A 231024-nucleotide genomic window follows, 5' to 3' on the forward strand; every position below is an offset into this window, starting at 1 on the left:
GGGGGGGGGGAGGGAGCAGAATCAGGAGCCCCCAAAGGCATGTGCTTGGACTCACCTTCTGTCCACACACATCTGCACACCCTCCTGTGGCCCAGGATGCCAAGGGTACCCACCTCTGCCCAGCCCTGGGCCCTTTCCTTTCACAGAACCAGTGTGGGTCGCTACTCAGGGGTGTGACTGACCTCATAAGCTCCTGTGTGCGATCAGGCTATTATCAACTTCTCTGGACCTCAGTAAAATGGCATTTAGGACAGAGCCTACCTCACAGGGCTGTTGTGAGGATTCAATGAGCTAACATTTGCAGAGGATTGGGGCACAGTAAGTGCTCTGTACCTGTTGTGGTAGTTGTTAGTATTACTATTATTCGAAGGCACCTGCAGCCCAGGTTGCTTTCCTGGAACATCTGCTTCCCATGCCCCTCTCTCTGGTGCCCCTCCCCCTAACTCTCTAGAGGACCCTGCACCCAATACCAGAGCCCAGCGGAGCAGAGGGGGATGCCCTCTGGTAGACTCTCTCTCTCTCTCCTGAACTGTGTCCTCCACATACCACTTCTCCCCAGAGATCTTCACTGGCCTCCTTGCCTCCAGGTCCTTCTCCATTCTGCAGCTGAGGGAGCTTGGAAAGCTCCTACCAGACCTAACTTCCCAGGTTCACACTCAAGGCCCTGCAGCATCTGAGCCTTGCTTACCTCTAAGGCCACATCTCTCACTCCCACACCCTCTCTTCTGGACACTCAACTTTTCTGTTACTTCAATTGCCTTGGCCTTTGCTCAAGCCATTTCCCTTCTTACGCAATAGGTCTCACCTCTGCCCCACCCCTAGACTGGGTTAGACGCTCCCTCTCCTGTGATGACCTTCGCGGGACAGGATGCGACGCCAGGTAGGGGCTGAAACAAGGTAGCCACGGCTTAGGGACACGCCTTCTTGTTCTGGAAAGGCCTCTGCCCTCCCACCCCGGCTCCGCCCCTCGCCTGCAGCCAGAAGCCAGCAAGTGGATAGATCCTCCTCCCCATCTAGGGCTCCGCCCCTCCGGCTCCTGCGGGGCCTGGTGTTGGAGGGGAGGGAGTGGGGCGGGGCAGGGACTCTCGACCCCGTCCAGGCCCCGCCCCCCACGGCAGGACCCGGCCAGGCTCAGCTGACGCGGCACTTCACGTGACGCTGGACCCCGGTGAACATGGCGGCGTCCACCGGGTGAGTGCTACTCCAGTCCCTGGCCCTTGTTTGGCGGCGCGGTGAGGGAGCCTGGGCCTCCCGGCTGGACAGTGGCTGACAACCCCCGCCAGGAGCGCTGGGTGGCCGCGGGCAGCGTGCTTCTTCGCTCGGGCGGCCACCTGCGCACCCCGAATCGAGGTCCGCGCTGTACCCGCAGCTCACCTCCCCGCTGCTTATTGCTTCTCGGGGTCCGCTTGGAGCGGCGTCCCTGCCGTGTGGCCGAGGCGGCGGCTCAGGTCCACACGTGTGTTCACCGCTACGACCCTCAGGTGGGAAGGCGGCGTCGCCAGCGCCCCGGGCGCTTCAGGGAGGAGGCAGTGTTTGGGATGGGCTTGGTATCCCCTTCCCAGCAGGGCACTTCTCCACTTCCTTCAGGTTCCAAATGTCACCTCTTCAGAGAAACCTTCCTTAAGCACCTATTCTACTTTTGTAGCCCTTCTCACCACCTGATAAACTATACAGTACATTCATTTTTACTTGTTTCAGAGTGTTCTGGGGACAAGGGAGAGGGATGTACTGGAGGGCATAGTGCTCCAGATGGCTTCTTCACATTTTGTCCTGAGGGGCTGGAACCCTCCCAGGGTTTTAATCTGCTCCGATATGCCTTTTAGCTGATTGCGCCCTTGGTCTGTGTGAGTTCAAGGGGAGGTCCAGTTCTGGAAACAGCATGTGGGCCTGGTGGTGCTGGGGCTAGGCAGGGTAGTGGTAGGGAGCACTGCCCCAGATGCAAGACTGGGAACTGAGGTCAGAATGGGGGACCTGGTGGACCGAATGCATTTTTCTTTGGGGGAGGTAAGGAAAATGGCAACAGAAAGTGGCCTCCTCCATTCGCCCCCAAGGTTGGAAGAGTTTAGAACATGCAAGTCAAACATTTAGTGGGTACCTGCCACATTCCAAGAACAGTACTGTGCCTGCCCTTACATGTTTATAGGACACCAGGGCAGATGGACACATGGGACTCTGTCATCCATCTGCCTGCCTCTGGTCTTGGTGTGTGCCATGGAGGAGCATGGGTTCTGAGTTCAGGGGAGAGTGTGGATAGGCTTCACTCTCTGGATGACTTTGGTACTGGTCCTTGAGCATCCCTCAGGAAGAGAATTGTGCATACCAAAGTCCCAGATGAATGTCAAGAAACCCAGGTTCAGAACCCTGAACCCAGCCTGTGTCCCTGTCTTAAAGAGCAGAGTGAGCAGTAGAGGTGGGACAGTGCATGGATGTGGGTCTATTACTCCTATATCTGGGCTGGCCAACTGGTCACAAGGAGTCCCAGAGGCTACATTTGGGTTCAGGGGTCCATGCTGGTCTGAGGCTTGCTGTTCTCCTGAAGATACAGAGGAGCCAGGCTGGTGACTGGTTGGGGATGAGCCTGGAACTGGCTGCATCCTGGAAGGAGGGCTCTTACAGAAAAGCCAATTCTCGAGGCCGTGCGTTAGTGTGGGAGATCTTTGAGAGAGGTGTTTCTGGAAGGGAGACCTGATGGGTGCAGGGAGTTTCCAAAGCTTGATGGCCTTCTTGGTAAGAGCCATCTCAGGCTGATATTAGGCTGCCCTGCTGGACACTTTGAACCTGAGGTTGAGCCTCAGCATCTTCCTTAAGGGGAGGAAGTTTTGAGTGCGTTTATTGCAAAGCTTGGTGCTCAGCTGCACACACAAATCAGAGCGTCGGGCATAATGGGGCACTGTGCTATAGTCATGGCCGTGGGTTGGATTTGGTTGCCTCTAGAGTCCTACCAGAGCTTGGGTCAGGGGAGGCTGTGAGAGTCCCCGGTGACAGGGTTGTGCCCCATGTGATTTGGGGAGCAGTACATAAGCCCTAAGCTAGCATTTCACATTCAACTAGAAGCTCAAAATGTGTCAGTGTTGATCCTGCTCTGTCCTGCTCCTTGCATTCTTGGAGCCCAGGGACCAGTTTAATTTGTATTTCTAGGGCCATGTGGCCACCTTGTGATTTGGTACTGGGTGACATGATGCCAAATGAAGAAAAAGAGGATTTACTTTAAATTATACCTTCCCGCTTTCCAGGAGGCTCTCAGTGATTGAGGAAAGGAGTTGTGGGTGAGAGGGGGACAGAATTCTGAGTAGAATGAACAACTATCTTTTATTCATTAACCAAACAGCTCCCAGGGAGCTGTGATCCAGAGAGCCTTTGCCCAGCGAGAAGCAGCAGGTGAGCTGCCCTGGGTGTGTAACTGTTGGGTCATAGGTCACTCTGCAGTCAGCATTCTTCTGGAGAAAAAAACATCTGGAGGAATCATATTTTGGATCAAAGCCCGTCCCCATGCTGATATGAACTTCATTCTCCTAGAGAGGAGGCATCAGGCTGACCCTGGGGGCTGGGGTAGGGTTTGCTCTGCGAGGGAGGCTGGCCACTGAGCGCCCCCTTTGCTCTCCCTGGCCCTTCTCAGGCCTGTTCCTGACTCCACACAGCCCTCTCTTGGTCCCTGTGTGCTTAGACCTACCTGACCCTCTGGAGAGAGCAAGGCAGGGTGCGACATGTTGACCCACTGCCAAGAGTCCTCTCTAGCCAGGGTGAAGGGACTTGCCTCATGGACAGCCATCCAGTGAGTTTGGTGCCAGACTTGAACTGGAGGCTGAGGGTGAGGAACCAGGCTGGTCCTTGGCAGCAGGGACCTCTATCCAGAAGTGGTATCACGTTCTAATGCAGGAATCTTGACCTCGTCTGTGCCATGGACTGCAATGGCGTCACTGAGACCTTTGCACCCTTCTCACATGATATGTTTAAATGCATAAAATAAAATACAGAGGATTACAAGGAAAACCAATTATATTGAAATACAGTTATCAAAATGTTGAAAAATAAATTCATGGCATAGTTATGCTTCTTTATTAACACATTAAGTAATAAAAGCAGCAGATCTAATCTTAATTTTGAGGTAGTGAGAGCAAAAGTAATATTTTGAAATACTGAGACATCAGTACTGTGATGTAAAAATACCTGCGATTTCTGTTGGTGACAGATTCTCTTGAGATTAGTTGTTTACATTAATAATTGAAGAAAATAGAAATTTGAATGAGAGGTTAGAGAAGATAAAGAAATAATTTTTACCCATCCAAGTAGATGGAGTCCCTAAAGTCTATGTGTGAATCCCCAGGGGTTCATGGGCCTTAGGTGAGACCCCCCACAGGTAACCACTGAGGGCAAAGGAGGGGGTGACTCAGTACTGATTTGGGGGAATGAGAACAATTTGGGGGGAGGAGGATGGGTTGCAGGGGCAGCAGGATCACACCTTTCGTGGGGGCCGTCCCCCTCCTGGTCACTGGCTGCTTCCTGGGCCCTGGTAGTCGGCAGGGAGTGGGCTGGCCTGCGGGGGCTGGAGCCTATTCTGTGGGGCTCTCTGATGCCCTGTGGCTGTTGTCTGACAGCCTCTGCTGTCTTCCCCAGGCATTGCCTGTGCCCTCGGCTCCCTGTAGGAAAACAGGCCTTATTTATGCTGGGACTTGGCAGATGACCTCGCTTTTGCCATTTAAACTCCTGCTGCCAGTTAACAAAGAGCCAGCAGAAGGCAACTGGAGATGTTTTGTTAGTGCTGCTTGTGCCGAACTTGCAGGGAGAAGTCACCTGCGTTGGCTCTGGGCCCAACATTCTCTCTGGGGATGAATTCACTAGAAATCAAAGGGCATGTCTTTATAAGCCTTGATTCTGTGGGTGCCCTGCAGTAGCGAATGACCGCAGCACAGCAGCCTGCCCGGTGGCTCCGGTTGGGCTGCCCTTTTCTGTTTTGGCTGAGCCCCGCTGAGGATTAGGCAGAATTGTAGCTCTTGCTCTCAGTAGCAGCAGACACTCAGAGAGTGAGCTTTATTATTTCTGGTCTTAACCTGGGCTGCTTGGCCCTTGGGCCTGAAGGCCCCAGTCTGAGTGCCCTGAGCGATTTAAGCCTCTCAGAAGGTTCTAGACGAGAGGAAGCCCACCTCTTCTGAGAACCTTCCAGGTAGGGGCACGGTGGTGGGCCTGGTGGCAGGCTCAGTGGAGCTGGCACCTAGTATGTTCAAGGAGAGAGGCGAGGACAGAGGGGCCAGGAGTAGGGGCTGAGGTGGGCAGGCTGGGCTCTGCAGGCTGGAGTTGGGCGTTTTCAGCCCGTTTTGCTGTGGAGGCCTCGCAGATCTGGGCACCTTTGGCCAGGGGCATCTGCAGCATTGCCTTGGCGTTGGTTTCTCTGTGCTGTTGGGGAGTCTGTAGAGACAAGGTTCTTCCCTGTGCCCACCCCACTCCATGCGCTCTGCTGAGTGGAAGAAGAGAATGTGAGGGGCTGTGGGGCACACTGTGCAGGGGTGCTGACGGCAGCACTTTCGGTTCCTGACAGTGTGGCCAGCTGAGATGCAGGCATGTGTATGAGCTGTCACCTCTGCCCGTTCATCTTTGTGGCTGAGCTTGGCAGGAAAGTGGCCTGACTTAGAGGAAGCCCTGGCCTTTTGTGCCCACCTCCTGGGAGCATGAGTGAGGCCCCATGCTGGGGAGCAGGCGGGGGTTGGGGGGAGGAGGGGAGGGCAGCTCTAGTCCTGTCAGCATGTATAGGCTGTGCGTGACCCCTCCACCCTTCCTGGCCAGTGGGGGCCTGAGGTTTCTGCTTCCTGCCCCACCAGGGCTGTTATTAGCAGCTGTGTGTGTGGTCCTACGTCGTGACAGTTGCTCACTCAGTGAATAGTTATTGAGCGCTTGCTGTGTGCCCAAGCAGAGTGCCAGGCGTTGGGCACAGCAGTGAGCAGAGCAGACCCAGGCCTCTGTCTTCACAGGGTTTACACTCTAGTGGGCAGAGGTGGACCTCACCATGAGCCCCAGTAAACACAGGCTGCTCTTGTGTTAGCAGGAATGTGTCCTTGCAGCCAGGGACCTGGCTGAACCTCACTTAGAGGGGTGACAGAAAGATGTCCTTCCCACCTCCTCCAGTCTACCCCCTCCTATCCCCTGTGGTGCCTCCCCCTGGCTAAACCCACCAGGATGCCAGAGGCAGGGAGCATGCTGATGAAGTCCGCAGGCTGGCTCTGGGCACGGAGCAGGGGAGAGTAGAGGAAACTTAGCCCAGTGCTAAGTGGCAGGAAGGGCAGGGGAGAGAGCCACAAGTTTAAAGAGGAAGGCCTGGGAAAACCATCCTGAGAAGGTAGTATTGGAGTCAGGATATGCAGGAGTATCCCTGCCTCTGAGGATCCCATGGCCAGGTCAGTGCAGGACGTGCCCTAGGCCTCTTTGAGGCCACAGTGCTGTGAGGGAAGGTTCCATCTGCCTGGCTTGGCTCTCACCGCAGCCCCAGGAAGAGCCCTCTCTCTCACATCAGCTCTGGGCTGCCCCTGTCTTCCTTAACCTCTATGCCCACCCTCCTCCTGCCTAACTCCACTCCCCTTCCACCCCCTGGCCCGCGCCACCTGCTGGAGCTGCCCTTCCTTCCTACACTTCGTCATTCAACACTCAGGTGCTGGAAGGAGGCAACGTCCCTGCCCGCCTGGAGCTTACATTTTACCTGGGGGGACAGTGATCGAGTAAACACGTAATGTTAGGCAGCAATGTGAGTTCTAGAGAGGAATGAGGAGAAGAGGGTTTGGATGCGCCATTGGAAAGGCTTCTGGGAAGAGGGGCATCTCTGCAGAGGCTTGGGGAAACCCAGACCGTGAGCACTGGGAGAAGAGCATTCCTCACGGGGAACAGTGAGGGCCCTGCGGGGGAGAGGTGTTTAGGGAAGAATGAGATGCCTGTGGGTGTGGGGAATGAGATGGCACGGTCCGGGTGGGGGTGGGTGTCTCCCAGCTCCCCATAGCTGGGGAGAAAGCCTGCACTGTGATCTGGGTGCACTAGGAGCCCTCCCTCCTCAGCTCGCCCTCCATGCCGGAGTCCTCCGGCTGTGGCTCATCCTGTCTCCCACCTAGACAACTGCAGGGAACTCTCATCGCTCTCTCAGTCCCAGCTTCCCCCACAGCCTGGTCTGCACCCACTAGAGGGGCCCTTCAAAAATGGGTGGGCGCAGACCAGGCTGTGGGGGAAGCTGGAGACTGAGGAGGGAGGGAGCCCGGAGGGCAGGTGCTGGGCAGGCTTTCAGCGGAGACCCACCTGCTCTCCCAGACCTGGCTCCGTCCAGCCTCCCGTGAGGTCTCAGCAGCTCATCCCCTGCTGGCTGCTCTCCTCAAGGGCTGCCAGTCCCAGGCTCCATCTCGTCATGGTTCCCCTTGGTCACCCAGCATATACTCACAGGGCTGGGCGTGTGGGTGCGTGTGTTAGGGACAGATGGGTGTCCCACCCAGGGGAGAAACAGCCAGGCCTGGCTGCTGGGTCTGTGACTTGCAGAGGAGACGGCAGCATGCAGGCATCTGGGCAGACACCCAGGCCGTGTGTTTCTCACATGGCTGGTAAGCTCCTTGAGGGCAGGAATCGAGTGGGTACGTCTCTAGACCGTCACAGGCTTTCCTTGCATGGGCCTCAACTGCCCACTGGCGAAACAGACCCAAACTGTTCCTTGTCCCCGCTTGTGGTCCTGTGCTCAGGGACAGTTGGGCAGGCTGTGACTGACAAGCCCCTGTGGTCCTTGGCGGCCTGCTGAGGGGCTGTTTCTGGGTCACAAGCAGGTCAAGCTTGGACCAGTTTACCACATGCTAATGGGGTTCCCACGACAGGCTCAGCCCTTTGGTCATCTCAGGCCATGGGTGGCAGATGTACTTGGCAGTGCTAACAGAGGCCCGTGTGGTGGTGTGTGTTCGTGTCTTTGCAGACCTTCGTTCTGGCTGGGGAACAAAACCCTGAAGGTGCCGCTGGCGCTCTTTGTCCTGAACAGGCAGCGCCTGTGTGAGCGTCTGCGAAGGAACCAGGCCGTGCAGGCGGGCTCTCTTGTGCTGCTGCAGGGCGGGGAGGACATACAGCGCTACTGCACTGACACAGAGGTCGTCTTCCGCCAGGTGAGCCCACCCCAGCAGCTTCCCACACCTCCAAGCGTGCACTGGGCCTCCTGCGGGCTGTCTGCCCTCCTCCAGCATCTGGCCTGGTGGGCCTTGGGCAGCTTTGCTCTCTGGGGGACACTAAAGAGGCTCTCTGAAGGCAGGTTGCACCTGGTGTCCATGGAGCCCACACTCACTAGGGGCAGAGCTGTCACCAGCCAGTCTCAGCTCTCTTGGGTCAGAGTATAGAAGGATGATATTCCCAGGGGAGCAAGCAGCAAAGCTTCACGGAGGAGGCAGTATTTGGTGTGGTTTCTGAAGGCCTTAGTGGATTCTGACCAGGGGAGCTGGGGGTGGGTGTTCCGGGTGGGAGGGTGGTATCCACAGGAGTGGGTGGTAGAGGTGGGCTGGGCAGCCTCCCATGGCCAGAGAGAGGTGCAGATGGGAGGGCTCAGTTCTTTCTGCCTGAGGGACTGTGGGGTTCTAGAAGGAGGCATGTGAGCTGGGTGCTGAGCAGAAGTCAGAGGCCCGGACATTTGTCCTGGCTTGGCCAGTGCTGACCCTGTAAGCATCACTGGGTTTCGATTTCCTCACCTGGGAAGTGGTCCAGCGGCTCCTTGAGGTTCTGAAATCCTGTGGGGCAGCAAGTGGCCCAGCTGTGGGAAACTAGCCTGGATATGGTGGCCTAGGTTGTGAATCACTGGCATCACTCAGTTCCCAGGAATAGGAACAAGGATACTCAACAGAGAGGCTCACTGAGAAAACCAGGGAGGCCCTGAGCCAGCCCCACTCTCGTTGATCCTTTGCACCCACTTTACAGATGAGGAAACCAAGGCTCTCAGGCCGGAGCTCAGATTAATTTGAACCCTGTCTCCATGTCTAGTACTCTTTTCTCCTCCCTGCCATCCCCAGAGCCGGGGCCTGACACATGGGCCAGAACCTTCCTGGGGGCAGGCAGAGCCTAGGGGCCATGGCCATCCAGCATCCAGATCAGGGAGGAGGCAGGAACATGAATGGGAGCTGAGTGTGGAGAGGAAGTGGCAAGGCATGGCCTGCCCACTGGACTGTCCACCCACAGGGCACAGACTGGCTGAGATCTTCTGCCAAGAGTGATTGCACAGTGTTTTTTACCAAAAATACCTCCTGCTGGAAATACCCTCTGCCTCACTGCTCCTGCAGCCTCAGTCCTGCAGTCCTCTGGTTGCTAGAGACATGGAGGTCTAAATAAGTTTTTTCTGACGAATCTTGATGCTTCTTGAGGTTTACATGTTCTGTGGTTTAAAAACTGATCTCCTAAATTCAACTGTTGGCTCCCATACTGCTGTTCTGCAAGGTTAATTTTAGAAGGGATCCTCCTCCACTTGATACCTTTATAACAGCAGTATTTTAGCTCAGTGTTTATTGCTAAACACGGAAGTCATCAGCTGCCCTGGGGGTGGGAGGAGGAAGTAAGAAGTCTCAAATGGAGGAATCCATTTCCATGCAGATGGCCGGCTTGGGCGACTAAGTCAAGGTGGCGTCCTGCCTGCCCGCAGATAGTGGGGCTGCAGAGAGATGCAGGTGGCAGAGAGGCATGGATGGGGCTGAGGCGGACCTGTGGTGCTGGTGGACACCCATGTCCTATCAAGGGCCTAAGGGGTGTGGTTGGTGAGGTGGGGGTGCAGATGTGGCTGGGACACGTGCATGAAACCCACATCATCAGAGAAGTTCTCAAAGTGGCGTCAGCGGAGCCAGCCAGGCTGCCCACTTCCAAAACCTGGGAGGAGGAGATAGGCAGCATGCAGCTGGAATGGGGCGGGGGGCTTGTAGGGGAGCAGAGTGCTGGGATAGAGGGCCGTGTGAGGCTGGGGGTCAGTCTCCAAGGACAGTGGGCCTGCGTTGACTCTGGAGTGCAGGAAGGCAGGTGTTCCGTTGACTGTCCTCCCTCCTTGTGCTTTATATTTCTGTCCTGCTGACTAGGTAACCATGGTCCTTGTTCTCACCATAGGAGTCCTTCTTTCACTGGGCATTCGGTGTCACCGAGCCAGGCTGCTACGGCGTGATTGACATCGCCACCAGGAAGTCGACCCTGTTTGTGCCCAGGCTTCCTGCCAGCTATGCCACCTGGATGGGAAAGTAAGGAGCAGTCCCAGTAATGTGACTTTGCATCTTGACCACTGGCTGGCCAGCGGTGGGGTAGGGTGGGGGTGAGGGTGGGGATGCTGGGCTTAGCCTTTGGGTGGCAAGGAGGGAAAGAGTAGCAAGGGGGAGGGTTAGCTTAGTGGTCAGGCGCATTGATGGCCCTCCCTGGGCCAGAGCCCCTTGCCCTTGGTCAGGAAGGGGAGTCAGAGCTGGATCCACACACTGTGGTCATGGTTGTTTGGAGGTACTATATTAATATTGAAATTCTGGATTCTCAGCTTTGTTAAAATGTCCGAGGCTTTGGCCTCAGGGGACCATTCCGCATGGCATCCATGGGAGGTGGCCTCACCTTGGGAGTGGTGGGTGTTGACTTAGGTCAGGGAGGGCAACCTGAGGCCCTTCTCCGAATCCCATCACTAACAGCAGGGCATTACTGGATGTCTGCTGTGTTCCTGCCTCTCGGCTAACTAAGCTCCACAGGGCCACAGATGTATGCCCTGACACAGCTGGCCCACCTGGGAGATGGGGTAGTTCCGTGAGAAGTGTGGGACCAGAGGCCTGGGCCTTGCTGAGACAGCCCTCCTTCATTTTCCAAGGCACCTGTGAGCTTCAGGGCCCTTGGCCTTGTCCACTTGTCCCAATAGCTGTTCCTGCCTGCTCAGAAGCACCGAGGCAAAAACTGTGCTTAACTGGGGCCACATGAGGTGATCAGAGGATCCTGCTAAAGGCTTATCATCTTCCAGCATGTCATTTCTGCCTGGAGAGTGATTATTCTGGGCTAATGTATAAATTACAGCCTTCATTGTCCAGTGTCCCCAACCGTTCATTCCCAGGTGGGCTGGCAGGTCTGTGGGGGACTTGCTCTGTGCAGAGGGCCAGGGCAGGCCCCTTGCACTTCCTCTGCTTCATATGCTGCCCTCCGCATCAGCCCTTCAGTGCCAATCCCATAACCTCCTTTGTTGGCCTGGCATGTACCTCTTCTGTGTCTTGGGGTGAGGGGTTTGACCTTACAAGTGGTGACAGCTGTGCTCTGAGCCGGCTTGGTAGGATCCCTGGACCTGGGCCTCTGGCTTTGCTGTGAAGACTCAGCTCTAAACAGAATTGGCGGCACAAGAGAAGCAGGCGGGCTTTCCTTGGCATGATGTTTACTGGGCTTGGCCCTGGGGAGGGAGGGTGGGGATGGACATGCACAATCCAGCTGGCCTTTGCGGTGGATAGCTGGGCGGCCACTTAGGTTTTGGCCTCTCAGAGGCCCCTGGGGCAGATGGCATAAGTGCTTCCCTGCTGTGTAATGAGCACATTCCCCCTGGCTTGCATGCAGTGTTAGAGTGGGTATTGGAAGGCCTGCTGCCTTCTTCCTAGAGGGAGGGGCGAAGCATGAGGCGTGGCTGAGTGGGGGGGAGGGAGAGCGGGGGAGGCAGTGAGGCCCCCTTAGAAGCTCCACAGTACCCCGATGCCTGGGTGGGATGTGGAGCAGGGCTTGGAGGAGGCCTCCGTGGTAGACTGCCCACTTTGCCAGAGTGCCGCTTGTGCCTGCAGAGAAATCGCCTCGGGTTTGGCCTGGGGCAGGCCCTCCTCCGTCCATTCATCGGGGGCCCATCCTTCTGCTAAATCAGCAGATCCAGACCAGGGTGCTCCTGGGAAGGTGGTTCCTGCCTCACCCAGCTCTTGCCTCCCCATCTTGTTGTGACTGTTACCATCAACCTTTATCTTGTTCCTGGTTGAATCCTTACTACTGCCCTGTTTTAAAGAGGAAGCAGGTTCAGCCTGGTGGCATGGCATGTGTAGGTCCCATGGCCTGGTCTCGCTGGAAGCTCGCCTGACAGCTCAGTGTGGTCTCTCCACAGAGTGGGTCCGGCTGCTGTTGGGGCCTCCAATTCCATATCTGTGGAACAGCGACAGTGCCACTTCTGAGGCACTGCCAGGGCTGTAGTCACGGTGATGGTCACTGTGGGGACAGTTACATTTGTGACGCTGAAATGAGGTGGTGAGGATGCTAGGGACAGGTAGCTTGTAATGTCCAGAAATGGTCACAACAGTATTTATGGCCATTCTCTATGGCGAGGTAGAATCTTTTCCCTGATGACTGCCTTGATGTGTGAACGTGGCACAGTCACTGTGTTTCTTTTGAAGCTGGACTGTAAAGTGTACTGTGGCCTCCACCTGGTTCTTGCTTGTGGGACACTTGCCCTCAAACCCAGCTGCCATGATGAGACGAAGCCCAAACTTGCCCATGTGCAGAGCCCACGTGGAAGGGAGCGGAGGCCCAGCTGACAGCCAGCACCACCCCCCGGAACGGTGACTCCAGGCCCCAGCCCTTGAGTCTTCCTGCTGAGGTCCCAGAACTTGTAGAGCAGAGATAAGCCTTTGGTCTCTCTGGGCTCTGTCCGAAGCCCTGACCTTCAGAGTCTGTGAACATGATAAATGTTTTTTTACTCCCATGTCTTGGGGTGGTTTGTGATAAAGTCTTCGTAACTGGGACTTCGTAAGCCGTGTAAGGGATTTCCTGGTGAGAGCTTAGGTCTGGTCTTGGTAAAAGGATTCTCCCAGAAACCTTCCTGCACCCTTAGGTGATCACAGAGCTGTAGCCACAGCCCCTCTTGCCAGTGGCATGTCTGGGGATAGCCAGGGCCGCTGTGCCGTGGTAGTACCTGCATTTTTGACCTGGCTGTCCTCTCAGCCTCTCTGTGGCCCTGCCATCTGTCTCCAGGTGTACTGAGATGTCCAGTGTGAGATGCAGGCGAGGATGGTGGTGGAGGGAGGGCCTGCGCAGGCTCTTGTCCCGGGGATTTGGAGATGTGAAGGGGCCCTGAGGGCATGTCCTCGCCTCCCTATGTCTGTCTGCCTACTTCTTTGTGCAGAGCCCACTCTTATGAGAAATTGGGGAGTGCCTGTCCTGGAGTATGGGCATCCTCCAGGGCTGGGAGGGGAAACCTGGACCCTGCCTCAGGGACTTCATGATCCAATGGGAAACCTGAACAAATCTCACCACAGTCACCATCTGGGGAGTGAAATGGCACTTGACTTGAGGGTTTAAAACCCAGGACCTGATTGGTTAGGGAGCAGCTGTTAGCAGTTGACTCATCCGGAGGGTAATCTTCAGTAATATAGGAATAATGTTCTGTGGCCACGGCTTGGTTTCAGAGCCACTGTTAAAAGTTCTCCTTTAGTCTGTCCCTGCTTTGCCAAGCCAGCCGATTGTCTAGTGCGGACATATAGGCTTGGCTGACCTTTGAGGGTACAAATGGGTCTGCAGGGTGGGTCTCCTTTGTCAGAAAGCCTCCATGTGCGTGCCAGGCAGGCCAGAGCCAGCACGGCGGTCCCAAGGGCTTTCGGGCTCCACAGCAGAAGGCTCGACCATTGTCTCTTGCAAGCCTGTGTCTTTTCCCTTCCTTGGCTCTGGTGTGACCGTCTCCCAGTCCTCATGTCCTGAGCCTTGGGGACAGAGGGAATGCCTATAGGCAGTGGCTGAGGACTTGGTTGTTTGAGGCTGGAGCTGGGGAGCGCCTGACCTGCTTGTGTGGCTGTTTCTGGATGCTCTCATAATCAGTAGCGCTTGGGAGGAGGGAGGCCGATGGGATTACCTGGCCTTTGCAATCAAAACCCACCAGACGGAACATTTGACCTTCGGTTCCTCAGCTTCCTTTTGAGTCTATCTGATGGCTTTTGAAAATCCATCTGGCAGATAAAGTCGCCCAGGGAAACAATACCCACATCTGCAGTTCTGCCACTTCCTGCATAAATGGCTTATCCTGTTGTCAGGGTCACAGACGCCAAAGGGCCTGTGGGTAGCCTGGTGTCCGGCCTGTTCCTCACCCCAGGCCTTTTTTGGGACTGAAGTGTAGTGGCTTCAAATTTGTTTTTATCTGGAGTCTTTGCTTACAAAAGTCTGGTGCCTTTCTGATGTGAGAGTGTTCCCCATCATTTTTTTCAGAATCAGGCCTAGGTGATGGCAGCTTTGACTGCTGGGATGGCAGGAAAAACACCTTCTGCAGCTTCAGTGCCCATAGAGGGTGAGCGACTTTGGGCCAAATTGCAAAGACCCTCCTAGAGCCTTTGCAGCTTGGCTGTGTTCTGCTCCTGCTTCTGGCTGAGAACTTGAGACAGAGCCTGGCCCCGGGTTTGTAAGGAGTAGGTGGCTGCCCCTCTAGGGCACTGCCTGGGAGTGCCGTGAGTGATTTTCTCCAGGCCTGAGGCCTTGAGCACTTTTCTTTTGGATGTGGGAATTGATGTGTGCACACGCGCGCGTGTGTGTGTAGTGTATGTGCACAGGGGTGGTGTGCGTGGTTTTTCACAGCCACTCTCCCCCCATTGCATGCACACACTTGGGTCACTAGAACCAAGGCTGCCCCAGCCCTGTCTGGTGGCCTCTTCCTGGCTCCGTCTGTCTTCAGGGAGGGTGTGTGGGGCACCAATGGGGGCACAGGTCATCCTGAGGAAGGCTATGGGCATTCCTTTGGCTCCCAGGTGGTTTGGCAGGACCCTGGTCCCAGGCAGCCCAAAACTTGGATAGGCGTTTGCCAGGATCCTCAGCCGGGAGCCTCTTGGGGCGCTGCTGAGCATGGACGGCCTCCTTTTGATCAGCTCCTCTTCCGGAGCCACAGGCTCTCCCACTGCCAGGCCTCTCTGACAACCGCTGCTGCGCCATCTGCTCACGGGAGCTGTCCCCAGGAGCAGGTGCCGGCGTGGCTTTGGAGAGGTCTGCATTGCTTTTCTCTGACAAACTAATAGAATCTTGAAGTGGTTGCTGACTGCCGTTCCGGAGCCAGTGCTGGGCGTTGTGTGGTGTGTTGTGCAGTGAACAGAATGAAAGGCAGCAGCATCATTTGTAGCTAAAGGCAGGCTCTGGCTGCTGGAAATTGATGGTGACTGCTGTAATTTAGCTGTTACTTATTCATTAACTGCATGCAGGTGGTCAGCTTAGCTTGGAAATTTCATTTTTCTAGAGGGTTCTCCTTCGCGTCTGCATCATGGGCATTCATGTAATGTCTTCTTCCCACGGAGGCCTTGCACAGGTGTTGGCACCTGATGCATCAGTCCTGACCCTGAATTCCCAGAAGGGCCTCCTCTAACTCATCCCTGGCCCGGCTGCTGGTGAAGAAGGCGTGCATGGGCCAGGTCCCTGGACGCTGGCTCCATCTGGGTGACGTGAACCCCTTTGGTGGGGCACTCCCTCCTCTCTCCTGCCAACACTGTCCCTTCCATTTGAAGGAAGAGTTTCCGGGGTGAGGGGCTGGCTTTCCTGCTGAGCTACCGTCTCCTGGTCCAGTTGCTTCTGTTTGGATCTTCCATGTGACAGGATCTGGCAAGAGCTGCCCTGCTGGACCTTCAACTCCAGGTGGGGCAGGGCATGGCCACCTCCAGCCTGACCCTCAGCAGGTGTATAGCTGCCCAATGCCCTCTGCAGCCAGCTCTGTGGGGCTCACATGGATGTGCCACTTCTGCTCCCGTCAGCCCTCCCAAAGTCATGGCTGCTGAGCCTCTGGTAGCTGGCATGACATACTTATCCCTTAGGGTGACGTTAACATGGTTTTTACTATAATTACCTCTAAAACGTAAAAAATAAGTAGTATTCAAACTTAATTGTCTCTGCTTTTTAGAAAAGAATGACATGGAAAGTTCCAGAAAAGATGCTCACAGCTTTTTAGATTATATTTGTCAAGTGGGTTTTCCTGCTGAGAACCAGGCCTGTAGCTAGTTAGGCAGTTTTGGCCCTTGAGGCCCAGTGTATGCTCTGGACTGTGCCATCCGAGTGCGTTCAGGAAGGCAAAGGACATTTAGTGGGGGTGGCACCTACACTCACTTCCTCCTGGACATCAGGGTGGCTGGCTGGCCCTTGGCACTCGTTAGCTCCTGTGGCAAGTGAAATGGCTTGTGGCTGGCAGGTAAAGGGTGGACAGTTGAAAACATGCTCTGGGGCCACCTACAGATCACAGCTGCCTTGTGCTCACCTTCCCTTTACCCCCTCCTCCTCCCACCTCCTCTGGTTCCACAATGTTATGACTTTGACCTCAGGCTGAGCACACAGAGGCATTCTCAGGTCTCAAGTCTCCTAGGTCTCTGCTGAGGTCTGACCACCAGGACTCCCAGAGGGGTGGGCAGGAACACATTTCTTGGCAGTGGGACTTGGGTGAGTTGGGAGGGTTAGGATCCCCATTGAGATTGGAGGTGAAAAGATCAGTGCCTAAGTTAATGGCCAAGGTGCTTGACTGTAGGGAGCATCGAGGCTGGCCTTGAAAGCAGGTCCTTGGCACTTCCCAAATCTTTTCAGAGTTTGTTTTTGATGCCTGTCACAGCTGGAGGTGATTAAGCGACTGGGAACCGGAGGTGATTAAGTGACTGGGAACCAGAGGTGGGTTGGGGACTTGCTGAGGACGCAGGGCATTTGTCCTAGAGCTGGGACTGGAGCCGGGGCAGTCAGAGTGAATGTGGTGATGATGCCTCTTGCCCTTCTGGCATGTGCTTTTGTGAATACCTACAGGGTCAACTCAGTGCTGAGAGTGTCACTGCTTAGTAGCAAAGGGTCAGTAAGCTCCCGGTGGTAAGCCTTGGAGCTGGGGCCTTCTGTGTCCAGGCGAGGTACTTGTCATCAGTTCTTGTCTGAGCTGCTTCACGCAGTGCTGATGGAGGCACCAGGTTTTGGCCATTTAATTTTTGAGTCCTGTCTCAACCGTGGAAGCTAATGTGACTGGATTGTACAAATTTAATGAACAGCAGGAGCTTGACACCCATTCCCCACATCAGAAAAGCCAAAAGAGAGATAAAGCAGAGCGTTCGGGGTCCCTGAACAGCCCATTGCAGCAAGACCATCAACTCCTCGGCCTGGCTTGCTGTGTGTGGGGGCGAGCTCCCAGCTGCTGGTCCCCGAGGCCCACCTGTCTATCCTGGGTCTGTGCTCTATGCTTCCTGGACACAGTCCAGTCTGGGACGCTTGTTTGGGTGGAGAGGGAAGTAATGCAGGGCTCGGAGAGGGGAGGGGCATTCTGCTTCCTGGGCACTGATGTCTGAATGTGTCTCAAAGACATTGGTGTCTCAAAAACACATGGGGCTCCCTCTTGGAGGTGGTCATCTTCGAGTTCGGAAGTGTTCTCCTTCCCTTGTCCCCTCTGAGCCTCCCCGGCACTTTGTCTTTGGCACCCCCAACCCCTGTCATCCGCTCACCCTTGAGAACTCAGGAAGCACAATCTGAAAACCATCTGCTCTTTTCCCCCGAGGCCCCTTTTGGCTCTAACACTAGGTGACTAGAATACCATGCGATCATAGGATGGGGGTGAATGCCCCCGTGCTGACATGGTGCCCAAGTGTGGGCTTGACTGTTTCCCATCACAGAGAGTAATCCTGATATTGACTTCTTTCAAGTGCTACATTCTTAACTTTCCTTTAAGGCCTGGGAGGCAGCATATTTCATGCCCCAAAGGGTGAGGTGTGCTGGCTGGCTGCCTGGTGGGCTCTTGCTGGCGGTGGAGGGAGGAGGTTTGTCTGCAGCTGCTTGTCCCCGGTGACCAGGGGTCATGGACTCAAAGGAGGGCTGGAGGACAGCTTGGGGAGGTCGTGGGGGCAGATGTGGTTCAGTGGTCACTCTGCAGCCCAGTGCGCTTCCCCTGAATCTATGTTGGGTGGACCTGTGTAGTGCCAGGTGTCAGCGGGGCAGAGCTGGGCCAGGGGCCGCATGGCCTGGGCCTGGGGGCGGGAAGGCAGCCAAACCCTGACCCTGGCATTCCTGTGCTTCCCTTTGAGGATCCATTCCAAGGAGCACTTCAAGGAGAAGTATGCTGTGGATGACGTCCAGTACACAGACGAGGTCAGTGCCGTCTGCCTCTTCCTCTCCGCGCAGCTCAGGGCTTCCAGTCCCCGTCTGCTCTGGATCCCCTCTCCTCCCACAGCCACAGCCTGGACATCACAAGACGCCACCACCCGACCGCCAGCGCCTCAGCAGCGCCCTCATTAGAAGAGAGCTGCTTGAAACGCACCTCAGGTCTCCCCGAGGAGGCCCCTTTTCTGCGAGGGCAGTGCCCCTGATGCAGTGGCCAGAAGTGTCCGGTGTCTGGGAGGTGGCCACTGTGCACCGGGGGAGGACGTCTCTGGGAAGGTCTGCTCTAAGTGCCCCCCAGGCTTGGCTGGGGCCTTCATGCATCAGGAGGCCCTCCCTGCAGGCCCCCTCCAGCTGCACAAGCTGCTATCAGAAAAGCCCCAGACTACAAGAGGCCCGTTGGGTGGGGTGGAGTCGGAGGTCCCCTGGCCTTAGTCCACTTCCCAGTGTGGTTGTCTGCAGTGTCATGTGGCCTAGGTAGGTGCGTGACTGTCATCCTGGGGCTTTGAATCTCTTCCAAATCCGGGCAATCAAAAGGGGCTGTCCCTGACTTTCACTGCTGATAGGGCAGGGCTGTGCCAGAGGTAAGAGCACGACTATGCTCCTTCATTGTCTCTTTGGGAGACCAAGGCGTCCTGACACTGCAGCCACTGCTAGGCACACATGAGACCTCTGTGTTCCATCTCTGGGTGCTGTTGCAACCCCCAGGCTCCATGCAGGTCAGTGTTGGGTAGGACATAAACACTGAGAGGTCAGTGCCTAGTGCTCGAGGTCTAGCCCCGGGCTGGCAGGATCACCTGGAAGGGCCCTCCATGCCACATTTCCTCAGACAGAGGTCACATGTGGACATATACTAAGAGCTGGGGGCACGATGTGGAAGTGGCCAGAGAAGCCAGCCGACTGAAGGCCAAGCAGCTCTCCCCTCCCCCTGGGCGGGACTCAGACCGTGGCAGGGGATGACGGTGCTGGGTGAGAGGAAGGTTCCCAGGGAACAGACCCACAGCGCCGTGAGGAACCAGTACGTCTCAGCCTGGTGTCAGGGGCTTGGCCCAGCCTGCTTGGGGGCAGACAGCTCACCTTGATGAATATGTCCCCAAGAAGACCCAAATCAGTACTATCCTGTCCCCAGGCACAGTCCGGCTCTAGTTCTGTTGTCTTGCAATGCCAGGCCCATTTCTCTGACTTCATATCCTACCCATCCTCTAAGGCCTTGTGCCAGCCCACTGCATGCCCTGTTGACCCCAGACCATACTGGTGCCCCTCCCCTGGCTATTGGGACCAGTCTTGGACATGGTGGCTGTGTTCTGTTCGGTACCCAGCCCTTTATTGTCTTGTAAGGCCCAGTTCTTCTTCCTTCAGACATTACTCTCACATTCCTTACCCACCAAGGACATGTGGGCATCAGAGCTGGTTGAGACATGGGGCTGAACTCAGCAGTCAGGGACAGGGTCTGGTGCAGAAGATGACCACAGTGCGGCAGCGCCCGTTCAGGAGGGCCTCGGTGAAGGAGAGCAGCGTGAATCCACAGGGTTGTGGGGGCCTGTTCCTGCAGCACCCTCTGCGTGGTTGGATTGTGGAGAGGAGGGGGGGCTTTTGATGGATCTTTATTTTCTATCGTGATTTTAGGGCCAAGTTATCGGGGGTGACTCCTAGCATCTAAATAGTCTGTTAATGCACCCACGACCTATTATTATTGAGTTCTTTGGGTATTGGATCTCAAATAGTCTGAACATTTATTTGCATGTCCCCACTGAGGTCATTTGCCACTTACCTTGTATTTCTAAGTACTCGAGAGCAAGGGATCTGCTTATCTTTAGGTCTGATTTTGTTCCTGACCCTTTTCTTTGCCATAAACTCCATCTTAACAGTACTGCCCCTTGGGACCTTGACTTTCCAGGTCTTCTCAGTTTGAAACCTGGTAGGGTCATAGGACTCCGCCCACTGAGTCAGAGCGACTCTAAGCGGAGGCCTTCCCAGCTGCAGTCTGACATTTTTGCTTTAATGACTGTGGGAAACTCAACACCATTTATACTGTGATTTCTGGGGAGAAGAAGAACTGGCCTCCAAATGCAGTGAAACGGAGGCGGTCTTGAATGTCAGAACAGGAAAGCCCGTGATGATAGTGTCGAATTACAGCGCCACAGCCCAGCTCATCCTGAGCCTGTTTGTGAAGCAGAATCTTATGAGAAGGCTTCAGTTGAGTTCAGAGGACGGACTCTGTTTCAGGGTCAGGAGCTCTCCGCACCACCCCATCATCATCGTCATTGTTTATCATTTTTGTCGTGACTCTTAACTGCTGTGGTTCCTCCTGGAAACAAGTGCTCAGGTTGACTGACAGGTGCTTCACTCTGAGGTGGCACCTGAAAGTTCCAGTAGTGTCACCAGCTCCCAGGATCCCTTCGTCCCTCCCGCTCTGTCTCAGGGTGAGCCATAGCTTTCACCCCATTACAGAGGAGGAGGCCAAAGCTCAAAGATGTGAAGGGCCTCATTCACGGCCCAGATGCAACCCCGGACCCCGGACCTTTTGCCCCCAGGGCCCAGCCTCCACCTCTGCAGCCCTGAGGGGGTGCTGCAGAACAGGTCTGCGGGGGTGACGCCAGCTCTCAAGTGCCTTTGATTCTCTGTGGCTCGAAACAGAGCCTGACAAAAATGCAGACTACTGGACTGAGATACCTGGCTGGAGGAACTAGAGGTCCAGGGCCTCCTCATCATGGAAAGTAACAGAAAGCCCCTTATGTCAGGGAGGGGCCAGTTCTGCGGCGCTCAGTCTAACTTTGGACAGCCTGGGTCATCAGTGACAAATCACAGACGGGAAGCAGCTGACACTCGTCTCCTCTAAAAGAAGACAGGAAGCCCCCCACTCAGGCCGTGGCAGGTCACTTGATATCACATATAAAATGCAGCGTCTGTTGTAGCAAACTTGGTATCTAGTTCCCTTCCTCCCGGTAGATGATCCTGAGTTTATCAAGGTGGTAAAGTGAGTGGTGGTTCCCTTGAGAAGGGTGCACTCAGGAGAACTCAGGAGAGGTGCTTCGAGGCATTGCTGTTAAGACGCAGGGCAAAGGCTGGTGTTCATAATGCGATGGGAGCTGGCGAGGTGGAGGGCACATGGTGTGCCCTCTCTCTCTCCTCTTAGTGGCGCCGGGCAGATGTTGGGAGACACGAGGGTCACTGGCTCTGATGCAGGTGGGATGCATGTAAGAGAAACCATTATGGTAGCACAGTGATGGGTGCTGCCTGCCTCTCAGCCTCAGGGTAGAGAGGCATCAGGGAGATGTGGGGTGTGTAGTGGGACCTCGAAGGGGCAGCTGCTCCATGGGGCCGCTGGCCCAGGGTTGCTAGATACTCCAGTCGTTCAAGAGTAGCAGCAGATCCATATTGTGTGTGTTCTCTCCTGATGTTTAAATTTTAGAAACATTCAGATTTTTAAATGCATTGCTGGCCACCAGTGTTTACCTCTGCTTCAGACCGCCATGAAAATCGGTTCATTATTAAAAGCATAGGTTCTTGTGTGGTGAAGCCCAAATCCCTGGACCAGTGCAGGCCTTCTTGACAGCACTGGTCAAGGACTGTCCGGCCCCTTTTTCTGGGTCACCACTGTGAAGAGTGGCCTGTATGAGGCTCTAGGTATGAGGGCATGTGAGGTATTTGTGGGAAGCCTCTGATTGTCACCAGGGTAGGCTCCTTGTCCTTGGGGCTCTGATGAGATCTGCCTGTGCTGTGCCTTGACCTGCTGGAGAGGCCAGGCTGCCCGGGAAATCGATGCAGCACTGGTCTGTCTGTGAGAGCTGATGGGTCCCTAGTGACCACCGCTCCGTGGAAACGAGGCCCAGTGCTGACAGAGCCATGCCGTCCTGTGTGCCAGAGCTGCACTTCAAGCTGGTGACACATAGCCTTGTCATGTCCCCTTAACTTTTGAGGCATGGAATCAGGCCGTGTTGATGAGAGTGTGGCACTAATGGGTCTCCATGGGGACGGGGAAAGGCAGATGGAGCTCCAGGCTGGGGGAGGTTTGGCAGCCGCAGAGGTAACCAAGACCTATTCAAGCAGTTGTGATCCATAAGAGATGTGGCCCGGGACCAGCAGGCAGACACCTAGCCTGCTCTCTGTCGGGCATCAGTCCCTCTGTGCATCAGGCGGCACCAGGAGGCTGCTTTCTCCTCTGTTATTCCCAGGCATCCTGAGTCGTTGCCGAGAGGGAAACATCAGCTCGCACATTTGTCATCCCACTCCTCTCTCCCAAGGACAGTAGCACATACGTTCCCCAAGTGCCCGTTCGTTCTTGGGCTTTGCTGCCATAATTGACGGAATGTTCTGTGCTAGTGAATGGAGACCCTTCACCAATGTAACAGCACACCCAGGGCCCAACACGTGGCTGTCTTTCTTTTTAATGAGCACCCCCCCCACACACACACACACCCAGAAAGGCCTGGGGAGTGGCAGGGACTCAGCCAAGCCAATTGTTTGTGCAATAGAGGCCAAGGGATTCAGTGGTTGTCGGAGCAGTTACTGAATCAGCGAACGGGGGTCCAGGGAGATGGAGCCTCAGGCACCACTGGTACGAGGGTGGTTGGTTCACATCTGGCAGTGCATCTGGCCTTGAGCATCAGAAACCTTGTCAAAGTATATGGCTTTTCACCTAGCCATTTTCCTGGGTTAGATTTGGGTGATTATTTATTTATTTATTTATTTTTTAAGGAAATTTTTTAAAGGACTTAACAAAGATGTTCATCAGAGCATTACTTACAATAGTTAATCCTTAGAAATAATTTAAGTGTCCAATAGAGGATTGAATAAATTATGCTACATCTGTTAAGAGACTATGACACAGCCATAGGTTCAACTCTAGGCTTTATGATCTAACTTAAATAAGCATTTCTCATTTGTGAAGTCTGGACATTTGCAGCACCAGCTTCATGGGTGGTTAAATGACATGGTGTCTGAAGTGCCTGGCAGGCCATTGTCAAGGGCTCCCTGGCCGTTCACCATCCCCGGCAGTAGTGACTGGTAAAAATCAGGGATTTGAAGACTATTTAATGACAGGGAATAAGTGAAGCATGTAACTTTGTGTGATCCAAATGTCATTACAGATCTCTGTTTTTATGTGCAGAGATAAAAGGTCTCTGGGGATGAGATTGTAGGTATATTTTATCTTTTTATAGTTTTCAGTATCTTCCAAGTTTTCTCTGGGAGCCTCTTAGTATTAAAAAGCATGTATATATACGTACGTCAAAACTATCAAAACATGCACTGTAGAGTATGCCGATGACAGCTCAATAAAGCTTAAAAACAGCAAATAACAGATCGTCCTCACTCTCACCGTGTCAGTGTTAAAGTACTTAGATGGGGGTGTGGGGAGGGGCGAGGCCCACAGAGGGGAGACTGTTCTCTGAGCTGGGGGGCTCAAATACAATAGGGGCTGTAGTAGCCAAGATGCAGAACAGATGGGGGTGGGAACCAGGAGAGGAAGAAGGTCCTCCCCCTAGGGTTGTTGGCACCCAAGTGTGCAGACATCATGGCTAATACAGTGTGATGGGCACTTGGCCAAGGGAATGATGACGGTCAGTGGGGCAGTGGAGGAAGGAGTGAATGAACCTGCCTGGGTGGCTACGGACCTCAATCCCGAGTACGAATTGACGAAGCAGCTAAGATAGGGAGAAGGCACTGTAGGTAGAGGGGAGAGCCTGGGCGAAGGCATGAGAGATGAGCTTGCATGGTGTACTCATTCAGGGGTTTGGGGCAGGAAGCAAGCAGCAGAGGGATGTGAGGCCTGAGTGGGCCATGGTGGAAGGATGGGGCTGTGGGGATGTGGGCTGGGGCTTGGGGCAGATGTTGGGGACAGCTAACTTCCCATGGTCTAAAAGATTAATGGGTGGGGGGGAGCATGGAGGAAGGTGTCTGCTCTGGGGAGGGGAGTCTGGTGGGGCCAGTGCCTAAGAGGTTGCCAGTTGTCTTTCGGGAGGGACTTGGCAGATGAACAGAAGGGCTGGTCTTAGAGGGTGGGCAGGTCTGGCTGTTGGGAGCCCGGGATTCCTGTGTGGAGGTAGGGCAGCATGTGGGGAAGTGTGCCAGACTTATGTTTGAATCCCTCTCTGCCACTTGATAGCTGTGTGGCTTTCAGAAGTCCTTAATTTTCTGTAAGCCTCAGTTTCCTCATCGGCAGGATGGGACAACAACAGCACTTCCTCGTTTAAGGATCTGCTCTGTAAGTGTGAGCCATCATTAAGTGATGGTCGTATAGCATCTCCATCCGACTTCCTGTGGTTGCTCTAAAGTGGATTTTTCTTTCTCACCTCTCAGATTGCCAGTGTCCTGACGTCACTGAGCCCCTCTGTCCTCCTCACTTTGGTAAGTGGCAGGTATCCAGGGGCCAGGCTGTGTTTGCGCATGGGGAGGGGTTTTAGGGAGCTGCCTGCCCCTGCAGAGGTTGGGGCTATAGGGGAGGACTGAGAAACTGAGAGGAATGGTCATCGGTGATTAGTAGTGTCACCTTGGTCTGAACGGCTGGATTCTCCGGTCTCTTTGTCCCCAATTCTCTGGTCTCCTTTGGATGTGCTGTGTCCTGTCATGAGGCCACTGTGGATGAGACACCATACCCACTCCAAGGGTTAATACCTGGCTAGAGGATGTATTTGTATCACGCTGAACTCAGAGGATTTGCGGATGTAGAATATTAATTTGCTTCCACCCCGTGTCTCCTCCATTGTTAATAGAATTTGAAAAACACACCCTTGGTGTCCGGGCGGGGCAGGGCTGCGTAGCCTGTCGGGGCTCTCGGGCTGTGAAGGGGCTCAGAGGAGAAGCCTGCTTTCTTGTACTTCTTTAACCTTGGGAGCTTCAGACATGAAGAGTGTACAACTCTTCTTCCCTCCCAAAGTGACCCTTCTCTCCTTTGTTAATCGATTTTTACAGAAATAGTTTTTCTTGGTTATTTTTGTTAGCATGTCACGTGGTCTGTTTTTCCTGTTGTGCTGTTGTGACGGCTGAGAAGGAAGGTTGTGTTAGGGGCTTGTGGTCACATACAGTCCAGTGTGTTTTATTGGGGGAATTCCATTAGCCATCCTCCTGCAGCTTCTGAGGAAGAAGTGGCGGTTTAAAATGACTTACCTCTCCTGGGATGGCACATTTTTCTCTGAATTTTTTGTTTTGTCTTCGCTCCTGTCTGAGCTCCACTTAGAGTCTCCTTACAGTTGGGAAAAGGAGAGAAATGTGACACAGCATCTTTGGAAGGGCTAGATTTGACAGGGCTCTCTAGAACAGTCAGTGGGGAGCATGTGCATGAGATGGGGCTGGCCTGGGACAGCAGGTTGGTAGTAGGGGGTGGTCTCGGGCCAAGCTCTTCTCATCCAGCCCCTGCCTGTACCTGAGCAGCCTGCTGGTGTCTGCAGAGTGCTCTGACAGCGGAGATCGTGTGTTCTCTGCTTTTCAAAATGCAGCAGAAAAAGGAGGTCTTGCCCTTGGGCTGGGGCCCGGCTCAGAGTTACGTAAAAGGCAGGGAGAGATGGCTTCGCCCGGCTGGGCTGGGGCTCCCGGTTCTTCCCCGGTCCTGAGTCTGGACGGAGGAGGCAGGCTCTGCAGTGCAGGCTGTGGAGAGATGCTACTCTGATGTCTCTGTGCCCTCACACTCCCTCTCTTCCTCCAGCGTGGAGTCAACACCGACAGCGGCAGTGTCTGCAAGGAGGCCTCCTTCGAGGGCATCAGCAAGTGAGTCCTGGGGGCCTGGGAACTGCCTTTCTCCATTCTCACAGCTCCCATCTTTGCCAGCAGGCCCTTGTCAGTCTGCGGACTGGACACAAAATACGCAAACTGGAGAATGCTAAAAGAGAGACTGCGCATTTTGAGGAAATGTTTAGAAAAATAATTTGCCTAAATTCACTTTGACTTTTACTCTAAGGAACAGATGCCACTTCTCTTGAGTTGAATAATGAAAGTGCAGGCCCGCTGAGTGCTCAGGCAGCCCGACCGCTGTGCACGCACAGGCAGGCCCCCACCATGCCACGCTTTCCCCTCCAGAGCCCTGCTCCCAGCTCCTCCGTCTTTGTTCTTAGCAGCCCCTCCTCTTACTCCTAGCCCCGAACCTCTCCCAGCCCTGCTCATAACTCCCCGTGTCCGTGCTGCCTCCGCCCCAGATAGTGACCCCCTTCCCTGCCCTCTCTCAGCTGAACACCAAGCCGAGCCCCAAACCCTGTTCCCCCTTCTAGACCTTTCCAGGCAGGAGGACAGATGTTGTGCACAGGGAGTGCAGCACCTTGCTGTCCTTGCCGCCCTCACGCTGTGGTTCCTGGAGGGTGCTCTGTCTCTCTGGGCTGGGCTGGCTGGCCCTGTGGGGGTCTGTGGAGTCTGCATTGCTGGCCCGAGGCTATAGTGGACAAGCCCTTGTGTATGTGTGTGTGTGTGGCAGGGGCGGGGGGTGGCGGGGAGGCAGTACCCGCTCCTCCAGGCTGCTGGGCTGGACAGCTCCCAGCCACTTCCTGTACCTCAGTCACAGCCCCTCCCCCACCACACTTACTCTGCGCCACCGTGTCCTCTGTCGTCCTTTGGTGGACTGAGGCAGTGACAGAGGAAGTGCCTTATAATTATGTATGAGCCTGAGCCACGGGAATTTGTGTGTATGTGAGATGTAGGGGTGATTAGGAGGATTCGGAGCTCATAAATATGTATCACTTCCCCCAGTGATAAGAGTGATAGGGCAGGGGGATCCGGTATCAGGTTCGCTTCTTCTCATGGCTCAAATCTCTGCATCCTCTTGGGAGTTTCCCCAGCATGGCCATGCCTCCCACACTGGCAGTGGTTAGCCGGGCTCCTCAAAATGTTGGCCATAGAGCCACCGTCTTTCCCTAGGCCCTAGTGGGGGTGCATAATCCGCTGCTGCCTGTCTTGGGCTGAGCCTCCCTGGGCCCCCCAGCGCTGCCAGATGCTGGTGTTCCGGCACCCTGCTCACCTGTCTCCACTGTCACCATGGAACAGCTCAGTGGTCCCCAACACCATGGTGCTGGTGGAGGAAGGAGCCTTGGTGGCTGCCTCACTGACTGGTTCTGTGATCTTAGGAGAACTTGCCCTCTGAACCTCGGTTCCCCCATGTGTAGCATGCTTGGGCTTATGGAGACGAAATATCGCACTCACCTGGAGCCTGGTGTGGAGCTGGTGCTCACAGGCAGCCCCCACTGAGTCCTGTTGCCCCTGAGCTTCAATCTCCCTGTCTGTGCAGTGGGCCAGGTAGACTCGAGGATCGCTGATTACAAGACTCCTGGTGTCAGGGAGCTGTGGGGCTTCCTGGCTGTGGGCCTCGGCTTGCCCACTCCAGAGGTCTCTGCTTCAGAGAATGTCTGCTCAGCACCCTGGGAACAGGTCTGGTGGGTGGTATGGCAGGCATGGTTCTTGGGAGAGAGCTCAAGATATAGCCCTTGAGAGCAGAGCACTGCTGGCTGCTCTCTAAGTTTTCCCAGGGGAGATGGGGGGCTCAGGGACATCATCACTGTCATCCCCACCCGCCCTGGGAGCAGTGACGATGTGAACCCGATCTCTCCCTTCATAAACAGACCCCAGCTTCTGTCCCCTGTTGCTCCCTGAGTCTCTGCAATCCCTGCCAGGAGCCCAGAAGATGGTGTGCTCCGCCAGACTCACGCCCACCGGGTCAGCATTTGGGAGCATTTTAAAATTTCATTCATTCATTCATTCATTCATTCATTGTTTTGGGAGGCTTTTTACAGAACCAAGAATTGCCCTAACTTTGCATACTTTCTCTAGGTGCTGGGCTGGTCCTTCTCTAACTCATGGTCCAGTCCAGATGGGGGCCTACCACAAGGTGCTACCCTAGACCCCTCACTGCTGCCCTGGGGGATCCCTTCCCAAACTCTTATGTGGGGCTGAGTTTTCTGACTTGGCTGACACACTGCATGTGAAAGCCCTCTCGTGTATCTCTCTGCTTTGGGGTCCCCTGGCCTGCTTGTGGTATTCCCTCCCTCTTGTCCCTGGAGGTTTGTCCCCCATGCCTCCCTCTGGGCCTCCCCTCCCACTGTGGCACCCTTTGTGTAGCTCCATGCCATGGGCACTGATCTTGACAGTGGCTTCTGTCTCCAGCTGCCTGCCAGTGCCTTTCTCTTGTAGAGAGTCATGTCCACTTTCCTGGGGTGTAGGTGCAGCCCAGCCCCCTGCCTCCCACCCACCCCTGCTGCTAGCACCTTGACTCTGCCACCTCCTGACCTCTATGCCAAGCTAGAGAGGCCCTTGTCCTTGAGGGCCAGTGTGGCTCATGGACCGAGTTCACCTGCCTGCTATGAGCGGCTCCAGCTGTTTGCTGGAGATAATAAAAGCCTGTTTCCTAAGCAAAACGAATCTTGCTGTCGTCCTGCTTTCTAGTACTCAACTGCTTCTATCACCGGTCAGTTCTCACAGCCCTAATGATGTGCCTTATTCTTGAAATTTTAGGGTTTGACCCTTTTGAACTTCTCTGCAACACCTCCCATCTTAGGTCCTTGATTGACCTGTTTTAGCAGAAGTTCAGGTTTGGCCTCTCGTTTTGTGCACATGGGCTATATCCCAGGCTGCCTTTACCCCTTGGCCTGGGGAGAGGAGGGAGCTTTTGGTAGAACGGTGGCCTCACCTGTCTACACATGCCAGAGTCTCTGGGTCCTGGTTTAGCTGAGTGAGCAGCCTGTGACCTCTCCAAATGTGGTTTCTGGGGGTTGGCTGCCTTGGGTCTGTCACCCTTGGTCCTGGGAGACCTCGGACACCCCTCCACCTTCCCAGATCAGGGCTGGGTCGCCTGCTCCCTACAACAGGGAGTGTGCAAGGTCTCGCAGTGTTGGGGTCGTGGAGGACCCAAAGCAGAGAGAACAGGGAGCCAGAGGTGGGGTGGGGGTGGTAGATATGCGCTGGCATCTCTCAATGGCCTGAGACCCCTGGGCTCAAGGGGTGTGGTTTTCTCCTCTGTGGGGAACCAGGGGTATGATTGTGGTGGGATGAAGGGAGCAGGTGGGGACAGTCTGCCAGGCCTCAGGCTGAGTTTGGCCTCTGGCCCAGGCCACAGTTCTCATGTATGGCTGCAGGTGTGGAAGGAAGGAGCAGGGCCCTCTGTGGGCTCTGGCTGGAGGATGGGGTCAGGCGCTCATTGCCAGGTCTTGGTGGTGGCATGGCCAGGCTGGTCTGGGGCTGGAGCTAGGTGAAGCTGAGGCGGAGAGGGTCGCTCTGCAGTCAGGAGGACATGAGGCTTCTTCTTAGGGGCTATGGCCACTGTGACTGCCTGGAGCGGTTGGCTCGCGCAGCCTAGGAGCAAAGTCAGACGTAATAGATGTCGGTTAGCATCTAAGCAGGTGGGCTGTAGAGCAGATTTTCCTGAGAGAGATGCTGACTATGGAGGGAAAGGGGTAGTCGTGGGGGCCCAGGTGGCCTGAGTCGAGGGTCACTCATCTATCAAGTTTGCATAGCTTAATAGGGTGCCTTTTTGGCAGGAGAGTTACCCCCAAAGCAGGCAGACTGTGCGCCCAGGAGCCTGGGGGAGGGGGCAGTGAGTTACAGAGGGCTCTGTTTCACACTGTTGTCTGACAGAGAAATAGGGTCGATATTTAACATCAACTGGTTATTCAGGATAAGTGTATTTCTTATCTTTTGGCATTACTTAAATTGCCTTGCATATTTGAAGAGATTTGGTTATGAATTAATTCCATTTAAATAAGCAGTTAAATATGAAATTGCTGAATTTGGGGATCATTAATGCAGGAATATTAATAATATTCTAAGAAGTGAATTTTAAAATCCAGGTAGCAGAGGGACATTATTAAAACTTGACAATTACAGCAAAATGCCAATATATGGTGTGAGGACGTTGGCTTTCTGGTTGCTGTTAACTTGTGTATCAAGTTAGTATTTGAGACTGAGCTTCTGATTATGGCCCATGGAATGTCCACAAGGGGATGAATCCTAAAAGGACAAGAACCCACCTCAGCCCCTAGGAGGGGTCCAGGGTGGGGTCCCTCGCAGGGCCTGCTCTCCAGGGTTGGAAACTGCAGGGAGGAGGTAGGGGTGGTTGGGCCCCTACCTCACCCTCATCACCCAGCCCACAGGTGCAGCCCGCCAGGGAGGTACCGTCTGCTTCCGGAACACCCCCTGCCCTCACAGGCACTGGTGGGTTTGTCTTTCCACAGTGATCACATGCTCATCACAGAGAGTGCTAACTAGTTCAGTGGCTAAAGCAAAGAACATCCAAATCTTATTGCCCCAAGTCAAACGCTGTCCACACTGGGGAGTGTCTTTGGACTCTTCTGTGTGTATCCAGGTGTGTTTGGATGTTTTTGTGTCTGAGTGTGCCTTTGTGTGAGTTTATGTGTTTCCATATGTGTATATATTTGGGTGTGTCTCTGAGTGTGTGCCTGTTGTATACACATCTGTGTGTGTCTGTGTGTGTCTGCGTGTGCCTCTTTTTTAAGTATGCTACCTGTGTGTTCATCTTGTCTGTTGTGTTTATGTTCCTGTTATCTGTGTGTTTGTGTCTGTGTGCTGGGTCACTTTGCTGCTCGTGGGTGCGTGGGCGCGTGTGTGTATACGCACGTACATTTTGTGAAGTGAAATTTTACTGGTGTGTTTGGCTGTTGAGGAGATAGGCCGTTGCTTTTCCTAATGTCAAAGTGACATTTGGCAAAATAGGAGGCAGAGAAGTGTTGTCTTGATTTATGGCATCTGCTGCTCTGTTCTTCACACTGAACCATGTTGGCTGCCTGGTTTTCTCTGATATTTCACAAGTAGGGCTTTGATTCTACAACATTTTGGTTGACTTTGAATTAAGTAGTCTTATTTGTGTCGTTAGAAATCTGGACACTTTGGCGATCTGGGTTCCTGTCAGCCTGCCCATACCCCGTTCCCTCTTCTCTCCTCGGCCCGCAACCATCCTCATAGGGCTCAGCCGGGAGTGGGGGTGCCAGCCTCACAATCACGGCAGCAGATAGTTGTTTTCAAACACCAATAATCAGGCGACAGAGCATCCCTGGGTGTCACAGGGCTGCATGCCCTGTGTGATACCCTGGCTTGAGACGGAGCAGGGCTCAGAATGCAGAGGGGTGAAGGCTTGCCAGGGCTTGTCTGCTGAGGACGCTTTTGTGCTCGGCCACATCACACTTACCTAGATGTCTTACTGATAGCTTGAGCTGCGGGTCACACATGACACAGTGTATCAAAGATGTGTCCTCGATCTGATCCTTTTGTCTCCAGGGGTCCCCTTTTCAATTATGTTTATCTTATCAAAGAACAACTTTTGGCTTTGTAGATTTTTCTTTATTATATATTTGTTTTTTATTTCATTGATTTCTGCTCTTTTTAATATCCTTCTAATTTCTTTAGGTTTATTTGTTCTTTAGCTTCTTGGGAAAGAAGAAAGGGACCTTCTTGTGATGGGAGCTATAAAATCTTAGATCATTGCTTTCAATGTTCTTTTCCACTGAATGCATTTAGAGCTATAAATTTTCCTCTGAGCACTGTTTTAGCTGCATTTTAGGGTTTATGATATTTCATGTTTCTATTTTCTAATTCCATTATTTCTTTGAACAGAGTCTGTTTAGAAGTCTATTAATTTCTAAACAATTTGGGATTTTATAATTTTATTTCTGTTACTGATTTCTAGTTTAACATTACTGTAATCAATGAACATTTTTTGTATTTCAACACTTTGAAATTTGTTAAAACTTCCAGCTTATCATTAAGATAAATGTTTCTTGTGTACTTGCAGAGCATGTATTCTGCAGTTGTTGGCTATAGTGCTCTGTGTGTCAATTAAGTCAGGTTGGTTAATTTTATTATTCAAATTTTCTACATCTTTTCTGATTCTCTGCTTGTTCTTTCACCACAAGAGGTATGAGAAAATCTCACACTCTGCTTTGTGAATTTATTTCTTGTTTTCATTCTGTCAATTTTTAGAAGTTGATTTTATGAAATAAAATTTACATACAGTAAGATTCATGATGTGTCTAATTAAGCTTTAAAAAACAGCTTTATTAGGATATAATTTACATACCTTATAAAAGGTATGTTGACCCATTAAAATACACAATTAACTGGCTTCTCTATGTTTACGGATTTGTACACTCATCATCATAATCAATTTCAGAGTATTTTCATCATCCCAAAAGAAACCTTGTACCCGTTAGGAGTCATTCCCCATCACCTGACCCTTGGCGGCAACTAAATCTACTTTCTGTCTCCACGGATTTGTCTATTTTAGTATTTGATATAAATGGAATCATACAATATGTAGCCTTTTGTATTTGGCTTCTTTTATTTAGCATGTCTTCAAAGTTCATCCACGTTGAAGCATGAATCAGTACTTTGCTCATTTTTATGGCTGAAAAACATTCCAGTCTATGTTTATTTACCACATATGCTTGTACATTCATCAGTCGGTGGACAGTTGGTCACTTCTACCTTTAGCTTTAGTTAATAATGATGCTGTTACAGACATTGATGTAAACGTTTTTATGTGAACCTATACTTCATTCCCCTTGGGTAGATACATAAGAATGGAGTTTTGGGGTCACATGGTAACTCCGTGTTTAACTTTTTGAGGAACTGTCAAACTATTTTCCAAAGTGACCCTACCAGCTTATATTTCCTCCAGTAATGTATGAAGGTTCCAGTTTCTCCACATCCTCACCAGCACTTATTATTATCTGTCTTTTTTGTTATAGCCATGTAATTGGCTGTGAAGTAGTGTCTCATTATGGTTTTTATTTATATTTTCCTGTTAGCTAATGATGGGCATCTTTTCTTGTCTTTATTTGCCATTTGTATATCTCCTTTGGAGAAATGTCTATTCAGATACTTCACCTATTTTTAAATTGGGTTGTATTTTTAAGGTTGTATTTTAAGAATTCTTTACGTATTCTAGATACTAGATTTGTATAATTAGTGAAAATTCCATTCTTTATATTGTCTTTTCACTTTCTCGATGTGTCCTAGGACACATGAGGGTTTTTAATTTTGATGAAGTCCAGTTTATCTATTTTTCTTCAGTTGCTTGTGCTTTAGGTGTTATTATCTAAGAATCTTTCGCTTAACCCAAGGCCATAAAGATTTATACCTATGTTTTCTTCTAAGAGTTTTGTAGTTTTAGCTCTTACATTCGAGTCTTTGATCTAGTTGGAGTTAATTTTTGTATATGGCATTAGGCAGTGATCTAACCTCATTCTTTTCCATGTAGATATCCAGTTGTTTTCTCATCATTTCTTGAAAGACGATCTTTTCTCCTATTGCATTTTCTTGTCACTCCTGTGAAAAATCAATTGACTAAAGATAAATATTATATAATTCCACTTATATGAGGTACCTGAAATAGTCAAGTTCATGGAGACATAAAAGAGAACAGTAGTTCTAGGGAGAATGAGGAATGGGGAATTAGTGTTTAATGGGGACAGAGTTTCAATATGGGATGTTGAAGAGGTTCTGGAGAGGGATAATGGTGATGGTTGCAAAACAATGTAAATATACTTATTGCTATTGGACTATACACTTAAAAAAATGGTGCATTTTATGTTATGTGTGTTTACCACAATAAAAAAGTCGATTGACCATAAATATATGGGTTTATTTTTGAATTCTCAATTTTATTCCATTTATCTGTCTTTCCTCATGCCAGTACCACACTATCTTTATTACTCAGCTTTACAGTAAGTATTTAAATTGGAAAATGTCAGTATTTAAATTGGAAAATGTCTTCCAACTTTGCTTCTCTTTTTCAAGATTGTTTAGGCTGTTCTGGCTCCCTTAAATTTCCATACAAATTTTAGGATCAGCTTTTCTTTCTGTAAAGAAGCCAGATGAGGTTTTGGTGGGAATTGCATTAATCTGTAGCTCAATTTGGGGAGTATTGTCATCTTAACAAAATTAATCTCTCAAATTCATACACATGGGGTATTTTCCCATTTATTTAGATCTTCTTTAATTTTTAAGTGATGTTTTGTAATTTTCAGTATGAGTCTTGAACTTAATTTATTCTTAAATATTTTATTCTTTTTGATGCTATTGTAAATGGAATTGTTTTCTTAATTTTATTTCCAGATTGTTTATTGCCAACATATAGAAATGTATCTGATTTTCGTATGTCGATCACATATCTTGTAAACTTGCTTAACTTGTTTACTAGCTCTAATAGGTGTTGTGTGTGTGTGTTGCTTAGATTTTCTGTCTACAAGATCATGTCATCGATAAACTCATTAGATAGTTTAACTTCTTCTTTTCCAATCTCAATGCCTTTTATTTCTTTTTCTTGACTGATTTCCCTGGCTAGAACCCCCAGTGTTGAATAGAAGTGAAGAGAGACGACATCCTTGCCTTGTTACTCATCTTAGGGAAAAGCTTTTAGTCTTTGACCATTAAATATAATGTTAACTGTGGGTTTTTTGTAGATACCTTTTATCAGGTTGAGGAAGTTCCCTTCTCTTCTCAATTTGTTGAGTGTTTTTGTCATGAAAAGATGTGGAAAATTGTGAGATTTTTTTGCTACATTTATGTGATTTTGTCCCCTATTCTATTAATATGGTACAGTAGCTTGATTATTTTTGTATGTCGAAGTAACCTTATATTCCTGGGATAAGTCCCACTCGTTCATGGTATATAGCCTTTTTATATGTTGATGAATAGATACTATTTGCTAGTATTTTGTTGAAGAGTGAGTGAGTGAGTGAGTGAGTGTGTGTGTGTGTATGTGTGTGTGTGTGTGTGTTTGTGTTTATAAGGGATTTTTATCTATAGTTTTCTTGTGATGTCCTTGTCTGATTTTGGTATTAGGGTAATACTGACCTCATAAAATGCGTTGAAAATATTTTTTCCTCTTCTAGTTTTTGTAAGAGTTTATGAAGGATTGGTATTAATTCTTTTTTAAACATTTGGTAGCATTTATTAGTGAAGGCATTTGATCCTGGGCTTTTCTTTGTGACAAGTTTTTGATTACTAAGTCAATATCTTTACTTGTTATAGGTCTACTTAGATTTTTTTTTTCTTGTGTCAGTCTTGGTAGTTTGTGTCTTTAGGAATTCTTTCTTTTCGTCTTGTTTATCCAATTTATTACCATATGGTTGTTCATCACATTTCCTTATAATCCTTTTGGTTTCTGTTTAGTCAGTGGTAATGTCCCCTCTTTTATTCCTGATTTCAGTAACATGAGCCTTCTCCTTGTTTCTTGGTCAGTCTGGCTAAGACTTTGCCAGTTTTGTTGATCTCTTCAAAGAGCCAACTTTTGATTTTATTGATTTTCTGTATTATTTTTCTATTCTCTGTTTCACTTACTTTAGCTCTAATTTTTATTATTTTGTTCTTTCTGCTTTGGGTTTAATTTGCTTTTCTTTTTCTATTTTCTTAAGGTGGAAGGCTAAGTCATTGATTTAAGATAACTTTCTTCCTTTTTGATATAGGCATTTTCATCTATAAATTTCCCTTACAGAACTGCTTTAGCTGAATCTTGTACATTTTGATATGTTGTGTTTTTGTTTCCGTTTGTCAGTATTTTTAGTTTCCCTTGTGATTACTGACCCATTGGTTGTGTAGGAGTGTGTATTTAATTTCCATATATTCATGAATTTTTCTTCTGTTATCGGTTTCTAATTTTATTCCAGTGTGATGGGAGGACATACTTAATATGATTTCAGTTCTTTTAAATTTATTGGGAGTTAATTTATGGCCTAATATATGGTCTTTTCTAGAAAATATCCCACGTGCAGTTGAGAAAATGGGTATTCTGCTGTTGGGTGAAGTCTATTAGGTCTAGTTGGTTTGTAGTGTTGTTCAGGTTTTCTCTTTCTTTGCTGATCTTCTAATTGTTCTGTCCATTACTTCAAGTTTCCACTTGTTGTTGTTGAATTGTTTTTTTTCCGCTTCAGTTCTGTCAGTTTCTGACTGATATATCTTGACGCTGTATTGTTATGTACATATATGTTTATAATAATTACATCTACTTCATGAATTGATCTTTTTAAAATACTTTTTATATTTTATAAAATGTCCTTTTTTGTCTTTAGTAAAACTTTTTGTCTTAAGACTTATTTTGTCTGATGTCAGTATTGCCATTCCATCTCCCTTTTGGTCTTTGTTTGCATGATACAGATATAGCTCGACTTGCAGTGGGGTTATATCTCAGCAAACTCCCTGTAAGTTGAAAAAACTTTAAGTCAAAAGTTAGATAGGAGAAGAAAAAAGTTACACATTTTGTGCTTCTCGACATAGATTTACAATTATTGCTTTATGTAGTTGTCATTTAAGTTAGGAGAAAAAAAAGGAGTTATAACAAAAAATACACTTGCACTGTCTTTATGCTTGCTCATATAATTACCTTTACTAGAGAGTGATGATACTTTTAATACATTTAACTTACTGAACATCATAGCTTAGCCTACTCTATCTTAAATGTGCTCAGAACACTTACATTAGCTTACAGTTGGGCAACTATCTTGACTTTCACCTCAAGAGTAATTGCTGCCACCTTCTGCTCCTCACAAGAAGCAGAAGACACAGATGGGTGTTTTATAGACATGATGGGATGCAAAACCACAAAAACAACAATGTACAACAAACACACAGTGTACAGCGAACTCTGGCAACACAGTACACTGGAGGGTATGGGTTGTTTATCCCCGTGATTGTGTGACTGACTGGGAGCTGCAACTCACCGCCACTGCCTAACATCACGAGAGAGTATTGTACCCCAGAGAGAGTATTGTACCGTGTTTCGATGGCTTGAGGAACGATCAAAATTTGAAGTATGGTTTCTACTGAATGCATATTGCTTTCACAGCATCGTAAAGTCGAAAAATCTTAAGTTGAACCATCAAGTTGGGGACCATCTGTATATTTTTTTCCCATCCTTTCACTTTCAGTCTATTTATGTCTTTGAATCTAAAGTATGTCTCTTCAGAGCATATATTTGGATCATTTTTTTTATACATTCTGCCAATCGTTGCCTTTTAATTGGAGAATCCATTTACATCTAAAGTAATTACTGATAAAGAAGGACTTCCTCCTGCCATTTTGTTATTAGTTTCTATATGTCATATGTCGTTTTTGCTCCTCAGCTTCTTCATTGCTACCTTCTTTTGTATTTCATTGATTTTTTATAGTATATGGTTCTGATTCCTTTCTCATCTCCTTTTCTGTATGTTTTAGTTATTTTCTTAGTTGTTACCTAGGGGATTACAAATGACCTCTTAGACTTATAAATAACAACCTAGTTTGCATTAATAGTAACTTATTTCCAATAGTATACAAAAATTTTGCCCCTATATAGTTCCATTTTTCCCCTCCGTGGTGTTCTTATTGCATACAGATCGTATCTTTACACATTTTGTGCTTCTCAACACAAATTACAATTATTGCTTTGTGTAGTTGTCTTTTAAGTTAGATAGCAGAAAAAAAAAGGAGTTATAAACAAAAAATACATTTACATTGCCTTTATACTTGCTCATATAATTACCCTTACTAGTGCCTTTATTCTTCCTGCTGATTCAAATTACTCTCTAGTGCCCTTTCATTATAGTTTGAGGGGTTCCCTTTACTATTTCCTGTAGGATAGGTCTTCTAGCAATTAATTCTCTTGGTTTTTGTTTATCTGAGACTGGTTTAATTTCTGCTTTATTTTTGAAACATAGCTTTGCTGGATCTACACTCTTGGTTTGCGAAACTTTTTTTTTTTTAGCACTTTGAGTGTGTTATCCTACTGCCTTTTGGCCTCTGATGAGAAATCAACCATCAGTCCCATATGTGATGAATTGCTTTTTTCTCTCTCTACTTTCAAGATTCTCTCCTTGTCTTTTGAAAGTTTGATTATGACGTGTCTAGGTGTGGATCTCTTTGAATTTATCCTGTTTGGAATTAATTTAGCTTTATGGATGTGTAGATTAATGTTTTTCATTAAATTGGCAAAATTTTGGTCATTATTTTTTCCAATATTCTCCTTTCTCTCTCTCTCTTCTGGGATTCCTATTATGCGTATGTTGGTAGACTTGGTGGAAAAAGCTATGCTGTCTGCCTAGAGAGGGTACAAGATGGCATTTCGCAGCCAAGCAGCTTATTCCCCAACTGACTGCACTAAGAGGGCATGGCCTGGGCTGCCACGTTTGCAGTGAGCAGCAGGCCTTTTGTAGGCCAGGCAGTCATGAAATTAAAGTTAAGGGCCCCCTCTTGATCATGGTATGTATGTCTTGAACGAGGTAGTTTTTGCTGGGAGATGATGGACCATTGAACTAACGGGCTTGCTTTGTTTTCCCTCTATAGGTTCAATGTCAACAACACCATTCTTCATCCAGAGATAGTGGAATGGTAAGTATGGCCTGTGGCTGTGATGCTGTTCATTGTGCTCAGCTCAGGAAGGTGAGAGATCCTGCCATTCCTGCCTGCTCCATCTCACAGAGCCCACCAGACAAGCCCGGCCCTAGAACCTCTTCTCTCAGGCTCTTCTCTTTTCTGTTTTGTTTTGTTTTTCAGTTGGTTTGTTTTTTTGAAAGGGCATGAGTCACTTGAATGTCAATTAAATTTCTTTTATCTTGTCCTTTATTTTCGGTCTTTTAAAGCTCCTACTATAAATTAGCTAACCTTATGTAGCTCAGTTAAAGTAGATAGTGAAAAGAGTAAAACTAAATATCATACGTAATCCTGTTACCAGAAAGGTAAACATGTTTTCCTCAAGTCATGCATCTGTCTTAGGTAGTTGGTATCCTCTTATATATGTTCTCATGTTGCCTGCTTGCTTTCCTTGGTAATGCCGGCAGCCCCTACATGCAGCATAGCTGATTTCTGGTTGGTCGCAGCAGGACACACTTTCTCAGGGGAGAATCACTTCTTTGGACCCTGGAAGTGGCCCTCCAACTCTGATGTGTCACTGGTTTTCTTCTTAAGCCATCAAGTTGCTCTTCGATAGCACCAAAATGTTATCCGTTACATGGCTGCACTTATTCTGAATGCAGGAGAGATGAGGCAAGGCCTTTACCACATAATCATGTAACTGGGAGGTGTGCGGTCTCCTCACGTCTGCTCCTAAAGCCCCATCTAGTTGGGAGAGCTCACTCACCTAGTCTTAAGCTTGGGAACACTAACCTGAAGGATGAGTAGGGGTCGGGTGGTGAGGTTGGGCGGAGTGTAGAGTTGGGGAGAGGGAGAGAATGATCCAGTCTGAGGGAGCACTTGTTCAAAGGCTGGAGACAAGAGAAAGGGTAATGGCCTTGTGTGGCCGGCATAGTGCACACACTGCAGAAGTGGCTCCTGAAGGCGGTTGAAAGGTTGGGCAGGCATCAGCCACGCTGTCAGCTTAGACTTCGTCTTGAGAGACATGGAAACCAAGGGAAATCTTTGAAAGATTTAAGCAAAGAATGGTAGGGTCAGGCTTGCATTCTAAAAAATCATTTGGCCTCAGCCTGGAGACTCGACTGTAGGGCGAGAGTGGGAACAGGTTGGCAGTGAGGAGGCTGTTGCAGGGTCTAGGTGGCGGTGGAGGGGTGATGTGAGAGTTGAGAGGTAAAGCGTCAGTCAAGGGAATGCTCCTGAGAGGAACCTACTGTGAAAGCTGAGTGAAGGGTGGAGTTGGAGGTGACTCTAGGTTTTCGTCCTGAAGAGCTGGGTGGTGTGTCATGGAGATGGGGATGGCCAGTGCTGTGTGGGATCAGGAGCTTGTTTGGGCTGTGCTGGGTTTGAGGCAGGAGCCAGTGGGAGACAGCCTGGGCCAGAGGTGAATATCTGAGGGCTGTCAATAGGCATTGGTACTGACTCTTGGGGCAGCTGGAGAGCAGGCCAGCCAGCCTGCCTCTGTGCCCGTCATGGCCACACACAGTGAGGGTAGGACCTATGTACTCCAAGTTCATGGCCGTCACTTGGCAGAAGAATAAATCCTGAATACTCAAGGATAGACCCATGTTCACTTACGCCCCACGTGCAGTGTTTCCTCCTGGCCGCTTACAGTTAGGTGCTTTGCAGGGGATGGCGAAGTGGTGCGCTTCAGCATCTCCTAAAGGATAAGCCATTAGCTCGTCACTTTGGAACAAGTACGCTTTAATTCTGGTGACATTTCCAAGGCTCTGAAATGGATTCCGCATTCATAATAATACTTCCCAACTTTATTAAAGCCAGCAGCAGAAAGGAGTTATTTGGCATTTGATGGCAGTAGGACTATTTTAGAAATGTCACGTTGTCCTTACTGCCTCAGGGGTGTATTTTAATAGTGTGTGTACCAGCATCTGTAGTGACTGAAGTCATTCTCGGTGAGAGCCATGGTAGTCGTGGTCATTGCCCTCCTTCAGTCACTGAAGGAAGGATTCTGGGGGGAATGAAAGGCAGATCCCTGATTTATAGGAGAGGGGGGTCTTTCCATGACCTTAAATTATGACTCATTGATGCATCTTTGGGCTTCTGTGTCCTGAGTGCTTTTGCTACCATCTGTCTCTAGTCCCCATGGAGAAAAGCTGCCTGGAGTAATGGAAAAATTATCTACTCAGGCAAATCCAAATTCTAACCCCAACCCGCCCCCTCAGGAAGTCAAGGACAGGCCCACGTTCACTTAGCTTTTCTGAGCTCAGGTTCTTCTTCTATAAAATGGAGGTGTACTAATACGTAACTCACAGTGTGGACCTGAAGATTCACCAAGTGTCTTAGACCATTCAGGCTGCCCTTACAATTTACCGCTGACTAGGCGGCTTATAAACAACAGAAATTTATTTCCCACAGTTCCGGAAGCTGAGAAGTCCAAGATCAAGGCTGGCGTCTGATGAGGAACCACTTCCTGGTTCATAGATGGCCATCGTCTTGCTGTGTCCTCACATGGCAGAAGGGGCAAGGAGCTCTCTGGGGTCTCTTTTATAAGGGCACTAATCTCATCCATGAGTGCTCTGCCCTCATGATGACCTGATCACCTCCCAGAGACCCCACCTCCAAATACCAACACATCAGAGATGAGATTTCAACATCTGAATTTTGGAAGAAGACAAGTACTCAGTCTATAGCACTTAGTCTCAGTGTCCGCTCCTGCAGAGTAGAAGTGGTCTCCCTTGATGGATGCCTGAAAAATTGAGTGAGAGCATAAGTGCTAACGCATCTGCATAATGGCTCTCACTTTTTGAGACTTCCCATATGCAAGGTATTGTGCTAAGTACTTGACACATGTCACCTTATTCAGAAGAGGTATTTTATTTGTTATAAGATAGGTGCTCCGATTATTCCCATGCTACAGATGAGGAAAGTGAGGCACAGGGAGGTGATTTGCCCAAGAAAAAGGGAGGAATTGTGTCCAGGCTGATGGTTCCAGGATCTCTGTACCTCCCCTTGCAACTCCAAGGAACACCCTGGCGGGCGAGGCAGCCTACCTGAGTGTGAGCCTTCCTTCCAGTTCACTTTGGGCCACTGGACTTGCAGGGTCGCTCAGACCCTGCAGAATGGGTCTGGTATGAGGCCAGGGTGTGGTAGGGGCTGGGGGCCAGGAGCCGTGTAGCTAAGCTCCACCAGCGCCACGCCTCCTGTCACCTGCCACCCACATGCCACCCAGCTCCTGATCAGTAACTGGGCTGGGGATTTGGGCTGCCTCAGGGAGCGCGTCTGGTGGGGGGCAGTGAGCAGCCTCGCCCAGCACTCTCCTGGCTTCCTTTCTCATTTTTGTTTAGGCATCATTCATTTCCATCCAGTGACTGTTTTATTGTTTTCCATTCTCTCAAGCAGTGCCTTTTTGATTTCCTGTAAATTCCTCTATGATCATACTCTTCCCCACAAACATGAGATCATAACTGATAATTTCTCTTCTTGTGCTGGGTATTGCAGTTTGAATGTGGAGGTCAAAAGTTGAAACTTAATAAGAGGGGGCGCCTCACTTCCATAATTTAGGTTGTGGTTCTACTTTCCTGTTCTGCAGATGATTAAATTGATCTGAAGGTAGGGTAGGAAATAAAAGGAGATGCTTTTGTACTCTTTAATAGCTCGGTGCTTTAGATTTCAGTTAAGTACCTCTGGAAGCATCAGAGGAGAGCAAGCATGTCAGCAATTGCTGTGCGCCTTCTTGGGTTTTAAGTGAGACTGTGTGAAATTGAGTCATGCGCCAGTTTTAGAACTGTTAATTACACGGAGGGAAGGTGTCCTGCATGTATTAATCAGGCAGTGGGGTAACATTTCTATTTCGGCTCCCCTGCCTTTCTGTGCTCGGAGGTGCCGAGGTATGGATGGTTCAGGGGCAGGAGCGCACTGATTTCCTACGTCTTTGCAATGTCCCAAATTAGAAAAGGTACGTAGGTGATGACCTGGATTCTTGGTGTGTTTGTGAAAAATATTCCAGGAGGGTTGCCGTCTTTGTCTCCCAACAAATAGATAGGCATTTAACTCTGAGTTAATGAGAAAGCCGAGTGGAAAGTGGGATCCTCAGCAGAGTGAGCGCTTGACTTACAGTGTGCCAGGAGGCAGGAGGTGGGATGTGGGAGCATTGGCAGATCCTGGGCACCGAGTTGAAATTCCCGTACCTCCCCCACATGTGGCCCATGTCTGCCTGGCCCCGGTCAGGTCTCAAGCACAGTTGGCTCACAGCCATCATTTCTTTATGTCTGTGGTCTCTCTGAGAAGACTTATTGATTGAGCCTTCTAAGGATACGTAATTCTAAGCAGCTCTCTGCTGCTGTTCTGGGATTTTACCCTTTGCATCATGGGTGGAAGGAAGGGTCATGGGGGCCCTGTGGTATTGCATTCCTACCCAGCTCTCCCACAGAACCATCCCCCATACATTCATCTCTAGGAGAGATGGAATTCCTGTCCCTTCAAATGGGTTTTGTTCAACACTATGGCACTTTGATGCTTAGAGACTGATTTTAGAAATACTGCATCCTTTCCTGCTACTGTTTTCAGCAGTAGAACATTCAGATCTCAGTTAATTGATGTCTTCATCCTGTGTTTAATGTCCACAGGCAGTTTCGTGACCTGCGAATATTTAAGGGGAAAAAAATTGCACAAGTGAATCTTAGCCTCGTCCAGTTTTTGTCATTTTAGGCCTCCGACAGGGACTCTGAGCCTTTGTCCCTCCACCCCCACCCCCCTGCCTGGGGTGCTGCCTTTCTGCTTGAGCGGCCCCCTTGGTGCGGTGATGCTCACAGCATGGCCAGCAGCCAGGGACTCTATGGGAGTGCTCATGCCTCTCTCGCGCACATCAGGCACCTCCCCTTGCTGGGGGGAGGGCCTGAACCACCTTCTGTCCAGAGTCCTTAAGTGACATCAGTGTTGTCCTTTCCTGACCCTTGGTCCTCTAATGCTTCATGGAGGAAGTGGCCTTTGTCCTCTCCTGGAGCTAGACCCTCACAGATCACGTTTCTAACCACCACCCCACACATCCTTGGGCCAGGTAAGGCTGAGCTGAGTGTGACACGAAGCATCCCTCACTCCAGAGGCGGTCGGACCTGCAGAGGCAGGACCAGCTCGGAATCCTCTTCCCTTGCCTTTTCTTGCTCAGGGGTAATGGAAATGGCCTCGTCGGATTCAGGGCAGTGAATTCTTCCTGAAAATGGGGACAAACTGTACAGAGTGCTGAGAAGTCTTATTATTTGCTGCAGTAATCTTAAAAGTTTCTGGTGCTCGTGCCATGGCGATGAGTGGGCCAGGCTAGCATGCCTCGTGCCTGGGTGAGACTTCAGGCCCAGAGTACCCAATGGATATTTGAGTAAGCCGGCACAGGTAAGCTGGCACTCAACAAACATCTGTTTTCAGGGCCTGTAAAGCTGGGGTTAAATTGGGCCAGTCCAGTGCTCGGTGAGGCTGCTTTCTCCGGAGAACTGCTTTTATGGGATAATTTGCCCTTGTTCAATTTGATTTATTTTTAATATGACTAAAAAATAAATCCTGAGTAAATCAGCTAGAGGCCTAGTTTGTCATCTTCCCAAAAGTAAAATTGGAAAAGAAAGCAGCATCCTGGTCCTTGACCACTGAAAATTCCGCTCGTCTCTAAAGGGAAAGGAGTATGGTTGGGCTCCAGGCCTCTTTCTCCTCGGGCAGATTGTGCGCTTTTCCCGGGTCATCTCCTGATCGAGGGCGCTCATGCTGCAGGGAGGAGGCCGAGTGGAGAGCCTGTGTGGTGGGCTCCTGGGGGGTCAGATCCCGGGACCACCTCTTCCCACCTCTGTGGCTGGGGCAATGCAGTGGTGGTGGAGTTTGAACTGCTGAGGCCTGTGGAGGCTGCGCCCCTGTCCTGCCCAGGGCGTGGCAGGCTGAGCGGCCTCCCGCAGTCCTGGTGAACTCCCCCAGGGCGGGTGGAGGACACCTCCTTTTCTTTTTGAAATGAGACCATTATCTCTCCTTGTTGGAAGCAGGATGTTTCCAGCTTTGGTGTGGTGCCCAAATATTGCTTCTATCCCAGTTACTGTGTGTCCGCTTCGGGCCAGGTGCTGTTCTGGCCCTGAGACCCTGCCCTCCCGGGCTATGTATGACCTGGGAGGAGACTTAAGTGAAAAAGAGATTACAAATGTAATAGCTCAATGAGGATTCCTTTAGACTGCCCAGGGAACACAGAGAGGGGACTTAGCCAGGTGGCGGGGATGGTGGGAGCAAGTGCCAGGCAGAGGAGTCTCCACTGGGAGAGAGTGGGGTGGGCCCAGGGAGCGTTGGGAGCCACCTTAAAGATTTGACTTCATCCCGAGGACATCAAGAGGCCACTCACTGAAGGTTCTGAGCAAGGAAAAGCAAGGTCAGATTTGCACTTCCTCAAGATCCCCTGCACTGTTAGGTAGCAGATAGACCTGGAGGCTCGGAAGCCACAAGAAGCAGGAGAGGTTGACCAGGCTGGAAGGACCGGGGTCTGGACGGAGAGAAGCAGGGTCTGAGAGAGGTTGTGGAGGTGGATTCATAGTCCTTGGTCATCAGTCGGATGTAGGGGCAGTGGAAGGGCCAGAGGGAGGTGTCTGGGATGATGCCCCGTTTGTTTTAAGGGTGATGGCAGAGCTGTGGTTTGGGAGGGGGGCATGCGGATAGGCGGGAGTTTCTGTCACGCTGAGCTGGAGGTGCCTGGGGGACCTGCAGGTGGAAGTGCAACTGAGAGGCCTGTGCCAGGGCCGGGGTTTGGGAGTGGAGGCCAAGGTGAGGCGGAGGGGCAGAGGTGGAGGGAACTGTCAGGGAGGCAGAGGGGAAGCAGCAGGCAGTACCAGAGGAGGCGGGGCTCCCCGTGCCTCGTCCTCAGCAGGTCACCTGATGCCTCTGCATCTGGCAGCTGGGGTCATCACCTCATGTTGGTGAGAGGGCAGGTGGCAGAGCGGTGGGGGCTGAAGGGAGAAGAAGAGAGGGGATGGGGGGAGAAGATGGGGAAGATGCTCTCCCTCCTCTCCCAAGGCAAGGACTGTCTTGGTTTCCTCTTCAGAAATGGGGCTGGGTAGTGGAGGATAAAGCTTGGCTAGAGGAGGAGGAGGAGGTGAGTGAGTGGTCATGGAGCTTCCGTTAATAGGGGCCAGATGGATGGAGGAGGTTGGGGCTGGGATCTGAACTCAGGTATATGTGTGTGTTGGTAGGACTGAACCTCATCCGGAAGAGGGCACCCCTCCCCTTGTAGGGGGAGAGAGAGGAGAGCATGAGGGGGAGGACAAGGCTTTAGAGTTTGGAGAAGAGGTGAGAGTGCTCTCACCTGGCTTCTGTTCTCTGAGTGGATGAGTTCATTCATCTGCTGAGAAGAGGCGGGCACCAAAGTGGGGAAGGGAGCGATCTTAGGAAGGTGGAGAAAGTTGGGGATAGGCCTCCTGCATGCCTGCCTGCAACTCATGGCAGAATTGGGGCTGCTGACTCGGAGCTGTGTGCCATCACACAACTGCAGGATTTCTCCACAGCCCCACGGCCCACATACAGGCATGGGCTCTGGTTTGACCCTTGTGGGGGTCTAAAATATTGGCAAGAGTGGTGGCAGGAAGGACGGACCAGAGAGCTAAGCTGAACAGACAGGCAGAGGGCAGAGGCAAACAGCCTGGGCCTGTTCCCACCTGTGTTGTCACTCTGGTCTTCACTGCATTCGAGAAGAGATGCCAGTGCACACTTGCCAGTTCCTCGGGCTGGTGCCAAGCAAGACTGCAGTGGGGAGCGAAGCATCAGGGCCTGCTAGATCATCCTGCGAGTGGTTTTGGACCTCAGGAGCCTTGATCTGCTTATCTGTGTCCTGCCCGTGGCTCTGGACTCTCACTCTGAAGACAGAGCACAGGAATAAGCTTTCTGTTCCCCAGGTGGGGCTGCTCTCAGCACCTGATGCAGAATCTGAGGCACCTTTAGGATGATAAAGAGCAAACTGTTAGGCTTTGGGGTCTGCCCCTCTGGAGAGAAAACATGTTCATTTGAGAAAAGTCTCCGTGGGATTAGGGGTTTGCTTTTTCCACATTCCCCAGAAGATTTTACAGTCTTAAGAAGGCATCACTGTGCTGCAAGGTGCCTTCCTCACTTCCTGGTAACATGGCTGGCTGTCCCAGCTGGATGGCACCATGGAGACGGTGTGAGTCAGTGGCTCAGGCTGCTTCCGTGAAGTCCCGAGGGTTTGCTGCCTCTGATGGAGGTGGGAGCGCCCTTCCTGACAGCAGCCTGCCCCCGCTGGGGCCGGCTCAGGGCGATCAGGCTTCAGGGTGGACAGTGAGTGGCCAGATGAGAGGCGCTCTGGGCAGAGGGGCAGGTGCTGCTCTGCCATCAGACACCCTGGCTCTGCTGATCTGGAGTGTGCTTAAGTGTGTTCCCTTTGAGAGAGGGAGAGGTGACCATGCGGGAGCTTTGGCGAAGATGGGTCACCTTTTATAAGGGTACAGAGCTGGCCATGAAGGTTGGCTGAGGACTCTGTGCTCTTAATGACTGGGCATGGCTGTGACCCGGAGTTGCTTATTTGAAATGGTGTAGGTAGAAGATGAATATTTATTTAGCCTCTCTATGTGAGTCTTAACTTGGGGATGAGATTGATTGCAAGGACTAGAAGCCCCACCAAATTTGGGCACGAGTTTATTGTGAGGACCCCAGGAGCCCAGTCGCAGGAAGTGCAGTGGATCGCCGAAGGGCAGCAGGGCCTCCTGGTCGCACCTCTTAAACCCCTCTCTTCCCGCTGTTTCTCTCTTGTCTGCTCCTTGTCTCCTGCTTCTCTCTGCAGACCGGCTATTTCCACATTTATTCCTGCACTCAGGCTGGAACTGGCTACACCACGTAGCACCCTGTTCCCACCCCCACCCCTGTCTCAGGCAGGGGTTTGAGTGACATGGTATTCCTGGGCTGCCTGGTGGGCAGGTGGGTGAGGGTGGAGAGGAAATGGGAGACCTCTTCAGCTAACTGGACAGAGCCCTGGGAGGCAGCATACTTAAGATTCAGGTCCAACGGCCTCATCGGGTAGATTTTATCCCCATTTTACAGGTGAGGAAACCGAGTCTCAGTGAGGCAAGGCGTATCTAGCTGCAGAACCTGGGCTTCTTCCACCACCCACAGTGGCTTCCAGACCTTGTAACTGGAGCTAGCCTGCATGCCTGAGGTCAGGGCGGGCAGTGCTTAGTGCAGCTTTCATTCCTGGGGGCTTCGTAGCCCACTCTACCACCGCTCCCAGGTAGCCCATCAGCAGCCTGGCTGGGCATGACCTGGCCCTGTGCTCCTTCTTAAGCTATGCAGGTGTGGCAGCCTCGGGGTCTCCTTAGAGGGGTCCAGCTGGCTCCTGCTAGAAGTCACTGACTTGCCGCTTTATTTTTCTACTCCCTGAAGCCGGGTCTTTAAGACGGACATGGAGCTGGAAGTTTTGCGCTACACCAATAAGATCTCCAGTGAGGCCCATCGGGAGGTAAGCAGGGCCCCGGCTGGTTCTGGCTGGGTTGGTCGAGCAGTGTTGCTCTGTGTGGGGCAACAGGGCAGCATCGAGACTGACGCGCTCAGGGCACCTCCAGGCTCCAGCGCCGTTCCAGCAAGCAGCAAGTGTCGCGTCAGTCAGGCCAGACATGCGGTAATGGCTCTTTTCTGTTCTCCTGTGGGGACAGGGCAAGGACACAGAGGTTCTTAAGGCACCCACCCTTTGGGGAGTTTCCTAGCCAGAAGTCCCCACTTCCAGGAAGGTGGGGCTTTCCTTCCTGGCATTCTGGCAGTCTGAGCTCCTTTTAAAGAATCTTTTGTTCTTACCCATGATTCAAGCACATTTATTACTCCTTTTTTCTGAAAATTTATTCACACAGTTATTTCTCAGACTCCCCGCTTCATCTGAGGAGCGAGAGCATCTAAGGAAGTGTGTTTCTTGAAAGACCGTCAAGGTGACTGGGATAGCCCAGTGCCCGCCTGGTGACAGTAACAGCTTTGTGTCAGGAGACAGACAACGGTCCCTTGTGGGCAACAGAATCTCTTGTATGAGTTCATTTTCTCTGTTTTATGGACGTTAAACAAAGGAAACCTTTTAGGATAGTCACCATAGCTGCCGAGCACTAAGCATTCATGGACACTTTGGCTAAATCTTAACTGCCCTCAGCCCGCAGCCGCCCGAGCCGCAGCTCTGTGCGGGCGTTTATCGGCTTCTGAGTGGAGGTGCTCCAGCATGGTTTAAATAAACTCTATGGCTTTTGGCACTTTGAAAAAGTTCTAATTTGTCACATTTCTGTGCCACTGTGTGCACATTTCATTTTTTTTTGAGAGAGAGAGATTCTTTTGAAAAAGTGCTATACGTTATTTATCAGGCCATGCTACTTATCTCCTTAATACAAATATCTTAATATCCATCCTCCAGGTAATGAAGGCTGTAAAAGTGGGAATGAAAGAATATGAGATGGAAAGGTAAGCTTCTGTGTTTCTCTGGGTAAAGGCTAAAACGTAAAAGCAATAATTTATGTTCCCCGAGCTAGTAGCAGATGGGGCACCTCAGTGATGTGCACAGATTGAGTGGGGGTTATGAGCAGGGCTTCGGCACCGTGGGCAAAGAGGATTTTTCCTGCGACTCTGTCCACCTCGCTGGCTCTTGGCAGAGTGTTTGATGGTAATGGTCTTTGATTACTTTTCAGGCTGGTTTAGTGCCCCATTATTCCCCTCTTTGGACTTTGTGCAATTTGCAGGAAACTTTAGGGAAGAGCTGCTATTGTGACTCTGAAAGGCGCTAGTAAAACAGCTTGCCATTTTTATGTGTAAACACTGCCCTTATGTCTGCTGTGCTTGGACAATTGGGTCTTGGGATGGTTAAGCGGCTCATGGAGTGTTCTGGAGAGCTCCATTGGCCTTGGGCTCCAGTTAGCCCTGCAGTGAGCCAGGGCTACCGGGTGCTTCCTGGGGCTACCCAGCTGTGACGTGTGTGCCCCGGCCAGCCCCTCATCCCTACTCCGGGACCTGGGGGTCAGCATGCTGCTGCCCATGGTGTGAGGAAGCCCCAGTGGTTCCTCTCTCACCCATGTCCTGGGTCACTGCCGCTGACCACACCACCTAGAGGCCCCCCTGGGAGAGGACACAGAATAGGCTGCCGTCTTTCCCCAGTGACACAAAAAGAAATCCACATTTAGTCTCTGCCCCCAAGTTCCTGACACAGAGCTTCTAAAACCCTCAGAATTTCCCAAGTGACAGAAGTGAGAGTCTGTTGTTATTCACAGTAAGCCCCTTTCAGCCACACCTGAGTTTATGCTAATGCAGTGCCTCCTGGGGAAGGGAGAGGGGCAGATGGGGCTGGTTGCCTGGAGGGTTGTAAGTTTCAGCCCCACCCCCAGCCCCCAGGGAGAGGGGATGGGCTGTGCTCTGACTCATGATTCAGTCAATTGTGCCTAGAAATGGAACCTCTCTAAAAACCTTACACTGCATGGTTTGGAGGGCTTCGGGTTGGTGAGCACGTCGAAGTGCTGGCGGGGGGGTGGGGTTAGGGGGGCACGCCTGGAGAGGGCGTCCAAGCTCTGTGCCCTTCCCGCATACCTTGTCCTGTGCATCTTTTCCATCTGGCTCATCCCGAGTTGTTATCTTGTATAATAAAATGGTTATAGTAAACGCTTCCCTGAGTTCTGCGAGCCATCCTAACAAATTATCAAACCCAAAGAGGGGTCATGGGCACCCCCAGTTTATAGCCAATTAGTCAGAAAGGAGGCCCGGACTTGTGATTGGTGTCTGAAGTGAGGACAGTCTTGTGAGATTGAGCCCTTAACCTATGGGGTCTGTGGTAACTACAGCAATTAGTGCTAGAATTAAATTGTAGGACACCCAGTTGTTCCACGGAGAATCAGACTTGGTGGTCTAGAAAACCCACCACGTGTCAGAAGTGTGAGTACAGAAAAAAGAGTTTTTACCTTTTACTTTCACCTACCCCTCCCCCGCCCCGCCCCCATCCTGGGCCGTCCTTTCCTACCAGGCCTGAAGAGCTTTGTGTTGCCTCCTCTTGCCCACCTTGTAGGGCCCAAGTCTCCCTGGGGCACCCCTAGGACCTGCTCTGCTTCCACATCCCCCTCCCAGCCCTTCTGGCCTGTCCACTGTCAGTGTGGGCCGAGTGTGAGGAGCAGATGGAGTCAGCATGGGCATTTACGTTCACCATCACGTGGCTTGGAGATAGATGTGTTTTCAAAGTCTAACCCTGAAAGGGGCCTGAACTGGGAGCCTCTGTATTTCTCTCCTGTCACCCTGGGTGGTAAGAGGTTAACACGGCATTGCCTGGTGTTCCAAGAGGGACAGATGCTTCATACAAGGAACCAAGAGGATGGTGAAGGGCATGTGGAGTCGGCTCAGCCTTTGCCTCCATGCAGTCTCTGATGTAGCGGTATTAAGGATTCCCAGAGCCCCTGCCCCATCAAGGATCTGGGACAGGACGAGTTCTGTGGGGCTACCAGGGATGTGGGCGAGGCAGTGGCCCCTGAGAGCGACACTGCCCCAGAAATCTGTTCTCACCTGAACTGGCCCATAGTGACCCACAGCTGATGCCTCAAGTAAAAATAACCCAGAAATTGGAGCAGGACTAGCTTGCCCCAGCGTGGAACCCTGCCGTCCACTGCGTCCTGGCAGCCTTGTGCCCTATGCTGCGGGGAGCCCAGCTCTGAAGGTGTCTCCTAAGAGACGCCTGAGCTGTCCCCCCAGCCGTGTCCCAGAGCCTGACCGTGTTACAGTTGGACAGGCCTGTGTGCGAGCTCTGGGTCAGGGGCCAGGACCCTCAGAACACTTCCCCCAGCTCCTTACCCCTCACCCACCCAAGGTAATGGCAGTCTTTTTTTTTTTTTCTTTCTTTTAATGGGAAATTTCAAATACTCCCTCCCCCGCAAAATAGCGTAATGAACCTCAAAGACCCGATCAAGGTTTCTGTTTAGTTTTGTATCATTGTAGTATTTAAGACCAAATACTATCGCAGCCATTGTGTCATCTCACCTGTAAGTACATCAGTAGGTGTCTCAGTTGATGAGGATATTTTTTTCCTTTATGTGACCACCATGTCATTATCACATCTAACCAAATTAGTAGTAATTCTTTCATTAATATTATCAACATCTAGTCCATATTTGTTTATAACTATCTTTTTAGAGTTGGTCTGTTCAAGTTGGGATCCAAAGTCTACGTGTTGCATTTGGCTGTTGTTTAGGAGGGTCTCTCATTGAGCTGAGTTCTGAGGAGATCTTAGTTTTGTCTTCGGACCCATCAGCCTCCTCCCCTCCCCCATCCTTGGGTTCTCTGCAGTGCTGCCGCCCCTATGGGTCTGGGGAGGCTCTCAGAGAAATAAGCATGAAGGTCATGGCCAGGAGCAGCTGCCCTGAGGGTGCTGAGCAGTATTAATTCAGCTCTACGTGCCAGGTGTGTGCACTGATGCACACCTATTGTGCGCTGTGCCCAGCCTGTGGCTGGTCATAGGAGATACAGAGGGGGAGCAGTGTCTGCCCTTGGAGCTGTCTAATCTCTGGGTCCCTGAGAGCTGAGGGCAGGGGGTTCCTGGGGTAGAGGGTGGGGACTGCTCTGGGGTAAAGCTGAAGCAGAGACAATGAGAATGAGTCAGACTTTTTCTGAAGGACAGGGTGGTAGGGTGACCTTTGGGGGTAGAGGGTGTCACCGCCTGAAGACGGTGGGAAATGGTTGTCCTAGGACATTGTCACATCTTGGGGCGTCCCTGGACATATTTGAAGAGGGCACTCTCAATTGCCAGTGCCAGCCAAAGCCCCTGGGGGCATCTGCAGTCGTGAGTTGGGGCAGCTTCGCTCTGCCTCGCGCTCCTTCCCCACAGACATGATTCTCTACCACTGCTGGGTGGCTCAGGGACACAGTTTCATGGTCTGTGTCCTTGGGAGCCTGGATGCTTCTTCTTGGAAGCCCCACCTTGTCTCGTTTATCTGCAGTGTCTGCTCCATAGCTGATGTCAAGAAATACAGCGTGGTGGGTTGGATGGATGGATGGATGGATGGATGGATGGATGGATGGATGGATGGATGGATGGATGATGGATAGATGGGAGAGAGAAGAAAATGTCCTGAGCTATTTTTCTGCTCTCATCTTTGCCCCTGTGAGCCTTAGCCTTCTTTTCTTAACCAGTGGGGAATATAAAACCTCCACGTAAGCAAGTGTCCGTTTAGTGCAGGCTGGGCCGTCCCCAGGAAGGTCCAGGACAGCCAGATTCCCAGACGGGCCACTGACCCCCTGGGTTAGAAGGGCATGCCTAGAACATGCCGTGGCCAGCCCTGGCCCCCCAGAGGGACACAGGACAAGAAGGGTAGGGGCTCCTGCGCATCGGGACTAGGGGGAGGGCAGGTGTGGGAAGGGGCAGGAGATGAGGCTGATTTTCTAGAAGGAGGACACGCCATCACCGAGATGGGGGTGCTCAGACTCAGACTCAAGAGATACTGCCCAGGAGACCCAGTTCTAAGTCGTATGCTTTTTTTTTATTGTTGTTTTATTATCAAAGGTTTGTTATAAAATGTCGAAGGTATGTTTCAAAAAAAAAGTGAGCTGATGACATTTACTAAGATACCTCCTCCTTTGTGCCGTGTCTATGAGTGGGGTTTCAGAGGAAATGAAAATCACTTTCTGCAATTGAGGTGTAGTAAATTGTGTTAAACCAATAAGACATTAATGTTTGGGTAAATCGGGCACTAACAGCATCTGACTGCAGGCCCAATCAGGCGGGCCATTTTACTGCCTCATATTATTTAATGTTAGTGGTGTAACCAGCTTGTAGCCGGCTGGCATGGGGCTGGCAGCTGAATCAATTACCTGCAAACACTAATTTAGAGCATGCTCAATTGGCTGTGTAAGCAGGTCCCGGTTCACATTTGCCACAAAGAGATTAATAACTTGATGTTTTTGACAGCCCGGGACCTTAATTGAAATTACACTCTCTTTTTCTCCAAGCTGTGAATGGGACATTTTGGACCCTTCCATGACAGCTTCTGTGGGGATTGTGCGAGTCATTTGAAAGGCAGAGGGACTGCGAGGTGTGCTAGGGGACACGTTGCGTTGTCTTCCTCCCCGGGCTGGGATCCTTCTTGGCAAACACGCCGACCCCATCTGGAGACCTTTGACAACGCCTGGGTTTTTCGTTGCTCTTCTGCCACAGGCAACAGCCCGCAATAACAGCCACCTGCTTTCTTTTCGTCTTTTGTTAATGAAGAACATGCCCAGCTGTGCTTCTCTGGGCTGAAAGTCTCCTTGCTTTTTCCTGCCCCTCAGCCAGATGGAGCAAGTCACAATTCCGTGTTCATTGTGCCCCTGGGTCCAGATTGGGAGTGGGGGACGGGGACCTAACTGAGGGGTTTCTTCCCCCTACCTGTGCACGGGTTAGAGACTGGCCACACACCATACGCCACCCACATATACCACACTGAGCATACACACAAAACACACAACGCACCTGCCACACGCAACACCAGACATACAGACACGCACCACACATATGTAAATGTCCCCCACACAGGTACATGCACACCCCACACATACCACACCACTCACATGCCACACGCACCTCACACACACACACTTCACACAGATCACTTATACACTACACACAGGCACTCACATACGCGCGCGCATGTGCGCGCACTCCACCCAAGCCATGGGGTGCTGAGGCAAGTGGTTGTCTTTCAGTTTACCCACCCCAGGGAGCAGGTTGCAGAACCCGTTGCTGTGTTCCTATTAAACAAAGCCAGATTTTTTTTTTTTTTTTCATTTTGGAGGATTAGATAATTTAACTCCAGTGAGGATAACTGTAAGGTGGGAGAGTTATGGGAAACCCCACAACCCCACCACCCCGTGGTGATTATGGCTGCAGAAAGCACAGGCAGTTGAGGCAGACAAGCTGCTTTTTTCCTGGCCCCCCAAGCCTGGCCCTGCACAGTCGCCTGCTGAGCTTATGTGTCATTCCACGCACCCTGCAGCAGACCCGGGACTGGCTGCACATCCAGCTCTCCAGAGGCCACTGCGCCTCTCAGATCAATTGCCTCCTCTTTCATCTGTGGGTCCCTCCTGCTGCACTGTAACCACTGAAGGACCCTCTGTCAGATGCCTGGGCCCTTCCCTCGCTCTGGGTCTTGCTTTGGCTCAGCATGTTGGGCGTGGTGGACGTGGTAGTCAGACATGTCTTTGGCCACACCCTTCGTGGGTCATGCAGAGGATCCAGGTTTCATTGGTGATGGACGTCACCAAGAGGCCCTTATTTCCCTCCTTCCTGGAGGTTTGGGGGATGTGCAGCTACCTTCCACTCACCTGGGAGTTTTCTGACCTAATCTGGTCTCAGCCTGGGCATTAATGAGACTTCCCTCAGTTTACCCAGCCCCACGAAAGTGCTAGAGTTTTGCTTGGAGCCTTTGGAGCAGGTCTGGGTCCAGGCAGCCTCTGAGACCCCCACCCCTGGGTAAGAACAGATGTGACGGTCCCTTCTCTGTGGCCCTGGTCACTGTGGGCAGTGCCCCATGCCCTCTGCAGCGGACACAGCCTCTCTCTGTTGGCTACTTTGAGGGACAAGATGGTGGCATGGCTTGTTCAAAAAGGGCCCCCCGAGACCCCAGGTCTGAGTGTGGCGAAACCCACTCTTTGCCTCGTGTCGTGAGGCCGATGCAGGTTTCCTGCCAGCACTTCCTCGACTGTTGGAGACTGGCCACACACAGCCTACCACAGAGGGCTCAGGAAACCCCCATCAGTTCGATGCACCCTCAGGAAGGCAGCCTGGAGAGCTGCGCCCAGCTGGCCGCACCTCAGTGAGCCAAGCTCTTTCTGAGAGCCAGGGCCGTCTCCAGCAGACAGTTCTTGGAGTTCAGAGGAGGCTTTACCTTATCCTGGGCAGCCCCGTCCTGAGGAGGGCGGTTTCCTCTCACGTGTCCATCCAGCCTGCTCTGTCCACACCACCCGACATGAGGGCGGGGAGCTCTCTCCCTGAGGTTCAGCAGAGCCCGGTGTCTGAGAGTGTAGCTGGGGTCTTGGTGGTGGAGAGGCTGTGGGACTCTGGCTGAAAGCAAGGATAGCTCGTTTTGCCTCTAAGAGTAACTGAGAAATGGACGCATTCCGGAGAAAGTCTTCCTGTAAACATGCAGCCCTAACTAGAGCTTTTGGGGACTTAGTCAACAGAAATAGGCATTTTCTTTTCAAATGCCAGGGGAATTGACCTCGGAGAATCCCTGTTAAGTAACAGTGGTGCCAGCAGGCATCTTTATGGATTTGCCTTTAGTGTTTCACCTTAGAACCTGATTCTGACTATATTGATTTCCAATAAATATTCATCACCAGTTTAAGGAAGTAGTGTTTTCTTCCTGGCTTGCTAGGAGATTTTATCAGGAAAAGATATTGAATTTTATCAGCTGCCTTTTTGGCATCTCCCTTGCCCGTGTGTGCGCACGCATGTGCGTGTGTATATGTGTGCAGGTTACGCATTTAATAAGCTTTGTATTTTAGAATAGTTCTAGATCACAGAAAGGTTACGGGAGTTCGAGACAGTTTCCGCTTACCCTGCACCCATATTCTCCTGTCGTTAACATGATCATGGGACATTGCCACAATTCATCAACAGTATTGATTCATTATTATCTAAAGTCCTCCCTTCATTCCAGTTTCCTTAGCTTTTACCTAATATCCTTTTTCCGTTCCAGGATCCCACCCAGGATACCAGGTACCACAGTTAGTTGTCCTGTCTCGTTAGGCTCCTCCTGGCTGTGGCAGTTGCTCGCGTTTCTTGGTTTTGAGGAGGACTGGTCGTGTGTTTTGTAGAATGTCCTTCGGTTTCGGTTTTTCCGATGCCTTTCTCATGCTTGGCCTGGGATCCTGGGTTATTGGGAGGAAGACCACTGTCAGGGGTACAGCCTGACTTATCACTGACGTTGATCTTGACCACCTGATGCTGGTCAGCTTTCTCCGTGTGAAGTTACCATTTCTCCGTCCCTTTGCATGCTGCAGTCTTTGGAAGGACGTGACTGCACAGCCCACACTTAAGGAACAGGGAGTTATATTCTGTCTGTCTGAGGGAGGAATATGTACAGGAGACTTGTCTTTTCTTCCCCATTTATTAATTTATTCAGCCATTTATTTACTTATATCAGTATGGACTCATGGATCTATATTTTATACTTTGGATTATAATCCAGTGTTATGCTATTTATTTGGTTGCTCAGATCATCCCAGCTTTGGCCACTGGGGGCTCTTTCATTTGACCCCTGTGTCCCTCTGACATCCCCACTCCCATTATTTTGCCTTCAGAGCACTTTCTTACTTTCTGCCACTGTACGATGCTCCAGGCTAATCTTGCACATAACTCGCTCCAGCCGTAGAATCAGCCATTTCTCCAAGGAGCCCCGGTTCCTTTCATTGGAAAATGGTGTTAGATACCAGTCCTTAGGTGAATTTAATGACCAGACCTCCCTGGCACACACACTGGTCTGTAGCCAGCGTGACCTCCCTGGCACACACACTGCTTTGTCCTGGTGGATTTACTGTTTTAATAAGCTGCGGGACTGACCGGGAGACGCAGTATGCCCTAGTGGTGAGAGCATGGTCTCTAGGTACCAGTGTCCCGCATTCGAGTCCCAGTTCTGCCACTTACTGTGCCTCAGTTTCCTCATCTGGAAAGAGGATAATAATAATAACTCTTCAGAGAAAGGAGGATTTGGAGAATTAGTATATGGACGCTATAGAGAACAGGCCTGATATCCGGTAAGCGTTATAGCGATTGCTTTGTTGTTATTCTTTACTAGCATTTGCAGTAAACTCAAAATAGGAGATGGAGCTATACATTTTTAAAAAAAACTCTCAGTCGTATTTTGAGATCAGGATTTTTGAGATCACGATGGAAAGCTCTCCACATTTCTCTGTTTTCTAGAACAATTTAGAAAGCATAGGAGCTATCTGTTCCTTGACGTTCTAAAGAGAACTTATTGTTTCTTTGGGGAGAATTTCTTTGATCACGTACCAGGTTTTCCTAAGGGATCGTTTTTTTCCGACTCTCTCTCTCTCTTAAGTCCATACAGTACATTTTCCTGGAAAGTTTTTGTTTTTGCCAAGAATTTAAAGCTTATTTGAACTGAGTTGTTTTTTTTTTTAAGTTTGAAAAGTATCTCTTCTATCTGTAGTTGTATTTCATTTGTCATTCCTAAGATTATATATTTGTGTTCTTTCTGTATAGATTAGCATTGCCAAAATTGTATCAGTTTTATTGGTCTTTTCATAAAATCAGCTTTTAACTGTATTTGTGAGCTCTACTGCTTGTCTTTATTATTAATTCCTTTTTCCTCCCTCCGTGGCCTTGTTTTTAACATCCATCTTTTACTCGTTTAGTTGAATCCTCACTTATTTTCATTCTTTCTTTAGTAAGAGATGAATTTTGTCTAAGAGATTTTTTCATGCTGCCTTGACCATATCCTAAGAAGTTTTGATTGATTTGATTTTTGATCTTCATGAACTAAGAGTATTTCTTCTAACTTCCAGAGAGATGTGACTGGTTAACTTTCTTGGTTAACTTTTTGTTATTAGTTTCTGGTTTTGTCACCGTTGTAGTTAGAGAATGTAATCTATGTAAATTTTATTTTTCTTAATTTTGAGATTTTTCTTTGCAGCCCATTTAGAAATGTTTTTGTTAGTATTTTATAAAATCAAATTAAACATTTATTGGAAAGTGCTTTTTATTTTTAGAGTACATACTTTGGTGTACTTTAAACAAGGTTTCTTATCTTTTTCCAGCCATCTGCCTCCTCTCTTTTTGTGTATTTACTCTGGGATTAAGAGAGGTAGTTTTATGAATTCCTCTTTGAGATTCTTAATAGAGTTTTCTTTTATTCATTTTCATAGCAAATTGTTTGAAGCATACAGGCTGATGGTTGTCACAACTTTATTATGTATTTTACCTTTCTTAGCTTCCAAGAACCCCTTTTAATTAATCCTTTGTGTCTTGAATCTGACTCTGTCTGAAATGGGTATTGCTATTAAATGTTTTCTTTTTGTCACATTTTCCTGGTATGTCCTTGCTTACTTCTTTATTTTTAACTTTATTTTCGCCAGCGGCAGTTTATTTGTTCCAAACGGAGTGCTGCCCAGTGTTGAAAGAGCCATTGGCATTTACTATGGTGACCAGTGTGTTTGGTCTCTCACCCAGAGTCCCATCTGGTGCTTTCTGGTTTCTCGTCTGCCTTTTTCGGTTTTTAAAAATATTTCTGTTGTTAGAAAGATGGTGAACTTTCCTTTATGCTTTATTACATGCATTCTACTTTTGTTGTAGGATTACTTTTAACTTAAGAAAAAAAAAAATGACCTGTAATTCTCTGTCTCTCCCTCTGTTGAAAAAAAGTTAAACAGTATCGATTCCTCACTGAAAACTGAGAAATTTATCATGGTTTTGCTCTTTATCTTCTTTTTCCCCATCTTCCAATTTTTTATTATGTAACTTCTGTTTCCATTAGTTAGTTTCAACGTTTGCGTTGTTTTATAATCATTTTAATAAGTTATTTAGACGTAGCCTGTCTTGCTGAATCCAGTGCAGACCCCTGTTTTGTACGATGCTTTCCCTTTCCTCTGATGCTTTCCTTTGACCTTGTGTATTGAGAGTCCTTTTATTGCCTCCCACGTGAAGGATGGCTTCACTGGGTATTGAGTCTTTGTTCCGTGAAACCATTGTTGCCGGAGATCTTAGGCAAATTCTCTTCTTTCTTTTTTCTAGGGGACTTTTTATTTTCTTGCCTTGATGTTAAAAGGATTCTTTCTTTATTCTCAAGAGTAACAATATTTCCTGAGGATCTGTCTCAGTGTTGTTTTGGGCTTCCGCTGTACTTTGGGCATCAAAATCCCACCAGCCTCAAAGCTGGGTTGGAGGCCCCGGTGAAGCCAGCCCCCTGAGAAAAGGTGTGAGCTGGATTGTGTTGGCTCACAGGTCTTATGCCAGTAGGAGTGTGGGTGGCTGTGGAGAGCCATACAGTTCAAATGGCAAAACTCAGATCAGATGTTTCTGACTTAGGTCATTGGAGGGTGAAACAAAGAAGCAGTCACACCTAACAGAGATCAGACGAGGTGGAGGACGACACCGCCTATTGGCTGTGATCCAGGCGGCAGGTCACGTGATGTCAGCAAGTGCTGCGAGGAGTCAGGAACAGTTTGGCCACCACCGAGGCTGGTCTGCCCGCAGGAGGACAGACCAGTGACAGTGGCCTCTTGCAGACCCAAGTTGGGAGTGTCACTCATTGTGTGTTTCCTGTCAACCATAGTTACTCCCTGGGGGCAAACACGACCCTCGGGTCATGTTATCTGAGACCTGTGATGTAATGATTTATCATGTCATCCTGACAGATTTCACTCCTCAGTCTCCTTGTGGCTTTCTCTCAGTTATAGGAGCTAATGTGGTAACTCATTGGGGGACAGAGCTGTGCAGACAGGCTTGAGGTTGTCCCCACAAGCTCCCACGATGGTCTAGGAACCGGCTCTTCAGTCCAAACAAGAAAACTTTTCTTCGTCTCAGGGCTTCTTCTGAATTCCTATTCCATATGTACTGGGTTTGCTGGGCACCTTTTCCAGGCTCTTTTCTCTTCTCTCATAATTCCTCCTCCTGCGTCAGTAGAAACTTCTCTAGCGTGTCTTCCTGTTCCCCCCTTCCACTGACTGTGCTGCTCACTAATGACACCCATCGTTAACCTGGCCACCACACCGTCCGTCTTAGAGAGCCCCTTCCCATTTCGGCCTGTTCTCCATCCATTACTGTCTGCTCTTGCTTCTCAGATGTGCTGTCCTCACGGTCCCATAAAAACTCAGGCGGAAGACGCTCCTTCAGTCTCCTCCCCTTTCCCGCAGGGAGACTTGCTCTGGCTCCTGCATGGCAGACCCAGAGCTGTCTGATCAACCCCGAGACGCGGGGTGCTGTCGAAATTGCTCAGGCCCAGAAGAAAGGGGGAGGACGGTTTGGGTTGCCTGTGGGCTCACTGTACAAGGTGAGCCACCCAGAAGGCTGAGGAGGTCGGGGGTGGAGAGTGAACCACACCTGGGGAACCAGCCCCCTCTTTGTGGCAGCAGAAGGCAGCTTCCCTGCAGTGGGCCAGTGGCCCAGAGTTGGCTTCGGCCACAGCTTATTAGGTGGCCTTTCCTTCCACTGGGGCCCCTGCGGGCCTTTAGAAGTTTCTGTCAAGGTAGGGTCTTGGTGTGTATGGGGAGACCCCTGGGGTCCCCACTTCTCACTTTCCAAGAGGAATTTTCTAGCAAAGCAAAGGCCAGAGGTTGTAAACTTGTAGCCTCTGGTCTGGACCCAGCACTGAGGCAGCTTCAGTTTGGCCTGTGCAAGGGGATTTTTGTTTTTGTTTATTTTGTTTGGTTTGTTTTGAGTCAATGATTAAAAATCGAGAGACGTTTTTGGCTTTTCCTGGAAATTAAAATAGCTGGTAACCTTGGGCTGGAATTCCCGCAGAGCAGCGACCTGCGGGGAGCCCAGTAGCCTTTGGGGCGCACGGCACAGCCCCCGCCCTTGCCTCCCCGGTGCCGGGCAAGACACTTTCATCGCCTTTTTCATCCCTCTCACGCCATCGGTCCTTTCAGAGTTGAGAAGGATTTCTCATGCCAGTGTCTTTATCAAAAGAGAAAAATAAAAGATGGTCTGAGGGTAGTGTTGTTCAAGAAAAATGGGAGAGCTATGGAAAAAAAAAGAGACTGCTTCTCATGTTTCGTGTGTAAATATCGAGTCAGCCTCCCTCCTTTACAAGTTCCCCGCCTGCGAGCTGGTTCGGCCCCCACTCCCACCCTGCAATAGCCTTTCCGTTTTCTGTACACCCGAAGGAGCACCATGGCCGATGGGCAGGGCGGGGGGCGAGGGTGTGACCAGGTGCCCACCTCCAAGGGGAGTGTGTCCAGCTTGGCGCTGGCAGAGAGCATCGCTCCATCTCGGCAGCGTCTAGTGAGGAATTTTCCTGTAGGAGCCGTTATTTCGGTTTGGCTCCCAGAGCAGGCAGACAGTTGTGATTATGCTGTGAGGTTTGGTGCTGCTGTTTAGAAAATTCTCAACCAGACCTATTACATTCTAGTGCGGAAGGATGTTCCCTGTGGGAGCAATTATTCTGGGCTGGGAGTTTTTCCCGCCTAATGCTGAATTCTGTAGGTGTCATGAGGGTTTAATCCAGGAACTCTGAAAGCCTGTTTCCATATCTGCCAACAGGCACGTCTGCTCTTCAAACCTGGAGGTAATTTATGATGAAACCAAGGAGAGGAGTTTCCCGCTTGGAGGCCCTGACACAGGGTCTGCCAGGGCTGCTGTGAAGCCAGGCGAGAGCCCCACACAAGCCTCTTGACCAGGCCTGCCTTGCCCTGCGTGTGGCTCCCCTCCGCCTGGGCGTGGAGGGCTGTCGGTGTGGGCCTTTGAGCTTCCCCCAGCAGTTGTCAGTGGGCATGCCGCGGTCCCAGCTACGGCCTCCTCCTTTCTGCAGCCTCCCTGGAGCAGGGCGAGGACGGGTGCAGGGCTGGGTGCTGTTTCAGGAGATGGGCTCCGGCAGCTGTGCCCACTTAGCTGCCCTTCTCCTGCAGCTCTCACGTGGACGTGGGGCTTGAGGTTTGGAAGAGGCAAGGACATCCAGGGCTGCTGATGGCTACGGGCATGTCCGGTGTTGGTTACAGGCCTCAGGGATTCGAGCAAGCACGTCGTCACTGTGAACAGTCCTGGGTTCTCTCTGGGCCACTGGCACTGCTGTGCCCCAAGTTCTCCTCCTATCTCCTGCTTCTCCGAGCAGAATGAGATGACAGCTTCTGCCCTTGTGTGAGGTCCTGGCTACGAGGCTGGCCTCTCAGCTCCACACCTGCCGGAGCCTGGCAGGGGGCACTGCAGGACATGGGTCTGGAGTCATGGTTACTGCTGCTCCAGACCCACTGTGTTCATGTTGATTCTGTTTAGTTAGAAAAGCCAGTTCTGTGGCTGCAACCGACCCCTCCGCTCCTGCGTCACGCAGTTGTGCCTTCCCCTGGAGCTGTCCTCTGTGAGTGTGCCATTCACATGTACCAGCCGAATGGACTCTACTTATGACAGAACTTTGGTGCCCTTCGTTTATGAGTGGCAGTGGCTGACTTTCTCTCTGTGTCCGGGCCTGGGATGGGTCTGTTCCACTTTACAACCTTCAGGAGCAGCACTGTGGCCAGCTCAGGTGGCACTCCTGGGCACCCTGGCAAGGGCCAGGTGCACGATAGCCATCCCTCCAGCCTGGGGTACCCAGGACTTGTTGGTGGGCCCTGCCCATCCATCCCCCTGCCATAGCGGATGCTCGGTGGCCATTAGGGTCAGGCCTGGTGAGCATTGTATTTGCTGTTTTACTTTGTCCTGCTGTTCATCCCAGCAGAAGTGAGGTTCGACTGCTCCTCCTGGAGCCGGACTTGTGGCTGTGGAGATGGGCCCCGGGCGGGTCAGGGGCTGATGTCTGCTGAGCTCTACCCCCTTGGTGGTGAGTAGCCCTTTTGTGGGCAGGAGATCTTTGAGAAAGTGGTACGAGCTGCAGGACTAGGGAAAGGAGATCCCCCTGGATGCACAGTTTATAAATGGGGCACCGCCTTGCTCCCACTAGCCACAGCCAGCCGGCGTGTGTCCCTGGGGCCCTTGGCAACATTCTGCTGAGAGGTGGGGCTTGACCTTGGCATGGGCAGCTGGTGATGGCTGAAGCTGGACAAGTGTCACTGTCTCACAGGTGAAAAGACACAGGAAAGAGCGCCCAAGTAACCGAGTGAGTCTGGGGCCCCAGCTGCCAGCATGACCCATCCAAGGAGAATACACTTTTCTCCCCAACTTGGGATTATTCAGAGGAGGCCCTAAGCAGTCTCTGTATTTTCAGCGTGAGCTGGAGTCTTTGAATCATTTATCTTGGCAGTTCTTCTTGAAACTGGAGAAAGGTGGAAATTCATCTAGGTGCTGAGAAAGGAGCCCAGAAGAAAAAAGTGTCTGGTGGCTGCTGTGATGGGCGGCATGCCTGGAGATAGTGCTGGTGGCTCAGGGATCAAACAGCTGAGAAATGGTTCCCTAGGAAGGACTCGGAGAATTCTAAGTAGGTAATGAGTAGTGACTTTCTTTTGATTTACGGCAAGACGTGGCACTCAATTTATAATGCTTTGAAGGGGACAGAAATGAATCTCCAAGAGGCTGCAGTCTGGATGCCTCGGACTGGCAGTCCTTCCCTGGTGAGGTGGAGAGGGGTAAGGACCCCAGCCAGAGGCAGGCTGGGTTGGGGGTGTGCCTCTCTTTTCTGCCAAGAGGACCCAGGCCCCTCCTGGCATGTGACAGGGTAGGACCCGGTGGGTCAGGGAGGAATGGACGGCAGGATCAGGTGCCCCTCAGAGGTTTCTGTGAGCTAGGGAGTCGCTTGACCAACTGAAGCTGTCACTTTGGGTGGCGAGTGGATGGAGGTGGCAGCAGAACGGAAGTTAGGCTGTTGTGGGGCCAGGCCAGGAGCGGAGAGGGCCAGTTGGAGGATGAGTTTGGAGCTGGACCTGAGGTCTTGCTGATGGACAGGGCAGAGAGGGAACAAGCCCAGGGTGGCCTGGTGTCCAAGAGGCACTCAGCAAATGTTCCCGAGGAAGAGAAGAGACAGGGGAAGGAGGATTCGGCAGGCTTCTCACTTAGTACTTGGAGGACTCAGGGTCCAAGGACTGTCCAGCCTGGCTGGGGCCAGTCATATGCATCTGAGCAAGGTCATGTGCCACCCCACCCCCACTCTAGGGCTGTGCAGTCTTCCAGGCAGCCTTGCTTCCTGTGGATGTGGTCACCGGCCCTGGTGAACCCGATGGGCCAGTGGTTATCGGGGAATCAGGTTTGTACCCCTGGGCTGGCAGATAAGGGGCGTGTGTTGGTGTCGCAATGAGGTGCATGTGGCAATCATTCACAGGTGGTCCTAGGACCAGACAAAGGCAGGCCTCACCGGAAGGATGTTAAATGTCAGGGCGTTTCTGAAGGCAGGCTTATAATGCCATCTGAGGAGGTCTGGGAGAGCCAAGGCTGACCTCTCTGGGTTGGATGTAACCTTCAGAACCCAGAACAGAGAAACCTGTCTGAAGTTCTGGAGAGGAGATGAACAAGGTTAAGTAGTAAAATGGACAGTGTATTCGATGGTGACAAATACTACAGAAAAAAGTAAAACTGGGAGAGATAATAGAGTGAGTCCTGGGAGTGATTTGCAGTTTCAAAGAGGGTGGCTTCGAAGGCCTCGCGTAAGAGGAGTTGAGTACGTTTGGGAGGAGTCGGGATCAGGCCTTGGGGTGTCAGACAAGAGGAACAGCCAAGAGGCAAAGAGGACAGAAACAGGGATGGGGTGAGGTCTGGGAGGCGAGGGGCGGGTCCCTCGTGGCCCAGCGTGGGCTGAGCCGAGGACAGCCGCAGTCTGGTCGTGGTGGAGAGCAGCCTTTGGTGCTGTGCTGGGGGGAGACTGCAGCGGGGGAGGCAGCAGCGAGGATGGAGCCCAGTGAGGACGCCCCTGCAGCGTGAGAGGTGACAGGGCCCGGCCAAGCTCAGTGTTCCACGTGAGACGTAGGCATGTTCTGGCCACATTCCATGCTGGCCCTGGTGAACCCGATGGCCCCATGGTTATCAAGGATTCTGGTCTGCACCTGATTCTGAAGGTAGAGCCCTCAGGATTCGCAGTCAGATCCAGGGTGACTCCAGGGTCTTCGACTTGAGCTATTGGAAGGATGGAGTTGCTGTTAAATGAGCTCGAGAAGACGGGATCGCCAATGCCTGAGGAGATGGAGGCAGCAGAGGCGAGCCTGTGGGGAGAGGTTCATTTCCAGCCAGGGTCACTTCCAAGTTGTTTTCAGCCTTTCTGTGATGGGTCCCACTGGATGTCATTTAGAATTTTTATAGATGGACTGTCGCCTTGTTGAGGAAAAACCAGCATAAAATCATGAAGAACATTTCTTAGAACCATGTCTTAAAGAGTTTGGCATTTACTCCAGGGAGTTTATGAAAGGCATTAATCAAAGTTCAAGAGCGGCAGCCCCTGTGAGGCTGTACTCTGACTTAATCATGGGGTGGACTGATAGTCAGGGTCACCAATGCCCTTCATGAGGGTGGTGCTGGGCTGCATGACCCGCACATACCTGAGAAGCCAGCTGTGGTGGTCATCTCATGGTCAGATCCACCTCACCTGGGGAGTTGTTTTTGCTGAGAACCTCCAAGAAGCGAAAAGCTAACGGCATGGGCTCCCGGGGCATTGCCGAGCAGCCCTCGTAGACCCAGCTGCTGGGGGTGGCTCACTGGGCATCCAGACAGAGTGCCCTGTGCCAGGCAGATTTCCCACACCCAGCGCTGCATTCCCACAGTCCCATGTGGGCAGAGGAAGAAAGCCGATCCACCTATGCCTGAGGTTCAGCCCTCCAGGAGAGGATTTGGAGGGTCTGGTGATACAAGGGCTCATTGGCTGAGCTGCCCAGCCCAAGAGAGGCCAGGGCCAGGAGGTGCTGGATCCCGGTGCTACCGGTGCATTCGGAGGGCCTTGGGTGCTTGTGAGAGATGCCAGGTTATGGGAGCCCCAGCTACGTCACACTTTTCTCTCCTCAAGCCATGACGGGTCTGGAGCAGCCCCTCAGACCTCCACTCCACTTCTGCACTGCAGGGAGGAGAACGGTGCCAGCAGCCTGGACGAGAGCTCAGGTCCCTCTTTGCTGTAAAGCACCCACTTGTTTCCTCTGCTCCTGTGAAAGAGTAGGGGGCGGGGGGGGCAGCTACCGCCTAGTCCCGGAGCTGCCAGAGGCTGAGGCTTCACCACTCTGCTCCAGGAGAGCACCAGTGCTGGGAGAACATTTTCCTCTGGGACAGAGGAAAACGGGCTGTTGGCTGCAGGCAGGACACTGTGTCCTCCATTCACCGAGGGGGGTCACTCCAGTCATGGCATGGCTGGCCGGACAGTGAGAGAACTCGCCATCAGGCAAGGCTGGGGGCACAGCGGGCCCCCCGTCGGTCTTGGCCTTGCATGTAACAGGGCTAATGGGCCAGTGGAACCCTCACCCTGACTCTTCCCTTGATGCCCCGCAGCCTCTGTCTTCTGGCAACCACAGAGTCGGGCCAGTCTGGCCCGAGAGGCAGCACCAGCGTGCTGTTAGCTGGGGCGAAATTTTAAGGTGGACGTTGTTTCTCCTGCTGAATGGGCACGTTGTTTCTCCTGCTGAATGGGCACCCTGGGCGAACTGGGTGTGGTGCCCTGCCTCTTGGCCAAGGAGCAGACGGATCTGTTCACTTTGTGCCCAGCTGAGTGTCTGTTCCAGAAACTTAGTGCCCCAAGGGCTGCCCTCTGAGTTCCCGGATGCTCCCCAGAGTCTTTTTGGGACCATCCTTGGGTCTTGCATTTGGGCAGTGGGCCGGCAGGTGGACTTGGAGCATTATTCCCAGCTGTCCAGGATTACCCGTTGCTATAATGCACTTCTCCTATTTCACAGTTAGACATTTCACTACATTGTTCTTTTCTGCCCCTTTCATTGGTTCTGCTGTGACTTGGTTTTTGTTGGGGAGAGCCTGGTGTTATTGAGCGTTTGGAACCCCAGCTCTTTCGACAATGAGATTCCATGACGGGAAGTGGCAAGAATCCGCTAGAAAATAGGCCCATCGCTGCGCAGCCCACACACCTCTGGAAATCACTGTCCGGATCACTTCTGATAGCACCACCCCCTCAGGTTCTCCCCTGACGGTGCCGCCTGCTTACCTGTAGCGGGCATTTTGGTTGGATTTATTCTGATGGGCTCTGTGCACTTAGCAGTTGAGAAAGATATTTGTCATTTTGCTATACAACATCAAATACACTGTGACCTAAACAATTGTGACAACAGAGAGTTCAAGCACAGTCTAAAATTTCAGGATTATTTATGATGTTTAGAGGTCCAGTGCCTACAGTATCTCCTTAATCCAGTCTAATTCTGGAGCCCTGACTCCCAGGCCTGCCTGTTTGTCTCTAATGGCTGTTAATAACAGCTCCTCCAGGCTCCCTGTTTGCCGATGGAAAATCCATCTGAAGCTTTTGCATCTCATGTGGCTGTTAAAAATTGATGTTCCTTTATTGATGTAACTGGTTCCTGCCAACTACTTGGGGACAAATAAAAGTGGCTGAACTCAGAGACAAGTAGAGAAGCATTTGTTCATGGAATTGCTGGCCAATTGATGTTGGTAGTTAAACAAGCTATCAGTTAAAAGCATTTTGAAAGAAAAAAAGTCGACTGTTCTGAGAAGTTAATGTTCACAGTGTCTGTGCCAGGAGCGCGCGGCACAGCTGTTCTGAGGGTCGGAGGCAGGAGGGGTGTCCCTGCTCCAGCCTCGGGGCCTGCTCATCCCATTTCCCTGCTGCTCCCCAAGTTGCGAGTTCCGGCCGCCGCCTCGCCTTGTCGCTGCTCTTCTCATGCCCCGTTTCTCTGCCTCTGGGTTCCCCACGTGCTCTGCCTTGTGCAGCAGACCCCCTCCTCTAGAACGGCTTCTCACGGCTCCTTTCCCCGTCGCTGTGCTCTCCCAGCATGTGGCTTCTGCTTCGTCCAGCTTTCTACTGTCACAGTTAATCAGGGGACGTTTTTTTCTCTGCGGACTCGAGGACCGGGGTCTGCCTGGCACATCCTGCCTTGCTCATCACAGCACTTCCCAGCCGGCACATGCTAGGTGTGCAGTAGTGTTGCCGACAGACCCAGGGGCCTCCTGAGTAGGGGGAGCAGGGTGTAACAGATCTCTCACCGGCTTCCCTTCCCAGGCCCCCCGGGGCGCAGGGCTGGGGTGGGCAGGCACTCCTGGGAATACTGGCGTAATTTTAACCTGTCGCCCTGTGGAGGAATTAATTACTTTAGACCAGCAACAAGTGTGAAAGATTGAGGAGGCAATATCATTGATTTTCCCATAAAGGTGCAATTTGTAGTAAGTGAGAGAACCTTCTTGACAATACCTCACCCATCTTCACTGAGAAGCCCTTGTACCTCCTACGGGAGAGCGAGAAGAGAGTCTCTGGGTGACTTCATCTGTGGCAGCCACTGAGGCCTCCTTGGTTCCAATAAACTTGTGGCGCGTGGCGGGGGCAGGTGTCTCCTCAGCCTTGGGAGGACTGGTGCCCTCCACTCTGCCTGTCTTGGTCAGGCAGGAGCACCTTGTCCTGGGCCAGCAGGAGATGCTCAAGAAGACTCACGCCTCCCTCCCGCTGAGGGCTGGGGGCCTGCTGGGAGAGGCTGTCACCGAGCCCCTCCCCTCTCCCCCCACCTCCTCTCATTCTCCTCCACGCCGCCGCCTCTTCCTCTGCGTCCGCTCCCAGCTCCTCTAGGCCAGAGGCAGCACCCCGAAACCAAGCTGGAAGCCTAGGGGTCAGAGGGAGCTCTGGGCTCGTTTAACCTCAGCTCCCTCAGCTCAAATGCCTTTTCCCTCCTTACTGCTTCCTGGAAGCCAGCCCTCTTTCTCCATACCTGCGACACCCTTCTCTGACGTTTGTTGAGTGAATATTCAGTGCTAGGCACCAGGCAGGCAGAATACTGGCTGAGAGCCTGGAAGGGACACTGAGCTGCAAACCGACCTCAGACTAGCGTGAGCACCTCACTAGGACTGGTGTCAGAGACCAAGAAGGGACGCTGGCGTGAGGGGCCCAGAGCAGGTCTCTGCCTGCGGCCCTTGGAGATTCTGACCCCCAAGATGCTGCTGTGAGAGCAGAGGGTCGTTGGAACAGCACTTACGTAACAACATCCAGTCAAAGTATGATCGTCATTCCCATTTCACAGATGAGGGCAGAGAGGCCAGAAAGGCATGCTCGGCCTGGGAACCCTGCCACCAGGGTGAGCCCTGCCCCGGACTGAACGGCGGGGTGGGTTCGGGATGGGGGTGCATTATCTCCCAGCTGGACCCAGGCCCCGATTGCTCTTTTTTTCCTCTCAGGAATTTATTATTTATTTATTTACATATTATGACGACATCGGTTAATGAAATCTGATAAGTTTCAGGTGTACATTTTTAACAGTAAGACATACCGATTGCTTTGTCTGGGGCTGTGGCCAGGTGAGGGCTTGTCCATTCTGAGGGGATTCAGCCACCAGAAGTGACTAAGGAGGTGACCTGGTGAGTCACCCACCCTGGGATCTCTGCTTGGCTTCCAGATTCTGTTTTCCATCACATTAATTGCATTTATTATTCATAAACTTCTAAAACTGGCTTCTGGGCCTCAATTTTCTAAGCCCCCTGGGCTGTCACAGCTGAGGCTCCTCTGTGTCGGGGCTGCCAGGAGTTCCCTTGTGGCTTTGAATCGGGATCAGATGCTCAGCCTGGGGCCCTTTGAGTTTGGAAATGAAAACAAAGGATTCCTGGCTTGATGGCTTTCTGGCAGCCCTGGGAGGCTGAGCCTTTTTCCTCCTCTGTGCTGGATAGATGAAGGAATTGTCACCTCAATGGCCAGGCACTTGGCTACTTTTGTCCCACCCCTACCCTCAGCTTCCTGTTCTGGCCCACGCTCTCATCTTCCCCTGGTGCTTCAGGCGCCTGCACCCTGGGGCTCCTTCCCTAGAAGGCAGGTCTTTCTCACTCCTTGCCTGCAGGCCGTCCTCACGTACTTCTTATGGTTAGTTTGTGCCGCCTGAGTGCTGCCTACGTCTCTCAGCCCTTCAGTCGGTGGGGAGGGCAGGCCTGAGGAGGGCTAGCCCCGTGTGTGCTTGCTGGGCTTCCACTGCTCCACCTGGCACCTTCTTGACCCTGAGGCACAGCAACCACTCAGAGGCCGTGACCTTTCCCAGCCACTTCTGGGTGCCCCCAGCTGGCAGCTCTCTCCCCCGGTTGAAGGGGCTTTTTTTTTTCCACTGTCCTTCTACACCCATCTTGCCCCTGGTAAAGTTCCCATTTCCATGGAAGTCTCTGTTGTACAGAGAGTTACCTGTGAGGGGGCATCAGCATCCATCTGTGGCTCTCCGGAAATGTCTTCTGGGGCCTACGGAAGCCAGATGTGCTAATGTCCCAGGGGATAGGGCTGCCATTAGAAGATGTCATTTCTGCCTGCTTTGCCCAAAATGACCCAGGGAGGTTCATGCCTAGGAGGCTACAGGCCAGCGGGAGGGCCCAGGCAGCTACAGGCCTGGTGAGTCATTCACTCTGAGGCCTTGCATTTGGGTTCAAATCTGTGGTTCATAGAGTGATGGGCTCTAAAGTTTTTTCCCTGCCAGGAGTAAAAAAAGGCAAACAAACAAAAACAGAGATGCTGGAACAACTACTAGAAGACAACTGGCAGCATCCGCCAAAGCTGAGCAGTCCATACCTGGCAACCAGCGACTCCACTTGGCACACAGCAGACACATCAGAAGGCACGTGCCAGGATGTTCTGTACGTGGGCTGGGAGTAGTCTAAAACAGGGGGACCCAGATCCCCACTATGGAGGTGGATAAACCGTAGCGGTTCATACAAGTGGGAACAGTGGGAACAAACAGTACCACTGCACACGGGAGCACGGACGACGGCTCTCATGAGGGCAGCGGGTTGCACAAGAAGCCAGACAAGGGCAAGGGCTGTGTCATTCCATTTATACAAAGTCCCCAGTAGGCAATGATGATGGAGGAGCGGAGAGCGGGGTAGAGTGGCGATGGCACCCACCAGGGGCCTGGAAATACTTCGAATCTTGATCCAGGGGGTATGTTTGTGAAATTTCATCAGTCTGGATACCTAATATGTGTGCACTTTATGTATATTGCAATAAACAGGCTTAGCAAACAAACCCAAAACACCACAAAGCAGCGCTGCCGCAGCGACAATCTGGGCAGAAAGGCTGCCGCGTGTTTCTTGTCCTGAGTAGTCCTCGTACCTTCCAAATTTATAGGCACCTCAGGAGCTACAGGCTGACATAGTAAAATGACCATTTGTGTGCTTTCAGAATTATTCTATGGGCCGGTGACAGAAAGAAAATGAAAAGTTAAATGCAATTTAGGGAAGGACTGCCTGGCCTGTCTGTTAAGGCCAGGACCTGAATATTGAGTCTATTAGAAGCAATTATAAAAGGGACAGCATTTCTTAATGTTTCTCATTTGACAGGAAGGTTTTTGAATATAGGTCATTAGTTAATAAAAAGTCTCTGAAGCTTATTGTAATATATCACCTAATTCCTAACAGTTCCTAGCCACTGAAATAGGTAAAAGGGGAATGTAAAATTAATATATAGTTATTATTGGAATTGCCTTATAAATTAGTTAAGTCCCCTGGAGGTACAAAGTGGGCATCATTATTCTACGATAGTCTCAAGGGCGTCAGCATGCCCTGTGTGTTTGTGGAGTAGGAATGCCCCCTTGGCAGGAAAGGGAGAGCTCCAGCTCTGTGGTTTAAGGATAAAATACTTGCTCACGCTGCAAGAGGCAAGAACTAGCAACCAGAAATATCATAAGGAAACCTCCTCCCTAGTTATTGAAGTTCTGGGGAGGGTGGCATCCACGGCTTGTTCTGTGCCCAAGATGAGGAAGGCCAGGAGAGAGAGTTGGATTCACAAGGCTTGGAATTGGGTGGGGGCCACATGCAAGTATTTGTGTAGCTTCTGAGGACCTGGACCACCGGTTATCCCAGAACTGGGAGGGTAGAAGCAGTTCCCTTAAGGTAGCAGTCCCCTTTTTGACACCAGAGAGTGGTGCTCCTATGAGAATCTAATGCCTGATGATCTGAGATGGAGCTGAAGCGGTGATGCTAGCACTGGGGAGCGGCTGCAAATACAGATGAAGCTTTGCTTGCTCACCTGCCGCTCACCTCCTGCTGTGTGGCCCGGTTCCTAACAGGCCACGGACTAGTACTGGTCCACGGCCCAGTACTGGTCCACGGCCCAGGGGTTGGGGACCCCTGTTCTAGAAGACACACGTGTGAGACTTGGGTGATATCAAGGTCACTATTTCCAATCCACATGTGCAGGGAGCCCCGACTTCCCCCCTTTGCTGTACAGAAGTATATTTCATCTAGGGATTCAGAAGCTGTGAATAGAAATCCATTCATAGCCAAGCTCTTTGCTGAACCTGAGTTTTCTGTCCAGGGACATTTGGTAAATGTTATATTTTATACATTCTAGGTGATCTGCCCTGTACCCGTCAAATCCATTCTCTGTGGCAGGCTCACTTCCCGGAACAGCATAGTACCCGCTGCCGGCAGAGAAGCTTCCTTTTGCTCCCAGGGGAGATAGATAGCAGGGTTTTCCCTGAGACAGACCAGAGGCAAGTTTGCCTTTCATTTCGGCTCCTCAGAGCTGCACATGTGGCCCCATCCTATCTCCGGCTCCCTCCACTATAAATAGGAGTCCAAGCCAGTCATGTTTGCCTGGGGGCTGGGTGGCCCACGGAGGGCAGGAGGGCAGCATCGTGCTGTGGGCAGCCAGAGGAAGAAGGCGAGGCTGTTCTGCATTCCGTCTCTGACATCCGCACTCACACGGCAGGAGGGGTACTTCCTTGTGCCCACGGAGGTTTTGCCACGGAATCCGACGCCAGAGAAGAAAGATATATGGGCTTTTAAAATAGCTGGGCTGAGCCGACGTCCTTGTGGCCTGGAGGCTCCACACCCCATACGAAGGAGGCTTTACCTACAATTTGTTCCTGAATTGTGGCCCCTCAAGCCAGGCTGAAAGTTTGTCAGGATGCGCTGTGGAGTGGCAGGCAGTGTGCACTTGCGACCCCTTGTGGCAGCTTCAACGATCGCGGCTGTGTTGGGGCCAGTGGGACAAGGCTCAGTCCAGGGTAGCCGGTTTTTAACAGGTAGCTTTCATTTCTTCCAAAAAAAAAAAAATATTTTCAACATGAAAACAGCTTTTTGCCAATGAAAAGGTATTGCATATACCAGTAGGAAATTCAGTCAGTATGGAGCCTTATGAACAAGATATGAAAAAGATCCCGTGATGCAGAGTCAGTCACCCCTGTTTCTTCAGCAAACAAGCTTTCTGGCTCTCTCCAGGGGCACAGATACACTTTGATCTGCTGGGATCACATGAGGTGGAGTCTGTTCCTCTTACTGTGTGAAGTGGAAGTCTCTTGCATTACCCTACCTCTGTGGGGCTCCACCGTAATCCGTAATCCGCTTAACCAGTCCTCCACTGGAGCAGCCAGGTGCTTTCCAACTTCCCACCGTGACAATCAACCTTATCTATCCGCCTTTTGGGTGTTTAACTGATACTCTCCCTGAGGTAAACTCCTACATGTGCAATGAACAAAACCAAAGCACTCTCTAGGAGTCGTTTGCTCACACAGCTGTGGGTGGTGGTACTGTCTGCTGAGCGTGTACTACATGCTTCCTGAGGATTTTCCTCCCTTCGTTTCAGAAGGTGGGGGGTGGCATCCTTGCCACCGTAGAGGACATAGGAGGGCTTTAAGGAGCTGGCCCAACATCCCACAGTGGACAGATGGGTTTGGAGGAGCCAGGTGGCCTCTCTCCAGAAGCCGTGCTCTCAGCCACTGAGCTGGACACACACGCGCGCGCGCGCGCACACACACACACACACACACACACACACGCCTGTGTGCCCCTTTGGGCCTCAAAAGTTATTGTATTGCTTTCGTTACTCATCTTTGCCAATCTGATAAAGGAAGAGTGGTACCCCACCTTTATTTGCACTTCTTTGATTACTGCTGAGGTTAAACTTCTCTTACAGGTATTTCCCGGGCGTTTGTCTTTGTGGCTTGTCTGTCCTTGGCACCATCTGCTTGACTTACTGATCTTACTGAGCACTTTATAGTAGGGTTCTTCATGTTATTGTTCTTGTCAAAATATTTTTCCCAATTTGATATATAGAAATTGTAAGTATAGATAGTTAAATTGTTCCTTTCCCATGTGGTGTGTTTTTTGCATAATTACATAGACCTTTTCTAATGCTATCTCAATACAGTTCAGCTGTTTGCATGTTAAAATTTTATGAAAAATTTAAGTATTTTCTCTATAATTATGAAATATTTCAAACACTGAGTAGGCAAGGATTCAGGATTTTTTGCTCCCTCAAGATGACTAGTTGACCCAGTCTTCGTAATAATATCTTTGTCCCACTGACTTAAAATTCCACCTTCACTGTATTGTAAATTCCTCTGTGCGTTAATCAACATAGGATAGCCTTTGCTGCAGTAACAACAAAAACCTGAGTCTCAGTGGCTCATGTTGTAATCTGAGTACAGTGAAAGTTTATTTCTTGCTCATGTAGTAGTGGAGGCAACCCCATGGCTTTCCTCCAACAGTGTTGGGGCTACGTCCATTGCCTGACTGTCCCTTTTGAGAGGAGAAAGAGAAAGCACGGAGAACTTACATCCACTCTTAAAGCCTTGCCTGGAAGTGGCACGTATCATTTCCACTCATATTCCCGTTGGCCAGAGTCAGTCACGTGGTCCCAGCTACCTGCAGAGAGGCTGAGAAATGTGCCCAGAGAGAGGAAATAGAGTGGTGAGTGTACAGCCAGAGCTTCTCTTGGATAGATGGGATTTAGGCCGTGTACATGTGTGTGCGCATGCATGTCCACATGTGCGTGCATATTCCGTTTTGATCATGAGGCATATTCAGGCCAGCCATCTCTGCCATCTCTTACCCATTCCTTGATGTTCACTGAGGACCTAGTGTGTGCTCATCGCTGTACCTAGCTGGGTGCAGGGTGGGCCTGCCTCTAGGAATTCCCTTTGAGACCAGTAGAGGAAGGCTCAGGTGCTGTGGCACAGCTGCACGCAACCCTAAAAGCCATGAGGACTGTGGGGCTTGGGGGAAGCCTCACCTGCGAAGGGCTTTTGGTGACAAGAGGAGAGAGAGGCTGCTGAGAGCCCTGTCCAACCACCATCTCCTAGGTAGGCGAGTGGGCCACGTGGGAACCTGGTTAAAGGCTGTCAGGGCAGCCATGTGGACTGGGGGGAGCAGTGAGGAGGGGCTGCAGTAATCCTGGACCTGACTCGGTGCTGCTGGCAGTGTGGGCTTGGGATGGTGTTGGGGTAGAGCCTGGAAGGGAACACTCAGGCATGCTGGGTGTTATGTGGATGCCCAGGGGCCCGACAATGGCCCAGCTGGGCATATGGGAAAGCACACCTTCCTTGTGCGGCCCCTCTTTCTCATCCTCCAAGCTCTCATCATGTTTTGTGAGCTTTCTGAATTTTGGTGGATAGTCTGGTTGCTTATGTGGGTCGCCCCAGTGAGATGCTTCAGAGTATGTGCAGGGAGAGCAGTGGAGAAGTTAAGGGACTTTTCTGCCTCCTGGCTGAACAGGAGAAGGAGAAACCGGACCCTCATCACACAGCCGGTGCTGGCACCTTGGAGCATGACTCCTACAGGCCAGGAGCCAGGAGCCAGGAGCATGCCTCTGACCGGGCGAGGCACCGTTACTAGATCTGTCTGCCAGGAGGAGGGCAGAGCTCCTCCAAGAATCTTTGTTGCCGTACGGCTCTCTGAGATGGAGTTTCACTCGCAGAAGAATTCTGCTAGTCCTGTGCTGGCTTCGGTTAGCAGTATTAGTGCCGTAAAGAAAGAATATTAACTTTGCATCAATAGGCAAAGAGTAATTAAAATATAATTAAAAGCATGAATTCTTCTAATTATTGGCTTTATATAATGTGTATTTAAAAATAAGACATCTGTTAAGACTCTCTTTTGAAGCTATCCAGAAACCTAGAGAGGATAGCATTTTAATTAAAAATGGATTATTTCAAAACAGTTTAATCACTCTGTCATTGTAGGACTTAGACCTTGTTAATTAGCTATTGATAAATAGGTTTAAGTTACCAAAAATTTAAATTCATGGGGATCGGAGAATATATTTTTGGAACCTGTCCTGCATCTCTGGGATGTCGACTGGAGAAATGTTCAGAGCACGTGAGTAAGTTCTTAAATCGCTTCTCCCATCCTCTGTGCACCCAGTGTGGACTTCCCACAGCAGACGGGGGCCACCTTTGGCTCTCCCAGCTCCCCGTCTTCTACCTCTGTGGTAAGAGAGGCTGTGAGGTCCTGGAAAGTGGCATCACTCTCTGAGTGTGTCCTCGCTGTACTGAACCATGACTGAGACCCGCTGAGTTCCTGGGAGAACATAGATTCAGCCCCCAGTGCCCTGGAGGTACCACTGGCCAGGCCCCGTTGCTCCCCCCACCCCCGCCCCGAGCTCCAGAGCATCCCCACAGCAGCACCTCCTCTCTCCTGCTGACGTTTCTATAGGGGCAGCATGAGTATAACCCCCATTCGCCATAAGTGAGTAAAGACTTTCAAAGAGATAAACAGCATTCCTGTTGTTCTTTCAGTGAAATGGGACTAAAATAACATTTGAAGTCATGAGTGGGGATGGGAAGGCTCATTAGAAGAGAGGCCTTTGGCAGCTCGTGCTAAATGGCCAATGTGCTGCCATGAAGCCCAGCCACCTGCAGGTGGAAAGGGCGTGGCCCTGCCACTGGTGTCTGCGCCTCCTTCCTTTGCTGCTTTGGCTTCGACCTGGGCCTGGTGGTGCCTGGGCACTTGGGAAAATCTTCTCAAAGGAGAGACGTTGTGTCGTAGGTACCTGGGATAGCGCTCACCTGGTAAGGCATCCATGGTTCTTGTTTCCTGCAGGTGGCCAGGAATCCTGGGCCCCTCCAGCCAAGCAATGGCCCTGGCCTCACTCATGTCGCACACTGATCCCCACCCCTACCCCCACCCCGACCAGTTCCCCGTATTCAGCGTCCTGTGCTTAAAATACATAGAACGATTTGTGTGTACATCTGGGCCTGGCTGGTACAGAACCTGCTGTTTGTCCTTCTCTCGCCGTCAGAACCTTGAGCAGAGGGCAGTTGGGAGGGAGTATGTGGATACAAGACCCAGAAAATGAATCAGAGTAAGCTGGGGCCCAGGGGAGGCCCACTGATTCAGAAGAGGGGGGCCACAGAGGACTATGCAGAGCTGGAGCGGCTGGGGAGGGCAAGCCAGCGCTTCCGACTTTTGAGAGGCATTGCTATAAAATGGTGCTTTCCAGAGAAAGTTCTATCTGAAAACGACACATTTGTGAAATATTTTAAGACTGTAAACGGAGAGAAAGGAATTTGATGTTAGGAAACACAGTAGTACTAGACGGAAGAAATAAAAAAGAACGCCTTAGAGGGACTCAAAAAGCAAAGCCTTCTCTAGAAGACATCACTAGGTGCTCCTGTCCCAACTTCGCTCAGTGGAATCGGGGCCTTCTCTCCTGCAGGACTGATATTTAAGAAACACCTGTTCGGTGAAAGAATCCAGGTTTTGTTTCTTCCACTGGATGAGGGTGGAGTTCGTGGCAGGTGGTACCTCCGAGGACACCCCGGGCGGGGCGGGGGCCAGCGGGCACCCAGGGTGCTGTACAACTGTGGTCTCACGCGGGCATCCCAGAGACAGTCGTCACCCTGACCAGGCTCTGTCTGATGACCTGACCTTTTGATGAGCTATTACATAAAGGCAGAAGCGTTGCCGGGCGGGGCTCCCACAAGGGTTCTGGGCCTGGGGGCGCTCTTACTGCATCCTGTACCAAGAGCAGTGGTGCAGACTGCCATGGTGAGAGCTTGGCACCTACATGTCCAAGGCCCTCGGCAGCCAGGTTTGTTAGAGGTGGCTTTGTTCCCTGAGGGTCCCATTTGGCCTTTTGTCCTTGAGTTTCTCACCAGCCAGGGACAGAAACAGCTTGGGGTGCAGGAAAGAACACGGGTCCTGTTGGAGCTCACCCCACCAGCTGTTTTCCGAAGACTGAGCATGCCATCTGGAAACTGGGGAGCTTCTGGACCAAAGTGTTCCCACGCAGATGTAGAAACAGGCTTTTCCTCAAAGAGGCCTCAGCAGAATCTCCCAGCATCCTTCATTCATGCGACACCCTCACAATTTCTGCCAAATTCCTTGTCCCACCTATAGTATTTAATTGGCTTGATAGTTTCTTTACTTTATAAAAATACATGTATTTTAAAAGAAAGCTTTATATCCCTGTCATGAGTGAAACCCAGTGTGATTTGCCATAAATGAAAAGTAATACTTTAAATATCTAATGTATAAAATACATTTATTGGTTTACCCATCTCATGGACTCTTACCATACTAGCTCAAAGAAAGTCCCGTCCTGTTTAGCGGTTTCCCACACCCCCACCTCCAGAAGGCTTTCCTCCCCTGTGCCTTCCTGGGGAGGGGAGAGAGAGGAGGGGCGTGCTGGAGGGATGGTGCTTCGAGGGAATGTGGCCTCTGGATCCTGTTAAACAAGGATTATCCCCCTCCACCCCTCCCGGGTCATGTGATCTGAATGATTCCTAGGGCCTGGTGCATTTTTAAGTGGGGAGTGCGTTTTCAGTTCGGGCCAAGAAAGGTATTATTGCTGACGTCAGCAAAGCCTGGTGAGAATTGGTCAGATGTGAACCAGCGTTGATCCCAGAGTAAGGCAGAGAACAGTGGGCAAATTGTGCCGTGTTTACACAGCTCTTCCAGGGCCTCCCTAAGTTGGGCCCTCTCACTTGCTCATCAGGGGTGTCAGTTGCAAAGGGGTCTGGATTCACACATGTAGAATTTCCTGCTTGAGCCATGTGCCATGGGCTTCAGGGTTTGTCCTCCTCATGTTGTTACTGTCCTGGGCCCTGCTCGTGTCTGTAGCTCCTTCCTCAGGTGTTCTGTCCTCCTCCTGAGGAATCAGCAAAGAAGGTGCAAGAGAGGATCAGAACGAGGACGACTGCTCGGTGCGCAGACGATGTGAGAGCCACTAGTATCCTTCGTGTACAAATCCCTCAAGGATCAATGAGAAAAAGATGGACATTTAGTGTTCTAAGAAAGAAACAGGCCCTTCAGAACGGAATAAATATGAGGAAGTAAACATAAAGCATGTTCGGACTTGCCATTTAATCCATGAAACAAGGAAACACTGTTTTGTTTTGCCTACCAGATTTGCAGTTCTGTGGGCAAACAGGCCCCGTGGTGCACTGCTCAAGACCCTGAAAATCCTTATGGGCTTTCTCGGGTTTATTTGACAGAACATGCCTTGAGACTCAAAGATGTCCATGTGCTCGGTAATTCTGCTTCTAGCATTTTAGCCCAAAGACAGTGAGAAGGCATGTGGCCATGGGTGTCCATCATAACATGGAGGTGGAAGCGCCTAGATATCTAATGGCATGAGATTGGTTAAGTAAATTACAGGCCGTGGTATCCCCCCACGCAACCATCCACTTACTCAGTCACTCAACAGAAATGTACTGAAAAGCTCCCATGCACCAGGCACTGTACCAGGCTCTGGGGCTCCTAAAGTGAACAAAATAGATACAAGCCCAGCCTAATAGGAGGTAAGAGGATGGATAGGGATAGGTGGATGGGTGGATGGATGATACGTTGGACAGTGGTGAGCGCATACTCTTTATCCAGAGGCTCAGGGCAGGCATCCGTGAGGAGACAATGGAGGAGAGACCCTGAGGAGGAGAGAGCAAGCTGTGAACCTCTAGGACAGACACTCCAGAGAGAAAGAACAGGGCTCGTCCAATGGCCCTGAGGCGGGAGGGAGCTTGTCTGGTGCTCCCGGGAATAGCAAGGAGACAGACTGAGAAGACGAGAGGAGATGGGAAGTGAGGAGGAGGCAGGCTGCTCACAGAATGCCAGGGTCGGGTCCCTTAATTGTGAGAGGACCCCTGTAGGGGACAAGACCCGAAGCAAGGGGACCAGCTACATCACCGTCACCATGGACCAGGCAAAAGAAGGTGGTGGCTTATACCAAGAATGAGCAATGCCAGTGGGAAGAAGTCGTCTGATTCTGGACGTAGTGACAATGTTAAAAAAGAAAAGCAGTATAGACTTATGTGGCTCGTTTTCAGGAATTTAAGCAAGGACCTTCCCTGGGACTTCTCCGCCCTTGGCCAGAACTAGGTGGGGCCTTTCGTCTCTGCAGATTCTTTTCGGCTTAGTCGGGCCCCATGTGTAGCTAAGAAGTAGAAGTTATAAGCCAGTGAATAAATTGATACAGCTACCACAAAGACTGTGTGGCTTTATCTGCTAAGCTGAACCCACACAATATCCCAGGACACGGCATCTCCTGGCTACATGCTCGATGGAGACACATGCACACGCGCCTCAGAGGACCGTCGGGGACACCCACGACGGCGCTCTTCGTGATAGCTACATTCCGGAAACAACCAGCACGTCCTCCAGCAGGACATGGAAGAATGGAGAAACGCTCCGGGGTACACTCCCCCCGTGGCACGCTGTGAGCCTGAGAAGATGGCCGTCACCCACCACCCGACGGGCCCTGCCACCGCATTGTGGAGCAGCAGCGAAGCCAGGCACAGAGGTCGCGTCTGATCCTATTTCTGTAAAGTTCAAAATTAGGCAAAACTCACCCGTGGCGAGAAGTCAGGCTGCCTGTCCGTGGGAGGGAGGCTGCCTGGGAGGGGATTCCGGGGGACCGGTTTGTGACAGGTCATTGTGCTGGGTCCTTAGGATTTCAGTCCCTTTCTGTGCGTAGGTCAGACTTCAGTCAGAGGGTGACTTTTTAAAAACTACAGTTTATAAATCTGTGCTTATGTGTAAAAATTGCTTGGAAGGATGGTCAGCAAAATATTTGATAGCGGTTATCTCTGGGGGATAAGTTTATGGACGATTTTTATTTTATTTTTATTTTATTTTCTTTGTGTAGAAAATTTCTAAGATCTCTTCCATTCATGTGTACGTGTGAGTGTGTGTGCACATACATATTATTTGAGCTTATTAGCAGTCTGATGCAGCCAAGACTTTGACGGCTAAGGAGATGTGTTTTATGCAGTAACTGATACCAAGGAACTCAGAAACTACACCTAATCAAGCATGTCGAGAATAAAGGGGAATATTTGTTAATTGAATGTCATGTTATGTCCTCAGTTATGCTTAATACAAGATAGGCAATTTAGAATTCCCAATTATCCAATTAAAATGCTAATTATCTAGTACCTTGATAAGCCGCTCCTGGGGACAGAGTGAGTGGCTTCTCTGGTGCTTCACATCTTCCTGCCGTGACCACTGCCATCTTTCCGCTATCCTTGCCTCTGGTTGGTGGATTTCCCCTCTCTGGGGCCAGTGCATCCCCAGGGCCTGTCCCGGAGCACCAGCTCCCGCTTTCCACCAGTCCTCCCAGGGCAGCGTCCTGGGCCTTGTCAAGGCCTTTCGTTCTCACAGACTCACTTTTGGTTCATTTTGGGCCTCTTGCACAGATGTGAGGCCAGGGCTCTAGAAAGCGTGGCAGAGTATTAGCCACCCCCAGCAGGTACGAAGCGTGACCTTGTCCTACCGGCAGGTGCTGCTCCAGTCCCCCCGTCCCCCACCACTGCAGACCCGAGGCCTTGGCAGCATAGGGTCAGAAACCCTGTGTGGACTCCATGCTCCCACATGGACTCAGTGGAGTCCCCAACCACAGCTCCTCACCACTCTGAGCCAAAGTTTCCTCATCTGTGAAATAGGACGATCACTCTCCTCCAGAAGGATTATTGTAAATGCTGCATGCTGCAGGTGGCTGTGGATTTTCTTATTGGAGGGTCTGTGTTACCTGCCCCAAGTCTCGGACCGAGTAGGCGCAAGACCTGGGTTGGCTCAGGTCTGCATGAGCCCTAAGTCCTACTCACCTTTCTCCTCCAGCGCTGCCCCTTAGATTGAAGGTGTTGGTAGAGGGCCCCCCGGCAGTAGCTGAGGAGTTGGGAGAGTGACCTGGGCAGGGAGTGGGGCTCACGAAGTCTGTTTTCATCCAGTTGGCCGTGTGAAAGTGGTCCATACAGGCCCAGAATGCTCAGGGCATGTACCCGCCAAACTTCCTGCAGAAGGTCCCAGGTAGCAAGGCGATGTTGGCCTCGGTCTAGGACTGGGCTGGGGACAGCAGGAAGGGGCGTGAGGAGACTCAGGGAACATCAGGCAGGAAGAAAGCTACGAATGGTGGAGACGGCCACTGCAGCCATTGCAGGTGGTCTGTGTCCCCGGCGGTGCCGTGTCGGTGCAGGCTGTGCTGTGAGTGCTAGTTTATTACTAAACATTTCTGGGCTTAGTCCAAGGCTTTAAATCAGTCCCTCCCTGGAGACAGACCATGTAATGGCTACTTGCTCATTTAAAACATGCCCAGAGTCTTACTGGTGGCTCCCTAGCTTCCTCTGTGTCTTTACTCACCCAGGGGCCTGGGGAAGCAGGGACACAGGGCAGCCTTCCCCACCCCACCCCACCCCACCCCCCTGCCTGTTGACCACTCCTCAGAAGGCCCACGGAGAACCCTATTAAAGGAGCGGGGATTCTCCGGGAATTTGAGCAGAACCCTCAGCATGTGAGCGGGGCAGGGGCAGCTGGCAAGGGACCATGGGCTGAGACGCCCTGTGTAAAGGGAAGACCCACGCGTGTGTGTGCACTTGGGCACGTACGTGCGTTTATCCTGGGGCTGCTGTGCACGCGTCGGCCTGCACGGGGCTGGAGGGCGCCCACGGGGAACCTGGCTGTGCTGGAATGTGCGGATGTGGTGTCCAGGCCATGGGTCTGCATGTTCATAGTGCCTGTGGGAGGCACTGTTCTCCCACTTTACAGGTGAGGGAACTGAGGCACGGACAGGCCATACAGCTGGTAGGTATGTGGCAGAGGGGGGTTTGATTTGGGCATCAGTGTTGAGCCGTATCCAGGAGGCTGGGCAGGGGCAGGGACGGCAGGACAGGGACAGTGGGGAACCCAGAGGCCTGAGCAAGTGGAGCACAGTCATGAGGACCCTGCCCCTACCAGGAGAGCACGGGAGACACCTGCCCAAAATCACAGTGACAGTAGGGGTGGGCCGCCACCTGGGCCCAAGAAGGCCCTGCATTTGACTTGGAATGCCCGGTCCCCACACCCTGTTCCCTACCCACCTCCCTCCCCCATGTCCTAATCGCCCACTCTTAGATGCTCTGCTCACCACTTTGCCCATCTCCCGTCTTCCCTTCCATGCTCCTCTTTCTGGCTCGGCCTCCAGGGAACCAGAAGTACATTGAGGCCCAGGCTGGGAGGGGGTGATATGGCTGATGCTGCCCACAGCCCCTGCTGACCTCCCTCGCAGGCCCTGTCCAGCATTGCTCACGCTTGCACCAATAGCTTGGTGACACTTGCTAGGGCTGTGCTGATAGCTTGGTGACACTTGCTGCTAGGGCAGCCCTTCCACCGTTATCTTGGGCAGCTAATGAGTTTTTATAGGGCTGTGTTTGTCTCCGCATCAGATGATAAACCTCAGAGGCCAGAAGCTGGGCCGTGTGCCCAGGAAGGCTCCATGAGCTGGATTTGCAGGCCCCGGGAGTCACCCAGCGGTGCTGTCCCTGGAGACATCATTCCTGCTGATCTGGTCCTCGGAATCTGTCCCTGCCCCGTTCGTCATCTCCAGGCTCTGACAAATGGGCCTGCCTCTCTGTCGCACCTCGTGTTCACGTACATGACTCTCCCAGGTTACTTAAAGGTTCTCATTTATGCCTGCATGCAAAGCATTTCCTACCCGTCTTGCTTGCGAGAAATTTATAGGCAAGGATGTTAGAGGAACAGCCGTGTGGAAGAAAGCTTCAGGGACCACAAAGCAGCAGGGTGTCTGTGAGGCTGGTGGCAGCATTATGGGCAGACCCTTAACCTTCCCTTCTGCTGCCAGGGAAGGGAGTGAGGGCCATTCCCTCGTCGGGGTGCTCTCCACCCCATCCTTTGTCCAGGTGAGCAGGAGGGAGCAGGGGCAGTCAGGCCCAGCATGACATTTGTGCTGCACATGACAGATTGACAAAGAGCAAGCAGAGGGGGCTGCTGGGGTCACCAGCGCTGCGGCCTCTGATGGATAGATTGATTGTTTCTGGAAGTTTTGTTTTGGTTCTCCATAAAATCTGTCTGTTCTGTTTTCATGCTGTACTTTTAGGCGTTATTTTCCACGTGTGCGTGGTCGCTAGCTGAGGATTCTGTTATTTGAAGTTCTTGAGGGTCTCAGCCTGCTGCTTGCGGTGTCTGACAACTCTTGTGAGTTCATCTTCAGTGTGTGTGGGTATGTATACGTGTGTACACACATGTGCGTACATGCGTATGTGTATTGTGTACATATATGCATGAGTGTGTGCATGTGTATATGTCCATTGTGTGCACATGTGTACGTATATGTGTGCACACATGCAGATTCTGGCTCACCTGGGTTGAGGGTACAGCTGCCCAGTTTGGCTTTGTGTCTGCTCTTGCTATTTGCTCCAGGTGTCACCAGTCAGGAACCAAGTTTGAACCTGAACCCCTTGGAGGGCAGACCGTGCTGTGAAATCTAAGGGAATGTTTTTATTTTTTCCTAGGGCCCAGGCAAGCTTCTCGATTGCCTCCTTTGATGCTCTTGAATTTTCTCCAAAATCTGCCCTTTGCTGAGGGTGCATCGCTGCCCAGGCCCCAGATTGATGTGGCAATGGGGTCTCAGTTCTAGTCTCCGACATCTCGTGTGCCCGAGGCCTTGTCACTGTCCTCACGTGGCAGTGAAAGCCGAGGCCTTCGGGGTCCCAAGCGTGCCAGGTCCCTCTTCCTTTCAGGCCTCGCTTTCCTCCTGTTCTATGAACTCGACTTAGTGCGCAGCACCTCAGTGTCGGAGGTGGGAGGGCTTTCGGCTGCGTGCTCTACCATTGTGTCATTGTGGCCAAATTTGGCCATTGACTTGTATCAGTCAGTTAGGCCCATCTGGTGGACCCTCACCTGGCTCAGTTTGTCATATTTTCTGTAAAGGTCTAGAGGCGTCTTTATTAAGTGTTCTTCTGTTGTTGCCGGGGTCTGCGAGTTGTCTGGTGGGAACCAGGTAGCTCTGCTACTGCGGTCTGTCCTTGGGACCTGTGCTGGCCGAGCTCAGACCGAGCTGTCCAGGAGCCTCATGACAGGCATGTGACTCCAGTCTGGATCATCCACTCCTCACCCCCTGCCCTTTGAAAATCACAAATCTGTCAGACCCGTGTCTCTCCACTGGACCCCCGAGCCTCTGCACTTCCCCAGAACTGTGTGTGTCCACAGCCAGCCCGGGGCCCCAGAGGGAGAGTCCTCAGAGGAACGTGAGCAGGCGACGTGGGCCCGTTGCGTCCTCCTATTATTGCCACCAGAGCACCAGTTTGTCCTCATGTCATGTCAGAAAACTTAATTTGAAAACAAAATTAGGTGCTGAAGTGATGAAGGCTGTAGAAACTGAGCAGAAAAACGCCTGCTGCCGAGACTGGCTGCGGGAGGGAGCCGACCCCACCCTGTTTCTTCCGGCTACTGGAGGATGCGCTTGTCTGTTCATCTTCAAGTACAGACAACCCCTGCCCCACCAGGGGCCCACCGCCCCCATCACCTTGAGAATGGCCGTGCGGGCCTCTGAGGCCTGCTTCTGTCTGTCTCAAAGCTAAGGGGACACCACAGCTCCACAGTGTGCATGGCGTCTTCCACCCAACGTGGGCTCGCCATGTGGAGCCAGTCAAGCCAGACGACCTCACAGGCTCGTCATCGGAAGGCTTCTCAGTGGAGGAACGTGCTGGGCTGTGGTCTCGCCGTCCCCATGGCCTCTGGGACCGAGGCGGAAGTAGATGGCAGCCGCCTGAGTGCTCCCGCTGTGATGGGAACATGTGGCTCTCCTCTCTTCCCCTCCCTGGCAGTTTCTGAAATCCTTCTGTTGAGGAAATGTTTCACTCACAGATACCCAATTAGCCTGTGAGGTTTGTAAGGCAAGTCCGAAAGCCAAGTGAGCACAGCAGAACCCCTCCTGCATAACAGCTACTTCATACCCACCGTAACGATCATACATAATTTGTGTTTACAATGCCTGGAAGACTAGACTTCTCTGTACAGACGTTCTCTAAAACAGGCCTAAAATGTGAAGCACAGAATCACCACTTAATATGCTCAGGGATGGCCTTGCTGTTCTGAAGATGGGGTCAGTGGCACAGCTCTGTGATTGGTCCCCCTACCCTCGTAATGGAAGCAGGGGCAGGGTCACCTGGATCTGCTTCTCAGCCAGGGCCACCTGGAAGGCTGGGCCTGAGCTACTGTCCAGGCCTCAAGAGCGGTTGAGGGCAGCCCCCCGTCCCCAGCTGGGTTCTGCAGAGGCTGGGCCCTTGGAGCTCAGAGTCCTACACAAAAAGAGACAAGCCCCAGCCCCTGTCCTGGGGCATCTGGTGGCGTAGGGGTGGGCTCCTAGCCTCTCCAGAGTTCTTGGCATCGTGGCCTCCCGAGGGTTTGGAACAGCTGATGTAGCATAGGTGTGGCTGGCAGGGGCGTGTCCAGGGGTGGGGGCAACCATTTTGCTGCTTGTCTCAAGTAGAGAGAAGCAGGGCCTACCTCCCAGACTCTGCCTCTGTCCACCTCCCTGGTTGGGGTATGACCACTGGACATGGGAGTCACAGTGGTCATACCACTTACAGCCCTGCAGAAACTGTGGCCCTACAGTAGTCCGATGGGCCGGGGAGGCTGGGCAGTGCCACGGTGTTGCAGGGGACACCCTCCTCTGGCCTTGCTTCCTCCGCACTGACAGTTCTGTGCTTCTGTGGCCTGTGGCTGACCCTGGGCTCCGGCTACAAGCCTCATAGACCCGTGCTCAGGACTTGTGGGGGGCGGGGAGCTTGTAGGCTCCAGTGACTCGGTCACCCTGACACATCTCTCTTTCTCTGCAGCCTCTTTGAGCACTACTGCTACTCCCAGGGCGGCATGCGCCACAGCTCCTACACCTGCATCTGCAGCAGGTGAGTGGGCCTCCTGGACCGTGAGAGTGACGATGACTGCAGGGGGGGTTGGGGGGAAGGCGAGGGAGCCCCACCACTCCCCAGCTAGATGCACTTGCTTGCTCGCATGCCCACACCCGTGCCCACCAAGGCCCTGCGAGCTGAGATCGCCTCTGCCTGGTCCGGCCAGTGCTGTGTGAAGGCGGGAGCCCGGCCGCCCCCTGCCATGACCTCCTTTCCCGTCTCCAGGGGCTGCTCCTCCACCGGGGCCACTGGCTTTCCTCACTCCTTCCGCTCAGGCACACACTGAGCTTGTGGGGACTGGGCTGTGACAGCTTCTGTGTACAGCGGGGATGGAAGGAGCTGTGGTCGTGTGTCTGTGTGTGTGTCTGTGTGTGTAGCAGTCCATGTGGCTTTCCAGGGAACATCAAAGTTGTGGATGGGCCTGGGGCTCCATGGTGGGAGGTGTCACTACGGGCATGCCTGCATGTGGCACGTTGTGGCTAGGGGCAGGGCGGGTCTGTGTGCGTGTCACCTGATTGTGGCAGGGTGTACTTGGGGGCACAGAGTAGAAATGACCATGGTTGTGAGAATATATTTCCGTGGTCTTTAGGGGTGTGCACAGCTATGTGGGTGTCTGTGTGGCTGTGTGTTGTTATAGGTTGTTACAGGTATGTCTTTGAGGGGCACATCCTGGCCATGGGTGGTCCCCTCGTCCCCTGGGCTCACCCATCTCGTCTCCCCACGCTGGGTCCCTCGGGGCAGACGGTCTGGCCGCAGCTCAGCCAGGACAGAGCCGGCAGCTCTGCGGATGTGCACGTCCTCAGCACATGAATAATACATGTGAACATCTCAGTCCTTGGAAATGTTCTTCTCTGGTGGATAGAGAGAAAAATCATTATTTCTACTTTTATGATTCCTGAGACTCCCGAACGGGGCCATAAATATTACACCCAGGCGGATTTTTTTTTTCCTTTAGACAGACTTAAAAGTCTTTTTTTTCTTAAAGGCATCGCTCATCAGGGAAGCTCTATAGAGCAGGGGAGCGAGGAGCCGCTGGTGCCCCTGTCTGTGGCCCAGGACTCCTGGCAGCCCCTGGCCTAGCCCAGCCCTTCCCCATGGGCCTCCTCTCTCCCTTCAGCCACCAGGAAAGGAGGTCTCCCCAGACTCCCTTCCCCAGGCCTCAGACCCTTGCTCCCCACTCTGCTCTTCGCACGTGCTGCCCACATCAGGCTCACAACCCCAGCCCTGAGGGCACCTGCCTGAGTAGCATCAGCCAGGGAAGCCCTATAGGCAGGGCCCCCTTGCTCCGAGAGGCTGCTCGCCAGTGTGCGACTGGGGTTGCCAAGGCCACCAGGACCCCTGCCCCACCTCAGGCTGTGGGCCTGGTCTGGCCACTCCTGGGCCTCTGCTGCAAAGAGGACAGTACTGCCCACGGGGCGGGGATGGGGCACCAGCCCCTGGGGCCTGTGGGTGAGGATGAGCTGTTGACTGCCCCTTGCGCTCGGCAGCGGTGAGAACGCGGCTGTGCTGCACTACGGACACGCCGGGGCCCCCAACGACCGGACCATCCAGGACGGAGACATGTGGTGAGTGAGGCCAGCCCCGAGCTGCCCCTGCCCCGGCTCTGCATGCGAACCGTGGGGCCGTGGTGGGACTCGGCGGCCTTCAGGGTGACTAAGCGGGGTCCTTTGGCCCCACCCTGAGAAGGCTGACCACAGCGAGGCCCCCGCTCCTGCCCTGGGCCCGACTCGTCTGCCACAGGCGCTGGCCTGCGTGTGCCTCGTCTCCTGGGGCAGGGACGCACTGATGAGAGGGGGCGGGGGCCTACAGAACTGTGGGACAGTGGGCTCTCTCAAAAGGGCCTGAACTATACCCCAACTCCTGCCCTCTGTCCTCTGCATTTAGCACCCACTACACTCACACTTCTGTCCCGGGGCCGGGAGGGTGGGCACCTCAGTCTAGTGCAGAGAAGACCCGTAGGGAGCCTTTCCCCTTCTGAAACCTGCCCGCCTCGGCCACAGGACCCCTTGGTGTAAGAGGCCATTAGTTGGGGAGGTCAGAGGTGGTGCTTCACCCCAGGCTGTTTGCAGGGCTTTTCTGAGCACAGTTTCATGTGCTCACAGCTCCTCACAACTGAGCAGATGTGGGCAGGACCCACTGCTCTCACCCTCCGATGGCCTCTCCGTTGATGGCATCTCGGGATCCTGCTCGCGGACCCCTAGTGTGTAGGGCTTGTGCTAGGCACAGGCCCCACCTCACTGGGCCTTGGGAGGGGTCTGTGGGTGCCTCACTGATGCAGACCAGACAGTACCCCCTGTCCTCCCCATCACCCAGACGTCAGGCAGGGCTGGTCCTGGCTGCTAAGAGCTATGCAGGGGCCACAAGCCCCACAGGGCTGCCCTGTCTCGGCCTTCTTGCTGTGGTCATCAGCCTGTAGGGGAGGGATGGGGAGGGCGTGCTCACTCTCCCACCTGGTTCTTCGGTGCCTCTACCTCCTACTGCTGAGGCACCTGCGCACGGCTCCCCAGGCATCTTCTAGGCAGTGTCATGCTTCCTCTCAGGTCTCTCGTATGCCCTGCTAGGCTCGGTCCCTGAACTGGAGTCCCGTGATGCCTGCACCTGGGGTTCCCTGGCCCATGTTCACTGGGGGAATGTGAGCTGAGGGATGTGCTCTGAGTTGTCACTGCCAAGTGTTTGCAGGAACCCACCCAGTCCCAAAGTCCCCCTACCACAGAGTGTGCCAGGTACCGTGACTGGCCACCGTCTCTCCACTCACCCAGAGTCAGCAGCTAGACATGGTTCTGGATCAGGCCACGTTGGTAGGAACCCAGCTCAGCCCTCTGAGAAGAAACAAAGCCATTTAGTTCCCTCTCTGAGCCTTAGTTTACTCATCTGCAAATGGAGGTAGCACGCGCCTCTCAGGACTGCATGGGGTGCCGAAGGGACATGTCACGGACACAAGTGCTGAGCTGATGTACCTTCTCCCCGGGGGCCTGGGCTGGGAGCACACAGAGCGGGAAGCCCAGAGTGTCCTAGAGGCAGCCAGGAGCGCTACTGCTCCCTGAGACCCTCTCAAAGTATCTTAACAGCCTTCCTGGCTTCAGGGCCAAGGGCGTGCAGCAACCTCGACAAAGCTCTCCCCTGGGCCTGGCATCAGGGACATATGTTCATGTAGATTTTCTCACGCTGCTCCCATGAAGTGGGCTGAGCACTAGTGGCCCCAAGGAGAGACTGCCTGGCCTCTTCAGGGACTCTCAGCTCCTGTAATCTTTGCTAACGCTCCTTGACTCTGTGGCCTGTTCTGGCTGGGAGAACAGAATGTGGGAACCCAGTGCCCAGGCTGAGGCAGGGTCCCAGCCACACCTGTGGTCCCAGCTGTCTGGGGGCAGCTCTGAAGAGCTGGAAGGCCCTGCACCGGGGCCATGTGGCCACTAGTGTTTCTGCGCTGTGAGCTTGGCACACTCCAGAGGACGCAACTGCTACTCCACTTTCCTCCTTATCTGCCCTAAAGAGTGTTGTCATCCCGTGAAAGGCCAGTGCCAGCTCTGTTCCCAGAGTAGCCCCTGACAAGGTGGGCCTGGCTGACCAGGGCACAGCAGACTTCAGGCCTGCATTTGGCCCAGGTGCTGTGTCTTCAGCCTTCCTGGGCAGCACATGGCACCTGTGTCTCCCAGTCATAGCTTTAGTGACGGAAGAGAGCCAAGGAATTCCATGGATGTTAATGCCAAGCCCAAATTTTATTTTTCTAGTGCCAACTTTGAAATGTAGCCAGTAGAATAATTATGAGTTTATTATAGTCAATTTATTATGCAGCATTTAGAACAACATGTTTTGTTGATTACTGCTACTGCCAGATTGCTGGCGGCATTTATAAGCCATTGTTTTATTGAAATTGATCTTTGAGCACCCAGTGCGTTCGGTAAATAATAAATCACTCTGTTATCCCAACATAAAAGCCACAACACTTCATCATAAGGTATGAAACCAAAATATGAGCATAATGCAAAATGATTCCTGAAGCTGAGTCTCCCAGAGCGCTGACAGTAATCCAGGCCCCTGTCGGGGTGGCACACTCTGTGTCTCAGTCCCTTGATGTCCAGTGAAAATGCCCCACGGATATTTTAACATTAGTCATGGGACTATTTGGGGACCGGAGCTGGTTCCCAGGAGTCAGACTCTACTGGAGAAGGTGGGGAGTAGATGCTGAGCGCAGCCGGCCCTTTCTTTCCCTCTCCCTACAGTCCTGATGCTCTGCTAATACACACACACAATGCACAGGGATCCTAAGAGAGGTGGGGCTGTGTGATGATGAGCACAGAGGGTCCCCAGTTCAAGTTCCTGTCCACCCCAGCTGAGTGGCCATCCCTCTGGGCCTCAGTTTCTCCATCAGTCATTGGGGTAATATAACACCTGGCTCTGGGAGGATTCATTGATAAGTGCAAAGTGCTGAGCATGGAGCCTGGCACAGCCTGACCCTCAGCAGGTGAGAGCTGCATGCAGTGGCCACCCGCCAGAGCCAGGCGGGGGCTTCTGCCTGTGTTCCAGGCCCCTGAAGCCTACCTTCCAGCAGCTAGTTCCAAGATAGGCTGGAGGTGAGAGCCACCAGGCCTACTATTTTCACTAGATGTGCCCCAGGTGGAGTATGAGGCCGGCCAGGCCCACCCCCCATGCCTCTGTCCTTCCAATACCAGGAGCTTTCCCGGAGCTGGGCCATGGTCCCTGTTACAGTCATGGTCCTGTAAATTGGGGCCTGTAAGTTCTTATTCCATGCCAGACTTGTCACCCAGGAGCTGAGAGGAGCATTTCAAGGACCGCTCCTCACACCACGCCATCTTCTTATCACCTCCTGCACTTGCCCAGTCCCCCCAGAACCAGCCCGGGCTTCAGAAATAAGACCCCGCGGTGGGTAGAGGTGCCCAGGACTAGCGTGCTGCCCATGAGCCATCAGGGGGCGCCCTTGTCCATTTTAAATCCACCGAAAAACAGCGCATTCAGAGTTAGGCCCACTCTTGTGCTGGACTCCCAGGTCTGAGGCCGGCCTTAGCACCCCCTACCTGTCCTGGGCTCGTCAGCAGGCTCACCGCATGGGGAAGAGATGGGAAGGAGTCCAAGGTGTGCTTCCAGTAGGCTCCGATTTGGGAAGCAGCTGGGAATCCCCCCTCTCCCTTCCTCCCTTTCCCACCATCTGATCATGTGGCAGAGAGAGTGGCTCCTGGGAAAGGATGTCCTGTGGCCCTTCTCAGAACCTTAGAGCACCAGTCTAAGGATGCCCAGGCCTTGGTTAACCAGCCACAGGTGGGATGTGGGTGGCGAGCCAGACCTCCCAGCACTGGCCAGGAGAGGGCAGCATTGTCTCAGGACACAGGGGCCAGGCCTGCTCCCTGCCGGCTGTGGTCTTCTGTGTCCTGGGGCATGGAGGGGCACGGCTCTCCTAGTTAGGGGCAGAGACCTGTCTCAGCCCTATGCTCAGCAGCCAGCTAGTTATCATCTTCCCCTCTCCATCCCTGTCATGGGACTAGCACCCCGTCTGTCTCCTCGCCCTGGTAATCATCAGCCTGAAGCCCCAGCTCCCGTATGCCTTGTCTGGCTGACCAGTGAAGGTGGGGACACAGCTCCTATTCACCAAAGCCCCAGACAGATACAGGCTAGCAGTTTCCTCCCTGGGAAGCCCTTGAAGACACCTGAACTGCTGTTGGCGTGTAAGTGGTGTGTGCTGCTGCTCCCGCTGCCCATGCCACATCCTCTAGCTGAAGTGGCCTCGGAGACTCTACACAGCTGCCCCTGAGGTGCCCGTCCTTCCCTCCTGTAGATGAGGAGACAGCCCCAAGAGGGGTCATGGCCAAGGCCAGCTCTTTCCCCACCTGGCCACTCGTTTCCTGCCCACAGGAGCATTGCCAGCTGGCTCCTTCCTACCCCTTCTCCCGTCAGTTTCCTGTTAATTCTGCAGGTTCTATGTGGACGAGACATTCGTTCAGACTGCTTAGGAAGGTCCCCCCAGCCACCGCTTTCACCCCATTATGGGAAGCAGCCTGTATCTCAGTCACAGATATACTACCCTCTGTGGGCTGCGGCGTGCTCACTCTTCACCCAGGGCATCTCTTGGGTACCACAGGCTATGATGAGACAATTCCGCTCGCTCCTGGTGGCTGCTTGGTCGGTCTGATGTCTTTCTGGCGTCTGCACATTGCAGCCCTCAAGTCTGGCTGGGGGCTCCTCCCCAGCTGGCACGGGGCCGGGGTCGGGGAGCCTCCAAGTCCCACTTTTCCTGGTGCCAGGTGCCTCAGTGGGCTTTAGAGTACAAGTATTATCCACAGGGCCTACGCCCTGACGCCAGGCAAGCCTAGCCCAGGCCCTTCCACCTGCTGCTACCGCAGAATACCTGATTGTCACCAGCCAGCCCCATCCTGAGGATTTCATGGTCTTAAGGACATGCCCAGTCCTCAGAACAAGAAGAACATTCTCAAGAGGGCACAGGCCCTGGTCAGCCATCTGTCCAGCCCAGTGGTGGTGGCTTTCAAAGTTCTGTCCAGCGAGAAGCACCATTTACGTTCGTGCATGCACATGTACCTACATTTAACCAGACACCCTGACCATGTGTTTTCTATCCACCCGTTTGTTTATGTGTCTTACCCACACCCCGCTCAGTTACTTTACAACCCACAGTTTGAAAAGCACCGACCCAGACAGGCTGGGTGCTCGCAGACATCACGGGACACTGCTTACCAAGAAAAGTGAAATGCAGCGTGTGCTGCGCGCGTGACACCGACTCACTCCTTCCCCTGCAGAGGCTGCTGCCCTGCTAGCCGGCCCTCAGCCCCCTGAATCGTGGTGGCAGCAAGCCCTTGGGGTGGGCGGCTGCTGGGTCCCACCCACACACCAAGCCACGTGCTGCGTAGTGTCCTTCCTGGGGACCTGGCCCCACACTGGTGCCGTTTCTCCCCATATCACTTGTACGACAGTAACAGTAGTTCTTTCCAGACACACAAAAGGCCCCCAGCACGTGCCTGCTCTTGTCACTGTGTGTGCTGGGGATTTCTGGCTATGGGGACTGGTGCTTGAGTGACTTTGCTGTCTGTCCGGCCCCACGGAGGCAGCTGTCCTGTGGCTAGGTTGGGGACCAGGGATGCCCAGAAGGCACTGAGAAGAGGTCCACTTGGTGGGTCAGCCCGGGGCACTGAGGGAGCCTCCAGGATTCCCAGTGATGGCGTTTGCCCCGCTGGTCACACCTGCGCCTTGACACTCCATGGAGGGTCTGGCTAGGCATGAGTTCATGGGCCTCATCTGCAGGGCTGCCCACGGCAGCACGTGAACGAGAAGTGACCGGTACACTTTCCTTTTTGTGTCACGCTAGGGTCTGAAGGGAAGCAAGAGTTTCCTGCTGCTCAGAAATCCCCTGGCTGGGCACGCAGACTGGGCAGCTGCACGCTGGGGTCTGAGATGCTGCTGTCTTGAATAGGTCTGTGTGCACGCACGCACGTGTGCATCAAACGTCAGTCCTGGGTACAAGGCGGCTGAGTGTTCTGCCATAGCTCGAGGGGTTAAAACGAAGCTTCAGATCAAGTGCAGAGTGGCCCTCGTGTTAGCACCGCAGCATTTCCCCCAAACTGTTCCCGAGCCACATCACTGACCACACCATCTTGTAGGCCTTTTTCCTGTGGGCTGGCTGGTCCCTGCAGTGGGGCTGAGGGAGCTGTGGGGCCCCGGGAGGGTCTGGGTGAGCCAATGGTGGCAGGTAGCCCGGGCATGAAGCTGCCCGGGAGGAGCCAATGGAAGACAGAACCTCTCATCCCAGCCAGAAATAGAAGCAGATGAACACATGCGAGGAACGAGAGGCCAGCATATTGCTCGGAGATGTGTAATATCTCCCCAGATGTCTTAGATTATCACACATATTCACGCGGCCAAAGATGGTAGGGTTCCTGGTGAAGTCCCCAGGCAGCCAGAGAGGAGGGATCCTGCGTTCTCGGTTGAGCCAAAGTGTGACTGAATTCTCCATTGTCAGTTTGCATTCAGAGGACGGATGAAGTGGACACAGAGGAGTTGGAGGGAGGTGATTTATAAAAGAGATGGCTTTCATCCCTGGATACCAGAATGGCTTGAATCTGAATTACTTATGTGTGTAGGAACTCTGAGGGGGACTTTTTTTAAAAAAGAAAAAAAAGAAAGATAGGGAACTGAGAGCACGAAAATAGCCCGGAGCCCCGTGCCTGCGCGTCGCTGGCGGGGTGTACACTTCCTTCTCCAGAAAGCGGAGGATTTTAGAACAAAAAACACAGCTGAAGCCTTCTAGAATCTGAACGATAAAGCCAGACTGGCCGAGGAACTCCAGGCTCCCACCATCCCACATACTTTGGGTTTTTTGAGGCAAGTTTGGAGAACTTGGTCCAGAGTCTTGTCTGCCTGGGGAAGAGTCTCGTTTTCACTGCTTTAGATGCCTCCGGCGTTTGGTATGCTCTTGTGGGGCTTCCTGGTTTTTTAAATAATGCAATTTCTGTTTTTCTCTGAGATTAACACAGTCCAATAGATTTTTCTGTCTGGGACGACTGCTGCAGGTCGCTCTGTGACGCGGTGGCTCCCTGGGATCTGTGTCCCCTACACTCCTGGCTCTGTCCTGTCTGCTCAGGCCATTCCTCTATGTTCTGAATCAACAAACCACAAACCATTTTCCTCTGTTGCCTCTGAGGAGCCCAAATGAAAATGCTTCCCGGGTGAAACTGGCTAGTGGCCCTGCGTGGCTCCACCCCCCACGCCTGCCCGCACCGGCCCTGAGAGGACACAGGCCTGCGGCACTGGTGCTGTCCCCATTTTAAAGGTGGAAAAACAGGTCCCAGAGGCCAAGTGCCAGAGCCAGAACAGGAGAGCCCGTTTCTCTCTGGCCCCCGAGCTGCTGACTCCCTGACTCAAGGCTTTGCTGGACCAGTGTTGGGAGCCTCGGTTTCCCTGCAGTTCAGGGCTGAGGTGTGGCCGCCCTCCCAGCCAGCTCCGGGGGAGAGTGCCTGGGGCAGGGGTAAGCCTGCAGGCAGCTGCTGGCTCAAACAGCCTGTTAAATCTGCAGCCTTCTGGGGAACAGATGCCTGGGTGTGTCTGTTTGGGGCCTCTCTCTGGTCGGTCCCAGCTGCCACACCGGGCTTGGGTGGGTCACCTCAAGTGAGGCCCAAATCCTCCCGTCGGCCTACCCCAGGCAGGATCCCCCCAAGTTTGTGACTTTGACCCAACTCAAAGTTCCCCTGCCATGCTGCTGGGGGCTCTTCCCCCACCCCCTGAGAATCACCTGAGGTCTTATCTGGTGCTTTTTGCACTGTTTACACTGCTTATGGTGTTTTGCAATCGAGAAAAGGCAGGAGATTAAAAAGTGCCTGGCTGGGGACTTTGGATTCCATCAAAGCGTCCGAGGATCCTGAGCATTCAAGTTTTTCCTTTAAAAATCTTTCTGTAGAATAGCTGGCGCTGCTTGTCAGGCTACTCCCAGCTCCTCTCGCGGGGCAGGAGTCCCCTGCTCTGTCGTGTGGCATAGCGGGCCCCAGAGGCACAGGCAGCTTCTAGAATGTTTGTCGAGTGGCTGTGTATTCCATCAGAATTTGGGTTTGGGTGAGAGGCCTTTGTAGTGGAAGGCAAGGCCCTGCCCTTGGCTTCAGTTTTGCTGGGATGCGTGTGGCTTCAGACGGACCCCATGGGAAGCTGGGAGCCAAGCACCGAGCGGAGCTCGGGTCCAGCCAGGCATAGAGGGCAAAGAGGGCAGCCCCGGCCGCCTCAGCTCCACTGGGCTCTGTGGTCCCTTGGCCCTGAAGACACAGTAGGATCCCAGGCCTGGGGCTAGACCAACGTCCCTCAGCTCGTGAAGGAGCTGAAGGGACTGGTGGGTCCCCACTCAGTGCCTGCTGAGGTGCTCAGGTGGGACAGGATGGGGAGGGGTGCCCAGCCTGTGCACCCTCACTCTTCTCACTGGAGCCCCTGGCAGCCTGGGGACCCATTGGGAGCCAGGCCTGGACCCAGCTGCCCTTCGTGTATCCTCTCCCATCTTACTATGGAGGGTGTGCGGGCCAGGATTCCTACCTGCCTTGACCAGCGAGGGCCCTGGGGCCCAGAGGTCCTGTGGGAGCAGGACTGGGCCCACCCTCGGCTTTGCTGCACCAGAGCCCTATCACGGGATGTCCAGGGTGCAGGCTCAGCCGGGCTCGTCCTCCTGACTCAGCAGGCCTGCCCATGTGTCCCAGCGCAGGCCTGCCCTGCTGGCTCACGGCTCCCAGCTCCAGGTCTCGTGTGTCCTCCCACTCTCCACTCCCTCCACGTGGGCCTGCTGGTCCCCACTCTGCCACCTGGGGCGCTGGGGCCCTGGGCAGCCCCCAGGGACAGGGCGTGTAGCTGGCCAGACCCCTGAAAGCCCCGCTGGACGGGAGGACTGCCCTCTGCAGTGTCCTCCCTGCGCCTCCCTCAGGCCCTGCAGAACATGTCTGTCCCGTCCCGCCAGGGAGAGGGGTGCCTTCCTTTGGCCAAGGGGACCCCCGAGCTGGAGCTGAGCCATCGGCTGGGTTTTCATTCAGACACCGGGGCCTGTGCGAGGCAGGTGATGCAGCTCAGCCCACGTTCTGTCAGGCAGTGTGTCCGTTCCAGGGTCCCTGTCCAGCTCCCGTGTACATTGCCCCGTGGCCGTAGCCATGCCCCGTGCTGGGTGCGGGGCAGCTCTGGGAAGATCTCTTGGAATGCTCACATGGAGGCCAGGTGGTGGATGGGGGCTTGGGGACATCTCTGCCCCTCCTTCATTCTCCAAGTGAGTCCCCAAAGCTGGCCTGGCCAGTGGAGGCTGTGGGGGGTGGGGGCGTGTGTGCAGGGTCAGCCCTACTCCCCCCAGCCTCCATTGCTCTAGGGTCAGAGGTCTCCCAGGATGGCACAGGGTTCCTTTCCTGCTCATGGACCATGAGAAGACACCAAGGCAGGAGGCCCCAAACTGCTGCCTGAACTGGTCACGTGGCAAGATGGCTCAGGCTCAGCACCATGACATGTCCAGAGCTCAGCTCTTGAGCACTGGGAGGGACAAAAGCGTTGGAGCAGGAGTGTCCCCAAGCATCCTGCCAGCCTCATGCCCTCCTCTCCCCACAGCCTGTTCGACATGGGTGGTGAGTATTACTGCTACTCTTCAGACATCACGTGCTCCTATCCTGCCAATGGCAAGTTCACCGAAAACCAAAAGGCCATCTACGAGGCGGTGCTGCGGAGTTGTCGTGCTGTCATGAGCACCATGAAGCCAGGTGAGGGCATGCGAGGTGGCCGTATGTCTAGCTCCATCCTCTGAGGTGGCAGGGTGCCTCAGAGAAGCAGGTCCTACACTCTGACCTGAATCCATCTCTGCCTCATGTGCTAGGCCAGTAAGACTCTGGTTGGTGTCATGTCCCCAGGGTCACTCCTAGGAAAGACCTGGGAATCAGGGAGCTCAGCCCAAGGTAACCCCATGTCCCGTCCTACACATCCCCTGCCTGCACTGGCTGCTGGGATGTAAGCATGTCCCCCACCCTGTCCTGAAGCAGAGTCCGCAACAGGGAGGGTTTGGCCAGCTCTGGACACCAGCATCTGGTTGGACTTGGGGTGCCCTCTTATTCTGGGCCAGCAGCTGCAGCTGTGTTAGGGGTGGGGACTAGTGTCTCTCCAGTATTCAGGGAATGGTGAGCGGAGGCTTCAGGGCCATCTGGGGACCTGGCTGTGATAGGCCTTGAAGGCTGGACTCTTGAGTTCACACTAAATTCAGAGGGACTAAGGCAGTCAGATTTCATCTCTCTGAGGAGACTTTATTTTAGAGAAGAAAAGATTCTGAGCTTTAAAAGTATAAAATCCCAAGGACGGAGCATCTCGCAGGCCCAGAACCTGGGGGCCAGTTGTTGGGGTGAGTTACAGCCAAGTGCTGCTTTTGGGGGTCCTCAGCAACTGCCGTTTTCAGAGAAGGCACACCGTGAGCAGGCCTTTGCAGACGGTTCCCCGTCCAGCCAGAGGCTGGGGAGCCAGGAGGGGATGCCAGGAGAATGCCAGGCCCCACCCCCACCCTCTCATCCAGCGGGAACAGAGCTCAGTGATCAGATGAGCCTCAGGACAGGGAGCTCAGAATATGCCCCCAAAAGGAAGACAAGGAAGGAAAACCTCAAAGTCAGCTCCTGTGGGGGACAACGTTGATGGGACTGGCCTGGTTTATCAGTTGCGCAAGCAAACAGCACGTTGTGCTAATTGTCTGTTTAAAAAGCAGCAGCCTCCTCTAAGTAATAACATGTACTAATTACACGTACTAATGTGGGAATGACTCTAGGACGAATTGTCGCGTGAGGACAAAAGTGCGAGATGGGGTAGCCAGTGGCCCCCTTATAGAAGGAGATAGTGAGAACATAGATTCTCGTGTGCTTGTAAGTCCACAGAGGAGGTGCAGGACAGATGGACAGACGGACGAGAAGGGAGAGTGCTCACTGCGACCTTTTCACACTCTGTGACCTTTAGAACACAGCATGCGTCACCCATTACCTGTAAAATCCAGCCTGCCGTGAGAAGCAGTCACCCCAAGGGTGTGTCTTCTCCACTCTTTGCACCCTTTGCGTACACCTGGGATGGGAAGGTTTTGTTCGGTTTTGAATAACATCTGTCACTTAAAGAAGTGTTTTAGATGCGGTGAAAGAGCCCAGGGAACGTGCTGATCGGCCCCCAGGAGGGCCCTGTGCGGGCCACAGCCCTGAGGGGGCCATGGTCTCTTTTCCTCGCTCCCACACTGTGCCTCTGCAGCTGCACCAGGGCAGGCTGTGGCCAGGTGGGTTGATCAAACCACATCATTTTTCCCTAAGGAGACTCTTTACCCTTGCACAGGCAGTCGTGAATTTAAATGTTCCAGAGGCCCAGGCCCCAGGCTGGAAGAAGCCAAGCTCTGCTGCCTGTGAAGGCTGGAAGGGGGCTGGAGGCCACCCCGGGACCTCTATGCATCCACCCCCTATCACAGTTCCCTCAACGTGCATGGGGGTGGGTCCGCTTGGACCTGCTCCTGCCGCTGACCACAGTACAGAAGTACGAGGGCTGGCAGCCACCCTCCACACGAGATGGTGGGACCCACGGCGTGGGGCTGGGGCATGGTGGCTGTTGGGGAGGGCAGTTGGCAGGCTGCTGGGCAGGCAGGGCCTTGGAAAGACAGTGTCTCCCTGGGGTTCTTTGCTCACCTAGAGCTCTAGGCTTCAAGCCCCTGGTACTGCTTAGCCCCCACCTGGTGCTGAGACAAGGGCGATAACCAAGGCCTGGCCTACCCTACCTGCCCCCTGACCAACCCCCTATAGGAAAGCCTGATGGGGCCTGGGCAGGGCCTGGGCAGGACCTGGGTGGGCCCTCCCCAGCTGATGTCCTGGCCATGTTTGGCCAACAAAGCAATCCCAGTTCTCCCAGGCTCACAGGTAAGTCCCCAGAGTCCTGCATTGCACTGAGAAAGGCCTGCTGTTCTGTCCCAGGACTCACCTGGTCACCCCAGTCCTGTGGGGCTGCCTGGCCATGCCAGTCTTGGGGCAGTCCTCACCCAGCATACTGTGGGGCATAGAGTAGGCTTTCGCCGGGCCCTCAGGGTTCCCCACAATATCCCCCACCTTTACCACAGGTACTGTGAGATGGTGACATGCTGACAGTTCCGAGGGCTAAGCCTGACTCCGTTGAGGTCACCGGCAGTACAGACCCAGCAAAGCAGGGGTGCTGTGACCACAGAGCTGCTCTCAGATGGGGGCAGTTCGCCGCCCCATAGTGAGGAGGCCGTGGCCAGGTCAGCTCCATGCCCTGTCCTAGCGGAAATGCCCCTGGTTTGTGGGTTCAGGTCTTGGGCCAAGACAAACACCCACTGAGACTGCACAATTGCGTCCTGCAACCAGCAAGATGCCCAGGGGAGAGGCAGACATGAGTGCCTAGAGCACACGCGGATCCTAGGGTACGGCCCCAGGGACCGAGTAAGGCAGGCCTTGGCGCCCATTCCTGGGGTTAGAGGGGAAGCGTCCCTCACTGTCACTCAGCCAGGGAAGGAAAGCGGAGCTCACTCAGAGGGGCCCCACGAGGGTGGGCAGGGGCAGGCCAGGCAGCCGAGGCACCTGGGAGAATGCCACCCATGTCAGCCTCACAGGAGGGGGCCTGGACGCTGAAGCCATATGCTGGTTTCTGGCTGGGCGGAATCGAAGCTCTTCATGGCTTCTGTGTCAGGGCAGGCATCCCACCCTGTGCAGACCACCTTGTCTTAGGCACCCAAGTGTGCCAATGGGCCCATGGCCCTCCTGAGGGGCAGAGGTACAACGGGAGGGCTGGGGTGAGCCCAGCGGAGGTGGTGCCTGAGCTGCTGCAGCCTACCGCAGGGCTGTTCTGCAGACCCGGTGCCTCTAGGCACCATGGACGCTGAGGTCCCCCATAAGTACACAAAGCCTCTTGTAGCCTCACCTCCCACTTCCCAGCATCCACTGTGTTTCTCTTTCTCTCCTTACTCACCACCCACTCTGGCCACCCTGGCCTTGGGCTACAAGACTCCACCCCCTGAACCCCGGGTCCTCTAGGCCCCTACAAAGGTGGTGCAGACTGCAAGTCGGGCTCTGAGGCCCCCCTCCGCATGGTCCGTAGAAGTGGTTGTGTCTCGGTCTGCGTGAACAACCCCTCTGTCATTCCGTGCACAGCCTGTGCAGTTGTGTGCGGCTGCCCTTCCCCTCACCCACTCTGACTCCCGACCCCTGCTCCTGGCTCTGCCCCTGGCGTCAGGGTTCCCTCCACTTGGTGAAGGGCTGCCATGGTGGAGTTGGGGCTCTCAGTGTAGAAAGTGCTCCTTTCCCCAGAGTGGGCCAGACAACGGGAGAGGATGCTGTTAGAGCCTCGGGTGACCAGCTGGGAGAAGGGCACCGGGAGCTGTGCTGGCCCACATGGCTCACCACGTGTCGCCTGTGGTTGGGGTGCCTTTGCCAGCTCTGCTTCCCTCCCTGGGGCAGGGGCAGGGCAGGGTCTTGACTCCCCTTGGCCTCTCCTTAGAGATGGCATGGAATGAAGGGAGTCTTGCAGACAGAGGTGCCGGGACAGTGCACCACCCAGACCACAGGTGCCCTTTGTGGCAAGAACCAGGGCGAGGTCTGTCTTTGGGCCCCGTGTCGCCCCTCTGGCCCAAGAAGCCCCCTGCTGGCTGTAGGACGGTGGGTGAGTTCCCGCCCTCCCTGGCCTCAGTTCCTGCCCAGAGGCGCTCTGCCAGAGTGTGTGTGGCGGGGGGTGGGGGGACCATGTGGAGACTGAGCAAGGCAGCCACACTCAGCTCAGCATCTAGGCGCCTGTAGCCCAGGCACATGCTGCCCTGCCTTTGTGCAGGGCGAGTGGGTCCCCAGAGGTCCTGGCAGCAGACAGAGGTCCAAGGTGGGAAGGGCTGGAGGCCTTCAGCCTTGTGCCAGCTAAGCCTGCCAGGCAGCTCCCTGTAGCCCACAAGGCCTGCCCCGGGACCCCTGCCCTGAGCTTCCCCTCCTGCACCCCCAGGGCCTGGCACACACATCATCCCTCGAGGGCCATTATTTTAGGATGAAGTGAACTCTCTGTCTGGAAGTGACTGTGAGGATGCAGCTCAGGGGCCCTCTGCTGCCTTCCCAGCTTGGCTCAGGGCCTCCGAGCCCCTAGGCTGTCACACTTTGGGCAGGAGGCCCCAAGGCTGTGATGGATGCTGCTAAGGCTCTGAGGAACTGGCCCAGGCAGAAGGCCCAGTGGGCTCCCAGCCCATCAGGGGAAGATGTGGCCTGAGGGGGACCAAGTGGGCACAGAAGGCCAGCTGGTGACCCTGGGCTGCTCTGGACACATCCTGGAGCCCAGACACCAGAACTCCGATCCCTCAGACAGATGGCGCACAGACCCAGAGGCTGCCCTGCCACCCTGGGGTCCGGGTGCACAGAAGAGTGGAGTGGGAGGCACACCCGAATCCTGGGCCCATGAGGTCACAGCACAGGCTACAAGAGAACCATGAGGGAAGATGCGGTTCCTGCTCAGGTCACACGTGTGCCAGGTATGGCACAGGGCACTGCCGTGCCAGTGTGCTGTGCTGTAGCAGCACAGGAAGGGGCAGTCAGGGAGGGCTTTCTGGAGGAAGCCTCAGTATTCCCACATGGCCCACGGGAATAAATCTGGGAAGGTAGGGGCCGTGGAGGAGTGGTCCCAGCTGAGGGAACGGCAGGTAGAAGGCACAGGGGAGCACCAGCACGCAGCGCTGTTGACCCAGGAGTGGGTGAGGGCTGAGGCTGGAGACGGAAGCCAGGCCGAGGAACTCGGGGCTCTGTCCTCAGGGCAGGGACTGGCCTGGTCTTTCCTTTGTTCTAAAGAGGTGGCCCTAGTGTCCAGGCCTTAGGCAAGGTGAAGTGGGAGATGAGGCATCAGAAAGGATGGACAGCGGGGACTAGGCAAGGGTCCAGGAGAGGGGGGGGCCCAGGAAGTCTCCAGGTTCAGGTGTTTGGGGAAGACAGGGTAAGATCTGGTATGTGCTGGAGGTGGGAGGGAGGGCAGGGCATATAGTACCCAGTCTCTGCAGTGTGATCCCCAGTGTGGTGTCCTCAGTATGAGCAGGCCTGGGGGACCCCTGATGTCTTCTTACTGGGCTAAAAGGGGGCTCCGGGGGGGCCTGAGGGCTGCTGAGGCAAGGGGAACCCGAGAGTCGGGGTGCGGGCCTTGGGGAAGCCCACACTACAGCCTCGCCCAAGGACAGCAACCTCCACACACTTCAGGGACCCTTTCCCTGGCTGTGGGTGTCGTAACCACCATCCGGGCCAGATACTGGGCCAAGTTGCTAGAGGTTTAGTCACTGTCACAACTCTAACCACACACAGGCAGAAAACTCTCACTCCCAGCCAAGAGTGCTGTGTGCAAGGCCTGCCCCAGGGGTCTGCAGGCGAGGAAGACCAGAGGCGCCGTGGGGACCGCCCAGGCCCGCACGTCCGGCCACATGAGGGGCCACGAGGATAGGAGGGGAGCCGAGCTGCCAGCGCAGAGCATGATTTATACCTGATCCTTGCTTCTGCCGAGGCTGGGCCGAGACCGCAGCCCACTGTGGAAGCTGGCCGTGTTTGAAGGCAGGCTGCTTCTGGGGGCTTCCTTTGGAGACCCGAAAAGGCCCCACTGAAGAGAAATGGAGTCTCGATAGGGTTGGGGCATCAGCTACCACGTAGGACGCCCTGCCTCAGCCCACGGCTGGGCTGCCCGAGTCTGCAGGGCTGCTTAGGAGCTCTTTCAGGCCCAGAGCTGCTGGCGGGAACAGAACTCAGAAAAGAGCACACTGCACATTCGCCCCTGAACCGCACGCTCTGCCAGGCCCTGGGATGCTGGAGGAGGCAACTGCTCTCGTGGAGGAGACGTGAGAAGCAAGGAAGCAGACCTGTCTGGGGGACAAGGTGCAAGGAGAGGAATAACCAGGACTGTGGAGAGAGAGTGACCAGGGAAGGTCTCCAGGGAGGGGCTGACTTTTATGCTGAGATCTGAGGAGGAGAAATCGCGGGCCAAAGGGTCCGAGGCAGAAAGACCTCAGTATGCTTCTGGAACAGACGTGACCTGGCCTGGGGAGGGTGAGGTGGGTTGGTTGATCTTAGAGAAAAGCAGTGGCCCGAGGCTGAGGCAGGCTCCGCTTGTGCCCCAGGAATGCAGTGAACACAGAGTAGACCCAGGGTCTGGCAGGCCACAAGTGATGGGTGGATAGTGGCTAACAGCAGTTTGGGAGGGTCGGGGGATACGGACCTAGGCCTCCGCTAGGTGCCAGAGGCTTTGCAGCCAGCTCATTGTGACCCTGTTTGACATAGGAAGCCTCCGAGGCTTACAGAGGTGAAGGCTTGTCTGGGTCACACAGCAGGGAGCAGCCGAGCTGAGAGCTATTTCTGCAATCTCTGTTTCAGGATGCAAAGCCCCCCATCCTGGCTCCACTCTCGGGGATGCAGACTGGGCTCTCCCTCCAGGTCTCTGTGGTCATAGGCAGACTCCAGACCCCTACCTCAGTGCCTCATGGGCTGAGACGGGTACAATGGAGCTGGACTCCAAGGAGGTTTTCTGTCTCTAGGGACAGGCCTGGGCACCCTCCACTCTGGATTTCCCTATGCGTTGAGCCGTGGGCTGACCACTGCCCTGTGAACTAGCCAGGGTGCAGCCCCACCCATGTGTTCAGAGCCTGAATCCTGGGCAACCAAGAGAATGGGTCAGCCCTGTGCATCCAGCTCACCTCGAGACCCCAACTGTGGGGCCTCTATTTCTGGCAGGAAAGCGGCCCCCACTTTGAGGACTGTCTGAGAGGTGGTGGCCTGTATCCCAGGGCGGCCTTTCCTCTCTCTTCCTCAAGCCCATCGTCTGCCTTCTGCCAGCCACAGAGGTTCAGAGCCCTGAGCCCAGACCCTGGTGGCCTGGCCATGGGCAGCGCAGGGCCCAGCGAATCCCAGTGCTCTCCTCTCGTGGCCACAGTCATCAGTGATAGAGCACTGGACAGCAGGGTGTGGCAGGCCCCGTGGGAGCGAGGTTGCTGCCCACGTGGAGGGGATGCAGGGGCTGGTGCTGACTACCCTCTCTGGCCAGAGCACAGTATAGGAGTGCAGGCCCCCACCCTGTCCACCTGCCCTGTGGTTCCTGGGGCCAGTGGCCTTGACAGGTACTGCCCCAAACTCAGCCCTCATGGGATGGGGAAGGGAGCTTCACTGGCCTAGGTCTCTATTTGGTACTTAGGCTGAGCGTCCGGTGCCCTTGAGCGAGGCTGAAGGTGAGATTCCACGGAGCCCATGGACAAGGCCACTGCGCCTTGGGGATGGCTGATGTGTCCCACGGGAAGCTCTCCAGGGGCCATGGGCTGCAGCCTGTAAGGGCTGCCCAGGGAGCCACAGAGCCCTGCAGAGCCTGCTTGCCCCAAAACTCCTGCCTGGGAATGCTCTCCACAGTGACCTTTGCCCCAGAAACATGGGGCAAAGATGAATTTGATTAGCAGCCTGTGGCTCGAATGACTGTACTTCCACAGAAATGGTCACCCAGAGCTTGTAGCAGGTGGGGCCACAGACCCCTGCCAGCCAGCGCATGAGGCTGTGCCAGCTGTACCTTTACCCCAGAAACCTTTGCCCCCTACAGTGGCTCCCAGAGTGATTGCCAGCCCTATTCCGGGGTGTCCCCCACCCCTAGCCACTGGCTTCCCCCTGGCCCCACAGCCTGAGGCTCTTAGGCAGTGTTTGGGCCTGAACCTTGTCTGGGGCTCTCTGAGGTCACCCCACATCCACTGTTGGGGACTTTCACCTCTCTCCTCCTGATGCCCAGGCAGGTATCTGGGCTGGGCTCCCATGGCCCCAAAAGCACACACAGGCCGGAGATAGACAGAGCACGGGCCGGGGCCGGGGCCCTGGCCATGGGCGACAAGAGCCTACCCCCGAGGATGTAGCGGACAGAAGGGTCTCGAGTTCCAGAGCTATGGTTGGGACAGCCTTACGTGGAGGGCCGTCCCCAGCCACATCACCCTTGACCCTCACCCCAGGCCCTCCTACCTCAGCTCACTGCAGCCTCCTTTTGAGCCGCAGGCGTTTGGTGGCCTGACATGCACCGTCTGGCAGACCGCATCCACCTGGAGGAGCTGGCCCGTATTGGCATCCTGAACGGCAGCATCGACGCCATGGTCCAGGCCCACCTGGGAGCTGTGTTCATGCCTCACGGGCTGGGCCACTTCCTGGGCATTGATGTGCATGACGTGGGAGGCTACCCTGAGGTCAGTGTGGACAACCCAAGTGGCTGGCCTGCGAGCTGTCACTGAGCCTGGCCCTCCCAGGGTGGGGTGGGGCTCTGGGAGATGGCTAGGGTGTAGTGGGACAGGCAGGATGAGGAAGAATGGGGTCCTGGCAAGGCCCACTGCCCCTCCTCCCTTTTCACCCATTGGTTGGTCCTGTCCCAGACCACTGTCACAATGCCCTGCACCCCCAAGGGCCCTGGTCGAGGCAGAGGTGTTTCTGTGAGCAGGCCGCCTCCAGTGGCTACTTCACAGGACCTGGTGCAAGATGGGTGTGCACTCCGCAGTGAGCCCTGGGGCCGTGCGCTGGGTGTGGCACCTTTCCTCAAGGCTGGCAGGCGGTCAGCGTGCAGTGCACGGGGTCCCCCGCAGGGCAGTGAGCACCGTGAAGCTGGGTCTGTGTGATGGGGCTGGCACTGTACTCGTCATGCCCTTCTGCCTCTGGCTCCACCAGCTGGTGGCTGGCCCTGGTCCTTCCTGGAACTAGCTGAGCCCAGTGCCCTCACAAGCCCAGCAGCAGACCCCCTGCCCCGCTCACCCAGGCCAGCATACCCCCGGGGCCTCCCTCGTCTTCTTGGCAGAGGAGGGAGGCTCATGTGGGCACCACTAGACTAGGCCTTCCCCTCCACCTCCTACCGACCGATCCTTGAAAGGACCACCCACAGGGCCTTCGGGAGGCCCTGCCCGGCAGGTGGCTGCAGCCTCTCCGGGCGCCAGTGGGTGGGGGCGAAGCCGGCCCTGCCGCCTGGCCCGGTGCCCACGGTGCAGGGGGTGATTGTGCAATTGCTGCACACCCTGGGGCCCAGCAGCCAGTTGGCCAAGACTAGGCTCGGCCTGTTGGCTGCAGGGTATTTTGAAAGCACTAAGAACGATTGGGGTGGGGGGGATTGCTCAAGAGAAGCATTATTATTCAATTATTTTTTTCCTCAAGTGTAAACAGTTAAATTTGGAGAAACAAAATCAGTTTTAATTTCCTAATTTCTATCCATCACATTGTGTGCAGGGAGCCAAGAGCAGGGCCTTCCAGACATTGTTAACTGAGGTTCGTTATTCATTAGTCGCCAGAGCACTTTTTTTCCACCAGAGAAAATTGGCAGCAAACTGTTTTCATCTTTTCCAGTAAGCAGCCCTTTGTGCTCATAGCCTATTCTTCTGACAGATAAACATTGTGGAAAAAAATATGGCTTTTCCTATAAAAGTCATTTGTTTTATTTCAGGCCTACAGACACATCTGGGTCTCCTCTGCTCAGAGCCCAGTTAAAGTTGAGGCTCTCTTGAGCCCTCTGCCCAGCGGAGGCCGGCATGGACCTGGCATAGGCCCAGCACCCCCTGCTCCCGATAAGGCAGGAGTCCCTGAACCAGAGGCGCTGTGGGCATGGCCTTCGTGGGATCTGCTCTCAGCCCAGGCCCCATCCTTCTCCCCGTCCTGCTCTGGCCATTCTGGGTGGGCCCCCCCACAGGGCCGACGCCTGAGAGCTAATTCTCTGAAGGGGTGCTGGGGCGGGCATATCCTCCTGTGGCTCTGGGGACCCCTACCATTCTCCCCTCTCCTCACCTGGAACTTTCTGGAGGGAAGCCTGTCTCCGTGCAAGCCTGAGCAAACTGCCCCCTCCCTTACGCACACCCATGGAGTAGCTTGACATGGACCCATAGCAACAGAGGGAGAATGGGGGACGTGACTGTCAGGTCTTTCCCTCTGCGAGGCCCCTGGCTTTGACAGCTTTGGAGTGAGAGAAGGGGACAGGCACTTAGGGCTTAGCATGGAATAGCATGGACGTAAGAGACAGGAGGGGGTGGCAGGGAAGGCATGGACTTCAGATGGCAGGCGCAGGAAAGCCTGGAGCAGAGACCCTGGACTTCCAGCTCTGACGAGCCACTTCTGGGAAAGAGATGGGCCCCTCCCCTGCCTCACATGCACCTGGCGCCTGAGCACAGGGCCTGCCATTCCAGACTGGGCCCTTCCTCATCCCCTGCTCTCCTGCCTTACCCCTCCAGGCAAGAAGTGTTGTGGGGCCAGGTACCACACCAGACCACATCTGTATCCAGAGCATGACCCACAGAGGTCACAGTGCCTTGGTGTCCCCTCAACACCTCCATCCCAGCCTGGCTCACGCCAGGTCAGAGTGGCTGTGTACATCAGGATCTGTGTGCGCCCTGCTGCCTCCACCCTCGTAGAATCACGGTCACAGCCTTCCCTGTGGTGCCCAGTGGTGGAGGCTGAGCCAGCCTGTTTCTGGTTACCTTACATGAACCACTAATTGAAGTCTGATGTTCTTGGCCCCCAAACAGTCAGAAATGACAGCTCCGTTTCCAGCAGCTGGGCTTTCAGAGGACTGCTGCAAGCGGGGCAGGGCAAGTTCAGAGCCTGACCAGAATGCTTGCTTGCTGCCCACTCGCTCCCAGGCCTTGGCTGAGGGCTGGATGGATGCCTCAGGGACCTGGGGAAGGCAGGGAAGTTTCCGCAAGTGTCCTAGGCACCACCTGCCCTCACAGCCCAGGCAGCCCTGTCAGCTATGCCCATATGAGTGGACAGGTCTAGGCTCGGTGTGCACTTGGAGGGAGGGGGTGCCTCTGTGGGGAGCAGTTGCCACTGCCGCTCACTCCTCAAGGGCTGGGAGCCATTGCCCGGGGCTCAGCTGTGCCCAGAGCTGGGCAGGGGCCGTGCACATGGGGCGTGTGTGCATTTGTGCATAATCACACCAGAGCTGGTGCTGGCAGGCCCCTCCTGATGACAGCACCTGTCCCTCCTCCTGGAAGGCCACATGGAAAACCTGGCCTGAGAGAGCCAGGCCCAGCACTTCTGGAGCTGGTTTCCACTTGAGCTGCTGGGAGGAGATGCAGCACAGGCAGCCTCGCAGCCTCCTAAAGAGCTTTTTTGGCTTCACAGCTTTGGCTTCTGCTCCCCTGGTGGGGAGAGGGCCCAGGTGAGGGCTGCCTGACATGCCGCCCATCCCGTGGCAGCTTGCCCTGTGTGTGAGCACGTGGTGTCCATAGGGCTCCTGCAGGCAGTTCTGAGGGTAACGAGGGGCAAGGACACTAAAATCAGGGAGTGTGCAGAGAGTAGAGGGTCTTCTCTGGAGTGCCCGTGGCACAGCACAGCAGGGGTGAGTCTGAGCTGGAGACCCCCAGCTCACAAAGCCTCCCCTGCAGCTGCAGTGAGACCCCATGTGGCTGGAGGTAGCCCTCACATATCGACGCTTTGCTTGGGTGTCGCTTTGTGCCCATCTGTCTCCTGCTGAGGCAGGGGCCCTGGGCTGGAGCTAACGCCCTCCTCGATCCCCCTCCCGCCTGGGAACCATCAGTTGGGTGCTCACCCTTCCTTTCCCCACAGGGCGTAGAGCGCATTGATGAGCCTGGCCTGCGGAGCCTGCGCACTGCACGGCACCTGGAGCCAGGCATGGTGCTCACTGTGGAGCCAGGCATTTACTTCATCGACCACCTCCTGGACGAGGCCCTGGCTGACCCGGCACGCGCCTGCTTCTTTAACCGCGAGGTCCTGCAGCGCTTTCGTGGATTTGGTGGGGTGAGTTCCGATGGGCCCCATGACCTTGCTCCTAGATTGCCCCATTCCCCACTGCTGCATGTCACCTCTTTGTCCCAGGACAGGAACCGTAAGGTGAGGAGGGACGATCTTGACTTCCTCACTTGAGAAGGACCTATCCTGCCCTTTCTCATGGTCTGTCACCAGACAGGTGCCTTACCCCTCAACAGAAGAGACATAGATTCCACAAAACCCTGCCCACTCCAGAGGCTCTCATCCACCTGGCAAGGTGCAATGGGCCAGGACAGGGAGAGCAGGTGGCATGAGCAGGTAGCCCCATGGGACGAGCATTCCTCTCAGCAGTCGCCCAGAGGCCTTGAGGCCAGCCAGCTCCTTCCATCAGGACAGGACTGACCACTCCTCAGAAAGGGCCCCTCCCACTCAGCGGGGTTCCGCCAGGAGGTGTGGGGTCTGGCCCTCTAATCACAGGCATGAGGGCAGCTCAGAAGTACTGACTTGTCTGTTGGTCTGACCCAGGTCCGTATTGAGGAGGACGTCGTGGTGACTAACAGTGGCATGGAGCTGCTGACCTGTGTGCCCCGCACAGTGGAGGAAATCGAATCATGCATGGCAGGCTGTGACAAGGCTTTCACTCCCTTCTCTAGCCCAAAATAGAGCCAGCCAGGAGTGCCCAGTGGGACTGGGGATCCGGCCTTGCAACCTGTGTTCGCCACAGGCAGCTTGCTGCTTGGCCACCCAGCGGCGAGATGGTGCTCAGAAATCACATGCCAGCCTCGACGCCTGATCGCACCAAACAGCGCTGTGACCTAGGAGGGGAAGCTTTTTTATTAACATTCTGCAAGATCATACCCTAATCTGTTATTACTTTACTTAAATGACAGTGGCTTTTAAAATACTAATATGAAACACGCTGTTCTTTAGTAGCCACTAAAATGTATCTTGCTGTCATTTGTATTTTTCTGCTCAGGAAAGAAAAATCTCCAGTGTTCTCTCTCAAAAATCGATACACAAATAGAATTTGCAATAAAAGCTTTTTTTAAATTGTCCTTTATGCATGGCTCCCTTTCTGTCCTTCATCCCTTGACACACTTAGACCTAGTCACTGACCCTGCAGAGATCCCGGGGCTCAGTCAGGCACACAGGGAGCTGTCCCACACCGTGGCTTTGCACATGCTGAAAGGTGAACCAGGAGAATGAGGAGCCTTTTTGATACAGTTACCGCCTCAAAGCTAGATTTCTGAAAGGGGCAGAATTATGTAGCCCTTCAGGCACTGTTATTTGAGATGTGACACAGAGACTCCTTGTCCTTTATTTCCTTTTCATGTGGGACATGCTAGCAAAGCCAGCATCCGAGAGATGGCAGCATCCGAGAGATGGCAAAGGTGAGCTTTTTTCTTCCTTCCATGTTTGCCGAGACCATCTGTCTTCCGAGTGTAAGCCCGCCGACGAAATTCCACTCTGAGGCCGTGAGCCATCGAGGGCCAGCTGGGTCTGATCCCTGCCAGTGGCAGACTACCTGTCCTTACTTCTGCTCGCCCAGTTCTCCCAGGATCCCACAGAACTGCCCCACCCCCTGCAGCCAGCTTCTAGGCTTCTGTGCACCATTCCAGGTTTGTCTCTTCACAGAGCTCTCGTCCAAGAGTTTCCGAGCCGAAGTGAAGGGCCAGTGAGAAAAGAAATCAGAGATGAACCTTTGGTGTGGTGGAAAAACTCTGTAGCCCAAGCTAGAGACATTCTGAGAAGTCACGAAGAATTTAGTACAAATGGATTTCTTCCTATGGCAATTATAAAAAAGTGCTTGTGATGTGGCCACATTAAAACAATCTCAGTTCCAAGTCACCATTTATCTTATTTCTTAGATTTATAACATCCAATTTTTAAGGTTTTCTGCTAGTGCCGATATATTGCTTAAGTCATATGTGGCATTGAGCAGTGTAAGTAGTGATTGCCTTCCTGAGCGTCAGGAGTTTGAATTCACCCGACATCTCTCTGCCTGAGCTGTGCCTGTAAGACAAGTTCTGGTGTCCAGGGTTTCAATTTTCCCCACCCCCCAAGATAAAGCCAGTTAAAGTTAGGTTGGAAATCTAAATGAACCAGTTAATTTAAAAACATAGCTGAGTGTATCATACATCTTTCTCCTTCAGACATTTCATGCCAAAACTGCCCACTTCACATAAATGTTTTCTCTGATTATCAAGCGAGTAGACAAAGAAGAAGGAGAAATCTCAGTAACTAAATGCTTTGTCCAGAAGGGACCCTGGGAACATGGATGTGACTCTGGTTTAGCCCAGACTGGTAAGTCAAGGGGCATTCCTTGAAGGTACAGGTCTCAGGTGGCCAGTTGTAGCCACCTGCTCTACACCACGTTCCAGAGGAGGTAGCCAACTTCTACATCTCCTCCAACCACTAAAGAAATTTGCATTAACTTCAGAAAATATTAGAGACCCTTCCGGAAAGCTTGATAGTGCTAAAAGCCTTTCCACGTGCCAGTATATGATGAAAACATGCTCCCTGCTCTCAGAGCCTGCAGTCTCCTCAAGAGGCTTCACCTTAAACAAACATGCACAAATATTTTGTCAGAAACACTGCAAAGTGCCATGAAAGAATGTAACAATTTACTTTGTCTAGACAGCTACGGGGATAACAGGAAGCGTTTTAAGTGAAATGCAGGAGAGGCGTTCCAGGCGTAAGGAGCTATCCTAAGGTGGCCCTGAAGTAAAAACAGCTTGGGAAAGCCCCGCCAAAGCAAAGTTACTTAGATGAGAGTGGAAGGAAATTAAGTGGGCAAGATCAAGTGGAGGCACACCACCAGGAGGCGGGGTCTTGCCCTGTGTGCATTGGGGACTGGCTAAAGCTTCCGGAGAGCCTGCAATGGTCCAAGAAGACCAAGTCCAGGGAGAGAGGACGATGGCCCTGCAGGTGGAGTGGGAGAGAGGAAGCTGACAGCTGCAAGAGAGACATTTAGGAGGCAGAGCTGAAAGGTGGTGATGAGGAAAGGCATCTGGCTCTAACAGCTGCTTCTAAGGCATTGGCAAGACTCAGGTGTTCGGGCTGCAAAAAAACTGTTTAACATGTGACTGCCTAATAACCCCATTCTCAAACCCAGTTCTACAGCCCCAAATTCCCGAGCAGCAGTCCCCAACATTTTTGGCACCAGGGACCAGTGCTCCTATGAGAATCCAATGCCTGATGATCTGATATGGAGCTGAGGAGGTGATACTGGCACTGGGGAATGGCTGCAAATGCAGATGAAGTTTCGCTCACTCACCTGCTGCTCACCTCCTGCTGTGTGTGGCCTGGTTCCTAACAGGCCACGGACTGGTACCCTGGTACCGGTCAGCGGCCCAAGGGTTGGGGACCCCTGCTCTAAACAGCTCTGCATGACTTTCAGGCCTAAAGCTCTGCAAGAGGACATGTTGCAGCAAACGAATATTCAGGGTTAGTGTTCTCCTTTGAGTTTACATGAAATGCATGTGAACTCTTTAGATACTGAGGCAGTAAAAGAGGTCTAAAAGTACTTTTATTTAAAAAGAGCTGGCACCTTCACAAATCGTGTCTATAAAATTCCCCAAGGCAAGTTACTAGATTCTCAATTACAACTAATTCATAAAAATGAAATGGGACATACCACCCATAGAAATAATTACTGTACTACAATTTTTATTAAGATGCAATAAGTAGACATTTCCCAAAACATGAAAATAAACTGAAGGATCATAGGAAAAAAGTATCTAAATGGCATCTTCCCTCGAAACAAATCAGCTTTTTGGACTCGATATTTATGAATTCATTTCTATAGACACTCTATGGCATCATGTAAATGAAGACTATATACATGCCACAAATTTTAAGGGAAACACCTTATTTGACATTCCTGTCTTAACTAATTTCCTACCTCTGTAAATGCAACCCACACAATGAGGCATTAGGTATGTGAGTGGGAACTGTCAGTTAGTGCTTCCTCTATTCTAATTTACATTTTTAAATTAGACCAGGTGACAAAGAATATAACTAAAGAGGTACTCCATATTCAGAGAAAACTACATTCCTATCCATTAAGGGAAATCTAGACTTGGACAAAAGCACCCCTGCTTGTCCCCCACCCCCACTTCACCCCTTTCCTGGGCTGAGGAGGAGACAGCAAGGTGTCTGCCTGCTCTGCAAAGCTGTTTAACATGTGGACTATCATTGTATCTAACATCATGATATTTAACATAAACCTATATAAAGAAACCCACAATGAAATAGTCATTATTCCAAAGTTTTTTTATTTCAAATTCATTGAAAGAAATAAAATTATATTAAAAAAATAGAGTAATCTCACAAACTGAGGAAAGCCAGGGACAAAAAGAACAAGTTAAGTATTTTTTCCTGAGAGGCCGGTCTAACAGCTGTAGAATGGACTTTCTCCTTCCTAGCTTTTATCAAACGAAAATTTTTTTCTTATTTCTAAGGCATCAAAAAGCACTCTGAGTGCTAAGTCGATTGTTCAGGTACGAAGTTTCAAGCCCTCTATTGGGGATTAAGAAACATCAAAGCTACGACGATTTCCTTTATTATCAAATATTAAATTGTACATACCACTTTTGTGTAAATTTGAGAATTTCACACTCGTGACTGATCATGTGACCATGTTCTGGTCATGTTTTATTAAAATCTTACTACTTCTTAGTAAGAATGTCCAAAATATCTGAGCGCGCATCCCAATAACTGAAAGGGGCCAGACACCAGGAAGAGCTGCTCTGGATCTCACTACCTGAAGCCATGACCAGTCAGAAAGCACCCATCCCGGGAGACTCATATCCAACTAGAAATTTATATACTAAAGCCTAATTCCTAAACCACTGGACCTGCCTGCAAAGGCAGATCAAATCCTAATGGTTCATACGTAACCTACAAAACAGAAGTTACAAAAGTCATTGAATACTTCCCAAAGCTCTAAACTTACCTATTCCCCATACTTGATTTCTGTTTTATACTAATATTTATTTATCAAACTAAAAACTTCATTTCCACTTTAGTAAGATAGTCAAGATGATGGTTAACATTTTTATTCTATGCATAAAGGGCTGCTCACGCTAAAGTTTTGATTTGCATAGGTAACAAGAAAACTTGAATGCATTTTTCCAAAAGTTCCAATTTTATGTACTGGTTTGAAATATTGAGTACACGATCCTGATGATTTCCCTAAAGTTTCTTTTCTAAGATTGGTCAATTCATATAACTGGTACCTATAAACTCCATGGAGACATCAATTTCTGAAAGATTTTTCAGTAAAAAAGATTTAAATGTCTAACACCTGATATAATAAAGATTCAAGTGATCCAATTAATTATATAACATCAATCAGCTATTAAAGATTCAGTAGGATCTGCGGGTATCTTCTAGTTATTCAAAACATCTATTACTAGTAGATCGATACTCCAGTTGAAGTAAACTGGTGTTGGACCCTAACAGAAACCTCTAGCCTGTCTCCTGGCTCTATAGGGACTTAACCCTTCTGGGACAGTGGCTCTCATGGAACATTGGGCTCCTGTTACTGGCAGAAGGGGCTCATGGCAGACTCATAGCCTAAAAATAATGGCTTTGCTGAGTTTCAGGGCACTGAGATGTCTTCTGCCCGGGAGAACACAAGACAGCACTGTTCACCAACCCAAGGGTGCAACTTGAGTTATATGTTGGTTACACTGTCCCAGGTCCTCATATGAAACAGCAATGTAGCCAAAAATGAACACGAACTTGTTAAACACAAACTTTTTAATCAGATGTGACTCAGTCTCTAGTCACCAACCCAGGCAACAAAAAAACCAAAAACAAAAAAACAAACCAAAAAAAAAAAAAAAAAAACTTCACAAAGCCAACAACTTTGAGCTACAAATGTGCTACAAGGACAATCGTAACTACGAACATTGATACAAACCAGACTAGAGATTCCCAACTTTAGTGACTGCCATTTCTTAGTCTCAACAAAACATGTCAATATCCTGAGTTCTAGCAGTATTTTTTTTCTAAAATAATTTATGAGACGTTAAAGCAAACAAATAACTAAATAGAAGCAGTGGACAAAAAGTCTGGGAGAACAGTCCACTAACTAGAAAAAGAAATGTCACAAAAATATAAAAAGATGTATTTAAGTGAAATAAATTAAAGGTTAAACCTTACACTTTCAAGTTTTCTTAAGATTATTATTTTGAGAGATGGCATGGGGTTGATGATGCATTGTTCTAATAGTTCAGATCAAACACCAAATGATCCTTCACAAGAAAGTTTCCCTTTAAAAATCATGGCCCCATTGAAGATATTTGAACAAAGGAGAAACTACCTGCTGAATTAATATTCCAAAATCTAATCAGTAGCTTATGTGATCAAACTGTTAAGATATTTTGTTTACTAACTTGGCTGTCAAAATGGTATTTTTAAAAAAATACTAGCATCTGCAGAAACTAAAATTGGTACACAGTTTCTCTAAACTATTGAGTTGGGGTTTTTTTAAGGATACAAAAAAATGCCAATCTAACAATACAAAGAAAGGTATCCAGCACTATTCTAATATGCTTTACTTTTATTTTTTAAAAAACCTATTTGCTTCCTAAATGTTAATTATATTTTTAAACCAATTGGCTGCACACTATCTTTAAAATGCAATGGGGTTTCTTTACTTAACTTGACATCACTATTCAAAAACCTCCACTTGCTGGAGAAAACAGTACTAATTATGTTAAACCAAGGTTTATGTTATACATGAAATCACTCCAAATTACAAAGTGATTATTTTCTATATCCCTAAGGATTTTTAATACATAATTTAGAATAAAATTACAGATTAACACAGATAGCATTCAACTTTTCTTAATCCAATGAACCATATTATTAAAACCAAGAACCTCCTACAGGACCTACCAGTTCCCCATTCCTTTTGTCAACCTAAAAAAGCAGCATTTCTTAGGAAGTCAGGATTTAAGAACATCAAGATCCAGGGCTTCTCCCTTTTTTTTTCCATATACCTTAAAAATTTGTTTAGCCCCACAAAAATCCACATCATTTAAAACCAGATATTCAAATTACATGGCTACCCCACAAAAATCCATATCATTTAAAACCAGATATTCAAATTACATGGCTAACATTTTTAGCTAATCAACTCTTCAGTGCTGATCCTAGAAAACAACCTTCAATGGATCTGTGAATAATGGAACAAGACAATGTTAAGCCACTGACTGATATAAAGGGTGTAAGAAGTCACACCTTTAGCCTTCAAGCCACACGCTGTGAAGTCTGGAAAGGGTGAGGTCTACTGTCCTGCACTATCAGAATTTGTCGTCTTTTCAGTGCTGCTGGGTTGCACGTTGTCTGCAAGGTTGTGCGCATGCTCAAGAAACAAATCTTTCAGTACGCTTAATTCCTTAGTCAGCAATTTAATTTTTGCTTCCAATCGTTCATTCTCTTCTTTGAGCTGATTCACTCTCTGCAGAGTATCCTGTGCTTTCTGCTTGCTTTTCAACCGGCTCTTTTTCACAGCCATGTTGTTCCTCTCTCTGCGTTGACGATACTCATCACTGTTTCGATCCATGGGTGAACTCTTTTTGCTTTGCTTGCTTGGAGGCACAGCCTTGCCTCCTCCCCCAGGGCCAGCGGGCACCAGCTGAGGAACCTGCTGTAAGCCGCTGGCATGAGCCGGAGTATGAATAACACTTATTCCGTTCACTCCTGGAGTACTACTGTTCTGCTGCGATATCTTGCTCATTTGGGCACTCTCCCTTGCCAACACAGAACGGGCAGAAATGAGGGCAAGGTGATCAATGGTTTCCACTCCACACTGCCAAGAAATCTTCACATGTACCTAGTTAAAGAATAAATTGCATTAAAATATTTAAAATGACAAGATCAAATGAGATTAAATTGCATGTAGTAACAGCAGGCCAACATTAATTGATTATGCTGAGAAGTCTACAGCAACTGCCAATCATTCCAGTGTTTCAGAAGTCTAAATCATTTCATTGAGAAAGGTAAATTAGTACAGAAGCACCATAAGGCCAAATTCAGCCCACCTGAATCCCTGAGGGCACTGCCCATCTGTGACTGTTTTCAAAAATGGAACCAAAAACAAAAGAATACCACTAATTAGGCAGCACATATGAACAGCAGCACTTGGCAATCTGCCGGAGAGAAATTTGAGATGTCTAGGTTAAACACGGAAAAGCTGAGTTCATTATGATTGAAGAGACACCTGCAATGACAAGGGGGAAAAGTTTCAATTGTTGGTTCAAGTCAAAGTAGAACGCTGCAGCAGAGTGCCCAGTTTCCAATATTCATCAGGAATACTGCACTATGATCGCAACACGTTCCTCTCCAAAATGCAGAATGAGTCACTGAAGACTTGACTTTCCTCCCGGAGCATATGGGATGTTTTGAAGAGGTGTTTTCACTTTTTATTTTTTTAATGACCACAAATGATAGTTTACAAAGATGTCCTACGTTAGTTTCTTGGATAATAAATTTAGAAGCACTGAGATAACCCAATCTGCTTTCCCATCCCACCATTCTAATACTGTTTTTTTCCTTTCTGACATAATTAAAAAACACATCTAATCAGTCAACCTAAAACCACAAGGAAAGAAACAAAAGCCCTAATGACGCATCCAAGGAAGTGCAAGTACTGGGGCTCGGGCCAGACAGAGACCCTGCGGCTGCGGTGCCTGCACCCACTTCACAGCTGCCGAAGGAGCTGAGGACATGCCAGTTCTGGAGAATAACCGTAGTGCTGCCTGTATACACGAAGCCAGTTTCAGAAACTAGTCATACTTGGATTACTATAAATTCAACTAGGTTGCTACAACTGCCTCAAGCTGTGTCAAAAGCATACCTATCGTATCATAAGGCCACTTCTAGACAAACTAAGTTCAGTGAAACATGTCCACCATGAAGTCATAGCACTCTTAAAAATTTAGAAAGCAATGTTATGAACCATGAAACCATTCTGTTCTCTTTTCACAAAACTGCTAAAACTACATCATGGAAAGAACCCGGAGCCACAATTATGAAATGCCTCAAATGAGTACATGTCACAGTTCTTAAGAAAGGCTGTTAGTAAACACCAGTAGCTTCACCCAAACCTTTAGCCAGGCATTTCTGTATAAACACTATTTGTCTGGTTTTTTTTTTTTTAATCTTTGCTTTTAAAAAGTCCATAACATTACTTTCCACTGTTTTTAAAGCCACACAGACAGCCCTAAGTTATTGGGTCATCTGTTCTCACTCCAGCATTAAGGCAAGACTGAAAGCTTCCTTCCAAGCCATGATGGATATCTACTCCAAGTCTAGCTTTGGTAATGGACACTTCACAATTTCCCTTGATAATTTATTATGTCGCCTATTTTTCCTTCCAGTTAAAAAGTGGCAGTTCAGTATTAATTTGAGCCGCCTTTAACACTAATGGTGTTAGTGGTCATCTATTTGTTGTGAAGTACACTTAAGTGTTTTACTCAATTTTTAAGAACTTGTTTAATACCTGTTCTGGGATCATCTCAACAATCATAATTGTGTTTATCTTGTTTATCTTCTTTCTTATTTTCCATATCAATTTTATTTTTAGTCTTTAAAGCTAATGTCTACAGTCAACTCAGCAATAACAATAATCCAAAGAAGTACAGACCAGGAACCAGGTCAATCCCTCTCTTGGCTCTGGCTCCCCCCATTTCACTTTGGACATATCCCTTTCTTTCTGTGGGCCCTGATTCCCATCTCTGCAAACGGGGGATGGAGAATGGTAAAATGCCTTCCCACTCTGACAATATACCCAGTATATATACTTCAGTCACTTAAAACTCTTATTAAAGGCTCCAAATTCAGTGATGTTCATGCTTGTTTTTGTACCCAAAGATAAGGACGCTTTTGCCTCAGTCTGACTCATCTTGCCAAGCAAGGTACTAGGCTGAACATAGTAGGTGAAGTTTTGAAAATGAAACTTTTGGCTTGAAAAACAGAGTAACCATCAAATTGGTAACACCGCACAAAAGGGAAACTAGGAGATAATAAAAAGAACTCCAAAAAAAAATTTTTTTTAATTCTTCAACCAAAGACAAGCCAAGAAAGTAGCTCTTAAAATGAAAAGATACCATTAAGGAAAATGAACCAAGTAAAAGGAGTCAAAGAGCTAAGTGGTCCGTAAGACTTAATCCCACTTTTCCTCTCTGGCTGTTTGAGTGTCGGCAGCCATCATCAACCATACAGTAACTATCCAGTCAGGAAGTTCATTACCAACAGACTACTTCAATGGAAACAAATGGTCTTCAACATCCTAAGGCAACAATACCTAAGACAGAAGTTCAGAAAAAATTAGCCAAAATGTACAAGACTACACCAGATGTCATCTTTGTCTTTGGTGGCAAGGCAATTGGCTTTGGCATGATTTATGATTCCTTGGATTATGCAAAGAAAAATGAACCCAAACATAGCCTTGCAAGACATGACCTGTATGAGAAGAAAAAGACATCAAGAAAACAGTGAAAGGAATGCCAAGAGCAGAATGAAGAAAGTTAGGGGGGCTGCAAAGACCAATGTTAGTGCTAACAAAAAGAAGGCACTTACACTGTTATGTGTGCTTTCTCTCTTCTACAAACATTTGAGCATCTACAACTGGCAAAAAAAAAAAAAAAAAAAAAAAAGTTTACTTCAAATCTGGATATTCAACTCTAAATGAAAGTCTGGCTCCTATATGGACAAATATCATTCCAAAGTTCAGTCTACAGGAAGCAGGGTGGCGCCTTGTTTCCTTATGTGTGAATCATTGAAGCAGGAAGCAGTAGAAAAACTGAAAGGCAATAGTATTCAAAGTGTGCTCCCTGGACCAGCGACACCATCCTTTGGGAACCTGTTTGAAGTGCAAATTCTCAGGCTGCCCCAGATCTAGAAATCAAGAGCTCTAGGAATAGGTCTGAGCAATCTTGTTTTAACAGGACCTCCAAGTGATTCTGATGACAGTGAAGTTTGAGGACCACTGCTGCTTGGGAACAGATCTTATGAAAATTAGACTAACATTTTTTAAAATTCAGATTTCTTAATTCAAGTAATACACATTCAAATCAGTAACACACTGAAAACTCAAGAGTGTTAAAATGAGTAAAACAAGATCAAATTTTTCTCAAGTTCCATTTGGGAAGATAAAGCTTTCAAGAATTTTTCTAACTTTGTCATTTTTTTTTCTTTTTCACATAAGTACAATCAGATATTCCTCCCTGGTCCCCTCAAAACAAATTTTTCACTCGAATTTCCTCAGTGAAGGTCTATACTCCAAAATGTTCATAAATGTTTCTCCCTTGCTCCAAATCTGTTCAATCACTGACTGGTATATGACAATTCTACCCACCTACCCACCCACCCCACCTACCCCCCAAATAAACCTCACATCCACCATCCCTCTCCATCCCCATGCCACAAAATTACCTCGGCTGACATCATCTCTCAGGGGTACTAGTCTTCTCTGGTTTAGCAGTGTTCCCTCCAACCACTGTCTCCAGAGCAATCTAACACTCAAACCTGGGTGTCACATCCTCTTGCTGAAAATTCTTCTGCGGCTCCCACGTACAGGATCAAATACGAGCCCCTGTTCCCTTACTCTGCACATCTCAACAATACTGAGCCGCTATCAGTCCCCTAAATAGTCGACGCTTTCTCTTTTCTTTGTGCTTCTGTCCAATTTGTTCCCCCAGTTTGTCAAAGCCAGCTCCACAGTATGTCTCCCTATAGACTAAACTAGAGGCAGGATTCTGTCCTCATCTTCCCATTCCCAGCATCTAGTGCAAAGCTGAGCATACAGTGGTGGTGCTCAAGAAATATTTGTTGAATACGGGCTCAAGAGGCTAACAGAAAACATGTATTTTTATAAATGTCACGTAAAAATGAGACTCTCTAGCATTATAACTCTTAAAACAACCACGATTAAGTCAAAAGTGTTACTAAGATATCAGGGTCCTACTACCTAAAGTTCTTGGTCTTCCTCAAAAGCGTATAGGGAAAATAAAAATACAGTTCCATTTGCAACTCTAAGTCCCCAGTCTAGACAGTGAACATCTTTCTTTTCTGGTCTTTGCTTCATTTGAGAACTTTCATTTTCTACTTAGTCCAGTTGTTTTCCAATTAATAACCTCAAGTTCTTAGGCATGTGTTGCCAGGATCTGACAACTCTGTACTACAAGTCAAATAAAGCCAGATGAGTAGTATTTCTATTTAGTTGCCACTGCTTGCTTCATGACGCAAAACAGGGGTCCATGAAGAAGGGTACACACATTCAGGGAATATGTAAGTATGAAAAGGAAATGATTTTTCATTTGTCTTTTTGTAATGTTATTTTTTACATTTGCTTTTGGTTTGATTTACAACATACAAAAAATACTATACACACATCATTTATAAATATACATTAGAAGGTCATGCTTAATTTTTTTGTTGTTTTTTTTTTTTACTGAAAGGGCTGGAAAGCCACAAAGGTAGGAGACCAATGTACCTACCAAAATAAGAATCCATGGAAAGATCCTCTCCCAAGAATGAATATGCAATAAACCTGGAATTATGGCTACCTGCATTTACTGTTACTGTGATCAGGTGAAGTTCAGCCCCAAGAGGTCCTACCTGTCTTTACCAAGAACTCACCATGTGCTGTTTAAATCCCTAGGGATGAATCTGAATCAATCTCTATCAATATCTCTCTTTCTCTCTCCATGATCACAGACAACCTTGCTCTGGAGAATTTGAAGGGTATTCTGAAAAAATGAAGTTCTGTTTCCGCCTATGTTTTTTAAGGCAGGTATTAAAAATGACCAAATCAGACAAATGTGCCCATGAGAAGCAGGAATTCACAAATTGAAAAATTCCTCAGCTCACTAGCATCCTGTAATTATTTAACCTTGTTTACAGTAAGTTCTTCTAGAAACGAAGAATCAACTTTAGGAATAGCTTACCCCAAACACTACTCAAGTGGTAATAGCTGACCAGATTTTAACTTTTAAATATCAACAATTTTTCGATGCAGAATTTCTTAATAAAGCATGCCCTTATAATTTTTTACTTTAAAAATTTCTTTGGGAGTCACATATCCTACCTAAATTAAAGGATAATCTCTTCAAATTGGGAGTGTCGGCTCGGAGACAAAACTACCAAATTTTGTGCAACCCACCAATGTTAAAACCTTTCTGAAACTGACACATTTTAAGATGCCAGATTAAGCATAAAACTCAGACAAGAGGAAAACCAACACTTAAACCTTCTGAAGAACAAAAACATACAAGCTTACTTGGGAAAACAGATTACTCTTCCCCTCAAACCTGTATTTCCATCCTCTCCATCTTAATAAGGCATCTCTTTCTAGCTTTTTTCCTTACTGTGTTCCGCCCACCAAGCTAACAAGCTCATTGCTTGCCATTCTCTTTTCTGTTCAATTCGTGGTTTCTGCACATTCACTTCGCCTATGTTCAACAGTAAATTGTAGGGTATTTCAACTATAGCTCCGTAAGTGAGCATAACAGTGTTTCTGTATCGTCGCGTATGTAAAAATTGACTGCTTTTCCTACTTTTTCACTATTCTGAACAGAATTCTCGACAACCTCACATTGAGCAGTTTTGGTGCGGCAGGAAATATCCTACATCGCACTAAAATAAGATACGGCCCACCTCCTGCTATTCTGGGAACACCCTTTATCCCCAAGGGCCAATACGAGCCTGGCTTGTCACCACTGCACATTTCACAAACAGAGGGCCGGGTTCTGGAGGGGGCGCACCTCGTCTTCCATCCCATCCCAGGAAGACGGCGAGGGGCGCCCGGGAGAGCGCGGTGGTCGGCGGGTGGCGCCGCGGGGCTGGGCGGCGGCCAGGAATGAGCTCAGACGCCCCGCCGGGTGTTGCCGGCAGGTTGCATCAGACGCCGCGCGGGGCCGCCGCCCGCGCCGCGGGCCGCGCGGGTCCTTCCAGGCCAGCCGGCCGCCTCGGGCGGGCCGGGTCTCCTCCGGCCGGGCCCGCACCCATGCGAGCAGCCGGCTACGCCGCGGCCTCCTCCTTCTCCCTCAGCTCGCCCGCGGCCTCCTTACCTGCGCCTCCAGCCCGCCCGCCCCCAGGCGGCCTCCACTCCGAGCGGCCCCGCACACGCGGCCCGACCCGACCCAGGCCTCGCAGCCTGCGAGTCAGCGAGGAGGAGCGACGGTTACGAAACCGGTAACCTCCGCCCGTGCCGCCGCCGCCGTCGCCGCCACCACCGGCTTCCCCTCCTCGCCGGGGCCGCGCGCGCTACCGCCGCTGCCACGACCAATGGGAGCGCCGGCCTGCGGGTGACGCGCCCGCCCCTCGCGACTGGCAGAGCCGCCAGCCAATCGCGGGTGTCTGGCTGCGGGAGGCGGGCACGTGGCGAAGGCGGTGGCTACGGCGCGGCGGGGCTGGCGGGCGGGGCTGGCGGGCGGGGCTGGCGGGCGGGGCGGCGGGCGGGGCTGGAGCAGACTGTATCTCGCGGCGCCGCCCGCGCAGAGCGGCGGCGGCGAGCGGCGGGCCCCCTTCCGTGAGAAAGTTTCTGTGGAAGTTGGAGAAGCGTAACTTTGTGAAGGCAACATCTGTCTTTGGAAAGCAGAATGTCCTGAGGTGATTCTTTGAATCACTGAGTTCTTTTTGGGTTTCACCACGTCGTCGGGGAGCCCCTTTGGTGTCCCTCACAGGGACGGTTTCCCGGCACGGCCCACCAGAGTCGCTTCCCGGGACGTGGGGCGCCCGGCTGACGCCAGACTGCCTACGGTCCTGCACCCCTCCACTGGAGCCTGGGCCTCACGACAGCGAAGACAACTGTAGACTTGTTGAAAAACAAATGAAGCAAAACTGTCCCAACTGTAGGATTACAGTTGATGTCACTTTGGTGAACACTGTAAGACTATAGTTCGTTGTTGGGGAAAACGAATTACCACAACTGATTACCGTGTGGTGCTTTCCAGGTGAACAAATTGGGAGATGTGATCTCAAAAAATGAATGGCAATCCAGTTTTGTTTATGTAAGTCAGGTCACATGAGAATCTGAAAGCGTCTTAAAACCAGGAAGCTGTGCACTGGCTGGAGGACAGAGCTGGGCGATAGGTTTGATTGCTTCCTCTGTAGCAATTCCTATTGTCCAACAAATATAGTCTTTGAAAGAGGAAACATGTCATGGCCCAGGCCGTGGTACCAGCTCTGCGCCTAAAACTGTTTCGAGGAATCAGAAAAGAGGTGATAAAATATTTGCAAAAAATAAAGATAAAAAATAAAAATAAACGAGCCGAAACTAAACGTAAACAATAACCGTAGAAGCACATTTGGTAGAATGACACATCATCAAAAGCAGTATGCTTCTTTCACTATGGCCCGTAGTGTTCTGAGTTGAAATTTCTGTAACCAAGATTTTAGCACTAGTAAAACAATTATATTTTGTTACAGAATCATAATATTACCCTTTTTTCTAATCAGGGTATAGGTACATTTATTAATCCTCTGATTTGCTAACCATTCTGCCAAGCTGGCCCAGAATTCTCTGTGTCTGTCAAGGCACATTCAGCAGGTCTAGTCAATACCAAGAAAACTACAGCATTTATTTCTTCTCCAGCTGAGAATTCTGCTCAGTTTACTTTTTAAATTATTTTTTTATTTTTTTATTTTTATTTATTTTTTTTTTTTTTGTGCCAACTATATGGTAAAGTGTGAGGATTTAGCAACGAACAAGACAAACACAGCCCCTGCCCACATGGGAAGTTACACTTAGAGCCAGAGACACGGACATTCAGTAATTACACAAGTTTTCTGTTACCATGCTGCAAGAAAGAAGTACAAGATGCTGTTAGAAATTATAAGAAGGGAATCAATCTGATCTGTGGGTCAGGGAAGGCCTGAAAGATGAATGGGATTTGGCTAGGTGATGCAAATGAAGTGGATGTACCATCAGAGGGAATGTCTTATCTAAAGGTCTTTCTGACAGGAGAAATTTAAGGCCAGCGTGGCTGAAGCTCAGTGTTCCAGTGCAGAATGGTGAGAAACCAGTGGCCCAAAGAAGTTTTCTAATTTTGTCCTGAGAGATGGGAAGCCTCTGAAAGACTTGCTTTTACAATAAGGAAATGAGGAAAGCCCCGTGGAGGCTCCGTCTCTGGGTTGAGGAAATACACCATTGCTTTCTTGCAAGTCACAGGGCCCCAAGCCATCATACTAAAAGAAAAACTTTCTGCATAGATCTCTGCCTTACTGATACCTAGAATACTGGGTTAAGTGCCAGTACTTGAAATGATCAAATGGCCAGAAGCAGGTCACAATGCACTAATATGGCAGGTATAGAGAAAATGGCAGAGGCACTCCTCAGAAGAAAAGAGTGTTGAGCAAACAAATCCATCAATATCCATTTCAAATATCAGATCACACTATAGTCATTCTGAGAGAGCCTTAGTCACTCTAGCTGACTGATTTGTCCTTTCCCATATGATGTAACTCCCATTCTTGAGGGAAAAATTTAAACCTCAAATTTTACTTTTGGAAGTACTGTTAAAATCATAATAGCTAAGATGCTAAGTGGTTGTATTAGGACATATCCAAATTTCATAAGTGGTTCTATGCATGAAAGAGAAAAAACGATACTGTGAATGTCAACTATAACGCACTTTTCCATGTGTCTGATTTTGTTATCCTGTGAGTTAAGCTAGACTGTCTGTGCTCTTACGAATAGTTCGTGTCTTCTGTGCACACAAGAACAGGTATATGCTGTGTGAGTACATGAAGACAGGTACAGATCATCTATGCTCATGAGACATATGCATCTATGTGCAAGGGGCTAGGTACCTATAGTCTGTGCATATAAGGATAGGTACTTGTCATCTGTGCATATAAGAGAGGGGCGTGACATCTGTGCACATCAGGAGAGGTAATCTGTATCTTCTGTGGGCCTGAGAGGGTCTTATTATATCTTCACTTCACTGAATAAACACTATTACATAATTAATGTAATGCAAATTATTCCAGTGCCTATGAAGCACAAAAGTGAAGGTAAATGAAAATATGTTGGGGTTTTTTTTTGGTTTGTTTATTTGTAATATATATGACACCAGTCTCCATCATGGCAGCTTGAAGGCCTTTGGAGACAGGACAGGGTGATGTTGGCTAGCATTTAACCTAGTTAAACCTCTGTTCCTCATCTGCAGAGAGGGTTGACCTCACAGAGTTGTTATGAAGATTAAGTAAACTGACATGAAAAAAAGCTAGCAGAGTGGCTGGCACATAGCAGGCACAAAATAATTAGTCTGTACAAAAAGAATTTACTACCTAGGACCCAGTTCTTGGGTGTAATACTGTTCTCCAATAAAATAACTGGGCGCCTTGGTGAAATGGCTGATTCTAGGACTGAGGCAGGAAATACTCAAGAAGATCCTGGAGCATCTTACAGTGCCAGAAAGTAAGGAAGTACTCAAAAAGCGAAACAGAGGTATGTGTCTTAGCTCAGGCTGCCACAACAAAATATCATAGGCTGATGGCTTAAGCAACAGAAATTTCTTATAGTTCTGGAGGCTGGCAAGTCCAAGGTCAAGTGCCAGCAAGGTAGATTTTATTCTGAGACCTCTCTTCTTGGTTTGTAGTCAGTCACCACCTCACTGTGTGCTCACATAACCTCTTCTTTGTGTGTATGCCAGGAGAGAGAGCGAGCAAGCTCTCTGGTAGCTCTTCTTATAAAGGCAGTAATCCCATCATAGGAGGGCCCTCATGCATTCATCTAAGCCTAATTACCTTCCAAAGGCCCCATTTCTAAATTCCATCCTATTTGGGATTAAGACTTCAATATATGAATAGGGAGAACACATTCAGTCCATAACAGTATACCAAAGGGTCACAGGAGCAAAATGAGCCCCCAGTGCCCAAAGAGTCCCAATGCCAATTTGAGCAGCAAAATAATGTAATATTAGATAATAACCCAAACTGTAAAATAAATATCCATGAGTCCATGCTGATACAAGGAAACGATTGAGGAGCTAAATGTCAGAAGACAGACAAATTTCCCATGCAAAAGAATTCCAAATAATTTACAAAGGTACTCCACACTCAGATGGGGAAGCATAGCTCCCCACTCTTTAAGTGTTGGCTGCATGTAGTGACTTCTTTCTGCAGAGTAGAGCATGAAAAAGAAAAATAAAGAGAAGTTTTACAGTGGAGAAATCTGACAAATACTAATACAGCCAGGTGATCAAGGTCAACATGAATAGTCATAAACCATGATTATACAAAGAGATAAAAATGATATTTGACCTCTTTGATCTTCTTCTCATGAACTCATAACCCCAGTCTAATTATGAGAAAAATACCAGACAAATTCTAAGAGAGGGGCATTCTACAAAATACCTGACCAGTAGTCCTCAAAACTGTCAATGTCATCAAAACCAAGGAAAGTCAGAGGAAGTATCACAGTCTGCAGAAGCCAAAGGAGACATGAAAACTAAATGTAATTGGTATCCTGGATGGGGTCCTGGAGCAGAAAAAGGACATTAGGTAAAAACTAAGGAAATAAAAATAAAGTATTTTGACAATGTGTCAATATTGGTTCATTAATTTTAACAAAGATAAAATACTGATGTAAGATGTTAATAATAGGGACACTGGGTGCAGGGGAAATGGGAATTCTCAATATTATTTTTTCAATATTTTACAAATCTACAATTGTTCTAAAAATTAAAATCTATTTTTTTTTTAAAAAAAAGCATTTGAGGTACATTACAGCGTTAACATTAACTTAAAACAGAACACTCTGAAACATTAACAAACCAGAGTAAACCCAGACTTCAGCCAAATTGGTAAAGAAGCTGAGCTCAGCAGAGGAGCCCTGAGCCCCAAGTTCAACCTTGACCACTAGTGGTAACTGTGACTCTGCCAGGTGAACCAATGACATGCAGAGAAATGGAGCCAGAGATCGGGGAAAGGGGGCAGGGGGCGGGCAGGACTACAGAAGCTCCTCCAGGAGGGGAAGAGAGTGGCAAAGAGGAAAGTAGAAGTGGAGGGGGCCGCGAGATAATGTGGAAGCCCAGAGAGTCATCACTGGGCTATTGAGGAAGCCCCATCCTCACGTGAAGGCCCGTACGGCAGGTCCAGGAGCCAGGTCAATCACTGGGAGCGGCAAGGCTGAGAGGAGAAGGGAATGAGAAGCTGCCCAGACAGAGGAATGTGGTTGTCCCGTTGACTCATTCCCACATTCTTTTTCATCTTTCTCAATCATTAGGTGTTTATTGAGTCCCCACTCTGTGCCAGGCACTGTGCCAAGTGCTGGCAGTCCTACGGAGCAAGACACTGGGGTTGAAGAAGTGAAGGGCTGGTGCCCATCAGATGAGGAGGAGGCCAAGGAAGTATCACCACCAGGCTGGGTGGGCTTGGGGGCCAGGATTCTTTGGCTTAGAGTCAAGAATCTTCTAGACCTTTGTCATCATTTCTCCCCTTAATGTTTTTTTCAGGTTCCTATAGTAACAATCAGGTTATGTGTGCATTTAAACTAGGATTCAGATTTGCTTGAGCTTCATGGGTGTAGCCACCAGCATCCATTCACATAAATGCTGGGGTTTGGGCTGGAAGAGGAAGGTGGGGTTTGTTTTCTTTTTCTTTGCAAAGGTTTCTGAGGGAGAAGCTGTGATTTAGAGGACATGTGCGCTTTTGTAGTCCTTACCAAAAAAAAAAAAAAAAGGGACATTTCTCCCACCTCTGTGAACAACCCATTGCTTCAGCCTGGTGGGAACTGGAGTAAATGCAGAGCGGCTTTAATGTCTCCAGGATTTGTGTTTTTGTAAACATCAGGAATTGGCCCCTTGGCAAATGGGCAGCAACTTTAAAAAGAAACAATTGAAGCAAAGGCTGTGCTAAGGGGCCTGTCCTCAAGAGACTTTGATGGTAGGAAATATTAATGGTGCAGCACATTACGGTGGGGGCTTAGGAGCTGGCTAAGAAATACTTGGTGATGGAGACTGGAGATTTGTTCTGTTACTGTTAAAGAGACCCACTGCAGCCACAGGTGGGAAGACTGCAGAGCCAAAATAGTCGATTTCCTTTCAAAAACTTCTAGCCTTATCTTGGCTAAACTATGAGTGAAGCCAAAGGTATAGCATCCAAAACAGCTTGTGAGATCAGAGTATGTCTAGGGCAGAGAGAAATGGGGGAAAGAAGTGGAGAATGATCAGGAAAGCTACAAATACCCACTAATTCTGGTATGCCGTCTGGCGGACCATTCCTTCTCAGTTCCACAGATCCAGTTCTTCCCTATTCTTTAAACCATAAATGTAACATTAAGATATATATCGTCAGGCTTTTTGCTATTGATTTGTCTCTTATACTCTATTCTCATCTCATAGAAAGGTAAGGCTCTGTCTTACACACATACTGCTGTGTCGTGTACTTATTGAGGCTTTAGAAAAAATAGCTGAGGGAATGGGAGTCTCCATCTGAATGGGGGATCTGGGGGTACACGGGGACATCCACTACAGTTTGCACTGCTCGAATCCACTTATCACTTATGATAAGTTAATCGATCTGTGAATAGCTTCTTCAGGATTTAAATGGTCTCCTTTCCTAGAGAAATATGCCAGAAAATAGCTAGTGGATGAACTAAGTTCCCATTGCTGCAGCTGACTTCACGGCCACTCTGATATTTACCACCTGCTTCCCTTACTATGCCTTCTAGATTCCCCTCACCATTGGCTAACGCCTCTCTTGGTCTAAATAGCTTACCTATTATGGTGACCCATACCTTCATCCTTGAGAAATCTATACCCTTTGTTACCATGTCCTTTTAAGGCCTTAGCCACTGCATTTGTCCATTTGCCATCAAGATTGGACATGAGATACTTCATGCAAAAGAAATACAGAAAAATAAACCAGAAACTCATGAGATTGGTTACTTACAAGGGATGGATGAAAATTGAATAAAAAGAATGGGAATGGGAATAATGTAGAAGGGGTAAGGGGGAGAGTGATACCTGTGAGTATACCTTTTTGTGTAGCTCTGACTCTGAGAACCACGCTAAGGTTTCACACACCCAAGAAATAAATAGTTAACACCAACTAGGATGTGGAAGAAACCCAACGCGAAATGCAAACAGTAAGCAATGAATGTAACCACTACAAAAGAACAATGTAACCACACTGTGGCAAAGAGAGAAACTAACCTGAGTAACTTTAGAAAATAGTATTTTGATTGGATAAGGCTAAATAGGAAAAGAACTGTATGCAAATAATATGCACTAATTGCTAAATTTTTCAAAGGGGCATGACAGCAATTCTGAAACTATTTTATTTATATGCTAAGACTGAGCAAATAAGTAAATACATTTGGATAATAAGAGCAAGTTCCTCACTGTTGAAGATAGGACTTACAAATAAGGAAAGAGGAAGACTAGAATGGATCCTGTGTGTTGGATTGGAATCAGAGGTTATCAGAATGAACTCATGAATTGTAGTATATACGCAGAATGGCATAGAAATAAATATGGATGTGTTTGTAAGTGTATGTGAGAACATATATGTAGCTTTGTACATTGAGAGGACCTAGAAACAACAACACCCCAGGAACAATGATCCCACCTGGAGACCAAATCCTGGTTTCTAAATATCTTTCTTCAATGAGAAGAACTAGGGCTTATTGGAGAACTGGTTGATTCCAGAGTTCGGCAGGGAAAAGACAAGAAGAATCTGGCATGCTTATGGTGTCAGAAGTAAAGAAATGCTCAAAAAATTATGAGAGCATATCAAAAGAACATAGCAGTTAATTTTTAAAAGTTCCCAATGGTTAGATCTGAGACAATTTGAGTAAAAAATAGTAGTAATGAATGATAACATGTAGAAAAAAATAAATATTTATGAGTTCATACTGACATAAATAAATAATTAAATAAACAAATAAATGGCAGAAAAGAAACAGCTCTTCCTTACAGCAAATTCCAATTAAGAAATGTAGAAAGAATAATTGAAATAGCAAATCACCATGAGAAAAACACTGCAGTAATAATTGTTGCAGGCATAACTTTCAATGAATGTTAAAATCAATGGGTGAGAGTATAATGAGAAACAAGATATTTACATATTTTCAAAGTATCTCCTCACAAAATGCTTATAAATTACAATAGGAAAAATAATAACTTTGATACAGTGGAAAAACCTGGAAGATACCACTTTGACCAAGTGATCAAAGTTAACAGCAAGAATAAGACACACCATGGCCCCCTGTTATAATGCGCTGAGGCACATGACTCCTGTGGCATTCTTGCCAAGTGCATAACCTCAACCTAATCATGAGAAAACATCATGAAATAACTGGCCAGTATTCTTCAAAAATATTAAGGTCATGAAAGACACAGAAACCCTAAGAAACTTTCCAGATTAGAGGAACTAAGGAGATATGATAAGTAAAGGCAACACAGGATGTCAGATTGCATTCTGGACCAGAAAAAGGACATTAATAAGATAACTGGAGAAAATTGGGTCTTTAGATTTGTTAATAGTGTCGTGTCAATGTTAATTTCCTAATTTTGATCGTTGCTCCATAGTCAGATTAGCTTTTGCTGGGGGATTGGGAGTAGAAGCAGCCATTGTGCCCCTCCCCCGCCCCCCTGTACCACTCATTGTGTTACTAGGCAGATACTACCGGTTATCATAGCCAGAAGGAGGTAAGATTCTCCATGCACACAGACAGTAAGAAAAATTTCTCTGCTTAGCACCCTACCTCTTTCTCAAGGCTCTCAAAGAGGCAGGCAAGTGACTCTCTTACGGGATAAGAATGTGCCACACAGAAGTTACTTAAGCTTAACTTTCAAATTAAAAAAAGACAAAGGAAACAATTGTTAGAGTTGATCACATAAACATTTTTAAATTTTGGACATAAAAATACACTATAAATAGAATTAGTAACAAATGAGAAATTGGAGAAATGGTTGCAACTATATAACAAAGTACGAATATCCTTATCATACAAGAAACTCTTAAAATCAGTAATCAAAAGATGAACGATACAATATTAAACAAGTATTTCACAAAGAAATACTAATGGCCTGAAACAGGAAAAAAAAATGATCTTATTATTAAACAAGTACAATTAAATCAAAAAAATGAGATAAACTATATTTTGCCTATGATTATAAATCATCGAAAAGAATGTTAATAAATGGTGTTAGGGAGAAGGTAAAGAAATTGGCACTCCATATATGGTCAGTGGGAGAATAGCTTGGTAAAATCTTTCTGGAAGGCCACTTGGTAATTTGCAATAAAAGCCCTAGAAGTGTGCATGCTCTTTGAGGTAGCTGTTCCATTTCAGTCATTAATTTTAAGATCATCATACATTCATGCAAAGATACAAGGAAGTACATTATATCATTGTTTGCAATAGCAGAGAAAGAGAGAGAATTCATCAAATGTTTATTTGAGTGAGCCTCGACCAGTGGTGATCAAATTCTCAAAAAGGAATGAAGGCAATGCTAGGAAGAAAAGATATACCTAGCACAGGTAATTGTCTTTAAGTAACAGGATTATGACTGGGACTATTATTGGGGGGTTTTTTTGTTTTTTTGTTTTTGTCATCTCTTTTTCTTTTGTCTTCTTATCCCTTGAAGAACTGAATGCCTAGTTGTATGAATTGAACTACAATTTGATCATTAACTCGCAGAATTCTATCCACCCCACCTGATCTCAGGTGTTGATTTAAAATGTTCTCCTCTTGGCTATCTGTTTAACTATGAACAAAGAAGGCGGGGGGGGGGGTGTTCTATATTAAATCAGTGACTGAAAGTAACCTCACAGGATGATCTGATCATAAATTCCTAACTGGGCAGGTCGTGGTAGGCAGTGACGCCCCAGGCCTATAACTTCTTTAGTAAGAAGTTTATCTTTGCCTTAAGCAAGTTCTGTCCATTGTTCCTGTGCATCTAGTTTAACGCACCTTTGAAATGCCAGAGTAATTCTCTTTTCCAGGCCCCTCAGAGAGGGCAACCACACTCAAGGGAGCACATGATCTTGTTAATGATCCTTGCAATGTACCTTGCTTTTGCCTACTCTCATTTAATCTTCCTTATGTTGCCTTCTTAATTCCAAATGTATAAAAATAACTGCAAAACTGTCATTCTCCAGAACATTTGAGATCCTGCTTCCTGGCAGGTCATCAGTTTGGCTCAAATAAACTCATAAAAATTCCCTACAGGTTCAGACATTCTTACATCAACAGATTATATATTATGTATAATATTATACTTCTAAGTTTAAAAACTGACCTTATAGAGGTCAGTGTTATTAGATTCATTCTTCTGTAGAAACTGGTACTAAATATTACATAAGTGACTCTGTTTTTAATGAGGATTTATACAGTGAAACATATATCAAAGTACATTTTAACAATGAATTTTTATTTTAAAAAGTGTGAATAACTTTAGAATAGTAACAAAAGCTTATGTTTAATAAAGCCTCTCATATTTCTAGAAAGCATATATTTTCATATATCATCTAGAATACTGTAATTGAATGTTGTAGGATCAGAAGCTTGTGAAAAACCAGAATTATAAATACTATAGAAAATCATAAGAAGTCACCAGTGGATAGAAGCAAACCAAATGTCCATCAGTGGATAAATGGATAAACAAAATGTAGTCTATACTACAACGGAATACTATTCAGCCTTCAAAAAGAAGGAAATTCTGTAACATGCTACATGTATGAACCTTGAAGAGATTGTGTTAAGTCAAATAAGCCTGTCAAAAGGACAAATACTGTATAATTCCATTATATGAGGTATCTAAAGTAGTCAAATTCATAGATATAGGAAATAGAATGGGGGTTACCAAGGACTGGGGGAATGGGGCAAAGAAGAATTGTTAGTTAATGAGTGTAGAGTTCTAGTTTTGCAAGAGAAAAAGTTCCAGAGATCTGTTTCACAACAACGTAAATATACTTAAGACTACTGAACTGTGCACTTAAAAACTGTTAAGATGGTACATTTTTTTATTTGTACCATAAACCAAACAAACATACATTCCTCTTTAGTTAAAAAAAAAAGTCACAGATGGTGCTGAGCTCTCACCCTAATAAAGGAGCTATTTATTCATTCATTTCAATATCTATAGTCCATCTGCTGTGCGCTTGGCACTTTGCTTAATATTAGATGATAGCTAAGAAATGATCCCTGCTCTCAAGAGTTTTCAGTCTAGTTAGAAACAGAGAGAAATAAACAGTGTGTTATGGGCTGCTCATAAAATAAATAAGTACCAGGTACCAGGGCAACACAAAGTAGAGATGCTTCACCTGGTCTCAGGGTGGCGATCAGGAAAGTCTTCCCACCTTCTTGCTGGAGTACTGAAGGTAAGTATGAGTTAGCCAGGCAAAGGTGCAGAATAAAGACCCAGTGAAGGCACAGTGAGTAGTAGCATGGTGTGACCAGAGTTTAGGGTGGGAGAGCGCTGAAGAGCTTGAGGAGACTGAAGATGGAGGCCTCGTCAAAGAGTTTGAATCTTATCTTGAGATCAATAAAAAGTCATGGAAGCTTTTTAAGGACGGGAATAATATAACCAAATTTGCATCTTAAAAGGATTATTCTGGCTGCTACAGAGAGACACAGATTAGAGAACAAGACCAGAGGCAGGAATATTAGTAAAGATTTAACAATAAGGAAGTGATAGATGACCTTTGCAGTAGACTGAGAAATAAGTAGGAGAAGAAGAAATGATGAGCTTAGACAGTTTTTTCCTAGAAGTGGCTTTGAACGAGAGGAGATAGCAAAATAGCTTCAGGGAAATCTAAAGAGAAAGGATGTGTGTGTGTGTGTGTGTGTGTGTGTGTGTGTGTGTGTGTGTGTGTGTATTGTGTGTGTGTTAAGGTGAGAGTGACAGGCATGTTCAAACACAGACAAGACAGAAAGGAGCTATTCCCTAAGGGGATGGGATGGGATGAGACCAGATCCCACTTAATAGAACTTGGGAGGGAGTGGGTGGGACTTCCCTTCCATTTTAACAGGATGGAAAGAGGAAAGGATAGATGTAGGTTTGCCCCTAGAAACTTGAAAGGTTCCCTTTTCATAGTCTGTTTTTATCCTGTAAAATAGAAGGGAAGTTCATCCTGGAGGAGTAAATGGAGAGGTGGTGGTTTACAGAGATGTTTAAGTGTGAAATTGGAGCTAAGAAGATTAGAAAAGAGAAGTGACTCTGGAAAAGTGAGGCATGGGGTAGCATGAGGCCCAATAGAAGCCGGAGAATATAATTCTGTCCACTGTGTTTTTTGTGGTTGTTCCTATGGAGCCTAGCACAAAAGACATGTCTTTGGAATCTGATTGGTGCTCTACCAGGCCTCAGTCTGTGTATCCCTAGACCACTACATCTAGACTGAGGAGACCTTAAAGATTATCTTCTCAATTCTCTACAGGCTTGGTAAACAATAAGGAAGAGACATCTGTCCTTCCGGAAGTAAAAATACAATATTAAGTTATAGCTATTAAAACAGTGTAATATTGGTCCGAGATTAGACAAACCAGTGGAACAGAATAGAAAGCCCCAAAGCAGAGACCATTATGTGTGGGAATTTAGAATACAAAAAAAAAAAAGAAAAAAAGTGACTCTTTAAATTGCATGGGGAATAAAAGAATCAGTTAATAAATGTGACAATTGCTATTTGTTAGATACCTACCACACGCTATTCATGAAAATAAATTCTGGATAAATGATGGATCTAAGCATAAAAAAATTTTTTTAAATAATTAGAGGACATATTTTTTACAAATTTGGATTGAGGAAGTTTTTCCTACATAATTCATGAGACCTAGAACTCCAAAAAGAAAATATCAACAGACTTGGCCACATACAAATTAAAAACAAAACAAAACAAGAAAACTCTGTATAAAAAAAAAAAAAGGTTTAAAAGGATTAAAAGATAAGCTACAAATTGAGAGAAAATATTTATAACATATGCAATACATACAGGTTTACTATTAATATATGAGCTTCTACAAATCAAATCTACTGCTATGTTTGTCACTTTTACCATAAATTGTTTACATATGTGTAGATTTATTTCTAGACTCTTTGTTCTGTTCCATTTGTCTGTTTGTCTACCCTTGTGCTAATACCGCTTGACATTTTATGGTAACGTAATAATAAGTTTTTATATCTGGTAGTGTAAATCCTCCAAATTCATTTTTCAAAATATAAAGTGAAAAATTAGTGATAATGTTTTTTTAATTCGATAGGTACATACTCTGATACATGTTGTATCATTACTTATAACTAATATTTTATAAATATTAACTTATAACTACTCAATATGTAATAACACCATAGTGAAAAAAAACTTTTATGTGTCTAATAACAGCATCAAATTTTATAAAGCTAAAATTAAGAAATATAAGGGAAAAATGTACAAAACCACATTTTTAATTGGATACTTTAATATAACTACTATTTTATAAAAGGTCAAGGGGATAAATATTTTAAAAGACATGAATTAGAAGGGGTTCATATGGTGAAATAGCAGACAAAACTTCAAAACAGCTATTATAGATATGCTAAAAGAACAAAAGGAAACCATGCTTAAAGAATTAAATAAAAGTATGATAACAATGTCACATCAAAAAGAGAATATCAACAAAAAGATAAAATCACTTAAACAGCAACACATAGAAATTCTGGAGTTGAAAAGTACAATAATCAAAATGAAAACTTCACTAGAAGGCTCAACAGAAGATTCAGGTTGGCAGTGAAATTGAAGATATAGATATATCAATACAGATTCGCCAATCAGAAGTACAGAGCAAAAAAAAAAAAAGAAAGAAAAGTGAACGGAGCCTCAGAAAAATGTGAGACATCATTAAATGCACCAAAATACACACAAAGGAATTAGAAGAAAAGGAAGAGAGAAAGAAACATTAAAAAGTATTTGAAGAAACAATGGCTGAAATTTTCCAAATTTAATGAAAAAAACATTACATAACCAAGAAGCTCAATGAACTCCACGTGTGACAAATAGATCCATACCCAGACACATCATAGTAAAAATATTGCAAGTCAAAGACAAAGATAAAATCATAAAAGCATAAAAAAAAAGAAAAACCTCATCATATACAAGGAATTCTCAATAAGATTAACAGCGGACTTTTCATCAGAAACAACGGAGGCCAGAATCCACTAGGATGGTGTATTCAAAGTGCTGAAAGTAAAATATTGTCAAATAAGAATCTTATATCCAGAAAAATTGCCTTTTAACAAAAAAGGCAAAATAAAAGCTTTCTATGATTAACAAAACCTGAGGGAATTTGTTGATCGTGCAACTACCTGACAAGAAATATTCAGGCAGAAAGTAAGTGACTCCAGATAATAATTTGAATACACACACACACACACACACACACACACACACTCAATATTGCTAATGATAATTATGTAGTAATTGCAAAAGATAATACATAATTTCATATTTCTTCTGTATTCCCTAAATTGATTTTTAAACAATGTGTATATAATTGCATTGTTGGGTCTATAATACATAGAAATACAATGTATTTGACAATAACGTTATGTAGAAGGAAGTTTGGAGCAAAGCTAAATGGGGTAAGGAAAGGATACAAGATGATAACCCAAGTTTACAGTACACATATACAATGGAATACTACTCAAACATTAAAAAAAGATGAAATATTGCCATTTGCAACAATATTAATGGATGGATCGTGCAGATATTATGCTAAGTAAAATAAGTCAGATGGTAAACGACAAAAACCATATGATTTCATTCATATAGGGAATATAAAACAAAAAAGAAACAAACAAATGAAAGAAAACAAAAACAAACCCATAGATACAGATAGCAGATTGGTGGTTACCAGAGAGGAAACGAGGTAGGGGAAGGGTAAAATGGGTAAAGGGGGATCGAATAGATGGTGATGGATGGAAACTAGATTTTTGGTAGTAAGCACACTATAGTATATACAGATATCAAATTATATTGTTGTAAACCTGAAACTTATATAATATTATTAACCAATGTTACCATAGTAAAAAAAATATTTTGAGTATAATAAATTTTAGATATAATGAAAATGGCAATTTCAGTTATATTTTGAGAATAACTATGAGAACAGTATATATTAAATTTTGAGGCTATAGTCAAAGCTTTAATTATTCAAGAAAAGTCATAGTTTTAACAGATTGTCTTATTGGAAAAGAATAAATAGGCAATTGTTTCATTCTGAGAAGTAAAAGAAAATTTCTTTATCCGAAGCCTGATGTTTAGGAAGTTGCTCAGGTAGCCATACAGGTAGTCATAACAGGAAAACATGAATGACCATGGTTAATGAATCGGCCATGGTTTAAATTAACCCTCACTTACACATCTCTCAATAAGGGATCCCTTATGCCTTTCGAATGACCATTCTGAGGGGTCAGTCTTTTCTTGGCAATGGAATAGGATACACAAACAATAAATCTACTCTAAAGTGAAATTGCAAAAAAAAAAAAATCCAGAATTCACACTCTCTGGAAGTCGTATTGATTGCTTGTATCACAAGCAAAGACTTTGACAGAGGTGGATAGGGCAAGATTCGGACAGGTTAATAACTGAGGCAGGGAAATCAATGGATAAGAGATACTGATATGAAAGACAATGAGTTAAATAGCTAAGGGAGTTTCTTGGAAAATAAATAAAGTGACCCTCTTTTTTTTCAGCTTTATTGAAATATAATAGACAATTAGATGCTCGTATTTATATTGTACAATTCAATGAGTTTTTTTCAATTATAGTTGGAATATAATATATTAGTTTCAATGTACAGCATTGTGATTGGAGATCTATGTAATTCACAAAGTGATCACCCCACTAAATCTAATACTCCTCTCCCCCATTACATATTTATTAACATTATTAACTATTTTCCTTATGCTACACTTTATACCTCCATGTCTGTTTTGTAACTATCCATCTGTACTTCTTAATCTCTTTGCCTTTTTCCACCATTCCCCCCAACTCCCCTTCTATCTAAGTAGCCGTCAAAATGGTCTCTGTTTCTGAGTTTATTTCTGTTTTTGTTCTTTAGAGTCCACATGCATGTGAAATCATGTGATATTTGTCTTTCTCTATCTGACTTAATTCATTCAGCACAATACCCTGTAGGTCCATCAAGGCAATATCTTTTTCCATGCTCTTCCTTAGTCTGTGTGTGTCTTTCAATCTGCAGTGAGTCTCTTGTAGGCAGGATTTGTAGGGGTCTTGTTTTCTTATCCATTCAATTCCCTATCTTTTGGTTGGAGAACTTAATTCTTTTCCATTTGAGGTACTTGATAAGAATGTGGTTATTGCCGTTCTTTATTCCTGTTTTTGATACATGTTTTTTCTTCGTGAAGAAGTCTTCCAACATTTTCTGTAATACTGGCTTGCTGTTGATAAATTCCTTTAGCTTATTTTTGTCTGGAAAGCTCTTTATCTATAAAGTGACTCTTTGTCATCACACTGCAAAAATCTAAAGGGATATCTGTGGAATACCATCGCACACCATATACAGAACACCTGGCTCATTCTTTGTTCATCTTAAGAATTGTGAATAATTACAATAATAACCCAAGTTTTCTGAAATATAAAATTGACCTTTTGTAATGCTTGTTCGATTTTTGAGGCAAAGCCCCTGTCATTTTTTTCACTAAACTTAGTGAAATTTTGGTTCCAGTTTTAAGTAGATTCACTCAATTTCTTTTCTTTTTTTTTGCTACTATTTATCCCAGGATAATGAGGACCTCCCACAAGTTAACCTTTCATCAGCAATTGATTCCTTAGTGTGAATTTCTTCTTCTGATTGCTGAAAAGGTGAAGGCAAAAGTCTGGAGGCACTTTCAAACTCGTGGAGCAACTCACAGATGAGTTAGCTGCTACCTTGGCCCCCCATCAGAAGGGCTTGGTGTTGGTGGAGTCCTCTGAGTAGGGGGCACACACTGTCAACTTCGGTTTTGCCTGGGCACTGGAAAATAGAAGATTAGCTCTAGACAGTCACAGGTCCTATTGACAGTACTGCACCTAGCCTCAGCCATTCGAGTCCAAACATTTGATTTTCCTTGAATCATCAATGATAATGAAGTGGAAGTCACTCTTTTGGTATGCTCTGTCCAGCCAGCTTTGGTGTTCATAGGCCTTATTGTAGCTGCCCCCCTCTCTCTTACCTCATATAGGGCGTCTCCAAAGAAACCAGCTTCTCTTGATTACAGTTGATACTTGTTGGAAACAGGGCTAGAAGATGCACCATTGGCAACAGTACCTGAGCCTCACAGGCTCTCTTGTCTTTTAGAAACCACTTGAGTCACACATGAAAGTTGTTACTGAGCTGGTTGCCAGTATCAGTGTCCACGGTTTGGATAGACAAGCCAGTTTTTTTCCTTGGAGCGGTAAATTCCAAACTTCTATGCCAAAGAAAAGATGGATCTGGTGGTGCATGCGGCATGTCATGGCCTGTTCTAACACTTATTTTTATATTTGTACTCCAGACCTACATACCATTACTCAACTGTGACTCTGATAAGGCTTCCAGTATTTTTTAAAACCTGGTGTAATATTTCCATGTATGGGGTAAATAGAAAGGGTTTGGTTCTCAACAATGATTGACATGGCATTGTCACGTTCTATCTTTTGCCTTACTACAAGTAGCCTAAGCAGCTTTTCCAAGAGAGGCTTCAAGGTCAAGTATTTTCCTCTTACTTTATTTTTTTAAGTTTATCAATGCATGGAAAAATAAAAGTTTTTTTTTTTGCAAGTTAAATAAAGTATGAATCATAAACTCTGTGCTAATTTTTGAGTGTATGCTCTAATGCAGTAAACAATTCACATGAATACCACTTGGCACAGGTGGACCTCTCCAGTGGCCGAAGCTGACTCGCTTTCAGCTTCCTGTTGATCATAAACTGAAAGAAACCCATTGCCCAGCCTTCTCGGGTTTGCCCATCCATGGATTTCTGGGCCACACTATCCTTGGGATCTTTCCACCATTGCTTTTTCCAGCTGTGAGATTTTCTAATCTAAGTTATGGTACAAAAATACTAATGCAATTGGTTAACCCGACTTATATATTTTTGCTTCAAGGTACTACCTCAGGATTTTAAATATTTGCATCAGGGGTTGACTATTTAACACATGGTTAAAGAGATGAGTTACTAACAAACAAACAAAACTTGATTTCCCTCTGGGAGGTGTGCCTTCCCTTCTTATAATTCACCCTGTACATGTATCTGTCATGGCCCAAAGGGCGTGTCCAATTATTCCAGTGTGGGAGAATCTCAGATGGTTAGCTACACCTCAGTGTTTTGAAGGTGTGACTGTTGTGAGCAAAACCAGATAATTAATTAAACTTGAACAGTCTGCAGGTCCAATGTCTGTCCTTAAAATTAACTGAAGCCCTTCCAAAAAGAAAAAAAATAATAAGAAAAAAGGATTACTTATGTCCTTTAGAACGTAAATCAAAAACTTTAAATGTTTCAGTAATTCTTAAAACGTCAGTAATTGCCCTAGTTCCCAGTGCTTAAAAAGATTTATTAAGAGTTATTTTCCCATAACAACTTAAAATAAAAAACTGAGTTAAAAAAAAAAGGAACTAGAATGATTGGCTTTGAAGAATTCAAATTACAGTTGCATACTAACTGTGGGTGCAGAGAATTTACAGGGGCAGATGTGCTCTGAAAATAGACTCTGTGGAAGGTAACGAACAGTGCCGGAGCTGTATAGCACTCACCCAGTAAATGGGTCATCCCAGGCTTAATTCTGTCATGGTTTCGAGACCAGGCATCCTGCTTAACCTGAGGGCCTGAGGTCTCCCATGACTCTGTGACTCTCGCTGGCTTCTTGTGTGATCACCAAGCTTTATGTCACTTCAAGGAATGAAGAAAACCCTGAATTTTCTCAGCTTAATTCAGCCTGTAGAGAAAGCATCAGAGCAGGCAAACAATTTCCTAAAAGCAGACTTCACCTTCTGACTCAGTGATGATTGTCCTCAGGGTGTTTTTTTCATGAGCTAGATCCATCAGTGTTAGATTCAGGATAAAGGGTAAAAGAAAAGAAACGCTTTTCCAGTAAAGACTGGTAATAAATTTAGGACTGTGTCAACTACGAAGGAGTTTATGGGAAGCTCTTGTGGGCTCCCCAACTTGCTGGGACCTGGGCCACTGCCTCATCCCTGGAGCAGCCCAATTAAGATGCGGCTGCTTCACTTTGGCCTCTACTCACCACGGTCATTGCTATCAGCAGATGGTCCACTGTCCTTGCATCATTCACTCAAGATCCCAGGTCCTGGTAATGGGCCTGCAATTGGCCGAGCATGGGTCCCATGCCTCTTTCCACCTTGCAGCATCTAAGACAGGAAGGATTTGTCTCTTCAGCTTCCACAGAGCTGGGGTGGGGGTGGGGGGCAATGGGAGGCAGTGTCCTAGAGTTACCCCTGTGCAGAGACCACACAGTTCACTTCTCATGAGGACTGAGGTACCACTGTGAGGAGAGCTAGAAGTTTGGCAGCCAGAACCAATCAATGGCCCTGCTTGGCTGAGAAGGCAAAGGTACACCTGTGGTTAGGCTCCAGGATCCCGGCCCATGAGAGCTTCTCTCTCTTCAGAACTCCCACAGCATCAACATGGATCCCATCAGCTGTCACATCACATAGTGTGCCCGGGGTTCATGAGTACCTCCCAGCAAGATGGCAAGCCCCTTACAGCGATCTCCGAGGAAGTCGGCACAGGGCTCTGAACATAACAATTACTCAAAACATATGTGTTGACTGAGAATATAAAACCAATGACATATGTGACTATCACGTGAAATCACATTGCACTATTTTCTGGAGAACTAGCAGTGTCTGGGGACAGACCCTGGAGTTGAGAAAACCCACGCTCTCATCTGAGATCTGTGTGATTTGGGGGCAGTTATTTGTCCTTTCTGGGCATCGGTTTCCTCATCTATAGATGTGGGTGATAATACCTACCTTAACGGGTTTGGGGGGAAATTAGAAGCAATGCAGGTAAAGTATCTGGCACCTACCAGGCATCCAAAACACAGTTTTAACAATTATAATTGGGCATGGACTTTTTCATATGGTGTTCCTCAAACAGACACTTCATGCCATGATTAAAGACAAATGTGTCGTGTCTTTAAGTTTGTCTTTAGAGAATCTTTGATTAAACCCAAATTTGCTTTACAACATAGCATATGTATGTAGCACATACATATGTTTTTTAATTTTCAGATTTTTATACCTTGATATTAGAAGACTAACATTTATTAATAATTTGTTCTAAATGGTATTATGAAAAATGAATAGCGCAACCTGATGCTGTGTCTGGAAAATATGTTACCGTATCCCATATCCTTTGAGGTGACAGCAAAGACTCTTTAATTGAAGTTTTTAGTTTGATTTGAGGCAAAAAAAAATTTAAAATCTCGGCACTTGGTTAATTAAAGTACTGAATTTTCAAATGTCAACAAGTATTTATTGAGGGCTTACTGTGTGAAGGCACAGTCCTAGGCATTTACTATGCACCCGGGGCATAAATCAGAGGCGGACCCTCGCCTTTCTGAGGTCACATTCTAGCAAGGGGAGACAGGCCACCAACAAGAGACAGAAAACAGAGATAAACTGAACACCGAATTAAAAGGTGGTAAATGTTGTGGGGACAAACAGAGGAGTCTAAGGAGGACTGGGTGTGGGACTGAGAACATTTAAATAGGTGCTCGACATGGGCCTCAGTGAGAAGGCTGTGTGAGAGTAAAGACTTATAGAGTCTAATCAAGAGAATCAAAGCCCTGAAATGTGCCATGAGAACAAAACGATCTAGAATGGCTTTCTGTAGGTGTCGCATTACTCTGAAAACTGCCAGGTATCATTTTTTTCTCTTAGGACGTGATTTGTAGGCATAATCACAGTCTTTCTTTTGGGAACTGTCTCCTCCCCTTCTCCCCACCCTGCTTCTCAAGGATTATAAATAGGATATGTCCTCAGAGAGGCAGCCAGACGTACACTAAGGAAAAAAGTAAGTTGTCTTCTTTTAACAAGAAATTTGTTCTTGCAGGGAGAAATTTTTTTAAAAAATTTAAGTGAAACCCACCCAAACTACATACTTAGCGAATTATTTTTTAAAAGGGGCCTATCCATTCGAAACATGTCCAAACAAGAGTGAGTGGGATACACCTGAGAATAGAGTGTGCTCTCTTGTACATAGATTTAGTAACCACCACACCTATTTCCAAAAGCTCCCTTGAGATCTGCCAGGATTTTGCTCTCATTAGCCTGAAAGAGAGAAGGGTCGTGGCATTGGGCCAAGGAGGCACCAGCATAGGAGGAAATTCCCACCTGTAATTACTGGGATAGTCGTAAAACCAAGATTGTCATGAAAAACAATCCTCTTTTTGACACAGAATTCTCCCAGAGTCACATGAGGTACACAGATGCCAAATCTTAAGAGTTCCAAGGGTAGCTCTCAATTTCTTTTAGCTCGATTTTTTTTTTCCTGTTACACCAAACTAAAGAACTCCAAAGCTGCAGCTGCGCCCTGTGGGATAAGGAAGAGGAGGGGAAACCTTGCTTTGATTACTGGTCTCCATGGGATCTGGGAAGAGAAAGGTTTGGGAAGGGTAACTGCAAAGTCAGCAGCTTCGGGACACTTACCGCCCAGATTCAGCTAAATAATCAGTTGGGAATAAAGAAACTTCATCCTTAAGAGGGATCTTCACTGAAAATGAGTTTTAGATTCCTCTGGGATCAAGACGCTGTCTGGGTAAATTTGCTGGAATCTATTCTTGTCTTGTTTACTCAAGTTGTTTTCTCTCCTGTCTCCTTTTTTTCCCCCAATTCCGTAATAAAAAGTAGTCCCTCATCTAAGCTCCTCTAAAGATAGTCAATTTAATGTTCCTTTGACCTGGGAACTGTAGTCTTTTGGGAGAAATTTTCCAAATTGTTGCTGAGGAGATGAATTACAAATGCTATCAGCAGCTTGGAGAGAATGACGCTGATTTGACCTCGTGGCCTCCTACTTGGCAAGGATAGACAACAGGGATATTGCAGTTGTCCTGACAAAGATTTTTTTTGTTAATCATTTGCAAACTATTATCAGTCTGGGTTGAGGTGCTTTATTTTTTTTAATGGGTTGATGTACTGAGAACAATTGCACAGATTTTAAGTGCACAACTCAATGTAATTGCACGAGGTGAGCACGTAGACCAAGGAACAGAAGCCAACCCCCGGTCACTGTCTTACTTCCTCCTTGAACACCATGAAGTAGTTTTGCCTGTTTTTGAACGTGATGTAAGTGCAATTCTATAGAATATACAGAATGTATGCTTTCATATCTGGCTCCTTTCAGTCAAAATTATGTTCATGAGATTCACCTATGTAGCAATAGATATTTTATTTTTATTATTCTGTAGAATTCTACTGTATGAATAAACCAAAATGTATCTATCCATTTACCTATTGTGGATATTTGGGAAGTTTCCAATTTGGGGTAATTACAAATACCTCCATGAACATTCTCGTACATGTCTTTTGATGTGCACATGTGTGCATTTCTGTTGCATATATACCTAGAAATGGAATCCTCCCTGGGTCACAGGGTGTGTGTCTGCTCAGCTTTCATAGATGTTGCCCAACCATTTTCCAAAGCAGTTATGTCAATTTACACTTCCATGTAGGAGAAGCCCAGGTGTACCAGGTTATGGGCTGCATTGTATTCTCCTAAAATTTATGTTGAGATCCTAACCCCCAATACTCCAGAATGTGACTGTATTTGGCAATAAGGTCTCTAAAGAGGTGATTAAATAAGGCCAATGGAATGGCCCATAATCCAATATGACTAGTGTCCTCATAGGAAGAGGAAATTAAGACACAGACACAGAGGGAAGATCATGCGAGGACACAGAGAAGATGGCCATCTACACGCCAAGGACAGAGGTCTCAGAAGGAACCAATCTTGGACTTCTAGCCTCCAAAACTGTGAGGAAATAAATTTCTGTTGTTCAAACCACCTAGTCTGTGGTTATTTTGTTATGGCAGCTCAAGCAAACTGATATACACTCCACTTCACATCTTCGCCGAAAAGTGGTATTGTCAGTCATTTTAATTTTAGCCATTGCGGGGAAGGCATGCAGTGATAGTTTATTGTTTTATTGATTTGCATTTCCCTTATACCTAATGCAATAGAGTGACTTTTTCTATGCTTAATGACCATTTGGAGATTCTCTTTGGTAAACTGCCAATTCAAATCTTTTTCTATTGGATGTATTTTTTGATTTGTAAAAGTTCTTTATATATTTTATATATAGGTCCTTTGTCAAGCATATGTCAGCAAATACCATCTCCCATTCTGTGGCTTGCCTTATTACTCTTTTAATAGTGACTTTTCATGAGCAGAAGTTCCTAATTTTAATATAATACAACTTATCAATCTTTTTCTTTATGTTTTCTGTTCTATTCAAGAAAATTTTGCTTACCTCATGGTAATGTGGATCTCCTATATTTTCTTCTAGAAATATTGTTGTTCTAAAGTTCACATTTAGAGTACCAACATGACAGGAATTCATTCTTATGTACAATCTGAGATAGTGGTCAAGATTCATTTTTTTTTCCCCATGAAGATATCCAATTATTTGCATCATTTATTGAAAAAAGCCATTCTTTCCTTACCTCTCTGCATTTGTCAGCTTTATCATAAGTTAAATACAGGTATACCTTGGAAGTAGTGCCTGTTTAGTATCCAGACCACTTCAATAAAATGAATATGGCAATAAAGCAAATCACATGAATTTTTTTATTTCTCAGTACATATAAGTTATGTTTACATTACATTGCAGTCTGTTAAGTGCGCAATAGCATTATTCCTAAAAAAAAAAAAAAGTACATACTTTAATTTGAAAATACTGTATTGCTAAAAAATACTAACCATCTTCTGAGCCTTCAGTAAATCGTAATTTGTTTGCTGGTGGAGGGTCTGCATCAATGTTGATGGCTACTGATTGATCAGGTGGTGGTTGCTGAAGGTTTTGTCAGCCGTGGTAATTTTTAAAAATAAGATAACCATGAAGTTTGCCACATCAATTGACTCTTCCTTTCACGAATGATTTCTCTGTAGCATGTGATGCTGTTTGATAGCATTATACCCATAGTGAAATTCTTAACAAATTGGAGTCAATCCTCTCAAACTCTGCCATTGTTTTATCAGCTAGGTTAATAAACTTTTGGGACTCATCTCGTTTGGGACTCTGTGCTTTCTGGACTTATATGTCTATTTCTTTTACCAGGTTAGGGAAGTTTTCTGTCATTATTTCTTCAAATAGATTTTCAATTCCTGTGATGCAAATGCTGATATGCTTGATGTTGTCCCAGAAACCCCTTAATCCATCCTCACTTTTTTAAATTCTTTTTTTCTTGTTACTATTTTTGACTGGGGTTTTCTGCTACCTTATCTTCCAAATTGCTGATTCAAGACCCTGCTTCATCTAATCTACTGTTGATTCCTTCTACTGTAACCTTCATTTCAGTTATTTTAGTCTTCATTTCTGACCGGTTCTTTTTTTTATGTTTTCTATCTTCATTTTTATGTTTCTTATCTCTTTGTTGAAGTTCTCAAAGAGATCATTGAGTATTCTTATAACTAGTGTTTTGAACTCTGCAACTGGTAGATTGCTTGTCTCCATTTTGTTTAGTTCTTTCTCTGGAACTTTGTTCTAGTCTTTCATCTGGGACATGTTTCTTCGCTCCCCATTTTGGCTGCCTCCCTGTGTTTGTTTCTATGTATTAGGTAGAGCCGCTATGTCTCCCAGTTTTAGTAGAATGGCCTTATGTAGTAGGTGCCCAGTGGCTCAGTCTCCCTGGTCACCGCTTTCTCCAGGTGGGTTATGTGTGCCCTGGCTTTGTACCATGGAAAGTTCATTGACACAGCCTTGGCTGCTATTGGCAGGTCAGTGGAAGGGATCCCTTAGGCTGATTGGTTGTGAAGACTGGCCATGACTACAGTGGAGGAGCTGTTGTGCAGGGGCTGACCCTATGGAGCAGCATTCACTTTAGCAGGACTCTGGTGCCTGCCTAGTCTGTCCTTTGGGTGTGTTGCTTGTGGAGGTGGTTGGGTGGTGCTCTGGTCTGAAGCTGGCCACAGGGTGTGTTGGTTCTGGGGTCTCTTGGGAGGGACTCTGTTGCAGGCCAAAGTCAGCCACTGCCTGTGCCCTGCCCAGGGCCACTTGGTATGAGCTTCCAAGTGATCTGAAGATGGTTGCCACTTGTGCTGGGCTTGGAGGTGCCTGGGAGAGGCTAAGCTGCAAACTGAGGCTGGCTGTCACTATTGTTGGGCTTAGGGCTGCTTAGCAAGAGGTATGGGGCCTGCTTGTTTGGGGTTTGTGAAGCTTTGAAAGATTTTAGAAAAGTCTGCAGCATGAGCCAAGACAGGCAGTTTGTATGGAAAAGACAATGGAAGCAGCTTTGGTGGGCCTGCAGTTGATGGGGCAGGGTCTCCGGGCATCGCCAGGGTGGGACAAATGATCTTAGCCAGGTTGATGGAGACTCAGATATGATTCGCATCATATCTGCATGCTGGATTGGGGAGGGTTCAACAAAGAAACAATGGGAGGAACTTGCCCCTCCAACCCTCCAACCCTCCAACCCTCACCCTGAAACCAGGTAATTCTTTCAGTTCCTCCCCATATGTCCCTGGAGCCTTTTGAGCTGCTGTCCCAGCGCTGGAGCTCAGAGCAAGTGAGTCCATCAGCAAGTAAGTCCACACACATGGGCTCTTTAAGAGGAACACCTGGGACTCCAGCAGTCCTCTGTCTCAGTCAGTCACAATCCTTGCTAGCTTTTACAGCCAGAAGTTGTAGGGACTTCTCTTCCTGGCACTGGAACACTGGACTGGGAAGCCTGGTTTGGGGCTCCTCAGGGGGGAGCTCTGCAGCCAAGATATCCTTCCAGATTTTTAACTGCCACACATGGGTGTGGGACCAATCCACTCAGCATCTCCATCCCTCCTAACCAGTCTCAAAGTAGCTTCTTCTGTATATGTTCAGTTATAGGACTTCTGTTCAGCTAGACTTCAAGCAATTCTCAATGATGATTGTTCTGTAGTTTAGTGTAAATTTGATGTGGTCAGTGAAAGGAAGCAAGAATAGTGTTTATCTTCTCTGCTATCTTTACTAGAAGCTTCACAAATGTTCTTACTAACCTCTAGAATGATGATTCCTTTCCGGAAGGTTTTCAATTTACCTTGTCCAGATCCATTAGAGAAATCCCTACCTATGGCAGCTATAGCTTTATGAAATGTATTTCTTAAATAATAAGACCTGAAATCAACATTACTCCTTGATCTATGGGTTGAATGTTGTGTTAGAAGGCAAGACAACAACATTAATCTTGTATCTCTCCATCAGAGCTCTTGGATGACCAGGTGCATTGTCAATGAACAGTAATATTTTGAAAAAAATCTTTTTTCTAAGCAGTAGGTCTCAACAGTATGCTTAAAATATTCAGTAAACCATATTGTAAACAGATATGCCATCATCCAAGCTTTATTGTTCCATTCATACAGCACAGGCAGAGTAGATTAAGCATCATTCTTAAGGACCCTAGGATTTTCAGAATGGTAAATGAACATTGGCTTCAACTTATAGTCACCAGCTGCATTAGCCCCTAACAAGAGAGTCAGCCTATTCTTTGAAGCTTCGAAGCTAGGCACTGACTTCTCTCTAGCTATGAAAGTCCTAGATAGCATTTTCTTCCAAAATAAGGCTGTTTCATCTAGATTGAAAATCTGTTGTTTAGTGTAGCCATCTTCATGAATTATCTTAGCTAGATCTCTGGATAACTTGCTTCTACATCCACGTTTGCTGCTTCACTTTGTGCTTTAATGTTATGAAGAGGACTTCTTTCCTTAAACCTCATCAACCAACCTCTGCTAGCTTCAAGCTTTGCTCTGCATCTTCCTTACCCCTCTTAGCCTTCATAGAATTGAAGAGAGTTAGGGCCTTGCTCTGGATCAGGCTTTGATTTAAGGGAATGTTGTGGCAGGCTAGATCTTCTATCCAAACCACTACAACTTTCTCCATATCAGCAATAAGATTGTTTCACTTTCTTATCATTCATGTGTTCATTGGAGAAGCACTTTAATTTCCTTCAAGAACTTTTCCTTTGCATTCACAACTCGACTGTTTGGCACAAGTAGCCTAATTTTTGGCCTACCTTGGCTTTTGACATGCCTTCCTTACTAACTTAATCATTTCTAGATTTTGATTTAAAGTGAGAGATGGGCAACTATTCCTTTAACTTGAACATTTAGAAGCCATTAGAGGGTTATTAATTGGCCTAATTTCAATATTGTTGTGTTTCGTGGAATAGGGAGGCCTGAGGAGAGGGAGACAGGGGAAGGGCCAGTAAGTAAAGCGGTCAGAACTCACACATATATTGATTCACCATCTTATATGGGCATGGTTCATGATGCCCCAAAACAATTACAATAGTAACATCAAAGATCACTGATCACGGATCGTCATAACGAACATAATAATAAAGTTTGAAATATTGTGAGAATTACCAAAATGTGACACAGAGCCATAAAAAGAACAAATGCTATTAGAAAAAAGGTACCAATACCTGAACAGGCCACTGTTGATCTGGGAAGCATGCCTAATGGCAGTGCTGTGACAAATGGATCATGGACACCTTTGAGAGAATCCAGTGGGACAGCCAGCACTAGCTCCCTAGCATAAACGTTCTTGGTAGGAGATCCCGGATACACAGACATTTGGGTGGTTCAGCCAGAACACCCATAGCAAAGCCCTGGTACCCCTGCAACTGGCATCACCAGCCGGCCAAAAACCAAAGCCCCAGTGGCTTGGCCAATGGCACAGTGAATGACAAATCTGCTACAGTCACTGATCTCGAAGAACCCTATGTTGTTTATGTTCTTGGTGTGACATCCCCACCTGCTGCAGCATCAAGTATTACTCACAGCCCCATCGCAATGTCTCTCTCTGCTCTAGCCACACCAGCTGAAGGAGAGCAGCCCAGCACTTCAGGCACTCAGCAACTCCCCATGGCTGTGTCAGGTCCCCGATGCTCGGCCACTGGATGGGAACAGCCAGGATTGTCCAATGGGCAAGTCTACTATGTTGACCACAATACCAAAACCACCACCTGGGAATGACTTCTTCCTCCAGGCTGGGAGAAACACACATACCCAGGAGGCAGGTTTTACTATGTGGATCACAGCACTCAGACCACCACCTGGCAGTGCCCCACAGCAGAGTATGTGCTGACCTACCAGCAGCAGCCGTCGCAGCAGAATCAGCTCCAGGGCACCATGCAGCACTTCAGCAAAAGATTCCTCCACTAACCTTCAAGCGCTTCTTTGGCTGCCTGGGGGAAGAACTAAGACAATGGGTGGGTGTATTACATTAACCATAACACATGCACTACCCAGTGGGAGGACCCTTGGACCCAGGGGATGATCCAGGAACTAGTTTTTCCCCCAGGGTGAGAGACGCAGCACACCAGCGAGGGGGTGCACTACCTTGTGGACCACAATATTCGCACCACCACTTTTAAGGATCCTCGCTTGGGGTTTGAGTCGGGAAGCAGGCAAAGTTCCCCCGGTGCCTATGACTGAAGTTTTAAGTAGAAGTATCAACCATTTCTTCTGCCATTCAAATGCCCTTCCCAGCCACATGAAGATCAGAGTTTCCAGGCAGATGCTTTCTGAGGATTCTTTCCAACAGATCATGAACATGAAACCCTACAGTCTGTGCCATGGGCTCTACATCATCATGTGCAGCGAGGAGGGCCTGGACTACGGAAGCATTGCCAGAGAGAAGTTTTTCTTCCGGTCTTACGAGGTGCTCAACCCCATGTATTGCTTATTTGAATATGCGGGGGAAGACAATTACTGCTTGCAGATCAACCCTGCCTCTTCCATCAACCCCGACCACCTCACCTACTTCCTCTTTATTGGCAGATTCATTGTCAGGGCTTTGTACCATGGAAAGAAAGTTCATTGACACAGCCTTCACTCTCCCTTTCTACAAGCAGATGCTCAACAAGAGACCAACCCTGAAAGACTTGGAATCCATTGACCCGAATTCTACAACACTGTCATCTGGATGAAAGAGAACAACTCATAAAGGTATGACCTAGAGCTGTACTTCATCCCAGACATGGAGATCTGGGGCAAGGTGACAACTCATGAGCTGAAGGAAGGTGGTGAGAGCATCTGAGTGACAGAGGAGAGCCAGGAAGAATACATGATGCTGCTGACTGGCGTTTCACCTGGGATGTGGAAGAGCTGACCGAATGGCTTTCCTGGATGGCTTCATCCAGGTGACCCCCTGGAGTGGTCACGCTGCTTTGATGAGAAAGAGCTGGAACTGAAGTTGTGTGACATGCAGGTGACAGACACGAGCGGCTGGCTGAAGAATACCACCTACCAGCACTACAAGAACAGCAAGCAGATCCAGCGGTTCTGGCAGGTGATGAAGAACATGGACAATAAGAAAAGTATCCAGCTGCTGAAATTTGTTACAGGGACTTGCTGTCTGCCTGTCTGGGGGGTGGCCGAACTCATTGGTAGCAATGGACCACAGAAGTTTTGCATCGACAGTGGTGGTAAGGAAACCTGGCTTCCCAGAAGCCACACCTGTTTCAACCATCTGGACCTCTCACCATGCAAGAGCTAAGAACAACTGAAAAAGAAGCTGCTGTAAGCCATTGAGGAGACCAAGGGCTTCAGACAGGAGTAACTGAGGCTGCCCCCTCCCGTGCCCCCCAGAGCACACGTAGTCATGAGTACTCCCTGCCTGAGAGGCCGTTGGCTACAGCCTCTGGAGGCTCCTGCAGACAGTGGCCCTGCTTGGTACCACAATGTTATCAGGCTGATGGCAGCAGAGCTTGACTTCAAGAGGCCCTGCCCATCCCTCTCATACCCACTGCTGGCGGTCTGGAATAAAGCCCTATGGTCACCTTGGCCCCATTACCCACGGCAGTCTGGAGAGCTGACACTCTGCAAAGCTTGCCCTCCTTCCCCCTAAGACCAATCCTAGGTGTGCATGAGTGTACAAGGGCTGCAGCAGAGGGCCCAAACCTCCTGGAGTAGTTAGGCCAGGAGGAGACTGGCCACTCTGGGTAACTGTTTGGACTGAGAAAGTCCAGGGTCTTTACCAGTAAAAGAGATTCTGTTTAAAAAAAGAAAGAAGAAGGAAAAAAGAAAGAAAGAAAGAAAGAAAGGAAGGAGGGAAGGAAGGAAGGAAGGAAGGAGGAGGAGGGAGGGAGGAAGGGAGGAAAGAAAGAAAGAAAGAAAGAAACTAATAGACTCGTTCCATACAGAGTTGCTGCAGACCTGCAATATCTGGGAAGCATAATAAAATAGAGTGTGTCTGTATCCGTATGTGTGTGGATTTATTTCCAGACTCTCTGTTCATCTTTGTGTTAATATCACAGTCATATTATTGTAATGTATAATAAGTCTTGATATCAGGTAGTATAAGTCCTCCAAGTTCTTTCTTCTTCAAGGCTGTCTCGGCTATTTTTAGCACTTACTATAATATAAATTTAGAATCAGCTTCCCAATTTCCCTAAACACCTAGGTGTTTAGAATTTATTTGGATTGCATTGAATTAGGGAGGAATTGACATTTACAAAATTGAGTTTTCCAGTTCATGAGCATGGCATATCCCTACATTTATTTAGATCTCTATCTCAATAATGTGTTTTACTGTCACTGCAGAGGTCTTTTACATCTTTTGTTAGACGTATACCTAGTTATTTGCTGTTTTATACTATCGCAAATGTTTTTTGTCTTAAAATTTCATTAGTTGCCATTGCTGATATAGAAATATAATTAATTTTTGTTTGTTGACTTTGTATCTTATAACTGCCAAATTTACTTCAGTAAATCACAGTTTGTGATTCTTTGGATTTCCTATGTATGCAATCACGTTATTTGTAACTAATAGCCCTTTTATTTCTTCTTTTCAATACCTTTGTTTTCTTCGTTTTCTTTCCTTGCCTTATCGCCTTGCCTAGACCTTCTAGAACAATGTCGAATAGAAGTAGTGATAGCCAACATATTTTTTTCATTACCAATTTCTGATAGAGGTTTAAGTATTTTATTTACTTTCAGTAGATATTTTTAGATACCAAAAATAAATGGAAAAAAGTTTCCATTTATTTTTAGTTTGCTAAGAATTTTTATAATGAAGAAGTGTTGAATCCTATATGATTCTTCTGCATCTTTCGATATAATCTCATAATTTTCTCCTTTATTTGCGATTGTGCGAAATTATATTAATTGGTTAAACCATTCTTTTAATCCTTCGTTGTTATATATTGTCCTTTTTCTATATTGCTGGATTTAGTTTAATAATATTTTGTTTAGGACTTTTACATCTAAATTCCTGGGAGAAATTGGCTTATACTTTTCTTATAATATCTTTGTCAGTTTTGAAATCGAGGTTATTCTATCCTCATAAAACAAGTTGGTAAGTGCTCCTTCTTTAAGTAGTCCTTGAAAATAAATATTTATTCTTCTTGAATGTTTAGTAGAATTCACTAGTAAAGCCACCTGGACTTAGAGGGGTTTTTGCGTTGGGGGGGAGTTTTTAAAATATATATTCAATTTAGTAAATAGATTTTTCTATTTTCTCTTGTTATACTTGGTTGTTTGTGGGGTTTTTTAATTTCATTTAAATTTAAAAATTCTTTGCATGAAAGTTCATTGTCTTCTTATCTTTTTAATGTCTGAAGATTGGCTGTGATATTCTCTTTGTCAATATCATGCTGGTAATTTGTTATTTATCTTTCTTTTCCTGATCCATCTTGACAGGAGTTCATAGATTTCAATATATTTTTTTAAAGAACTAATTTTGACTTCGTTATTTCAGTAAACATTTATTTTCAGCTTATATTTATTAATTTCATTTGTTTCTATTCTACTCTTTACTATTTTCTTTCTTCTACTTTCTTTGGTTTACTGCTGTTCTTATTTTCACATTTAAAATGGATATTTATATCATCGATTTTCAGCCTTCTTTTCTATCATAAACATTAAGGCTATAAAAAGCAGTTTTATCTGCATACAATAATTTCATTATGTCATATTTGCATTATCATTCAGTTCAAAATATTTTCCAACTTTTATTGCAATTACTTCTTTGACTCATTAGATTTTTTCCCCTTTTTTTCTCATGGCTTTATTGAAATATAATAGACAACTAATTGCTTGTATTTACATTGTACAATTCAATGAGTTTTTTCAATTATAGTTGGTATACAATAATATATTAGTTTCATTTGAACAGCATAGTGATTACAGATCTATCTGATAATCTTTGTCTTTTAATCTTTGTCTTTTAATAAAATCTACCATTTTATTATTTGTTTTCCTTTCATTCCATTCTTCTATGTTCATTTATTCAAATTTCTACCTTCTTTTTGATTAATCAAATCATTTTTATCAATCCATTTTCCCCCTCTCCTAACTTGTCAAATACATATTATTTTACTTTTTAAAATCTGGAGATTACAGTATGAATCTTTTATTTGTTGGAGTCTAAAACAATTAGTGCATTTATTTCTTCCTAGATGATTAAAAATAAATTTTGAATTTTTTAACTCTCTTTTTCCTGAAGTAGATGCTTTCTATGCCTCAGTTAAACCCTCTTGACACTTGACATTTCCATGCATGTTAATTCATTTGACAACTCCCAGCATCTGTGACCCAGACTGAGGGCTCCTTTGGATAATAAGTTCGGAGCAGACTAGAAATACTGGGAAATCAAAAGCTCCTTGGGTTACTCATCAACCCATTAATTCCTGACTAGAGTTGGTGGGTAAATCTCTCAGCTTCTTTGCACCTATAGTGGATTTAACTCTGAGGTGCACGTTCTTTTTTGTCCCAGAGTTTACAAACTAGATTAAGTTACCTATAGTGTCATTTGCTGTATTATGCACACTTCACTGGTTCCCTTCCCTACCTCACATCCCCGGTCCCATGTTGATATTACCTGGGTTAACTTCCTAAGTCAGTTGTTTAAACTCAGATTTTTGCTTCAGAGTCTGCTCTGGTAAACTCTCCTCCCAACTTTTATGATATTGTTGTCATATATTTTGATTCTATGTGTATTTAAAACTTGTAAGTCACTAATGTTTTTATTTTATGCAGCCTGTACTCACTTAGATTTACACATACATTTCCTTTTTCTGCCACTCTTTAATCTTTCCTGAATATCTACCCTTAACCCTGGAATTATTTTTCTTATACTTGAAGAACTCCTTTTAGAATTCCTTCTAGAGTGATGTGTAAGTAACTAATTCTCTGTTATTGGTTGTCTAAACATTTCTTCATTTCACTTTTATTTATGAAGCATATTTTCACTGGCTACAGAATTCTAGGTTGGCATTTTTTTTTTCCCCAGCACATTTTCTTCTGGCTTCCATCTTCTTCTGGCTTCCATCTTTTCTATCTGGCTTCCATCCTTTCTATCAAAAATTCTTCTGTCAATTTTATTGTTTCTTTAGAAGGTAATGTATCTTTTCTTCTCTAGATACTTTTAAGATTTCTCTTTGTCTTAAATTTTTAGCATCTTTACTATGATGTGCCAAGGTGTGACTTTCTTTGTATATATCTGACTTGGGAGTCAATCTCTTTTCCTTTTTTCTGGACCCCAATTATGTGATGTTAAACATTTTTAACAAGTATTTTACATTACTTTCTGTATTTTACATGTTTTCAGTCTAGACCTATCTCTAGTTCATTAACCCTTTCGTCTCTCCATTCTGCTTTAAATTTACCTGTCTCCCAGTTTATTGACCTCTCTTAAGTGTCATTCTACTGTTAACTCCAACCATTGTGTTCTTATTTTTGGTCATTGCCCTTATCAGACTAGAATTTCCATTTGATTTTCTAAAATGAAACTTGGTTGCTGGTGGAATTTTCCATTCACTTATTTTCATATTAATTACTTTAAGAAATTGATTACTAAAGTATAATGTATTGAATACAATAAGTCAGAGATCTCCAGATGGATATTGGACATTGATCTTCCCCCATTTAAGCCTTCAGGTGATGCCACAATCATAGCCGACAGCTATAGATGGATGGAGAGAGAGAGAGAGAGAGAGAGAGAGAGAGAGAGAGAGAGACAGAGAGCGCATGCGCTTATTATAAGGAATTAGTTGACACAATGATGGAGGCTGAGAAGTAGAGACTCAGGAGAGTCAATGGTATAGTTCCAGTCTGAGACACAGTATGAAGTCAAGAGAAGACTCATATCCCAGCTTGAAGACAGTCAGGCAGAGAGAAGGAATTCTTTTTTACTCAGCCTCTTATTTTATTCAGGCCTTCAACAGATTGGATGCGTTCTGCCCACATTGTGGAGGGCAATCTGTTCTACCAGTTGAAATGTTAATCTCATCCAGAAACACTCTCACAGACACAGTCAAAAATAATGTTTAATCAAATATCTGGGCACTCTGTGGCCCAGTCAAGTTGATACATAGAATTAACCATAACAAATACATACAGGAAAGTTTACATATCTTAAGTGTACATCTTGGTGAATTTTCATAAACTAAGCACTTTTATGTATCTGGCACCCAAATAAATAAATAAAACATAACCAGCACCCAAGAAATCCCATTTGTTCTTTCTTCCAGTTGTTAGCCTTCATTAAGGGTAACTACTATCCTGACTTCTATAGATTAGTTTTGCCTGCTTTTGTATGCCTGTCAAATGGAATCAGATGACATATTAGTTACTTATTTCGGCGTAACAAATTAATCCAAAATTTCACAGCTTTAAATAATAAACATTTATTATTTTACAGTTTCTGTGAGTCAGGAATCCACACATGGCTTAGCTGGATAGCTCTGGCTCAAACTCTTATAAATTTACAGTCAGGCTGTCAGCTATGATTGTGGCATCACCTGAAGGCTCAAATGGGAGAAGATCAATGTCCAGGTGACAGATCGTTGGCCTTACAGGTTGTTAGACTGAGGCCTCCCTTTGTTCCTTGACACATGAGCCTCTGCATTGGCCAACTCGCACCACACCAACAGACTTTCTTCATGGTGAGAAAATGAAAGAGAGAGAGCTAGCACCCAAGATGGAAGCTAGAGTCTTTTTGCAACCTAATCTGAGAAGTGACATTTTATCATTTTTGTCATTTTTATTAGAAGTAAGTCACTAAGTTTAGTTCATACTCAAGGGGAGCATTTTAAATAAGGAGATGAATATCAGAGGCAGAGATGATTGTGTCCGGTTTCTTTTATGCAATATTATGTTTGTGGAAATTTGTTTGGTTATAGATAATTTATTCTTATCACTGTCTAATATTTCATTCATTTATCCATTCAATGGTTGATGGGTATTTGGTAGTTTCAAGTTTGGAGCTGATACAAATAGTGCTGTTAAGTAGTATTTTAGTACATGTCTTTCGGCGAACACTTACTTGCATTTCTGATGGGTAGAGAGCGAGGAGTAGAATTGCTGAGTCATAGGTATGCATATGTTCAACTATAGTAGATATTGCCAAACTAATTCCCCAAAGTAGTTGCCATAATTTATTCCTCCACCAGGGTGAATGAAAGTACTGGTTGCTCCACATCTTCACTAACACTTCAAAGTTTCTCTCTTTCATTTTAGCCATTCTGGTAAATATATAGTATATCTCATTGCAGTTTTAATATGCATTTCCACAATGACTAATGCAGTTAAGAATCTTTTCATGTGTTTTTGACCATTTGGATATCATCTTTTATGAATGTCTTTTCAAGTATTTTACTCGTTTTTCTATTGAATCGTCTGGATTTTTCTTATTGGCTTGGAGGAGATCTGTACATACTCTGTGCATGAGTCTGTTAGCTTTATATATGGCACGTCTTTCCCCACTTTTATGTGTTATTAGTATCTTGATACTGTTTTGATGAACAGAAGTTTCTAATTTTAATATATTCAGCTTTCTCAGTTATATTCTCTTATGATTACTGTTTTTCATGCTTGTGCTTACTTTGAAGTCATAAAGGTATTCTCATATTTTTCTTTAAAAGCTTTATTTTTTTACATATTTCTATGCTATTATATGTTACTTTTTAATGTAACATATATATGGTGGTATATGGAAATAGAAAAAAATTATATTGAGCTTGAACTTACTTTAAATTCACATGTGAATTCTAAGTTTGTAGATTCTTTTGTATTTCAATATTGTCTACGAATAAAAAAATTTATGTTTTATTTTCTATAGTTATACATTTACTTTCCTTTTTGTGCCTGTTATTCTAGTTAGGACCTCAATCAGTTACTTTAAAGTCCATTTCTGATAATCACAATATATGGGTCACTTCAGTGTCTGCTTCTACTAGTTTTCTATCTACTATCTATTTTCTCTTTTTAAAATTTTATTAATTACTATATATTTTTCTATCTATTGTCCATTTTATCTTGGTTTTGATTATTTCATACTGTCTCCTGACATCTTGGTAATTTTAGCTGGAATACTAGTTATTACATATGACAAATTAGGTAGATAATTTGACACTCAGTTGGATGTTATCTTCCCTCAAAGAGAACTTAGTTTTGCTTTCCATCAGGCAAGTAGAGTAAGAGCTAATTTCCTTACTCTAATTTAGGATTGAAAGGGGTCTAAGCTTTTGTTCAGTTTTTTGAGACAAGTATCTATTTCCAGTTTACCCTTCATTAAGTGTAGCTGTTCCTGATGTTAAGTGAAAGTCTAAATTTTGCCAAGAGTTCTGCTCAGTTTCCAAGTTTCTAGACATTGCTTTATATTGACACCTCATCTCCATACTATTTTGAATCAGGAAATGTTTCAAGGAGGAAAAACTGCAGAACGTTGGGTTCATCTCACTTTACCTCCCTCCTCTCCAGGGTTCTGACCCATGTTACCAAAAATGGAAATGACTGACATGATTAATTTTTTGACTATTTGCTCAATAAGCTTACTACAAGTGGGGAGAACAGCAAAAAATATGAAGGAAGATGACAGTATACCCACAAGTCAAAACCACCTTTTAAATTATTTTTGTTACAGAAATTGCATGTTTATTGAAATGATAATATAATGTAGAAATGTATAGATTAAAAAGTGAAAGTTCATCATTCTTTCTGCCTCTTTATCCCAATTCTTACTCCCCAAGGGTAATCACTGAACTAATTTGGTTTCTTTTTGTGCATGTTTGCACATGCGTGTTTTCAATTTTTAAATGAGAACATGCTGTTCTGAAACTTCTTTATTTTCAACTAGCAATATGTCCTGGACATATATATATATGTCGTTGTGTATATATCAGTCTTATTTCTTTTAACAACTTTACAGTGGTTGTGGTAAAGATATTATAACTAACTAAAACATTTATTGATGGATATTTACATTACTCTCGATATTTAGCTTTTAGAAACAATGCTGCAGTGAATATCCTTGAACATTTATATGCTATGTTCTATGTGTCTATGTGTGTGTCTGCATGTGTGTGCATATAATCATATGTCTCTGTAGAATAGTGTCAGAAGCACAATGTGTGGGTCAGAGGGTACATATTTTACATTTGGGTAGGTGATGGCAAAGTTTCCCTATAAAATTCATATCTTTTTAATACATTAATTGTTTGTTATAATAAGGCTATCTCAGGTAACTGGATGACAAGAAAGGGCTGCAGATTCTTTTGTTCTTTTAGAAGTTATGGTCTAGACAAGGTTTAATAAACTATGGCTTTTGGATCAACTGTTGCCTACAGCTTGTTTTTGCCAAATGGGGCCTGCACCCTGTTTTTGTATGGCTCGTGAGCTAAGAATGATTTTTACATTTTCAAGGGCTTATTAAAAAAAATCAAAGAAGAATATGTAACAGAGACTGTGGCCTACAAAGCCTGACTACTTACTATATGGCCCATTATGGGAAAAGTTTACTGACTACTAGTCTAGAATATCTTTTTTAAGTTTTAATGTGCATTTGAATCCTAGGAAACTAGATTCAGTAATCTAGAGTGGGTTTTAGATTCTATATTTCTAACAAGGTCCCATGTGATACTATTGATGGTGGTCCCTGGACCATACGTTGGGTAACAAGGGTCTAGGGCTGCACTGTCCAAAAAAACTAGCGCTTGAAATGTGGCTAGTGCAACTGAGGAGCTGAATGTTAGATTGTATTTAATTGTAACAAACTGATATTTAAATTTTAAAACTACTACTTAATTCAATGATTGGAAAACTTTTAAATGGTATGTGAATCTGTTTTTTAACTGTCAAATTTAAATACAGATCAAGTATTTCCCATGAAAATTTAATATCCAAATTGAGATGTGTTCTAAGTGTAAAATGCAGATTTTAAATACTTTGCACAAAAACTGTAAAATTACACAGTATAGACATATACCAAAACATTATGTTGTATACCTTAAACTTATACAATGTTTTATGTCGATTATATCTCAATAAAACTGAGGGGGAAAGACTGTAAAATACTCAGTAGTAATTTTTATATGATTACATGTCGAGATATTTTTATATATTGGTTAAAGTTAATTAATTTTAATTGCTTCCTTTTGCTTTTTAAATGCAGCTATCAAAAATTTTAAATTACATATGTGGCTCATTTCTATTTCTCTAGAATGGCACTGGTCTGGAGAGGCCTGGGTCTATGTTCCTAAATGCATTCAGCTGCCATAGGAACCAAGTTCTATCAGGCAAGTTGTGGATGGCACAATGGGAGAAGCTAGCTCATGGAAAATGTAGAGAATAAAATAATTTATTGATGACATTTATCTACTTGTCTAGAGATTCTCAGGTGGATAAGGAACATGTGCCTCCACCTCTCAGAATCCATTTTTCTCTCCAATGGCATAATATACTTACACTTCATGGAACTAACACCATAATGCTGTGCATTTCATTATATTCTCCTTTGTATGATGGGTGAATTCTAGGTCATCCTGGACATACTGAGCATAGTAAATATTGAATAAAGAATCAGAGTGAGTTTAGGTCCTTTACCTAAAACCAGGAGAATACAACAAATGTTCCCTAAGAACGTTGGCAACCAGAAGATTCAAAAAAAAACTTTGAAAGTGAATATCTATAAGCAAAGAAAAAAGAGAAAAAAGAAAAGAAACGACAGAACAAGATTCTGAGGAAGAGATGCTACCAACAAACTAAAATCTTTTTTGGGCCAATCTCAATTTTAACTGATGGAGTAAATGTATTGACATCATTGGAAGTGTGTGTTTAATCCAGTCCATAAATGTTTGACTTAAAGACCATTTAAGTTCCGAAACTTCAAGAACTCAAATCAAATGTACTGATGACATGGAAAAAGGAAAATGGAAATTTGTTATAGTTATTCTATTAATTCAGCTTCTTCTACCATTTTACCTAAAACATCTATTTATACGTGTTCTTTTTTTAGAAAAAAATGCATGAAGCTCAAAGCAATAGTTTTCTTGAAAAAAGAAGAATCTTTCACTTTCTGATAGAACTTTTCCTTACTAAGTATTCATATTAGGGTTTGGTCTTTGAACAGAGTCTCTCTTAAATTATAAAAGAAACCCATTTTCATGAGTACCACTAACTAAAGAACAGTTAAACATGAAGACAATAAGCTTTGATATTATAAATAAGTTAACAGGAAAATAGAACTTGATTTACCAAAAGAAAGTTATTTGCATATGGAGTTCAAACATTTATGAATTACATAAGATGAAGTAAACTAAACTTGGGGTAATGGATGGGGTAGAGTCTTACTCTTCTAGACACTGTCCATTTGCCAAAGGTCTGGGTAAACAGGCCACACAGGTGGACATGAGTGTGATAGTATTTTAGGGATTACAAAATTAAAGCCATATCTGCAGTTGCATAAGACAAATTAAGTTCACAAGACACTACCCTGAGAAGTGCAGCCAAGGAGAAGTACTAGTGGGTCTTTAGAGTGGACTCTGCTCATGCTTGTAATCTTCATTTATTCTTTGATGATAGTACAAGATTCTTCTTTGGGAACCAGCCTGGCCTGGTCAAATTAGAGTCATAGTGATTGGCTGAACATGCACTTAGGCACATGATCCGGGCTACAGTAAGCATGTTCTCTCTTGGGAATTTGAGTGGTGACAGGAGTGACAAGGACAGAGAATGGTGGGAGCTGATTCATCTTAACAGCAGCAGCATCCTAAATAGATTGTCAAATAGTTCCTTCTCTCTGGAGCCCTAGAATTGCCCAGGTTTCTGTCTTTGACAAGGTCATTCTGTTTTTCCTTGGATTCTATAAACTTCTCCAAATCCTTTCAATAGATTATTTGGTTTAAATTAACCAGACTAAGTTTCTGTTGCTTGTAAACAAAGACCCTGATGCATTCTGGATTTACACAATGGGAAAATGCATTAATAGGTAATTTGGCCCATCTCTAGGTTATTATTATTATTGGCAGAGTCAGATATAAATGATCTCAGAAAGGCAAAATCTGGTATAGCTATGCAGAAGTAGTGTATGCTGTAGCGTCACCTATCAAGAAACTGAATGTACAGACTGAGAAATTCTTCCAAGAAGGTCTTCCTTAGGTCAAATTTTAAATTCTTGATTTTTGAACTCTACCTACTTAATCTATTGTCTCATTGCAGACTTATTAAATGCTTATTAGATAACAAAAGTGACAAAATATTGATGCAAAGTGATAAATACATGGGCGTTAATTATACTCTTTTCTCTACTTTTGTGAAATTTGAAAATTTCTGTAAGTTGTTCTTTTCTAATGCTTGTCTTGTGTTTAAATGTGGCAATACTATGGGAAGTACAAGACAAGGTCTTTCCTTCAAGGAGTATATAAGATAAAAGAATAAAAATACAGAACTCTTGGTCCACGCAGAAAAGCTTTTGTGAGCACAGGTGCAGAACAAGAGTCCTTCAGATGTGGATGAAAATATAGGAGGAACTAATATTGGCATGAGGGAGTCAAATGAGCTCACAAATAAAAATTAGTGAATTCCGCAGCGTGGGTACCAGGGCTGCATGTTAGCCACTCACAAGACTCCTACATTAATACGTATTAAAGGATGTACTACTTTCGTTAAATCTGATTGAGTGTGGCTCAACCAGCTGTCTGCTGAGATGCCAATCATGAAAGGACCAATGAAGGTAAATGAGTTTACCAAAACAGCTCTGGGCAGCTGGTGGTAGTGCAGGGCAGGGGGAGGTGCTCTGAGTGTACATATAAGGAAACCATTGATAAACTACTTGAGTTGGGGAATGAGACCTCTAAGGGATGTGCTCTGGAAAGAGTAGATGACAAACAATCTACCTTCTAAGGCACATGGATCCCACTACCTGCAGGACCAGCATAGCTAGTGTTAAGAGCGGGCACTTTCATCGAATGACCTAGATTTGGATCTTAATTCCTTCTTTTCTTTTTAAAATTTTTCACAAATGTTTTGATTGTGGCAAAATACACATAACATAAAATTTACCATTTTTAAATGCACAGTTCAGTAGTGTTGAGTACATTCACATCATTGTGCAACCAATCTCTAGAATTCTTTTCATCTTGCAAATCTGAAACTCCATACACATTAAACAACTCCTCGCCCCCTCCTCCTCCCAGCCTCTGGCAACCACCAATCTATCTTCTGTCTCTACAAATTTGACTACTCAAGGTACCTCATATAAGTGAAATCATACATCATTTGTCTTTTCGTGACTGCTCCATTTCGCTTAGCATCATGTCCTCAAGGTTCATCCAGGTTATATAGCACGTGTCAGAATTTTTTCCTTTTTTAAGGCTCAGTTATTCCATTGCATACCAGATTTTGTTTATCCAGTTATGCATCAATAGATACTTGGGTTGCTTCTGCCTTTTGGCTGTTGCGAATAATGTTGCTATGAACGTGGACGTAGAAATGTCTCTTTGAGACCCTGCTTTTGAGATCCCACTTATCCAAAAGTAGGATCGCTGGATCATATGATAATTCTATTTTTAAGTTTTTGAGGAACCACCATACTGTTTTTCACAGTAGCTGCACCATTTTACATTCCCATGTACAAGTGTTCCAATTTCCCCACATCCTTGACAATACTTATTATTTTCCTTTTTAAAATTATTATAGTCATTCTAATAGGGTGAGCTCAAATGTTGTAACATTCATGTCTGATGTGGAAAATGTGAAACTGTATCCTGTGGCCAAGGGTACTGAAAATAGCCATAGTTGGTGGAACAGAAGAGGTCCCTGCAGGAGAAGGTCACAGAAAAGCTAGTACCAGTGAACCCAAAAGAGCCAGCGAGAGTCACGGCTGCCCAGATGAGGGAAGTACAGTAGAGCCACACCCAGAAAACTGTGCTTAGCTAGGGCTACTTTCTACCACAAGTATGTAGAGAAAAGGCTGGCAGAGTACAAAGAGGAACCAAAGTTATTAAAAGAATGGAGGAATTGGTCCATAACAAAGACAAAAGCTCCTCGGGCTAGTTTGGGTCATCAATGTCCACTGTGTACAAATACATGATGGTCCAAACCAGCAAGGGAATCTTTTTATTGAAGAAAAGATATGCGGTAAGTAGGGAAAATGCACTAATGATATTGCGAAGACCTAAAAAAGAGAATCTGGGTTCACTATTAGACCAAAAAAATTAAGATAAAACTGTACAAAATGAGGAATAGTTTCACCAGAAAGGGAGGAAGTACTATTTTCGGAATTCACTCTGCCGAAAGTAGTTTGTCGTATTGGAGGGAAAGTTCAACCTTTCTACAAATCGATCAAGTAACAGAAGAACGTTCAGTCTCTGTTTTCTTTAATTTTTTTTAACTTTGTCATTCAAAGTGAATATTTTCCTGTTCCCAACTGATTTCAGAAAACATTCGACATTCAAATTTAGCACATCTGAACTCAAACTCATACTCTTCCCACTGCACCTCTTTAAAAATTCCCCAACACCCATGGCTTTCCCTGCCAGTTGCATGGCCACTATGCCGCCCCGCCTGCCCTTTCAAATCACCCCCTCCTCCTCTTTACTTACTCAGTGGGTGGTTTCTTCTTCTGAATTGCTCTCTGAATCTGCCTCCTCTCTTCATTCCCTGCTGCCTCAGATCTGATCCTCACCCCAGCCTTATCTATAGTGTGGCAGCAACTTCCTCACCCAGGAGACTCACCTCTAGTCTCCACCCTCACCCCTCAACTCCACACCCCTATCCAACTCTCCAGAGCCCCACGACCACCCACCATCCACTGCTCTAGAGCTGACTAAGCCCCAAACCCACTCACGACTCCTGGCTTCCCAAAGATTAGTCTAAAAACCTTAAAATGGCCATCAAGGAGAATTAACCTTCACCCCATGAACAATCCAGGGCTCGTCATTCATGCTTTTTATTGGCAAAACAATAGCAAAAACGTGACAAAAAAATGCAAGGCAAAAATTCTCCACAATTCCATCGGCTACTTCTATCGATATGTCTGGGTCTCCATGGTATCCTCTAGTCCTTGTCCATATGTTCAGTCCATGTTTACAGAGTTGCAGTAATATTGGCAGAATATAGAATCCTTCTATTTTATAAACATGATATCATGAATAATTTTCCATTTTCTTACAGTCTTTCTCTAATCTCCCCCTCTGACTTTTGCCATTGCAAACACTGCTTAAATGCCACCTGGGGGTAAATAAACTTTTAAGCTGGTAATTTTATATCTACAAGATAGATTCTCCATCGTGTCATTTCTGGGTCAAGGGGAATATGTGCTTTAATTTTAATAAACATTGCCAGATTATTTCTCCAAAGCTTTGCTGCAGTTCATATCTCTACCAACAAGGTACAAGAGTGCCTGGTTTCATGTATTCTTACCAGCCACTCTCTCAATTTTGCCAATCTCTTAGAGAGAGAGAGAGAGAGAGAGAGAGAGAGAGAGAGAGAGAGAGAGAGAGAGAAAGAGAGAGAAAGAGAGAAAGAGAGAGAGAGAGAGAGAAGGAGAAAGATACCTCAGTTTCTTCACATGTTTATTGGCTCTTTGAATTGCTCTTTCTGTGAAAAGTCTATTAAATCCCTTTTCTATTTTTTATTAGATTGTTTGTGTTTTTCTTCCCAAATTGAGGATTTTTGTGTATTGTGGAATTTAAACTGTCATCCGCCATGTGTTTTGCAAGTATTTTCCCATCATAGATCTCTCAGCCCCACTTCAGTTCTGAGTCAGAAAACTAAGTATCCTTTGTCACATCACAGGAGAATGCATCGAATTTCCTCCCTTGTTGGGCACCTTGTCCCATTGTCTATTTCCTCCTCAACCGGCTATTTCCCTTCAAAATAGTGAGGCTTAAGTGTCTTTTCTGGTGCGAAATTATAGAGTGAAAGCCAGAGTCCTGAGTGCATTGATGGAGTGACGGCTGGAGAATGGCATAAGACGTGCTTTGAGAGATGAAGTAGGAGCTGAATTGTGTGAGGACTTGTACGATTTATTTGAAGTGCAAAGGGAAGGCATGAGCTGGATTGTATTTTTGAAAGAATGCCTGTAGCTGCTGGAAGGAAAAGGCATTGTAAAGAAGCAGGACTGAAAGCAAGGAGCTGGGTCAGGAGGGCATTATTGTGGTCCGGGTAAGAGTCAGTGGTGGTTTGGACTAGGGCACTGGCAGTGGATATGAGGTTGATACATCTGAGCCATAATGAAGGGTTAATACAGTCAAGAGATTAGACATGAAGCAGTGATAGAGAAGAGATTGACTCCTGGGCTTCTAGCTTAATAACTGGAAAGGAGGAGCAGATTGGAAGAGGAGGTCAGGGGGAAAACAAGATTCAGTCTTAGACTTGTCAACTTTGAGATACCTGTGAAACAACCAGATAGAAAGGTGAGATGTTAGAAAATGAGGCTCAGACTTGATATCTGGGCTGGAGACACAAATGGAACTAAGCAGCAAATAGATGGTATTTAAAGCCACGGAAGAAAATGCGATTCCCCAGGAAAATTGCATAAAGAGAATAAAGATGGCTGAGGCCTGAACCTGAGAGAAGAGAGCCAATAAAGGAGACTGAGAAAGAGCAAGTTGAGGACAAGAGAAGAAAGCAGGTTGAGGCCAAGGAGAGAGCATAAAATGCTGCCAAGAAGAAAGGCGAAGTGAGGACCGAGGCTATTGAACCTGGGAGCCCGGAAGGCACCTTACCAAGAGCACTTTCAGGAACTTGCTTGGGGTATAGGGAGTAGATGGGACTGAGTTAGAAATTTAATTAAAGGTAAGGAAGCGAGTTGGCATGTGGGGACAAATCCGACAAGGAACTGACAGATTAGCTATAAATAAAGAGTTGAGAAATAGGGAGGTGGGTGGAAAGGGTGTGGAGCGGAGAGAGAGGTGTTTTGTTTTCTTAAGTGAAGGATTTTAGAACAGAGCCTGAAGAAAGGGGTGGACCTGGAGCAGGAAGAAGGTCATCTTCCTTGTCACAATAGGAGAGATGAAGGAGAAGATGGGTGCAGATGTAGGACTCCGGTAGATTAGGTGGTAGGAAGGTGAGGGGTGGTGTCCTGTCCGATAGGAGTAGAGTTGAGGTTTGGGGAAAGTTAACAGGCAGGAAGGGAAGCAAGAGGGAAGAGAGATTAAGAGAGAAACATTTACAGAGTAGAAGACAGAAAATAGTTCTTAGATGGCTAAGAAGAATGAAGAAAAAGCACATCTTGTGAAATTTCAGAATACCAAAAATAAAGAGAAAATCCTCAGAAAGAGAGAGAGAGAGAGAGAGAGAGAGCGCACAACCCTGGATGCCAGAAGACAGTGGAATACCATATAGATAGTTCAGAAAGAAGTTTAATTTTTAGCCCAGAACTCTATACCAAGTCAAACTAGCATTCGAATGGAAAGCACAAAATAAAGACATTTTCCATCATTCGAGCCTCATAAAGTTTATACTACAGACGTCCTGATAATTTTACTAGAAGATGAATTCCAGCAAGTCAGAAAATGAATCCATAAGAAAGATATGTGATACGAAAAACAACGACAAACAAAGAAACAGGGCAGAGGGTGCACTTATAATTAAGTGTAGATAATTGCCGGCTGTTCTCTTTGCTGCGTCTGCGACAAGGATGAAGACCATTCTAAGCAATCAGACTGTCAACATTCCAGAAAATGTGGACATCACTCTGAAGGGACACACAATTACTGTGAAGGGCCCCAGAGGTGCCCTGCGGAGGGCTGCAATCACATCGATATAGAACTCAGTTTCCCTGGAAAGAAAAAGAAGAGGTTCCATGTCAACATATGGTGGGAAAATAGAAAGGAACTGGCTACTGCTCGCACTGTGTGTAGTCATGTACAGAACAGATCGAGGGTGTTACACTGGGCTTCCGTTACAAGATGAGGTCTGTGTACGCTCACTTCCCCATCAAGGTCGTTATTCAGGAGAATGGTTCTCTTGCTGAAATCCGAAACTTCTTGGGTGAAATATATGTCCTTGGGGTTCGGATGAGGTCAGGTGTTGCTTGTTCAGTATCTCAAGCCCAGAAATATGAGTTAAGTCTTGAAGAAAGTGACCTTGAACTTGTATCAAATTCAGCTGCTTTGATTCAACAAGCCACAATGGTCAAAAACAAGAATATCAGAAAATTTTTGGATGGTATCTGTGTTTCTGAAAAGGGAACAACAGTTCAGCAGGCTGATGAATGTCTAAGTTGTCCAGCTACAGAAACATCAAGATGTCAGATGACTCTTCAGACTTATCTGTGATATTTTAAAGATGCAATAAAAGTTGTATTGAAAAAAATTATAATCGCTGGCTATTTTTTTAACGCAGTCTGAAACTCAAGTTCAGATGATGTAAACATGAGAGACGGTGGAGAAGAGAGGGAGGAGGGAAGTGAAAGCCCAGTAAGTTCTTCATCTTGTTCAGGGAGTGAATACTGAAATGAATACCAATTACCTCTAGATATTGATAAAAATGAGTATTTAAAAAAGTAAGCATGATCCTAGAAGAATAGGTGATGTATAAATTCTATAGATTCTAATTCCCAGAGGGGAAAGAAACCCCTGCTAACTCAAAGAAAGTAAAAGATTTAAAAAAAAAAAAAAAAAAAAAAAAAAAAAAAAAAAAAAAAAAAAATTCACTTAGAAATAGAAAACCCAAAAGAAGATATACACTAAACTGTCTTAACATATCTCATTGAAGAAAATGGAAGAGCGAATTACTAGAAAAACATAATAAAATGTCTGAGCAAGGCTGTCTTCTCTTTTTTTATCTCAGTCAGAAGGTGTTGAGGAATACTTCTAACACTATCTTTATTAATAAATATACTAGTCACTTGACTGCATAATAAATTACCACAGAATGTAGTGGCATAAAACAGCCATTTATTTTGAACATGGAGTCTACGGAGGAGGCATGGGGGCAGAGTACAGTGAAGATGGCCTGTCTTTGCTCCTGGTGTTTGGAGCCTCAGTTGGAAGACTCAAAACCTTGCTCACTCACAGGTCTACCAGTTGGGGCTGGCTGTTGGCCGGGGGCCTCCTTTCCTCTCCATGTGGCCTGAGCTTCCTCACAAAATGGTGGCTGGGTTCTGAGGGAAGCATCCCAACAGAAAAAGAGCCAAGTGGAAGCTGGAACTCACACAGCATCACTTCATTCTGTTGTTAGAGGTGAGTCACTAAGGCCAGCTCATAATCCAGAGGAGGAGAATGAGGGTTCACATTTTGTGAGAGAAGAGTCAAAGAATTCATGGACATATTTTAAAACCATTGTAACAACCAAGTGGAAATCTTTATGATAAAACTAAAAATGTACTATATAAACAAAATGTTAAAATTTTAATTCTATAGCAAAACATGATAACATACTAAACAAAGATAATAGACAGGCTTTTAAACAATATTAATCTTAATGATTTGTGGTTAACCAACTCTTTGTTTAGTTTTGTAAGTTCCTTTCTTTCCAGCACTCACATCAGGTAAATGCTATCAAAACTACAACCAAGAAAATCTAGCTATTTGCTATTTACAAGAGACATGGACAAAACAGAATCAAAAACTAAAAAGATTTTAAAAGATGTGAAAAAATATACCACACATCCTAAGAAAAATAACTTAGCGTGAAAACATTAGGGCATTTCAAATTCCTTAACCTTATAGGTAACCAGGAAAGTAGATGTTAAAACAACAATGAGATATCAAACAGGATTTAAAAGTATTAATGATATCCATTGTTCGTATGAGTGTAGGAAGGGTATATGCATTCATTAACGGTGAGTACGTGTAATTGTATAGCCTTTTAAGAAGACGATTTACAGTATCTGTCAAATTTTAAACCCCATACTCTCTGACCCAACAAATCCACTGGTAGATAGTCAGCCCACATACATCTTTACTAATGCGATACTATGGGAATGCTATGAAGTATTTTTTAAAAGGAAGATTTATACATAATGATATGAAAAGATTTTCAAAACACAAAGTAGAAAAAGCAAGTGGCAGACCAATATATACAGCATGAGCCCGCTTACTTTTTCAATTATAGAACTAAATTATGTATCTACATCTTGTTTTCATTCATACACATGCAAATACAAAGAAAAATGTTAAGAAATTGTTGCATTAAACTGATAACAGTCACTTCCTCTCAGGACAGCAGTAGAATTAGAAGTTTGGGATAGGACAGTAGTTTAATCTTTTTCCCTCTACGACCTGCTATTTTTTGGATTTCTTAAAAGTAAAATATACCTATATTAGCTGTATAATTTTAAAATTAAAAATAAAATTAACTTTTTTCTTATTTTATAATTTTATTGGTAACTGCTTAACTGAGATATAATTCCCATACCTTACAAGTCATCCACTTAAAGTGTACAATTTAATGATTTTTAGTAAATTCAGAGTTGTATAATCATCATTACTATCAATTTTAGAACATTTTCTTCACTTTCAAAAAAAGCCACATACCCTTTAAAATCCCCATTACTCCAGTGCTAGTCAACCACTAACCCACTTTCTGTCTCCATAGATTTTGCCTATTCTGGACACTTCATATAAATGGAATTATATAATATGTTGTCTTATAATTGGCTTCTTTCGCTTAGCATGTTTTCATCTATATTGTAGCATGTATCAGTACTCCATTCCTTTTTATGACCAAATAACATCCCATTTATGGATATAGAACATTTTGTTATTCATTCTGCATGTGACAGATATTTAGGTTGGTTCCACATTTTGCTTATTATAAATAATGCTACCGTACTCTTTCATATACAAGTTTTTGTGTGGACTTGTGTTTTCATTTCTCTTAGGTATGAAATTGTTAAATTAAATGGTAGACCTGTTTAATTTTTTCGGAGAACTGCCAGACTGTTTTCCAAAGTGGCTGTACCATTTTACATTCTCACCAGCAGTATGTGAGGTGTTCCAATTTCTCAACATCCTCGCGACCCTTATTATCTGTCTTTTTGATTATAGCCATCCTAGTGGGTGTGACATGGCATCTCATTATGGTTTTGATTTGTATTTCTCTAACAATGAATGATGTTGAGCATCCTTTCATGTACTTAATGACCATTTTGTATATCTTTTTTGGAGAAATGTTTATTCAGATCCTTAGCCCATTTTTAATTGTATCAATTTTAATGTCGAGTTGTAAGAGTTCTTGATATATTCTAGATACAAGTTCCTTATCCGACATATAATTTGCAAATATTTTCCGCCATTGCACAGGTTGTCTTTTCACTTTCTTAATAGTGTCATTCGAAGCACGAACATTTTTAATTTTGATGAAATCAAATGTATCTATTTTTTCTTTTGTTGGTTATGCTTTTGGTATCATACCTAAGAAATCGTTGCCTAATCCCAGGTCATGAAGATTTACCTCTATGTTTTCTTTCAAGAGTTTGATAGTGCTTATATTAAGGTATTTGGTCCGTTTTTTGTTTTTTGGTTATTTATTTATTTATTTAAAGTTTACAATTTTATATTAGATTCAGGTGTACAACATAGCGATTCAACATCTATATACCTTACTGGGTGATGACCATGACAAGTCTAGGAAACCTCTGTCGCTGCACAAAGTTATTACAATATTATTGGTTGTATTCTCTCTGCTGTACATTATGTTCCCCAAATTATTTATTTTATAACAGGAATTTTGTACCTCATAATACTCTTGACCTTTTTCACTCATCCTCCCACCCCCTCCCCTCTGGCAACCGTCAGATCGTTCTTGGTATCTATGAGTCCGTTTCTGTTTTGTTTCACTAGTTTATTTATTTTGTCCTTCAGATTTCACATGTAAGTGAAATCATATGGCATTTGCCTTTCTTTGTCTGACTTACTTTACTCAGCATACTACCGTTCAGATCCAGCCATGTTCTTGTAAATAGTAAGATTTCATTCTTTTCATGGCTGAGTAATATTCCATTATATATATGTACCATATCTTCTTTATCCATTTATCTGTTGATGGACACCTAGGTTGCATTCATATTTGGAGATAGTAAAAATGCTGCAATGAGCATAGAGGTGCATATATCTTTTCAAATTAGTCTTTTCAATTTCTTTGGATAAATACCCAGAAGTGGGATTGCTAGGTCATATGATAGTTTTATTTTTAATTTTTTAAAAGGACCCTCTATACTGTTTTTCATAATGGCTGTACCAATTTACAGTCCTGCCAACAGTGTACGAGGGTTCCCATTTCTCCACCTCTTTGCCAACACTCATCTTTTTGTTAATAGCCATTCTGGCAGGTGCGAGGGGCTATTTCATCGTGGTAATGATTTCTCTGATCGTTAGTGATATTAAGCATCTTTTCATGTGTCTATTGGCCATTTGCATATCTTCTTTGGAGAAATGTCTGTTCATGTCCTCTCTCAATTTTTTAATTGGATTGTTTAATTTTTTTTTTAATTTTTATTTTTTGTTAGAGTACAGTTGATACATATTATATTAGTTTCAGGTGTACAACATAGTGAGTCGACATTTACAAACCTACAATGAGATCACCACAATAAGCCTAGTAATCATCTGTCACCATACAAAGTTATTAAGATGTTGAACATCCTCCCTGTGCTTATATCCCCATGATGGCATGCTAAGTGAAATAAGTCAGACAGAGAAAGACAAATACCATATGATTTCACTTCTATATGGATTCTGAAAAAAATTAACAAAGAAATGGATTGTTTGTTTTTCGATGTCGACTTGTATGAGCTCTTTACATATTTTGGATATTAACTCCTTATCAGATATATCATTTGCAAATATATTCTCCCATTCAGTAGGTTGCCTTTTTGTTTTGTTAAAGATTTCCTTTGCTGTGCAAAAGCTTTTTAGTTTGATACAGTCCCATTTGTTTATTTTTGCTTTCGTTGCCCTTGCCTGAGGAGACATATCCCAAAAAAATATTGCTAAGACCAACGTCAAAGAGTTTACTATCTTTTCTTCTAGTTTTATGGTTTCGGGTCTTACATTTAAGTCTTTGATCCATTTCGAGTTTGTTTTTTGTATATGGTGTATGAAAATGATCTGGTTTCTTTTTGTTTTTTTTTTTTTCATTTTTTTACATGTATCTGTCCAGTTTTCCATTTATTGGAGAGACTGTCTTTTCAGATATTTTGATCCATTTTGAGTTACTATTTCTATATGGTATGAGATAAGGGTCCAACTTCATTCTTTTGCATATAGATATTCAGTTGTCCCAGCATCATTTGTTGAAGAGACTAGTCTTTCCCCCACTGAATAGTCTTGGCACCATTGTCAAAAAATCAATTTGCCATAGATATATGGATTTATTTCTGGGCTCTCAATTTTATTCTATGGATCTACATGTCTATTCTATACTAGTATCACACTGTCTCAATTACTTTTGCTTTGTAGCAAGTTTTAAAATTGGAAAGCGTAAGTCCTCCAAATGTTGTTCTTTGCATGATTGTTTTGGTTATCCTGGGTTCCTTGAGTTTCACATGAATTTTAGGATCAGCATGGCAATTTCTACAAAGAAGCCTGCTGAGATTCTGATATGGATTGCATTGAATAAAATGAACTTTTTAAATGGTAGATATTATTATGTTATTATTACTATTTTATGGGAAATGGTAATAAAGTAGCATTCGCCAAGTGGTTTCACAACACTCAACTTTGGGAGTTAATAGACGTCAGTTGTGTCATCATCTAGGTCCAGAATTGCCAAATTCTCACTATATTGCTTCCTATGGGACCTTTCAAAACCATGCTTCCTTCTCTATCTCTGTTCTACATTTCCAGTTCAGGCCTCCAGTATTTGTAATCTGCATTCCTGAAGCATCTTCCACAAATCACTCTGCCTTTCCTCTGGTCTCATTTAAACCATCCTCCAACTTGAAACTAGAATTCTTCTCTCTAAAGCCCAAACATGACCTTATCTCCTTTTGAAAAAGACTTCAATGACTATCCATGGCCATCATGATAAAGTTCAAATTTCCTAGCATACTAAGGCTCTTCTAAATCTGGTTTCTACCCACTTCCTGCTTATTTCCCATCTCTCCTCAGTAATACCAACACAACCCGATATTTCAGGCATGCCAAAAACCTATGGTCCGAGAACACACCAGACACTTTTATGCCTCCCTGCACTGGTGCGTATATGAGCTTTGTCTGGAAAGCCTTCTCTTCTCATCGCTCTGGAAAACTCTGATTTATCTTTTAAGGTTTTGTTCAAACATCATTTCTATTTTGTTATTGTTGTTGATGATGATGATGATAGTGATGATGATAGAATAATGTTGGTATTAAAAATTAACCATAAGAAGTATATAAAATTGAAATAATAAAGGAAATCTTACACTCTCAACCACCAGTTTCACCTTTTTGTTCTATAAGATTTTACTTTATGTATTTTGAGGCTCTAATATTAGGTGCATACACGTTTATGATTATCATATCTTCATAATGTATTATTTTTTTATCATTAGGAAACATCTTTTCTGGTTTGAATACTATTTTACTGATGTCTTTATAGCCACTCTATCTAGTCTTCTTATGCTTAAGGTTTACATGATGTATCTTCCCCATCCATTGATTTTCAACCTATTTGAGTCTTTATGTTTCAGATACGTTGCTTATAGATGGCATATAATTGGGCCTTGCAAAACTTCTGCCTTTTAATTAGAATGCTAGTCCTTTTTATTTAATATAATTATTTATATTGTTTGATTGAAACCTATAATTTTACTCTTTATTTCTTTTTTGTCCCTTCAATTTTTTCTCCTGTTTCTCTTCTTTCCTTTCGGTTAACTGAATGTTTCAGAATTCCATATTAACTTGTCTATTGGTTTTATAGCTATATCTCTTTGCCTTATATTTTGGTTATTGCACTCACATTACAATATATATCCTTAATTTTTCATACTGTTGTGTTTATATTGCATCACTGCACATAAAGTGTAGAAAGCCGGCAACCATAAAGTTTCACTTACATCCCTTTTCTTTTATGCTATAGTTGTTATAATTATTACATCCACATACATTATAAATCCTTTCATAGTATATTATAATTTTCTGCTTTAAACAATTGTTTATATTTTTAAAAAATTAAGAGGACAAAAATTGTTTTAATAGGCATTCAAATATTTACCATTTCCAGTGATTTTCATTCAATCCTCTGGATCTGACTTTCCACCTGGTTTCATTTTCCTTCAGTCTGAAGAAATCCTTTAGCATTTCTTATGGTTAGGGCTACTGCTGACAAATTCTCTTAGCTGTCCTTTAATCTAAAGATATCTTTCTTTCCCCTTTATTCTTGAAGGATATATTTAGTAGATATAGAATTCTAGGTTGACAGTTTTTTTCCTCCCAGTTATTCCACTGTATTCTGGCTTCCTTTGTTACCGACAGCAGTCCCAGCAGTCATCTGAATTTTTGTTTCCCTGTATGTTATGTGTAATTTTCTCCGACTACTTCCAAGATTTTATTTTTATCTAGTTTTCAGCAATATGACTCTAATTGTTCAGAGGTATGTTGTTGTGGTTCTTGTTCTTGTTTTCAAAATCTTGTTTGGGAGTTTCCTGAGCTTTTCAAATTTGTAAATTTATGCCTTTACAAAATTTAACCATTTCTTCAAAATTTTCTGTCCCATTTTTTCTCTCTTCTCCTTCTCGAATTCCAATGACATGTATGTTAAACCTTTTGAAATTGTCTCACAGGTCCTTGAGGCACTGCTCATTTTTTTTTTCAGTCTTTTTTTCAATGGGTATATTCTTTAGAATAGACCATTTCTATTGATCTCTCTTTAATTTCACTAAATCTTCTCTCATCTCTCTTCTGTAATTAAGGTCATCTGGTGAATTTTTAAAATTTCTGTTATTGAGTTTTTCATTTCTAATATTGACTTTTTTGTTTCTAGAATTTCTATTTGGTTCTTCTTTATAATTTCCATTCTGCTGAGATTTTCTAATTATTTTATTTATGGCAAATATATGTCTTTATATCCTTGGTAATAGTTATAAGAGCCATTTTTAAATCCATGTCAGCCATTCCAGTATCTGAATCATCTTGGAGCTGGTCTCCATTGGCTGTCTTTTTTCTTAGAATGGGTGATGTTTTCTTATTTTTTGGTAAGTCACGGAATTATGATGTATACTGGACATTATGAATGATACATTGTAGAGTCTCTGAATTAGGTTCCTCTGAAGAAAATTGATTTAGATCTTAACCTGATGTTAACTTGGCTAAAATCACACTGTAAACTTTTTCTCTTCTGTGTTGAGTGGCAACTGAAATCTAAGTTCAATTCTTTTAGTCTTAGTTGCCTGCTCGGTGTCTGTCCCATGCATGTGCAGTTTTAGGGGACAGAGATTTGGACAGAATTTATGCACAGAATTTGGGCTCCTCCTCTCCTTTCTTGGACCCTCCTCACTACTTTCCAGTGACTATAGTTGCCCTGAACTGGGTCCTCTGGTTCATCAAGCCAATAATATTGCAAGTTTTTCTGTAAGAATTTTTGCTGCCCAGCATGTATAGCCTGGGGCCTGCCTTCAGGCTAAATTCCACTTAAAAGGAAAGAAATTCACCCTGTCATGTCCTTTTCTCCCAATTGTCAACTTCCCTCCAGTATCTGCCTTTTTTTTTTCATTCTCCAGTATCTTCAGGAAGCTGATTTCTAGATTTTGTCTAGAGCTTATATAGTTAGATATATCGTTGGACTTTTGTTGGTTGATTCTAAAAAAGTCTATGGCCAGAAAAAAAAATGGCTAGGAATCTCTGAACTTGTTGTTAAAGGAAGTTTTATTTTTATCCCATGTAATAAGACATTTTCTAACTCTCTACATTAGTCTTATTTTGTTTCTTTATTGCGAAAGCTAATCTTCTGCATTTATGAAGCCCTATTAATGGGGTTGCTTTATTTAATCCTCACAACTCCTCTGTGGGGAAGATGGCTTTATTATTCCCATTTTATAGATGAGAAAATTGAGCAAGAGAAGTTAAGCCACTTATCAAAGTCACTGTGCATAGATGGCATTCAGACAGGTTGCTCACTCCACAGCCTGTTTTCTTTCTTAATCTGGTTATGAGACATGACTTGCATAGAGGGCAAAGGTATCATCAGAACCAAGGCCATAGCTTCAGGGAGAAGGGAGAAGGATTTATCTGTGACTTTGATCTTGGCCCAGTCCATATTAGTTATCCAAGTCAGAGACTTATCCCAGCGAGGCATAACCAACAAAATCCACTCTAGCTAAAGAGAATAAAGTTAAAGAATTCAAGAGGCTGTTAGGAAGTGGGCAACATTTTTAGGAGGCCCAGAGGATCCATATGGTGGCTGTGTGACTACTTACAATGCCCACAGCACCCCAACACTGTTGTTTCTTGTCTGCCCACACCGGAGCGAAGTTCAGTAGCACTTGCTCCTTCACATCTCTCACCCACGCCCTGCTGCCTGTCAGATCCTTCCTCACATGCTTATCCCAGCTGTGAGGAAGACTGTGAAAGAGCGTTTATGGTGGGACATCCCTGGACATTAGAAGAGAGTTCAAATGGTGCTGGGCAACCAAAGATTTCAATCGATGTGTGCATTCCATGCAAGCGAGCCATTGGGCAGATTCCATATGACCTGATTTTCTCATAACGATTTCTCCGAGTAAGAGGCCAGAACAACCTCCTTTTTATGCTACCTGACTTCAAGTTTCCCCCATTTGGAGAAAAGCCAAACTCTGTAAGCAGACAGTTTGATAGGAGCATGAGTCATGCTGGTTTTTGTTTAACTGTTATTGCACCTTGATGATGATCAAATGGCTGCGTTTGAAATGTAGGCTAGATTTTTGTAATCGATTATTTTAAAAAACTGTATCATAAAGATATTCTTGTTGAAACTCTGAATTTGTTCAGCGTAATTTCCAATTGTTGGCCAAGTAGAAAGAGTTTGCAACAGCATGCCCCTGGTTCCCAGGACAGTGCAGTGGGATCTGTGCTATGGAGAGTTATCTAGCAAAAAAGGAGTGTCTGACAGCTTAGTGGGTTATATGCTTTCCAAGTGACCTTTGGAATTTTGACTGAAAATGGTAGACACGGAACCAGTTGGAGAAATGAGAAGGGGGATAACTGTGCCCTGCCCAAAGTCCCTGAACTGCTAAATCAATATGGACAGGAAACTCAATTCTATAATTGAGAGAAATGGGCTCATGTTGTATAAGAGTTTTACTGTAACTAGCTGGTTTACAGATTTTTCTGGGGACAACAATAACAATAAAGTACTATTTGGGCTTTCATGGTATTTTAGTTCTGGTCAATGATATAAAAACTAAACTCCTCATTATGCTAAAGCTAGTGTTTTCAGGGAATATTTATATGTTTTGGAATTTGGGGAGTAATTCCAATTCCTTATTTAATTATTTTTAATTCCTTTACATATCTTAATGTATAATAAAAATTTTTCACCCATTTGCAAGTCTTTCTCTAGTTTCTCTGCTTATGTGTACTTCCTGAAATGTTCTAGGCAGAGATAAGCATATATGTAGACCCTCTCCTTTTTATTCAAATTAAGCATATTCTACACATTTTCTGCATTGTGTGTACATGTATGCATGTGTAAGATGTATATCTTATACAGATATGTGTGTGTTCATACCGATTTTCTCTTTTTTAACAGAGACACAGAGGATTATTAACCAGCTATCCTGTGGTTATTTAACCAGTCTTCTATTAATAAACAGACATTCAATTGTTTCCAGTCTTTTGCAATTATAAATAATATTCTGGTCAATATCCATGTATGAACAACTTCATGTACAGGTGAGAGCTTAAGGATTAAATTTCTATACGTGGAATTTCTGGTGAAAGGCAAATGACACTTTTAAATCAGATAGGTATTGCTAAATTATCCTCCAAAGAAGTTGTATCAATACATAATCCTACCTGTTTGCCCCACTCATTTATTAGGACAACACATTATCAAACGTTTTCATCTTGACCTGTCCAACTGGTATAGTTTTTAATTTGTATATCTTTTATTCGCAGTGTTAGCACTTTTAGACACGTTTAAAATCCATTTTTTTTGAAAAATAAACTCTCTATGTATGCCCATCTTCTTTGGATTATGAATCTTCTTCATATCGATTTGTAGAAGTTCTTTATATATAAATAAATGAGCTTTTCTCATTTAAAATAAAGATGACTTGTTGTATGTAGAACTAAATGTGATTTAGTGTCTATAACTAGATACGGTTCTCATACAAGCAAATTCACAAATCAGAAAACAATTCATTCTTAGACAATGTTTCCACAGAAAATACAATTATTAAAAGGCAGTTTGAAGTTACTTACAAAACTATGCACTCCATCATGGTATTATATATTTGTAGAGTACATTAAGACTTTAAAACATGTTATAGTTTATAAAACTATATATTTATAAAACTATAAAATTAAGGTGACTTAAAATATTTTTATAGTTTGTAAAACTATAAAAGTAATAAATACATATTCATCTGTTTAAAAAGTCCAATATACATAAGTGTATAAATTTAAAAGTTTTCTCCCTTCCTACCAAGGCAGCACCACTGTTCACAGTTTGGCGTGCATTTTTCCTAACGTCTTTCTATATACCCACCATAAATATTTAAATAATAGTTTCCCCGAGAAGTGGAGCGACATGATATTCTGCAACTTGCTTTTTTTCAGTTAAGGATTAGTCCTGAATTTCAAGAATGGTAACCTTAGCAAGTTCATTTTTTTTAAAAGTTTATAACTGGAAAGTTGTACTTAATCCCTTCACCTTCTTGACCCAGCCCTTCCAAACTCTCACCCATCTGGTAGCTATCAATTTGTTCTCTGTATCTATGAGTTTCAGTTTTATTTGTTCAATTATTTTGTTTTTTTAGATTCCACATACAAGTGAAATCATATGGTATTTGTCTTTATCTAACTTATTTCACTTAGCATAATGCCCTCTAGGTTGATCCATGTGATCACGAATGGCAAGATTTTACTCTTTTCTATGGCAGAGTAATATTCCATTGTATATATGTACTATCACTTCTTTATCCATTTGTCTGTCGATGGACACTTAAGTTACTTCCATATCTTGGCTATTGTAAATAATGCTGCAATGGACATTGGGGTGCATGTGTCTTTTTGAATTAGTGTTTTGAGTGTCTTAGGATAAATGCCCAGAAGTGGAATCGCTGAGTCATATTTTTAAATCTTTGCAGAACTTCCATACCGTTTGTCATATTTGTTGCATCAATTTACAATCCCACCAACCTTGCACAAGGGTTCTCTTTTCTCCACATCCTCACCAACACTTGCTGTTTATTGATATATTGAAGATAGCTATTCTGACAGCAGTGAGGAGATGTCTCATTGTGGTTTTAATTTGCAGTTCTCTGATGACTAATGACGTTGAGTATCTTTTCATATGTCCATTGGTCATCCATATGTCCTCTTTGGAGAAATATCCATTTAGCTTCTCTGCCTATTTCTTAATCAGCATGTTTGGTTTTCAGTGTTTAGGTGTATGGGTTTCTTATATATTTTGGATATTAACCCTTTATTGGATGTATCATTAACAAATATTTTCTCCCATTCAGTAGGTTTTCAGTTTTGTTGATGGTTTCCTTTGCTGTGCAAAAACTTTTTAGTTTTATATAGTCTTATTCATTTTTTCTTTTGTTTCCCTTGCTGGAGGAGACATATGCAAAAATATATATATTACTAAGAGCATTGTCAAAGAGTTTACTGCCTATGGTTTCTTCTAGGAATTTTATGGTTTGGGATATTATGTTTAAGTCTTTAATCCATTTTGAGCTTATTCTTGTATATAGTGTAAGAAAGTGGTCTACTTTCATTTTTTTTGCACGTGTACTTGTACAATTTTTTCAACACCATTTATTGAATAGACTTTCTTTACCCCATTGTATATTCTTGCTCTCTTTGTCATAGATTAATTGACCATATAGACATGAGTTTATCTCTGGGCTCTCTATTCTGTTCCATCAATCTATGTGTCTGTTTCTATGCCAGTACCATGCTGTTTTGATTACTTTATTTTATTTATTTATTTTTAAAATATTTTTTCTTTTATTTATTTAAAATTTTAAAAAGTTAGACATTTATATAATCCTTGAAGTGACCCACCCAATTACTCTAGCACCCATCTGGCACTACACTACACACAACCATTACAATAATATTGACTATGTGCCCTATGCTATACTCTAAATCCTTGTGACTGTTTTGTAACTACTAATTTGTACTTCTTCATCCCGCCCTTCACCTTATTCACCCAGCCTCCCAACCCACCTCCCCTCTGGCAATCACCAGTTTGTTCTCTGTGTCCGTGAAATGAAAACTATTTTCATTTAGTTTGTTCATTTCTTTTGTTCCTTAGATTCCACATACATGTAAAACCATATGGTATTTATCTTTCTCTGTCTTATTTCACTCAGCATAATACCTTCTAAGTCCATTTATGTAATTGCAAATGGTAAGAGTTCATTTTTTTAAGAGCTGAGTAATATTCTATTATATATATGTACCATAACTTTTTTATCCAATTGTCCATTGATGGGACCTTAGGTTGCTTTCATATCTTAGCTATTGTGGATAGCTGCCATAGGCATAGGGATGCACAGATCTTTACAAACTAGTGTTTTGGTTTTCTTTGGATAAGTACTCGGAAGTATAATTGCTGGGTTAAAAGATAGTTCTATTTTTTCATGTTTTAAGGAACTTCCAAACTATTTCCCATAGTGGCTATACCAATGTGCAATCCTACCAACAATTCCCTTTTCTCCACATCCTTGCCGACATTTGTTGTTTTTTGATTTATTGATGATAGCCAATCTGACACTTGTGAGGTGGTATCTCACTGTGGATTTAATTTGCATTTCTCTGATTAGTGATGTTGAGCATCTTCTCATATGTCTATTGGTTATCTGTATGCCTTCTTTGGAGAAATACCTATTCAGGTCTGCCTATTCTTTAATTGGATTGTTTGGGGGGTTTTTTGGTGTTGAATTGTATGAGTTCTTTATAAATTTTAGATATTAACCCTTTGTCAGATGTATCAAAGGCAAATGTTTTCTTCCATTCGGTAGGTTGTCTTTTTATTTTGTTAATGTTTTCCTTTATCTGTTTTTATGCCAGTACCATGCTGTTTTGATTACCATAGCCTTGTAGTATAGTTTGATATCAGGTAGTGTGATATCTCCAATTTTGTTCTTCTTTCTCAGGATTGCCATGGCTATTTGGGATCTTTGATGGTTCTACATAAATTTTAGGATTATTTATTCTAGTTCTCTGAAAAATGCCATTGGTATTTTGATAGGAATTGCATTGAATCTATAGGTTGCTTTGAGTCGTGCCTCCATTTTAACGATGTTGATTCTTCCTACCCATGAACACGGTATATGTTTCCATTTATTTGTATCTTCTTCAATTTCTTTTTTCAATGACTTGTAATTTTCTGAGAACAGGTCTTTTACCTCCTTGGTTAATTTGACTCCCAGGCATTTTATAGTTTTTGATGCAATTGTAAATGGGATTGTTTTCTTAATTTCTCTTTCAGATAATTTATCATTGGTGTATAAAAATGCAACCGTCTTCTGAATATTAATTTTGTATCCTGCTACTTTTCTGAATTCATTTACTGATTCTAATAGTTTTTTGGTTGAATCTTTAGTATTCTCTGCATATAGTATCATGTCATATGCAAATAATGACAGTTTCACTTCTTCATTTCCAATTTGGATGTCTTTTATCTCTCTTTCTTGTGTGATTGCTGTGGCTGGGACTTCCAATACTGTGTTGAATAAAAGTGATGAAAGTGGACATCCTTGTCTTGTTCCTTATCTTAAGGAAAACACTTTTAACCCTTCCCCAATTGAGTACATTGTTAGCTATAGATCTGTCATATACGGCCTTTGTTATGTTGAGGTAACTCTGTGAGCTGACAGTCTTATTACCACGGATCAGAGCAGGACCTCATAATAGCTTCCTTTGGGAGCAATCTAACAGGCTAGAATGGGTAAGGTCTTTGGAAACATCAAGTAGCCCACTGTATGCAGCTTGTTTCTCCTGTGGCTTCTATGTCGGCACTCTGGGGACATTTTACACACAGTGTGCTGGTGTTTAGACATCGGGGAACTGAGTACGATGACAAAGAAAGAGAGCTAGAGTTGAGGCCTTTATGAACCAGCACCTAAAGACTCTTGTTTTGATTTTCAAAAGATTTCGTTTCTCACCTTATTTAAGTTTTATTTGTTTGTTGTTGTCTTTTAAGACATAAAAATTTATGGACCTTGAGCCATAAATACTTGGAATCAGCAAAGAGAAAGAATGGGATCAAAATGGTGGGTGCACAGAAATGGGCTCCAAGGAGCCTCACCCCATGTCTTGAGCAGTGGTCTACATGTTGGAGCAGCCCCTGCCTCCCATGTGAGCCTGCAGGAAGCAGGCCTATTCTCCCAAGTGGATCTGATGTCCTCACATCCAAGGACCATGTCTTGCTCTCCTGGGCACCAGCCCAGCAGTGCCTAACAGATAGGGGGTGCTCTGGAGCCAAGGTGGAGGGAGTGTTTCAGGGTTGCATTGGAGGGCCGAGAAGTTTACACTACACAAACGAGCCCAGTTCAGGAGGCCCTTCACTCAACAAGATTTGTGTCCTGGCGGGGCTGGAAAGAGACCCTTTTCCTCCCAGATAAAGTCACTTTCTTTTCAGCCAAGCCGTTGGGGCCTGCATCGGCCTGAAGAGGGCTTCTTTAGAGTTAGCCAAGGGCACTGTATAGAATCTTCAGGCCCTGGCAGTCTTGCTCAGCACAGCTTCAGAAGGCTCTGCATGAGTCTGCCCTGGGGAGCCCTGACCCAGGAAGTCAGATCTTCTCCAGCATCCTTCAGGGCCACTCTTGAGCAGCCCTTCTAGGCTTGGGAACAGCTGAGTTCTGGGAGGGTGGCCGGGTGGCAATTTTCTTGAATAGAATCCATTCTGTGTTCATTCAACAAATATTTGAGGCTCTACCATATGCCAAGTCCTGTTCTAGCGCTGGAAATAGGCAGAACAGGACAGACAAGATCCTGTCTTTGTGAAGCTGACATTCTAGTGGGGGAAGCCAGGCAGGGAACAAGTGAAATAAGTAAACAAGATCATTTTTCCAGGGAGTGCTATGAGGAAAATAAAACACACATGGCCTAAGGAGTAATGGGGGAGGTGGCTGGTGTGCAATTCATACCTGAGAGGAACCTCCTGGAGAAAGCAAGACTCAAATGACAGAAAAAAGGAGTCATGCCAACTTCTAGGAAGAACATTCCAGGGAGCCAACAGAGCAAAGTGAAGCACGCTGAGGCTGGGAGACACTCGGCTTGGCAAAGAGCGTAGTAGGGAGCCAAGAAGAGTCTGAGAAGTAAAAGAGGTAAGGGCCAAATTATGCAGGGCCTTGTGGCCAGGTCAAGATATACACATCTTCTTCTACATGCAATGAGAGGTCATGGAAGGTTGAAGTAGGTGATTGACATGATCGCAGTGCATATTTAAAAGGTAACTTAGGCTGCTATGGAGAAAGCCGGGGGGCAAGGAGGGCAGCAGGGAAACAAGCTGCTGTGAAGGTTCAGGTGAGAGAGCATGGTGGCTGGACCGAGGATCTGTTGTGAGATGGAGAAAAGGGATGAACTGGGGATATAGGTCTAGAATTACTGCTAACTGTCATGTCCTCCAACAGAAGCAGGGCCAGGGGCCTCCAGATAAGTAGTGGTGTCACCGTTTTCCTGCTTGCACTGAATGAGCGCTGGCTCTGACAGGGTGCTGAGATCTTGCCTGGTGGACCTTCAGTTTCACCTTTAGCTCAGGTACTAGGGCCCCTGAATGGGACTCCCACATTAGAGGCCCCGTTCATGCCCTTCTCTGGCTACTCCCTTACCTCGGGGTGTGGAGCCTACCAGGCCAAAGAACTTCCTGCCCGAACAGCCCAGAGGCAGTTGCCTGGGCCTACATGAGCCACATCACTGGGTACTTGGTAGTGTGCACACCCTAGTCCCAAGGTGTGATGGGAGGGGGCAATTTTCAGGGGGTGTGGGCTGGAAATCTACACCCACCTGACTAAAGACCCTTCTGGTGGGGGGTGGCCCAAGGAGTGGGAAAAGAAGGGGGTGGCTGGCTCTCCTGGTACCACCATGTTCCAGAGTCAAAGTCTAAATTTAAATCTCACCTTCTAGGACATTACAATGACTTATTTGTCATGGCAGAAAGACAGAACATATTTTATCTAACAGTTTCTTCATTTGATTGATAACTTTTAATATTAAACAGATGGTATGGGGGCTGCCATTTGTATTCTTGTTCCAGATCCCCAAAAAATGTGGGGTAGGCCTACCTATATCCACTGCTTGCTTTCTGGAATGTTCCCCAAATGCTGAATGGGGAGTTCTGAGGTCCATCATCTACCAAAGGGGTTTTCTACCATAATGGAAGAAAAGATTTTTCCCAATTTGCTAAACAAAATTAAAATAATGAATAGAATTTTCTGAATTTCAAGTTTTGACCCAATTTTTTTTCTAAAATCTTTGGTACCTGCTACTGCTTATCTGCTAGCAGTTGCAAGCAAATAAAACAAACTAAATAAATAAACAAACAAACAAACAAACCCACACACATATTAAAGTAGATGAAAATTAAGAAAAAAACTGGTAATAGCTGATTCTCATGAATCTGACCAGGTGGATTTTTTATAAACCTGGGTACTCATGGTTGCAATTTTATATGGTACACATACAATATAGTTATATTTCCTAACAGTTAAATCATTTCTAGCACATGAGGACAGAATTAATTATGCCTTATAATGTTCCGTGTGACTTCTAGGTGTTTTGCCCTAGAATAAGCTGAGAATATACTACAATGAATTTTTGTCCCAATCTATAGAAAAGAAAACAGAGGCCCAGAGAAATTCGGTAACTTGCCCAAGTCATTCAGCTGACAAATGACGAAGCAGAGGTTTAAACATTTTTGAGGGACCCCTCACACCACTGGGCCTCCTGGTGAGACAGAATGTATAATCTGATGGGTGATAAGAATGGCTTCTCCAAGCACCCGAAGTGTGTCGATAAAAAAACACTAGACTCTTGGTTGACTGTCCATTGGGTTTTATACGTTACTTGTCAATATCTGAGGCATAAAACAAATTAGCCAACACATTTGTAATAAAAAGAAACTTATGTTTTGTTTCGTTGGTGTCTTAGAAAGGTCTTTGAGAGTTTTTGACTGAATCATCGTAGTAGATATACTGTATTAGATACTCCTGCCCCCCAGCTAGAGCACAAACTGTGCCTGAAAATTATAGTTCTTATCTTTTATCTTAGCTTAATTGGTCCTTATGAATCATCTCAACTAGTCCTGCTTTGGAGTGGCCAATCTTACAACCATTTGACTTTAGATAAAGTTAGAAAACTAAATTGGAAGGGTTTGTTCTGGTTTTGCTCTTCGGAATTTGATTAATTTTCAAACTTGTGTACTAATTCTCTTGTGTGTGTTCCTGTAGGAAAGTTGCATCAAAGTAAAATTATAACTTCCTAGGGCTCTGTCTTCTCAAAATGGTTAGCATTGCGAATGACTCTGGAACCAGGCTCCTTCGTGGAGCACCCAAAACTCAGGACCACAGTACACAGAGGACAAGGCTCCTGCTCCTGCTCTCCCCACCCAACCTGCCTTCCCCCAGCTCAGCAGCCTCCTCTTCTGGGCTGTTCTGAGCACACTTACAACATGCATTTTCACTTCCATTGCTGATTTTCTCCTTCGTAAAAAGTGGAGCCAGAGTCAGAGCATGCCTCTTACCTCACCTGTCCCTGCAGGTGAGCTAGCAGCTTGCTGGAGCTGGGGTGCCAACCCCACGGCCCCCCCTGCTGAGCACATGGAGTCTGGGGAGTATTGAAGAGCTCTCCCTCAGTCACTCTTCAAGGACTGCCAAGTGTCATCAATTAAGAGGAAGAAGGACCATAAAGGTGGTCAGAGAGAGGGTTTATGAGTTTCTCTTATTACTGGCTCTGTCTCAACTGAGCATGAACCACAGAGCCATCTCCCTCCCAAGTGATTCTAGCAAAATGCTGACTGCCTACGAGTGCTATCTGGCCACGACCCGCTTCCAGCCGAAGGCGCCTCCCATGAAGAGTGGCTCCACCAAGCCTGGGTCTCACCCAGGTTCTGCTGACAAGTCTTGCTCCAGGGCTTGGCCAACTCCAGGACTCTCCTGCCTTAGCCCCCTAGACACTCCCTCAACTCCGAGCAGCCCATTCACAGACCCACTACTCGCCCTCTAAACCACGTCCTCCTCATCCCAAGGTGTTCTCTTAGACCTCAAGGAAAAACTAGAATATGGCACGTGGATCTTGGCAACTGTTCCTGGGCCCTGGCGCTCTCCTCCAGAACTGTAAAGCAGGAAGGCAAGTGTCCTGCAGGTGGTGAGACCCCGTGGCTGCCAAGGGCTTAGAGGGAACCCTCTATCTTCTCTGCATTACAGAAGCCAGGCTTTGGGCCCCCGCCCAGATCCAAATCCCGACATCTCTTTCAAATCCGTCCCTGCCCTCTATCCCCACCCTGAGGCCTCAGGTCTCCATTGATTTTCATCTAGCCGTCGCCCCCTCTCCATCCCCTACTGGAAACCAGACAGTATCACAGTGCTCCCCTGCTAAACGCCAGCCAGTCGGCAAAAGCCTGTGAGGTAGACTCTCCTTCACCTGGAGCAGCTTTGGCCATGAACTCAGCCTCATCGGTGGATCCAGCCTTATCTAGGCCCCGCCCCAGCAATCTCGACACTCCAGCCCATCAAACCTCTTGTCCTTTGTTACCAGAACACTCCATGTACTCATAGCCTCTCCACCTTTGCACCTGCCATTCTATCCACCTATCCTTCTAGCAAATTTCTGCTCATCCTTCAAAGTGCAGTTCAGAGGTCTACTCCTACACGAAGCCCTCTCTGACTAACTGTCTTAGTCAACTAGGGCTGCCGTAACAAAATACCACAAAGCGGGTGGCTTAAATAACAGAAACTAATTCTCTCACAGTTCTGCAGGCTGGAAGTCCAAGGTCAGGGTGCAGGGATAGTTGGGTTTTGGCAAGGGCTCTCCTCTTCTGGCTTGCAGACACTGCCTTCTCTCTGTGTCATCACATGATGTGCTCTAGCCAGAGAGAGAGAAAGGGACCAGAGAGAGAGAAGCATCTCCCTCTCTCCTTCTTATAATGCCATCAATCCTACCAGATTAGGACCTATGCCTTATGACCTCATTTAACCTTAATTTCTTCTTTAAAAAAAAAATCCCCAGATACAGTCATATTGGGGGTTAGGGCTTCAACGTATGAATTTGGGGGAGACACAATTTAGCCCATAGCACCTCCTCAAAGTTGGTTGCTACCTCCTCCAGGGCCCCATATTCACCAGGGCGGGGCACCCCTTTATCACACAGCACATTGATCCTTCATCCCCATTTGTGTCTCCTAACAGACCTTTGACGAAATAATGGACTAAGTCCTTCTGCCCAGTCCCATCCCCTGCTCTTTCGGTGTCACCTCCTCTGTGAGGAGGCCTTTGTCTTCCAGTACACTGTCATGACCTGTCTGTCTCCCCAGCCATGCCCAGAGCTCAGAGAGGGCAGAGGCCACTTCTCACTCATCCCTGGGCACCGAGCACCTTGCACGGAGCAGACCTTGTGGGGAGAATTCTGGTGCAGCGGTGGGAGGACCTGCAGCCCTGGATGTAGGCTCCCTCAGGTGCCTCTCTCACCCCTACGCACTCTATTGGCAAGGCCTGTTTCCAGGGCTCCTCCAGCCCTGGAGCCTCTGCAGTTTCCTCCCATCCTAAGAGGTGACACTCCTGGTGCAACCCTGGGCAGGAGACCAGGTGTACAGGCTAGGAACAGGACACTCTCAGCAGCCTTTTCTTTGCTCTTAAACACTGGGACTGCCGTGCACTGCAGGAAAAGTGAAGATCCCACTGGGTGTTTCTGTGTTTCCCTGCAGGCTCCGCAGGTGCTGGTGTATGTATGAATGAGATCAGCTCCTCAGGCTCGCATAGGTTATTTATTTAAAGTATATATTTTATTCCCAGTCCCAAAACATCAAGCTAAAAATATCTTGTGTCTGAGCTCTGGACCAAAAAAAGGAAGAAAGAAAGCAAGAGAAAAGAAAAGAAAGAAAGAAAATGAAGCAGTTGAGTCATTAATCATTGGGAATATGTTGAATAGGAACTTGATTAAAGCACAGTGTGCATTCTCCAATAGAGTTTGCTTCTTTACTGTGACCACAGTGGAAGCCCGCGTGTTTCTGCGCTGGGCCTCCTTGAGGGCTCCTGGGCGGGTTGTGGCGCCTTGCCAGGCCTTGCAAGGCCTCTCTGTCTGGGAGAGAGTCTTGACCAAAGCAGTTCTCAGGCGGGTTCTCAGGCGGGTTCACCTCCAGTCAGCACCCAGGCAGCATTGGGCTTCAGCTCACGAAGTCATAAGGGCGCTGGAAGAAGGGGTAAAGGCAGGATCGACTTGCGGACCCCAGAGGGGCCCCCTGCGAGCCCCGCTGTCCGTGCGAACCCTGTATAGAACGCGTGAGGCGCCACGCGGCTGGCGAGACGCTCTGCTATAAACCCCTTCCCCCGCAGCAGTGAGTGCGGAGGCGGCGCAGCGCCCAGCCGGCTCCCGGGCCTGGCCGCGTCGTTCCCCAGGATCGCCGGAACTCAGCGTCTTGCGAACCACCACCCCTCAGGGTTCTCCCAGTAGGTGCTCCGACCCTGGGCCTCCGAGACCCAGGCTCCCTCGACACCCCTGCTCCCGCCTTGGAGCCCACCTGAATGGAGAGTAGGGGCAGAAGGCAGTGGGTTCCGACCCTGTTGACAGCCAGGCCCGCTTTGGGATTCCTGTTCCGGAGGCAAGTTCGCCTCCTTCTGTGCGCTCCCGGAGCCCCAGTACTCCAGCCCCGGAATCCAGCTCCGCTCATCACACAGGAAAAAAAAATGGGCGGCACCGCGCGCGGGTAGCCGCGCCAGCCCCACGCGCCTAGCAACCCTAGTGCTCCAGCTAGAAGTAATTAAAAAAGAAAAAGTTTTCTAGCCCAGGCGGACCGACCGGACAGGTCCTCCAGGATCCTTGGCCGCGGCCTCCTCCTCCTCCCTCCGCTCCCCGCGGGGTCCTAGAGCCTGCTGCTCCTACGTCTGTGAGACCACGAAGTACTGCGAGAGGCAAAGCAGTACAGTGTATCTGCGCGGAATCAGAGGGGTCGCCTGGAGATCAGAAATAAAGACTCAAAATCACCGCGCTCCGGGCCTCTTCGTGCGGCGGTGTGCGCCGGGGCGAACCTCCCCAAACTGTTCCCTGCCCCCCATTCCACCCTCCCCTAGCCCCTTCTCCACGCCGCGGCCTTCCGGAGACCCCGAGCCCGGACAGGCCTGGTTCTAGCTTTTAAAGCGAGCCCGCGCCACAGTAGCTCGGAGACCAAGACTTGCCCTCCACCAACCCCCTGCAGGGCGGCTAGGTGCTCCCGGGTTCCCTGGCTGTTGACTGGAAGTGGGTGTCTTGGAGAGGCTAGAGAAGGGGGGTCCGCCATCGACCACGTGTGCGTGGGGGCAACATCTCGGCCCAGGGTGGGGCACCGCGCGCGTGTTGTGGTTTGGCTAGCTGCGCGGGGGCAGTGGGCGTTGTGTCGCGGCCTCTCGCACAAGCGCTGCGCTCCGGCCCAACTCACGGTCCCCTTCGAATGGCAGGCTCTAAGACCCAGGAGGCGCCACTTGCCGTCGCCTGTTGTCAGACACTAGAGGGCGACCGCCGCCCTAGTATAAATGCTGGCCCGCGCGGGTTTGGCCATTCGCGACCTGGAGCTGCTCGGGCGCAAACAAGTAGGGACTCTCGGTAGACGGCGATAGCAGCGGCGCCCCGCGCAGCCTGGAGGCCGCCGAGGCTCGCCATGCCGGGAGGACTCTAGCTCCTCCATGGAGTCGGCCGACTTCTACGAGGCGGAGCCGCGGCCCCCGATGAGCAGCCACCTTCAGAGCCCCCAACACGCGCCCAGCAGCGCTGCCTTCGGCTTTCCCCGAAGCGCGGGCTCCGCGCAGCCCCTCGCCCCACCTGCCGCCCCGGAGCCGCTGGGCGGCATCTGCGAACACGAGACGTCCATCGACATCAGCGCCTACATCGACCCGGCCGCCTTCAACGACGAGTTCCTGGCCGACCTGTTCCAGCACAGCCGGCAGCAGGAGAAGGCCAAGGCGGCCGCGGCCCCCGCGGGAGGCAGCGGCGGAGACTTTGACTACCTGGGCGCTCCAGTGGGCCCCGGCGGCGCCGTTATGCTCGGGGGGACGCACGGCCCCCCTCCCGGCTATGGCTGCGCGGCGGCCGGCTACCTGGACGGCAGGCTGGAGCCCCTGTACGAGCGCGTCGGGGCGCCGGCGCTGCGGCCGCTGGTAATCAAGCAGGAGCCTCGCGAGGAGGACGAGGCGAAGCAGCTGGCGCTGGCCGGCCTCTACCCGTACCAGCCACCGCCGCCGCCGCCACCACAGCACCCGCACCCGCCGCCCGCGCACTTGGCTGCCCCGCACCTGCAGTTCCAGATCGCGCACTGCGGCCAGACCACTATGCACCTGCAGCCCGGCCACCCCACGCCGCCGCCTACGCCGGTACCCAGCCCGCACCCAGCGCCAGCTCTTGGCGCCGCTGGCCTGCCGGGCCCCGGTGGCGCGCTCAAGGGGCTGTCCGCTGCGCACACCGACCTCCGCGCAGGCGGCGGCGGCGGCGGTGCGGCCAAAGCCAAGAAGTCGGTGGACAAGAACAGCAACGAGTACCGAGTGCGGCGCGAGCGCAACAACATCGCGGTGCGCAAGAGCCGGGACAAGGCCAAGCAGCGCAACGTGGAGACGCAGCAGAAGGTGCTGGAGCTGACCAGTGACAATGACCGCCTGCGCAAGCGGGTGGAACAACTGAGCCGCGAACTGGACACTCTGCGGGGCATCTTCCGCCAGCTGCCTGAGAGCTCCCTGGTCAAGGCCATGGGCAACTGCGCGTGAGGCGCGCCGCGGCGGGACCGCCCTGGGCTCGGCCCCTGGCCGGGACTCAGAGAGTGGTTTCGGGTCTCCGGATCTCAGAACTGCCCAAGCCGCAGAAGCCAGGACTAAGAGATTCCGATGCCGCCTGAAAGCCTGGCCTGTTGCGCGTGCCCCTTGTCTTCTGCGCGGGACACGGTGCGTCTAAGATGAGGGGTCAGGCAGTAGTTAGTTTCTCCTTGCAAGGGAGGAGAAGCGCCATGGGGCCGAGCCGGGAGCCTGTGACTCTAGTATTAAGGAAAAACCTTGTGCCTTAGAAATGCAAACTCACCGCTCTGATTCCTACCAAGTAGGAAGAGCAAATATGTGCCTTGTCATTTTATTTGGAGGATTCCTGCCTCATTCCCAAGGCTGCAAGACTGCAGCAGGCCCCCAGGAGAGAGGGGAAGGGTGCAGGCCCCAGGCAGGAGGAAGGTTAGGGCAGCAGAGATCCGACAAGCCAGCCCCAGCCGCTTCTGAGTGCCTGTTCCTGGCGGGGAGGAAACACAGGGATCTGGGGCTTGGAACCTGAAGTTTTTCCCCTAGTTCTCCGTGAAGATGGAGGGTCCCTAGTTCCTTGCCTCTAATCTCCCAGCCTGCAACAGGCTGGGCTTCCAGGGCAGAACTCCCTGAGATGGGAGTCACCAGGTGACCAATGGGAGCCCCGTACCCCCAGTCAGACCAGAAAGCTAGGTGTGGGTTAGCTATAAGGACATATGTTCATGGGAATGGTGGCCTGGTGGAAGAGGGGAACCTAGAGGTCTGGTTTGGGGGTTGGGGGAGTGGTGAAGGGACACTGGGACCATCAGCCATGTCTGTACTGTATGTCGCCAGCATTGCCATACAAACATGAAGCCCAGTCAGTCCATCCCAGAGGGACCCAAGTTATGAGAAGCTTTCCAAATATTTTGCTTTATCAGCCGATATCAACACTTGTATCTGGCCTCTCTGTGTCCCAGTGGTGCCTTGTGCAATGTGAATGTGCACATCTATGCTAAACCACCATTTTCTTTGGTTTTTGTTTTGTTTTGGTTTTGCTCAGATACTTGCCAAAATGAGACTCTTTGTCAGCAGCTGCAGGGAGGGTCTGTGGCTCTCTTTCCTTTTGGTTTTGGGATTGCTTTTGTTCCCAGGGGAACCAAAGAGGCAAAGTGGGCTTCCCCTTTCCCCTCAGCTTTCCATGGGGGTGACTGTGGGCCTCCGTCCCCTCCAACACTAGGCTGCCCACAGGCTTGTCCCCGCAGAGGCCCTGGCTCTCGGTCTGGAAGGCAGGCAGCCTCCAGCCAGCACACACAGATCTCTGGGCCCGGGAGCAGGGAAGGATGGCTTGGTTCTCTTCTTTTGAGGAGAACGTAGAGTTTCATGCTAGATGTTTTATGTATTATATCTATAATATAAACATATCAAAGTAAATTTTGGTGTCTTTTTAAAACCAGAAAAGCTACTTCCAAGGTTCTTTGTGGGCCAGGTCACATTTGTAAATAATCACAGCGTATTTTCTGGCAGAGATTCTGACTTTCATTTGCTCTCCACCCATCCCGAGCCCCTCTTTTCATTAAGGGGTGACTTCTCCCAACCAAGGCAAACAAATGGCAGGAGGAGGATGAGGCTCCAAGCTGAACATGCCAAAGCCTGAAGAGAGTCTCCTGGCTGGGGTGTGAATGTGCGTCGTCGTCATAGGAGGGTAGGGGATTAAGGGACCTTGGTGTGGCCTCTCATTGGCCCCTTGGGAGAAGAGGGACTCAGAGGGGGATCCCCCTCCCTAAAGGTGCCACAGCCTCTTTGGGACTTCAGCAGGCCTGGTCCGGCAGCTCCAGGCTCCAGGGACCCTTTGACCACACTCATTTCCAGATCACTCACAGCTCCAGCTCTGGAGCAGCCTCTCTCACACCTGTTTTTGCCCCAGCGCATCAGCAGAACCCAGGGTGGGCGGAGAGAAGCCTGAAACTAGAGGACCCTCTACCCCTCCCTACTTGCTCCCGCCACCGGCCCTTCACACCTGCCCTGCCCCAGCCCACCCAGGAAGGGGGCCCACAGCAGACCTGTAGCAGGTCTGGCCCTTCCCCACGCACTGCCCAGCAAGAAGTCAGCCCCGACATCCACCCTCCCCACTGTGCCCTCCCTGGGCCAAGCCCCCCACTTGGGCGACTGTCCTATGAGGACAGGCACCCTGGCACCCCCTTAGCAGCAGTGCTAGCCAACCGAGGGATGGTGCACCCTCATGCCTGAAATAACAGGGCCTGGGAGGACGTGACACAGGAGGCTGGCACGGCTCTCAGAGTTTACTCTTTCTGAGAGCAAAAGGCAAAACACTCTTTACCTTCTGTTCTCCCCCTAAGAGTGTTCCCTTTAGCAGCTTATAGCATATGCCAATGTGGGCCGGGACGGTTTTGAAAATTACGCATTCTTCTTAAACTCTGAACGTTTAGCTTTACCTGACTGTGTGGTTAATGGGGGTGACTTGCCGCCTCCTCACCCATGGCCACCCTTGGCAGAGGAAAGGCCACGAGCCCAGTGAGGAGGCGGCAGCCTGCCCTGCTGCCTGGGAACCGAGGAGGCAGAGCCCGACCGCCTGCCTAGAGGCCTGGGGCAGGCCACAGCTTGCTAGGCCCCAGCAAACCCTCTCTGAGTTCAGTGCTAATTCCAGTTTTTCTTGTTTCAGGGGGCCAAGCCTTGGCCTCCCCCTTTGCCCCCAGAACAGATCCCAGGATGAGATCTCCCCCCCTTCCCCCTTCCCCACTGTCCCATCTCCAGGGATTTCCACTTTCAAAGCTGTCAGCTCACAAAAAGGGCACCCCTTTTACTGCAGATCCTGAGGTCCAGGGCAGGCTCTGTTGGGGAAAAGATGGATCCAGCCGCAGCCAGTCCCAGGAAAGGTATGGGGTAGGTGGGGTCCCCAGTGCGGCCCCCAGTAGACAGAGCAGCCTGCCAGGGAGATGGGGCAGCCTAGTGTGAACCTGCTCAGCACATGCTCTGTGCCCAGCCCCAAGAGGCCCCTGGGGAGAGCCGCTCCTTCCCACCCACTGCTTCCTGCGGGGCCCCCCACGGTTCTCCTCCTGACTTCAGCCTTCATGAAGAAACCACTCCAAGAGCCTGGCACCAAGCACACCCCAAATATTTATTAGATGCCTACTGTGTGCCAGGGCCCATGCCTGGGAACAAGCAGACTCGACTGCTACTCTCAGGGTGCTCAGAGCCTTGTGACCCCCATATATGATAAATGCAATAAGGAAGAGCTCAAAGTGTGAATAGAGGCCACCAGGGAAGGCTTCCTGGAGGCAGTAGCTTTGACCCAATCCAGCCATGGACCCGGTCCAACTTGCCTGGATGCCTCTGCCTTGCATTCTCCCTCAAGAGGTATCAGGAACCTCACCCCCTCGGTGGACCACCAGAGAGAGGCTGGTGTCCCCTGAGAGCCTGTTCAGAGAAGCCAGCCTCCAGAGAAGGAGCAAGGGCAAAAGGAGAGAGAGAGGTGCTCCTTTGCCGCCAGATGCCTCCCAATGGGTTGGCGCTGTCACGAATGTTAGCCTTATCTCCTGGATCTCCTGGGAATCTGTGAACATGGGGTTGGGCTCTGACACCTGCGATGAGCCATTGAGACTGGTGAGGAGTGTCTGCCCCTCCTAGATCTACCGCCCCCTCCTTCCCAGGCAGGAACCCGTCAGGCCTCCTCCACCAGAGGCCGATTGCACAGGAGGAGAGGAGGCAGTGGGGAGACGAAGGGGGAGGCCACTCGTGGTGCAGGCCAAGAGGGGACAGAAACCCTGACCTTGCTCAGTCACGAGGCCTTTCTTTCCAGGCCTTCTGCTGACATGGGGCAGGGTCCTTGCCTGGACCGAAGTGATAGCCCATCTCGCTTTTTCCTAGGCTGGTGGATAAGGGTAGGCTTTTCTCTTATTTTCTTTTATTTAAATAAAACTAAACCATCAGCACCTTTGAAAGATCTTTCTTATCTCTGTGAAAGACGTACTATTTCCCTTCTCTCAACACCCCCAGTTCATTCCCTCCTCCATACCCTTCTCTGTGGATGGAGCATTTGACGTAAGCAGAGACATAGGAAAGATACCAGTTCACTATCAAAGCATCCTAGCCCCATCCCAGAGCAATTAAAAAGCCAGATGGAATCTCTGGGAAATCGGCATTAATAACGCGAACAATCTGTGCAGGCCGGCAGGGACCCAGGAGCCACGGGCGGGGGCAGGGAGGAGAGGCTGGGTGCTGGAGCAGAGCTCAGCTACATTGTGGCCAGCCAGGGATGGGGCCATTGCAAGGGTCTGCCTAGGTCTGGCCGCAGCTGGACTATCCCCTCCAGCCCCTGCAAGGCTGTCTGTGCATCCTGGATCCTGGTCACTGCAGACAGAGCCAAACAAATGTGGAACCCATTACTCAGGCAGCCACGGCCTCGGCCAGCCCCGTTCTGGCACCCAAGAGCCTTGCTTTCCTTCACTTTTGTTTTTATTTATTATTTTTCTTGCCTTCTTGCCCCACCCACTAGAAACAGGCCTCCCTGGTGACAGCGTCCACAGATGCCCTTTCTCTTCATTCTCTGTGCCCAAGCCCACTGCCCATAGCCCAGAACAGCAGAAGATGGTGTTGGTGACCCCACGGGGCCTGAACCCTAGAAGCTCCCCTTAGATTATGGAGTGCTAGGCACTTGTGGAAAGCCCATCTGAGCTCCCAGAAGCCAGCATGATTGACAGGGGAGCAGGGCATAGAGGCCCACACCACTCGGCTGCCTCGAGGGGCCCAGAAGGGGCTGGGTGAGGCCCACAGGAAAAGAATCTTCTGCTGTTCTGAAGCCTTTTCTAGGTAGAGCTGAGAAGCCAAACTCTTCCATAGCTCCGTGTTTCAGACCGTGGTCTGGAAGCCCACCCGAGATGGATTCAAAGATGTAGTTTTCTTACGCCCATCAAGGTGGGATGAAAATTGGCTTGTTTTAAATACATCTTTTGTGATTCTTGCATCCCCAGAGGTCCATTTTCTGAGCTTCATCTTCCCTGCCTCCTTATCCACACCCTTCACTCTCTTCCTCGCCCTCCCTAGAAACTGTTCTACCTGAGGTCACCGTGAGCTCCTGGAGCTGAATCATATGAACTTACCTGGGATTCTGCTTTCCTTGGCCTCCCGTTGAATTTGGCCCCAATGGACATCCAGCGTCTGGCCCATGCCAGGTCTTAGACACGTGTCTGAATGCATGGATCTCTCCACGACTCTTCTCTCCGTGTTTAAAAAGCATCCTCACCCTCTCCTTTCCATTCAAGGGTCCTCTGGATTGGCCTGAGGTGCACCAAGCAGGAGTTTGAGAGACCAGGGTCACCATTGTGGGAGGGAACACAAGGGCACCAGAAATAAGGCTCATTGTACGTGAGTCACGACTTCTACAAAGTTAATTTTAAAATGCAAGAATCCTAAGAAAGACAACCTTTCTGGTTCTAGATAATCCTCAACACTTCTACATGATTTGTTTACCACCAGGCCCCAGTGAGATGGTCGTGCTCTCAGGGCGTGTGTACAGGGAGGAGGTGGGATTTCCAGAAGAAGGGAGAGGGCGGGGGAGAGGATGTGCAGTGTGCCCCAAGGCTGTCGCAGCTGCTCTGAGGCCCAGGGCAGCTCCAACCATGGTTTTTCTGCTGTAAAGGTCTCTCAGGCCTTCCCGTCTCCCCTCTTGTCTCTTCGGGATGACTGGTAAAGTCTTTATTGGTGGACTATGGCCCACAGGTGGGAACATCAGTGGCCAAATTTGGCGGACATGTCACCCGGTGACCCAGAAGAGTCCCTAAGGGAACCATCATGGCCTGTCCCAAGCCCTCTAGATCTGTTCCTTGGCAAGTGGCAGCCAACTTTTCACCAGAGAGAAAGCCTCTCCTTCCCGAGCAGCCACTGGCCCTTCCCTGCCCAGCCTCACGAGCCCCCACCCCCTACTCGAGCCGACCTGGCGCTCTCCCTTGTGCCCCCCGGGAATCCATGCTGCTCCGCTCGGTGAGGAAATGTGGCTGATTGTGGCGGCCTTTCCCTCATGCATTGGGCAATGGTCTCGGTCAGACGTGGCAGCACAGCCCCTGCCCATGCATGGGGGCAGGGGAATGTCAGGGATGGGTACTTGCCGAGGGGGTAGCCGCTGTGACCTTCGACATCAGGTTAGGACCCGTCTGAAGCGGCCCTGATGATTTACAATTTGCAAACACGTTTTATTTGATTCCTCAGTTTTGCTAAAGCAATTACAGTGACTAAGCATGACAAATCACTCCCAACACGGTGTCTCTGTGCTGTTAGGAAACGTATTTGCTTCACTATTTTGCCTGGTGCGGCAACATTTTAAAAATAGACTCATTCACTGTACTTGAAGGCAATTTGTTCCAAATTTTCCCACTAATTTGATTTTAATCTGATATTTAAAATTCATGTGACCACATTCCCACTGATTTACAGTGAATAAACCCTACCTGGCAGCAGTTTAATTGGCCTTAAACCAGGAGTTCACAGGACGAAGGACTTAGCCCAGAACAATTTGAAGGCACTGGTGTCTGTAATGCTTAAGAATATGTTTAATTCAGCATCGCAAGCGCCACTTGCCCGGGGCCAGTAATGGTGAGTGTGTGCTAAGGGCCACTGCTGCTCTTCTGGGCACATAGTAGACTGGCAGTTGTCATTGAGCAGATGCATCAAGCCCAGATGCTCTGGCATGTGTGCTGAGCTGGGTTCTGGAAGAAGGCAGTTGGCTCACAGGTGACACGTAGAAGTTTTCTCTTTCTCAAATCCCATGATCCAGATGGCCCACGAGACGCGGGCTGTATAGTACTGACACCAGCTGACTCCTGCCTTTGCCTCTTGCTGATTATGTGGCCCTCACAAAGTCTCTTGGTTTCTCTGAGCTTCCATTTCCTTTTATGCAAAATGCATGCAAAACTGGCACACGTCATCGAGTTGTTGTGAAAGGTAAACAGGCAAAGCCTGTGAGACACTTGTCTCAAACTAACTAATGTGATTGCCATTGCCAGATGTTAGGGCAGGAGGCAGAGTGGGAGGGGAATGCCACACCTCTGTCCCTGAAAACTCCCCTGGAAAGAGACAGTCGTCTGAATAATTTAGGACAAAATCCTCGTACCCAAAATAATCAAGTTACTAGAATCGTTTTAATGCTGCTTAAATTTCTTTTTTCTATGATGCCTTTCATTTTTGCACAGAAAGCACTTAATGCAGTGGACCCCCAGTCTTTTTGGCACCAGGGACCGGTGCTCCTATGAGAATCTAATGCCTGATGATCTGAGGTGGAGCTGAGGCGGTGATGCTAGCGCTGGGGAGCGGCTGCAAATACAGATGAAGCTTCTCTCACTAGCCTACCGCTCACCCCCTGCTGTGTGGCCGATTTCTAACAGGCCATGGACCAGTACCAGTCCCTGGCCCCGGGGATTGGGGACCCCTGACTTAATGAGCATCTCTGGGTGAAGAGTCCTCTTGCTAGTGACCTTGCAGGCTGAGTAGGAGGTCAAACCCTCCTCCATTGCTCTCAGCAAAGCCATCAGGGGTTCCCCATGTATTTTTTGTGGTAAAACGTTCTTGATACAAGAGCTGAATCCTAGCTGATGACTCCTAGTTAGTGAGGACAAGTGTTCTTGCTAGAGCATCAGCCTCCCCAGATCCTGAGACAACTCCTCCTTCTTGACTCCATGGGCCTCTCCAATAATTCCTGTCTATTTGAGAGGCAGGGACCTCAGCACATGGGGTGGCCCTGCCTTCCCCCTTGCTGGTGGCAGGGGAGCAGAAAGATATGCTACGCATGTCCAGGAGACACCTTCCGCCCCCTTGCCTCCTTCGGTCCCCCACTGGGTCATCTCAGTGCTTGGCCAAACAGCCGGCTCCCATTTGCCTGAGCTAGCTCCAGCCTAGGAAGTGAGGAGGGAGGCTGCCCTTCGTCCTGGGAAGCTCCTAGGGTTCTGGAGGGGTAGGGCGGTGCCGCAGAGCCAGGTGAGAGGAGGCCTTGGCCAAGCTTCCCCTGAGCTGGGGTCACCAACAAGAAATGGCTCTGGAAACCTACCTTGCTTTTCCCTTCACTGCCAGGAATGCTGCCTGGAGAGTAACTGGAGTTAATAAGCAAACCCCTCAGGCAAGGAAGGAAAGTAGCTCTCAGGCACCCCCATCATGCTGTTTAAGCACAGGAAACAGTTGGATGCCACTTGTCAAAGGAGGGTGGCAGATATTGAGGGGGCCAAGAGGCCTTAAATCACCGGCTCCTCCCCAGCCGGCCAGCCGGGCTAGTGCAGGGCAACAGAAAGGAGGGAGGGGAGGCCTGGGCCGTGGGGGACTCCCAGTGGAGAGTGGCACCGTGTGGGTGTGGGCATGGGTGCAAGAGCTTGCCCTGTGTGTACGATTCTGAGCCTGAGGCTGGCAAATCTTTCAGGCCTAAGAGGGGCAAAAGGTCCTCCCAGGAGCATTTCCTAAGTTCACCAAGATCTGACCAACTTCTGTTTGAGGAGCAATCTCGCCTGGGAGAGATGGACGCATGTGAGTCATAGGTGGGGTTTCTGAGCCAGGGGAGGTGGGGATGATGGCAACCAGCCCAAAATGTGTCAGAGGTGAGATGAGCATCTTGAGTGATACGCACTTTATGTAATTATGTGGGGCAGCACTGCCCGGGGCGTGTGTGTGAGCCGAACTAGGAAAGAGAGCAGCCCGCCGGGTCTTCTACTCACTGTGTTGCACCCAGGCTCACCAGAGGCCCAGCTACTTGCCACGGAGCCTGGTCTGTCAGGACCAGTGATAAGACCAGGGCGGGAGCAGGATCAGCACCTGGGCCCCTAAACTCTGTCCAGTGAGGGAGTTGAACCTCTCCACCCCCAAATCCACACAGGGAAGTGAAATGCTCATGTTTTCCTGAGACTCTCATTATTGGCTTTATTCCACGACAAACTCCCCTTCCCCCACCTCCACCCAACATTCCTCAACTTCATTTACTTTAGTTTTTAATTTTTAAAATTAAATACATTGCACGTTGTTTGGAATATCTTTGAGAATTTCAGAAATCGGAATGGCATGGCAGAGACATTGCAGAGCTAGGTTTGGGGGCCCGCATGCCCCCCATCTTAACTCTTCATAGGTTGGGACATTAAGTGCAATCGGCTATCCCTTTCCACTTTTCCCATGAGACAAGCTGTTGGGACTGGAACCCCACAGCACAGTGTTTGGAAGGCCTGCTGCTGGGGCTGGGGGAATGCGGCATGTGCCGCGGGCCGGGGTGAGACCAGGGCCTCCACAGGCTCCACTGTGGAGCTGATCACAGAGCCCGAGCCTCAGTGCTGGTTTACACAGGGCTGGGCCTGCATTCCCACCCACTGGGGGCGTGAGATCGTGTGTGTCCTCGCCTTACCACACACCCGCTGTGTGACCAGGCACAGGTTTGACAGCCTCTCTGTTTGAGCTTGTCTGAGAGGTGTGCCGGGATTCCCAGAGGCAAGATGATAAATGATGTCCCTCCAGAACGGAACAACCCCAAGAACCTGATCCCAGGACAAGTCACATTGCGATGGACTAGGACCAGGTCACCTGGCAGCGAAGAGGGGAGTGTGAGTCAGAAACAAACGACCCACCTGCCAGCCAGGTCACCTTCCAGCCCAAGAGATCTCAGGGTTGAGAGCCAGAAGGCTGTAGGAATGAGGGTTTGTGAGTCCCCTCCTATCTCTGGAGTCCAGCTTCTAGATCCTTGCCGTCTAGGTCATAGGTGATGCTGGTGGGCTAGACAATGAGAGACATGAGTGCTCATGGCCCATGTTGAGGCCCAGGTTGGAGGACCCTAAGCTGGTGCTGGCAACATCAAGCCTTCTTCAGCTGTGGCAAAGGGACACTCTAACATCACCTCCTCTTTCAGATTCCACCCTTACTCTAGCCAGAACCGGAGTATATCTGCCAGTCAATAAGTCCCCACCAAGCACCCCTGAGAGCCCAGACTAGAGCCCGGCCGCAGGAAGACAAGAGTCAGAGGCGAGAAGGAGCACGGTGTGTAAGAGGAGAATGTCCCATCATTGCTGAATCAGGGTAGGACAGAGGCCTTTCTCGCCCGACCCACCCATGCCACTGTACCCCCGCTGACTATGGAGGGAACTTCGAGAATGGTGTTTCACTATCTCCCAGTGGCAGCCCAGTAAGGCCTATGGGAGGGAAGAAGGAACAGGAGGATGTAGCTGTGGTCATCTCAGGGCTGCTCAAATGGTTCCTAAGCAGGCAAGGGTGAACTGCAGAGGCAGAAGACAGGCAAGAGTTGATTTTCCACCTTTTTCTTGTGTCCTTTACTACATTGGACTTGGCATTAAGCAACATTGGCCAAGAGCAGACTGGGTGCAGTATCTCCCATCAGTATTTTTTGAGCTCTGGCCTGTGTGGAACATGGAACACAACCAACCATTAAATGGGTCAGTGTATCCCTTCATGCATTCATTCATTAGTTCCAGAAAATTCTTACCCATTAATCCTTAAAACGTTTCTTCTGCTCCATTTGCTCTCTCCTCTCCTTCAGGCATAATATGAAGCATACATTAGACCTACTCTTTCTCTTTCTCTCGTATCATCTCTTCCATGTTTTCTTTTTGTCTCTATATGCTACATTCATGAGCATTTCTCTTGACTTCTTTTCTAATAACCTAATTCTTTTCTCAGCTGTGTTTAGTCTGCAGTTAAACTTATGCATTAAGTTCTTGATTTTAGTTATTGTCATTTCAACTTGATCTGTCACTTTTTAAAGATTCCCATTCCCTACAGTTATCTTTAAGCATGCCTTATTTCTTTAAACATCATATTCACAGTTCTTTCATAGTAAATCATTTTAATTCTTAAGATTCTATTTCTGTTTTCTGTTGATTCTTCTAGTTTTTACTCATAGTGTTTTATTTTCTTGTGTGTCTGATCACCTTTGACTATGTGCTGGTCATTGTTTTAGGAAACTTGTCTGAAAGAAAAATTTTAGATTTAGGACAGAGATACCCTTTACAGAGCATTTTAATTTGCTCCTGCCAATAAAAATGCTAGTTCAGGACCACTTTAATCAACCTTAAGACTTGAGGTTCCCTAGCCTACCTGTGAGATGAGAACTTAGATTGCAAGATCATCTGGGACCTGTTCTACCTCTGCTTCACCCTTCTCCTGAGAGTGTAGCCCTTCAGAGTTCCACATCTTCCACATCACTGTGGAATGATGTTTTATTACATAGCCCCTCCTGTGTGAGCCCTGAGATTTGAGTTCGGTCTCTCTCATTCCATGAGGCTATCAAAATAAAATTCATGTTTGCTGGGATCAGAAAATGACTCAAGGATAGAGAGTAGCTTCTACTCTTCCTTACCTGCTTACCTGTCTGGATTTCTCTCCCAAAAGGGAATTTTGGCCTGGCAATTCCCGTTTACACTGCCAACTCTTTAGTGCTTTTTATATATTTTTTACAAATTTGTTCAGCATTTTAAGTTGTTTTCAGTGCCAGGATGGGCCAAATTATCTAGCCTGCCATTACCGGAAGCTGGAAGTTACCCCTTCAGTCATTCAGCAAGTATTTGTAGAGTACCTACTATGTGCCAGACACTGTGCTGGGGCAGAGCAGTAAGCCAAACAGACAGAGCAGGCTTTTGTGGCAATCATCATCTCTCTAGGGAAACAGACAATAAACAGAGAGTTACTCAATTGATTAGTTAATTACAGTCATGACACATATTGTGAAGTAAGGAAATTTAGGGGTGATGAGAAGGTGCCCGCGCCCGCTTCGTGGGCTCAGGGAAGTTGTTCTTAAGGGTGTGATTTTTAAGCTGAGATCTGAAGCATCTGTGGGATTTACAAGTAGTTGAGAGTCGGATCAAGAGAATCCAGGCAGAAGGAATGGCACATACAAAATTCAGCAGTGGGAAGGAGCTTGATATTCTAGGTACTGAACAGTGTCCAGAGTGGCCAGAGTATGGAGCAGGGTGGGGGGTGGAGTACAAGAGGTGAGGCCGGGGATCATCTGGGTCACACTATCATGCACTCACAAGCAGGAGTTTACACTTCGCTCAATGTGCCAAGAGCAACAGAAGCCATGGAAAGCACTGAAGTCGTGCTTGCTTATTAAGGTCACTTTACCAAGGCATGGAGGATGCATCATGGTGGGCGACACCTTGGTGGTACAGAGGTGGCCGGATTCCAAAGAGTTTTAGGGGATAAGAGAAGAAGCATTTCCACCAAACTTGACCATAGAAACAGCCCAGACTGCCTTACTCAACCACGCGAAATAGTATTTGTTTGCGCTCAGATCCATTCCGCTTCTACTCTCTGCCCGGGGAGCCTGGCCTGTGTGGGCCACGCTAAGGGCCGCCCGTGCCTCTGGCTTCCTTCTGGATTTGGCCAATGGTAGGAAGCAGCAGAAGAGCAGAAGGATGAAGAAAACAGAGGCTGAAGTGCTTCTGACCTGCTCTCTGCCTCCTTCGTTGCCGCATCTACATGTCCCCAAGACGATAGCCCTGTCGGGTGGCCTCTCCTCTGACCTCCACAGGGCCAGTGTTCACTGGGCTCTGGCAGCACGAGTGCCTCACCTCGCCCCTGGAGCCCTACAGTGGTAACAGTTGCTGCCGTGGGGGCCTCAACAACCCTTCTTGATTCCCTCAACCCTGGTCACACCCCACAAACAGTCCCTTTGTTAACATCTCTTTACTGGAACCATCAGGGCTGAATTTGGTTTTCCGCCAAGAATAAGTGATCACCAATACTCAGGGTTGGTTTTTTTTTTTTTTTCTTTAAAGAATTTGGAGAAGCAAATCTGTCTGGGAATCCTGGAGGGGGGCCAGCCCCTCGTGGCAGCCAAAGGGGTGGGTCGGAGCCCACATGAAGGCCTGCTGCCGGCTGCGTTGTGTAAACAAACACCCTCGTGCATGCAGCAAGCCAGAGCCAAATGACAACCACGGCTGTGACAATTTTATAGAGCCCCAGTATCAGAGAGGACAGGGATAACTAGGAAAATTATAAACATATCTAGTGTCTCCTGTCTGGCGCACAATCTGTGCATGTGCCTGCTGGGGCTTCCACCCTGAGGGAGCAATTTCTAATCCACATTCACATTCAGGTTCCAAACACTTCCTAAAAGAGGTGTCCGAGAGACCGAGGCCAAAGTGTGTCTGATTTCTGGGGTGGACCCGGGGGGTCCAGTTCTTCGTGTCATTCAGGGCCTGGAATAACCTCCACTTGGCTTGCCTGTTGCCCGCCCCATTTCCTCCCTCTCCTCTGCCTTTTGCTTCCCCACCTCCCTCCCAAGCTGAAGTTTGCTTCCCTTCACTTTCACTTTGGACATGCAAGCTGAGAACACGAATATCTACTCAGAGGTCGACAGATGATTAAGAATTATATTCCCAAACCTCATGGATTCACATCCATTTGCTCCCCATCTGCCTCTGTTCTTGGAACTCAGGCACTGAGCTGAGTGCAAGGAGGAAAAAAACTCAACCTGGTGTCAGAGGTTGCCTGAGTGGGGCTGGGTGGTCAGAGAGGACCTCTGCGGAGGCAGTGGTCAGTGGGAACCGAGGTGACAAGAAAGATCCAGGCGCTCACAGAACTTCTTTAGGTAGAGAAAGAGATGGAGCAAAGTTTCAATGGAAGGCCAGTGGGGCCAGATGGGGAGAGGGCCAGAAAATTAGGCTGGGGAATGGGGCGGAGACCAGCTCCCTGGTTTGCCTGGGACAGTCCTGGTTTACTCCCATTGTCCCAGCTTAATTTTTTATAGCATCCCCTTTGACTCGCAAAAAAGTGTTCCTGCTTGTTCGACAGTCACCCTACCGATAGGGCAGAGGAAGAGACTTCGATTTTATATATTTTAACTGCAATGGGAAGCCATCGAAAGATTTTGAGTGGGGGAGTCACAGAACCAAGACTTTTTCTTCATTCAACAAATGTGTACTGAATGCCAGGTGCTCCCCACATCTCTGAGCCACCTGGCCGAACTTAGTTCTGCCCTCCAGGAGCTGACGTTCAGGTGTTAGAAATGCAGGTAGCTATCTAACAAAATTAACCATTTCTCCACCACTCTCAGTGCCCTGGACAAGACAAGGTGCCCATTGGTAAGAGAAAGATGAAGATAAAAGAACATTCTGCTGGTTCTTTTTCTAAATTTAATCATCAGAAAGTCATAAGCTACTCCCCATGAATTCTGTTCCCAAATTCATCCATGAGGAAGGTCTCTGCGGGGAGTCGCATGCAATATAGGTCACCCCTGACTCCCCTCTCAGCCACACACCTAGGCCTCCACGGCTGACTGTCCTGACTGAACCCTCACTGCAGGCTGGTCCTTAGCTCTAGGTAACTGGCTTACAAATTCTTGCAGAATCCTAACTCGAATGGCCTAAGCAGCAAGGAGCATACGACACTGGCACAGCTCACCAAAAATACTGCCTCTGTGCCGGGGACTCATGCACAGAGCCAAGCACAATGAGGAAAACGAAACACAGTGGGATGTGTCTTCAGGCATGGCTGGATCCAGCAGCCAGACTATGTCTTCAAGAGTCCCCTCTCTCTGCACCCCCTGGTTTTCCATCTTTTGTGCTGGCTGCAGTCTCCTGTCAGGAGTTCTCAGTAACCCAGAGCCTCCAAACAGATATCCAGCAACCTGGAATAGAGCTCCAGGTTTTGAAGAGTCCCACTACAAGTCCCGAAGTTGGATTCTGTTGCACTACAGGCTCATCACTGAACTCTGTCTGGGAGGATGCAGGATACCAATCGACCAACCCTAAGTCATTTCCTTACTGCCGTCCTCACCCCCCACCACCCCCACCTCAGCCACGCAAACGCTTGAGAGGGAAGGGAGTCAGCCCCACCCATACTGCATGGAACGAAATGGGGGGAAGGGAGTGGTCTGAGGAAAATCCAGGTGTTTCGGCAGGAATGAGAGAAAATGATACTGAAGCAGGCAAAACAACGGGCGTCCCTTGTATCTGCCCCTTGTCCCAGGAAGAGCTGGAGCCCAAGGAGAGGGAGGACAACTCAGGGAGAATCTTTTGCCATTGCTTCTGCAGAAAAAGCGAGTTCACTACCACAGTAGAGGAAGGTGGTGGGTTTCTGGAATCAGTTAATATGATTTGGGCTCCACAGTCCTTTCTGACTTCTGCCTCACCTCAGGCTACCTGCAGGTCTCTCCCCACAGGCGCCGAGCTACCCATGGGGTCTGTGACTCTAGGCCATGGAGGCAGGATGGTGGGGGAGACACATGGCAATGGATAGCAGCCCCACAAGAGACTGCAGAGAAGCTCTGAGCAGAGCCCATCCCTACTGCCCCCACCCAACAGCTGCATGGAGGGAGATGAAGGGTTTGGGGTGTCTCATCTCCTGAGGCCTCAAAGCCACCAGGTCCTGTGCCCTGTGGGCCCCTGGAACTCCTTGACCTTAGCCCTCCTGAGGTCTCCAGCCACTGGGGTGGGGATTGTGCTTCCTGCTCCCTAGGACCAGAGCTGGGAGCAAGCTGCTCAAGGGAAGGCATGCTGGCTACAAGGGAGGTGACGACAGGTCTCCTGCCATCTGGCCTTGGGAAGGGCCTCCGAAGGAAGAGGTTGCCCCTCGTGCCCCTCACCTGTACTCAAGGATGCTGTATGAAGGGGAAGGAAACTCCTTCACTGAGCACCAACTGTATTCAGATGCTTTTTTAAGTCTCTCATTGCATCTTATCAGCTGCTCCAGGGGGGCGGTCCCCCCCCCCAAGTCTGTCCATTAAATAAGAGACAGGAAGCTCCCTGAGGCCCACTGGACTTTACCCAGATTCACAGATTGTAAATGGCGAAGCCAGAGCTCACCAGGAGGCCACCACACTTCAGGGCCTCACTCTTGCCCAAAAGAGCGAGGTCAGGAAGGGAGAGGGGAGAGGCCTGGGGGGGTGAGGAGCAAAGCTTAGGGACGCAGCCACAGCGCTCATCTCCTCAGGGATGAGGGAGATGCAGCGGCCCAGGCTGGCAAGCAGGGAGCCCCACCAGGGACCAAGACGAGGCTTCCTCTCAATGTCTTCATGCCACAAGATGTAAAATAATCTCTTCGGTTAAGAACAACACATTTTATGGCCGTCTGACTCATTTCCCACAAAGCTAGGTTGGCCTACCACACCACCCCCACCACCACCACCGTACAACGTGTAGAACTTTTGTTTTGAAAAATAAAAAATATGTTGAAAATTTCAAGATGACTTTTAGACATAAATAGTTCCCTTCCTCACCCTCGTCCCAGGCCCCCCTCACCTAATTTCTTAAACATTGGCTGCCAGAGCCTCAGGAGGACCCAGTCCAAGTGGGTGTGAGATGACTCTGGGTGACACAGCCCCCAGGGCCGGCCCAGCAGGCTCCTGCTGTGCACTGAGAAGGTCCAAGGGGCCCTCCAGGGAGGTAGGCCTCCCTGGCTTCTGCTGCAGCGACCCTGACTCTTCTGGTTTGGGGCCCCACGTGGGCCCATCAGCACCATCACTAGCTCATGGTCTCTCCAAGCCCAGGGCCCTCTCCATGGCTTCCAGGACACAGGTAACATTGGGCTGGTTGCTCTGCCACCCTGACACTCTTCTAAGGGGACTCCACAGTGTGACCTCGGACACCCATCTGAGACATGCCCCCAACCCTTTGACCCCACGATTGAAGCATAAGGGTCACATCTGGGCTCTGATCTCCCAAATACATCAGGGGCTTGGCCTCCTGGCTCTCTCTGACTCTGCCATTCCTTTACTTTCCCAACAATCTGGGGCTGCGGGTATCAGCATCCCCATTTCTCGGGCAAGACACAGAGCACCATGTCACTGAGGAAAGCCTGAGTGCAAACAGGCGAGCAGCTCCATGGCTCCTGCTGACACCCAGACAGCCCAGGAAGAGTACCCAGGTTGGAAGCCCAGGGCTCAGGTGGAGGCCTGTCCCAGGAGATCCCTAGTTCCTGTCATATGGCACAGACACACCTGGAGGACCCACAGCCCAAAGAGCCAGGCTTCCCTCCCTACCAGGCAGTGCTGCAGCTTGGTGCATCCAAGTCTCTCCATAAAGCACTCAGCTGGCCCACCATCTTGCCAGAGGACAGCCTCTGAAGCTTTCTAAGGATCTCCAGGAGAGAGGCATCAGCCTGTGGCCAGACAGAAGCACCAGCCAGCACCAGCTTCCATTGAACTGGGAGATTCAGCTGAGCAGGAACCTAACACTCTTGGGCCAGGCATATCAGCCCGTATCTCAGGCTCCTCAGATCAGAGATGAGACAGAGGCCCCATCCCTGGCTGCAGTGAGCCCCATGGGGGCCAAAGACAATGGGCCTGTGGTCCTAGAGGTGCCCAGGCCATGGCTCTGTCCACTTCTCCTCCGCTGTAGCCCACGGTCCACTCCACAATGTGCCCTGATTCCTGGTTCTCCAGGGCTCTGGACTCCCACCCGGGAGCAGGAAGCAGCTGTGGGAAGCAGGGTGGGGAGATCTTATTTTCAAAGGTTCTGATGAGAGGACCTTGGGGTTAGCTGCGGGCAGCCATGTAGAGAGTGTAGATCAGCGTCCCCCAGGCTGGCTGGGCCACGGCATCAGGGGAAGGGCCAGAGGTGACCTGGACTTCCTTAACCACAGAAAATGACTCAGCTAAATTGAGGAAGATTTCCGTTCTGGCAGACTTCTTTTTCCACTATGGTAAGAGCTTTTTACCCACAGACTCCAGAGGAGCTGGGTACCCAACAGAAGGTTTGGGGAGTTTCGATTTGAATAGTCAATGCTGATTCTTAATCATTATTTTGAAAAGGCAGCTCTTGGTTTTCCAGCAGGTGGGTGGGTCCCGGGGAGCAAAGCCAGGTGTGTGTGTGTGTGTGTGCGCGCGCGCGCACGCGCACATGCACGCTCACCCATTTATGCATGCATGCACAAGTGCATATTTGTGCCTTGAGGATGCTGAGGCCTAGAAAAGGGGAGATTAAGTCAGGACATTTCCCTTTGCCCAGTGGCAGGTCTTGCCCAGTTCTGTAGAAATGACCTGGATTATCCAGCCCTCCAAGCCTGTTGGCCTAAACAGGGCTAACAGCTACATTGATTGAGGGCTAAGTATGTGCCAGGCAGCAGGCTGGGCACTTACCCACATTACCTCATAACCCTGGGAGGTGGGTTCCACTCCAGATATCAGCTGAGACTCAAGGAGGGAAAAGCACCCGTCAGACACTCACTCGGCCAGATGCAAACCCAGGCAGCCTGACACCACTGTAGATACTAATCGCTGCCCCCACCTGTCCCTTCTCCAGCTCCTGGCATCTCTTGACACTGCGCAGGCCTGTCTGCCATAACAACCGGTAGCCCTGTGCCCAGTGAGGGCTGACGGCTTCTTTCCAGGGACCTTGATCAAATACCAGCCCATCAACGGTCATAAGCTGGGGCCTTGCCCTGGATTCTGAGATGTAAAGTCAGGGCATATCCAATGCAGCCCTTGCTCCCATTCCGCAGCCCGGCGCCGAGATCTAGGCAGGCCAGGTGGCAGATGGGGTCTTCTAAGAGTAGAGGGCCCAGCCCTGTACCTGCAACATCCAGCCTAACTAGTGTAGTGGGACAAATCCCAGTGCACGTGCTTGATGAGGATGAAGGCCACTGCTTTGGGCTCCTCCCACTTCTAGTCCAGCCCAGGCAGGCTTCCTGGAGGCGGGCACCAGCAGGCTCAGGCCTGGATGGCAGTAGTGAGCACAATTAGGGCCTTCCAGTCTGGGTGCAGTGACTGCCCAGACGGGAAGGCGCATCTCCTCATTCCCCCAGTGGAGGCCCCATTGTCTGCTCCCACCCTGGCAAGATCCACAACTGTGAAATGGTTCCTGTCTCTTAGTCCTCTTTCCAGGGCAGGCTCTTCCCTGAGGCCCCAGTGAGGAGGTGGGTGCAGGGTCCTTCTTCCCACTTCATTGTTGGCTGGACCTTGGTTCTGCTAGGGACCCCTCCATAGGGCCCCCTCAGAACGGACTCTTGCTCTGATCCGGGGTCAGTTTCCCAGCATGGAGGTGAATGGGAGTCAATGCTGCCCAGTGCAGGAGCCCTACCCAGGTCTCAAGGGGCTTCAGGGGACAGCGTTGGTCCTGGCCAGTGTGGCTCTGCGGCCAAGGCAAGAGCTCTGCCTGGGGCCAGGACACGTGTCCTGGCTCTGTGGCCTCCCCACAGCCCAGCTCACTGGCCAGCTTCTGGGAGAGGAGCGGGGGCTGCAGAGCTGGGGGAGGAGGCGAGGCCAGCGGCCCCCTGGGGTGTTGGCAGTTCCAGGGCAAAGGGCAAGACAGCTTGGCCAGAGAGAGGAAGCAGGGCAGGGAGCAGTGTAAAGATGAGAGCTAGGCTGAACAGCCAAGAGGCCTGAGCTTGAGCTCTAGGCTTGGTCTCTCTCCTGGTGCCCCCTCTAAGAGACAGAAAATGAGAGCGATAGGGAGAGGAGAGACAGGAGTCAGAAATGGGGAAGGGGCAGAAACGGGCCAAGGCCAAGGCAGGTAAAGGAGGAACAGAGGAGGCAGCACCAGAGGTGAGGCTTGGGGAGGATCCCCATCCAGCTGGTCTCATTGCTGGTGAAGGGGCTTTCCCCAGGCCCCAGCCTAGGAGTCAAGCAGAAGCTTTGGAGGTGGGAGTTTGCTGTTCATTGCCCCTGCCATCTGCCTACACAGAGACCCCCCCCCAACCCTACCCCAGGGCTCGCACGCGATGGCTGTCTGTGAGTGTGCTACCCGTGTGCCATGTCTACCAAATGTATACGTGTCTGCACGTGTGCATGCTGGGTTCCACGTGTCTGAGGTCCTCTGCCGCTAGGACTCCTGATTGCCCCAAATCACAGAGTCAGCCTGGGTACTAGGACAAGGCCTCTCGCTGAGCCCAGCCTCATGAGGCCAATGAGGTCACCCTCCTTGAGGCCCCTGGGGAGCCCTAGTGGGGCTGAGCCTCTGCTCCTCCAGAAACCCAGATGTCCTTCTTGTTCACGGTGGAGCAGAGGAGGCAGCCCCATCCAGGTGGTCCTTGGGGTCCCCGGTTTAGGGGGCCTGACTGACCAGAGGCCTCTGACTCGCTCCCACTCTGTAGTGGATTCAAAGGGCTCACAGGAGGGCCACGGACTGTTGCATGCAAAGCTCGTGTGTGTGTGTGCGTGTGTGTGTGTGCGTGTGTGCGTGTGTGCATGTGTGTGTGCACGAGCACATGCACATAAGCACAAACATTCACCTCCATCCCCTTGTCGGTGAGCTACAGCCTGTCAGCCTCTCATCTGCCCATCATCCCGTCATCAGAACCCTCATTGGCTCTCAAGGGCCCAGGTATCACGTTCTCTGCCTGTCACTGCCCGACCGGCCCGGCTTTCCCTCAGCCCCTCGCTGCAGCCAGCCTTCCTCACTAGCCCTGTTCTCCTTTCATGTTTTCTGTATAGATGCTTAGCAGTGTTTTCACCTGCGGCTATTGTGCATTTGTGGCATCTTCTCTGCAGGGTCGGGGTCAGGTGTAAGACTGTGCAAATCAAGGAAGAAACCCAATTCACACTAATTTGAGCAAGAAAGGAAATGCGCTCTCATAATGGAAAAGCCCAGGGAGGAGCCAGCTTCAGGCACAGCCCTGTCTCAGCTGCGGAAACCCACGTCCATCTCCGAGCTCTGCTTCCCCTTGTGCTCCTCCACCTCCCACAGGCTCCCAGCAAGAAAGCCTCTAGGTTCACATTTCCCAGCTTTGCCACCTAGGGAAAAGGAAACGATTATTTTTCAGTATTCCCAACAAAAGTCTCAAGGTTGACACCCACTGGCCAGGCCCAGGGCACGTGACCCACTTCCAGAGGCCTGGGCTGGGGCAGCCCTGCCTGAACCATGTGGTCTGAGAAGGGAGAGGGTTGGTTCCCTGAGGAACACCAGGGCTGCCCCAAAGGAAGAAAGTGGCTGCTGGGCAGCCAGGAACATGGGGGTCCACCCAGGTGACTCTGTCCGTGAGGATTACCTGGAGCAAGGTGGGACGTAGGCTAGGCTGTTCTTGTCCTCAGTCTCACTCTAAGCTGAAATGAGGTCTAGAATCCCGGAGCTGGCAAGCCCTAAGATATCTGTGCCATTTCTTATTGTATAGATAATAAGAAACTGAGGCCCAGAGAGTCAGGGCACTGGCCCAGGGTCACACAGCCAGCTAGGGCAGAGTGGAGCTAGGATATGGGCCTTTTGACAGCTGATCCTGACTGTCTACACAGGGGCTCTCAGTGCAGCCCAAGCTGCATGTTGCTTGCCCCTGAGACTCTGGCCCGGAAGTCAGACCCGGGATTCAGGTCCCAGACAGCAGTGCCCACAAAAAAATCACATCGAGCCCCCTCTACAGCCACAGAAGTGCAGCACTGAGGCTTCAGGCTGTGTTGGGGGCTCCTGGGTCCACAAGCCCCAGTCTAAGAAGGGATGTCACCTCAAAGGCTGGGGGAGTGGGGAGAAGCTCGAGGGGAGAATAGGTTCCGGGGCAGGAATAGGTGGTGGGCTGAGCCAGGTTGGGAGTCGAAGAGGCCCAGGCATCCAGACCACTGGCCACTGCTCCAGCTCAGCAGCTAAGGAGGGGGAGGGAGGTGTGGACCATGAGGCTAGAAGAGGTCAAGGGGCAGAGAGGCCATGAGGGGCCCAGCGGGCTCCAGCAGGCTGAGGACGCTTGACCAGAAAGGCCTGTTTACTCAGAGGCCCATGAGGTCAAGGCCCAGGCCCAGGGTTAATTATTAACGGCTGCCTGGCTCGTGGCTGCCCGGTGTGGTACGGCTGAAGACCCGACAGGGGCCTGGGCACCACCCCCTGCTTTCACCCTGCACAAGGGGGCCCCTAGAGTGCTCCCCTCCCCTCAGCTTCAGAAGGCATTGGCTCTCTGAAGCACCCAGGGACGCTGACACTCTCCTCCCCAGCTTGAGGCAAGCCTGTGCCGGGTCCTGGGGGCACCAAAGTGAGCAAAAGTGGAACCCGAGGCTCTCGTTCATCTGCAGCCCGGCTGGGGACAGGGAGAGTAGAGGAGCCCTTGTTCAGAAGGAGAAGGATCATAATAGATTCGAGGGGCCAGGGCAGAGCCCTGGCAGGGACAGATTTGGTGGCAGGATGCAGGAGTGGGACAGTGTCTCTGGGGGACAGGCACCCTAGGCCTGAGCTCATGAAGTCTGGGGACCCCCACGAGGGCCACTGCTTGTGCTGACCCCGCTCAGAAACAGCTGAGTTCCATCTCATTGGCTGTGTCCCCACCACCTCCCTGAACGAGCCAGGACAGGTGGCTCCCTGTGCCCTGGGGAGAGCTTCTTCCCTCTCCAGCTAGCAGGTGCTGACAGAGAAGCTATAGCCGCATTAGCAGCCTTTGGGCTGCAAATCCTCACTTTGTCCTGCAGATTAGGCCCTCACCACCTAGGCTGGAGAAAAAAGCACCCAGCAGAGGCAAGACTAGCTGCTCCTCCAATTCAGCCCAGCTTCCCCAAGCCCTACCCCCTCAGCCTCCTTACCTTGGGGTGGCCTGACCCAGGACAGAGGCCACCCCAGGGACTAGGGGTGATGAGGGAGGAGGATTGGTCACCCAGTGCTTCTTGGAAAGTGACGGCAGCTCCTGGGGGACACTGTTGAAGCCCACGTACTGACTCAGCAGGTCTGCATTTCTTAGAAACACCAGTGAGGCCAATGTTCCTGGACTCTCTGAAAGATGTGGCACTTCAGACAGGCCCCCACATGACGGAGCTCTCCTGGGGCTTTTCACTCATTCTCAGATTGAGTTCCGGTTTTAGGAGATGGGCGGAGGAGGGATAAAGCCAAGGGGTGGGAGGGAATGATACATCCCGGCCCAGCCTGTTTGGGGACTTGGGGACAGCCAGTGCCTGTGGGTATTAGAGGTCCCCCTTCCCTCGCGCTGTGCCAATCTCCCCTCCATATAAAGGGGCATCCACGCCCAGAGCTGCCAACCTATGTGGCCCTGGTGGGGGTAGCAGTTAGGAAAGTCGTCAGGGCAAGTCCTATGCAGCCTAGGTGGGCAGCACATGGCCTCACTGCCTCGGGCACCACAGAGCACTGCACAGCCCAGACCCTTCAGTGATCACTTCAGGACACAATTGTTCCTTTTTCAAGGCACCACTTCTGCCCAACCAGGAAATCCTGAACGAAGTCTGCCTGTCCCTCCCTGAGTCAACACTCACTGAGAAGGAGGGCGGGGCAGCAGGAAAACAGGCCACTGGAGTCAGCGTGGGCCACACCAGCCCTGGGAGGACAGGCCGCGCGTGCGCACACACACACACACATACACACACTCACAGACACAGATATGCACACAGGCGCAGGCACAGACACTCGTCACACACTCATAGTCACATATGCACACACTCAGACACTGATATGCACACACATGCACACAGACACATAAGCACACGTGCAAGGTCACAGTACACACACATATACACACACATGCACTCACACATGCATACCCGGGCCTTCTTGCCCCTGAAAGCCACCACAGGCCTGCATGAGCCATGCCCTACAGACACAGACCTGCCAGGCACAGACTCCTGCTCTGCTTGCCCAGTGGCCTTCACATTGTTTGGTGTCCTGCCTTGCAGACACTGCCCACATGGTACCCAGGAGTCTGCTCCAAGCACTCCCAGGAAGTTTGAGACCAGAACTGAGTACTTGAACCTCACACAGGTTCTGTTTTTGGCACCAGATGTCCTGGTACCACTGGGAAACGGGGACTAGGAGAAGGAGAGGCAGCGTCCGACACCCCTCAGCCAGGACTGGGCTGGGGCTGGAGCGGCTTGCAGCCTTGCGGTGGGAGGGGACACCCATCTTAGGATTGGCCCCAGACCGGATGCAGATGCTTAGCTAGACAGACCCTGGGACGGGCGCTGGGTCTGGCGCACAGCGAGCCTGCAATACGGAGTGGTTGAATGAGCAAAAAGAGGCCTGGCAAAGGTGGAGGGACTCCCTGTTCCCCGTGCTGGCTTCAGGGCTAGGGAGGTCTCTGCCACCCTGCAACCCGCCTCACCTCCACAGCACTGAGAGCCGGGCCCAGGCAAGCCAGCCTACCTGTGGCTCCTGTCTCCAGAGAGGCAGGCGAGCTGCCCCGGGACATGCCCACACATGGCTCCCTCGCGGCTGCATGCCAAGCCAATGCCAGAGTCAGGCCAAGAGCAGCAGTCTTGGGGCCTGCCCAGCGCCCACATCCTGCCCAGCCTTCTGCGCCTGCTCCAGCAGGGGATCCGGCCCTTGACTGCCTGGCAGGACCCGGCCCTTGACATACTGCCCTCTCAGCACGTTTGGGGACAGGCGTCCTATCCTACAATTCCTACCCTCAGCTCCTCCACAACAGCAGCAGTGGCCAGAGATCTCTACAAACATCGATCTGATCAAAATTCCAGGCCCTTATATGTGTTGCCTGCCCCGCAGCATCCTGCGAGGTCCTGCATGGCCGGGCCTCCCTCCCTGTCTCCATGTTTATCATTGTGCCCCTCTCTTGGGGCTGTCCCCCAAGCAGCTTGCTCCTGCCCCAGTACTATGCGCTGTGGTTCCCTCTGGGTCTTTGCCTGGCTGGCCCTTTTCCTCATTCAGGTTTGGGTTCTACTGCCCCCTCCCCAGCAAGGCCCGCCTGAAGCAGCTTCCAGTCACTACCCAGTTGCCTTGCTGCACTTCCAGTTCCTTGTGCTTTTAGCAATGGCCCTGCTCTTGCTTACTTGTCCATCATCCATCTTCCCTGCTGGATGTCGGTTCCAGAAAGCAAGGACCATAACTTTATCACTCACAACCTGAAGGGGGCCTGTCTGGCAGGTAGGTGATAGTCCACCGATGTTTGTGAAATGAATGAATGATGAGACAGGGCATTGCTGAACCCAAACACGTGAGTCTGGAATAGGAGCGGCCATGTGTCAGGTGTGGGGCAGGCCTCTAAGAGGCAAGTTGGGGCCTCCCCGAGCCTCCGGGTTCACTCACACCACACCAGCAGGCCCAGCTGAGTGTGTCAGGACTACGGCCATATTTGGACACACACCCTTTGCTCCTGATGGGATTAGTCTCTTCCTTGGCTGCTCCCAGCCCCGCATGGGGCGGAACTCATGTATCTACTCTCCTGGATTTACTGTGGTCCCGCAGCTCCTTCCTCCACACCTTTGTCTAGGACATCCTGCTGCCTGGAATGTGTCCTCTGTCTGCCGAGACCACTCTCATCCAGCCCGAGGGTGGAGCCAGACACCACCTCTCAGCCCCGACGCCCTCTCTCCACCTTCGCCCAGTAGTAATGAGTGCATGTTTGCAGCAGCTCGGCAGCTTTAGGAGTTGACCAGAGGCCTGGCCAGAGGTCAGAACGATGGGGGTTGGGCAAGAGGTCCATGAGATAGGTCATCGGACAAAAGGTCAGTCAGGTCTAAAGAAGAACAGAGATGGGAAGGGGGTAACTCTGAACCTAAGAGATAAGGGCTTAGTTAACTGGTTAGTTGGTTAGATAGCAGGTTAGTTCACTCGTTTGTTTGTTCCATCCATTTGATGAGCGTGCACCATGTCTGAGCTGGGGGCCCCAAGAGAGGACTGACCAGGCCGGTGTTAGACCCGGTGGGCAAATCTGGTTTTCACCCTGGACCAGGGATCAGCCACCCACAGGCCTCACACTGAGTCACACTCGTCACAGGTTTTTGTACAACCTGCGAGATAGAAATGATTTTTATATTTTTTAATGGTTTGAAAAAATCAGTAGAATCATTTTTTGTGACAGACGAAAATGATACGAAATTTGTAAATAAAGTTTTATTGGAACAGAGCCACACTAGTTTATGCACTGTCTATGGCTGCTTTTGCCCTGAATGTCAGCTGAATAATTCTAACAGTGACTAAGTGACCCGCAGACCCTAAAGTATTTCCCACCTGGCCCCTTACCAGAAAGATTTGCTGCTCACTGCCCTAGACTCTCCACTCACCCTCCAGCTGTCTGTGAGCAAGTCACCTCTGCTGCCAACACTAGTTTCTCTGCTTGTGAAGTAGGGTGGACGGCACTCCTCACAGAGAATGGCGGCGAGGATCCCAGGGTTCATAGTCTGTCACTGGGTGATGTGACTATCCCCTGCTCACTCTTCCTGGACTTCAATAAGTAGGAACTGAGCACTTGCTTATTCTGTGCCAGGCACAGGGCTGGCCTGATGCTCAAGATGTGCCCTCAAGGGACACATACCCAGGGGCACGAACACCATTTAGTCGGGGGTATAGAGGTAAAGAGGAGGGACAGGGAAACTGCCCTGGAGTACACAGCAGCCTCCCTGGGGAGTGATGCCCAAACTAAATCTTAAAATAATAAGTAGAAATTTGCTAGGGAGAAAGGAGCAGGGAAAAGCATTGTTGGAGGAGGGAATAGCTTTAGCTAAGGTACAGAGGCTGAGAGAGGGTAGCAGGCCTAGATCTGGTAGGGGTGGTGTAGAGCCAGATAATGGGGGGTCTTGGGTAATCAGAGGTCACCCCTTGTTGCCAGCCCCACCCCATCCCCACCTGGATTTGGCTGCCCAAAGGTAGATCTGACAGGCTGAGGTGAGGCGTTGAGGACAGGGAAGAGGGCATCCTTAGCACCCCACGCCTGGGGCCCTGCCCACAGCCAGCGGTGTCACTGGAATTGGAGATGCCAGATGGTGAACGGGGCCTGGGGGCTCGGCACTTGCAGGGTGGGACTGCCACAGCTGGAGCCACTTGTCCCTGCCCCTGGCCCAGGGCAGCCGCTGGAGTCCAGGGACCACGCCAGCGACCAGGCAGGCTGCCACAGGAGGGAAGTGGCAACAAAGGCCTCTTCTTCGGGGTTTAAAAAAGTCTTAAAACCCATCCAACTTTCCTTCATTAGATGCTCCAGGATGTTTCCCCTTCAGAGGCTGGAGATGGGCGGATAAAGGCCTGATTTGCGAAGACTTAATTATGGCCCCGAGACCTCAGTGTAAACAATCGGTGAGTGTTTGTTCTGCTACCTCCTCGCAGTGCTAATGGGGAACACGGGCCAGGTGCTGAGTAGTGGGACCGGGTGACCTCGGGCTCATGGGTTCCTTGTGCTGTCTCCCTGTGTTACCATCTCCAGGGAGGGGGATAGCCAGGCCCAAAATTTGGTGTATGTCTATAATGCAGCCTCCTGGCTTTGGGTCCTGGCACCACAGCCTCCTGACCACGGGGCCTCGGGTTGCTCATCTGTAAGTGGCAGTGATGGTCCTTATGCAGTAAAGGAGATGCCTGGCCCTTAGCAAGTGCTCAGAGAAATGCTGAATAGAAGCTTTGGTGGAGTCCTGACCTTGACTCCAGCCCCAGGCCCTGGGAGGAAGCCTTTGGATGCTCAGCTCCATCCCAGGCCAGCTGGATGAGGTGAAACGTGGGCACAACTTCAGCATCTCAACAGCTCTGCCCAAATTCACCCCTACACCCCACACCGAGCCCAGGGTATTCACGGGGAGCCCCTCTTATGGGCCTTTCATCCCTAGTGGATAAAGGTAGTCTCAAGGTGGCAGTTTGAGGACCGCCCTGTGCACCCTCTGGCAGCCCACCTCATGGCTGGCTCCCATGTCCTGGGCCCTGTGCATGACTACCTCCCAAGGAGTCACCAGGCTGAAGGAAGGTCACTCCCCAAGCTGTGTCCTTGAGACAGAGGTCAGGCATTTGCAGGGCACAACTCAGCTTCATTTAGGGGAGAAGCTCTGCTCAGGTGCAGGATGTGCTTGAGAGGACAGAGACGATGCCCCCCAAACACACACAGACGCATGCTCACCAAGAGAAACCCACACACTCACACACACACATGCGCACATTCCACACAATCCCACACACACACTCACCAGTGTATGCACACACGAGGGCACTCCCCAGGCCAGGCCAGGCCAGGCCAGGTCCCCACTGCCTCAGCGTCTAGGAGGCTGCAACTCTGCTCCTGGTGGAGCCTCCTGATTTTGTACACGCATGTGTGTGTGCCTTTGTGCGCACGCATGTGTGTGTATGAGTGCACCATGGGCCAATGTGGTGCATCCCATGAGTGCCCATGTCAGGTGCCAATATGCCTAGGAAGAAGCAGGAAGAAGGGGCAGGAGATCCTCTGGGTCCTCTGTCTGAGGCAGGAAGAAGACATGGTGACTACTCGAGGTCACTCCAGCAGGATCCAGCGCACCTTGGCCTTGAGTAGTGCTCATACCAGAGGTTCCATCCAAGGTGCTGGGGGAGCCTTGTCAGCCAGTCCAGCAGGAGCACTGTGGGGAGGACTACAGTTCACATCTCAGTGTGGCAGGATGGGCCCTGACATCCCCCAGGGCAGAGTTTCCCCGCTCCTCCTTCTGTGGCTGTCCCGTGGGTTGGAGTGACCAGCACCCCCACTGGGCCTCCAGCTGAGACTAGCAAGCCATTTTCAACCATGATGAGAAAAGGAAGTTCTTGTGGCCCCAAAACAGAAACAGGAAGCTGGGAGGGGGCATATGGATAGGGAACGGGAAGGGGGACACAAACTTCAGGCACATGCACCCAGAACACCCCAGCCTTCCTGGGCCTGGCCCCAGCAGGCGTGTCTGGGTCTCTGCCTGACCCCAGCACTGTCAGCCTCATCTACCCAGCTACGCCCGCCCAAAGGGAGGACTCCTGAGGGTTTCTCAAATGCTGGCTAATTGTCTAGGCGTTTTCAATTGTTCGGGCTTATCTGGTTCTGATCAAGAGGGCTCTGTGGACCTGCTCGAATCTCGTGTCTGGCCATGCCACCTCTCCCTGTTCCCTGAGCGCCGCCACAGGACAGGCCTGCCTTTCTTCAACCCACCATGTCGGAGTGACCACCCGACCACTCCTCCCACCAAGCACATGACTGGCCACCTCCCCGGCTGTGAGTCGGGTGACTCTCAGCCCCGGCCCTGTTTTCCCAGCTGCTTTGCTCAATGTGGAAGGTCCCCAGCCCCACCCTCATTTATCCCGGAAGCTGGGGCTCTGTCCCATGCCCACCACTGCCTCACGACCGTGTCCTTGGGCAGGAATGTCCCTGTCTGGTGCTTTAGTCTCTCCTCCACTGGGAGGTGGGGTGGGAAGTGGTAAGTCTGAGAAACACGCAGGGGCCCTAGTCCTCTGTGGCCCTGAGCGGAGAGATGGCAGGGTACAGAATCACACACCAGCCAGGGAGTGTCCAGCTCACACAGGGCCCGGGCTGGGGCGGGGAGTGTGGCAGTGGGGGCGGGGGAAGTGTTCATTCAAGGACCGCGTAGCCTGCTGTTCCACAGGGGTTTGGAAGCTCCTGAAGGAAGAGTCTGGGGCAAGTGGGCGGGGGACAGGTCAGGGAGGGGGGCGGGAGCCAAGGGGCCAGAGAGGCAGATGTCACCAATTTCGGTTCTGCCCCTGGCCGGCCTGAGGCAGCCTGGGACTTCCCAGAGTGGAAGGATGGGCTGGGGGACCAGGCCACTCAGGGGCAGGACTGGCCTTAAAAACCCCTTCCCCATCTCAGCTGGGTATTGTCTGCAGGGGAGGCAGCAGAAATTCTGGGGATTCAGGGTAGGCTGCGTGTGCTTTCCTGGGATCCCCCTTTCTCCCCGAACCCCAAGAGCAGATTCCTCTAGTACCTCCCACTAATCTCAGCCCCAGTCCAAGGTTATGGCAACGAAATAATTTCTTGGCCTTTATGTCCCCACAAATGAGGGCTTAAGGGTACAGCTGCCCAGCAGCACCTGAGAAAGATTTCCAGGGCAGGAGGTCAGGGTGTCAAGTGGACGCCTCTCCCCAAGCCGAAGGATGAGGCGAAAACCACAAGAACCCTCCAAAATGGCTCCGTCTTCTCCATTTCTCGTGCTCATCTCCCAAAGAAGGAAAGTGGGGAGCAGTGGGGGGCAGGTGGTGAAGCCCCCTGCCTCAGCCTCGGCCCTCCCCCCGCCGCCCAGCCAGGGGAGCGGTCAGCACCAGCGCCATCAGGGAACTGGGCCCCCGGGTGGAGAGCGCATCTGACTGGACCATGTTCTTGGGAGATCAGTTGTGAAACTTGCTTCAAACCCCCAAACCACAAAAACGGCCGATTTTCCCAGCCCTGTTCTCACGTTTCTCAGATCAGCCGAGAAGTCTTCAGTATTTGCATCCGAGAGACGCCAGGCCAGCCACCAGCCCCCGGGGAACAAGAAAATGGTGCAGAGGCCTGGGTGCTGCAGAAATCCTCTGGCGTTTGCCCCAGGCACACAGGTCCCACCACCCCGCCTGCGGTGTGCAGTCTGGGAAAAAAACGACGCCTGGGCCTGATAAGGGAAACTGGAAATCGGGACAGAGGCACCCAGAAGCTGCTAGGTCTGTTTGAGGAGGAGAATTCGAGAATAACCTTCTTGAAGGAAGACTGTGTCTGGCTGGAGAAGGGTCGGACTGCTAGTAACCAGGGAAATGCCCATCGATTTGAAAAAAAGTTCACAGAGTTGTCCCCTCATATCTTCCCCCATGCCTGGTGCATAGTGCACATGGCTCAAGCTCTCTCGGTTTCAGAAGCTGGTGACAGCAGAAAAGCAGGCTCTCACCAAGCGAGCACTGATACAGGGACCTGCAGAGGTGGGCAGAGCCCTGAGGAGGAGCTCACTACTTTTCCCAACTGGGCCGTGATGGTGGTGAAAGCCATCTTAGAAAGAGAGAAGTTGCTTGTAAGAGCTTTGGATAATGAGCTGCCTGGAAGCCCCGTTCCCTACTGCGGGTAATGCAGGCCTCTCCCTGCACCCCACCTCTCTGGCTTCCTCTGGCCAGATGCTCCACCTACCCCAGGCCCCAGATGAAGCCAGGTGAGGTCTTTCTGTGCCGCTGCCTCCGGGCCCTGCCCCACTGCCCTCCTGCCTTCTGCCCTACCGCCCACTCCGCCTGAGGGTCCACCCTCCATGGCCTGCTGTCCCTCTCCCAGGCCCGGCTCTTCACCCCCATCCACCACCACGGCTGCCTGTTTCCAGCTGGAACCTCTTTGAGCCTGGGACAGAAACCCTGACCTGGATTAACTTTTGCAGTGATTCCGAAAGTAAAACGTTGCTGGGGAAAATACCAGGCTTTAGCTTTGTGTGTACTCATCCAATCCTTTCTCTAATCTGTAACTTTTCTTTAAAATGCCATGTAGGAAGAGGTGATGAATGTCATGCCCTCTGTGTTAACTAGTGGGAGACGCTGGTCAACATCAGCTGTGACACTGTGTGTTGGGCCTGAAAGCTACTTGCTTTGAGACCACGACCAGGGCCCAAAGAATTCTGCCTGGGGAGCCTGTGACCTGTGAAGAGATTCCTGAAATCAACACCAAGACAACAGAACGCAGAAGGCCCACAGGGGAGCTCACCTGAGGGGCAGGGTTGGGCACACATGGGTCACTGACTGGGGTGCCCACCAGCTGACAAGCCGCAGTGAGCCCATAGGAGACAGTAGGCATGTGCGTACGAGTTGGTCTTTCTGTGTCTCTCTGCACACTTAGGTTTTCAGGCCCGTGTCTGAGAGTCTGTCTGAGTGTCTGTCTGTGGGGGGGTTTCGCGAAGTATCTGTGGATGTGTTCGTGTGTTCCTCTGTCTGTACCTGGGTGTCCGTGTCTCTGGGTGTGTTTATACCTCTGTTCATTCAACCACTGTCTACTGTGGCCAGGTCCCAGGCCAGGTACTGGACAAGTGGTGGAGGACTGAGTCTCCCACTCATCACATCTACAGTCTGGTGGGATGTGGGCAGTAAACAAAAATCATTCCCCGAAAAGCGTAGTCCCAGTGCAGACAGAGGAATCCATGCCATGAGGACAGAGCACAGGGGGACAGAGCACAGGGAGCCAGAGCCTCTAAAACCAGGGACCTGAAAGGGACCCTCGAGGCTCTGAGGAAATGACGTGAAGGCCGAGGGAGTCAGGATGAGCAGGAGTCAGCCAGGTGGGCCTTGGAGGAAAGTCTTCCAGGCGGAGGGAACAGCATGTGCAGAAGCTGTTCTGCACGAGGAAGTACGGTAAGGGGGCCCGGGTGACAGGAGCAGAGAAAGCTGAGGGGCAGTGGGAGGCGAGAGCAGAGGTGGGGCAGGAGCTGGACATACTGACCTGGAGGCCACAGAGATTATGGGGGTGCTGATCCTGAGAATTGCAGGAGGGCTTGGTTAGGAAAGTGGCCAGTCGTACGGCTGTTGAGCAGGGGTCACTCCATCTGCTGAAAGAAGAAGGGGCTGCAGGCACCTGGGACAAGGCCTGAGAAGCCATCTAGTGAGGAGCGGTGGTGGTCAGGGCATGGTGGTGGGTGTGCAAAGGCAAAGGAAGGACAGGTGCAAGGTGAGGAAGGTGTGCAAGAGTCCGGGAGGCTCTGTGTGCGTGTGCGTGCATACGTATGCACAAGTGCGAGTGTCCCCACGCGGGTGTGCATATGCCCGGGGCCGGCTGGGGCCTGGCCCTCTGCCCTCTCCCGCTCCACTCTCCTACCGTATCCCCACCGCCCGGCCACGGGCATGACAGCGACGGTAAGAAGGGCTCAGTGTCGCAACTGCATTTCCTCTCGAACCCAGGGCCACCAGAGATTAGCCGAGCGCCCCGTGTGCACCCAGCGATAACACCCCCATTCCCCCGTTTCCTAATCTGATTCATTTCCAACTGATAACAGGATGAGGGCCCGTGGGCAACTAAAAAATGCCCCCAGCGGGCCCTGCCAAGGCTGCAGCCGAGGGACAGCAGGGGCTCTGGACAGTAGGGACTAAGGGCAATCAGGGACCAGAGTGAACACTGAGAGAGAGAGACAGACAGAAAGAAAGAAATGGAGACATGGAGACAGAGAGATAGAGACAGGGAGATAGAGACAGACATAGACAGAGAGGAGCCGGGGTCAGTGTGGGGTGATGGAAAAGATAAGGAGAGAGAAAAATGCTGAGAGCAACAGAAAGACAGGCTGACAGGTGTATAAATATATACAGAGAGGGGCTGGGGTCCTGGGAGCTGGAGGGAGAAGAAACGGAAGAGGCTGAGTGAGGACAGAGAGTGAGAGAAGAGGTGACTCAAGGTCAAGAGGGATGCGGAGAGTAAAAACGGAGGGCACAGGTGGAGACAGAGCGCTCGGGGACCTGGGGGACCTGGCCATCCCTGGGCACTGCTCGTAGGCTCTGAATACAGTGGGTAAGGGCAGGGTACTGGTTTCACTGACCCAACCTCTGCTGGGACCAGGGAGGTAGAAGCAGCAGCTGCAGCCCCCCACCATGACACCCCCACTCCCCCCATCAGCCCAGGGAGCTCTGGCCCTCAGAGCCTCAGGGGGGGCACACTGGGGCTGTAGGCTGCACAGCTGGGGGCTCATTGAGCCAGCTCTCTGTCCACAGGGCTCACCGGAACGGGGGCTCGGCCAGGGCAAAGGGGACAGAGTAGCGCCCCAGGGTTTCTTTGTGTCCTGGTGGGGTCTGGTGGGGCTGGAATGAATCTGGATAGTCAAGGAGCTGTGGGTGGGACTCTACCCAGAGGGAGGTAGCAGGGATGGGGTGGGGGGACGGGGGCCACAGCCCTCCCTTCTGTTCTCTTCTCAGGCTGGGCACTCCTCAGGATCAGAGTCCAGGCTCTGAGGAGGGAGGCTGGGTTCCAGGAGCCGTGGAGGCCTGGCCACACCCTTGCTCCTAGGCTCCAGCTCCAAAATCCTCCCTAACAAGAGACAGAAGAGTACAGACCGCTGCCTGCTTGAGAGGCGTTAGGAGTTGAGCGGGCCTCTCACAGACTACGGGGCTTGAGCCTTCCTTCAGGGAGGAAGGGGGTCTCCCAGAGCACCCCAGCCAGGGGCTGAGGGCTTCCTGGAGGTAGGGGCAGTGGGCTTTCACTCAGTGCCTGGAGGACCGGCCAAGGGAACTGTGTGAGCATGTGCAGGACAGACAGGGCCTGGAGGTAATGAGAGGCAGGGAGCAAGTAACCAGGCCCTAGCTGGATCCGCGCCGAGAGCAGAGTGTCGCTCTGGAGGCTCCCAAACAGCGAAGCCACAGTCCCGCGGGCACCTCGTAAGTCCCTCCATCCCCAGGGCCCCCCAGCCCGAACCCACGGAGGACAGCGGCAGATCGTGCCTAGCCGTGGACCCTCGGGCCAGGGCTCCTGACCAGGGAAGGCTCCCCTCGCCCCTCCCGGGGTAGGGCAGCACCCTCTGATTTGCTGTGCTTGTCCTGACGCCCTGGCTGCCGCCACCACAGGAAGCGCTGCCCCAGCGCAGCACTTCCCTTTTCTGAAATCTGCCCCCAGCAGCCTGGTGGCCAGGGAAGGCAGACTTCCCGCTGCCCCCACCCGGGGCTCTTCCCACCGGTCACAAGTGGTTTGTTCCTGAGCTTCCCTGGGCAGAGGTGACCTTCTTGCCTCAACCACAGATCAGTTATTTATCAGAACAGGAAAGATGGCACCAGAGATATGTCCTCACCACTCCCAGGAGGGCCTGGCCTGCTCCAACGACCACACGCCCGCTCCCCACATCACACGGGGCCTGCTCCCCACATCACACAGGCATGTGTCACTGGCGCGTGCAGGCTGCACAAGGGAGGGAGCCGCACGGGAGGCCCCATGGGCAGGTAGGACAGCTTATGTGATGCTCATGGGCTCACTCGGGGCTCTGTTTGGGAACTGGGAGCCATGGAGGCATCTGGGTCCATGGAGGTTCTTTGGGTCCGATGAGACTCACCCTTCTTCCAGATGCACCCTCAGCCTGTGGCAGCCTCTGTCCCTCCGTTCCATTGCAGAAGTAGGGCTCAGCCCCTGGGGAGTCAGGAGCCACTTTGAGGAAGGGAAGCAGCAGCCATCGGAGTTCCTCAACAGTGGCACTGTTGACGTTTTAGGCCAGATAATTGATTCTGAGTGGTTGGGACTGTCGTGTGCATTGTAGAAGATTTAGCAGTATCCCTGGCCTCTATCCGCTAAATGCAAGTGACACTTCACCACCATCAACACCACCACCAGTCACACCAACCAAAAACGTCTCCAGACATAGCCAAATATCCACTAGGAGGACAAAACTGTCCCAGGTCAAGAACCATTCATCTAGGTGCATCAGATCAATGGCTAGAAAGTGCCAGGGCTCCACTGAGCAGTTTCACGGTTTTGTGCTAGAAGGTCATGGGCTAAAGGGTCTCACTGGTCAGAATCTGGGGTTCTTGGGAGTTGGTGCCTGCGCTTATCAAGGGATCCATACTGTCGGGCCCCTTCTGGGGTTTTGGGCATAACTATGTCACAGAACCTGGAGCAACTAAGGAGAGTCCCTGGGACTAGAAGGGAGATGGTGAAGCTGGGAGGTTTCGTTCAAGGGAAGGTCAAGGAGATGTACTGTGGGGCATGAATCAAGTCACCTAGAGCTGTGGAGGCACCCAGTTAGGGTCATAGGCCAGAGAGACTCGAAAAGGCTCAGAATCAGGGCAGAATCAGGAACAGGGTATGTGTCCTGGACTCCAGAGGTGCTGAGCGGGGAAGTGACCTTGGGCTAAAGCCCAGGGCTAAAAGAACTGCCCCCCCACAAAGGCGACTTGTGAAGCTGACCCAAAATAGCTCAATGAAGCTTTCCATCCTTCTGGGGTGGAAAAAAGAAGTCTCCTTTGAGAAACCAAAACCTTAGCTAGAGCCATGAGTAAATGTGAGATTCAAATTTATACAGTCCAGGGGTTTTAAAATTCCGAATCTAGAAATGAACACAAAAACTGTTAGAACTATGAGAGAAGCTTACTTCCACTCACTTTATGTATATGGACACTCCCACAGCTCAGGACAATTACTACAGGAAAAAAAAAGTACTCAGTGAAAACGACGGGCTCACAGTAGAAAGAAATTATTAACGACCCGAAAAAGCAAGCCACTACATCTAGAAATATTGGAATAATTTGAAAAAGACTACATAATAAGTATATTTTAAATTATCAAGGAGATAGAAGAGGGCGCGGAAGACATAATAAAAATTATTATTTAAAAATACAGAATCGATTTCAAAAGAAATCAAAGTCATTGCAGCATAAAATAAGAACTCAGCGGACGGATTGTATAGCAAATCAGTTGCGGTGGAAGCGGGAATTACAAAGCTGGAAATCACATCTGAGGAAATTTCATGAAATGCAGCAGAGAGGTACAGAAACAAGGAAAATATGAGAGGCTGGGGCTCTTAGAGGATAGAATGAGAAGGTCCAGGATGGTCCACGATGCCTATTATGGAAATTCTAGAAGGTGAGAACCAGATAATTTCAAGACCTAATGGTTGAAAACCTTCCAGAACTAAGGCATGAGTCCTCACATTGAAGATGCACACTGAGACCTAAGGAAGATAAATAAAACTGAAGTGACACCATAGTAAAACTGCAAAACATTAAAGATGAAACGATGATCTTAAAAGCAGCAGGAAGAAATGAGGGATTACCACAAAGGAATGACAATTAGACTGACAACAGACTTCTCGTCAGCCGCGATGGATGTCAGAAGACTAGAGAATCATACAGTCCAGATGTTCAGGAAAATAACTTTCCATCAAGAATCCCACACTCCACTACACTAGAGTGAAATAAAGAACTGGGGTGCAAAGAAGTGGGCTCTAGGCAAGATCTGTGGTGAGAAAGTAGCAATCATTAGATCAGGATTAGGACTGACCATCTTCGAAAAAAGTCATGGGTGGGCAGAGTGGGGAGATGGACCACTCAGGTCTTGC

General features: G+C 48.5%; 3 protein-coding genes, 1 long non-coding RNA gene and 1 pseudogene across 7 annotated transcripts; 3 read left to right on the plus strand and 2 right to left on the minus strand.

The window, feature by feature from the left end:
- Window positions 1–1039: 1039 nt before the first annotated feature.
- PEPD (peptidase D) lies at window positions 1040–111132 on the plus strand. Of its 2 annotated transcripts, XM_039888586.1 has the most exons (15): window positions 1040–1191; window positions 7925–8108; window positions 10075–10202; window positions 17946–18009; window positions 24319–24366; window positions 25661–25722; window positions 38263–38307; window positions 47686–47761; window positions 48689–48735; window positions 86806–86874; window positions 88365–88442; window positions 97954–98102; window positions 106377–106561; window positions 109911–110102; window positions 110598–111132. In XM_039888586.1, the coding sequence occupies exons 1-15, from the start codon at window positions 1175–1177 to the stop codon at window positions 110733–110735; spliced, it is 1482 nt and encodes a 493-aa protein (XP_039744520.1). In that variant the 5' UTR covers window positions 1040–1174; the 3' UTR covers window positions 110736–111132. The 2 variants fall into 2 exon arrangements, with proteins under 2 accessions (XP_039744520.1, XP_039744521.1); XM_039888587.1 differs by lacking the exons at window positions 17946–18009; window positions 24319–24366; window positions 25661–25722.
- A 3197-nt stretch (window positions 111133–114329) lies between these two features.
- CEBPG (CCAAT enhancer binding protein gamma) lies at window positions 114330–124503 on the minus strand. 3 transcript variants are annotated; one of them, XM_039888589.1, is made up of 2 exons: window positions 124160–124503; window positions 114330–117921 (listed from the first exon to the last, which is right to left on the minus strand). In XM_039888589.1, the coding sequence occupies exon 2, from the start codon at window positions 117823–117825 to the stop codon at window positions 117373–117375; it is 453 nt and encodes a 150-aa protein (XP_039744523.1). In that variant the 5' UTR covers window positions 117826–117921; window positions 124160–124503; the 3' UTR covers window positions 114330–117372. The 3 variants fall into 3 exon arrangements, with proteins under 3 accessions (XP_039744523.1, XP_039744522.1, XP_039744524.1); XM_039888588.1 differs by lacking the exon at window positions 124160–124503 and adding an exon at window positions 123854–123971; XM_039888590.1 differs by lacking the exon at window positions 124160–124503 and adding an exon at window positions 120669–120691.
- A 19575-nt stretch (window positions 124504–144078) lies between these two features.
- LOC120622784 (NEDD4-like E3 ubiquitin-protein ligase WWP2) lies at window positions 144079–153952 on the plus strand (annotated as a pseudogene).
- Window positions 153953–170377: 16425 nt separating this feature from the next.
- LOC120622791 (uncharacterized) lies at window positions 170378–182899 on the minus strand. Its single transcript, XR_005658562.1, has 3 exons — window positions 182888–182899; window positions 181274–181275; window positions 170378–170464 (listed from the first exon to the last, which is right to left on the minus strand). It is a non-coding gene; the product is annotated as an uncharacterized LOC120622791 (long non-coding RNA).
- A 10411-nt stretch (window positions 182900–193310) lies between these two features.
- CEBPA (CCAAT enhancer binding protein alpha) lies at window positions 193311–195944 on the plus strand. The gene has a single exon (XM_039888591.1). It carries the CDS (start codon window positions 193446–193448, stop codon window positions 194514–194516), a length of 1071 nt encoding a protein of 356 aa, XP_039744525.1. The 5' UTR covers window positions 193311–193445; the 3' UTR covers window positions 194517–195944.
- The last annotated feature ends 35080 nt before the right edge of the window (window positions 195945–231024 follow it).

Source organism: Pteropus medius, unplaced genomic scaffold, assembly GCF_902729225.1.
Source record: "Pteropus medius unplaced genomic scaffold, Ma_sr-lr_union100, whole genome shotgun sequence".
NCBI classification, from domain to species: domain Eukaryota; kingdom Metazoa; phylum Chordata; class Mammalia; order Chiroptera; family Pteropodidae; genus Pteropus; species Pteropus medius.

What these genes read in the sequence shown, in the direction of transcription:
- PEPD (XM_039888586.1), top strand. An exon ending in ACGTCCAGTACACAGACGAG is followed by an intron (nt 18,010 to 24,318) that starts GTCAGTGCCGTC and finishes CTCACCTCTCAG; the next exon opens with ATTGCCAGTGTCCTGACGTC. An exon ending in ACGTGGGAGGCTACCCTGAG is followed by an intron (nt 106,562 to 109,910) that starts GTCAGTGTGGAC and finishes CTTTCCCCACAG; the next exon opens with GGCGTAGAGCGCATTGATGA.
- CEBPA (XM_039888591.1), top strand. Translation starts at nt 193,446, where the DNA reads ATGGAGTCGGCCGACTTCTACGAGGCGGAGCCGCGGCCCCCGATGAGC.